The sequence below is a fragment of the Emys orbicularis genome, chromosome 4, assembly GCF_028017835.1.
Source record: "Emys orbicularis isolate rEmyOrb1 chromosome 4, rEmyOrb1.hap1, whole genome shotgun sequence".
Classification (NCBI taxonomy): Eukaryota; Metazoa; Chordata; order Testudines; family Emydidae; genus Emys; species Emys orbicularis.
Window position 1 is genome coordinate 83,908,587 of NC_088686.1, and position 288,358 is coordinate 84,196,944.

A 288,358-nucleotide genomic window follows, 5' to 3' on the forward strand; every position below is an offset into this window, starting at 1 on the left:
CTCTCAATAACAACATGAGTCAGTTTCAAACCAACAAACAATTGAGAAAACTAAGGCTTTGTATCAGATTATCAATCCCTTGAGCCACCCATTTCCATACTTTCCCTCATCTATTGCACTGACTACTTCACATTGAGACAAAGTCCTGTAGGACACTTTGCTCCAATGGCTCAGAATTATATAACTATTCCTCTCTCATTAATATACCACATACATTCCTGTCTCCACTTAATACACTGCAATTTTTACCCACTACAACAATGTACACACAAAATACACGGGTCCATGTCCACAAAGGCAGTGTTGATACAGGATCCTTATCAAATTTTTGGCTTGCCTGCTAAATTGCTAAAGTTTGTAATGTTCAATAGGACTCGTCATTAGTGGGATCTAAAAAGGTTCTACTGTATTATGTGTAGGAATAAATCAACACACGAGACAAGAGGTTCAGTGTTATCCAATCACTTTACAGCACCTACGTTGTTTTAGAAATTCACATCTGGGATGATTCCAGAGATGACAGATTAAAAAAAAGAAAAAAGTCTCAGAAAGAAAGTTATCTACACTGATAACATAATTAGGGATTAATTAGTATAGGGAGGGTACATACTGTTTGTGACATGCTGTCAAGCACAGGATGCATTTGAAGCAAAATTTGTTATCTATTTTTGGTCCTCTTTCTCAATTTCTCTTTTCAAAGTAAAGCTATATGGAACTCTGCCCCCACCCCAACATTCAAGCATATCCCTGTTCCCAGGAAGCATGTTCCCAGCAGAAAATGTTAGTACACTGTTCATAGATCTCTATTTTCAATTTTCTGACTCCTCCTTCCTAGGAAATTGGATCACTTCTTCATGAGTCTCTTGCTTAGACATGCCAAAGATATTGACAATGGTAAATTCACAAAGAACAATGCATGAGGTATTTGATACTTTTGAAGCTTTTTATTTAAAGTAAAACTGTTTCATATTTAACCATTAAGACACTTCTGAAACATCTTATCCACAATACTTTTAAATCTAAGTTTTCCAGACTGAAATATTTTCTGTATATTTTAATCCTAATCAGCACCACTTTTGCTGTTCCATTTCTCTTGTAGCAGTCATTTGCTGTGCCAAACGGTGTGGTTACTCTGTAATATGGACACACATCTCCTTAGGACTAGGTTGAAACCACAAGGTTCAGACTTTCTTCAGTCGGATGGGCAGCACACATCATGCGTCACCAACTATGTTTCAATCCAGTGACAATGTTGGGATGCTTACAAGTAACCATTCTGCATGCTGTGAAGGTTAGCTACAGGTCACACGCTGAAGTTAATCTGCATGGCTATGATAGAAGCACAGTTCAAAAAAAATCTCACGCTACCATGAAAAAAATTGCACTGCATCTGTTTGTACAAGCAGCATAGAGGAATTTGTTATATAATGTTCCCCATGTGCAGTCAACATTATGATTATATGTTCATATACAACAGCACCTTCCAGTAGCTCCCAAAGCAATTTGCAAAATATGCTGACTGCATAAATCTTAAGTAGGAATCACTTTGCCCACCACTGAACTGTGGCCTCCTGTAGGGTGGAACATATAACTGTTGACGAGTACACATGGACCCCACTTTCCCTTTAGGACAGGAAATGAAGAATAGATACCAGATTTAAAATCATAAGGGGAATTTTACTAGGCAGACTAGATTTAGCTATCCAAACACATTAGAACCTATTCAATTTCATTATTACCAATATATATATTATATATATATATATATATATGTAGATGTTTTGTCTTCAATGGGACTTGGGGCTGCTCAACACCTCTGAAAAAAATCAGACCATATATGTCTAGGTGTCTAAAAATTAAGAACCTAAAAAGCATACGAGTTTGAAAATCTCAATTATCAATAACAAAATCTGCCAATACAAAAAGGGTATATGAATAATAGCATAGTAAACCCTATGTAAGTAATCAGAAATACAGTGTCAGATTGATAGCTTATGAATTTCTCATGTCATATCATTCACACACATCAGTTAAAGAAGCAAACTAGTTTCATGAAAACTCCAACCTGAACATTGACATAAGTTTTAGATATACACTTACTATTGTAAGTATTGCAACAACTTAGTGAGTAAATAAATACTTAAGAAGTTTGGATCTTAAAGAACAAATTGGTGCAGTGAATTACATACAACGAAATATGGTGGCTCTAATGGTGACAGACTCCAGGACTTGAATGGGGCACTAGTAGCTTATGTTGTCATCAGATCCCCTCATTGGAATTATTTCATTGGAAATTCCCATTGTTTCCATATGATATATACAATAAACTATCATAATAGGGATTCCAAATAAAAGGCTACTCAAACTGAATTACAATTCAGTATCCATCTACTTATGATATGCACTTTGTAATGATACATTCATTCATTCCTTCCATTTATTGAGCAAATGTTCAGTATGCAAAATCTGACCTTTGCCACTCAGGTCTGATGAAGAAGTTGGTACCATTGTGGGATAGAAAGATCATCAAGATATTCAGTCTGCAAAACATACTTCAATTTTCAGTTACCCATCAGATAACATACCATGGAACAATTGCAAAAGCACTATTGCAATTTGCGATAGTCAAACAAGGACACACCAATTAGATTTTGATACAGGGCAACATTTAAATTATTTAATGGAACTCATGACTATTGTAATAATGTATTGGGCTAAAAAGTAAAGTATCACTTTCACAATTTATTGCAGATTTAAAGTTTGTAATGATAAAAATATCTGGGGTGAAATCCCGGTTCTATTGAAGTAAATGACAAAACTCCTACTGACACATTTATTAAATTTATTTGTCTCCTTTGTGGGACACTACATTAAGTAGAGATCTTAAAATGCTGAAGTGCATACCCACACACACTTTAAATGTGTTTTTAATTAATCTAATGCTAAGTGCATTTTCAAATCCAGCTTTAGATGCTAATAGGCTATTTAATATTTTATTTTATTTGAGTTTTTCCATTTACATCCATTATGTAATTTGGTTTTTGTGCACTAGAATTTTTCCACCCTCTGTTATATTCATCTGGAAAATCTCATAGTAAAGTAGAAGGTCAAGAATGGTTGAGTTTGTGACATGAACCAAACCAAGGTAACTTACATAGGGTCATGTGTCACCAACCAAAGTAACTTATCTAGTGTCAAGTAGAACCCCTAGCAAAATCCTTGTCAAAAATCTCAGAGCTCTCACAATTTATATCACTAGGGTGACCAGACGTCCCGATATTTGCTTCTTTGTCCCGCGTCCCGACCAATGTTTGGTCGGGACACTGGACAAAAAAGAAATTTTGCCCTCCGCTCTGGCGCTCGCGCCCCCCCGCCCCGGCTCCGCCCCCTCCTTCCCCCATTGGCTCCCTCCCCAAATCCCCGCCCTGGCCTCGCCTCTTCCCCAACCACGCAGCATTCCTCCTCCCTCCCAGGCTTGCACATGTGGCGCGCGTCCAGCTGCTCCTTCCCGGCGGGAGGGAGACTAGGCGCGGGGGACGCGCGCCACATGTGGCCGGGGCAGCGGGAGGCGCGTCCCGCCGGGAAGGAGCCACAGCCGCGAGCGGGAGGGAGAGGCGCGGGGCTCCCTGGCAGCAGCGGGGATTCGGCCCCTGCCGCCCACCCGGCTCCTGCCCGCTCCGTGCTGCCCCCGCCCGGACCCACCGTGCCCCGCATATGCCCGTGGTGGGCCGGGGGGCTGGAGGCTCCGCTGGGAGGGCAGCGCGTGGGGCCGGGGCCTGCTAATGCCCCAGGCCCCTTTAAAACTCTTTTTTTTTGCTCCGCCCCCCCCTTTTTTTTTGCTCCGCCCCCGTCCCGATATTTTATACTACTTATCTGGTCACCCTATATATCACCCAACTCTAACAGAAGATTTTAGCTGGAACCCTCTTCACATATTAAATAGCTAAAATATATTGCTTGAACCGATAGCTGGTTTGATTCTCTTAATGATGATTGGGATTTATAGGGCCATCTTGCTCAGTCATGCCGTTTGCTTTCCTCACTGTGAAAGCTAGTTGTTTAGTCCTTAAACAAAGCATTGTCTCATTCCCTTTTTCATTTCATGTTTCTCACTCAAATTTCCCAAGGTTTTCTAAACTTCTCTCTCTAATTAAACAGTAACGTATATGTTTAAATTTGGTGCAGTTGCTATTAAGCAGTGAAAGAACTTTAATGCATTAACTCTATTTTAATATTTCTTTAAAGTGTTTCAGTTTTACAGTATAAAACTTGAGTGCTGGAAATGGTCACAAAGCCGGATCTGAAGAGTCTTTCAAGTTAATTCAAATAAATTAAATATTTTAATTGTCCCCCTCATGCTTAGTATTCGTTATTTCTCTGGGGCTGTGGGGGGAGGAGAGGGGAACAGTTTGTAACCTTGTTCCGTATTTTGCCAAAGCAGGAGCCAATCCCTGATCAGTTTAACATAAGGCAAGTCGTATCGGATTCTCTAGGTTTGCTTTCAAGGTCTCCAGAAACACTGAAGCCAGTTTGTCATCCACCATCCGACTGTCGCTTGACAGTGTCACTGTCATAAGCTGATGCTGCAGAAGTTTCTCGTTCCCTTCTTCATCTTCCACAATCTTGAGTTCGGGTCGAGCTCGTCCCACAGCTAGGATGCAGGCTTGAGGAGGGTTTATGACGGCAATGAAGCCACTGATGCCAAACATGCCCAGATTGGAAATGCTAAAGGAAGGGGGAAAAGTTTATGTACATATTTTACATGTTATAAGAAGCTATCACTGCATTGTCACACAACCAAGATACACCCAGCTGTGGAAAAGTCACTACTAAGGGAATTTGCAGCGGCAGCCTCATCTTCCTCCAGGCAGATTAGCGCTGCCCAAAAAATGAGCAGTATGGGCTGAACAGGAGGCGTAGTTCCAGGCATCTTTGAAAAGGCCCATTCAGCACATCACAACTGCAGCCTCTAACAATGGGAGTCTGATTTCAATGTATAGAGACCCTCACCCTGGAATAAACCCAATGGGATGGCAGCAGTCAAATCTCTGCCTACTGTCTCCGATGAATGAATCCTATCTAAGGTAAGTTATTGCCTGATGCAGGGAAGTGCATAAAAGATATGATGCAAAACTATATCTAGTATTTGAATTCAGCTCCTGTACCATAGCTCAGTTCTAATGATTCACAAAATACCTACAGTCTAATATTTCACAAAAGTATGATAACGAAAAGAGAGCAAAGATGAAAGAGGCAGAGGGCAGGGAGGAGGGGGACTAGCTATTGTGCCTCAATGCCCATATATAGAATCTATAGGTCCTAAACCTTGTCTTCAGATGATGAGTACACACAACTGCTGAGGAGTGTGCAAGCTTTAAGCCACCTTTGCACCTCACCTGATCCTGGGCCAGTTGTGTGCCAGATTGGCCCCCAGATGTAACTGAGGGGTGCTTCAATTTACAAAGGTTACTGATAACACCAATGTACCAGTACAGCAGTTGGGTATCACTGGGACACAGGTAATCCCCAGCCCTACTCTGTTTCCCAAGGGCATGCCCCTATGTCACTCACTGGAGGTGGCATACAAGCCATTATGGTGACTCTATACCACCCCAGGATGGAGTTACCCCTTTATGACTAGCTACAGGAAGGATCTAGCCCAATACCTCCATTTATTTTTCAATTTATCATCCTTCTTTTGAAACCTGTGTGGTGGTGGTTTTTTCTTCTCCCCTCGCTAAAGCCATTTCTGTTAATGAGGACATCCATCCCTGCACTGCTGGATTCCCATTAGCTTTTTCTGCCGAAATGCTTATGATCATCTAGGAGATATTTTCTTTTGACAACTGCTTCAGCCTGAAAACACCATGCAAAATAAATAGTTCTGTGCTCAAGGCTGGTGTAGTCCAATTACACTACCCATACTAACAAATCTCTCTCTGTAAAAGAGCTTTATTACTAGTGTATCCCAGGACATTTTTATAGTCACCAATTATGCATTGTAAATGCACAGATTTGTGTTAATACCATAATTCTGCACAGTTAAAAAATATATATCACACTTAATCACTTAAAAAAGTCATGAAGTTCAGGTTTCCACAGCAACGTTAGCCGCTCTCTGTTTAACAGTGTTCTGTTTCTCATAAATGTAATAAATTAAGATACACGTTGAACCACAAAAAACTGAATCAGCATATGTTCAAAGAAGCCAATATAAAATTTGTTAGAAACTTAACTTCTGTATTGCCTTGCATTTAAATATTAACATTTTATTTAGCACAAACTATTTCACTTCTTCTCGTACATTAAAAAAGGGGGGGGGGGACTGTTAAATACATGTAAATTGTCCCATTTAAGTTTTGAAGTTTACATCTCAAAGATCAGAGTGGACTAAGGAGGGTTATTTCCCAGCTATGGAGCAGCTTTTGTTTGGCTGGAGACCTTTTTCTGCAAGGCTGGGTTAAATGAGGCGAGAGTGTCTTTACAATAGAAAGGTATTTTTATTTTTTTACATTATAAAGTAAATATTAGACTCTATGTTTTCCTAACTACTAAATATAATAAACAATCTCCTGCAGATGGAAATACATGCAAAATAAAAGCCAAACCCCTTTTTCTCCCTATTTTCGACTCTCAACAGACTTGGCTGTATCAAGTTGAACCTGTCTGAAAATTGTGAGGGTTCTTCTTTTGATATAGGAATCTCAGGCCTAGATTATCCTCTCTAATTTGCCAGTGTAAATTGCTGCATCTCTTTTCAAAATCACTTAATTTGCTTTCACAGATACATTGGTCGATTTTATAAAATGATGTGTTAATGCACATCAGAACTACGACTGTCTCTCAGATATTCAAAGCTCACATTGTATCTATTAAATTGGTTAAAAAAATTACCTAAAAGATCCTCCTTGGTATTCTTCAGGTAACAGTTTTCCATCTCTTGCTTTCTTTGCGAGAGCCTAAGAAAGTGAAGATAGAAAATAAAATCCCAGACCAAGTTATTTCATCACCTTGTATCTGAGTAAGACAGCACACACTGAGTATCGCACAACATTAGTAAAATTCCCTATATGCTTTTTGGTCTACACAAATATTTGAGGCAGATAGTTTTGCCATTTAAATACGACATTGAAAACAATTAGTTGCTGCAGTTGTGTAAGATGTGAGGGGTGAGACATTTTGGATGAGGTGCGTGGGGAAGAAGACTAGGACTGGTAGCCAAAGAGATTGGATGAGGAGCTGGAAGGGGGTAACTGGCACTAGCTAACATTCAAAAGAAAGATTGAGACTCTGACAGAGAGCCTGGATGTGGAGACTAGGACTGGACAGACAAAGAGAATGAGACTTGGATGAGAATCCTGAGGAGAGATTGGGGCTGGATAGGCAAGGAAAGTAGAACTGGGATGAGGACCCAGGGATGTGGATAAGACAGGCCTGGAACAGGGGCCGATTGGAGAGGATAGAGCAGAAGGGATCAAGTGTAGGCAAAACAGGCAGAAGAGTCTGTACCCACTAGAGCACACCCTCCTCCAGAGCCTGGAATGGAACCCACGATTCCAGAGTCTCACCATTCTTCTGCTGTAAGCAAATATCTGGGAAACCCACTGGCAAAGTGTCCCATCCCCCTGTAGGGCTGGTCCACCTACTACTTCTACCAGTTACTCTGTTAGTTCAGTAGCAGAGGTCTGTGTGAGAGATCGAAACCTGCTGATGAACCGTGTGTGTCAATATGAGGCCAGATAATTAAATTTGTTGGGTTTTTTTCTAGTTTGCTTTCTTAAAAAGCTAGGGAAGTACACACAAAAAATACACTAAAAGAATATTAACATTGCAATGTCAAGCACTCAAAAGTTAGAAAATGCCTTAATTTAGCCCCCTTCTGCATACACATTACTATACAGCGGGGTCGGCAACGTTTGGCACGCGGCTCGCCAGGGTAAGCACCCTGGCGGGCCGGGCCAGTTTTATTTACCTGCTGACGCGGCAGGTTCGGCCGATCACGGCCCCCACTGGCCGTGGTTCGCCGTCCCGGGCCAATGGGGGCGGCGAGAAGCCGCGGCCAGCACATCGCTCGCCCGCGCCGCTTCTCGCCACCCCCATTGGCCCGGGACGGCGAACCGCAGCCAGTGGGGGCCGCGATCGGCCAAACCTGCCGCGTCAGCAGGTAAATAAAACTGGCCCGGCCCGCCAGGGTGCTTACCCTGGTGAGCCGCGTGCCGAACGTTGCCGACCCCTGCTATACAGTCTTTAATTACATGATCACATACTATGTTTTCCCCATAGCCCTATTTCATTCAGTATACTGGATGGAGAGGGCTCACTTGAATGAGCAGCTATTCAATATTTTGTTTTCTCCTCATTATTCAGCGTGTTGCCCCTAGCCTTATTTGCTGCACACTATCCAAACCGTACTCTAAAGGCGGAATTATTAGTTTTCAAATGGGCTTGTCTATGGCGTTCATCACAATAGTATCTGAGCGCTTTGCAAACATTAATCCATCCTCAACACCCCTGGGAGATGAGGTGGGGGATATTATCCACTTTTTATAGATGGGGAGCTGAGTCATAGCGGGATTAAGTCAGAAAAATGTTGGCTCTGTGGTTCAGCAGCTGCTAACTTAACCCATATGTTTTGGGAATGCTCCTATGTCCATATGTTTTGGGCAGAACTTAATTGCAGAATTAATTAGTTCCTATCAAAACTGTGTTGCAAACTAAACAAGTAATTTTAAACCTAATGGATGTTCATTGGAAGCTAAATAAGTCTGAAAAACTTTGCCTTAGCAGAGTACTAATAATTATTAAAAGACTAGCACTACAAAAAGTGAAAAGCCAAACAGCGACCAACAACTGAAGACTGGAGCATACACATTGTAAGCTTGGTCACCATGGGAAGAATTGAATATGGTAACAGAAATACCCAGGAAAAAACTTTCAGCGATGTGGGATGCTGTCCTGGAAGTATCTGAATGATCCTATTCAATGCATGCTCCCAACACCTCTTCTCTACCAACTTCCTTCCCTCCCCACCTCTATCACCCTCCTCTAAGTATTGCTTTTATTCTTTATCTTAATTGTTTTAATAAGTTGTATCTTTATATACATTAATTTGCTTTGTCACCTTCAGAAAGGAAAAATGTATACAGACTGCAGTGCCTTCATCCATATTCTCAAAATCCTAGCGCAGGTCTGAGCCCATCGCCCTCTGATTGTAATTTTGGAAACAGTTGCTTTTTTCTGAAAAATCAGAGAGAGATGGGCTCAGACCTGCACTAAGATCTCAAGAATATGAGTGGAGGGAATGCAGTCTGTATACATTTTCCTTGCTGTAGGCAACAAAACAAATGATGGGTTTCCCACGGTTTCATCAGATATGAAGTAATATTTAGGTTTAGTTAAATTGATGGGGAAAAAAAAAAACATTCAAACTACATTGCTCCCTTTATAAAAGTGTTCTGATAACAATATATGTGGGATTTATTTGTAAGAAAAAGGTCCAGACATTTACTTACCTGCAAAAGTCATGAGAAATAAGCTGAAAGGCTTTTCTTGTTAAAAAACATAAAATCTAAATAAAGTCACTTGAAGACCATCCTAGGTAAGGCAGGATGATCTAATGTTTAGGGCAGAGGCCTGAGTTCTCTTCCTCTCTGCTGAGAGGCCTTGGGCAAGGCACTTCACCTCCCTTTCCTTAAATGATCCATAACACCTTCAAATCACTCCTCAGGACACCAGGTTTCTATAAAAGTCCTCAGAGAACAAATCCACCAATAAGTGATAATGATACAAAGCTTTTTGTGTCGGAGTGGAGTTTTGTGGAGGATTAGCTTCTGAATTTTAACTGAATTATCTCCATTTTGTGAAAAGGTGTCCAAGGTAACGGACTTTGTATGTTACAAACTGTAATAAACAAAAAAGGACAGATTGAAGGGAAATAAGGAATAGCTGATATTCCATATTTTATATAAATATGTATATAAATAAATAATGGTGTATATTTTGATTGTATCCTTTTCCCTAAATCTTTATATGTCAGATCACCACTCTCTGAGTGCAAGAATTGAATCTTTGTGTGTCTGTTGACAATGCCTAGCATATTGTGGATGCTTGTGGCATATGAGTAATGAAGAGTAATAATGCTCCTTAGTGCTGAAATGGGAATGATAGCACCCATTTTTATAAAGGTCTTAGCTATTTATGTGGGAAAGTGCTATATATAAAGTTCACTATGCACAGAACAGGTACAGGGGCTGTTCAAATTTCCTCATGCTCTGCTGCCATTGTACCATAACTCTGACCTTGACATTGTTGAATTAGCTAGCCACAGAGGTAAGAGGGTGATTCAGTCTCTATGACCATCCAATCTTCAGACTTTCTAGTGGGAGGTCAAGAAAGAGACTATAAGGAGATATGCGGGAGATTTTCAATGGCACAAATGGGAATTATGCACCTAACTGCCATAGTAACTAACTGCCCTTATGCCTTTGAAAATCTCTTCCATAAAGAAGAAAACTTGCCAAACAAGCGTGATTGGGTTTTTTTGGATAGATTTGTGGATGAGGGGAGTATATGGATGTAATCTATGTGGATTTTTGTACAGAATTTTGCACTGAATTTTAAAATTGCTCAGACAAAATCTTTGCCGAGTGGACTGAATACTGGCCATGAGCAATGGGCAATTATAACCAGCAACGTATAGAGTTGGGGGAGGTTTCTAAGGGGGCATTTCTGGATCAGTTTATGGACTGGTCTTATTTAATGAAATTCATACAGGGTACTAAATTGGACGTAGTGGCAAACAACAGTGATGACAGAGAAATAATGCAAAAGGAACTTGAAATATCAGAAATGTGAGTAGAAAACAACACAATATTTGATTTAGGATAAAGCAAACTAATACATGTGCAGAAAAACAATGTCAAATGCAGTTGCTCAATGGGAGGAAGAAATCGTGGCAGCAGCACTACTGAAAGACTTCAGGGTAAGAGTGACCAACAGATCTAAAATGAGATTGCAATGAGAAACGGCTGCAAAAAGGCCAAATATAATTCCAAGCTACATGGATGAAGGCATCAAATCATGGAGCTGGCAGATAATAGTCCCACTCCAGGAGAGGTTGGTGTGACCACTCCAGGAATACCAAGTTCAGTTCATCATAAAGATAAGACAAATTAGAGGGAAGTTTGAGGAAAAGTAACAAAATGCTGAGAGGGCTGGAAGGATTCATTTATGAGGGAAGATTAAAAGAGCTAAACATGTCTACAATTGGCTTGTGATAACTGGGGAGGATGAGGAATAGAAACTTAACAGTCTATAAAAATTTGGTATGTGTAAACACTAAAGATGGGGAAGAATTATTTATTATAGTACACAGGGATATCAGAATAAGGGATAATGATATTAAATTTAGAAAAGGAAAATATAGCCTATATATCAGGAAAAACTTCCTGATAGCAAGATCTATTTGCCTGTGAAATAGTCTCTAAGGAAGTGGTGCAAGCCCCATGGCTTGGAATTTGGAATTATACTGGACAACGCACTAAGACAAACTGTAGGAAATAATATTACATTAGCCATATAGAGATGGACTGGTTGGTCTAACATGTTTAATTGGTCAAACAGTCTCTAAATTCTAAAAATTCTTATAAATCTGGCCAATTAGGGCCAGATATGGTGATTTCTTTTTGGTGATGGAGTCACCTGCCCACTAGAAAATGAATCCAACTCATTAATTTGCAGTGTTGTAGCCATGTTGGTCCCAGGATATTAGACAGACAAGGTGGGTGAGGTAACCTTTTATTGGTCCAACTTGTGGCTAAAAGAGAGAAGCTTTCAAGCTACACAGAACTCTTCTTCTCTTCCTAGACCTGAAGAAGAGCTCTGAGTAGCTCAAAAGTTTGTCTCTTTCACCAACAGAAGTTGGACCAATAAAAGATGTTACTTCACTCACCATGTCTCTCTGAGAATCATCAACTCATTTCACACATGCTACCCAACTGTCTTGTTTAGCCACGAGTGACCAGCTAGATTTCAACCAGTGACCTAAAGGATAAACACATATTTTGTCATTAGTTCTTTGCACCAGCCAGTCCTCTTGGATTATTAAGTATTTCTGTTTTTTTGGAAAGTACTTCTGAGACAGAATTTCTCTCTGAGAAGTGATAACAGTTAAGCCATTAAATTGCTCACAAAATGAAATTTAGAAATAAACTACCATAACAATACCAAATAGGAAAACACTATTTATAAAACAAGTTTACAAGAACTCTCAGTAAGGGATTGCATGTTGCACTACACATGAATGAGGGGCAGGAAAGTCTTTTGTGAATGCTACCCAAAATCCATAAACCTGGGAATCCTGGATGCCCCATCATCTCAGGCATTGGCACCCTGATAGCAGGATTATCTGGCTATGTAGACTCTCTTCTCAGGCCCTACGCTACCAGCACTCCCAGCTATCTTTAAGACACCACTGACTTCCTAAGGAAACTACAATCCTTTGGTGATCTTCCAGAAAACACCATCCCAGCCACTATGGATGTAGAAGCTCTCTACACGAACATTCCACACAAAGATGGACTACAAGCCATCAGGAATAGCATCCCCGATACCATCACGGCAAACCTGGTAGCTGGACTTTGTCCTCGCCCACAACTATTTCAGATTTGGAGACAATTTATGCCTTCAAGTCAGCGGGACTGCTATGGGTACCCACATGGACCCACAATATGCCAACATTTTTATGGCTGACTTAGAACATCGCTTCCTCAGCTCTCGTCCCCTTACGCTCCTACTCTACTTGCGCTACACTGATGACATCTTCATAATCTGGACCCATGGGAAAGAGGCCCTTGAGGAATTCCACCAGGATTTCAACAATTTCCACCCCACCATCAACCTCAGCCTGGACCAGTCCACACAAGAGGTCCACTTCCTGGACACTACAGTGCTAATAAGCGATGGTTACATAAACACCACCCTAGACCGAAAACCTACTGACCGCTATTCTTACCTACATGCCTCCAGCTTTCATCCAGACCACATCACACGATCCATTGTCTACAGCCAAGCTCTAAGATACAACCGCATTTGCTCCGATCCCTCAGACAGAGACAAACACCTACAGGATCTCTATCAAGCGTTCTTAAAACTACAATACCCACCTGGTGAAGTGAAGAAACAAATTGACAGAGCCAGAAGGATACCCAGAAGTCACCTACTATAAGACAGGCCCAACAAAGAAAATAACAGAATGCCACTAGCCGTCACCTACAGCCCCCAACTAAAACCTCTCCAGCGCATCATCAAGGATCTACAACCTATCCTGAAGGACGATCCCTCACTCTCACAGAGCCTGGGGGACAGGCCAGTCCTCACTTACAGACAGCCCCCCAACCTGAAGCAAATACTCACCAGCAACTACACACCACAACAAAAACACCAACCCAGGAACCAAACCCTGCAACAAACCCCAGTGCCAACTCTGTCCACATATCTATTCAAGGGACACCATCATAGGACCTAACCACATCAGCCACACCATCAGGGACTCGTTCACCTGCACATCTACCAATGTGATATATGCCATCATGTGCCAGCAATGCCCCTCTGCCATGTACATTGGCCAAACCGGACAGTCTCTACACAAAAGAATAAATGGACACAAATCTGACATCAGGAATCATAACATTCAAAAACCAGTAGGAGAACACTTCAATCTCCCTGGTCACTTAAAAACAGACCTAAAAGTGGCAATTCTTCAATAAAAATACTTCAAAACCAGACTCCAACGTGAAACTGCAGAACTGGAATTAATTTGCAACTGGACACCATCAGATTAGGCCTGAATAAAGACTGGGAGTGGTTGGGTCATTACAAAACCTAAACCTAATTTCCCTAATACTAATTTCCCCCTACTGTTACTCACACCTTGTCAATTGTTTGAAATGGGCCACTCTCATAACCACTTCAAAAGTTATTTTTCCTCCCTTGGTATCCTGCTGTCAATTGAATTGTCACACTTGGTAAGGCAATTCACATCTTTTCATGTATTTATACCTGCTCCTGTATTTTCCACTCCATGCATCTGATGAAGTGGGTTCTAGCCCACGAAAGCTTATGCCCAAATACATTTGTTAGTCTCTAAGGTGCCACAAGGACTCCTCGTTGTTTTTGCTGATACAGACTAACATGGCTACCTCTCTGAAATTTGTGAATGGTTGTGATTAACATGCAGTGTGTTATATTAACAAATGCTAACTACAAAACATCTTTTAATGGGTTACACCCATCTTTAAGGGACTTCACAGATATGAGGGAAAGGATTCAAAAGCTAAACAGCTCTATAAATGTTTTAACTTATTATAATAGTTTGGAGTTTTAATGAGTTCATGAACAATGAGTTTACAGGTAGCTCAAAATGCAACATTAAACATCTGAATAAATAACCTTTGTTATAAATCCATTTTCCTTTCCTTTTTCAGGCTCTTATTTTTTCCCATGGATAAAATGTTATTTTTTGTTATAAAAAAGGCAAGTTACAGAGGGCAACATTACATTTCAAAAACTCATATTATAATGGCCAGTGTGAACCAAAAAATGTCTTACAATAGGCTAGAAATGTTTCAATACCAACTTGGAGAAAGAGAGAAAAGGACCAGTCTCTAATATTTTTACTGACACTGAAGGGACTGCTCAAGGAGTGAGGTACAATTCAGTGTCAAGGCATCAGAATGTGGCCCAAAGAATTTCCACTCGTTAGTTTTTTGGAGGTTTGCTTTGAAAAACTCAAAGGATGAAAAGGAAAAGCTGTGTGTAATTTGTTCAGAAACAAAACAAAATTTCAGTAAATTCAATTAAAATGTTCTGGTACTTGTACTGTAAGAAGGTAGATTTTAGGTTTGCTTCAAGGTAGAAATGGAGAGTTGGATCATCCAAAGCAAAGAGCAGCATATTAGCAGATGTAAATGATTTCGTTAAATTACAAAGGGGTACCTCTTATGTAGCACTGTTTTTCTGCCAAACTCCTCTTTCAGAGTCACCTGTTTGCCTACAGAAAATCTGCAGTAGTATCAAGCTCTCCCTAACCTTCTCCATAAGTGGTGATGCTTCTAGACGTTTCTTCTTTTATGAATTGGAACTTTGCATGCAGTGCAAAACATCAGAGAGTCTGCTTTTCTACTAAGAAATCAAAAATGTGCAGACATATTTCCTACTTTCTTACCTGCTTTTGTCTGCCTTGATGTTGCTTCTGCTGTCAGTCTTCTCTAAAGGAGTGACTCCTGTAGGACAGTCATGGTAGTCAGAGCCTGGTCCACAAGCTCAGATAGAGAGAGATAGCACGAGCAGGCCAGCTGCCTTAGGCCCTTCTCCAAGTACATGTCAATTTGGGGAATTCACTTACATTTGTGCTTCAGCTTCTCCATATTACAGTGTGCGTAATACTTATTCTGCTTTACTACTTTTTACTTTTACAGCACCTTCTAGCAGAGAATCATGTGCACTTCATAAATATCAATGAACTAATCCTCACAACTCCCTTGTGATATAGCTGTTTTTATCAATTTACAGATTTATGTTTGTACAATATTCTGAAACTGTAAAACACTATATAAGCATAAAGTATTTTTATGATCACAAGTGCCACTGAATCTGATGCCGGGGCCTCTGATATAAGGCGTTACTTCCATTGATAATAATGGGATCTGCCCAAGGTAATTTATGATAAAGTCATAATTACAATTGGAGACAGGATTTAAATTAACTTGTCACAACTATGAGGTATATCTGCAGTGTTGTTGTAGCTGCGCTAGTTCCAGGATCTCAGAGATACACCCAGCTGTGGAAAAGAGAGACAAAGTGGGTAAAGTGATATTGTTTATTGGACCAACTTCTGTTGATGAGAAAGAGAAGCTTTCAAGCCACACGGAGTTCTTCTTCAGGTCTGAGAAAGGTGATAACTCCTTATCTGTTCCACCTTGTATTTAGCTGTGATACTCTGAGTACTTTTCTCAGACCTGAAGAAGAGTTCTGTGTAAGCTTGAAGGCTCGTCCTTTTAGCCAAGAGAAGTTGGTCCAATAAAAAGATATCACTTTACCCACGTTGTCTCTCTAGCTATAAAGCATCTTATTTTCATAATTTAAGGTGAAGGTTTATCACGCAACAACTCTACCTTTACCCCCAAGCGAAGAATGACAAATGCAGACCGACACTCATTTCAACATGGTTTCCTCATATAGAAGTTGACCTAATGTGTTACTGTCAAGTGGAACAAATAGTTTTATGAACTTTTCTAATGGGTTTTGTCCACTAAAAGTAAAAGCTAAGGTCCCCTAGGAACAAAACAGGAGCAGCGGCAACCACCGGAATACCACCCCCACCCCCGAGCAGCAGCGACTGCTGGAGCGCGCACACACACACACACACACACACACACACACACACACACACTGAGCACCAGCATCCTGGAGCATCCTTTCTTCCCCAGCACCTACGATTTAGTTAGGGGTATTTTTAGTAAAAGTCATGGACAGGTCACTGGCTGTGACTTTTTGTTTACTGCCCATGACTTTTACTAAAAATATTCGTGAATAAATCATAGCTTTAGCAATTATTATATTTTCGGGGGGAGGGGGGATCTTGACAACACTTATCAAAATGAACATTCTGAAGTCCACTGCAAGGTATGACCCTCAGCAGATCAGAAGTAACTACAGGGCTCTGGGAGTAAGGTGAGGGAGTTGGGAGCACAGGTGGTGTTCTCTTCAATCCTTCCGGTCAAGGGTAGGGGCCTCAGCAGAGACAGATGCATCCTGGAGGTGAATGCCTGGCTGCGAGGATGATGTCGCCAGGAGGGCTTCGGCTTCCTTAACCACGGGATGCTGTTCTAGGAAGAAGGACCTAAACATAGATGGTGCCACCTATCAAGGAAGGGAAAGACCATATTTGGCTACAGACTGGATAACCTAGTGAGCAGGGCTTTGGAGCTGTGCTCCGGCTCCGCTCCAGCTCCAAGCAAAAACCTGCAGCTCCACTGCTCCGGAGCTGCTCCACGCACCAACTCCGGGCTCCGCTCCAAAGCCCTGCTAGTGAGGAGGGCTTTAAACTAGGTTCGATGGGGACAGGTGACCAAAGCCCACAGGTAAGTCAAAAACATAGAGATCTGGGAGAAGGGTCGGAATCTGGGGGGAGCATGGGCTGTTATAGCAGAAATAAGGGAGAGACAAGACAGAACTGGGGGCGGAAATCAAATCAGTATCTTAAATGTCTGTATACTAATCCGAGAAGTATGGGGAATGAGCAGGAAGAACTCAAAATGCTAGTAAATAAACACAACTATGACATAGTTGGCATCACAGAGTCTTGGTGGGATAATATGCATGACTGGAATATTGGTATAGAAGGATACAATTTGCTCAGGAAGGACAGGCAGGGAAAAAAGGGAGGAGGTGTGCCTTATATATTAAAAATGTATTTCCTTGGACTGAGATAGAAATAGGAGACAGACTTGTTGAAAGTCTCTGGGTAAGGATAAAAGGGGTAAAAAAACAAGGGTGATATCATGGTAGGAGTCTACTACAGACCACCAAACCAGGAAGAAGAGGTGGATGAAGCTTTTTTTAAACAACTAACAAAATCATCCAAACACGGGACTTGGTGGTGATGGGGGACTTCAACTACCCAGACATCTGCTGGGAAAATAACACAGCAACAATGTATTGGAGACAATTTTTTATTTCAGAAAGTGGAGAAAGCTACTAAGGGAGGAGGCTGTTCTAGATTTGATTTTGACAAATAGGAGGAACTGGTTGAGAATTTGAAAGTGGAAGGCAACTTGGGTGAAAGTGATCATGAAATGGTAGATTTTATGATTCTAAGGAATGGTAGGAGGGAGAACAGCACAATAAAGACAATGGATTTCAAGAAGACAGAAAGGAATCTATTTTTGATTAACCATCTCCCAGGAAGCAAGTCTAAGGGGAAAAACAACTGAAGACTGTTAGCAGTTTTTCAAAGAGACATTAAGGGCACAAGAGCAAACTAGGAAAGATAGGAAGTATTGCAAGAGACCACCCTAGCTTAACCAGGAGATCTTCAATTATCTAAAACTCAAAAAAAGAGTCCTACAAAAAGTGGAAACTCAGTCAAATTACAAAGGATGAATATAAACAAACACCACAAGTATGTAGGGACAAAATTTAGAAAAATCAAGACACAAAACGAGCTCAAACTAGCTAGGGACATAAAAAGGAACAATAAAACATTCTACAAATACATTAGAAGCAAGAGGAAGACCAAAGACAGAGTAGGCCCGTTACTCAATGAGGGGGGAAAGACAAGAACAGAAAATGTGAAAATGGCAAAGGTGCTTAATGACTTCTTTGTTTCCGTTTTCACCAAGAAAGTTGGTGACGACTGGACATCTAACATAGTGAATGACAGTGAAAATGAGGAAGGATCAGAGTCTAAAATAGGGACAGAACAAGTCAAAAATTACTTAGACAAGTTAGATGTCTTCAAATCACCAGGGCCTGATGAAATGCATCCTAGAATACTCAAGGAGCTGACTGAGGAGATATCTGAGCCATTAGCAATCGTCTTTGAAAAGTCATGGAAGACGGGAGACATTCCATAAGACTGAAAAAGGGCAAATATAGTGCCCATCTATAAAAAAGGGAAATAAGGACAACCTAGGGAATTACAGACCAATCAGGTTAACTTCTATACCCAGCAAGATAATGGAGCAAATAATTAAGCAATCAATTTGCAAACACCTAGAAGATAATAAGGTGATAAAGAACAGTCAGCATGGATTTGTCAAGAACAAATGGTATCAAAGCAACCGGATAGCCTTCTTTGACAAGGTGACATGCCTTGTGGATGGGGGGGGGAAGCAGTAGATGTGGTATATCTTGACTTTAGTAAGGCTTTTGATACTGTCTCGCATGATCTTCTCAGAAACAAACTACGGAAATACAACCTAGATGGAGCTACTATAAGGTGGGTTTATAACTGGTTGGAAAATCATTCCCAGAGAGTAGTTATCAGTGGTTCACATTCATGCTGGAAGGGCATAATGAGTGGGGTCCCACAGGGATTGGTTCTGGGTCCGGTTCTGTTCAATTTCTTCATCAATGATTTAGATAATGGCATAGAGAGTACACTTATAAAGTTTGCGGACGATACCAAACTGGGAGGGGTTGCAAGTGACTTGGAGAATAGGATTAAAATTCAAAATGATCTGGACAAATTGGAGAAATGGTCTGAAGTAAACAGGATTAAATTAAATAAGGACAAATGCAAAGTACTCCACTTAGGAAGGAACAATCATTTGCACACATACAAAATGGGAAATGACTGTCTAGGAAGGAGTACTGCGGAAAGGGATCTGGGGATCACAAGCTAAATATGAGTCAACAGTGAATGCTCAAATGGTCACAGCCACGAACAAGGGATATAATAATTACAATAAAACAAACCACCCCCACCTAGCACCTGGAGAAAATACTACAAATACTAAAAAATCTGAAATTACTTATTTGTTGTTGTTTTTTAATCTATCACTTCGATTAAGACACACAATTTCACAGGCTGCAGTGAGCCATGTTTAGCTGGGATTTCACTGCAGAATTTGATGGCTAAGTTATCTTTGCATTTAAAAAAGAGTGCTAAGAGAATGAATGGCACAGACTTACTACATTAATAATAATTTTAAAACCCCAACACCACTAAAGCAGCTTTAAAGACTATTTTAAAACTGCTTTAAGATCCTCATTCATGTTCATCTGGGTCATGCCATACACTTGGCTGCAAGAAGCTAAACAGCCATGATATTTCTAAGCCTACTGTACATCTGAGACCTACCTTTGCAGCGGCAGAAATTTCCTGCACTCCCTTGGCAGCAGCATCTTTTATGATTGGTGTAATGAGACCTCGGTCTGTTGCCACAGCAATAGAGATGTCGATAGATTGCAGCTGCCTGGGGCCCTCTCCATCCCAGGTCACATTCACATCTGGCATTTGCTAGAAAAGAGAAACACAAAGAGAGCCAGCTGTTAAAGGAATAATGGTTCAACAATTATTAAAAGGAAACCCCTTTAAAATGCACAGTGATATACAGCCATTCACCGAAGTAATTAATGCAGCACAGAATGCTGTTTGAGAGAACAGGTCACATCTGTCATCAGGACTGCCACAAGCAAGACAGGGATAATAAAAGACTTGCCATGTAACTCTAAGAATAGACCTACTTTATTAGCTAGCATCCATTTAAATCTACACTGTCAGCAAGTGTGAGTGTATGCCGCAGAGATGGAAATTGTGCAGCAGGGGGGCAACAAGAAATATTTATGAACACTCAGGGTCATTGGGAAACTAATGATATGCTAACAGCAGCCTCCAAATTCCATTGTTGTTCACAAGTATCACCTTTTGGATGCCTGAAATTCAAGAGATACAAAGCAGAGGGGTTTTTTTGCCAACCATGAAGTAGGGTGAGCCAACATACTGTATTTACATTTTATATGAGAGGGTAGTGAACAGATTAAAATGGAAAAGGGATGCAGAGATCCTACTAAACTTACACCAGGATAGTAATGTTAATTGCTTTTGCCCTGCTTGTTTTGGTACCACTCTAATCAAAAAAGTTGGTTGAGTTTTAACTGAGTATATTGCAAAAGGCTGAAGTCTATTATCGGTGTTAGGTTCTCTTATCCAAAAAAGCCTCACGCAGACTTCTAGGGACAGATCCAGATTGAAGTTAATTGATTAACGATAACCAATCACAAGTCCTCTTGAGTTTATCAAACACAGCAAGGTAGACACACACACACACACACACACACACACAAAGGAGAGAGAGAGAGATGGATAACTAAGGCAATTGGTAACGGGGTATTTGGCCCTTCATGTCTAAGTCACCAGTTTTAAGTAATCCTGAGGGAGGGATAGCTCAGTGGTTTGAGCATTGGCCTGCTAAGCCTAGGGTTGTGAGCTCAATCCTTGAGGGGGCCATTTAGGGATCTGGGGCAAAACAAAACAAAACTGTCAGGGACAGTACTTGGTCCTGCTAGTGAAGGCAGGGGACTTGACTTGATGACCTTTCAAGGTCCCTTCCAGTTCTATGAGATAGGTATATCTCCATTTATTATTATAGTGACCATACATATATGAGCTGTAGGCTTGTTCTGTGTCCAGTGCAAAATGAGTTATTAGAAAGTCCAATTCCTAGTGGGGAATGTCTCAGTAGAAATGCCCATCCAATCACTGGCCTAAGAACTGAACTTTCCTCACTCCTTGGTAGTCTAACATCATCATGGGATGAGATACACTGGCAAGTAGTAGCAAGAGGGACACCTGGGGGTTTATATGAAGCTTCAGACACTAGTGCTGTCATTCTAGCAATTGTAAAACCCAAATAATAAAACAACCTGGAATTGAAAAGCTGAAACTTTGTATCTTGCTGGCACTTTGAAGCAAGATTTTTTTAAAACTGTTTTGAACATCCAACATTCAGATCTCTACCTTGTCATCCCACAGATGGTACTCCTGGGCTATTTGCATAAGAGGAGAATATGCAAGAAACATTTAAACATTCTCAGATCACCTTCTTATGTGTATGAAGAGAAGAAGAATTAAGATTTTGTGATGTATTATTTTGTATCCTTAAAGAGGAATACATTTATCAGTCAGGGAAATGTAAAAGTCTCCTATTAAACCAAGTAGTAGTAGTCAAAGTTTTCTGAATTTCAAGGTTTTCATGCAATTTTGTCAAAAATTCTATTTTTGATTAACCATCTCCCATTTGATTAACCATTAGCTAGTTTTGACTCTATTGATTCTATTTTTGATTAACCATTAGCTAGTTTTGACTAGCTAATAACTGACCTTATTTCTGACATGCTATGTATATATTTGATTATTTCTGAACATTTTAAGTTACTAAAAATCAAATTTGAGTGTGGGTTGTTTTTATTAACATCACAATAGTATAATGGAGTGGGTGTAGTCTTATGATTACTAAATATCTTCCAAAACAATAAATAGCTTTTATGTAACGTACACATAAAATTAGCACATCATTAAAATACTCTCTTCAATTTTCCCTCCCCAATTTACATATTTTAATTCACAAATGTCTTCTAGTTATCAACTGCATCAAAACTGGAATAGTAATAGCCTATGTGGCAACTCATTTATAACTGCTCACATACACAATGTACTAAACAAGCTGTTCATCATCATCATCCAGTTATTAGAGATCTTTGAATTTTCTTTAAGAGCCTGGAAGACGACATGTTACTGCTGATTTTTTAATGCCCAGCAGCAATCTAATCCTTCAGTAGAAGAGCCAAACGCTGGATTAGCAATGACAGTCAACAAAAAACAAAAATGAAAAATCTAATCAACTAAAATTCAGATATTAAGAACAGAAAATCATATTTCCTAATTGGTGTAGATCATTCTGTAATAATAAATGCAGAAATCCCCTTTTAAATAACAAATGAACAACATGCATAATCCTTACACCATATGGTAAAACATACTGAAAAAAAAATCAACTGTGAAAGGTACCTGTTATAGTTGCTTTCAGAGTATATCTATACTACAGAAGGGAGATGTGATTCCCAGCATGGGCAGACAGACTTGCACTAGTTCACCTTGAACTAGCACACTAAAAATAGCAGAATGGATGTTGTGGCACTGGCAGCAACTTGGGCTAGCCACCCAAGTCCAAGCCTGCCCAATCTCTTGCGTCTGGGAATGGATGCCTAGCCTGATAGCTGCCACTGCCACAAGATGTAACATCCACAATGCTATTTTTAGCACACTTTCTTGTGTTGAGCTAACATAAGTCTGTCTACCTGCCCTGAGAATCACACCTCCAAACTGCAGTGCAGACACACTGCACCTGCTAGAAGTATTAACTTGTTCTTAGAAGTTTTTGCAATACAGATCATATCAAAAGAGTTTTTAGAACATTAACACTATTCTTTAACTTATTCTTTTATTGATAGAAGAAATGAATACATAGAAATTGAACACTCCATTTTAGTAAATTGCTGTAGATAGAAACTGTGCTATGTGCTATTTAGCAAACAGACAGTATCCCTAATGTTGGGAACAAATCTGTGGCCCTCTAGAACTTCAAAGTTATCATTGTACTATACACTATGGCCACTCAGAACTTCTTCCAATTCCAAAATCCTGGCCCCCACCATTTAAGCTAAAATAGTCTCTTGATTTCTATACAGTAGGAAAAGCAGTTGCTCATCTACTTTGGGTGCTCAACTTAAACTAAACAACAAAAATAAATAAATAAATACTAGTATATATACACACACACCTCCATTATGACTAAACTACAGCAAGTCCATCCTCTATTAGTTATTTGCAGCAACATGCAAATGAAGTACGGAAACAATCCACACATTACTCCCTCCCCCCCATTAAAAACACCCTCCCAATTCTCCTCTTTTCAAATGCTTAGGCAACAAGATGGGCTTTGCAATGTACCCTTAAAGTAATCAGATGTAGGCAATTTTGGACCAAAGAGGCGAGCAAGTTTCAAAGTCAAAGCATTCTCACAGATAATGCTCTACTACTCCTTTGAATTTCACAGAAGAGTCTCTGTACCTGCAGCAATATGGCATAAGGAGAGAGGCAATCTCTCAGGTATATGGATCATAGGTAAGGCTACGATTTTGTCACAGAGGTTGCAGAAGTCATGGAATTGGTGACTTCCAGAGAAGTCCATGACTTCAGCCAGTGGCAGCTGGAAGCTGCAGGGTCCCACCACCGTTCCTGAGCCGCCGCAGGGGGACCCTGGAGCTCCCAAGCCGCAGTAGAGCAGGAAACCCCAGAGCTCCAAGCCCCAACGGGCAGTAGGGACCCCCAGGACTCTGAGCCAGGACCCTCACAGCTGCCCCCTTTGTCACAAATATTTTCAGTAAAAGTCACAGACAGGTCACAGGCTTCTGTGACTTTTTCTTTATTGCCCGTGACCTATCCCTGATTTTTACTAAAAATATTGTTGAGTTACTGCTCTGATGACCGGGAGATCGCTGAGCGATGTTCGGTCGCCGAGTTGATGGCATTCCTTGTGAATTCTCATTTAGAGTGGGCCCTGTGAAGGCCACCATCTTCCACATCACTGCAATAAATTTTGCTACTGCTGATGTAGCCATTTGACTCAATCAACTTCAGGTGAAATTGTAGTTGTTGCTCTACACCAGCCATACAAAAGAAGACTAAAAACATGCATGACAAAATCTTAGCCTTAATCATAGGCCATTTAGGGCTTTATTAAGTCAATGCCAACACATTAAATTCCATGTCAAAAACCAGTACACAGTGCAGATCATGGAGCACTATTACTATGCTCACAATACTTTCATCTAAAAAGAGGTAATGCATAGAAATACAGTTGTACTGTAGTACTAAACAAGCTTTGTCAATACTTTTGTCCCCCTCAAAAAAAGTTTATTCTACAACTATATTATTGAAGGTAAATTATTTACTTACTTTGAGGGTAACTGCTGTTGCTTTGATAATAAAGTCATTTACTGATACTTTAATATCATCTGTAAGAGGAAAAATAAATACAAATATTATGAGTAGTGGTTACCAGTGTAGCTCCAGAAATTACAAACCAGACAGTTTCTTGACTGAATATTCCAGTGTTTCAGTCAATTAGTGTTTAGGACTCTTAGAAAGTCATACTCACGACCGGCTCCAGGGTTTTGGCCGCCCCAAGCAGCCAATATAAATAAATAAATAGATAAATAAAAATGCCGCGATCGCGATCTGCGGCGGCAATTCGGCGGGAGGTCCTTCGCTCGAGCAGGAGTGAGGGACCGTCCGCCAAATTGCCGCCGAATAGCTGGATGTGCCGCCCCTCTCTGGAGCGGCCGCCCCAAGCACCTGCTTGCCAGGCTGGTGCCTGGAGCCGGCCCTGGTCATACTGTCACAAATTATTAAATACTTGGGTTACACATAATCACAGCATGTAAGCTCTATATAAAATGAATAAATTCTAGATACAAAGCACAAGGCTTCTATTACCACAAGGAAAGAGCAGTTCAGAAACAGTGTGCTATTAGTCCCACAATAGACAAAGGAGAAAACCTGTAGTCTCCTTACTCCAGTTTATTTGTTTCCATACTGAAGTGTCAGACAATGAGGGAGATGCTAATGGACAAAGCACTGCCTAATACACTACTGGGAGTACTCTCATATAGGAAAAGGAAAAGGGAAGAGCAGTCAAGATGCCCTAATAAAAATTAGAGATCGAAAAAAAAAAAAAAAAAAGATTGAATGCGTCACTAGTATTTAAAGCACAAAGGATAAAATTAAACCAGCAGATGTGGATGGAGAGGCAAGCAATTAGGAGAAATGCGATTCATGAACTTTAGAACAATTAGTTTCCATTAATTTAGTTGTATTAGTTGACAAGAAATGTCTATTCTGGGAACAACTTAACTGTTCTCCAAAATTCTTTTAATTGACAGGGAAAATATCACACCACAGAAATATCTTGTTTCCAAATGCAAAGACTTATCTTATTTTCAAAAAATGACCTACTATGTATTTTAGGATGGAAAAAAAGAAGTGTGTTAAGTTTTTAACCAATGCTGATGAGCAATCTGGTGGCTTAACTATCTTTTTTTCGTGGGGTAGGGCGGAAGAACATATTAAAGGTTGATCTAGTTCCTTTACAAAAGTGCTGGACTGAGGAGTGGAGAAACCAAAATCCTCTGTCTTCTCCACACAACAGGAACCTCCTGGACATCAAGAAAAACTCTCCCCACCCACCTGCCCTGCACTCACCTATGTGTCTCAATGGGAACCTGGTGTTAACAGCTGCTAGTGCCAAAAGGGAATTCAGTATTAATCGTTCACAAACCCTGGCCTCCAGGCTAGGACTACCAACAAGATTAGCATAAGCGCTAGTGATTGTATTTGTGGTTTTGAACATCCACCCTCTATGAATTATACTGAAACCTCCAACTCGTATCACAGCCATTACATATGCTTAGTCCTGACATGGACGAGATTAATCATCACATGAGCAATCACTTTTTGTCAGATGAACATAACAGAGGTTGTTTTGTTTAAAATGCTTAGGTATGACATGAATAAGAAGCCATGCACTATTAGTTAACATGTGAGCTCATCTTTTAATTAGTTCATTAAATACTGAAGTTCCGATGCAAACCTTAGCAATTGCCTGTATTTTTCATTTTTTCAAGCTATTTCTAATTTTTAAAAAACCCTTTCAAGGCCAAAATTTCACAGGTTTAAACAAAAACACAATCAGGATCCAATCCCGTAACCATTTATGTGCATATATTTACTCATTTGAGTAGTTCCAATGATTTTAAAACAAGCCTCGTTATGCAATTTAAGTAACTCATATGAGTTAGTGCTTGCTGAATCAGGTCCTGGGCTGACAGACAGGAATGTATGTTAAAGTTCCTATCTGTCATTTACATCCATGTTTACCTTGCAAAATCCTGGGAATTGTGCATGTAGCTGAGTGAACATTTTTTTTTTTTTTTTGAAAATCTGGCAAAATGGATTCTCTTTTCAAATAGGTTCTAAATAAAGGTTCTTGTTTTGCCCCAAGGGTTTTGAACTGGTGACCACCACTGAAGGAACTTCTGATTCAATGCCCCAGATCCAATTCTGCCTCTACTGTGTTGATTGAGCCCGTGTTCTGTTTCCAGTCAGTGTGCTGCCAAAATATCATGAAAACAACCATTCTTGCAAGATTTTGTCCCAAGATGGCAGAACTCTCATGGAAACAAATGATGCTGTTGGTTGGGGTTTTCCAAGTAATTTAAGGGATTCGGAAATTCAGTGGGATTAGGTCTCTTTGGTTCCCAGCTGTAGGCTCTAAACCCAAACACCAGCTCTAATTTGACCTTATCTACCAACTAATACAACTCTGAAAACTGCCTTCGCAGCACATTTCGTAATTACTTATTATCAAGCTAGACTAACCCATTTGGATCCACCAGCGGTTATTGCAATTGGACATTAAATGTGGGGGTTGGAAACTACAGTAAGGAGAATAGTGAATAATGAGCAAACTGATTTTGATGAGTGATCTATTAGCAAAATCCTTCCAGAACACTCTTTATAGTGTACTGTATATCCACTCTTTAGACCTTTCCTGTCCTAGAAGAGATGAAATTACTGCAGAATGTGAGAATATTTTTTCCCTCAAGCACACATACTGTATGTAGGAGGTGGCTATGTGCTACTCTCAGATGGGAACTGGAACTAGAAAAAAAAAATCACTGAATCAAGAGAACTTTATCATACAATCCTATCGTTCCAGCTGACACCATGAGCAAAACTTCATTCTTTGCCTTTGACATCATAAAGCAGACCACATCTCCACTTGACTTATTATAGTCAAGCAGACCACATCTCCATAAAGCAGACCACATCTCCATCATAAAGCAGACCACATCTCCACTTGACTCCCATTATAATGGGATAATGATTTGCTTTATAACACTGCATGCAGAATAAATACACAGAAACAGTGCTGAGTTTAAATGGAGAAAGAATACCAGTCACTTAGAACTCCAAACTTTAGACAATGTTGATATGTCAAAACGTCAAGATAATTTATGGAGATCATGTTAAAAATAAACATTTTTGTAACAATACTTTGGAAGTCTTTAGGACTGAAATGGGAAGACATTTTCTTTTGCTAGAATGGCTTACAGTGAATTAATTACTAAAAAAATCTGTAGTTTGGTATATTTAATGTAATATTTAGTTTACATTTATATATCCTTTTTTCCAGAAAGTTACCAAGGTACTTTGCAATCTATAGTATATATTATACATGCAGGAATGGTTCCACATGCTAATGAAATGTAGCCACCTCTGGAGTACAACCTAGCTGCTTTCTAACAAGGTGTATGTGAGCAATACTAAACAGTTTATGACAAGAATAAAAGGTATTCAGGTATCTAACTAAATCTGTAGGAAGAATGGCTAAAAAGAGACCATGTCAAGATTTACAAAGAGATTTTCAAAGGTATATATGGTACAATGGCACTTCATTGCCATTGATAGTCGATGGGAATTAGGTGCCTGACTGCCATGTGTTCCTTTGAAATCTCACATCTTGTCTCATTCTAAATTTCTGCAGTTTTGGTACAGTGAGCAAGTTAATTTTAGTTCAGTGTTAATTACAATATTAAATTAAAGCTTTGGAGGAGCAACTCTATACATGGATTAGAATACAGTAATATAAACGAGCCTATTAATAAAGAGTAACACACACACACACATACAGTACACACTAGCTTAAGTCTTATGTAGAAATCTACTGTTGGTCTAAAGATAAAGAAAAACAATCCTGTATATTCAAATTTCATTGTTCCTTTTTATGTTCCGTCATGCATAAACTGGCAGAATCACAAGGATTACCCGTATTCAACTGTGAACCAGAACCTCGCCATTCTACAATGACCCTTGGGGCCTTTTACTACAAGGATTACCAAGGTTAGGTGAAGGTATCTGCAAATGCTGAAATTCTGTTAGCAGCAGCAGCAAAGCAGGCAGCAGCTCTCAGTGCATGGGTCAGCAGTCTATAGTGTTTAAAAACCAAACCAAACCCAATATTAATGATTTAGCCCAAAGAGAGACAGTGAACTTGAGAGGAGTGGATTTTTCCAGTATGAACATAAGGAATGGTGCATATTGCTTAGACAGAAGGATTGCTTCCCTTCCCCCTACTCCAGATAGAGTGTGGAAAAAGTCATTGGCTATATTTGCACTACATTACTTGCAGAGTGTTTAGGAGGAGGCTGTGATAACTAGATACAATCAGTAGTGTGTGGCAGGAGAGGCATAGCTGCTGATACAGAGTAGTGTAACTTCACAATAACTATGGCATCATCCTGAAGGCATGTCTGAGATTTTTTTAGGGTATTAAATACATTATCAAAAAAGCTACAGCTTGCTGGACTAGTCTATTGTCACAGTAACTGCTGGCTCCTGAATAGCCAAGGCAGCATAAATACTTCAATTCAGCACTTGATACATGTGTTTGAAAACATTTCTCAAACAGGGGGAAATTAAGCTGCATCTCTATAATTAAGAGATATTTGCTTAACTATAACTAGTGAATTTGGGGGCTATATCCTAGTCTCCTTTTGTCCATATAACTAATCTACAGTATTTATCATCATGGGTAGCATCTTCCCAAAAGAGAGCCAGGATTGTATTCTAATAGCTGGGATGTTGCAGATGAATACTGAGCTACATTGGCAGAGGTGTGTATGAGACACAAGCTTGTCCACATTACTCCTGGCCGAGCCAGAAATGTCAGTGTCCGTTTCCCTTAGTGCGAAGGCATAGTAAAATATACTTCATCTTTTAACCAGGGCCACCTTAGTTGTGTATATTCATAACAAATCAGAACAATAAAAGCTCTCTGTCTAGGGGATGCTGGATTCTCTTGCCTCCTGGACAGCAGCTTCCTAGTCATTTGTTAGAAACCACCATCCTAAAACCAAATTAAAAAGGGATCACAACTCAATTTTCAGAACACAACTCAATTTTCATTTAAGGACATTCTGGCTCCTTCCTCCACCCTCACACACACCCCTCCACTTCATGCAACACTTAGGAATCCACACAAGGGATAAATAAGTGAATTTTTAAAGACGCCCACTCCAAACGCAAGTGAATCATTTTATAAAGACAAGATAATTTTGTGAGTAGAACCCATTCCATTTCCTCCTATGACCTTTAGTGGTTTGAAATCAACTCAAACGCCCTTTGATGATAGCCTGTGAGTAAGATTTCATCTGAGGGGAAAAAACCAAAGGAAAATACTCTAGGTACTCCAGCAGTTAAAAAGTAGTCAGTCAGTGACAGCAGGATCAGACCATATGCCATCAGAATCTGGGAAATCTGCATATAACAGCTAAATTTCCCCTGGGACTTTACTAAAGAGGAAAGGTAGTGTGGTCTAGTCACTAAGGCACAAGACTAGGAGTCCATAATTTTTGAGTTCTAGTCCCAGCTCTGTGCCTTTGTCACCTCTGTGCCTCAATTTCCATATCTGTAAAGTGGAAGAACAACTCCCTCACAGGTTGTAGTGTGAGGAATAGCAAGTGATTATGCAATGCTTTAAAAAAAATGTAATCCCCTCAATTAGTTTTAGAGTATGTCACATCAAGAGGTCTATGCACACACCCCCAACATGGGAGAGGTTTTTTTAAAAAAAGTGAAAAATCTAGCTTAAGTTGCTGAAGTTTATATTAAATTATTTTTAGACTTAAGTTGTTTTTCTTAGACTAACTGAGAAGAAAAAAGGAAGCTGTGGGCACATGCCAGGTAAAATATAGAGCAAAACAAGATGGCGGGGGTCAACCTTCTTCACAGATTCCAAAGGCAGAAGGCACCAGTTAGAATTTAGACATGATCAGGTACAAATGTAGTGACCTGTCCTCCTCCTAAAGGAGGTAACCCCACCTCTTGTTTTGCTCTATATTTATAGAAAGGTAACTTTGGAAAATCCAAAGGCATCCACATGACAACTCACTCACAAAGAAATTTAACCTAGACCTTGTTTATTCCTTTTTGCTGTTGTAGTGTGACAGTATCAAAGCTGATTAACTTTGCAGTAAAGGCCAAGCATTCAGTAAATCAAAATCCTTTTATCATCATGCACTGGCATCTGGATGACCCCATTGGTGTGAAATATTTTTAGCACAGGACTATATTAAGCTTTGAATGGGAATAGATGCCACACATGGGGAAAGCTATGTTTTTCATTTTAGACAAAAATCTCTCCCCAGCTGCACACAGATTACTGTGCACACAGACTGGGAATTGCTAGGCATCCTTTCCCCAAAGACAAGAAAACTGCTTATTCGTTTTGGTGTTGGCCTTGTTGTACAGAACACTTACCTATGAACATGAAAGCTACTGAATACCTGGGGGTTGTGTCTAGAACAACTAGAATTCTTTCTTTAAAAAAAACTGGTTAGAAAAATTCAGGATGAAAAAAGCGAAACAAAGAGACACTGCAACATAGATAAATTGTAGAATTAGTCAAATCATGAGGCAATTTAGTGATGAATAATTTATTTGATGATGAACCAATTGTTGAATGTTATTCTACCTGTTCTGTTTGGTGGGTAATTTAAATATTTGAGATTGATATAGTCATAGGAAAAAGTTCAATATTCATTAAACTATCTGCAATAAATAATGTGATATAGTTACTTGTCAAAATTTTACCCAAAGTCCAATTTTTTAAAAAAAGGGTCTTAAGCTCTTAGGAGTTTAACTCTCATTGAAAGTCAATGGGACCTATGATCTTAAGTCATTTAGGTACTTGTGAAAATTTTACTCCAGACCTAACACATGCTTATTTTAAAATGATATATACTCTGTTTGCATTTATTACTGATATACTTAGCGATTATTTAAATATTCTTGTGTGTGTCTATTATATATTTTTTACACACACACACACACACACACACACACACACACACACACACACACACACACACCCCTCTATGTTTAAAAGAACAGTTTGTTCCACAGCCGAATATTGCACACCTGTCTGGGGAAAAAGGTCACTTACGGACCTTGTCAATATCCAGCTAAATGCAGTTATGAGACTTGTAGCTGAAGTCCACTCTGCTGCCTTGGCTTCCAGTTCTTGCAAACATCTATCCTCAAGTTATGCAGTGAAAGATGGCTACATCGCTTTCCCATACTCAGGCACTCACTAGCCAAAAGCTCTCACTCCATGACAACCTTGTTCACCTGCCTCACACTCACCTTAAGACCTGCCAACCATCCTCACAGAACATGCAACAGGGCAGGCTCTGATGTAAAAACAGCAAACACTCCATAGATGATCCCACCATCAAACTACCTGTTTTCTTGCTCTGCCAAAGACACTGGATGACCATCAATTGTACTAGGATGTTATTTGGAAAATGCACTCACCTGATGCACAAATGGCGAATGAAGGATTCGCCACAGTGCTAATGCAGAAACCTCCACACCACAGAACACATTGTGAACAAGTGCCCATCTTTTCATTTCCAGGCGGGATAGCAAAGGTGCACGCTGCATCTCCTGAAGCCCTCAAACTTTCTGTTAACTTGTAAATGTTGCTATTTCCATAGCATTCAGTGCATAGGATGGACAGGGCTCAAGGAACAGATCGGGCTTTTGTAGTGAAGAGACTGTTGTCTGTAGGACCCTTGTTTATTTGTTGCAGAATGAGGCTGGGGGTTGCAAGAATAAGGCTGGTCTTGTGGTTTAGGCAATTGAATGCCACACTGCAGAACTGGTTTTGATCCCTGACTCTGCCACAGAGTACTTGTATGATGCTGGGTAAGTCACTTAAACCAAACATGTTCCTCATTTTCTGAGTGCCCAATTTGATACCTTGGGGTCTGTTCTGCCAAAGTTCTCGCACTCACAAGTGCAATAGAGAGCTTTAATATACTAAGTTCTCTGGGGAAAAAATGACTATAGATAACAAATTTAGAGGGGGTTGGGGAAAACACAGAGCATGTGATTCTCCTGGGAAACAATTTAAAGGACTACAGACAGGGGATTATAAAAGACCTGCATTATGTAGCTCTGCAGCAGATGGCTGAGAGTGGGAGGGAGTTCAGTGATGGGACCAGAATCACTGCCTGCTAGGTGATCTACTGAGTTCCTTGGAAGCAGTATTCCCAACATCTTCCCACCTCATAGAGATTTCCTCATGACTAGCTCCTCTCCTTGTTAGCTCTCCCATGTTAATCTGCTCTCCCAAACCTCAACCTGTAGACCCTCTTAGGGTTGTTACTATTGGAAAAGCAGCGGAAGCCAAGGCTTCTACTCCCAGCTTCACCCCGCCCTTCTGATGACACAGGACAGGGTCCAATTCTGCTCTGACTTAAATCAACAGCAGTTTTGCCATCTACCACTTCAAAAGGAGCAGGAGCAGAATGATAACATACAACTCCTAGAGGGGATGACGTTACCACCTCGAAAAGGAGAAGACTCCAACTAGCAGAAGAACAGCACTTTGAGATGCTCAGCTGAAAATGCAATATGCCACACACACACACACACACACACACACACACACACACAAAGTGATTAATAGCCCAGTTCCCTCAGGTGCTGAGGATCCTCTATTTCCATAGACTTTAATAGGAATCACTCAGCAATATTCAGGATTGAACCCAAAGTAATTCACTGTGTGACACTGGACAAGTTGACAGAGTTTGGAATAGATAGTCCTGCTCCCAGTGCTCTGCTCCAAACCCTTCAGTAAAGTAGCTCAACTTATACAGCAGGACAAAAGTGTACATTTCATGAGATAGTAGTGAATGCTGAGCTCAAATGACTTTATATTTGATGGCTGAAGAAAATTCCATTGGGATTATTGCCCATTGCCCCAAAAACCATTTTGATTGGAACAGAACTACAGTTTAGAAGAGACCAATGCCGAAAAAATCTTTTATGATGGTGAAGATAAATGGAATTTCCGTGGATAATCTGCCATTAGAGGAAAGAAAACAGAGCACATATTGAAATGGAAGAATTACAGAACAGCTCACATGCATTTTCTTTAAACCTCATGGCTTTTTAAGCCAATGTTAATGGTAGAGGGAGGACATATTGAAAGCTCTAGAAAAACTATACATCTGAAACTTAGTTTAAAATTACTATGCTGGATTCTGTACAATCTCTATAGAAAATGTTCTAAACGATGTGGTAGATGACAAGGAAATAAAGTATTCAGCCGTTTCCACAAGGAACCATGAAACAAAAATTATGATCTCGCTTCATGAATGATTCAATGCTTACAATAAATTCAGAAAGACTTTGTCACAAATAAAGCTATATATAAATCCAAATATCATAGAATCTTTCAATCAAAAGTTCCTGCTCATAAGGGCCTTTTCTGTTTACTTTTGTAAATTTAGTGCTAGAATGCAATGCACACAGGGTTTGATTTGGGGCATGACATCCTCCCCCAAATCTAAAATGCAATGCTATGTGGGCAGATGAACTGGTGTAAATTGGGGCATCTCCCACTGAAGTCAAATGAACAATATTACAAAACAGTTCACATGCTAAATCTATACATGAATTAGTCTCTTATTTGTACATTGATGGATGACCCATGATGGGACCATGTTAATGATTTGTCTAGATGATTGTTCAGAGTAAAGAAAGTTTGTTGGTTTCTCACAATGCAGATCATCAGGAGAACATGAAGTTGTTACAACTGAAAGATGTTTCAACAAACTGAGGACAGAATATCATTCAAGTGGTATCATTTCCAGTTGGATCAGAGGCACCCAGTCCGTATTATTTTCTTTAGACTCCTTATTTACAACAAGTCTAATGTGTTTGGGGAGAAGGATAGCTCAGTGGTTTGAGCATTGGCCTGCTAAAGCCAGGGTTATGAGTTCAATTCTTGAGGGGGCCAGTTAGGGATCTGGGGCAAAAATCTGTCTGGGGATTGGTCCCCCTTTGAGCAGAGGGTTGGACTAGATGACCTCCTGAGGTCCCTTCCAACCTTGGTATTCTATGAAGCTTTCAAGTGAAGGGCAGACAGTTCATAAAATAGAACAAGCAAGCTTTGATGGGCTTGTCTTCCTGAGCTCAGTGTGGGACAAAAGGTTTACTGCAGTTCTACTGAGATAACACTTCCAGTGCACTAATGAAAAAGATGTAAAGCGTACTGCTACATAACACCACAATGGCATCACAGGAGCAAAGAAAGGGATTCTTTCTTCCCCAAATCCACTAAAACAGGCAGTTAGTAGCACCCTCCTTTGCTCTGGTAGACAGCCCTGTATTTTGTGGAGTTGTTTACAAACAGCATGAAATTCATCTGGGTACAAAGAAAAATCATCAACACGTGAAGATGTGTAACTAAAACACTGAAGTGATAAGACTCTTTAGACTAGAGGGTATTAGCAGGGATTAAGGCTCACTTTAGTAAGTAATGGGCCTGAGGCAAGACCGGTGAGTGGTATGTTAAAGTTTGTTTATTGTTCTGGCCTAAAATCCTCTTGATATTTAAGTGGCATGTACTGCGTTTTTCTGTCAAGTGGGTATCTTTACTCTGAATGATGTATATTTGTGGTCAAACTGGTACATTTTCTCATATTCAGTGCATCTTTTCAACTATTAGACTGCTCTGCTGAGCTTGGTATTTTGATCATTGTGAAGAAGTGCTGAGGCATATATTTTTTTTTAGTAAACTAACTTGATTCTGTTACTTGCATTTCTGTGCATTGGATTTTACTGTATTTATTGCTCCATTTTGCTGTTTCTGTTTTCCCTAGGGCTTGATGCATGATTCAGTTTCATATCTTGTTTCCAGTGGTGAGGTCCTTGGGTTTTATTCTCCAAAAATAGGATGGTGTATTAACCAGATTAAAGGTTAGATTTGCCCCCACTTTACCTGCCATGATGTCTCCCTGCACTAGCTAATGTTAATTCACCTAGTACAAGATAGGTTCACCCACCAGGAAGGGCGGGGCTGTTTTTTCAATGTGGCCCTGTCTTGTGAATTCTGCTGGAGGAGCACAGCTTTACAGTCAGGTGAAGGCTGGTGAGGGGATGCATTTAATCAGTACCACTGGCTGCACCATCTCCTGAATCAGCAATATCACTCTAGGCAGGCATTGTGCAGTCAATGCAATCAACCTCGTCAGGGTTGCCACCTTGGAAGCTAAGCTATCACTTTCCTTGGCTGAATCTGGTCCTACAAGTTTTTAAGCCATGATGATGATGATGATGGTGGTGGTAAACACAGCCGGAAAGCTTTAAGACAAAATGCAAATGCTGTATATAGCTTCTTTGGATTTATAAACCTCCCTCTCATACATAGCAGCATGTCAATATGTGTAGCATGATGTGATGGAGAGCGTACAGATATTAAAACTGGCTCAACAACAGTTGAGAACATAAATACATCCGACACAAATGATCAAAGAAAAACAATCAAAACATTCCATTCAGAAATCACATCAGAAACCTGTTGATTATCTATATACTTTCTTGTGTAAAACAAAGGTCAATATTCACACATCTCCATAAAAATCCTTGAAGAACAAAGCTGTATCTTCCTAAAACTTAATATACACCATTCATTTAAAAAAAATATTATGACATGCTAAAGACAAATTTTTCTTTTGATGTAAAAGAAATGACATTCAGAATTCTAATCCTAATTCACTAACAGACTTGGCTCAGCCTAATATTTACTTACATAAACTTTATTTGTGAGAGTTCTTGAACACATTTAAAAAAAATTAAGAAGAGCTGAGCTTTGCTGCTGGGTTTATGAAGTCTACACTTCTGTGGGGGAGAAAAATGAGATTTCACAGCGATATGGTCCAAAATTAGATTTGCAAAGTGACAAAGATAGATCTGTGTCCCTAGATTATCTGAATTTTATACACTGATAAATTAATTGTAAGTGATTACATGTGCCTTCCATCAACATAATTTACTAGATTCATCAAAAGGAGAAGCAGTCATTGTTTTCCCAATTATTTTAAAGCATTTCCCCCCTAAAAAATGAAAAAAGGAATAAATGTGATTATAATTCATGGAAGTGAGAGATTCAGATATAACTGGTTTAAATTAGACAGAGGACTGTCCACTGAGCGGGAGAATAGACTTTTAAGTCCTCTGCAGGGATGCAAGACAGACACTAATGTAATGACATTTTATGTACAGAAAAGATATCGCTAGGGCAGGAATGAATCTTGCACATCACTGTGGAGAAAATGTCACATTTTGGGGGAGAGTAAGGAAAATTTTCCAGAGCAGGTTGATTAAGAATTATGGCAAGTGTTTGCAACTACGGATTTACAATGTTAGAATAAATCCTTAAGAGATAGATTAGTGAGCAGAAGGCAGGTCAAAGGTGCATGGTAAATTTATTTATCACATGACTCCACAGTTTACCAGACTGGTTTCATCTTCATGTAGGTGGTATATGAACTTATTAAAATGAATAATTAATCAGAACTAGTCCTTTAAATATAACACAGTAAAGAATGTGATCGAATAATAAAGCATTATGTTACAGAACAGAAGAAAAGCTTTGCCTCAGGCTAAAATTTCTAATTGGCTAAGCCAGAAGACAGATTCTTAAATAAATAAATAAATAAACAAACGATTTATTAAAGAGCAATAAGTCTTGGATCATGATAAACCTGTAACCTCTCTAGTATGACATTATGGCATGCTGAGTTTTATATTTGGTTTGAGCTAGTTAGCCTGTAGACTTCAAGGTCTGATGGAAACAGTTTAGTTATTTTTCACATTTCTAGTAACAGCATTTAAAAAATAGATTGTATTATGGTGGTGTTCTCTCTTTACATCAGGGGTCGGCAACGTTCGGCACGCGGCTCGCCAGGGTAAGCACCCTAGCGGGCCGGGCCAGTTTATTTACCTGCTGACGCGGTAGGTTCGGCCGATCGCGGCCCCCACTGGCCGCGGTTCGCCGTCCCGGGCCAATGGGGGCGGCGAGAAGCCGCGGCCAGCACATCGCTTGCCCACGCCGCTTCTCGCCGCCCCCATTGGCCCGGGACGGCGAACCGCGGCCAGTGGGGGCCGCGATCGGCCGAACCTACCGCGTCAGCAGGTAAATAAACTGGCCCGGCCCGCTAGGGTGCTTACCCTGGCGAGCCGCGTGCCGAACGTTGCCGACCCCTGCTTTAGATCATATAAGTGGCTGTAATAACAAATACTCCTTATAATATCCTCAGTTCTGTATCTGAGGGCAACTAAAAATATCGGATATATTCACAAACAACAATGCAACTGTTAACATTAGGTACAATGAGGGAAGATTTCTGAGTAGATAAATATAGGGATTTTTAAGTGGCTGCTTAAATTTTTCCTCTGTCACAAGTACAATGGGTTCCTTCGTACCCACAAACAGTGACTAAAGTCAGCTAATATAATAGCTAGTTTCTTCAAAGGCAATGAAAACTCCCAAGTCTACATAGTTCACCAAATATAAAGAATACAACTTCACTTGGGTTCCAACTTGACCCTGGACAAGAAGAAGTTCTTAAAAAAATGTCTTTGCACCTTGAATAGAGCTGAGATAGCACTCTCAAGTAGGATGGATTTACAAATTTCAGTATTCACCACCAAACGGTAGGATTTTGTTTGTCAGGCCCCAATTCAGCAGAGTACTAGAATCTGTATATTTAATAAAGGCGGTAGAAAAATTTTAACAGTTTTCCGACAGAAAATGCAGTGTCATCAAAATCTAAAATGTTTTGCAGCAATGTGTCAATTTAGATTAAATCTTTGATGGAAACATTTGAAAATAGTCATTTAGACTATTTCCTTTGGATTCATTTAAACTTTTCTATTATTACATTTTTATATATTTAATTTTATATTATATTATAATGTTTCAGCATAAAATGAAACTATTAGTTTCCAAATTGAAGTTTTTCCAAACGGTCAGAATTTTCCGCAGGACAGAAATTCCATTTTCTGACATGCTTAAAGTAAATACTAGAGCTAATGCATAAATCACACTGAATTCAAGGTAAGATCTCCTAGTTCATGTTAACACTACAAATTGCCTCGTCTTCATTGGGATTTTACCTCGTTAGTTACCATGTGCTAACTAACATGAGTTAAGAACACACTTTTTTTTTTCCTATTGAAGACATAGCCACACAAAGCTTTTAGTCATACTGGATTACCTTTCATTTCCCAGTAGCTTCATCAGCTTTAGGCTACCAAAACCCAGGCTTCCAGTAGTGTACGTTGTGGGAAAGGGCATGTGTGTATTTTTCCAATAGGATTTCCCACAACATACTTGTGACGTTATTAATATGAACTGGGACCGTATAGATCATTGTTGCAACCAAGGTCCTGTAGTGGCACCAAATCTTGTATAAAGTGGGTCAAATAAGGTGTCTAAGACAAGGTTATGATTATATCTGTATGCATGCATCATTTTTGTATTTAAAGTTATAAGTATTGGCTCTATACTGTCTGCATTTCAAACTTGTGCTATGCTTCTGGGCAACACCCCAGACAATGTGGTGTCAGCACTGCCTAGCCTGCTTGATGGCCCATTAAGGACCATCAGTTATACAACTGACCCATTGAGAAAAGGCAGATACACCTTGTGACTCAGCAAGGCATGCAGGGACATGCCTATGGACAGAACTCTAAGGTTTTTCTATGCCATGTGCTGAATAGCTTGTCTTTGGGACAAAGAAAGCAGAGACCACATGGCAAGAGACTATAAAAGGCTGCTGCAGCTCCTCCATCTTGTCTTCAATCCTGCTTCTGACCTCTGGAGGGACCTTGCTACAAACTGAAGCTCTGAACAAAGGATTGAATGACCCATCCCAGCTGTGGATGTTCTCCAGAGACTTAATCTGAGCCTGCAATTTATTCCATCATTGCTACAAGCCTGAACCAAGAACTTTGCCATTACTCTATGTAATTGATTCCATTTAACCAATTTTAGCTCTCATCTATATCTTCTTTCTTTTATGAATAAACCTTTAGATTTTAGATTCTAAAGGATTGGCAACAGCGTGATTTGTGGGTAAGATCTGATTTGTATCTTGACCCAGGTCTGGAGCTTGGTCCTTTGGGATCAGGAGAACCTTTTTTCTTTAACTGGGGTATTGGTTTTCATAACCATTCGTCCCCATAACGAGTGGCATTGGTGGTGATACTGGGAAACTGGAGTGTCTAAGGGAATTGCTTGTGTGACTTATGGTTAGCCAGTGGGGGTAAAACCAAAGTCCTCTCTGTCTCGCTGGTTTGGTGCCTTAATAGTAAAGGAACTCCAGCTTTGGGCTGTAACTGCCCTGCTCTAAGTAATTTGTCCTGATTTGACACTCTCAGAAAACAGAGCATCATTACAACCCTACACACAGATTTGTCATTTAGGAATTCAACCTACAATGCATCCATCCCGATAGACCAAGATTTTAATACAGCACATATTTACTCTCTAGGTGGTCAGTCAGAAAAATCTGCATGAATTCTAGAGCTAGGACTGAAGGAAACAAGAACCTACTGTATAATCAGAAAACTTATGTTAATCTGCAGTTGCATGAGCATTCTCATACTGGTTGGTTGAATAACATTGCAGTCTTCTGGTCTCTTAAGAACCTGCCTGATTCCAGTAACCACAAGCAATCACAGAGTTTGTGTCTGATCTACAGGATGACGAAGCAAATGGTAATTTTTTGCTTGTCTGTCAATGCAGTGAGAAAAAAAAAGACTATGTAATAACAGACAGTTTTGATAAGTGTAATACAGCAGATGAACCCTAAAGTAGAATTAAGGATTGAAGATTATACCACTATCTGTGCCAAAGCATTTTGTCGTTTTTAGGCTGCATTCTAAATTCTGGAAGATAGGCCATGAATTTATGAAAAAAAGAAATATTGTATGAAGTGAATCTCCTATGAACAGAGTGGTAAATGTTTTTCCAGAATGATTAGTGAATTCAGATGCTAACCTGAGAAATTAGAACTGCGCATGGTCTTCAGAGGAAGGGTACTCAACATTTTCTGAAAATCAGGCCCTTTTACAGTAATATTGGGCTTCCAAAAATTAAGGTACCCAAAATCACAAGTCGCATTAGAACACCTTGACTAGTATGTTTATTTCCCTAGGAAGGGGCTTTTAAAAACAACATGCTGAATGAAATCAAATTTAAAATAAAACCCACACCATGATAACTTTTATTGATTTTAGATTTGTAGACATACATGAAAATCACATAGCAATCATCACCAGCCTCCCCAGAAACTGACACAAAGTGGTTGCTTAAGACAGGACAGTGAAACAAGAAGTGTCTTAATGAAAACAAAATTCTTTAAGAAAAACAAATTGTCGTAGCACAAAGAAAGAAAGTTTATTTGAATGCCCAGTATTGAAACTCAATATAGAAGACTAGTCACTCTGTACAGAGAGTGTGGGTGTAACTAATTGTATAGCAGGTCAAGGTAGTCCAGTTAGATCAGTTTATTTTGAATAATAAATAACGTTTACCAACCTTTCGCCAGTTTATTTTGAATAATAAATAACATTTACCAACCTTTTGCTAGTTCTTTCCTTAGTTTCAAGATAGCATCAAGGTCACAGTCAGTAGTAGCATATGAATGAGGCACAGTAGTTTTAGATTCTGTTAATCTCTTAGCAATAACTCTTCGGATGTTGCTGGCAGGGACTTCTGTGAATGTACCCTGAAAGCAAATATTTTGCATACTAAATACAGGGAGAGAACACACACACGCTCCTCTGCTGAAACAAGAGTAGGGCAGTAATGCTTTTCAATTGGTAGCTTTTGTTCACTTACAACAAACCTCAACTTTCAAAAAGCATTAAAATGTAGCTAGTATTTAACATGCCTAAAATTAAATTTAAATAAATTGAATTTTCTATTCTTGCTGAAAGATAGCAGAATGAAAAATCATATTCAGACCAGCAAAACAGGTTATACAGAACCAAGGAAATTAATGCAGTACAGTGTTTGTTTTATCTTACTCCATAAAGCTGAAGTGTAAGAAAATGAAGACTGAAAAAAATCTGAATATTTGCTCCATTGCACCATGCCTGCCAGGTTTAAATCTGGATAAACACAGAGATTCTAAGCACAGTACTACAACATGTTATACAATTACTTGATCTTCAGCAGATAAAGGAAATCAAGATGGGTGGTCCACACAAACAATACTGACAAATAACAATCTTCTTTAAAGAAAATTCACAGTCATATACATTTGGGGGGGGAAAAAGTGTACCCGATTTCTATTATTCTGCCCATATTTCTTATCACTGATAAGGAACAAGATAACTTCAGTTTACAGAGTACAATGAATCCTACTGATCTAGCAAATTACTCCAAAAATATCAGCCCTGGTTCTCAGCTGGTGAAATCAGCATTGCGGTATTACACCAGTTTAGGGCCTGCAGAGTACAGTTCTAATGCACCTTTATTTTAGTAGAAGACTGTTAGTAGAAGTTCTGTTGAGCTATCGATTTATCAATCGCTTCAGTGGTTGCTTAAGACAGGTTTCACTGTACATCTCTCTCCTTTGTCATCAACCTGCCTCTCCTGCCCAATTCAGTCAGTCATGTCACAATTCAGCATTCACAACCTTTTGATGAAAGGGAACTATATTGCACACAATTACTTGTAATGCCAATGAAAATATGAAGCAGGAAAAACATGTGGATCTCACAAGAAATACTCTCCGAAATTATACAGCATATACACTGTATGTTGAATACAAATCACAGTGTGCTCTGATATAGCTGCAGACAAAGCACTTTTTTATCGTGACAGAAAAAAATATGTAGGCCTGGAATTTTTTTATTTTTTTTTAAAACCTTACCAAAAAAAACAAAAAAAACCACTACATTATTTAGCATGGTTCATCATAGAATACCAAATGCTCTATAACTCTTATAAATTGTCAACAGATACCAGCCCTGAACCTGCAGCTGTACTTCAAAGTTGGTTCTAGAACCAGAATGGTCCAATTTCACAGATCCTGTCTCGAAGCATTCCAGCATGGTGGAATTCCCCCCAAAATAATGGATCTTTCAATATTTCGGGCCCAGCTATTCAGAGAAAACCTTGTGAGCCTTTGACATTTTTTAAACACAAACAATCTTTACTCAACCCCAATCCTCTAACCCTTGCCTAATCCAACTCTACACTCCTTACCTATATTTATTTTTAATCCATGCTTATAGAATTTTGCACTCACATGCCTCTTATTATTCAGAGATTTCAAAGTGCTATACATATAATCAGATACGTGTAATGTTTATTGTATAGGTAGGGGAAAACTTAGCCTTTGTGGCCTTAAGTACACTGGGGGTGGGGGGGAGAGAAAGGCAGGGGAGGGAGGTTCCCCCAATTGGGTTAGCTCATCTGAAGTAAAAATGGAGATCAACTTTGATCAAAAAGATCACTTTAGCTCAACTGACCTAACTTAACTTAAACACCCACTTAGCATCAATTTAATGTCTTTAGCAGGTTGATATATAGCCATGTCGTGCTAAATGTGTTAAACTGTGTTTGCACTGATGTTAAGTGCGGTTTTCAGTCCAGTTAAAGTAGCTTAATTGAATTAATTCAGTGGGGAGGGGGGGAGCACCTTATTCTGAGTGTAGATAAGGACAGAGAAGTTAAGTGACATGCCTATGGTCACATCAAGTCAGTTGCAGAGTTGGGAATAAAACTCATGAGTTCTGAATCCCAGGCCCCTGTTTCCAATCGCTTGATAACACTGACTAAAATGAAGTTCAACATATTTGTCATTATTATTTTTTTTTTTAATTAAAATGAAAAGATGTGGCATTATTTAGTTGTAACTCAGCGGTTCCCAAACTTGGTTTGCGGCTTGTTCAGGGTAAGCCCCTGGCAGGCCGTAAGACGCTTTGTTCACCTAAGCGTCCACAGGTACGGCCGCTCGCAGCTCCCAGTGGCTGCGGTTCGCCGTTCCCGGCCAATGGGAGCTGCGGGAACAGGGAACCCCTGTTGTAACTGAATGCAAGTTGCTGCTTTAACAGAAGTATTACCTGTGCTGCAGGCTGACCCGGTATAGAAATTGGTGGAACTGCAGGCCGCGGATAAACAGAGGACACAGTTGTTGCTTGTGGAGCCAAAGGCACTACAGTAGGCTGAGTAGGGGCTGGAGAAACGATAGGTCTCGATTCCGCAGCTTTGCTCTTCTGTTTCTGCTGCAGAAGATTGAGTGCATCCCTGTTGATTAAACAGTAATATGAAAAATACTTAGAAAGAAACAAAGCATAACAGACAAAAAAAGAAATACTACAATTTCAAGAATCAACTCTAATGAGTAGCTTCTGGCTATTAAACTAAAAATTAAAAGGCAATTATTTTTTTAATCAATAATAATTTGCAAAATGAAAACTCTGAGGAGCATGAAGAATCATCATAAATGTTTATAGATTATTCACCCCTGCCATGTTAGGATTGAAATCTGCAGCAGCACAGGGCAGTTGAGAAACAGGAGTACGTTTATCATCATTAAAGGACAACAGTGGCTAAACTATACTGTGCATTGTACTGTCAATTCTTACAATGAAGGTGTTACAGGAACAGATGAGACATGCATTCAGATTATATTTGGGACAAAGAAAATAAAAGCTGTTTCGTTTATGTTACAATAAATGATCACATACACATAATTGCATTAGCTGTGAACATTGAACAACAGACCAGTTATAAATAAAGCTAAGATTATGTCACAGAGGACATGGAATCAGTGACTTCCAGAGGCCTCCGTGAGATTTTATGCTGCAGCCCTGGGACAGCGGGGCTGGAGCTGTCAGCCAACAGGGGCCTCCACAGCTCCCAGCCGCTGCAGGCTCAATACTTACATTTATTTTTAATGTAATACCGCATTGCTGAGGAATTAATGAAAAATAATAGCTATTATCTTTATATGTTCTAGAAAACGTGTACTGTTCTTTGCTGGTTAGCTCTGACACTATTTCAACAGTTGTGTCAACATCCTTAATGACCGCCCTGCACCTTTAAGCAGGGGGATGTTTGGCTGACAGGCCATGGTACAAACAAGACACAGAAAGGGTAAGTAATTTGCCCAAGGATAACACGAGTTTATGTCAAAATTAGAACTCTGCAATACCTTGTTCCCAGCCCTATGTTTGGTCCACTAGACCATACTGGCTCTTTGATTAGGAAATAATAGAGTCTCAAATCTCCTTACATAATGATTAAGCAAAATCCTGGGCAACTTACTTGGATATAAGGGTGTATTTGTGAAAATATGCTTTAAAAATAAAGTGTGAAGAGCTTCCCCCATGAGTGAAGGGAACAGTGCTTTATGGCTGGGGGGGGGAGGGAAGGGGAAGAGATGAAAACTGCTACAAAAGGGGCATCCCCGGGGAATGCAGGCTTTGAAAAGGGGCAGCACGATGCCTTGAGCCTTCCTTTTTACATGGACCAAGGCTGAAGCAACTCATTATTTAAGTGTAGGGCAGATGTTAAGTGCAGGTAGTCCATAGGAAAAGTATATAGTGATCGGATAAATGGCTTGGAAAAGGACTTAAAAAGAGGTGTTCATTAAAGGAACCAACAGAGGGTGGGTGGGGATTCCTATGATTGGTATGGCAGGGAGCCAACCCCCCATTCTTATAGCCCACCTTAACTCTTCTACGGGGGGTGGATGGTAAGGTCCCGGCCATGGATTTGTTGCAGGGACCTGGAGGGAAAAAGAGGGGGAGCTGGTGCAAACCCCTCACCCCGGATATGGTAAGGTCCCGGCCATGGATTTGCTGGAGGGACCTGGATGGAAAAAGAGGGGGAGCAGGTAAAAGCCCCCCAGGTAATTTTGGAATAAACATGGGATTACCTGCACTGTACACTGTTATCTGCCGGGTAGTCCCAGAAATCTAATAATAAAGTTGTGGCCTGATTAAACCCACATCAAATGTCTGCTGTCCTTCTTTCGACATAGCCAGTCAATAACACTTGTGTACAAAGATGCTTTGATACACAGGCAGTGTTGGAATTAAGTTGTTATAGGACCAATAACAAATATTATTTGCTGAAGTACCTAAGCACAACACATTGAGCTAAGGATGCAGTTTCACTCTCAATAAAGAATTTATTTACTTTTGCAAATTAAAGTCATACTTGAATTTCTTTTAAAATCAAGCATGTTATTTAATATAGATCCTATACTGGAAGAAAAACTTTTACTGAATAAAATGATTTTTAAAGAAAAAACTAGATGTTTTAGCTGAGAAAATGGTCACAAAGATGACACAAAAAGAAAACAGAAAATTATTTCTGCTTTTTAACATGGCAGTAATAAGTATTTAATTAAAACCAGCTGGTTATTGTCATTTGATTGATTTCCTTAGATTTTAAGTGTACAAAAATATAAAACTATTAGGAAAACAGATCTTTATTTTTAAATTAGAAGATTCATTTAGAAGTCTTTAAATCCTATAAGTGCAGCACATTAAATTTTTTACTACAGAATCTCTGCAATTCAACTGATTAATAAAAAGACACAGTAGAACACCACTTTATGAATGTCACAGGTTACAAACAAAACATTCTTAAGACAGGGGCCTGCAAATAAAACTGGTCGGGGACACAAGGCATCTCGTATCAAACTACTATAATATTTTTAAAAAATAAGGTTGGCAGCAACACTGCTTTTGAACTGCTTTTCTAAAATCCATTAACACAGCACAGGGGGGAAGCAAACCTCAAGACAGGTAAACCTATTGTCAAAACAGCACACATTCATTGGGAAGCACACATTTTCCTTCCCACCACATGTATTAAAGTAATTGAATATTCCTTGTCAAAATTGTTACCACATGGAGTCTGCACATACTGGCAACTCAGTGTTACACTTCACTACACTACTATAATAAGATGGCCCAGATACTTAGAAACGTGCAGCCTTTTGGCTAATACTTTCAGTGTCTCCATGCGAAGTACTAATTTAGCAGAAGCTCAGATTTAGAAAGTTCTCTGCATAATTTGGACACCTTTTTCTCAAGTGCAATTGCCTTTGTATATTTTACAGTTTAAGTAGACAAGCTGAAATAGAATATCCTAAACAACAGTATTTAGAAGGCCCAATTCTGCAAACCTTAATAAATTAACATAACTTTGCAGTACATGGTGCCCATTGGGGAGCCCACTGGCATACCTGGTGGTGGTTATATAATACTGTGCTGTTCCTCAGCCACCTCAGTTTCCTTCTCCTGAACATCAGAGTACAAGGGTAGATAGAAAACTCAGGCTCTCTACACTTAAATGGCCACAGTAGCACAGCTGCAGCTGCACCACTGTAGCACTTCAGCGTAGCCACTCACTACAGCCATGGGAAGGTTTCTCCTGTTGCTATAGTTAATACATCTCCTTGAGAGGTGGTAGCTAGGTTGACAGAATAATTCTTCCATCAACCTAGTGCTGTGTACATGTGGCGGAGGTTAGGTACGTTTAACTACGTTGCTCAGGTGTGTGGATTTTTCGACTTAACTTTTTAGTGTAGACCTGGCCCCAGAAACAGAAAGATGGTCAAAGAGTGTTAATATATTGAGAAAGAGACCCTGCAAAGAGCGACACTTTCTGTGCTTCATATTTTATAAAAAGAACCTACAAAAACTGTAGTTCTTCAACATGTTGTAGTCAGTGTGGATCTCACTATAAGTACGTATGTGCCTCGTGCATACAAGATCAGAATCTTTTGCACGGCCACCTGGCTCCTGTGTCAGTCATTCCTTCAACATAGAGAACATATCTCAGGAGACGCAGATAAATGCAGATGTATCTTGATCTGGAGTTATGCTCCATTTGGCTCTGTGTTTTGGTTCTGACCTTCTGCAGAGGTGCTGACTTTATTGCCCGAGATGCCAGCACCAAGGCTGTTGGTGTTGAGGGTTTCATGGACATTGAGATTGTCAACACAGAAATCTCCACTGCCGACTCTGTCAGCACCAGCATCACCGTCTCCTGCCTCTCCCTCCCCCCTCCACACACACACTCCCCGAGCCGAGGGTATGGTGTGTGTTTGAGAGCACACTGGCCAATGATGGTTTTTTTGGTCTCGTTCTGGTAGTGACTGTCACCTTTGGTTCAAAAGTGACCCATTTCTCTAGCAGATGTAACTTGAACCCAGCAGCACTGGATTTGTGGGTAACTGAAGAGAAGGATTTGTATGCAGAGCACCTGTCAGGCATGTGACTCTCCCCTCAGCTGAAGAGGCAACAAATATGTCCATCTTTGATAGAAATTAGTCAATCACAAGACCAATGTGGTTTGAACCATGACATTTCAGAGTCCACCATGAAGCATGATGGTTGGTGCAAAGTGCTTCACCCTGCTGTACAGGCGTGCGGGGAAGGTATATGTCATGAACAGTTTTCTCTCTCTTTTCCCCCCAGAACATCTAAGTCAAGGAAAATGGGAGTTTTAAGGTAAGTTTTCTTCACAGACTAGCCAGGGGAAAGAAAAAAGTTAAAATCTCTAAGAAAGTAGTGGGTTGAACGCTCACTACTTTCTGTCTCAAGCAGCAAGAGGGAAAGTCGCAACTTCTCTACCCTTTCTGGATTTGTGCCCTCACACAGGTGTACGAGGCAGCACAAGGTGCAGCCCCAATGGACAATGCTATTCAAAAGGTGCAGTCTCGGACACACGAGGTGCATCTGCAACTGCCATGGGATCCACCCTGACGTACACTTGTAGAATACCTATTCTCTCTGCCTTTTGTTTACTTTGACGGCATTTTTTTTTTATTTTATCCTTAAAACCAGAAATCCCACCTGCAATTTGGCCTGAAAAAAAACCCAACAACAAGAGATAAAAGCCAGGTTATACTTTTAAACGGAACAACCTCGGGTACAAAGCAACACAGAGCTTCCCGGCCTAAACAGTGTGGGTCTGGTCCAGTGCAAACTGACGTAAATTGGGGTCCTTCTATTGACTTCAATGGGCTTTGGATTTAGACCCTGATTTTGTAAGCTGTGCCACTCTTTAGTCTGATGCAACCTGTTCCATGGAGTGTTGCTTTGTTGAGTCTGAGCTGGGTCACCACCTCTTCCCCAACCTGTTTGGGCACACGGGGGGGACAACTTCTGAATTGCCCTGACAAAAGGCAACTGTAATTGGCAATTGTGTGAATTACTTTTTGTCTCCCCTTCCCTAAAATCTCTCCCTAAATCAAGGAGTCAGTTTAAGAGTCCAGAAAATATAAGAATTCCTTGATTGTGTTTTCCAGTGTGATGTACTCACTGATCATTTACTGCCATATTTTCTCTGCTAAGCAAACCAACAACCACCTATCAGCATAAACCTAACATTGACCACTTACAGAGTTGCATGTTGATAGTTAAGGTGAAAAACAACAAAAGCAGTTAATTATTTGACTTTTCACATTATCGAGCAAGGTCTTTTAAAATCCAATATAATAAAGCCATAAAACTTTTACATCTTAAATATCAATCTAATAAGCCCTAATTACCATGTACAGAACAAGCAGTCAGCTATTTAAAAAGATTGTAATGGATGTTGCATTCTCAATAGGCATTTTATTCACACAGATACAGAGATTGAGGTTGAAGTAATTTTTCCATTATATACTCCGATTTTCATGCTATAAAATATTATTGAAAACCATTCTATACAGCAGCTGGTGTCTGTGTTTTGCGAGACTTTGGATACATTTACAGCACTACGTAAACGCTTAATAAACAAATAAGTAAAGAATAATAGGCTGAAACATGCATATTGTGTTTAATGTACTAAAATTACTTCTAGTGTTTATCTTCCTTTAGAAGCCACAGCTTCAATAAAATTAAATTGGTTCCCTGTGGCTCGCATGGAAAATGTGCGGCTACTGATCAAGGATAGCTTGTCAATTAAGTTATACGTTGTGTATTGCTATTTAGTAAAAATTGTGATAGAAGTTTAAAATGACTTGCATCCTGAGATTTATATTGAAATGCGAATTTTAAGGATAAAAAAGTTACAAATACTTTGCACTTGTATGGTGTTTTAACATAGGCCTCAAAGCATTTTACAATGCAAACAATAATTAATCTACATAGAACTACAAATAAAGTCTTCACTTTATAGATTGGGAAACTGATACACACACAGACACAAAGTGAGAGCAAGTGAAAATTGAAACCAGCACTCCATATGGAGGAAACACTAGCATGTGGGTTCAGTCCCTGCTTAAGGTAATATTTGTTTCCAGTTAATGTGGTTATCCAAAGGGAGAGAGTGTCTTCTGTACTTTTACTGGAGGTAGGCAACGGTCTCTTCCAATGCCACTGGAGAGGAAGGGTATCTGGGTTGCATTTTGAGAGAGGTGAGGAGAGGAAGCTGAAATGAGAAGGCTTAATACTGCTGTAAGACTACTTCTGTGCTAACAGTAGGTAGAGCTGCTAACTTGAAATTGTTACAACTGTAGTCACAGCTTTAAGACAAAAAATACACTAAGATGCCTAAATATGTTTGACCAAAAGCTATAGAGAAAGATCTTTAGCACATTAATATTCAACTGCAAGGCAGACCCTCACAGCACACAAACATTATTAGTGTGTTAGTTGGTTCAGAAATTATATCATTTAATTTAGTTGTGCTGAAAGTTGTATATTTCTTACTGCCATCTTCAGATTCCAATAGAAACAAGCTGTAGATAAATTACTACACCAAAATATGTTCAAAGAACTAAGGCCAAGAGTTGAATGGTTTAATCTACTAGGCTTTCTTCTCTAAACATAGGAACTCAAGAACTGATGGCCCATATCTCACATGTTTGGAATTATCAAGCTAGTCCCAATTTGACAGTTATCTATCTCACTAAGCCACCATGTAATTTGTCATGTTCTGAGAGATCTCAGGATTGGAACAGTATGGATGTGGCATATGAAGACCGACGCACTGGCCAAGCTATGTGGAGAAATGTATACAGCAACTAAATGGAACTAGGCGGAGTATTAGCAGGTCCCAGAAGACAAGGGGATGAAAAATGTGAACAAGTTACAATGTGCAGAAATTAGAGAAAATGCAGGCAAACATTGTCCACAGTATTAATTTCTTTCCCTCATTTTTTTTTAAAGAAATACTATAAATTAAGAACTACAAACTAGCCATTAAGAACTGAAGTGGATGATGCATTTGCTAAACAGACTGACAAAAAGACAATTTAAATATGGAGCCATATATTCTTTTCCTCCTTTTTTGCACCATTTAAAAACGGGTAGAGTGAGAAAGAAATCTCATTTAAATGTAATATTTGTGTTAATTTTATGAGCACCATGAATTTACAGGGCAGGCATGTGGCTTTGGCCCTTCCAAAAGGCAATACCCCTTGTATCCTACACTTTCTTCCATTATCATCCAGTCTTTTTTCTTTAGAGCTTCCTCTATATTTACTTGATATTTTCAGTGTCTGTACAACTGAATCATGTCTTCATTTTCACAAGTACCATACCTTTCTATTTGTTGCACGAGGCAATTACTCATCCAGGAAGCATACTAGCCAGCTTTCCAAACAATCTATATTCTTCCTTGAACAAAGGTATTGGATCCCAGTCAATACTTGATTTACTACATAGCTTGTCAAAGCAAAAACATGGGTGCTAATCTCAGCTTGTCAGGTGTCGTCTTCTATGCCATCAAAAGAGTGAGCATCAAGACTGCATTATAGTCAGAATCTGATTCAATAAGATAAGCTTAGCAGCCATTACCCATACTCATTGAATTGTGGAATGGGGGTTGTACAATTTTAGACTGGCGCCTATACAAGACATAGCCCCAAATATTGGGACTGTCTGTCTAAAATCGGGACATCTGGTCACCCTACTTACGTTGTAAATTGCATGTTATTTTTGGGATATCAAGCTGGCGGAAACAAACAAAACCTCACTTAATGTCCACCTCTGTTCCTGGTTTTACACTTCTGATTCTTGTACTTTGGTGGCCAACACTGAATATCCATGACCAGCAAGCAACCTATTTGCTTTTAAATACATCCAAGTGAGCTGTGTTGTAGTGCTCTACCTCCATGATTATTTACCTATTAGCCTACTTGATAAAGAGGCCTGAATTGTTTAGCTGTGCAGCACAGCATGTATTTTGCTGAGTTTCATGCAAACATGCAATATTTCATCCAAATAGAGAGTACCTGTCTACAGATATCTGCAAACTTTTCTTTCCAGACAGTATCAAACAGAGGGGGTCTACAGGTACTTACAACACTTCTCCATTTTAAAATAATGGTTAAAACAGCAGGATGTATCTTTAAAAATGACATTTCCAAGTCAACTTCTTTGAACAGATGAAACACAAGTTTTGAGAGACACATTTTTGTAGCTGTAATAATTACCTTCCTAGCAGAATCTGTGGTACATTTCCATGACAACTAGGGGATGTTAATTAGATAGCTCAGAGTCCCAGAGGGTTTCCACCTGCCGTGGACTAGTTACACACCATAATTTACAGTTGCACTTATATAATTAAAAAGCTTTCTGATAATGTGCTGCTATTACAAATGATACCCCCTCGATCCAGCTCACTATTTAATCCAAACCAGGCCACAGTCTGTAGGAAACAAAGGTTAAGAAAGGAAACACTTTCATAGTTTCTTGTTTTGTTACTGTGTTCAACTCAAGCCTAACAAACCTGGTAATCTTTGATATAAGGTTTCAATCATACAGCGCCAGCATGTTACAGCAGCTCAACAGGTGTGTGAAGAATATGAGTGGGAGTCTGCCTAGAGAGGGAGTGGTTTTATCCAGGACAAAATCAGTTTCCAGAAGGAAACCCTTTCCACACAACCTTACCAGAACACACATGCAGATTTGAGGGGCATCATTTCAAGGTCAGGAATCCCTGATCTATAATGCTAACAAATGAGCACCCAATTCCAAAGGCTGCTGGGTGCCTTGACTGAAACCACATCTTAATGGAGAGTATAGTGCATCCAAGGCATATAAGGAGCACATTAAACCATCCCAGAATCCTCAACATTCACAACAGAATTAAAGACAGGCTAAAAACAGAGATGGTTGTGAAAGAGAATTCCAGACCCCAACCTCTTTAAACTTTGAGGAATTTCAAAACTAAGTTTCATGTCTTTAGCCTACCTGTACTAAAATGGAAGCAAATCAGACCCTGGACTCCACAGATGAATTCTTGTGTCTGCTGGGGTCAGCAGTACAGCCAATTAATTCATTTTATCTTTCATCTATTGTGTGATGTTATAATTAGATCATATGCTATGTCATATATAATCATTGTAGGCTAAACAGATTTAAGGTGTAGGATTATAGAAGTATAAAATTGATAAGTATTTAGATGTGATAATTATGTATTAGGTATCTGAGGCCTGGTCTACACTAGGAGTTTATGTCGAATTTAGCACCGTTACATCGGATTAACTCTGCACCCGTCCACACCACGAAGCTATTTAGTTCGACACAGAGGTCTCTTAAATTCGACTTCTGTACTCCTCCCCAACGAGGGGAGTAGCGCTAAATTCGACATGGCCATGTCGAATTAGGCTAGGTGTGGATGGAAATCGACGGTAATAGCTCCGGGAGCTATCCCACAGTGCACCACTCTGTTGACGCTCTGGACAGCAGTCCGAGCTCGGATGCTCTGACCAGCCACACAGGAAAAGCCCCGGGAAAATTTGAATTCCTTTTCCTGTCTGGGCAGTTTGAATCTCATTTCCTGTTTGGACATCGTGGCGAGCTCAGCAGCACTGGCAACGATGCAGAGCTCTCCAGCAGAGATGGCCATGCAATCTCAGAATAGAAAGAGGGCCCCAGCATGGACTGATCGGGAAGTCTTGGATCTGATCGCTGTGTGGGGCAATGAGTCCGTGCTTTCCGAGCTGCGATCGAAAAGATGGAATGCAAAGATCTACGAGAAGATCTCTAAAGCCATGGCAGAGAGAGGATACAGCCGGGATGCAACGCAGTGCCGCGTGAAAATCAAGGAGCTGAGACAAGGCTACCAGAAGACCAAAGAGGCAAACGGACGCTCCGGATCCCAGCCCCAGACATCCCGTTTCTACAAGGCACTGCATTCCATCCTAGGTGCGGCCGCCACCACTACCCCACCACTGACTGTGGACTCTGAGGATGGGATATTGTCGACGGCCAGTTCCTCGGACATGTTAGCGGACGGGGAAGATGAGGAAGGAGATGAGGAGGATGAGGCAGTCGACAGCGCTTACAACGCTGATTTCCCCGACAGCCAGGATCTCTTCATCACCCTTACAGAGATCCCCTACCAACCGTCCCCAGGCGTTAACCCGGACACGGAATCAGGGGAAGGATCAGTCAGTAAGTGTTTAAAACATGTAAACATTTATTTTTAACAGAACAGGAATATTAACAATATTAACAATGGGTTTTTCATGATTACTTTGCCCTAGGCGCTTAACGTTTCAGTCCTTGGCAGTGCAACTACTGAAAAAAAAAATCTAACAATGTCCGGTTTAGCATAATTGTTTTGCCCTAGGCGCTCTACTGTTTAGTCCCTGCCAGTGCAGCTACAGTAAAATCCGGTCTATATGTCCGGGGATAGAGCAGAAATCCTCCTGGGACATCTCCACGAAGCTCTCCTGGAGGTAACTGGAAAGCCTTTGCATCAGGTTCCTGGGGAGAGCGGCCTTATTGGGTCCTCCGTGGTAGGAAACGTTTCCGCGCCAGGAGACAATCAAGTACTCGGGTATCATTGCCTTGCAGAGCATGGCGCATACGGCCCTGGTCTTTGCAGGCTTTCCCGAAGCATCCGTTCTTTCTCTGTCTCTGAAATCCTCATCAGAGTGATGTCGCTCATGGTGACCTGCTTTGAATTAGGTAGGGGAATGTTAGTATTGGGACTGCTTGCCTGTTCCTTTACAGAACTGTAACCGGCGGTTTAGAGCCACGCGGTGGAGGCGGGAGAGGAGCAGCATACAGGGATCTTTCCCTGGGACAGCCGCGAGGGGGTGGGACAGGGGCAGAGTTCATGCTTGCCGGATTGCTGGCAGCAGGGACTGGCATTGCTTTGAACGTGAAAGGAGGCCAGTGCTATTATTAAAGTTTTAAGCAGCCACAAGTCTACGGCTTACCATGTCAGCCTGTTACCCAAATTCCGCTGTCCTGTCCTGCTTGTCTGATCTGCACTGCAAGACCCCAGGCACTGAATGCGAAGGCCGAAAATTCGACCTTGTCCTGAGTGCGCATGTGATAGGTGCTGTGCATGGTCTTGTTCACAGAGAAAGACTATGTTCTTTGTTCACCCAAAAATTTATCTTTCTGAGGAATTCACTCCCTTTTTCCCCATCCCACAGCTGCGACTGTCTCCCGAACTACCCTGGCATCACACTCCCAGAGGCTAGCGCAGATTAGGCATAGGAAGAAGAGGACATGGGAGGACATGTTCTCGGAACTTATGGGCTGCTCCCGAGCCCAGGCAGCCCAGCAGACCCAGTGGAGGGAGAACGTGTCCCAAATCCACCGATCACACATGGAACGGAAGGAGTGGTGGCGGCAGGAAGACCAGCAAGCGACTCAAACGCTGCTTGGACTAATGAGGGAGCAAACGGACACGCTCTGGCGCCTTGTGGATGTTCTGCAGGACCGGAGGCAGGAGGACAGAGCCCCGCTGCAGTCTCTCTCTAACCGCCCTCCCCCGCCACAAAGTCCCATACCCCCCTCACCCAAAGTCCCAAGAAGGAGGGGCGGCAGAGTCCGTGAAAACTCTCACTCCACCCCTGCAGACTGCTCAAGTACCAGAAGGCTCTCATTCCCCAAAATTTGATAAGTCCTTTCCTTCTCGCCTCACCCAAGCCCCCGTCCCAGTTTCATCCCCCAGTTTCATGTGTAGTTGCTAATAAAAAATACGTTTCTGTTAATTACTGTTTCCATCATGTTCTTTTAGAGGAGAGTCTGTCTGAGGGGGGGAAGGGGGTTGGTAATTGGACAGGATAGTCACCTTTACCAGGGTACAGACGCGGGGGCAGGTTCAGCAGCAGGGCACACACACATTGCATTCACTAGTTACCCTGGTAAGTCTGGGAGGTGGTTTTCATGTTCTGTGTGTGTGTGTGTGGGGGGGGGGGGGGGGGGGGGGGGGGCTATGTGACTTTGTGGCGGGGGAGGGCGGTTAGAGTTCTTATGCAGCGGTCCTTATCCTGGATCACAGAGCCACGCAGCAGGGGATCTGTAACCGTCCTCCCCCTGCCACAAAGTCACATAGCCCCCACACACAGAGTCCCGAACAGGAGGGGTGGCAGGCTCCGTTGAAACAACCAGTCCACCACTGCGGAGCCTGTCATTCCTGGAGTTTAGAAGCGTCCTTTGCATCACTACACTACACCCGCTCCCCACCACAGTCTGCGTCCCAGGTTCAACACTTTCCCGCGAAAACAGTAATAAAGAAAACGGTGTTCATTAACAAATTTCAAGTGATTTTATTTTTAAACGTGTGTTGGAAGGGGGGGAACGGGGTGAACGGGGTATGTAACTGGAGAGGATAGTGAACATTTACTGGGTAAAGAAACGGGGGCAGGTTCAGCTTCTCTGTAAACAAACTTAATAGTCACAGGTTACCCTGCTCACTCAGGAACCTAGCTTTCAAAGCCTCCCGGATGCACAGCGCGTCCCGCTGGGCTCTTCTAATCGCCCGGCTGTCTGGCTGGGTGTAATCAGCAGCCAGGCTATTTGCCTCAACCTCCCACCCCGCCATAAAGGTCTCCCCCTTGCTCTCTCACAGATTGTGGAGCACACAGCAAGCTGCAATAACAATGGGGATATTGGTTTCGCTGAGATCAGAGCAAGTCAGTAAGGTTCTCCATCTCCCCTTGAGACGTCCAAAAGCACACTCCACCACCATTCTGCACTTGCTCAGCCGGTAGTTGAAGAGTTCTTTTTCAGTGTCCAGGGTGCCTATATAGGGCTTCATGAGCCAGGGCATTAGCGGGTAGGCTGGGTCCCCGAGGATGACTATAGGCATCTCCACATCCCCAAGAGTTATTTTGTGGTCTGGGAAGTAAATACCTTCCTGCAGCCGTCTAAACAGACCAGAGTTCCTGAAAACACAAGCGTCATGAACCTTGCCCGGCGATCCGATGTTGATGTTTGTAAAACGTCCCCTATGGTCCACCAGTGCTTGCAGCACCATTGAAAAGTAGCCCTTTCGGTTAATGTACTGGCTGGCCTGGTGGTCCAGTCCCAGGATAGGGATGTGAGTTCCATCTATAGCCCCACCGCAGTTTGGGAATCCCATCGCGGCGAAGCCATCTATGATGACCTCCACGTTTCCCAGGGTCACTACCTTTGAGAGCAGTAGCTCAACGATTGCGTTGGCTACTTGCATCACAACAACCCCCACGGTACATTTGCCCACGCCAAAGTGGTTCGCGACTGACCGGTAGCTGTCCAGCGTTGCAAGCTTCCAGAGGGCTATGGCCACTCGCTTCTGGACACTCAGGGCTGCTCGCATCCGGGTGTCCTTGCGCTTCAGGGCAGGGGACAGCAACTCACAAAGTTCCAGGAAAGTCCCCTTCCGCATGCGAAAGTTTCGCAGCCACTGGGATTCATCCCAGACCTGCAGCACTATGCGGTCCCACCAGTCCGTGCTTGTTTCCCGGGCCCAGAATCGCCGTTCCACAACATCAACATGACCCATTGCCACCATGATATCCTCGGCACGGGGTCCTGTGCTTTGTGACAGGGCTGTGCCACTCTCAGACTTCAGGTCCTCACCGCGCTGCCGTAGCCTCCTCGCCCGATTTCTCAGCATCTGCCTCTGGGAAAGGTGGATGATAAGGTGCGAGGTGTTGGTAACGGCCATAACTGCAGCGATGGTCGCAGCGGGCTCCATGCTCGCAGTGCTGTGGCGTCCGGGCTGTCACTGACCAGAAAAGTGCGCAAACTGATTTCCCGCCGGCGCTTTCAGGGAGGGAGGGCGGGAGTGACGGTTGGATGACGACAGTTACCCAAAACCACCCTCGACACATTTTTTTCCCCAGAAGGCATTGGGGGCTCGACCCAGAATTCCAATGGGCAGCGGGGACTGCGGGAACTGTGGGATAGCTGCCCACAGTGCACCGCTTCCAATGTCGATGCTTGCCCCGTTAGTGTGGACTCACAAAGTCGAATTACTGTCCTTAGTGTGGACACACACGTTCGACTTTGTAATATCGATTCCACATATTCGATTTAAGTAAAATCGAACTACTCTCGTAGTGTAGACATACCCTAAGTAAGTAGGGCTGAAAAGCAAGGGCTACAGGCTGAGGCCTGTAAGATGTCTGCTTAGCCATACTAGCCATAGGCTTAAGAAATGCTTGACATAAGTAAGTGACCAAAGAATGACCCTATGCTACAAAATTATGGGAATAGATGTGCCAATCGGTGGTACTGCAAAAAATTAAGATTAAGATTAATTTTTGATTACAAGATACCGGGTAGTCACATTTTTCTAACACATGCCCTAACTGCAGGGTGCACCATGTGCGTAAATGCTAATAAGAATAAAAGGAACTACAACCTATGAAAAACAAGGTACCCCAATATTCTTGGGGGACAATACAAATAAGGAAAAACAGGGTAGACAGCTTCACGCACATGCACAGAGTGTTAGGTTAGTCAGAATCACAAGATAAAAGAGGGCTCCCAGATTGGATAAAATGAGTTCCATATGGGAAAACTTCAGCAGGAACCAACCCTGATGATCAATTGACAAGGCAGCCATCAGACCCTAAGAATATCATTAAGGATGTGAGTATGACTATATTTGTAACTTGTGCATAGGTCTTTATAGGATTTCTGTATGCATGGGTAATCATAATTTTAATTGTAACTTTAATAAAACTTGTAAATGAGACTAGACCTTGTACTTGTAAATGTATGTGTGGTAAATATCCTTGGTCTTTATGTTACTAGAGACTCTAAATCTGAAGCAAACAGCAGATGTGACTTTCACTGTGTTGAACTTGAAACCGTAGCCACCAGAGCCGAACCCACGGTGATGCAATACAACCTTACTAAATTCACTTTAAATAAAATACAAGGCTACAGCAGTGACCCATGTGCGGGAAAGCAGGAGCTCAGATTCCCCATAAAACAAGTGTTAGGGAAGGATGGCCTCTGCTGCTTCTTCTGACACTTTATTGCCTCTGTGCATGTGGGGGAGCTCTTCAGGCCCAATGAAACCCCTGTGCCAGCTGACAGCACAGTTTGGGAGCTGTCAATCATTCTAGTAGTGGGCTAAGGGAAATGGGAGGGCTGCACTATCTCTCCCAGCTGTCACATGGCTGGAAAGTCCCTGTCCCAGAGATCATACAAAGAAAAATACAAACTTCTTACAATGTCACCCAACCCAGCCTCCCACATCCTCTGTTGGTCATCCAAACAATCAATTCCCCCAAGGAAAAGGTTGAGAGAACAAGTGGGTCTTGTATGCTGAACACCATGGAATTTGGGCTAGGCTGAAAAAGGAAATGAATAAAATATTTGGATTAATTATAGCAGGCTTATACATACTCTTTAGTGAGGATTCCTCGAGGCCCAGTGGGAGTAATACTGCTTGGGTCAAGTCCATGTGTCTCTAGAATGTAGCGGGCAGCAGGACTTAAGCGAATCCTGAAGTTAAAAAAGAAAACCACCTAAATAATAGGGTTAGGTGAATGTATTTCACACACAAAATGTCAGAAGGTTCTGGATACCATGTGCTATGGTCCAGAGCCTCAGCTCCAGCTGTGGGGAATGCAGTGCAAGTCAGTGGGTGTCTGTGCAAAGGTAGCATAAAGTTTACCTTTGTACTCCCCTGATCCCAGGGCTGCAATGTGAACGGTTGGCTCTACTATACCAGAGTATCAGAGCCCTGTGGTTACACTACAGCTACTAGTGATCCCAAGGAGCTGAAACCACAGCTGGGCATCCCTAACATCGGGGGTCCCAGCCATCTACCTTATGCTACTACCAGCAAGGAATGGGGTGACATAGAAGCCTCAACACCATTGGAGGATCCCCATATAAACAGGTGATCACCACAGAGCCAGATATATCAGCTGCATAGATCATCTCTTGGCAAGATAGTATAAAGGAGCCCTGCTGCGTCTGAGGAGCTGGCCCTGTATGCTTACTGTCTCACAAGGTATGTCTACATCTGCGGCTGGCCCTGTGCCAACGGACTCGGGCTCGCAGGGCTTGGACTACAGGCTGTTTAATTGCAGTGTAGACGTCCAGGCTCTGGCAGAAGCACAAGCTCTGGGACCCTCCCACCTTGCAAGGTCCTAGAGCCTGGGCTCCAGCCCGAGCCCAGAAGTCTACACCGTAATTAAACGGCCCGTAGCCCGAGCCTGCTGGCACAGGCCAGCCAGAGTTTTAATGGCAGTGTATACATACTTACACAAGCTTGCTCGTCTTTAATAGCAGGTGAGGTAGTGACAACTGCTTCATTAGTTCTGTCTAATTTCAATTATAACAATCTTTATACTTAACATCTTCAATTTTTGCTTTTATACTTAAGTTTACTGGACAAACTTCTAGAAGTACAACAGATCATCTGGACTGAGAAATAAGGAATTTATGCAAATAATTCTAATCTCATTTTCAGCTTTACAAGTTTAATGCAGTTTCCTCCCACTCTCAAACATCATAAACTTGTATCTGTGTCATCTCAACCCATGCAGGATATGTTTTGCAGTACCTTTCCAGAGACCGAGTTAAGCACATCATCTACAGCACGTAACACTGATCTCCATTGCTATACAGAAACTACAATGGTTACATCATAACCCAATTCTGCATTTTAATTGAGAGGTATATTGGAGAAAAGTTCCAGAGCATTCATTTTATCTTAAGATAATTTATATGACATGAGAACATAGTGAACTCAGGCAAAACTTTAAAATTCTTAGATGCAAAAGTTAATTTAGCAAAAACAACAGAGCAACATTAGTACTTGAGACCAGATTTTATTTCTCCAAATTCTTGAAAGAATGCCTTGAAGAGATAAACAGAAGAGCTGGTAGGAGCGGAGCCCTTTGAACAACACAAGAATTCCAAGTGCGGTAATACCAGCTTGACAAGGAATGTAAATCATTAAAGACGTTAATTTGATTTTAAATTAGTTGTCACGCATTCGTGATTAGGAGCGTCACTGAATCAGTTTCTGTTCTAACATTCTCAGATGTCAAAGCACTTGATTTAACCCTTGTTAGTGCTCTAATCACTCTTCTACTATAGCAAGCATGCTGTTAGAGGCCTCAGTTAGTGTCTTCCAAAGGTCTTCCCTACTTGCATTAGGACAGCCTGAATGCTAATAGCAAAATTAAACAAACAAATTGGACAGATAGGCAAGGAGCTAAAAAATTAATTGAATTGTATAGTGGTCAACACTCATAGAACCATAGAAATTGTAGGACTGGAAGGGAGCTCAAGAAGTCATCAAGTCCAGCCACCTGCACTAATCCAGGACCAAATCTACCTACACCATCACTGACAGGTGTTTGCCTAACCTGTTCTTAAAAATCCTCCAATGAAAGGGATTCCACAATCTCCCTTGGAAGCCTATTCCAGATCTTACTTTTTAGGTTAGATATTTTGCCCAATATCTAACCTAAATTTCCCCTTCTGCAGATTAAGCAGATTACTTCTTGTCCTGCTTTCAGTGGACATGGAGAACAATTGGACTTCTTTGTAACACATTTGAAGACTTATCAGGTTCCCGCCGACTCTTCTTTCCTCAAGACAAAAAAAAAAAAATGGGCATGTTCAAACTTTCCTTGGAAGTCAGGATTTTCCTAAACCTTTTTTTGCCCTCCTGTTGACTCTCTCCACACCTTTCCTAAAGCGTGGAACCCAGAATTGGACACAGTACTCCAGATGAGGCCTCACCAGTACCGAGTAGAATGGGACAACTACCTCCTGTGTCTTACATAAGACACTCTTGTTAACACACGACAGAATGATATTAACTCTGTTTACAATGGCCTCAGTTTGTTGGGTCATATTCCTTTGGTCATCTTGTTCGTTTCAAACAAATTCTCCAATTTGTCAAGGTCATTTTGAAAACTAATCCTGCTCTTTATAGGCTGCTGATACTTAACTCCTGTTTTTGGCAAACTTACTCATAAATTCATAGATTACAAAACCAGAAGGGACCACTGTGATCATCTAGTCCAGCAGTTAAACTATGGGTCCGGACCCCAAAGTGGGTCGAGACCCCGTTTTAATGGGGTCGCCAGAGCTGGTGTTAGAGTCGCTGGGGCCTGGGGCCAAAGTCGAAGCCCAAGCCCCACCACCCTGGGCGGTGGGGCTCAGGCTTCGGCTTTAGGGTGACCAGACAGCAAATGTGAAAAATTGGGATGGGGGTGGAGGGGTAATAGGAGCCTATATAAGAAAAAGACCCCAAAATTGGGACTGTCCCTATAAAATCGGGACATCTGGTCACCCTATTCAGCTTCAACCCTGGGTGGCGGAGCTCAGGTTACAAGTCCCCCACCTGGGGCTGAAGCCCTTAGGTTTTGGCTTTAGCCCGCCCGTCCCATCCACCCACCTGGGGCAGCGGGGCTCAGGCTTCAACTTTGGCCCCCTACCACCTGGGGCGGTGGGGCTTGGGCAAGCTCAGGCTTCGGTCCCACCTCCTGGGGTCATGTAGTAATTTTTGTTGTCAGAAGGGTGTCATGGTGCAATGAAGTTTGAGAACCCCTGATCTAGTCATTCCTGTTGTATAACACAGGCCATAGAACTTTCCCAAAATAATTCCTAGAGCAGATCTTTTAGGGAAAAAAAATAAAATCCAATATTGACTGAAAAATTGTCAGTGATGGAGAATCCACCATGATCCTTAGCAGATTGTTCCAGTGGTTAATTATTTTCACTGTTAAAAATGTACATCTTATTTCCAAGCTGAATTTGTCTAGCTTCAACTTCCAGCCACTGGATCATGCTACATTGAAAAGCCCATTATTAAATATTTGTTCCCCATGTAGGTACTGTGATCAAGTCTCCCCTGAACCTTCTCTTTGCTATGCTAAATAAATTGCGCTCCTAGAGTCTATCACTATATGGCATGTTTTCTAATCCCTTAATCATTCTCATGGCTCTTTTCTGAACCCTCTCCAAATTATCATCATTCTTCTTGAATTGTGGACACCAGAACTGAACACAGTATTCCAGCAGTGGTCACACCAGTACCAAATATAGAGGTAAAATAACCTCTCTGCTCTTACTCAAGACTCCCCTATTTACATATCCAGGGATCACATTAGCCTTTTGGCCACAGCATCACACTGGAAACTCATGTGCAGCTGATTATCTACCATGACTCCACATCTTTTTCAGAATCACTGCTTTCCAGCAGAGTCCCTCATGATGTAAGTATGGCCTACATTCTTTGTTCCTAGATGTAGATTTACATTTAGCCATAATAAAAACATATATTGTTTGCTTTTGCCCAGTTTACCAAGTGATCTAGATTGCTTTGTATCCTGTCCTCTTCATTACACTGGTCTACAATTTTTGAGAAGTTGTCTGCTTCAGAGATAAAATGTGCTATTTATTATGTATTTTGATGTGCTAAATTCAAATATGACAATTAAAACAACTGATTGGCTACTGTTTAAGATATTTAAGTTTTTACATTTTATGTATATTGTGTAGATAGTAGAGTTTTCATCATAAATTGTAAACCTAGGTCTTTTCATGTGTTTATGGTTGCTTTACATGATAATATTTCACCTGTCCTGTTTATGTAACACTTTAAAAATCAGCAAAAGCGTTATATAAATAAAATTTATTATGAAACAAAAGGCAAAAAACTATTATGTACATAGTTTAGTCCTATTCAGTGTCTACTCGGCGCTTCTTGGCTTGTCTCTTGTATTCATTAAATGGAGCATCTCTGGTCACTGTCCAGCAATAGTCTGCAAGCATTGATGGGCTCCATTTGCCCTGATAGCGTTTCTCCATTGTTGCAATGTCCTGGTGAAATCGCTCGCCGTGCTCGTCGCTCACTGCTCCGCAGTTCGGTGGAAAAAAATCTAGATGAGAGTGCAAAAAATGTATCTTTAGTGACACGTTGCAACCAAGGCTTTTGTATGCCTTGAGGAGGTTTTCCACCAACAACCTGTAGTTGTCTGCCTTGTTGTTTCCGAGAAAATGTATTGCCACTAACTGGAAGGCTTTCCATGCCGTCTTTTCCTTGCCACGCAGTGCATGGTCAAATGCATCATCTCGAAGAAGTTCACGAATCTGAGGACCAACAAAGACACCTTCCTTTATCTTAGCTTCACTTAACCTTGGAAATTTTCTACGGAGGTACTTGAAAGCTGCTTGTGTTTTGTCAATGGCCTTGACAAAGTTCTTCATCAGACCCAGCTTGATGTGTAAGGGTGGTAACAAAATCTTCCTTGATTCAACAAGTGGTGGATGCTGAACACTTTTCCTCCCAGGCTCCAATGACTGTCGGAGTGGCCAATCTTTCTTGATGTAGTGGGAATCTCTTGCACGACTATCCCATTCGCAGAGAAAACAGCAGTACTTTATGTATCCAGTCTGCAGACCAAGCAAGAGAGCAACAACCTTCAAATCGCCACAAAGCTGCCACTGATGTTGGTCATAGTTTATGCACCTCAAAAGTTGTTTCATGTTGTCATAGGTTTCCTTCATATGGACTGCATGACCAACTGGAATTGATGGCAAAACATTGCCATTATGCAGTAAAACAGCTTTAAGACTCGTCTTCGATGAATCAATGAACAGTCTCCACTCATCTGGATCGTGAACGATGTTGAGGGCTGCCATCACACCATCGATGTTATTGCAGGCTACAAGATCACCTTCCATGAAGAAGAATGGGACAAGATCCTTTTGACGGTCACGGAACATGGAAACCCTAACATCACCTGCCAGGAGATTCCACTGCTGTAGTCTGGAGCCCAACAGCTCTGCCTTACTCTTGGGTAGTTCCAAATCCCTGACAAGGTCATTCAGTTCACCTTGTGTTATGAGGTGTGGTTCAGAGGAGGAGGATGGGAGAAAATGTGGGTCCTGTGACATTGATGGTTCAGGACCAGAAGTTTCATCCTCTTCCTCGTCTGACTCAAGTGAGAATGATTCTGGTGCATCAGGAACCGGCAGTCCTTCTCCGTGGGGTACTGGGCGTATAGCTGATGGAATGTTTGGATAATGCACAGTCCACTTTTTCTTCTTTGACACACCTTTCCCAACTGGAGGCACCATGCAGAAGTAACAATTGCTGGTATGATCTGTTGGCTCTCTCCAAATCATTGGCACTGCAAAAGGCATAGATTTCCTTTTCCTGTTCAACCACTGGCGAAGATTTCTTGCACAAGTGTTGCAGCATATGTGTGGGGCCCACCTCTTGTCCTGATCTCCAATTTTGCAGCCAAAAGAAAGGTGATAGGCTTTCTTAACCATAGTGGTTATACTGCGCTTTTGTGATGCAAAAGTCACTTCACCACAAACATAGCAGAAGTTATCTGCACTGTTCACACAAGTACGAGGCATCTCTGCTCACTTTGGCTAAACAGAAAGTGTCCCTTTGCAAAATCAAACACTGACAAATAAGAGAGCACGACACTGTATGATTTCTAGAGCTGACATAGGGCAATTTGTTCAGCAGAGTGATGTAAGCTTCATTATGATTGCATCATCCATGACTTCTAGGAATAACATGATGCACTTCATATCATGTATGACGCAATACCAGCTTCAGATTGCATCATTCATTGTTTTGCCTAAAAAGCAAGTACTGTCCAAACCCAGTCATAGATTTATTCATAGATCCAGTCAAAGATGTATTTTAGTCATTTCTGGTTTAAATTGAGATCCCTTCCCTTTATAAAACTCACTTATCCTCCACCATTCCTAAGTCAAGGGTCGTATATACTGACCCAATAGCATATCTTGAAAACTAGAGCCAATCAACAATTTTAAGCATCATTTTCGTTCTCAGTGACCCAGAATTAGTAAAGTTTGACTACATTTATTTCAGAAGCATTTTGGCTGTAGAGCAGTGTTATTTATTCCTCCCCAATTTTTGTGTTATCTGCAAAAAGTGATGATGAAGATGTTTTGACTGATTATTACCATGGTGTCCTTACAAATTTGCATAAGTTGTAATGAGAGGGCACACTTACATCAACACTTTTGAACACTCCACACCTCTCTACTGAGAGCCCCTTACATGACACTCTTATTCCAGTATAAGAGTAACTTTTTTCAGTTTAGCTTAAAACTCTTCCTATGTGACATAAGCTAAACTGAAAAAAAGGAACTCTTATACCAGAATAAGAGTGTCCACACAGGGAGTTATGCTGGTATAACTATATTGGTTTAAATTCATGTCTTAGGTTATAGAAAACAAAAAAACAAAAACAAAAAATCTTCCTTTGTAGACAAGGCCTAAACAAACCAGGCAAATGTAAAGAATCTCTCAAACAATACTTTGATTTTAGCTACGGAGACAAAATTCATCCCTGGTGCAACTCCACTGATTTCACTGAAGTTACAAAAGGGACGTATTTGGCCCCACCTGTAGTGACAATACCCTCAAGTCTCACACTGAAAGTGTTGTTCATGGGAATACAGAAACTCACGGTAGTTTTCCAAGCCCATGTTCCATTTTGGTAGAGGCTGAAGCTAAAATGCCTACTGGAGGGGGAGTAGGTGCAACTGCAGGCGGCGCCATCGGGGGTGCCAGACAAGATGGATCACCAGTATCTGCTGGTATTTCAACCTGCTTCCAGTCCTGTCCTTCTTCTACCAGCAAACCAATTAGTGTTCCCAGACGCACATTTTTACTTCCTTCTTCCATCTAAATTTAAAAGACAATGAGAACATTACATATAAGTAACACATAGTGCTATCTACTGTTTTTAAAAAAAACGATCTAGAAGTTGCAGGCATACCACTGACATGAGTACATCAAGTTTTATCCTTATAACTAATAAAACTCTAGGACCAATATTAAACAGTTGGTACTGGAAATCAGGGTGGGGTGTTAAGTTATGCCAAAATTTTACAGATGTGAGTGCGCCTCAAGTTAAATATCTAAATCCATTGAGTCAGTGGAAGCTGCAGGCGCTCAACACCTCTGAAAAAGAGGCCACTTTCTTTAGATGCCTAAATATAGATTCAGGTGCCTAAATTCAGGCCTCAGATTGGAAAATTTTGGTTTAAGTGTCCAAGACAATTTCTCAGCTTTGGGTAAGTAAGTCCATCATGTCTTGCTAACATTTTATTTAGTTTTTTCAGCTTATTTCATAGAATATCAGGGTTGGAAGGACCTCAGGAGATCATCTAGTCCAACCCCCTGCTCAAAGCAGGACCAATCCCCAGACAGATTTTTGCCCTGATCCCTAGATGGCAGCCTCAAGGATTGAATTCACAACCCTGGGTTTAGCAGGCCAATGCTCAAACCACTGAACTATTCTCCCACCCCACCAAATTCACGTCCATCAAAAACGCATCACGGACTGTGAAATCTGATCTCCCTCGTGAAATCTCACGCCTAGCTAGGGGCTCCTCCCCTGTGCAAGCCCCCAGCTGGGGATGGGGAGGGACAGGACTTCCTCTTCCCTTATAGGGACTGCTCCCAGGACAGATCAGACACCTCCAGGAACCTGCCCTGGCTGCAGGAAGCTCCACAGTTCAAGCTATCAACCCCCACCCTCACACACACACACAGGGAGGCTGCAGATCAAGCCGTCACCCCATGTGCATGGGCAGGAGACTGCCGGGTAACCTCCCCCCCATACCCTGTGACCCTCATTTCTGTGCTGCTGCTGGCAGTGGCGCTGACTTAGAGCTGGGCACTCAGCCAGCAGCCTTCCTCTGTGGGCCCCTGCCAGCAGCAGGACAGAAGTAAGGGTAGCAATCCCACAACCCCACTACAATCGCCTTGCAGCCCCCCCCCCCCCCCAACAGCTTTTTTTTAAAAACCGCTGGCCATGCCATTGACCAAAATAAACCAAGAATTTGGTAGGGTCCTACCCATCAGAGCCCCTGGAAGCTTGGACAACCAGCAAAAAACAACAGTAAACAAAATTGGGGGGGGGGGGGAGAACCTCAACAGCAACTACAATTCCCCATCATTTATATTTGACAATGTTATTCTTTGCTTCCAATTCTAATGGCTGTTTTAATATTACTGAGGTTGTTGTGTCTGACCTGAAAAGTGACAGCAATTCTGTTGTGAGCAAGTAACCCCTATAAAATGCTCTGGGAAATATGTGAATGGAAATACTAGCAAATATGGTGTAATTAATCTGCTAAAGCAGATCAGTTCCAGGGCATATTGCACAGAAAAATGCAAGGACAGACCCTGATCCCCATTATGAGGGATCTGTGCTGCTTGTAAAAGTCAGCTTAACCAGTCAGTGAAGGATTCCTCCATCAATTAGCCTACAGCCATTGTAGCAGCTCCTACACCACCACAGGAAGCTTTCCAGGGCATCTCTATGTCCTGGCAATCCCCAGACATCAGAACTGTACCTTGTGATCACAGGCACCAGGTACGAGTCAGACTAGACAGGTCCCATCCCTCACTGGCCTCAAGATTGGGGTGGGGGTTGTAAACCTCTTCCACAAAACCACTTTTGCCCACCTCCCTGCCAATCAGTGTAGGAGCCACAATCTGAAAGCATTTTCCATGCTGATTTGCATTAATCACATTATTGCATTTTGCATCAAACATTCCATTCTCTAGCTGGGATCGATCTCAGGCTGACAGACCTGTAATTACCCTGATCACCCCATTCACCCTTTTAATGTGCCAAATTTTAAACTTTCCCCCAGTCTTTTAGAATATCCCCAGCGCTCCCAGACTTGTTGAAAAAAAATCAACATTAACAGTATAGCGAGCTTCTCAGTCAGGCAAGTTATCTGGTCCTGCTGATTTAAAATGTCTAACTTTAGTAAATGTGTTTAACATCCACCAGAGATACTAGTGGAATGGAAAGAGTTATCACCACCATATGATGACACTATGTCACGTTTTTTCCCCAAATACAGAACAGAAATGTTTCATAGAATCATAGGACTGGAAGGGATCTTGAGAGGTCATCTAGGTCCAGTCCCTTGCACTCAGGGCAGGACTATGTATAATCTAGACCATCCCTGACAGGTGTTTGTCTAACCTGCTCTTAAAAATCTCCAATGATGGAGATTCCACAATCTCCCTAGGCAATTTACTCCAGTGCTTAACCACCTTGACAGTTAGGAAGTTTTTCCTAATGTCCAACCTAAATCTTCTTTGCTGTAATTTAAGCCCATTGCTTTTTGTCCTATCCTCAGAGGTTAAGAAAAATTTTTCTCCCTCCTCCTTGTAACAATCTTTTATGTACTTAAAAACTGTTATGTCCCGTCCCGCCCCTCAGTCTTCTATTCTCCATACTAAACAAACCCAATTTTTTCATTCTTCCCTCATAGGTCATGTTTTCTAGACTTTTAATCATTTTTGTTGCTCTTCTCTGGACTTTCTCCAATTTGTTCACATCTTTCCTGAAATGTGGCACCCAGAACTGACACAATACTCCAGTTGAGGCCTAATCAGCACAGAGTAGAGCAGAAGAATTACCGGTATTTCTCGTGTCTTGCTTATGTAACCCACACACCTTCTGGACTTACAATACTCCTGCTAAGACATCCCAGAATGATGTTTGCTGTGTTAAACTGCTGACTCATATTTAGCTTGTGTTCCACTATGACCCCCAGATCCCTTTCTGCAGCATTCTTTCCTAGGCAGTCATTTCCCATTTTATATGTTTGCAACTGATTGTTCCTTCCTAAGTAGAGTACTCTGCATTTGTCCTTATTGAATTTCATCCTATTTACTTCAGACCATTTCTCCAGTTTATCCAGATCATTTTGAATTATAATCCTATCCTCCAAAGCACTTGCAACCAACTTGGTATCATCTGCAAACTTTATAAGTGTACTCTCTATGCCATTATCTAAATCATTGATGAAGATATTGAACAGAACTGGACTCAGAACTGATCTCTGCAGGACCCCACTCGTTATGCCCTTCCAGCATGAGTGTGAACCACTGGGAACTACTCTCTGGGAACAGTTTTCCAACCAGTTATGCACCCACCTTTTAATAGCTCCATCTAGGTTACATTTCCCTAGTTTGTTTATGAGAAGGTCATGCGAGACAGTAGCAAAAGCTTTACTAAAGATATACCACGTCTACTGCTTCCCCTCATCAGGGCTGGTGCAAGGATGTTTCGCGCCCTAGGCAAAACTTCCACCTTGCGCCCCCCCCCCCCCATCCCCGAGCCCCCGCCCTGAGGCGCCCCCCCCCCCCCCGCAGCAGCTCCCCCATCCGCCCTGAGGCGCCTCCCCTGCGGCAGCCCCCCACCCTCCGCCCTGAGCCACACACCCCTGCTCCACCTCCACCCCTAGCACGCCGTGGCTGCTTCACTTCTCCCGCCTCCCAGGCTTGCGGCACCTAAGCTGATTGGCGCCGCAAGCCTGGGAGGCGGGAGACGTGAAGCAGCTCACCCCTGCTCTGCCTCCTCCCCGAGCACGCCGTGGCTGCTTCACGTCTCCCGCCTCCCAGGCTTGCTGCGCCAATCATCCCCAGCCCCACAGCCCTCACCCCTGCACCCCCTCCTATCCCCAAACTTCATCCCAGAGCCTGCACCCCAGACCCCCTCCCCCACCCAAACTCCCTCCCAGAGCTTTAGGCAGGTGGGAGTGGAGTTTGGGTGGGGGGGCAGGTTCTGGGCACCACCAAAATTTCTACAAACCTGCCACCCCTGGAAGAGGCAGAGCAGGGGTGGAGCGGTGGTGCAGCCCAGTGCAGTGGGGGGGCTTTAACAGAAGTAAATCTAACTAAGTGCGTGTTTTGTCCTTTGAGTGAGGTGCATTACTGTTGGTGGCACTTAGCACTTTCCAGGAGGGAGGAGGGAGGAGCAGGGAGCCGCGCGCTCAGGGGAGGAGGTGGAGAAGAGACGGGGCAGGGGCGGAGCCTCATGGAAGGGGTGGAGTGGGGGCGGGGCCGGGGGCAGCGAAGGGGGGTGTCAGTGATGCAGCCCTCGGGCCAATGCACTAGTCCTCATGTGGCCCTCGTGGTCATTTGAGTTTGAGACGCCTGATTTAAACCATACACTGTGACTGAAAAAAATAATTGAAAAGCCCATGAACCACCAGGTACATGTCACTCCAGAGAAGCAGCACTAAACACAAGTGTGACGGTGCTGCACGTGGGAGCCAGCTGAGGTCACTCAATTAGGGTGAACTGCAAACAAAAAAAGGGGCAGACAAACCCCAAACGCTGGTGGATATTCCAATACTTAGATTTACGAAGCCAGCACAAAACAGCTTCTATAGTACCTCACTGGTTACTTAGAAGTCCAAACAACGCAGTTCCCTTAAAGTACCCAGCCTCAGGCCTCCATCCAGACACACCTGTCAGATATGATGATGATTACTGAAAATCTTATCTCCTCATATAAAAGAAAGGGTTCTTCCAATCCCAAAGGATCAGCCACATACCCAGGTCCAATTATATCTTAGATCTTACCCAAAATACATGCTTATAGCCAATTCTTATTAACTAAGCTAAAATTTATTAAAAAAAGAAGAGAGAGAGAGAGAGAGAGAGAGAGAGAGAGAGAGAGAGAGAGTGTGTAGGTTAAAAGATCAATATATATAAAGACTTGAATTCAATTCTTGAGGTTCAGATACATAGCAGAGGTGAGCTTGTAGTTGCCAAAAGTCCTTTTAGATATAGTTCATAGGTTATAGTCCAATGTTCATATTCAGGGTGACTCCAGTCAGTGACTGGGGATCTCAATCCTTGTGGCTTAAGGTTTCCCCCTCTTGAAACCCAAAGCAGATCTAAAATGAAGTAGGATCATGTCCCAGGGTTCTTATACATTTCCAGCAGCCTTTCTGCCTCAGAAAACAATAGGCCTAACTCTCCTTCTTCCAAACATCCTGGCAATTAGCACAGGGTAATTTATCCATTAAACAGTTCAGATACAGGTTACCACAACCTTCAAAGAGACATATAGACAATAATACTATTTCACTCAAGTATCATCATAAACGTTAATATTCCTTTTTTGAACTTTGAATTAAAACTATAGCAATAGACAAGACTTGTTTGCTTACATCACAAGCCCTGAGCAAACATCTACCCTTTTACCTCTAACAATGCAGACTTGCATTTCAAAGCTCTATTCATTTACATATCTTCCTAACCAGTCTAGGTTCACCATAGGTCAGGTCAGTCTGAGAGTTAATTAACTCTTTCTGGCCCTGTCACCTTTCAATGAGATATTATATTACACTCATAACGTCACAACAAGTAATGGCAAAAAAAAAAATCTCTCTCTCTCTCTCTGCTCATTTTAAGTTACTACTGACCAGGAACTCTGAATGAATTAAAACATCAGTCTGAATCCAGTCTCAGTGTATCCTGAATGATCTATCATTGTAACACAAAACAAATTGGAAGAAAAAAAAGAATATTGTAAATGGACAATCAAACCCCCACAACAAAACACCCATATCCTTAACTCTGTGGTATTGTCACACTTCCCAAGGCATTTCACAAGCTGTGCTCTGATATTTGAGGTTTTGCATGCAATAATTTTAAACATAAATCAGATGTTTGATACTTAACATAAAACCCATTACAGGCAACATCCCGAAGCAAATACCACCCAGCACTCTGAAGAGCTTCTCTTAAACTTGTATATGATGAAAAAGTTAGTGCATTTTCCAAAACGTCTCTTAAACACCTTTTCTGTATTTCTTTCTTCATCTTTGCAGATTACAAAGGTTTACATTTGTAAGAATAAAATTTCTCCTTTGATAATCAGCCTCCATTTCCTAAATGATCACTCAAAACAGTACCATGGTGTATGTATGTATCACATACATTCTAATGAGGCATTAATAAACCCTAGAGGGGTAGAAGGATGAACAGATAGGAACATATGGTTTCTTAGGTTAGTTAGGGTCAAGTTATGGCCCAGACTTATAGTGTTCCCAATTCTCTTGGATTTTATAATGCATCTCACATTATTTTGTGTTTTTCTTAGAGTCCCAGCTCCTGGAGATAAGTAATTATTGTGAGAATCTCAACTTTTTTTTTAAAATATATAAGTTTACAGCCCACATGGTTGCAAAGTTTAAAAATGTGAACCAAGTGCACCCTTAACAGCTTAAAAGGCAAATAAAAAACTTTTTAAAAATCTCATGATTTTAAAGTCAATCTCATGATTTTGAGGGGGCCTGATTGTTAAACACATTTGAGTTTGCCAGTACGGGAATAAGACCCCTGCATGGACTCCCTGCATCCTATATGCAGAGAGGTTGGGGCGGGGAGCTGGAGGAAGAGAAGGGTACTATTTCCCTATGTGAGCATGAAGCCAGGGAGTGGGTGCAGCCTTAGCTCCAATCCACCTCACCCAAATGTGCCAGGAAGTACAGCTGATGGGGCATTTGGGAGAAGGCTTTGAAATCTGCATTTAGGAATGTTGGAGCAGATTACTTTCCTCTGGATTCTCAGTCAGAATTCCCTCCCTGGGTTGCTCCGGAGCAGCACAGCTATGAACACCCTTTACACTGGACTAGACCAGTGTAAAGGGTTTTCAACTTGTGGTCCATGGACCCTTGGGGGTCTGCAGACTATGTCTAAGATTTTCAAAGTGGTACACACCTCCATTAGAAAATTTTGTTGGGGGGGGGCACAAATGAAAAAAGGTTGAAAACAACTGGACTAGACGTAAAGGTATGATGGAGACTTAACTGAGGGGAAAACGTTATTGCAAAGTTTTACACAAGGACACATCACCTTAACTATTTCAGGAGAAATGGTATGAATGAGCAAATAGTAATGAACATTGAAACCAGCTCTTCATAACAGTTATTCATCCTTTTTTCTTTCCCATGCTCAGCTAATAAAAATTTTAGAGAAGAGAAATGCAGTTCTAATTTAAGAATGATCTTTACTGTCGCAGTAGTCATCAACCTCAAATACCTCAGCTAAAACTTCTCACATTTTTATTTTGTTCTGTTGTATTTTTTAGCCTTCTGTTTTCTGTACCATACTTGCTTCTGGTAACTACACATTGAAGTCAAGAGAAGAATCTGAAGCGCCACTTGAGAGAAACTTTCCCCACAGAAACCGAAGTTAATGAAGGTTAAATCTTTTCACAACAAACGATGAAAATCCAAGAAGCTTTAAGCAGGCAGCTCATGTTTACCTGACTTCCAATGAAGGGGTTGTGTCTTAATTTAAATCAAGACAGTGCAGCACTGTAGTTGGCCCAAATGCACAGATAAACATTGCCTAATCTGTACAGGATACAAGTAAATTTGAGCCAAAGTTGACTCTTCAGATACATTCTGTGATTTCATAACAGGGAGCAGTCTTATCTAGTGAAGGAGTAGAAGTTAGGATACCTGGATTTTACTCCCAGTTCTGTGACTAGCTTACTTTGTGATTGTGGGCAAGTCATTCAATGTTTCTGTGTGTCAGCCACTCCTGATAAAATAGGGCTGGTGATCCTCACTTTTGTAAAGCATTTGGATACTGTTGGATGAAAGATACCTGTGACAGCCCATAGAGACCCTTTGGGACCCACTGAAGTGCCCACAGGGTCATGGTTTCCCCACGTCCTGGTTTCTTTACAAAACAGGCTATGGCTGATGGAAAGAGAACACCTAGGACCCAGTAGAAAGTTCTCAGAGGGCAGCAAGCCGGACCCAATCATCAGAGAGCAGGTAAAGAAGTAAATGCACCAGAAGGGGTCTCCTGCTCTAGGGAGAGACTCCAGTTACTGCTGATCAGGAGGATTTCAGACCACATGTATTTGTTTTCAGACTTGTTTCTTCTTCATGTCTTTTTTTTGAGTCAGAAACCCAAAAGGCTCAGGCCTTTTTTCAAAGAAGAGTTGTTAATGGATACTACATCATCTGAAAAGGTATCTCCCCCTAACCCTCCAGCACCTGAGTGATTAGGCCATGTGGTAACTTTGACTGGACTCTAAACCTTAGTGCACCAGCATAATTGGGCCCTACCAGTCTCCAGCCCAGATTCAGTTAGCAGATTGGAGGTCTCTATGATAGAGTTAAGGGATATATTCCCACTTCAAGACTCTGCATTTTGGGGAGGTAAGAATAATAATTAAAAAAAAAATCAGAATCAGAGATGAAAGTCAAGACAGACCTGGTCCCAGGTGTATGCATCCCAAAAGAAATACTTGTAAAATTACCTGCAGTCTGGGATCTAGCTAGACTCCATCAACCATCAGCCCTGGCCCATGACGACAACATTTGTGGATAGACTTCCCTGAGTAGCAGTGGTTAATGGAACCATCACTCACGAGGCTGAAGTCACACAATATCTCTGCTCTAAGCAATGCAGGAATTTGCTTTATTAAGTGACTAGAATTCCAAAGACTAAAGAGGTATGTCACATTGATAGCCATATCCAGATATGCACAGACAGATCTTATGACCAGCTCAAGAATTATCCTGTGTTGGGCATCTGAAGAGAGTGAAAACCCTAGACCAACTGCAACACCATTTTTCATTAAACAGGGGCACATAAAAAGAATGCCAATTTCTGTCTCTCCTGTCTGGGTTGTCAATGAGTAGCCCTCAAAGGGAAGCTTCAAGGAATCCTTAGTACTTGTATTCCTGGTAAACATCCCATTTCAATGAATGGGGAACCCATAAGTGTACCCTGAGAGAAGAATGCAAGAGGACACCAGCACATTTTAGTGAGAGGCATAATACCCTATTACTATCTGGGGGCCATTCTGTTGCAGTCAATAAAATGCAGAAACTGTGCCAGGTTTTCACCAGAGTTGTACTTACAAAGGTCCTTACAGACAAAAAAGAGTAACTGTTATGCCCTACCTTGTGCAGGAGTTTCAGGACCGTCTCAAGGTAAAATTAGTATGCATATCTCTTCCAGAAAGGCTCAATGAAACCCCTCAATATATCGGGTGTGTAAATTTGTGGAGGTAGATGGAAAGGTTTGGGACAGGCTTCTTTCTTGCCTCCTCTTTGCCGTTCAAGAAGTCCCTCATGCTTTCATAGTATTCTCCCCTTTGAATTGTAACATGGGCAATAGACCTGTGAAATTTTGGAGCTTATTAGGGAGGTTGGGGAGAAACAACCCACTTGGACTCCAAACCCTTTTTTACATGTTACAACAGACACATTAGATATAGTTTGCCCCTGCCCAATCCCGGTAGACTCAGGTTTAACAAGCTCCTGGTAAAATTACACAGCCCCTATGAGATAATCTGCAAAGTCAGTATAACAGAGAGTAGGTGGTCTTTTAAGGAGAGTTGGAACCCACCCCACTTGTGACTAAAGATGCCTCCCGTGACAGTGAGGCTACAGAGAACTCCCTGCACTGCTGCAGGGCCAGTGACAACCAATCCCTACAGGCGCAAGGTGCGGGAAAGGCTGCAATGCTAGCTTATTCTGCCTTCTAGCAAAGCAGAACAGAGAACCTCGGCACTCCCAGCTGGTGAGAGCAGGTCCATGGCAGAGGGGCTGCAGAGAGGGTTTCCTGCATGGCCACGGGGCTGGTGACACCCAATCTCTGCAGGCATAAGGTGTAGAGAAAGCTACAGTCATGGCACAGCAGAGCAGAGACCCCTTTCCCCCCCCCCCCCCCCCAGCCAGGACTGCAAGGAGGCAGAGGAGAACAACAAGCCCCCTGCTGCTGAATGGCTCCTGCTCTTCTTGTTCCCCAGCTTCTCCTCACGGCCCTGACCAGGGGTCTCCGTCCTGCTGTGCCAGGACCACAGCCTCTCCCGCACCTTGCACATGCTAGGATTGGACATCACTGGCCCTGTGGCAGTGCAGGGAGCTCTCTGAAGCTCCACAGTCATGGGACGGAGAGAGCAAGTCTGTGACAGCGGGGCTGCAAAGGGCTCGCTGCGCAGCCACATGATGGATGACACCTAATCTCTGCAGGTACAACACAGGGGAGGCTGCACTCCTGTTGACTGTTGTCAATCCATATTTGTTAATCAATTTCAGTGTCTCAGCTGAAATCGACATTTACTGATCTCTATTGATTTAAACTGAACCTTAACAACCCTAGTTTTACAGGAGGTCAGACTAGATGTGGTCCCCTATAGCCTTGGAATCTTATTAAACAAAGACAAATCTATTGAACACCTGAGGAAGTGCAAGACACCGCAGGGACAGATCAGAGCCATGCTAAGACTAGACAAGATTGACAAGTCCCATTATTTTGGTTCCCAAACCTGATGGATCTGTACAATTCTGTGTAGACCTCAGGAAACTGAATGAAATTTCACAGTCCAATGCCTATCCCATGGCCCAGGTGGATGATCTCCTTGGCAAACTAGGGAAAGCCAACTATATAACAATGCTGGATTCAACGAAGGGGTGTTAGCAGATTCCTCTTAAGACAGAGTCTAAAGAAAAAACTGTCTTTGCTACTTCTATAAGGCTGTTTCAGTTCACTTCAATGCCTTTTGGATTGCACATGGCACTTGCCACCTTCAGCAATTTATGTACCGCCTCCTCTAACCTCATTGTCAATATGCAGCTACGTACTTGGAAGATGTGGGCATTTAGGGCTCAGGTTGGAGGTCACACCTCAGAGATGTTGCCTCAGCCATGCAATCACTGAAGAAGGCTGGCCTCTGTCAATCAAAAAAGTGCAGGTTTGGCATTAAGAGACTAAATATTTAGGGTACTTAGTATGGAACAGGAAAATCCAGTCATTCAATATTATGTCAATCACCAGGAGGCAGTATCACAGAGAGGTTGGCTATTTCTGTTTATCTGAACATATAGGAATTAACTCTTGAAGTAGTGCTGGTTGCCAGACCTGATGTAGCTCTGTGCTCAGCATAGAGCCACCAAAGTACATCATTCATGCCTTAATCTCGCTAAGAATCATTTCTTAGGTGTCTCTTCCCTTCCACCCAAGCAAACAATGTGACATTGAGCTAAAACATGACAGCAGCCACATTAAAGTTGCAACTGATACCGTAGTATAAAAACTGATGTGACCAAGTCAGTTTCTGATGAAATTTCCTTGTAGATGCACTGTAAGATTCAGGAGAAACAGAAGTGTGAGAGAAGTATTCCAAAGTGATGAGAAGAGCGTTAAGGACAGCAAAAGTATCACTCATCAATTACTAAAACAGAGATGACAAAAGGGACCATAGGAATAAGTTTGAAAATTGGTCCAACATTAATTTTAATGCTCAGCACAGAACAGGGTCTATGCAATTTATTAGAGTGGTTGCAAACTGAGCTGAAGGCTTAAAAACTCTAGGTTTTCAATGCTCACTTGATCAAGGTGCTATGAACTGGAACAATATAATAGCAATGTAAAACAATCTAAAGGAGGAAAAATGGTTATATGACTGTGAACAGCTATTTTAAAACAAATACTGAAAATACTTTGTATTTTCAACTGAAATTATATGTTGAACATTTCTGATCTGACAAACCTTACTGAGCAATCACACTACTGTTTCATTTACAGTTTAATTGTATCTTTCACATAACAAAACTAACTCTTTCCATACTCCCACTTCTGCAACAAATGTTCCTTTGCTTATGGGGTATAAATAAGTGACTGCATTGACTATATTACTTCCCACAGATCCCACACTTAATAGGAGAGACTAAAAGATTTTAAAAATTCAATGGGATTTCTTTCACAACAGAAGGTCCACCTGAAAAGTGATCTTGAGATAGGACAGTTACTAGGACAACACAATTTAACATAGACAATAAGAACATGGGAAGTTTCCCCCAGTCGCCACATTTAATTTTTAATTAAGTGACTGTGGTTGGTACCATGATTCATCTTGCATAGATCTACTTTAAGCCAAGGGGTACTGAAAAGCCCATGGGATTGATGGGTTATTGAGTCTTTCACCTCTAGCACAGATTAGTAGTGACTAAAAATTATCACCATTTGATGACTCTTTGGCAGCCTCTGACAAGTGAGAGGAAGGGCGAACTTGTGGCTAAGAAACTGGTCTGGAACTCACAAGAACGGAGTTCAGTCCCTGGCTGTGCCACAGATCTTCTGTGGGACTTCAGACAAAAATCACTGGAACTCTGTGTGTGCTTGTAAAATACTTACCTTCCTCACAGTGGTGTTTTGGGGGGAAAGAGCTGAATGGACCATGAAAAGTCTTTTCACAACACAGATGTGGTTTCTTACTATCAGGCTATAAGCAGAGTGCTGAGCAGTGTGGGGAGAAGTGTGCAATGCCACTGACTAGTGTCCTAGTTCTGTGGATAAACAATCTGTAAAATTGTCAATCCTTTCACCAGCACTCCTTTCCACACACACTACAGGTTAAACAAAACAAACGTTCACAAACAAAATAGCTCCCTTAGTCCTATGCTATGCACATTGAAGTATGAGACAGATATTTAGAATACAGCATTGCTACATTTTCCTCAGAATAATAAATATTTCACCAGAAACTCTATTATTTAAGTCTCAATTAAATGCTAAGTTTGGAAGTCTCATTACTGGAAGATTACATTTCTATAAAAACAACAAGGAGTCCGGTGGCACCTTAAAGACGAACAGATTTATTTGGGCATAAGCTTTCGTGGGGAAAAACCTCACTTCTTCAGATCTGTTCGTCTTTAAGGTGCCACCGGACTCCTTGTTGTTTTTGTGGATACAGACTAACACAGCTACCCCCTGATACTTGACCCCATTTTTATAAAGTAACATTTACAAAGCAATGTTTGACATTAATTCGTTATATGAAACTGTAAAAAGAGTCACATTTCATTTTTCAAGATTAACTCTATTCAATTGTTGGAGTTTATGATATAAGCACTCATGCTTCTGAGCCCTCTGAGCGACATAAGTTACACCTACAAAAGCGCTGGTGTGGACCGGGATATGCTGGCAGAAGATGCTCTCCCGCTGACATAGCTACCAGCACTCGTTGAAGGTGATTGAATTATGTCAGCGGGAGAACTCTCTCCACCGGTATAGTGCGGCTACACAAGCGGTCTTACAGCCACACAGCTGCATCAGTACAGCTGTGCCACTGTAAGCTCGCTAGTGTATAATTCTATGCAGACTTCAGGAGACTGAATGAAATTTCACTGTCCAACTCCTACTCCATACCCCCGGTGAATGATCTCCATAGCAAGCTAAGGAAAGCCAATTATATAATAATGCTGGAAACAAACTTTTAAAAATACCAAATTCCATTTTCTCTACTGATGCTTTTGGGTTTGTTATGTATTTCAGTCATCTTGCACAAGGAAACTAGACTTGTCAGTTTCACTTTCTCAGTCCATGCATTACTTTAATGCTGCAATATTTGGGTTGCATAAGTCACAAGGGAATGTTTACATCAACTATCAAAAATCTGTTTCCATTTTTTTTTTAAACCAGACATTTCTATTAATCTCAGGTTTTGCAAAAACAGTTTGAAGAACAAACTACAATACACTTTGGTGTTTAACCTACCTGATCTCTCTTTAAACAATTTTATAAAATTCAAAACTGACCATTTTGAAGGATGATTTGCTTTTACCAAAAATAACCCATGAGAAATATTATTTTTACCATGTAAGAGTCTCATAAAAGGTATAAGAGCCTGATCCAAAGCCTATCTAAGTCAATGTGGAGGCTCCAATTGACTTCAGTGGACAATCAAACCAAGCCCTTTGTGAGAAAACAGTGAAATGAATTCATATCAATCATATAGGAACTTATATAAACTGCTGAAGGCTATGATATACGACATTACTTTACACCAAATGGATTCAAACGAGCCTCTCAGGGAGTTCTATTAATTCACCTTATATGCAGCATCCTAGTGAGGTAAATGTTGCACCCATTTTCAAAGATGAAACAGAGTAAGGTTGGTCATGTAAGAAAGTCAGCTCTTGGGACAAAGAATGTTTTTCTATTAACCTTGTGATATGCCTGGCACAGTTCTGGGTGCAACACCTAACAGCTGTAGAGACAGATACGAACAGTCCTGACGCCTCCTGTTCAACGACTAGACAGAATTCCCCATTCAAGATTAGTCTACCAAATGGCACTAGAAAGCAAAAATCATTTAAAATAGGTTTTAAAGTGTTATAAATATCGCTCCGTACTTGCCCCCCCCCCACACACACACACACTATGCATACAATGTGCAAGCCCAAAGCCCAACAAGTGAGAGCAATTCTCACCTTAGAGGAAGCATGAGTACTTGCTACCAACACTGCTGAAATTGGTCTATTGATTTTTTTCACCTTTCCTGTGGCATTAAGCCTGGATGAATAGCTGTTTTTGACCTATTGACAGTGTTAGCAATTCAAAATACATTACCAAGCAACTGAGTGAAAAATAGTATCAATTCTAGGAGACATTTATAACCAGAGGATGCAGGGTTAGAGCCAGAGGTATTTAGAAAGCAGCTTCAAGCACACAGTGAAATATAAATGCAACTAAACAGGCAGGATATTTACTACTACTGTCTTAGGGTACGTCTTCACTTACATCCGGGTCCGGATGTAAGCAATCGGTTTTCTGAGTTCGATTTATCGCGTCTGGTTAAGACGCGATAAATCGATCCCGGAAGTGCCCCGGATCGATCCCGGAAGTGCTCGCCGTCGACGCTGGTACTCCAGCTCGGCGAGCGGAGTACGCAGCATCGACGGGGGAGCCTTCCTGCCGCGTCTGGACCGCGGTAACTTCGGACTAAGGTACTTCGAATTCAGCTACGTTATTAACGTAGCTGAATTTGCGTACCTTAGTCCGAAGTGGGGGGGTTAGTGTAGACCAGGCCTTATTATGTCATGATAATTAACCAACTAGTAAAAGAATCTAATATATTTGCCTTCTGATACCAACAACATTTTGGGGTTCCACTGTCCCATTTTTGGTAGGCAGGTAACTGTGCTTTTACTGTGGGATGGACCCGAGGTGTGAAACTAACACAGCAATCTCAGTTACGCTTTGCATGTTTACAGAGCTCTTCGCGCATATATCTCAAAGCACTTCACAAAAGTGGATAAACATAATTATCCCCATTTTAAAGAGAGAGAAAGTGAGGCATTAAAAGTGACATAGCAAGACCAACCTTGGTTCAATATTTATAGCAATTTTATCTTTACTCCTAGACTCTCAGATTGCGTTAGTTGCAAAGAAACTACACTCCATGCCTGGTTGTCCACGTTTTTGGGACTTTTTGGTTTGCACTTCGCTCCAGCTAGTCCCAAGTGCAGTTCCCTGCCTCTGGAATGTACTACGTGGTTGAGACGCTCATGCCTGTGCTCTGCAGCTTCCTGCACCAAATGAAGTTCCAGGTACTGACCATTATACATAAAACCATAAAGTGGCCTAAGCATGACTCTCGGCCTTTGACTCGCCTTCTGACCTATGCTTGTCTGGAATGCTGGAACTCACCATTCTAGAGATAAAGTTCACAGTAGCCAGGTACAGGCCTTTCTCAGTAGCAGGTCTAGGCATGTGGCAATCACGCCTGCAGCAGACGTGCTTAGCACAAGCAGCTATTTCTAAATGTGGCTCTGCAAGATTTATTTCTTTGCAGTCTTTCAGCTGGCTGACCTATGAAATGATGGGCCTATAGATGATCCTTCCGTCCTGTTTCTAAAGCCTTGAGCTGCGGAGGATTGTGGTGGTTTTGCTCTTCCTTTAAAGTATGTTAGTAACATGAGTTAAAGCCATGTAAAAAAGTTTCCATATACCACACTATAGGTGCCTGGTATTGCAAATACATAAAAAAAAGTTACCTTTCCTCCTTTTTATTTATGCCAGATCATCTCTAAAATTGTGAAGAGTTTTTTATCATGCTTCTATTGCATGTATCTTTAAAAAACAGTAATGCATTTTAACTCCTGTTGTATATCAGCCTGAGTGCCTTGATGAGAAAACAGTTTAAAAATTATGACATTTTAAAAAGTCAGCAGAAGTTTTAAATTTTGTACTTAATATCTGTACATGCAAACAGTTCAGCAACATCTTCAAGCATTTTCCAGATAGGTTATTTGGAACCAAAGTGTAAACTTTGGTTTTGGATCTGGACTTAAATAACTTTTAAATACTTGAAATACAAGCAGTATACAAATATATATCCCCACAACCAAAAAAAAAAAAAAAAAAAAAAAAAAAAACACACACCCTAAAAGCACGTACATTGAAACTGTTCTATGCATCATCTCACTGAAATCAAATAACCCACAAGAATAAAAGAATAATTGCTGCAGTGTTAAGAGCTTGCAAAACTCATTTATTAATTAAGCAACAATGATTAGTAAATGTGAGTAGTGTTTTAAACCCTGATATTTCTTAATCAAGGGTACTAGTACTATTAATTATTATTCTGAATTAATTCAGAACCTATAGATAAGGCAGCAGATGTTACTTATACCTGAATTCATGCTTTCCTCATAGGTAGCATTAGCATACTTAAAAGGTTCAACTAGGAAAGGCTAATGTGTCACTTCCATCAATATTTCATGCAGCGTTACAACTAAGTGAAGTGCTTTCCAATCCCTTGGAGACAGGGGGAAAGAGAGAAATCACAATGAGCTCAAGACAACCAAAGAGGAGCATGGAGAACAGCTTATCTACCTACTATAGTAGATAGGTGTGAGTTAACAGATTCATTCTCATCACAGTTCACTGTTTAAAAACCTCAAAGAAGTTTTAAAAAGTCTCAAGTGAGCTGCAATACATTCCTTTCACTTTCCAGATAAATATGAACTGTGGTTCCATTTAACTCTGTGAAATCCTGAAGTAAGAGAATATGGAGGAGGTGGAAGGGAAGAGAGCAGTAAATACAAATGCTTAGATCTGACTTCAAAACATTTCTCTTCCACACGTCAGCTTTGAAATCTGTTCACCCATCTATGACCACAAATTATCAGTGACTCTAAACTGGAAGCTGAACATCACTGATGTGACATGAATAAAGATAAGGGACGTGCATACAATACTTCTACTTTAATGATAATTTTATGTGCAATATGGGTTCCATTTATAATGGCTGTTTTAAATACTGCCTTAGAATAAGATATGCTGTCAGAAGGCTTTATTTATTTATTTTAAACATGCAGGTTTGCGATAGCTTCTGCCTATTGGTGCTTGTTCAGTCTCCAACCATCCTCCTCCCAGCTCTTGTTTATTGTTAGAAAAAACTGAGAATGGTAAGACATACAGTACTTATCCTATGGATTTTATATATTAAAACAATTTGCAGCTATTCAGTTTGGCACCAGCCTAAAACACCCCTTTGGCAATAAGAAAAATAAATACATCTATTGTGTCATCATTATAATTATGTGGTGAAAATGTAAAAAAACACACAACCACTAACAAACACATCTGTACCTAGTAAAAGAACTTCCTGTTCCCAGAGAGATAACTTAGGTGATTATAAAATTTAAAGATATAAAATACCTATCTTTCTAGACCATCCAACCAATCTCAGTGACAATGCAAAAGTATTCCCTACAGTAAACAGTGTTTTATCCAGTCTAGTTTTTCATTAGTCCGAAACAATTAAGCCACAGCAGACAATTGCTAGTGTGTAAGAGTCCTCACTCTCTGAAAGGATTACCTAAGTATTCAGCCTAAGTCTTCCCCCTCAGTTTATCCCATTTCTCTCAGTTATATTTTATTTCTTAGTCTCTGCCACTCGATGCAGACAGTGGCAGAATGAGGACAGACAGATGCATGGAATTAAGTAGCTGTCTGCAACTTTTATTAAATTTTAACACAGGAGAGGGGCGCGACCCACCCATTGCCCATACTCTCCTATACCAGGTATTAACTGGTTCCAGTGTGGGAGTTACAGGGCTTCTTACCATATAACCCATAATGCGAGGTAGGCTCTTGTCAGCCTACCCCCCAGTACTCAGCTCTCTCCGAGTCCTAGCCCGCTATCCCTATTGTTGTGAGGGGGACTGTCATAACTATAAAGGGAAGGGTAACAGCTCTCCTGTATACAGTACTAAAATCCCTCCTGGCCAGAGACTCCAAAATCCTTTTACCTGTAAAGGGTTAAGAAGCTCGGGTAACCTGGCTGACACCTGACCCAAAGGGCCAATAAGGGGACAAGATACTTTCAAATCTTGGGGGGGGGAAGGCTTTTGTGTGTGCTCTTTGTTTTAAGGGGTTGTTCGCTCTTGGGACTGAGAGGGACCAGACATCAATCCAGGTTCTCCCCATCTTTCTAAACAAGTCTCTCTTATTTTCAAAATTGTAAGTAAAAGCCAGGCAAGGCGTCTTAAATTTACTTTGTTTTCTCAACTTGTAAATGTACCTTTTACTAGGGTGTTTATCTTTGTTTGCTATACTTTGAACCTAAGACAGAGGGGGGTCCTTTGAGCTCTTTAAGTTTGATTACCCTGTAAAGTTACTTTCCATACTGATTTTACAGAGATGATTTTTACCTTTTTCTTTAATTAAAAGCCTTCTTTTTAAGAACCTGATTGATTTCTCCTTGTTTTAAGATCCAAGGGGGTTTGGATCTGTATTCACCAGGAGTTGGTGAAAGGAAGGAGGGGGGAAGGGTCAATTTCTCCTTGTTTAAGATCCAAGGAGTTTGGATCTGTATTCACCAGGAGTTGGTGAAAGGAAGGAGGGGGGAAGGGTCAATTTCTCCTTGTTTAAGATCCAAGGAGTTTGGATCTGTATTCACCAGGGAATTGGTGAAAGGAAGGAGGGGGGAAGGGTCAATTTCTCCTTGTTTAAGATCCAAGGAGTTTGGATCTGTATTCACCAGGGAATTGGTGAAAAGTTTCTAAAAGCTTCCCAGGGTAGGGAATGGTGGCAGCGGACCAGAACTAAGCTGGTAGTTAAGCTTAGAAGTCCTCATGCAGGCCCCTACATTTGTACCCTAAAGTTCAAAGTGGGGATACAGCCTTGACAGGGACAGAGGGTCAGCAGGGTACGGACCTCAGCACGCAAGGGCCACAAGGTCTGACCTTGGCTCTTGACGGCCACAAGGTCTCAGCCTATCACATGAGCCCAAGGCCCAACGCCAAAATCCCAGGTCTCTTACCTCTGGGAACATTCATTTTATTCTCTTAACTACACTGGAAACCAGCTACAAGTTGTAACGAATAACTCCACCCCAGTAGCTCAGTTAGGTACTAAGCAGATTCCTACTTAACCAACCGTGACTTGAAGGTGCTGCGAGGAAAGCAAACTCCTCCCTGGTCCTCTGCCAACTGGCCCATGGGAGAAAATATTCCTTCCTGATCCCCTAAATAGGCAATTGGCTAGACCTGCAGCTGGCTTCCCATTCATACTTTGGGTGGATAAGGTGGGTTGCTGGATTGGAGCCCAAAGAGGCTGGGGAATGCTGGCCAATCAGCACCCCTCTCCCTCAGCTGGCCAGAGACTCCCAGGGGGGAGAAGCTACCTATTGTCCCTGAGCTAGTGTCTCCCTCCCTTGCTACTGGGTCTGTCCCCTTTTCGCCACTGGCCTCATTAAGTTTCCCCACCATTGATGCAGTTGGGTGGCATTTTTCTCACACCTCCCAACAGCGACTGAAAAAGAAAATATTGTGACGTTGTGCAGTCTATATGGTTTTATAAAAACTTGATAAGTCAATATAATGTAACTGGGATAGTTTTAGAGAAAATATGGTAATAAGTGAATGTAACGTAACTGGGATATGCTTCATGCAAAAGGTCTCTTGTAAGGTATCATTACAAAGCTTATAATCTACTGAGTATGATCATCTGATTTGTATAAATGTACCACTCTTGTATCTAAAACTAGAAATATAAAATGTAACTCTGAGGGCCTATTGTAATTATGTAAAGTGTGGGCCATTAATGATGGTTTGGAATCTTGATGACTCCCATTAACCAGGACCATTGTCTGCAGATGGCTGTTTACCTGTGAGTCTCCCTGTATGTGTGTGTGCTGGCAAGTGAGTAATGAAGTCTTGCAGTGACATGTGATCATGTCACCTGAACTGGAATCCATCTTTAACCTGGTGCTTTTCCAGTGAGGGGGGGTGGAAACCCAGAGGGACAAAGGGTTCCCGCCTTATGCAAAAGATATATAAAGGGGTGGAACAGAAGAGAGAGAGAGAGGAGCCATCATGGAGAATCCCCTAGATAACACCTAAGCTGGAACAAGAGCTGTACCAGGGGAAAGAATTGTGCCCAGGCCTGGAAGGTGTCCAGTCTGAGAAAAGCTTACTGAAGCATCTCTGAGGGTGAGATTATCTGTATTTAGTTTGATTAGGCATAGATTTGCGCATTTTATTTTATTTTGCTTGTGACTTACTTTGTTCTGTCTGTTACTACTTGGAACCACTTAAATCCTACTGTCTGTATTTAATAAAATCACTTTTTATTTAGTAATTTACTCAGAGTATGTATTAATACCTGGGGGAGCAAACAGCTGTGCATATCTCTCTATCAGTGTTATAGAGGGCGAACAATTTATGAGTTTGCCCTGCATAAGCTTTATGCAGGGTAAAACGGATTTATCTGGGTTTAGACCCCATTGGGAGTTGGGCATCTGAGTGCTAGAGACAAGCACACTTCTATGAGCTGTTTTCAGGTAAACTTGCAGCTTTGGGACAAGTGATTCAGACCCTGGGTCTGTGTTGAAGTGGACTGGAGTGTCTAATTCAGCAAGACAGGGTGCTGGAGTCCTGAGCTGGCAGGGAAAACAGAAGCAGGGGTAGTCTTGGCACATCGGGTGGCAGCTCCCAAGGGGGTTTCTGTGATCTAACCCGTCACAAATATTGTTTCCAATACTTCCCCTACAGCATTTTCAATCCTTCGTTTTAAAAATGTTTCTATAGGGAACGGTATTAAAACATGTACGAATGCTACACTAGCCACACAAAGTTTGGTTTGATCTGACTGAATAGGACAGTGATTAGAGGCAGCTCAGTGAGAGCAGTGGAGTCACCCATTATAGGTGGAGCCCAGGCTTACAGTGGCTCATAAAATGAAGGTAGCTGAGAGACTAAGGGAGTCAGCCAGCCAGAGAGTATTCTCGGGCAATTCTGTCTTATTACTATTGATCAAACTTCGGGGGGGCGGGGAGGGGCAAAAGAGGAGCACTTTCTGTGCTGGAATGTGGCACTGAGTTTGGTAGGACTCTGGGCTGGTTGCTGTGTTTTGAAATATAGGCTAGGTTGCTGACTGAAAACCTATACATTTAGCTAACCACATTAATATTTTAATACACAAATAAGAACCCTAAATACATTATTAAAGTATGTACTCAATCACAGTTATTTTTGTTAAGAAAACAGTGTATAAATGAGTCTCTAATTGTTGGAAACACACCTTGCTTATTTAATCTTAATTCTATATTTTTTTGGTGAAGAAATTGACCTGTTTGTGCATACCTCTTACTACCGTGTGCCAGTGAGAATTTGCATTGAGGTCAGGATGGTATGGCTGAGTGGTATATGCATTATGAGTGAAATCCTGGCCTGGAACAGCTCAGTGCTCCATTGTCCTTAGACAAGTTTCAGGCTGTGCAGTGCACCCCTGGTTGTTCACTTGGTTACCACCCTCCAGCCCAGATGTGGATGCAGTTCTGTGGTACTACTATAACTGTTAAGCACTTTGGGATTCTTTATGTTAAAAAGAAATAAGTACATGCAAAATATTTATTACTGCTTAATAGAATACAAACAGTAGATGATCAAATAGGAGCATTCAGTATAGAATCAGGCTTCTGTATGGCAAATCTGGCTCAAGAGATGACGTGAATAAGTGTGAAGAAAGACCACCCCAAGTCACATGCCCAGCTCACCTCAAACATTCCTGTGACCAAAAAAAAAAAAAACCCACCGAATGAATTAAAAGAGATGAAGTCTTAACTGACTGGCTTTAAGAACTGTTTAGACCATTGGCAAATTCACCATCCTTTTGGTGAAGCCACTAGAAGATTAATCTCTCCAATAAAATGCTGTTTCCCCTTCACTGTCCCTCTTCTCATGCTGTTACATACATTCTATCCACCTTTCTAGTCCTTGTTCCAAAACACAGACTTGGCAGTGCATGCCCACCTTTAGAAAAAACCAAAATGAATGCATCAGAAACAGAGGCTAGGAATTGAGGGCCCATTTCAGTGCCCTCTGAAGTCATTGATCCTTCCATTGTCCTCACTAGATCAAGCCTTGTGATAGGAAAGATGAGTTTGAAGAATTAGAGTGGAGTTCAGCCTAAATTAGTGGTCTTGGAACAGCTGACTATACTCAGCCACATGAAACATTGACACATTCCATCTCCAGACAATCAAAGCTTCTTCTGTATTCCAAAACACCTAAGTCAGAATAAAGGTGTCAAAACTGAAGTTTTACTCACAGTCATCCCAAAAACAACTCAGAAGGTGAAATAGCATTTGGCGATTTCTTCAGCACCTTACATAACAAATACAGGACTCTCAACTGCATTGTGAATCCAGAAGCTTACCACGAGAATCAGTTATCTACATGTTGAATACCAATGATGTGTTCTTAGTAACCAGGTGACATCAGATTTATTTATTAATTGTTTATATTACAGAAGGACCCAGTCATGATCAGGACCCCATTCTGTACAAATGTAGTCATTGGCCCAAAAAGTTCATAATCTAGAGTTTAACACTACAGAGCTAAGTGAGGACGGGGAGAGAAAATTAATAAATATCAAAGATGATGATGTAATTAGGATCATTGTCCTAAAAACTTATAACAAAAGGGAAGAGTTGAACTTCTAAAGTGCAAAACCAGAACGTGATCGCCATTATATAAAACCTGTAATTAAGTAAAATGGAGAATGTGATTACTATTATTAATGCTTTACATTTTGGCAGCATTTACAGGCCTTAGTGAGAATCTGGACCCCATTGTCCTAGATGCTGTATGGACTTGTAAGAGGATACTGTTCCTTCCCCAAATTGTTTAAAATACATCTGGCAAACTGATCTGCATGGGCAGGCTCCCAGACCTGCTCAAAGCCCTATTGTTGCTTACAATCAGACTGCACAACAAGGAACTGAAAAGACCGCTTTTCCCCCCACCCCATACACACACAGGATATCCTTTCCCCCATCCCTCCCCCTCCAAACAGGCAGAGCAATCAGGGTGATGGTAGGTACTCTACATTAATTCCAATTATTTCCTACCTTTGGCTATTCCAATATTCCCTTATTTTTTCTAAACTCGTGCAGATTTTCTATTTTTAAAATAGATTTTAGGAATATAGGAATTGCTATGCTGGATCAGACCCATGGGCCATCTAGCTGAATATCTTGTCTCCAATAGTGACCCCCCCACCAGATGCTTCAGCAGGTAGATAGTGAAAAATTTAATTAGGTGTTATTCCTAAATTCTAATTAACTAACACCAAGAATAAAATTTAAATATTTTATGGAAGCGAGTCATAAGGCAACAAAATGTATAAAACCATAGGTTATCCTCATAGATGAAAATTACACTTATCTATAACTTTAATAGTTCAGCACTTGTACATTTACAAATATAAAAGCTATTCCATAAGAGCGTGTTGGTGTCTTATTCTGAAAATGAGGTGACAGGAAATACAGACTGAAGTCCATATTAAAGTAATTTTTGAACTAACATGAGAGATGACCTCAACCCATCACAAACTACCTCAACCCCGCTAAAGAAAGTTAATCCTACCATTATTTTAGCCAATATGCCATCATCACTTGACTCCATGGTTACCACTGCTTTGTCTGTTTCGATTTCACATAATGCATCTCCTGCATTTACAGTTTCACCTGCAAAACAAGACATGATTTTAAAATACTGTAGAATAACTTCCTTTCAGAATTACTTAACCCTTGTTAAAATGGAGACATACTGAAATGTCCTTTGAAGCATGCATCTGGCTACCAGTTTTCCAGTATTGTAAGGATGGTTAAAAATGCAGTAAATAATATTGTACTTTGAGACTTCTGAATAAAAATCATTGCTCTTTTGTAAAGTGTTAATGTCATTAATTACCCATATTTGCGGTAAGTATTCAGATAGATAGAACAATGAAGTAACTTGCCTTAGGTCACAATCAGTCAGGAGCACAGTCAAAAAGGCAACCCTGAAATCTTATGTCCAGCCTTTGGCAGTAACTGCTAGCCACTGATGAAAATGGTGATGCAAGTATCTCTTAGTATAATACTGGTAACAAGCAGCATTGTCTTAAAACTATATATAAGACAATGTTGTACGTCTTTATATACACAAGCAAGTGAGATAGATAGATATACACACACACACACACACACACACACACACACACACATAGAGAGAGATAGAGAGGCAAGTGTTATTTTGAATTTATAGCAAAAGAGTTAAAAATGAAACTGTCCTCTGGGATGGACTCCACTCATTACAGATATACAAATAAAACTTCAAGAAATAAAAAATATTCAGATGGCAAGTTTGTCAGTTTGTTTTCTCTCAGACTGTTATAAAATCCTGAACAAGTAAGACCTTTTAGAAATATACATCTTTTGTGAAATGAAAATATGTATGTGTTTTAGAAGTGGATCTGCATGAACTATACAAATCTACTGATTGGATCAAGTTATATTATGGTTTTCCTCTCCTTTTAAACACATACATGTCTGCTATTGCATGATAACAGCCCTATGAGCCTGGATTGTTCTGACAGATGAATAATGACTGGATACCTGCCATTAAATGAAATTACAGTGGGAAACCTGGAGAGGATACAGAATGTTTTGGCCTTAAAGCAGATAAAATATGCTTTTCTTTACACAGCACTGGAGAAAAAGTACAATTATGTATCAGGTTTGTAGGTACTGTATTTTTAATTAAAATGCAAAACACAGGCTTTAACACTTTCTGCAGCATAGTAAATGAAGTGACACTATTATCTCTCTAATTTTAATTTCCACTTGCTCTCTGAAGTGCTTTAATTTTTCTGAGGTTTCTTTGCCACCTACGATTTCTGCTTGTGTATGTGACATGTGCAGATCTTTGTCTTGATTATTTCTTGTATTGTGACTACTTGAAAAGGGATAGGGGGGGAAAAAAAAAAGAGAGAAAAATGCTATATGGTTTGGATGACCTTTGCAGTAAGAAAACAGCAGCTATATTCAAGCCTCGATTAAATAAATACTTCCCTGAGGTTCCATTGTGGGAACTCTAAGGGGAGAAAAGATGGCCAATTTCTTGGTCCACTCAAATATATACAGGGAACTTAGCACTTCATTATTTCATTTTAAAAAAGAAATCTACATTATGACCCATTAAATTGCAACAGAAATTAGGAACTGGATGGCTCATGGAGGGCTACTAAGCCTTTCAACTCTAATTCACAGTGGTTTAGTTCTGTTAGATGGTTATTTCATGTGGTTTGTTATAACTTATACTACCTTAGACAGCTAGCTAGGTATTTACTAAATAAAACGGACTCGTTCCTTAGCTGTGCCAATTCTGTGCCCAGCACAGTTGAGGGGGCAAGTGACATCTTTATGCTTCCTCTCATTAGACTGCAGCCGGTCGGTGGCCTACTCCAGGCCCTGAGGCCACTTACAGCAGCCTTAGAGCAGTTTTGTGTTTAAATTTTACCTTACAGCAATAGCTCCAGCAGTACAGGATTGCCAAAGCACAACAGCGCTCCAGTAGTGTCCCCACCCTCTCAATGTGCCTCTTACCCTGGGGACCCAAAGCCTTCCAAGATGCTTAGGGATTACGCTGCACTGGGGACTCTCTGGGAAACTGGTAACACTAACTTTTTCTGCCTCTGGGCCCCACCATAACAGCAGCCAGTGGCAGAGGATTTGACATGATAACTATTTTTAGAAGTATGTTGCAATATAGCCTTTAGAAATCCCTGTCACTGGTTCAGTAACTCAGTTCAATGAATGGGAGTGTGATACCTCTCAGCGGGGGCTGCCAAATTCATGATACATCCTAGCAGGTGCCCAATTTGATGCCAAGTACAACTCAAAAGATCAGCTTTCTGACTGGAAAGAATTGGAAAGCAGAGAGCTTTGCTGAAAATTCTGATTCCCAATGCTTTCTAATGGAAAAGCTGGTACTTGGTATCATAAAATTGTTCCGATGGCTACTCTGTGTGAATAGTTATATTCATTATAATTATTCAGACACTTTGAAAACCCTTGTTTTCAGTGGTTAGCTCCTTATTTTAGAGCAGTGGTTCCCAATCTGGGGTTTGTGAACCCCGGTGATAGGGGGTTCTTGGGAAAAAATTCCCTAATGGCAGACAGAGCTGTCCATCCTGGGCAGCATGGGGACTTGGGGACTTCCAAGAGCTAAGCAGATCAAAGCAAGCATATCTATCACACTGAGGAGATTTAAACTTCAAGACTCCTTTTACGAAATAGAAAGGAAGGTGGATATTTTTTGCTGTTTTTAAAATTAAATAGGCTACTAGTGATGTTTTTAAATTATTATGAAGAACAAGTTTAAGCTTTGTTGTAACATGCATTGTTTGCCTGGACTGCTCAAGACCTGAATGCTTGTGTAGGAGGAACTTAGTTGGCTTCCTAAATACCTTCATGCTATTTCACATCTGATACTCCTCGATGAAACACAGGAGCCAGAGGCACCAGTACGGGGGGGCGACGAGGGTCACGTGCCGCCCCGGCGTCAGCACGCTCCCCCCCTCCAGATCCCTCCCCTTTTTTCTGGCAACCCCTGCAGATCCCCCCTACTTTTCCAGCAACGCCCCCCCCCCAAAGCCCCAGCCTGCATGGGGGCTTCACCCCCACACCCCTTTTTTCTACTGGCACCTCTGATAGGAGCCTTGTCTTAGAACAGGCTTAATCAAAAGTGATACAAGCTACAAAAGTGAGATCTTGGAAGAGTGTTGCTGTTTTCATAATGTAATAAAAATACTGTAAAGATAAATAATAAGAAATAGTGTGTAATAAGCATGTCATAAAAACAAATTTTATATTTCCAAGATCACTGCTTTTATAATTTATGCTGAGGTAAGGGAGAAAATCCCTGGAAATATTCATTTTTAGGAGGGGGTTCACAAGACTTAACATTTTAGTGAAAGGGGTTCACGGTTGTTAAAGTTTGGGAACCACTGTATTAGATTGATTACTACTCTACTACACTGGTGTTTTCCTTCAAATTTAACTTGTGTCATATCCAACAGAGGTTCAGTAGCCTAGATGCAATAAGAAGGTAGTGTCAGTCCAGTTACTAGTGGACAGGTGTCCAAATCATAAGACACAAATTGCACCCCTTGATGCATAAGGATTGACAATGGAGAACTCCCTTCTCTCAGTCCCTAGAGGTGGTCCCTCTAGTCTAGAACACAGTTGAGTTATACTGTATGGGGAAGCATCCACTGATGCTGCCAATTCTATGTACCTGGCTCAGGATAATCAGAGGATTGTAGTCTCCAGGGCTGTCAATCTGTCATCTTTCACCAGTACTAAATTCATACATAATAAATATCTTTAGAATAAAAAACAGTTTTTAAGCAATGAACTTCATTACCCACAGGAACCAATAGAAAGCAGCATTAACAATACGGGGGAAATAGTGAAGCTGTCTATTAAATACAATGAGTTTTCTCCTGCTGAAGTGAAATCATTTGTCTCTACTGTGCAACTGTAAAAACAAATATTAGATATTTACACTTAAAGAGCAGGAACAGTGATGAGAAAAGTATTCTAGTGACCCCTGCTGGTTACATGGGGGAAAACCCACACATTTCCACATGCAACATAACAGGTTTACCTTTCCAATCTTGTGTCTTTCCATTTATTTTGAAACACGATATGGTATAATGTTTATTTTTTCAGATATAAGATCAGTAAGACTATATCTCTATTAGTGTCATTCAATCATATATATCAAGTCATTGCAGAATGAGTCATTTATGAGAATCACTTAATGGTGGTAAATTTAGAAGCATTACCCCACTTTCCTTTTTTCCCTCTTTAAAAATCTAACTACCCATTTGCTTTAACCCTTATTACACTGCTATTTTCCAGACTGCCAGGCAAAAAAAAAAAATGTTTAGAACTAATTATTATCAAAGATTAACTAAATGAGCCCATGTATCACATTCAGATTTTTTAAATGGAAAGATCTCATTGTATTCAAAATGTTAGACTAATTTGTCTTTGAGTCCAACCTTCAATTAAGAGCAATTAATATGCACAACTGATTTTCAGATACTTATCTAGGGAAGCATAATAGGGATTGAAATAGCTTTCTATAGCACACATGGAGGAATTGGCATAAGACCTTTATAATAAGAAATAACAGTTGTACAATGGTTTTAAAAAGATTTTGGACTTTAAACTGTAGTTATAGACACAATATTCAAAAGTAAGAACCTAATGTGCTGTAGAATATGGTCTCCTGGTTATCAGAAACTCGTGGTTAGTTATGTTACATCTACACACTACAAGTACTAGAGTGGCACAGCACCCCTGTAGCACTGCACTGTAGTAGGGTTGCCAGGCATCCAGTTTTCGACTAGAACGCATGGTCGAAAAGGGACCCTGGCGGCTCCGGTCAGCACTGCTGATCGCGCCATTAAAAATCCAGTCAGTGGTGCAGCAGGGCTAAGCCAGGCTCTCTGCCTACTCTGGGTCCGCGCAGCTCCCGGAAGCAGCTGGCATGTCCCTGTGGACCCTAGGCACAGGGGCAACCAGGGAAGCTCTGTGCACTGCCCCTGCCCTGAGCGCCAGTTCTGCAGCTCCCATTGGTCGGGAATCATGGCCAATGGGAGCTGCAGGGGCAGTGCCTGCAGGCAGGGGCGGCGCCTGCAGAGCTGCCTGGACACCGTGCGCCCAGGAGCCAGACATGCCGGCCGCTTCCAGGAGCCGCGTGGAGCCAGGGCAGGCAGGGAGCCAGCCTTAGCCCCGCTGCACCGCCAACTGGGAGCTGTCCGAGGCAAACACCACCCAACTGGAGCCCGAACACCCACCCGCACTCCAACCCCCTACCCCAGGCGGAACCCCCTCCCATACCCTAACTCCCTCCTAGAGCCGCACCCCAACCCCCACCCCAGCCCTGAGCCCCCTCCCTGAACCCATACCCCGCACTCCCCCCTGTCTTTAGAGCCCAACATATAATCTTACTGGTCCCTAAAGGCCAAGCAGGGCATAAAGGTACAACTGCAAACTTTATGGCTCCTATTGGGCCATAAACATGTTGCTTTCCCGGAGCTCCATTATTAAATTTAAAATCCAGCCTTAACTTGAATTTTCATGGAATCTGGGACAAGAGAGAGCTAAAAAGAAACAGGTTTTCTTGATGACAGAGTGCGAACCAATGATTCTTCTGATTCAACCTATGGAGCTAGAGCACCCCCATTTACAGCCAAGGCATGTGAAGATACAAAATACTGCAAAGGTCATTCATCTAGCAGAGCCAACACATTCTAATAAAGGTCAATTACTTTTCAGGTGACAGACCTCAGAGAGCAAGAGATAAACGAGTACCCAAAGTATCTTTTCACGCAAAGTAAATGGGTTTTGGAAATGAGTCTTTCCAGATTTAGAGATACATCTAGGCAACTTAAATTTGTTCAGTTTCCATTAGCTTTAAGAATAGACTGTCATTTAATTATTAAAATGTCAGCCCTGAATACCCACCATAACAGTTCCTTGTCTTTCATAATTTACTAGTAGGAAGAAACATAAGAATTCATACCAAATAGCTTGTAACTTTATCACAGTTCAGAGCTAGCTGCACCTTTGACACTGCTCTGGTCTGTCTCTGAGTACAGGCCAGCCAGGTTTAGGCCTTGAGGTTTCACCCCTTTGGGGTGAAACATGTGACTCTCCCACTCTTAGAACTGGGGCCCTGGGCTACAGCCCTGTGTGTACCACCTCTAATTACGCTTAATGGGTCCTGCAAGACTCAGTACCTGCAGTTCTTCCTTTTGGGAGCTGTGACCAGCAGTAAATACAATGAACCGAACAGCTTTCTTAAAACAAAGTATTGTTTAATCCTAACAGCAGGAACACAGCATAACAAGAGAAAGAATTTTGAAAGCAATAAACCAGTTTATACACATAACTATTTTAGGCTTATCTACACAGCAAGTTACTGTTCAGCAAGCCTGGGTATGAATCTATAGCTCACCAGCTTGCCGCACAGCAACATCCTATGCAGCTGTTGCAGTGCAGTGAAAGCCCCAGAAGGCATCTTGGTGTACTACTACTTCGAAGTGTAATATGCTAAGAAGCACTCCGGGACTTGCACTGAACTCTAGCAACGTCCATATGGACTATTACTGTGCAGCAAGCTGGTGAGTTGAAGATTCATAAGCTGGCTTGCCACGTGGTAGCTTGCTGTGTACAAAAACCCCTTTTTAAGAGTTAGGCAGGCCTATTTTACCCCATTCTCCCAACCCTCTGTAGTCAGGGTTTCAGTCTGCTCCCCAACACTATCTGCCTAAGTCTCCCCCTTAACCATCTGATCTCCTCAAGAATGTGTCTGTCTCTTTAAACCTTTTGATTTCACCCCTCCTCCCCCCCTTCTCAGTGTTGAGTCATTCCTGGAAAAAACAGTTTAGCAAGCCCAGTTGCGGGGAGGGGGGGGGGGGGGGGGGGAATGTGTCTATCCAGCACATTACAGCCAATGGCTCCAGCACTGTCCATTCAGTTTTTGCTGATAAATATTATCTGGCTATTGCTCTCTTCCTCCTACCTGCAGGTAAACAGTCTCTTTGGTGAATTAACCCAATTTAGTCACACAATGAAGCTCCTAGAAATAAATCACACAGAACCATAGTATTCATAATCATAGGCAGCTCCAAACCTAACACAAACATGTTGCCCCCCCAAAAACCATGAAGCCTGATTTTCAAAGGTGCTAAGCACCCACTACTGCAACTGAAATCAAAAGAAGCTGCAAGTACTTAGCACTTCTGGGGGAATAAATAAATCAAACCCATAGCGTGAAAGGTCACAAGATGATAATTATGACAACTAAGGCCTTGTCTACACTACACAGTTATGTCAGCAAAAGGCAGCTTTTATCGACAAACCAGTGGAGATGTTCACACTACAATGCTCCTCCCACCAACAAAACTCTCCTGCTTTGCCAACAAAATAAAACCATTTTGACAAGAGGCGTAAAGCTTGTTCTGGCAAAGTTAGATCGACTCATCTACACTATCAAGTTCTGTCGTCAAAAACTGTCTTTTGGCGAAAAAACAGCAAGAGCATACACACTACCAGGGCCGCCGAGAGCGGGTTCGGGCCCCAGTGAAAAAATTTTTTCGGGCCCCCCAGCAAGGGCGGACCGGCTAAACAGGGTCGACGAGGGAGGCAGGGGGGAAGCCGGGCCCCGGGCCCCCTTCCGGACCGCCGGGCCCCAGTAATTTGTACCAGCTTTCCCCCCCCACCCCCCGGTCAGCCCTGCACACTACAATGGGACTTTTGTCGCGAAAAACGCCCAGTTTTGGTCACAAAAAACTTCCACCTCTACGAGAGACTTGTCTTTTCCCCTCCCTTCATTGACGACAAAGAGCCAGTGTATACACTGCTGATTATTTTGTCCACAGAACTGGCTTCTGCCAGTATCCCACAATGCCTGCCCTGATTGCTCTGCTCAGTGTTTTGATCTCTGAAGTAACGGTGTGCTGCTCGTTTGAGGAACAAAGTGTGGTTAAGCAGCTCTATGTGGGTTTGAACATGTGCTATCAACATCATACAGGGGGAAATTATAACTTCACCTACAGTGTTGTTGCATACATTTCACCAGGATATTACTGACCAGCAAGATATTACTTTTCAAATGATACCTCACAAGGCATATTTTGTACAAAGATTATTACAGTGGTGTATAGGGTGTGAATACAAGGGTGCATTGGGTCACACTGGGATACATACCCATGGTGCATTGCTCACACTGTCGATGATGGTGCCCCCAATGTGGACATGATCTGTCGACAGAGGGAGCAAGTGTGAATACCCTTTGGCGATTTTTGTTTTGTCGACTTTCGGGTGTCAACATAAGTTTTGTCAACAAAACTTGGTTGTGTAGACAAGCCCTTGGTGTCAGCATAGAGACTGCATTCGTTACGTTGCCGTAACTGGCCTCGAGGAGGTATCCTACAATGCCCACTGTGACCGCTCTGTTCACCGTTTTGAACTCTGCTGCCATGCATCCAGCTATACAAGCATGCATCCCTCCCCTTTCAAAGTCCCAGGAAATTTTGAAATTGCTCAGCATGCAGAGCTCACATAACTACTGCCCAGCTGAACTCGCCGGCTCTCAGCAACAAACACACTCTTGCCAGAACTACAGGGAAAGGGGTGGATCTCCTTGGTCTTTGGGGAGAGAAGGCTGTGGGAGAACTCAGAGGGAATCAAGGAATCAAAAGATTAACACTGAATCCTGCTCTCCCCGGTACTAGGACCACAGTGGCAGGAAGGCAGGGCGGGCTGCTGCTGGGACAGAGATGGGGGGCTCCTGCTGTGCTGTGAAGAGCCAGGGAGAGAGGTGGGGGATGATGTAGGGGTGTCCTCTTCCCCCTGCCATAGATGGCTGGGCTGCAGGTTACCAGAGCAGTTGAAAAGCAGCAAGCAATCTAGTTGGATGCTCATGGACCAATGGGATTGAGAAAGTGACGCTGTACCTGCCCCCATGAGGCACTGCAAACCCTTCCTAAAGCACCCTGCAGCCATTTGCATAGTGGGATAGCTATCCACAATGCACTGCTCTTGTGCTGCTATTGGGGATGCACGCCTCCCACACAAGAAGTCTAGTGTGGACATGCAACAGCAGTTTAATTCCAGTGGTGGCTGTACGTCAGCGTAACTTGCGTCAACAAAACTAGTGTAGACAAGGCCTAAGTGTTTAGCTTAATGATTCTAGTGTGCCAATGTTGGGGTATATACCCGCCCTTAAAGATTCAAATAAAGTTTAGTTAGTACAAACTAAAGTTTCACATTACATTGATAAGGAAATATTACCACATACAGAGGTTTCTTTCGCAAAACGCAGTTTAAACTCAAATTGCTATAAGAACTTGGGAATGTAATAACAGAGATTTCACAATGCCTCTGAAGTTATCTAGGATTTCTATATTGGTGAATCATTCAAAAAATCATTTGTGATATTTCATGAGAATCTAGTCATGTGTACATTATTCATAATCTACAATATTACTTGTCCATTACTATTTTTTTTAAAAACACACACGCTCTCAGAAGCAGAGCGCGAAGATGCTTCTTGACTTGAGAGTTAAGAATGTATTTGCAAAAATACAAAATATGTTAGAGTAGCTTAGAGGTAGTTTTCAGACTGTGACCAGCAAACCGGTGGTCCATGGAACTTGTCCTTGATAGGCAGCAGGAAGAAACATTTTTGAGAACCAGCAATTTGTGGATGGGGTATTCGGTAGAGAGTTGGCACCCAGTAAATGATCCTGCTCTTACAAAATAGTCCACATAATGAGTTGGAGAACCAATGCATAGCTCACTAAATATGTCATTTTAGATAATTGTGTCTCACCTTCCTTTTTTAACCATTTCACAATATTTCCTTCCTCCATTGTAGGAGACAGTGCAGGCATGAGTATTTTAAATGCAGGAATACCTGGAAAACAAGACACTGGAATTAACCACTAAAACCTTTGCTTATCACACAGTTAATACAGTTGAGATCTCTGAGAAAGGAAAGAAATGAGAGTTAAAAGCAAAATGAGTGAATGGGCAAACAATCCAAGGAAATAAATAAAAATATCCACCCTTGTTCTGTAATTCATTAATGTTAATACATCTTACAAATCTGAACTTGTTATTATTGTGCTATAGACTACTGAAAGAGAAAGTACACTTGTAAAGAAATACTTATGGAAGAATGCTTATTTATTCAACAGCGGAGATAAAACAAGATGTATTTGTTTTCATCCTTTCCGGATACAATGTGGACCTTTTCTGCAAAGTGAAAATATTGTAACAAAGATTTAGTATGCTTGCAGGCTATAAAGATCTTGCACAGAAAGAAGAAAACAGAGTTCATTTATTCCCTAAAGTCTCCGTAGATCCACACCCCAGGGGTCATCATCCCTAAAGCACATGAATTGTAAAACTGAGTTGAAGTTATACATGGTTCATGCTCCCAGAAAGTCCGCAGTGCAGAAATATAAATAAATTTGCTCCTGCCTTCTATTCTTTAATTAGTTCTCTCTTGTTCCAAATCAGTCATAGAAACTGACCTGTCTTTGCTCTGGTACTTAAATTATTTAATTTTAGCATTACTCATTATTTTAGCATTTGTAAAGTGAATCCAGAGACTATTCCCAATCAAATTCTGTTTTGTGGCTGTATAATCCACAGGGATTGATAATCTTTCTTTCTGATCACAGTTGGTCCAGGACTAGTGCCTAGGAAAGTTACTGGTCCTGAGAATATTTGTACTAGTTTGCCAAACCCTGTTTATCCTTGAGAATATGTGAAATAGTGCACCTCACAGCATGGGTCCATGGCTTTGTTTACTCAAATATTTTCACTATGTTATCATATTACGGACACCCAGAATTAGAAATTATCACTGTATAAGACTTGAAAGCTTTCATAAAATACACAGACTTGGTTCCAGTTCTAACAGTCTGTTTTGAGACACTGGCCTCAATTAGTATATCAAACCTGAAAGGCTGAGAATAAAACATGGTAATAAGAATACTGTGATTTAAAGTTCTTATGTCATGAACATTCAATAATTTTATTAAGGTTTACCAGCATATATACCTGTATTCTATACCTTAGTAACAATAACCGTTACTGTAAGCATTGGCCAAATACACACAACCAGATCTGGGCCAGGAAATACCTTCCCATCATGGCGTGGCTCCAGAAGGGCAAGGAAAAGCTCTGACAAAGAACCCCTAGAAAACACTGCTGCTTTATATAACAAATAAGTAATGTCTTTGATGGTTAGTGGACCTTAGCTAAAGTAAACTGAAGCAGTTTAGAGTGCACTCTGCTTTCTTCAAGGATTTCTCCTTATTTCACTTTACCACATTTTCCCCCAGCTACTGGACTAAGCATTTCTAACCAGTTACATACTGCACCTGGTGTCCACTTAACCATGTTTTGTTTATTTCTATAGCTTAGCCCAAACTTTAAATAAGATAACACTGGTATTTCCAAGGTCACTATGAGTTTAACACAAACAAACCACATTTCTCATGAGTTTATTCTTTTTGGTCACATGCTTCGGGCCTATCACTCATGTTAAAATCCAAACAATTTAAAACGCCTAATGTGGGCCTATACAAATAGTAATGAGTGGACACAAATCACAGAAAAGCAGAGATCTCTAGCTTTCCAGTGATATATAGCATTCATTTCTAGCTATGGTGGCTCACAAATACCAGATGTTAAGCCTGGTCTACACTTAAAGCTTATACTGGCATAATGATGTTAGTTAGTGATTTTTTTTAAAGCTACTATATTATAAGGCCTAGTGTAGATGCACATACCAAAAAAGTGTTTTTTCCAAGAGAGACATAAGCTATACTGGCACTTTCTAGCATCACTAGGAGCAGGACAACCCTTATGAAAAGCTGGTTGGGAGCAGGGGAGGAGCTGGCAGGTCCTAAACTCACTAACCACTCCTTATACCCTGGTATAACACCACCACCACTGCACTTCTACCGGATTTTTCATCTGGAAACACAAGCACAGGTGGGTTTAAGTATTATCTTCTTATTACAGATGGAGACACTGAGGTCCAGATCCTCAAAGGACACATGCGTTGCTCTGCTCAGCATTCCAATAACTAACCCCTAGATGCCAGCTGTCTAGTGGAATCCTCAGTCCTGAGATAGGTGCTTAACTCTCCCTATGAATTGTGTGGGAAGCTTGGGTACCTAAGACAAGGATCCTAAGAAGCCACTTAAGCTTGCCAGGAGCAGGAGGCCCAGGAAAGGAGAGGGGCGTGCCTAAGCAACTGACACAGCAAATCCGGCTGATGGACTGGAGATTAGTGCCTCCCATCACTCAGGATCCTTAGCTGCAAATCCTCTCCTAGAGCTAGGTACTTAGGCCACGTCAGCTGCTTAGAGAGCCCAATATCATAGCAGCCAAATCATCTCTCTCTCTGTCTCTCCTGCTCACTATTCTCACACTTGCCTTCCATTTCCCTGTGTCCCTAGCCATTTTTTGTGTGTAGATGCTCTACGTCTGGCCCTCCTACTGCAGGGTTTGATAGGTATAAGGCATGCTGAAAGCACACCTACAGGTTTGGGGCCCACTAGCAAAACAGACATTCCCCACCTCCTAGTTTAAGAATTTTGCCTTGGGGTCTCTGGGACCTGAGCAGCTCATGAGCTGTGGGGCAGCGTCAGGACTTATTACAAAGTAGCAGCCGTGTCAGTCTGTATCCGCAAAAAGAACAGGAGTACTTGTGGCACCTTAGAGACTAACAAATTTATTTCAGCATAAGCTTTCGTGGGCTACAGCTCACTGCTTCAGATGCATAGAGTGGAACACACAGACAGAAGATATTTATACATACAGAGAACATGAAAAGGTGGAAGTACGCATACCAATTGTAAGAGGCCAATCAATTGAGATGAGTTATCAGTAGCAGCAGAAGAAAAAACTTTGAAGTGATAATCGAGATGACCCATAGAAGGTGTGAGTGAGGAGAACTTAACATGGGGGGGGGGGGGGAAATTCAGTTAGTGTAATGACCCAACCATTCCCAGTCTCTGTTTAGGCCTAAGTTAATTGTGTCTAATTTGCATATTAATTCGAGTTCAGCAGTCTCTCTTTGGAGTCTGTTTTTGAAGTTTTTTTGTTGCAAAACTGACACCTTCAAGTCTGTCACTGAGTGATTAGAGAGGTTGAAGTGTTCTCCCACTGGTTTTTGAATGTTATGATTCCTGATGTCAGATTTGTGTCCATTTATTATTTTGCGTAGAGACTGTCCAGTTTGGCCAATGTACATGATGGCATATATCATGTTGGTAGATGTGCAGGTGAACGAGCCCCTGATAGTGTGGCTGACGTGGTTAGGTCCTATGATGGTATCACTTGAATAGATATGTGGACAGAGCTGGCATTGGGCTTTGCTGCAAGGATAGGTTCCTGGGTTAGTGTTTTTGTTGTATGGTGTGCGGTTGCTGGTGAGTATTTGCTTAAGGTTGGGAGGCTGTCTGTAAGCGAGGACTGGTCTGTCTCCCAAGATGTGTAAGAGTGAGGGATCGTCTTTCAGGATAGGTTGTAGATCTTTGATGATGCACTGGAGAGGTTTCAGTTGGGGGCTGAAGGTGGCAGCTAGTGGCGTTCTGTTATTTTCTTTGTTGGGCCTGTCCTGTAGTAGCTTTGTGAATGCCAACTGGTGGAAACTTGGGCATCATGGTCTCATCCTACAACTTTACCGTCCAAAGTGGAAAGTCAGTATGAGCAGAGCAAAGAGACTTTTGATGTCATTTTCTTAAGGCTGCTACAATCACTTCTGGACCAGATCATACAGGCTTAATTTAATTTAAGCAATAATCCCAGTTGTTCATTACAAACAATTAAGATTATGAGGAGTGATTCCCCTTCACCAAAAACAAATCTATACTCAATAATCCTGCCTTTGTATTAATAATGCTTAGCATTTATGTAGCACTTTACAGATTCAACAATCTGTACAACAATTAGCTAATTCTCACAAGACTCCTGGGAAGTAAGCAGTATACTTATTTTATAGGTGGGGAAACAGACACGTTTCAGTGACTTGCACAGAGCTTCACTGTGGTGGTAGTGGAGCTGGGATTAGACCTCATGAGTTCTTGGCTTCCAGTTCCATGCTCAGTCCACCAGACCATGCTGCTGCCGTCAATATTTTAATAGCCATCTACTGTTTATTTAGGGCCATTTCTAAATCTACAACCAATTGTATTTAAGAGAATCAAATTTAAAATGTTTTTTAACACAAACCAATTGCTAACTTGAAACCCTCACTGAGGCCATAACGATTCCATATTTGGTGACCACTTTAGGGGTTATGTTCCTTCCAGACATTAGATTTAATTTAATGGATTTGAAAAATCCTGTGGATTTGCACTGTACTTTATCTTCCAATGCACTGGTCAGAACTTCTATGCTCACTGCTTATAATTGTTTCACCTGCCTTGAAATGGGTACAGCAAGCGCTCTGTCAAAACAAAAAAGCTGCAGTGAACTAGATCTAAGTGCCTCAGCATCCTCAGCTGAAATACTATTTCATAGCTTCCTACAACATTACCCAGTCAGTTGTAAAGACAAAATTTACTACGCTTCTATATCAGTGCAAACATAACACAGCAATAGCTGAGATATAAAAAACTACATTAGGGGACTATTTTCCTCTCTCTGTGAAAAAAGTGCACCAGTGTCTTCCCTCATCAAGGTTCTAGCCCTATACTGCATTTAATGTGCAGCCCTACAGAGTTTTAGAATGCCTATTACCTCTTCAAATATAAATGTAGTACAAACCAATTTGCTGCTATTATGAAGCAGATCTAAGCTTCATTACTTTGACTAGTCTACATATGGCATTGCTGGAATTTCATATCAAATCTCTCTGCTTATGGGAGCACATTATGTGAACCAAAGAGCTATAGTAGAGGGCTGGATCAATGCCAGAATAAATTACCCAGTAACATTTCACTTCAGCTCCTCTCTCTCTCCCCCCCCTGCGCATCTTCTATATTCCATGAGGGTCAGACACAGCTCATTCCCTTAATACTAGTGCTCATTAAAATAACATTGTTCAAACCACTCTAAAGATAACACACTTGCACCATCTGCAGGTTAGACAAAATACAGATACTATGGCATATGTACCTCAGGAAACATTATAGCAAGGCTAACAGCAAGAAATGTTAATACTGCAATTACGGATTACAATGGGAAAGTGTGCTTCTCTTAGATTGGTACAATTTGAATTAGTCCATTTTTGCTCTAGAACCTGTTTTAAGAAGTCTTCAGTTGCCATGGATATAACAGGAAAATCTTTAAATAATTGTGATGACTTTTTCTATTTAAAGTTCTAGTCTGATTTTAAAGAGCCTGTGATATGTGACGCAGTGTAAAGGCACAGAAGAAGAAATGGATGTTGGATACCAGTGACTCCCTAACCAGCACTTGCTGACTATCTGCAGGCTGATGTTTGATCAAGCAAAAGGTGCTGGCTCTCCTCCTTTCCTATTACCTAGTCACATTAACAGACAACTGAAAAAGCATTACTTTCCCACTATTACTTTCCCACATAACGTCCCTTTGGAACTGCAGTAATAGTTTATCTGAGCATAGGGTTGCCAGGCATCCAGTTTTCGACCAGAACGCCCGGTCGAAAAGGGACCCCGGCGGCCCCAGTTGGCATGGCTGACTGGGCTGTTAAAAGTCTGATTGGCAGCACAGCCTGGGCAGGGGCTAGGGGCCTGCCCTGGCTCCGTGCAGCTCCCAGAAGTGGCCAGCATGGCCCTACGGCCACTAGGCATAGCAGCAGCCTGGGAGGCACTGCATGCTGCCCCCGCCCCTAGTGCCAGCTAAGCAGTTCCCATTGGCTGGGAACCGCAACCAATGGGAGCTGCGGGGGAGCACCTGAGGGCGCAAGGGCAGCCTCCCTGGCCGCCCTGCGCCTAGGGGCTGCAGAGACCTGGCAGCCACTTTCTGGGAGCCGCGGTAAACGCCACCAGGACCCTGCATCTCCCCCCCCACACACACACACACACCCCCTAAGGTCATCTACTCCAATCTCCTCCACTGAAGCAGGACCAAGAATACCTAGACCTTCCCCGACAGGTGTTTGTTTAACCTGTTCTTAAAAAATCTCCAATGATGGGGATTCCACAACTTCCCTTGGAAGTCTATTCCAATGATTTACTATCCCTATTAAGGGAATTAAGGGTTTCCTAATATCTAACCTAAATCGCCCTTGCTGCAGATTAACCCCATTACTTCTTCTCCTATGTTCAGTGGACATGGAGAACAATTGATCACAGTCCTCTTTATAACAGCCCTATCAGGACCCCCTGTCTTCTTTTCTCAAGATTAAAAATGCCCTGATTTGTTTTGAAACTTTCCTCCTAAATCAGGTTTACTAAACCTTTTATCATTTTTGTTGCTTTCCTCTGGATTCACTCTTAATTTGTCCACATCTTTCTTAAAGTGTGACATCCAGAAATGGACACAATATTCCAGCTGAAGCCTCACCAGTGTAGGGGACAGCAGACAATTACCTCCCGTATCTTACATACAACTCTCCTGTTCATACACTCCAGGATATTATCCTCTCTTGCAACTGCATCACACTGCTGACTCATATTCAATTTGTGATACACTATAACCTCCAGATCCTTTTCAGCAGTACTACAGTAGAACCTCAAAGATATGAACACCAGAGTTACGGACTGACCGGTCAACAAGACACTGTGTGAAACTGCAAGTAACCAATAAGGCAGCAGCGGAAACCAAAAAAAAAAAAAAAAAGCAAATATTGTACTGTGCCTGTATTGCATCTTAAAGGTAGGCACATCTGGGCTGCCTGTCCTCATCCCACCCCCATGCGCGGGGCAGCCACTTACATCTAAGAATGAAGACGCTGGGGCTGCCAGCCCAAGGCAGCCAGCAGAGTAGGAGCAACGCTGGGATCTCTGGCTGGAAGGAGACAGTTTTCACACACAGTCCTTCCAGGAGTGGGGGGACGCTGTTTTGTCCCGCTTCCGGCCAGGGGAGTGGGTTTAAGGTTGCAGTCCGACCCAGGGAAAGAAGCTATCTACAAGGAAGTTGCCCGCACTGAGGAGGGAGTCTGAGTTCAACTGCTGCTGGAACCAGGCTTGGAATGTCAGCTGCTGGAACTGGAGCCCAAACTGCACTTTGTTCAGAGTTACAGACAATCTCCATTCCCGAGGTGTCCATAAGTCTGAGGTTTTACTGTACTGCCTAGCTAGTTATTTCCATTTTGTAGTTGTGTATTTGATATTTCCCTCCTAAATGTACTTGTCTTACTGAATTTGCTTTGCACTTGTCCTACTGACTCATCTTGTTGATTTCAGACCAATTCTCCAATTTGTCAAGGTTGTTTTGAATTCCAATCCTGTCCTCCAAACTGCCTGCAACTGCTCACAGATTGTGTTTCTGAATACTCTCCGCTCCATTATCAAGTCATTAACGAAAATATTGATTAGTACTGGACATAGGAGAAACCCCAGCAGGACCTCACTAGATACATCCCCAATTTTGAGAGAGAACCATTGATAACTACTCTGAGTACAGGCTTTCAACCAATTTTGCACCCACTCTCACATTCCGGGGCACAATCCAGACCAGTGAGGGTTTGTGTCACCACCTGCCCTGCAACCTTAGGTGCCTAACAATGCCTTGCTGACGTAGCTCCTAATTTGAGCCCCTCACAAACAGCATGCAGGTCACACCATACGTGTCTGTATATAGCTCGAGTCCTGGTCCAGCCACTCTGACACTAGCAGCCTGTCAGCTGCACACCAGCCACACTCTGGTTTCCAGTAGCATTATTTACTACTTTCAGAGTGACCGCAACACACTTCCAGTTCTGGATTGTTCCCAAAAACGTGTGTTCTGCACTGCCCAGCCCTCTCCTGGGCAGTTCAGATATTAGACGTCCATTATACCTGTAAGAGGTCAATGTACAACAGTTTGCTACTTTAACTAGAGTTACCAAACAATTCAGTTTAAACACAACACTGATTAGTTCGGACTACAGAATAAAAAGTTTTATACTACAAAGAGAGAGGTTTTAAGTGAGTACAAGTACAAGGCACTAAAATCGGAAATGGTTACAAGAGAAATACAGATAAAATGTTTCCTAGTAGTAAGACTCAACTTAAACTAGACTTGGTTCAAGATAAAATTCTTACATGTTCCCAGCAACATAGCTGACCAAGTTCTTCAGTCAGAATCTGCCTTGAAAGTCTAAAGGGCTGGTTCCTTTGTCTTTTTAGGCGAAAGTGAGTGAGAAAGAATCCCTGGGGTGTTTTTACCCCTCATTTTTATAGTCCAGTCCCATTTGAAGTGGATTCATCTAAGGATTACCCCCCTCAAAGCAAAGTTTATTCAAACAGTAAAGAAGGTGATGTGTAGTCTGATCATGAAGGTGCTCTCCTGCTCTTTCTCCTCCCTTGTATATGCTGAAGTGCAGATTTGCCTTGTCTCTCTCTTGCTGTCTCAAGGACCTCGTTTACTACTTGTATATAAACTGAGGTAAACGCACATTCCTTTAAGACAGCCCCCACTAGGCAGGAGTAGTTAAGCAGCTCTATGTGGGTCTGAACATGTGCTATCAACATCATACAGGGGGAAATTATAACTTCACATATAGTGTTGTTGCATACATTTCACCGTATTATTGACCAGCAAGATATTATTTTTCAAATGCTATCTCACAAGGCATATTTTGTACAAAGATTATTACAGTGGTGTATAGGGTGTGAATACAAGGGTGCGAATACAAGGGTGCATTGGGTCACACTCACCTTCTAGTAATTTCATCTAGACCACATTTCCCTAGTTCACGTATGAGAATGTCATGTGGGACTATGTCCAAAGCCTTACTAAAAATCAAAATATCTCACATCTACTGCTTCTCCTCTACTAACCAGGCCAATAAGCCTGTCAAAGAAGAAAATTAGGTTGGTTTGGCATGATTTATTCTTGATAAATCCATGTTGACTAATGCATATAATCCTATTATCCTTTAGGTGCTTACAAATTGATTAATAATTTGTTCCAGTATCTTTCCAGCTATCAAAGTTAGGCTGACTGGTCTATAATTCCCCTTTTTAAAGAGAGGTACTATGTCTACCCTTCTCCAGTCCTCTGGGATCTCCTCTGTCCTCAATGGGAGCACACTTCTTTGTAAGTATACATGAAAGTTGGGGAAAAAAATCAATTCTTAACAACAGAAAACACATTTACAAAGTATTATTAATAGGTCATGGTGTATTTTTAAAAGTTTAAAAACTCACCCAGGCTTGAAACACATCCAAGACACCTACTAACCAGAGACTGATATGCCAGGTGAGAGAAAGACACAACCAATGAGGTTGAGAAACAACATCCTGGTAAGAAACCCATAGTTCCTGGGAAGGGGGAGGAATTTTGCCTATCAAAGTACTGCCTCTTGACCCTCCTTGGGGTTCCTTCCCATCATTTTCTGGCTAGTAGGTGTGTCATTAATTTGAAAGTCTTCCTTCCATCTTATATATAGAATTCTCCTCTTCCTCACAGTCAATTTTTGGGTCTTCCTTTACCTGCCTCTAGGGTGGCTCATAGCTTTCCTAAGTATCAGAGTGAAAGTGACATGATTCTTGACAGTTTTACCACTGACCCTCACCAAAACATACCAGAGTCTTATCAATTTTTCTCTGCTCCTACTTCAGAAGCTATAAGCTGCAACAGCAGCAGCAAAAAAGCTGTACACATGTAGAATCAAGTAGACAGGAATACTATCTTTGCAACCATAAGTGATAGAAACCTAATTATTTTTTTAAAATAAAAACTTGCGTTCTGCAGAAATTGATGACCGAGAACTCTGACAGAACAGTCCAGAAGAGAAGTAAATACTCCTTCTTGTTCTAGTAATTTTCACTGTATTAAAAAGTAATCCACTCACTGGTGGCAAGTACATGAGTTGATTTTAGAACAATAAGAGCAAGGGAATGGGAGTCATGGCCCTGCTTTTGTTCTACTAATAACTTGGTATGGGACACCAGGCAAATTACTTTGTTTCCTCTATGCTTCATTGCTCCACTGTCCCAACAAAGCTGTAAAATAGGGATACTGCTACTTATCCTTATCACATGAGAATATGAGATTTAATATAAAATTGAGTTCCATAAACGACAGAGAGTTTTGAGTTCCTTTGATGAAAGGTGCTATTGTAAGTGCAAAACACAGGCTGTGGCAAGTGAAGAAAGACAAAGGTAGAAAGACTTGTCAGCTATTTTAAAATGCAATTTGAAAACTATATATTAATCTGAACTTTTATTTAAGAAAATCCTTTTATGTGGTTTGAAATAAAAAAAATTCATTTTACTACAGAATTTAGACATACACCCCAGAAAATGAGAGATGTCAGAAAAAAGGTTCAAACTTCAACAGAAACATGCATTGCCACCCCCCCTCACCCCCCCACCCCCACACGACAAAAAACTAAATGCGGTCGTTTAGGCAAGCAATATAGAAGTAGGACTAGGACTAGAACCAGGAATACTTAATCAGGCAAAACACAGCGAACTGAAGTTTTGCCTAGGTAAGGACTGTAGAATAAAGTCTATAGGGATAATGAGAAATAAGTGAAATTAAATTCATAGATCTAAAAAGCTCCAAGTGGCTTCGCTGTGACTCTCCCACTCTACTTCCACTCCTATTTAAATAAGCAGCTCCCATCACAGCTGTCTCAATTCCTTTCCACTTCCTCAGTTATTTCACCCATCCCCTTTATTCCCTGATCGCTCAACGATTTTCACTTCATTTGTACTTTTCTGATCAGAGTGCTCAGTTCATTAGATGACTCACTGAAGAGGTACCGTATTTAAAAAAAAATAGGTATCCTGTTTAAAAAATGGCACCTACACTTACTGAAATTTTGAGACTCCTAATTTGGAGTCACAAGCAGCAACTCCAATGTTACAGAATTTGCGGGAGAGGGGTTTAAGTAACAAAATATTTTGAAATTCTGAAGTTGTTTCAGTTTCACAATGGTCTAAAGGCACCATTTTTTGGCAAAATGGTCACTTTCCATAAACATTTGTGAAAATATTAGCAAAACTCAAAATATTTCAACACTGACAATTTTGCAAACATTTTCAGTTCATAAAGATGAAAAATTTCATTCAAAATATTTCAACCAATATGTCATCTCTAATCTACAGACTCCTCCTGCAGTACTGCTACAAATGTTCCCCCGGCTGAAACACCAATAATTACTACCAGGTTTAAAAGCTCATTTTAGCTGCAGACCAAACTCTGGCTCAGAGAGACAGAGAGCAAATTCTGGAGTCAGGAATCCGCCCTTCAGAATGAAAGGTTGCTCCCATTTTAAGTTCTACATTTGACCCTCCAACTTGCACAGAATGCTTTCTTTTGTTTTACAGATTTTCAGACTTAATCTCAAACTAAATATTTTTTTTAATAAGGAGCCAGGAGCAGAAAAATGGATGGAGGTAAATCACAAAAGGAATTTGGGAGTTAGAGGACTTTGAGAAAGTACAGTTCTCAGTATTCTTTAGCCAGTCAACTCAAAAGCAGCCACAACTATCATTAGAAAATAGTCTAAACCAGTTTGCCATACGCTTTGTCCTCTAGACACCAAATTTGATGCCATAACACCATCTTCCTTTCTCCCCACGCCTTGCATCCCTCATCCTATTTTCCACTGGCCAAACAGAGCATCGTTATCCACCCCCTTCATTCTCTTCCACTAGCTAATCATAAAGTCCACTCTGCTTCTCCCCCGCCAAACCTCCACACCCCAACATTACTGCCCACTCACTTCAGCAGGTACCCCCCCCCCCGCCATGGACCCTCTCCTCTGTCCAGGTCACCTACTCACGATCATACCCTGCTTGCAGAGATACACCCCTAACCACAAGCTCCTCGCAGACACCTGGCCTCTGTCATTACCATCCACTTTCCTTGCCCCTGAAAGTCATTGCTGTCCCCCACACAGCTGCAGCAGGTTCTAACAGTGTCACAGGCGGCCAACTAAAAACCGCCTGTTAGTGACTGAGGCCAAATACTCACCCAGCAGCTCGTGGCTCCTGTGCAGAAGCCTCCAGCCTCCTCCAAGGCGAAGAGAAGCACAAGCCCCCGCGACTAGTCTCCCACCCAGGAGTAGTTTGACCATCCCTTTACTGCTGCAGCTCAGCCACAAGGAGGCTGCCATCTTGCTCTCCTCCCACCCAAGGCTAGGGCTGTCCTACTCACTGCCTGAGAGAAAAGATAGCCCCGCCCGGCACACCCAACTGCTGTCCCACCCCTAATTGTCTCAACACAAATAAACACCTCCTTGCAGCCACGGCTAATGTGTGCTCCCTTATGGGGGAACCCACTACCCCTCCTTCCCCGCATACAGCTGGAGCAGGACTAGCTACCTCCTTGCACAAGCCAAAAGACACACACTTCAATTCAAAACTAGATGAGTGTTGCTGAAGTACAAGGGTCAGAGGTTCATTTGTGTCGAGCATCTGCCTAGGGCAGGGCTTCAGGTGGTGTTTAGGATTTGATTTCCCCATAATATCCTTCGTTTCAGATATTGCCAAACCTGAGCGTTCAAAAATCATCAGTCAGAGACCCAAAATAACGTGATAAACTTAAAAAGCATGATTTTTTTAAATAATACATTTGGGGTTTGTTTGCTATCTCGTTTATGAGCCGTTAGGGTTCACTTGGATCACATTTTCAGGCTCTCCTCCGCCGTGACAAAAGCATTATTTTTAATGACAAGCGAGATTCACACCTAACAGCCACCTAACTCCAGAAGCTGCGGATTTAAAGCGAAACCCACGGTACAGTCACAAGCGTTGGCAACAGTGATTGGTACTTTGCGGCTTGGCCCCATCGCACTAAGCGAGGTCCGAAGAGGGCCCTGCCCAAGAGAGCTCAGGAGCTGGGTCTAATGAGAGACGACGGCTGGATAGGATAGACCGGGGCCCGTGTCCACCAATCGGGATGCACAATATGAGGCTCCTTCTGCCACCGCCTTCCTTCGTATTCCGGTGCCAGCTGTCTCCGCATCGCCGGCACCGGTGTCCAGGCGCATCACCCAGGTCTCCCCTAGGTCAGGCCCCCGCTGTCCGGGCCGGGGTTAAGCACAGACAGATACTCTGGGCACGTGTCTTTCCTCTCTCCTCCCCGCGTGTTGGCCGCTGGAGAAGGAAGCGTCTCGCCACCCGCTGGGCCCCTGGCCTGGGGCCGCCTCAGCCACTCGGACTGCGGGCGGGGCGGGGCTGGGCTCGGAGGTTTATGCTCCTACACCTGCCTAAACGCGCCTCCCCAGCAATTGCAGGACAATCCCGCCCTGGGCCTACGCCCGCCCTGCCTGAGCGGGGACCCTGGGCTCCCCAGAGCTGAGTCCCTGCCTGCGCCGGGGGCGAGGAAGGACCCCGGGGTCCGCCCCAGCGCTGTGCGTCCAGACGGCGCCATGGCTGCGGCTGGGGGCGGCCTCTGCTGCCCGCGCGGAGGCGGTTCGGTGGCCGGGGATGCATCGCAGGTAGGCGCGGGGGCCTCGGCATCTGGGGGCCACGACCTCCTCAGCGCGGGACCCGCCTTGGCAGCGTGCGCGGAAGCGCTCAGGTTGTCCAGGGACAGAAAGCTCAGCGTTCTGCAGGACCCAGGCCACTTTATAAATTGCATCGGGAATTGGTACTGACTGGGAGGGACGAATGCCACACACTGAGTTGCCTGACCCTTTCCTACAGCAGCTGAGATTTCTTTGGGGGTCCCCATCAAGTACTGATTGACCTATCCCAACTCAAGATCTGTCAAAATGAAAGCCTGATGTGGTGCATTCATAGTAGTTAAATAAGGGCCATAACTAAGGCTAAGATTTTGTCATGGATATTTTTAGTAAAAGTCATGGACAGGTCACAGGCAAAAAAAGAAAATACCTGTGACAAAATGGGGATCTGGGGGTCCCCACACTGCCTGAGGCAGGCAGCTGCGCAGGGGCTAGGAGCTGCCTGCAGCAGCTGAGGGTTGCGGGGAGCCCTTGTTGCCTGCAGTTCCGGGATTCCCCCACCAGCTCCGGGAGCCCCCACTGCAGCAGCCAGGAGCTCAGGGGATTCCCCTGCCACAGGTGGCGGCTTGGATCTCTGGGGGGTTCTGCGGCCGGGAGCTCGGGGGTACCCGCTGCCCATGGCAGCTTGGAGCTCCTGGAGTTGCTAGAGACGGCAAGGGTACCCCGCAGCTCCCTGCCTCGACCCGGCAGCTCCCAACCACCTCAGGCTGAAGTCACAGAGGTCACTGGAAGTCACCGAATCTGCGGCCTCCATAACTAAATTGTAGCCTTCACCATAATGCACCAAGATGTGTTTTAGTCAATTTTAGTTTTATAATCATTTTATCAGTCTTAAATGTTCAAATAATTTTCATACATAAGAGCAACTAGAACAAATCCTGTTTTGGGACAAACAAAAGAAATCTATCTTTGGGACAAATAAGTCTATCTTGGATAAATGTATCTGTATTTTTAATTTCATTTAGATTATGTATGTCAATAGTTGCTTTTATTAAATTACCGTATATACTCGTTCATTAGCCCGTTCATTTATAAGCCGACCCCCCAAGATGGTTAGGTAAAAATAGCAAAAACTGTATGACTCTTTCATAAGCCAACCCTATATTTCAGGGGTTGGCATACTTTGGCTCCTGGCCAGTCAGGGTAAGCCGCTGGTGGGTCAGGACATTTTGTTTACCTGGAGCGTTCACAGGCACGGAGCCCCTCAGCTCCCTGTGGCCGCAGTTTGCCGCTCCCATTGGCTGGGAACGGCGAACTGCAGCCACAGGGAGCTGAGGGGCTCCAGGTAAACAAAACAACAATGTATTAGATATTCAATTTAATGATTCATAGAGTTTAAAATCATCAAATTTTGGTGTAGACCCGTTTATAAGCCAACTCCCGCTCTTTGATGCGTCACTTTTTTACCAAAAATATTCGGCTTATGAACGAGTATATACGGTAAACTTGCTTTAAAGTATTGTAGCTATCCAAAGAATACTTGTGGTGATTTACTGCAAGGATCTGGTGCCTTAGAAACAGCTATTGTGAAATATCAGCTGTATGATTTCTTCTGCAGATGTCTGGTTCATTCCACTTGTTTGTAAGGGAAATATACATATTGTCCCTAAGATTTTGTTAAGGGAAGACACATATTTAATACATTGCATATTCACCTTAGTGTCCTAAAATAGCATTGGTGGTCCACTGTATTTTGGATTGTAAAGCTATTGAAAACTGTCTTCAAAAGTCCTAATGGGTTTATTAAACTTAAATTTATTAAACTTGTTAAACCAATTACCTTATATTACAATATGAAAATTAATTTAACACATTTCGAGACCCTAATGTAGTACAAATGGTTGAAGTCAAATGGGAAAAACTAATTTTCCTTGACACCTTAGACTCTATTGGCTTTAAAAAAATAACTTTAATAAAGTATCCAATTCCCAGAGAGACAAAGTGGGTGAGGTAATATCGTTTATTGGACCACCTGCTGTTGGTGATGGAGACAAGCTTTTGAGCTTACACAGAGCACTTCTGCAGGTCTGGGAAACTTACTCAGAGTGTCACAGTTAAGTAAGTTTCCCAGACCTGAAGAAAAGCTCAAAGAGTAGGCTCAAAAGCTTCTCTCTCTCACCAACAGAAGTTGGTCCAAAAGAGATTACCTTACTCACCTTATCTTTCTAATATCCTGGACCAACACGCTACAACAAGACTGTATATCCCATTACTATTGATTTAATAGTAATTCTGTAAATTCTAAATAAATGATTTCAGAAAACATCAGTTATTATCTGGAAGCTCATTTTAAAGTATAATCTGGTAAGATAAAACAATAATTTCTTCTCAGAGCTCATGGAAATTTATGTCATTTTTCTTTGCAGCCAGTATTATAAAAACTAGACTAAGATCATAATAACATGGAAGGCATCAAAAGGAATTGGATTTTTCTTATAAACCAAACCAGAAAAGTAACAAGCCAGATCTCAGCTGATGTAAATCAAATAACTCCATTGGCTTCAGTAGACTTGTGCTGATATACATCAACTGAGTATCTGGACTAATGTGTGTTTACTTGGCATCTTCCAGAGTGTGAAAAATGAAGAATGACAAATCAGTAGCAATCTCAGTATAAAACTCATGTTAAAACTGTATTTTAACTGTTACTAATGACCATTTAGATTTTTAAAACTGATTTAATTGTAATAGTCTAATTTATTTTTCACCAATGTGAATATAAATGCTTAGGATTCTTATACTCACTCAGATAAAATGTAGTATAGTTACATAATTTAAAATCTTCTAAAGTTTCTTTTGTGCATTTTAACAAGCTGCCTTTTTTAACTGTCTTGCTTGACGACAAAACACAGTCAATGTTGTTTTCAAAAGATGATAAGCCACAGCGGAACAGTGATGTCTGTGTTTCAATTTACATCAGTTGTACAAATGACAGCCAGTCCAGATTTATCAAAGATCCTGGATTATGTCTGTTGAATTTCAAAGTGCCTTTTAAACATGTTCACAGCTAAGGTTCATATGGAAAATACAAGTATCAGAGGGGTAGCCGTGTTAGTCTGGATCTGTAAAAAGCAACAAAGAGTCCTGTGGCACCTTATAGACTAACAGATGTATTGGAACATAAGCTTTTGTGGGTGAATACCCACTTCGTCAGAAGTCTGACGAAGTGGGTATTCACCCACGAAAGCTTATGCTCCAATACGTCTGTTAGTCTATAAGGTGACACAGGACTTTTTGTCGCTTTTTATGGAAAATACAGCCATTGCCTGTTATGGGAAAGGATTACAATGTTAAATCTATATAACCATTTAATTTTTAAAAATTGGAAACACTGTTGTATTTGATTTAAAATACCATAGTTGATTTTCATGGCTATGTGATGAATAAATAGAGCATTTGCTGATCCTGGAAAAATACAGGAGGGGTGTTTTTGTTTTTTGTAACCCTGGAATTCTGTGGAAAAATGCTGGGAATTTCTTAATCTTCTTGATTTAAAAAAAACATATGCTGAATGTGAATTTTTTTTTTAATTCATCTCAGTTTTTCCAGTGATGTTAAAACTAAAGGGAACAACTGTATTGTCATGGTCACAGCATTTATGACAGTCTCCCTACCAACCAGAGAGAATATGGAGCACCTAGAAATAGTGTCATCATCATTTACAATTTATACACGTATATAAATTCATATTACATAACAAACTTATATAGATATAGATAAGAAACCTATTTAACATGTTTATACACTCAAAAGTTATTTTTAAACAAATGAGTAAGGAGAGAAGTTTTCTTTGACTTTGAAAGAAAAAATAGGAACGTAGTACATAGGTTAGAAACTTTTAATAGTGTATTGTGAATGAAGTTTAAAAAAGGAAGATGCTCTGGGAATCGTGTTATGTGTCTGGAGGGTGATGGAATTATTAAAATCAAATTTGACTTTTAATTTTATGTACACTAGAGTGCTGATTATCAAAACTAAGGCCCATATTATGCAAACACTTACATACTTGCCTTGTAGCTGTAAAATTAAGTATGTGCATGAGTTTTTGCAGGATCATGGCATTGTTAAACAGCATAAGTACTTGGGAAATAGATTTGACCATTTAATTAAAATCTATTTAATATAGCTTTTTCCATCACAGGAGAACCAAAAATGGGTTACTTACATTTTCAGCTAAGTGAAACTAAATGATACTACAGATGAAAGTTTTTAGAGAATTTTCAGTTTCAGGTTTCCTTCATAGAAAAATGTTACCTTTCTTAAAGGTGTGTTTTTCAGATATTCTTGTACATAGTATTTTATTGGTTTTAGATAAGTGTAAAATATTTTCTACCTACTGTGCTTGAGAAATCAAACTTTCTACATCATGAAGGGGAAAACCAGTTTCTCGGGAGTGAATGTTCTTGGCTCCATAGAGTTGTAAGCAATAAGACCAAAGCATCTGGTTTCTTATGCAAAACTAACTTTGATGTCAGATACATGGGAATGTCTTGGGTTCCCAATCACCATCCCCTTTTTCATGGGTGAACTAAAGAATGAGTTACAGAATCCAAAATTAATCAATAAATGATGCTTTTCATGAAAAGAGATTCTACAGGAAGAGTAGCCAAATCAGAACAGGCAGCAATAGCCTGTGAAGTTAGTGACAACTCTTCAAAGGTAGAAGCTTCAGGAACCAGTGATATTGAAGTATGTGTTACTGTGTCGCAAGTTGGAGATCAAAGTGTGGATTCAGATCTTTCAAACAAAAACATAAAAGTTTGAACAGTTTTCTTGTCAAGAGCAAAGTAAGATTATACATCTATTGTGCATATATAAATTGCGGCTCTCCAGCTCAGAAACAGCTGCATTTCAATGTTGTACGTAAAATCCATTAATATTGTAAATTCTAATAAGGGGACGTTTCAACAACTTCCGTAACATTGGATACATAATAGTATTCATTTTCTGAGTTCTGTTATTTAGTATACTTCTTCCCTGTGTTTTTTAGTTTTATACGGTGCTCGACGAGTGCTCCATTTAGTATGTCTGATATTTGAACAGTAAAGCAAAGCTGAGCTGCGAAAGTCCCAGGTGAACTATGAATGAGTCTGTGACACAGAACTCACCCTCAGGAACTAGATACATGTTTTTTTTTATTTAATATTCCATTGTGTGTATAAAAATTTGTGATTATATTAAATTGAATAATGTTTTCTCTGAAAGAAATATTAAAATGGAGCAATTAAGATGATAGCTAAACAGCATCTGAGGCATTCTCATGTCGTAAAATGGTAGGAATGTGAAGCTAGTCAAGTGATCTGGTGAGGTGAACATTCCTCTTGATATTATTTTAATGCTAATTAAAAAGAAAATAAAACCGATCTAAAACGTATACAGTATGATCCATACATATTCATAATCATAGCTGACATAGCCCATTAATAAAATTAGGACTTTTGTTATTGTAATTCAAATTTAAATCTTGCAAAATAACCCTACATAAAAATTATTCAAGAGGAGGAAGTATGCATCCCACAGACTTTTAAAAGCATGTCATACACGTACTCCTAGAAATTATGGGAAACGTTCCTTTATTTGGCACTCAGTGGAAATTCTTCGGTCATGTGATATGAATTTACAATGCAAGTTTGTGGTAGTAGTTATGGTGGGATAGATACATAGGAAGTTAGCCTATGTGTAACTTCACAAGGGGAAGAATTAATTGCCTTCAAAACATTTGAAGGGTGTGAACACTAAGGATGGGCAAATGTATTTAGGGCATGGTAGGAGAAATAAGAGAAAAATTATGCTACTTTGTGATCATAAGGATAGTTATCCTGTACTGACAAAGGTCAGTGGATGGACTAGATGACCTAATCTTTCCCTTTTATCGCTAATCTTGGTGGGATCGATCTAAAGTTCATTGACTGCGCTGAGCTTTAGACCAGTCCTTCTAACTATGAAAGCCATCTGATTTTTTGTTTTTCTAATGTGGCCCACATGAAATGTCCAGGGCAGCACACAAACATACCGTCAGTCTTTAGTTCAGGCACCACTGAGATTTTTTTTGATTTTGAAGTCCTTCTATATAAATCAGATATCATCTCATGCAATTGATTCCAACATTTATAAGTGGACAATTACTTTTTGTTTGTTTGTTTGTTTGTTTTTGTTTTTTAAGGACAAGTTACATCCAAGAAACCTGATTCCGGAGCTCTGCAAGCAGTTTTATCATTTAGGATGGGTCACAGGAACTGGTGGAGGAATCAGCTTGAAACATGGGTAAGTGGGGTTTTTGAAAGCGATAACTATACAGATGATGGGGTCAATTGAATAAGCAGTGAGTGCACTACAATTCATGAAGGATGGCTGAAATTCAGGAGTGAGGCATTAGACAAAGATATGTTGCAGAGATATCATTCTTGGTCTCTGAGGAGGAAGGAATAATTCTTGTATTCAGATAAATCCTGAAGACGTATTAATGGGAGATAATTTAGGCAGGTCAGGCAACAAGAAGACTTGCAGTAAACAATTTTTTGGTGTGTATGCAAGACTAAAAAGTGTACAATTAGGAACCACTTTGCTATATAATTTTGCATGAAATGTACCATTGTCTATTCAGCTTGATAAGTTTGAAGTTATTAATGGATACAGAGCTCCTCTTAGTGGCCATTGAAAGAAAGGAACAATAATCATAATTAAGGCTAAGTTTTAGTTACGGGTATTTTTAGTAAAAGTCATGGACAGGTCACGGGAGGTAACAAAAATTCACGGACCCGTGACCTGTCTATGACTTTTACTAAAAATACCCCTGACTAAAACTAGGGGGAGGACTCGGGGGGTGCTGGGGAGGGGGGTGCAGCCCGGGGAAGCGCCGCGGGTGCTTGGGGGGGGGAGGGGCGCTCGGGGAGGCAAGTCGTGGCCCGCGAGGCGCCGTGGGTGCTGGGGAGGGGTGTGTGGCCCAGGGAGGCGCTGCGGGTGCTGGGGAAGGGGGTGTGGATGCTGGGGGGGGAGGAGTCGCGGCCCAGGGGGGGCACGGGTGCTGGGGGGGGGGGGTTGCTGGGGCAGCCTTCCTACCCAGTTCCTGGGAAGCAGCAGCCCCAGCTCCCTAGCTCCATGTGCTGCCTCCGCTCCGCCCCAAGCCCCAGTTCTGCAGCTCCCATTGGCTGGGAACCGTGGCCAATAGGAGCTGCCAGGACGGTGCCTGCGGGCAGAGGCAGCAAGTGGAGCTCCCACCCCCCAGGTAAGCAGCGGCCCCAAGCCCTGAGCCCCCACACACCCAAACTCCTGCGGCCGGGGGGCAGGAGGGCCCCGAGACTGCCCCAGCAGCAGCCAGTGCGACTGACCCTGGGGCTGCTCAGGTGGCTCCTGGGCCAGCCGCACAGGGCTGCTGCAGAAGTCACAGAAAGTCACGGAATCCATGACTTCCGTGACGTCTGTGACAAACACAGAGCCTTAGTCATAATTACACCACAGATGCATTGTTAGTGCAAGATAAATGTGATCTGAAGTCACAAAGTAGTGAAACACTGAGACTTGTCAGTACCCCTCACCTCACCTCGTGCATGCAACTACGTTGCTGTTCAAGCATCTGATCTGAAGTAGAGGAATTGATTTTAAAAATATGAGGTTAAGCATCTCAAAAGACTGCTATAGCCTCTGAAGTTTTTTACAGAGTGGAATGGTGTATTAGTCTGAGCACAGTTAGAGCCATTTAGAACTGTCCTTAGTTCTAAGGTGTGTGCTGACATTGACTACCTTTGTTGCCTTGGCCAGGTCATTTAACCACTCTGCCTCATTTTCTGTCTGAGACAAGGTGGGTGAGGTAATACCTTTTATTGGACCAGTTTCTATGGGTGAGAGAAACAAGTTTTCATCATCGTTACTCGCTGGTGGAATCTAATGAATGATTTAGAATAATTGCACTAGTTTGGATATAGCGCAGTATATGGAAAATTGTTCTATTACTCTTGGTCAACTGTCCTACATTTCAAATACTGTATTCTATTGTCAGCTCTTCATTAAACATTTAATTTTAAAACAAGTAATTTTTCTTTTAGAAAGGAGGTACATCTCTTTGTTTCAGTAGCAATCAAATAGTAATGGATTGCTTAACATACTACTTTCTTAGTTATCTTGCTCATAGAATGGCACCAAGTATCAATGAATTAAATTCATTACCTATTTGCAGTACTAATATATTAATACTAATCCATTAAAACCACATTTTTTTGTAGCGCAGATATCATGTGTTTTGTCCAGATAAGTATACTATCTTGAAGGTTATATCTTATTCAAAGGACTCTGTCTACTCCATAAATATGAACTCCGTATTTTCCTTAGGAAACTAATACAGTCTTTGTCCTGAAATTGCTGGAAATGTATCTGTAGATTTACTAATTGTTCACTAGGTGTCTCTATTCTATAGATTTTAAAATAAGGTCTTTGAAGATGAATAGTGATTACAAATATTATCTGATATTTTATCCCCTTTTTATGGCCTTTACTGAAAACATTTCACATCCTATTTTTAAATAATTTTAATTTATGTAAAGATGTTGAAATTCTTCATTCACATAAGCCTTGCAAGCTTTAGGTATTTCCACTTGAACATAAATTGTTCCATTTATTGAATTGTTCAATGTTTTCTTCTGTGTGAATTAAATATATTTATTCATACATTAAAACATATATAATACAATTTAATGGTTACCACATAAATAAGTGTATTTCCCAGTAACTAAAGGTGATTACAAACACTAATAGCTAATTGATATTAAGCTATACATGATAGGTTTGGCACTGTTTTTTCTTGCATCACTCAGTGTCTACTTGCAATTTCCCTTCTGTTTCACTTTGATTCCAACTAATGTGGGGTGTGGGTTTTTGTTTTTTTCCGTCAGTGATACAAATATACTCAGTTAAATCTGTAGGCAGGTTGAAAGGACTATTTATATCTTGGATATTCTCAGAGCTTCCAACTGCTCTAGTAAGATCAGTGTCGCATATTGAAAACCATCTGTATGTGAATGTGTGGTGGGAGGACAAGTGTGGTTGCATCTTCATGTGCTGTGTAAGTTAATTCTTTATCAATAAAGGGTAGAGTACTAAAATGGCTCTAGCAAATTATATATTCTTCAAATTGTATATCTTATACATGGAGCTAAATTCTATATCTTTTCCTAGAGATGAAATCTACATTGCGCCATCAGGAGTCCAAAAGGAAAGAATTCAGGTATGTAAAACTTATTTTTTACCTCAGAACTCATCCTTGAAAAGGAACAAAATTACTTGTAGTGAGCTATTTATTCTGAATGTTCTTTCAAAGCAGTTCTGGGTTTTTTTCTTGTTGTGAAGTCTGAAACACCTTATTATTACTGACTACCTTCTTGAGACCACTGATGATTTCTCCTAGTATTATGTGATCTCAGAGCAGCAATTCAGTACTTGTTCAGTGGCGTATGTAGGTTACTCCTTTTGAGTTTTCTTGTCCTAAATTAGTACTGACCATGAGATCTGAAATCTACTTCATCCCCAGATTTGTTCTGCAACAGCCCAACATTCAGCTAGTTTGCTACTGTTTTAGTTAACAATGTATACATGCAATTGGGTAACTGTGTGTTAAAACTTCTGTTCTAAATATTTTTATTAGGGCTTTCGATTAATCGCATTTAACTCATGTGATTAACTCAAAAAAATTAATAGTGATTAAAAAAATTAATCGCAGTTTTAATCGCACTGTTAATCAATAGAATACCAATTGAAATTTATTAAAAATTTTGGATTTTTTCTACATTTTTATATATATTGTATTCTGTGTTGTAACTGAAATCAGTGTGTATTATTTTTTGTAACAAATATTTGCACTGTAAAAATTATAAACAGAAGAAATAGTATTTTTCAGTTCACCTTATACAAATACCATAGTGCAATTTCTTTGTCGTGAAAGTGCAACTTACATATGTAGATTTTTTTCTTACATAACTGCACTCAAAAACAAAACAATGTAAAACTTCAGAGCCTACAAGTCCACTCAGTCCTACTTCTTGTTCAGCCAATCGCTAAGACAAACAAGTTTGTTTACATTTACAGGAAATAATGCTTCCCTCTTCTTATTTACAATGTCACCAGAAAGTGAAAACAGGCATTTGTATGGCACTTTTGTAGCTGCCATTGCAAGCTATTTATGTGCCAGATATGTTCAATATTCGTATGCCCCTTCATGCTTCAGCTACCATTCCAGAGGACATGCTTCCATGCTGATGACACTCATTTAAAAAAATAATTTGTTAATTAAATTTGTGACTGAACTCCTTGGGGGAGAATTGTATGTCCCCGGCTCTGTTTTACCTGCATTCTGCCATATATTTCATGTTATAGCGGTCTCAGATGATGACCCAGCACATATTGTTCATGTTAAGAACACTTTCACTAGAGATTTCACAAAACGCAAAGAAGTTACCAGTGTGAGATTTCTAAAGATAAATACAGCACTCGACCCAAGGTTTAAGGATCTGAAGTGTCTTCCAAAATCTGAGAGGGATGAGGTGTGGAGCATGCTTTCAAAAGTCTTAAAAGACCAACACTTTGATGCGGAAACTACAGAATCCGAACCACCAAAAAAGAAAATCAACCTTCTGCTGGTGGCATCTGACTCAGATAATGAAAATGAACATGCATCGGTCCGCACTGCTTTGGATTATTATCGACCAGAACCCGTCATCAGCATGGACTCATGTCCCCTGGAATGGTGGTTGAAGCATGAAGGGACATATGAATCTTTAGCGCATCTGTGCCAAGAGAATGCCTGTTCTCACTTTCAGGTGACGTACACAAGAAGCGGGCAGCATATCTCCTGCAAATGTAAACAAACTCGTTTGTCTGAGTGATTGGCTGAACAAGAAGTAGGACTGAGTGGACTTGCAGGCTCTAAAATTTTACTTTTTTTTTTTTTTTTACTTAATTCTACATTTGTAAGTTCAACTTTCAGGATAAAGGGATTGCACTACAGTTACTTGTATTAGGTGAATTGAAAAATACAATTTCTTTTGTTTTTTTACAGTGCAAATACTTGTAATCAAAAATAAATATACAGTGAGCACTGTACACTTTGTATTCCGTGTTGTAATTTAGATCAGTATATTTGAAAATGTAGAAAACATCCAAAAATATTAAAATAAATGGTATTCTCTTATTGTTTAACAGTGCGATTAAAGGCGCAATTAATATTTTTAATTGCTTGACAGCCCTAATTTGTATTTGTTTGTATGTATGTAAATCTTTCTCTAGGGCTGCTCTGTAGGCAGATAGGATCTCCCCAGATCAAGATGACCTTAGTCCAGTGGTGAGCAACCTGCAGCCCACGGGCCGAATGCGGCCCATCAGGGTAATCTGATTGCGGGCCACGAGACATTTTGCTGATGTTGACCATCCGCAGGCATAGCCCCCCACAGCTCCCAGTGGCTACGATTCGCCGTTCCCAGCCAGTGGGAGCTGCGGGAAGCAGTAGGCCGCAGGGACGTGCTTGCTGCCGCTTCCCGCAGCTCCCATTGGCCGCGAAGGACAAACGGCAGCCACTGGGAGCTGCAAGCGGCCGTGCCTGTGGACGGTCAATGTCAGATAAATGTCTTGCAGCCCACAATCAGATTACCCTGATGGGCCACAGGTTGCCCACCACTGCCTGAGTCTATCTCAGTTCCTCTCCCTTAAGAATAAAAACAGAAGTACTGCTGGAGATGAATAGTAAATACTGCCAGCTGATTTATGATACTAGGGACTCCTCCAAAACAGAAACATATGTGGAGTAAGAATCACTGCTCCACATCTCCATTTGAGATAATACAATAAAGGATGATAGGCATCCTCTCACTGATTGAGACTTGGGTTTCCACATAATGATCATTCAGTGTATTTGCAGAAGAAAAGATAGGGGGAAAGATACATTCTGGCATGATGCATAATTGATTTTAAATAAAAAAACTTTGTGCTTAATTTCATGGAGTAATTGTTTAAGAACAGTTTATTAATGCAAAAATACGGTTTATGTAAAGCTGCCAAAAGCAAGCCTGTTTTCTAGGTATCTCCCCAGAAGAAAAGTAAATCTATTTTGGGGAAGAGTGTCACAGTTTAAGCAGTTCTACCTCTCTCACAGCCCGAAGATATGTTTGTTTGTGACATAGAAGAACGGGACATCAGCGGCCCTCCACCACACAAGAAACTAAAGAAAAGCCAATGCACGCCTCTCTTTATGAATGCTTACACCATGAGAGGTATGCAATAAATGCATTTGATTCAAACAATAATAAATCAATATAAATCAGTTCATGAAATGGAAACTCCTAAGTCATAAGTGTAGCGTCACTGGAATTTAATATTGTCTTAATTGGAAAATACCATCGTAGCTAAATTTGTAGTCTCATGACCTTACAGTAGTTTCATACCAATAGATTTTAGGCCATATTACAATCTTTTGCAATTGTAAAGGTTAGCAATTGTAATCGCTGGTTACAATGGTGTAAGAAATGTAAAGCTATTAAGATTCCAAATTATTGACAGAACATGTATTTACTTTACAATTATAAATATTTTGAAAAACAAAACTTTTCCTTTTTCTCTAATTACAGTGCAGGCCAAGTCATGAGTTTAGGATTCTATTTCTCTTGCATCTGTTGATATCAGAAATGCCAGAAATAGTACAGCGAGTGCAATTCTCACAATTGTTTGCTACATTAAGTGGAAGCAGCATGCCCCACATCAGTTCTTTGGGAGAAACAAACCCACATGGGATCTAGTAATGGGCATGACATTTCATGCCTGACTGCAGTAAACTTGGATTAGAGGCCCTATTTGTCTGTCTACTATTTCAGTCCAATTCATCCTAATGTGAAAAAAGGCAATTTAATCCCTTTATCTAATGCCTCTGGTCCCATTTAGAAATATATTTTAACTTTTAAAATGTATATTAATCTAACACTTCTGCACTTTCTGCACATTTTTATCAGTTTAATTTAATGGAATTGGATTTTAACAGTAGTTGAAGGTTTTATGCAATTGTACGAGATTTGTGTCTTTTGTCCTCCTCCCCTCCCCCCTCCCAAAAAAAAAAAAAAAGATTTTGGGAGTCTATTCTTGTTTTCGTGTAAAGGAAACTTGCACATGGAGAGCCTTTGCATATGCAAAGGAGAACTTGCTATTTTCAGCCAAATTGCAGGTTTATACCCTGTGATTCCTGTGCTTGACCTTTCCACCTCACCACAATATAAAAATAAAATGATTGAAAGTGATGTCAGGGAACCAATTTATAGGCTCCAGAGCAGGGGTGAAAGTAACTCCGGACACTTACCGGTATGGGGCCGGGGCGGGGTCTCGGGTGGAAGTAGGGTGACCAGATGTCCCGATTTTATAGGGACAATCCCGATTTTTGGGTCTTTTTCTTATATAGGCTCCTATTACCCCTCACACCCATCCCAATTTTTCATACTTGCTGTCTGGTCGCCCTAGGCGAAAGGGATGGGGATGGGGGTCAGCATCCCCCTTCCAGGCCGCCTGGCCCGCGCCACCCGGGGCTCCAGTGGCGATTTAAAGGGGCCGGGGCTCCGGACGCCGCTGCCACAGTAGCAGCAGCGGCATCCGGAGTCCCAGGCCCTTTTAAATTGCTGGCCCCAGGGCAGCTGCTCCCTTTGACCCCCCTGTCGGCGGCCCTGCTGGTACGGACCCTACGTATCATATGGGCCGGTGCGGGTTCTTACCAGTACGCCATACTGGCCCATACCAGCTCACTTTCACCCCTTCTCCAGAGAGAAATAGCTGTACATCAAAGAAACTCTCCTCTTCTGAGTTCTTTGAGTCTTCTTTGTACTCTTCTGCCACAAATAAGTCAAATTTTTAATTCTTTAGAACCTCAGTGCTCTTTGGTGATGTAATTAAAATGTTTCAGTCATATCAGCTGATGGAAATGTAAAATAGATGCATGAGGGAAAAGGTTTGCCTGGAAGTTGCACTAAAACCATCCACTGACACCCTAACTATAGCTCTCACTGTTCTTTGTAGATTACAGAATACTTCCTATTAACATACCTTCTGGTTGCTCTAAAGAACTGACTATGGGCCTTGTCTAGTCCATTAGCAAGGATGTTCAGCTAAAGGGTTGAAACTCATTTTCACATGTCAGTTTATCTTAATGGAAAGTAGGGAGTCACATTTCAGTATGAAATACAGAGGCATTCCTTTTCCTTCTCCTTCTAGGAGCTGGAGCTGTGATCCATACTCATTCAAAAGCTGCTGTCATGGCTACCCTTCTCTATCCAGGAAGTGAGTTTAGAATTACCCATCAGGAAATGATAAAAGGAATCAAGAAATGCACTTCAGGAGGGTATTACAGGTAGACTCCCATTTACGAGACTAATCCGGCGTACACCGTTTCTGCTAAATGTTGTCTTCAAAAATGTCAGTGTCTTTTGTGGTGTCAGCATTCAAGTGAGCAATATTTGTAATTAAGTCAGAGGAATGTTCACTAAGGGGCTGATTTAAATAAAACTCACCATGCCTGTCTTGGAGCAAAGCTCAAATCCAGTTTGAGGAACATTAAACTGACTAGGGAAGAACAATATTTTCCAGTGTTATGAATTTTCCTTACATTTCAATTTTCTGCTTTTATTGTGAATTTGAGTGAACCTGTGTACTGATGAAAGATGAGAGGCTGCCGTTTTTTAATACTGATGCCAGATATGGTGAAAAGATAGCAGTCTCAGCTTCCAACATGCTGTCTCAGGGGTGATCCTAACCTGATGAAAAGAAAACACCCTATGGTTAGGGTTAAAAAGTAGCAAGATCTCTGTAACAACTCAGACATGACTTCCCCAGAGAAGGTGCTGAATTATTCTAGATTTTGTGTGGTGGCTTTTTGTGGGAACTCTTTCCCACAAAGCATTGAGTTGGGACTAGCACACTCATTTCAGATAGTGTGACCACAAGATGAGAAATTATGGGGTGTTAAAGATATACACCTCTCCACTTTCTTGGTGTTAATTTTGTAACTAACATTTTTCCCCAAACCTTTTGGGAAGGTAGAAATGCATTGAGGTTTGGATTTGGTACAAGGGTGTGTTCTATGCACATAAAGATGTCAACTTCACCAAAACTTTAACTTTTGTCTGCATTAGTATTTGCATTTTTGATGTATGGCAAAGGCATCTGATAGCACTGGATAGGCACTTTTTATCTTGAATTTTGTATAAAAATTAATCCTTTTTTTGGATTCAATTTTCAGGGGGTGTTTCTGGGTATTGTTTTCTGGTGGTGGTTCAGGTAAATATTAAGGATGGGATTTTCAAAATATTTATCATTGGCCTAAATCTGATCTCACTGAAGTCAGCAGAAGTTTTACCTTTGACTTAGTGGAAGCAGAGTCAGGCCACTGATAAACAGTTTTGAAAATCCCCAACCCTCATTTATCTCAGGCCATCTTTAAAAAAGAGTAGCATGAGCCTGGTCTCTCTCTATTTTTCTCTCAATAATAAAATAATACTTGGCACGTGCATGCCATCATTTATCTCAGAGTCTCAAGGAGCTTTGTAGACCTTAATTCTCACAAACAACCTTGTGAAGCTGGTAAGTGGTTTTATAGAAGAAGCCACAGAGAAGTGTTGTGACTTGTCTAAAATCACACAGCCAGTGGAAGAGCTGGAACTAGAACCTAGGAGATGTTGCTCCCAGTCGTCTGGTCTAACTACTAGCCAACACTTCAGCTCTTCTTTTAATTTCCAGGCTGTATGTGACTAGTAGGTGAGCTCACAAACATTGCTACAGTTGTTTCATTCATTAGACTGTAGAGTGCTTTGGGATGCCTTCAGCATGAAAAACTGTATAGAACCAGATTTTCTCTCTTTCTATGAATAAACACATCTAATACTAGATTTACTACTTTCAGCATTGCTTCATATCTATAATGTAGCTCCATCTTTTTTGAAGATGTTCTCCCACCATCTACTCAAAAAATACCTGTATGATCTTGATGGTGAATCTGGATTTGAACTAGAGATTGATTATATCTATTTAAACAAGTTTCTGCAAATATTAATTAAGGTTCAAACAATGCCAAATATTCTAGTCTCTATTTGCTACACATTATTGTGCAAGTTCCACTGAACAGCATGCAGCATCTTGCCTGTAGTGCAATGGTTCTCAAACTATTGTCTGCAGATTGCATGTATCCCATTGAGGACTCCGTCACAACAGAGAAACATCTTTAATTCTTCAAGCACTGACATTTACTTCTTTCTACCTGTATCCTTGGGCAGGACTCTGTCAGGGTTTCCAAAGTCTTTTTTAGACCAACCAGATTTTAATCCTGAGTGGCTGCTTCATATCTTTCTTTATTAAGTGTTTTTTTTTTTTAAATAAATTCAGCCATGATCAAATTAGTAGATGTTGCCAGTATTGGAGGGGTAATCAACACAGAAGAGGACAGACCAAAACTGCTAAGTGACTCAGACTGATGAAAGTAGTAAGGGCAGGCAATGAAAGGAGATTTAGTGCTGAGAAAAGTAATCCGAGGAGAGAGAATAAACAGCAGATACAAAATAATGATATGTGGGCAAGCAGTTACACCAAGTGCATTAAAGTATTTTTATTTTCTTTTGTCCTGAATACTGTTCAAGTATTCCCAGCATAGCGTAACCCATCACTATAGTTTTCATAGGGAAGGTGTTGTATCAGGTTTTGGACCGGAAGTGTCCTTGAGAGGATATGTAACATAGCATTGTTCACAAGATGAAAGAGTTTGAGATGTTACCAAATCCTCTGCAAATAAAGAAGGGGGCACCTCCTTGATTGGGGAAAGCTTACGACAATGGCTCTTAGATGTGGAAAAGAACTGCGATATCATCCATGCCATGTAAGAGCAGGAACAGAGTAGTCTCCTGATAGAGAACACTTCAGAACGCATTGGTTTTTAATTGCAATAATACCTCATTTTCTATTTAGATATGATGATAAGTTAGTGGTCCCCATTGTTGAGAACACACCAGAGGAGAAGGATCTCAAGAAACGAATGGCACATGCAATGAATGAATACCCAGACTCTTGTGCTGTATTGGTCAGACGTCATGGAGTTTACGTATGGGGAGAAACGTGGGAAAAAGCCAAAACCATGTGAGTGCAATTTAAAGGTCATATCTGTTGCCATAGTAGCCCTAAAATATTAATGGAGGTAGAATCACTGCATGTGCATCCCAGCCACAGTTGATTCTTCCCTCTCTTGGCTCACACCACCAGTGACAATTGTCCCAGTCTACGGGGTTCCTGATAACTTCTTTTCATGTGGGAAGGGCCCTCCCCATATACACATCAGCTTCCAGGGAAGATCTCCAATTTGCTTACATGGGCCCCTAGCAGTACCCTCCTCAACAGCCTCAGCCTACAGAGCCACACATGATGGACTGTTTTAAATAATATTTTTTCCCATAAATGGGAATCCATTTCCCCACCTGCCAGTGGAGAGCTGTGCAGCACAAACCCTGGGCACCACAGAGGCCTGGCTAACCCTTCCCCACCAGAGACTTTAATGTGGAGGTGGAGTGACTATTGCACTAAAGTGATCACAGTAGGGTGACCAGATAGCAAATGTGAAAAATCGGGACAGGGGTGGGGGATAATAGAGCCTATATAAGAAAAAGCCCCGAATATTAGGACTGTCCCTATAAAATCGGGACATCTGGTCACCCTAGATAGCGGGAGTGTGCTGCTGCCTGACCACTGTGCTATCAATGCTCAGTGTATAGAAGAAAAATGTTCACTTTTTAAACATATGCAGCTTCCTAAGGATGCGGCCCAACTCCACATTTCTCCTGTTCTGTTTTTACTGAAGGTGCGAATGTTATGATTACCTGTTCGATATCGCAGTACAGATGAAGCAGCATGGACTAGATCCTGCAAAACATCCAGCTGAAGAAAATGGGATCGTATAAACTACAACAACACAGTTCTGTACCCCCACCCACCCACCCAAAATTGCAGTGCAAAAAGTGGAAATGTATTTGTCAACCTTTCAAGCATTTATAACTGAGCGCCCTTCTACTGCATCTAGTAGAGCATGCTTTGTCTGTCAAAAGGTGAATTATAGCTAAAGTGTTTAATAACAGCAAGTGGAGGAAACATAGCCCCCAATCCTGCAAGCTGATCTGTGCAGGCAGACCCTTATGCCCAGGTCTGCAGGATCAGGGCCATGCATGACAATTCTGCTTCAGGGCTGGGGGGGTTTCCCTTCAGTAGCAATTGTTGAATGCCATTTGATTAATTTCAATGGGCGTGGTGGGTCACTTGTGTACCTTGGACAGAAAAACTACAGTGGATTTGGCTCCCTGTTGCCAAAGAATCAGTGTTTAATAGTAGCTGAAACTGTCTTAAAATTAAATGTCTCATAAAATGTAACTATCAGATTATCATTTTTGTGGCTGTTTAAATATATAAACACATTAAATCAGTATCTGAATGTTTTAAGCAGAATAAAAGAATTCAGAGCAGAAACCTTAACTCCACCTCAGTGTGCCTGACTTTGATAGAGCAGCATATAGTACACGTAGGCTAACTGTACACAGTCAGTTGTGCCTCCCATCTCTCTCTCTCAGGAATCAGGGCCTGCACCAGAGCTAGTCTGGAGGGGCCAGCAGGCTGGCTCTTAAGCCAGCAGCAGCTTACTGGCTGTTCAACGCTCATTCCCACCGTTGTGCCTGCTCTTATGTTCCTGCCTTGCACCCAGCCTTGTCTCTCTTACCCCTGCTTTGAACCTGCTTGCCTGCTACCCTGTTTGCTCCAGTTCTTGACCTCTGGCTTGACCTTTGGCTCCGGCTTCTGACTCCCAGCTTGACCATCGGCTCTGGTATTTAGCTTCTGACCTGTGGCTCTGGCTTCTGACTACTGACTCTGGCTTGACCCTTGGCTATGGTATCCAGTTCCTGCCCTCTGGCTTGAAACTTAGCTCTGGTATCTAGCTCCTGACCTCCAGCGTGACCCTTGGATCCAGCTTCTGACTACTGACTCCAGCCTTGACCCTAACCTTAGTTCCCGATACCTATTCCGACCCCCAGGTCTAACGCTCACTCTGACTACTAGGCTAGATTGCCCTTGACCCGTCACCTGACACTATTGTGCAGTGTAAATAACCTTGAGTGGGTATCTGCTCCTCTGACCCTCCTAACCCCCAGAAAACAACAACACCACCCATACTCACCTTGCAAGACAATGTCCATTTAGGTGACCTGGATTTATATGTACTATACTCAGAATAATATCTGTATTGAGACGAGTTAGTTAAACTTGAAGTCAGAGATTGAGGGACCAAGTAGGCCAGACAAAGACAGTCTTGGATAAACACACTTCTATATTTTTATGCAGCATCAGTATTTAGGTAGTTTGTAATTTTTCTAGAATCAGTGGTTTTATTAAAATCAATATAGCACTATATATAATTGAAAGAGAAAAATGTCCAAAATAGTGTCTGAGCAAAAACTGATTATAGCACTTAGGGTATGTCTACACTGCAGTTAGACACCTGTGGTTGGCCCGTGCCAGCTGACTCTGGCTCACGGGGCTCAGATTGTGGGGCTTTTTAATTGCAGTGTAGACTTCAGGGCTAGGGCTGCAGCCCAAGCTCTGGGACCCTCCCACCTTGCTGGGTCCTAGAGCCCAGGCTTCAGCCCAAGCACAGAAGTCTACACTGCAAGTATGCAATGTAGTTGTAGCCGTGTTGGTCCTAGGATGCTAGTCAGATGAGGCTGGTGAGGTAATATATTTTATTGGAGCAACTTCTGTTGGTGAGAGGGACAAGCTGTTGAGCCACACAGAGCTCTTCTTCGGGTTTGGGAAAGATCCACCTTTTGCTGTGATGCTGGGAGTAACAGATGCTGCGCATAAGCAGTTAGCACATATTGTAAGGAACTGACCCCAAGATGCCTGTTCCTGAAAATCCGAGTGATCTTCAAAGATTCTAGAGTCTATGTTTGAACAAAACCCTTTCTAATCGAATTAGTGGTTTCACATATTAGTGTTAAGATCCCTTTGACTATTTATTCTACTTTAATAACTTGTTTAGAATATCTTTGCCTTTGTCCTGCTTCTCCCACACAGGTTTGGGTGTTCCTAATCCACCACGCAACTCTCAGATTCTGCTGCACATGGCCCAAGCCAGAAGGGGGCGTTATTCCACTCATTTGACAGCTGGATTCTACTAGTTATTCTTGACTATGAGTTGGTTTGGAAGGAAAGGAGGGAGAGGGGTTTTTTTTTGTTTTTGTTTTTTAATTTCTGTGGATGAATATCTTCCAAAAATCACTTTGATTTTCTCACTGCAATTCTAAGTTTCTGAAATGCTCCACCTGCCAATGGAAAAAAAAATTAAACTACTTTTTTTGCTCTTACAACTTTCTCTTTATAACTTCACAATCATGTAATTTTTTTAATTATTATTTTGTAGAGTGGTGGGTTTGGTGTGGAAAACCTTACGTGGAGGTTTCTTCTGTACTGCTGCAAATAAGTATTGAGGACAAATACACACTGATACAATCTTTTACTATACTTTAACTTTTTAATTTTCTTCTGCAACCTCTCTCTGTATTGAAATGATTTTTATTTATTAATTATTATTATTTTTGCCATCATAATTGCCTGCACTTGCTCTCACAAAAGAGGGTTTTGGTTTGGTCAGACTTGGACATTTATTTTTGAAAGTCAATAAAAAGGGTAATGAAGATGTAGAGATGATGTGGGCAACCGCTCAGTCTCTATCTTCTGTTAAGTATATCCTGGAAAAAGATACTAGGCACCATATTTGATGATGGATTAATATATTTTAATTGTGATGTCTCTTTTATATTGTGAGATATTGCATTTTTTCTCAATCTGCTTCTAAATATTTAGCTGTGTGCTGGATTGTGGATCATAATTTCTGCAGGACTAATGATCCATGGTGGTTCTGTTAATAGTTGTCTGTTGCCGCCCAAGTAGAAAATTTCAGTATCAGTTGACAGAATCTACACCACTGGGCTTGATACTTTTTTTTTTTTAAATTGCAGAATTCAAAAATTCGATATGAAGCCTGAAGCACCAGTTGAACTATTAATTTGTTCCCAAGTGTTATGTTAATTTTTTTTTTTAATCAAGCCTATAACTGATCACCTTGGAATGCTTTGCTAACTTAGATTCTCTTCTGAACTAAGAAAAAGCTAACAATTCTATAGTTTGCCTGTGTGAATGGACTGATATTCTGTCTTAATATTTCCTTCACAAAGGAATTCACTTTCAATAAGATCTTGTTAAAGACCATTAGAATTTTAAAACAGCTTGATAAATGTCTTTATGACCATAGTTAACCGTGGTAAAATTTCATCAAATGTCATGATTCAGGATATATACAATGCCATGAGGGTCAAAAAGTACATTATTGACTGAAATACAGTATTCCATAATAGTGCATTTTAGTATCTTCTTCCACCATATTGGGGAATGGCCAGTGTTGGAAGCAAGGTATCAGTTTGGATGGGCTAATGGTCTGATCAGATAGAGTAATTATGTTTCTATGAATACCTCTTTAAATCAAGAGCTACAGTATATAGAAATAAATTTTACTTTGCTATGAAAAAGATCAGTTGTCTCTTTATTATATTTTTATGTATGCCATAATGTCGACAGTCAGACTTGCCTTTTAGGGTAAGGAGAAATTATCTCCCTTTTTTGTCTCTCTTGTGACCTTATGCAGTTGTTCTCCCAGGCCTACTTAGAAATAAATTGTGGTGAGCTGAACTTATCCAACAAATATGATGTTCTGTCTTGATCGACATTGGACTTTGTGATGTGACCAAAGGTCTGCAAATAGGCATGTTTAGTTAGGAATGACTTAATTACAGGGAACATACCCACTATACATTTTGTAGGAAAATATACTATTCCCTCCTTGGAAGAATTGAAGTACTTTCAGCAGGAAGTAGTTAATCTTTCATCCCTTCAAATTCTCCTATCCTGCCCCTCCTTGAATAAGTTACTTGAAAGAACTGCAGCACTGGTGAAAGTTTAGATAGACCCCGTCTATCTCTGAGGGATGGAGTCTAAGGCCATGTCTAAACTACCACTTATGTCGGCAAAACTTACATCACTCAGGGGTGTGAAAAAATACCCTTGAGCGACATAAGTTTTGCCGGCATAAGTGGCAGTGTGCACAGCGCTATGTCGGCAGGAGAGCTTCTCCCACTGACATAATTACTGTCACTCATTGAGGTGGTTTTATTGTGTTGACGGGAGAGCTCTCTCCTGTTGATATAGAGCGGCTACACTGTAAACTCGCTAGTGTAGAAATGGCCTAAAATGACCTCCTCACACGAACTTCTTCTACAGCAAAATTCACTGAGGAAAGCCTCAGTTTTGTCTTTCATTTCCCACTTTCTACAAGTGACCAAATTTGGCTGTTCTTGGATTCCTTACACTATTTAGGAAAAACACAGCTATTGCACCGAGTCTGAGTGATTGCAGGTTCTTGAATTATTTCTCTTTCCCCTATAATTCACCCTCTACTTTAAGAAAACAAACTTCTGCTGGTAATGAAGCTCCCTTTCCCTGTTTCATTTAATCAAAGTAGTGCCACTTTTCTTTTTCACTGATGATGGATTTCATATTTTCTCCCAAAATATGACTGAAAAGCTAATGGGCTATTTCCTGCTTGACTTCTATTGTTTTTGGACCCTTATTTCCTTTTCAGTTACTTGTCTTTTGTGGCTTAGACTTCATTATTTCTGTTATTTCACATATGCCCATGCTGTATTATCATATCTACTGAACTTCATGTAGCATCTGTATTTTCTTGGCTAATTTTTTTCATCACTAGATGTATTTCTCTGTACCAGACATTTGGTTTTTGGTGGGGAGCATTCACTGCAGCAGTCAGAGTGATGATCTGTGGGTTGCAGCAGGGACTGAGAATAAGAACTCCTGTGTCCTTCTGACTCACTGTGTGATTTTTGGCCGGTCATGTAATCTCTGCTCTAATCATGCTCTGCTCTTGTTGTAGAGCTAATTAATGTGTGTAAAGAGTGTCAAGATCTTTGTATAAGATGCTATATATGTGAAAGACATTAAGCAGCTTCTGTCTTCCTTAGTGCTGTTATCACTCCCAGAGATATGCTAGCAAACAGATTCATTGCTGATGTTTCAATCCAACTACAGGTAGTTTCTGTTTAAAATCTGATAGCTGATGGTGACCTGATACCATCTCTAAACTGCACTATCTCTTCAAAAGTGAATTCCTGTTAGTATTGAGTTAATAAAAAAAGGTTTTCAAGCCTAACATTTACAATCATAGTGGAACATAGTTATATTATTGTACAGTACTGATGTTTAAAACAAATACAAAAAAGCTTCCACAGCTTCTTGTTATATTGCTCCATTAGTACTGCACTGACTGACTAGACTAGAGGGTACAAGGACAAGCATTTTTCTTGCTATCTTTGTTTTTCAAGATTTGTATGTTAATAACCAATAAATATTTGATCTGCTTTGACCTCTCTTTAACAGAGGTGTAAAGACTGCCCCTATAAAATTTCAGTGATAACATAACTCCACATATGAATTTGTTCTCTTTCGAAACATGCTTCCTCCACCCCCAGCTGTATTTTGTAACTGGCTTGAAGCTGAAGCTAGACAAATTTAGACTGGAAATAAGGTATAAATTTTTAATAGTGAAGGTAACTAACCACTGGAACAACTTTTCAAGGGTCATGGCATATTCTCCATCACTGGCAATTAAATCAAGATTGGATTTTTTTTAAAGGCATGCTCTACTTCAAAAGGAATTATTGTGCAGAAGTTTCATGGCCTGTTATACACGTCAGACTAAATGATCACAATGGTCCCTTCTAGCCTTTGAGCTCCATGTGCTCTCATTGTATTCTGAAGTTCAGCTGAGAGATTTTCTTTGTAATAATTCATAGAAGAATTAGTCCTAATAGAACAGCAGTTATCACCCTTTTTCAGAATGGTCCCCCATCTAGTCAGGACTGAGTTAGGCCTCTAAATACCTTTTGAGGATCTGGACCTAAGGCACTAAGCCAGCTAAGCATTATTAAAACTATTGCCCTATGTCTACTGTACTTGTTTGACTAAAGTATTTTGTACATATGCAGCAGGTGTTTGATCACCTTCACAGTTCTAACTCATGATCTGAGTTTAGTATCATCAGCTCATGTTATGTACAAAATGCTAACCTACCTATTACTGGTGGATCATGTAAACTACTAATTATAAATGCAAATCAGATGTTACTTCATACTGGTTAGTTTTTCAACAAACATCCCATTTGGTTTTTAGAAGGCAGAAGTTTGCAATATGCAAAAACTTGCAATATTAAATGGTATGCCTGTAATCTACATTAGCTTCATAATTATTTACCATAAGTACTCTATTATGCTAATTGATCTTGCATTACATTTCCTCTGACACTTCAACCTTCATTTTAAAAAGTCAAAATCTAAAAAGACAGAAGGAGCAACATAGGAAACTTGGTAACAGGATAGGAAGCCTTTCTCTGAAATCCGTAGGTGTTTGCTTTTTGGCAGCTTCTGTCAAATGAATTGGTTTTGATTCTCTTCCTGTGGAAAATCACATCACCAAGAAAACACTACTGCATTTGCCACCAATAGCAGTCTCAACAGGGGGGCTGTTAAATTGGCATGAAGAGTGAATCACCCTGCTGATGTTACCTCCATGCCAGCATTGAGGCACACTCACTTTGGTAATGGGAGAGAACAGTATGGGGAAGTGGGCATTGATGCTGTACCCTAATAAACAGAGGATTCTGTCTCCAGTACTGTCCATCGAACACTAATCCACTTCAAAAAAATTTTGATTAAGTAGTACAATGCTCCCTGTTTGTTCCATAGGCTGGGAATGTTTAGTTTTCTGCCATTGTTTTGCTTCCCCCCCACTGCTATATTCCCCAATTTCTTTCAACCAGAGAAATTTACCTGACTCAATTATATAAAAAGTGAGTGTGTACTAGCTAAGCAAGCTACCTTAACTTATTCAAAGTAAATGCCCTCACTTGTCCCTCTGTTTAAAAAAAAAAAAAAGCATCTGTGGATAAGTGACTGCCCTCTTAGCACTATTTGAATCTAGTAATGTACGCTCTTGCTTTTAACACTTCCTTATCCAAATTGTTGCAGTAAGAGGCCAAATTCAAACTTGATGCAAAGAACTTTACATTTTACAACTTGTGAGTAAACAAAGTTAGCAGTCCTACTACTTCATCACCTAAACTCAATGTGGCTAGCAGAGGTTGGGAAGGAATCATTCCTTCCTTAGGAGTAATGTTAGACAATTGACCACCTACGCTCTACAGGGAGGGAGATAGGAAGAGATGTTTTTTCCTGTGCCCAAGGCAGAATATCAGACCAACTAGACCAGGGGTTCTCAGACTTTTGTACTGCTGACCCCTTTCACACAGCAAGCCTCTGAGTGCAACCCCTCTTATACATTAAAAACACTTTTTTATATATTTAACACCATTATAAATGCTGGAGGCAAAGTGGGGTTTGGGGTGGAGGCTGACAGCTTGTGACCCCCCATGTAATAACCTTGCGACCCCCTTGAGGGGTCCTAACCCCCAGTTTGAGAACCCCTGAACTAGACTAACCCTGTATACAAATATAGTCTGTGGAGCTGTGCTGGATTTTTGAAACAAAACCTAAAATAAGTAATTTAGTTCTGGATTGTGTTGCCAATTAAACTAAAACTGCAGAGCATTCTGAAAAGATGAAAGGATGAAACTTCAGCTGGGTTTTAGAGTTTTTTGAGGTTTGTTCAAAACAAAACCAGGAATACCATTTGAATAAATCGTGAGCTGAATTGTCGTGAGTTTTTCCACGTCTCTTGTGTCAATTCTTTTGCTTCTGCTAGAGCACAATCAGAAGGAATAGTGATCAGATGGTGTAAACTACAAAAAGCAGAATGGGGAAATTTGTCTAGATATGAAGCAATGATGAATGACTTTGTTTCAAATTGGTCAGACAGCAATTACAAAGACCCATTGTTTTCCTTAACTGTAAGAGATCATGCTACAATCCAAGCAAGTTTCTCACACCTGGCACATATAAAATTACAGACTTTAATCTCCAGAAACCAGTTCTACAAGAACTTAAACATATAGCATAAATTCTGTCTTCTCTAAGTGTGCCTCAAACCAACAGAATATTATCATTAGCAAAAATCAGGTAATTAGAAATGGAGTTCACTTGTGGTTGGAAGGAAAGAATGGGTTTTAGAGTTAAAGCACCAAACTGGAAGTCTGGGTTCTATTGCTGAGGTATGTTTTTAGGCAGGTCACTTTGGGTCACAGATTTAACAGTTTGAAAGAGTGGGTGCTTAAATCTCACTGAAATCTAATAAGAACATAAGAACGGCCATACTGGGTCAGATTAAACGTCCATCAAGCCTAGTATCCTGTCCTCTGACAGTGGCCAATGGCAGGTGCCCCAAAGGGAATGAACAGACAGGTTATCATCAAGTGATCCATGCCCTGTCACCCAATCCCAGTTTCTGGCAAACAGAGGTTAGGGACACCATTCCTGCCCATCCTGGCTAATAGCCATTGATGGACCTATCTTCCATGAATCTATCTAGCTCCCTTTTGAACCCCGTTATAGTATTGGCCTTCACAACACCCTCTGGCAAGAAGTTCCAGAGGTTGACAGTACGTTGTGTGAAAAAAATACTTTCTTGTATTTGTTTTAAACCTGCTACCTATTAATTTCATTTGGTGGCCCCTTGTTCTTGTATTATGAGAAGGAGTAAATAACACTTCCTTATTTACTTTCTCTATACCACTCATGATTTTATAGACCTCTATCATATCCCCCCTTAGTTACCTCTTTTCCAAACTGAAAAGTCCCAGTTTTATTAATCTCTTCTCATACGGAAGCTGTTCTATACCCCTAATCATTTTTGTTGCCCTTTTCTGAACCTTCTCCAATTCCAAAATATCTTTTTTGAGATGGGAAGACCACATCTGCATGCAGTATTCAAGGTGTGGGCGTACCATGCAGGGCCCCTCAGAGGATTCAGGGGGCCTGGGGCAAAACAATTTTGGGGGCCCCTTCCATAAAAAAAAGTTGCAATACTATAGAATACTATATTCTCGTGGGGGCCCCTGCGGGGCCTGGGGCAAATTGCCCCACTTGCCCCCCCTCCCCCCCGGCAGCCCTGGTACCATGAATTTATGTAGAGGCAATATGATATTTTCTGTCTTATTATCTATCTCTTTCTTGATGATTCCCAACATTCTATTAGCTTTTTTGACTGCCGCTGCACATCAAGTGGATGATTTCAGAGAACTATCCACAATGACTCCAAGATCTCATTCTTGAGTGGTAACTGCTAATTTAGACCCCATCATTGTATATGTATAGTTAGGATTATGTTTTCCAATGTGCATTACTTTGCATTTATCAACATTAAATTTAATCTGCCATTTTGTTGCCCAATCACCCAGTTTTGTGAGATCCTGTTGTAGCTCTTCACAGTCTGCCTGGGACTTAACTATCTTGAGTAGTTCTGTAAGATCTGCAAAGTTTGCCACTTCACTGTTTACCCCGTTTTCCAGATCATTTATGAATATGTTAAATCAGAGCTAGCTACTTCCTTAGGCTCCTCTGAAATTTCTAGCCTTTATCTCTATGTGCCTCAGTTCTGTAAAATAAGGATTTTAGAATGATGGCTGCAGGCAAATCCCAAGCTGATATCAAATGTTTAAACAGTATTTAAAAAAAAAGAAAGAAAGAAAAGAAACTCATGCATAAAACATTTAGTTGTCTAACAGCAAAGATTGCCTCCCACAAATATACTTGACACAAAATCAAGAAAATGAAAAGCTAAGCTTTACTTCTTCCCCCATAGATACACATCTTATTACAACTAGCGTATACCACAGGCCATCCGTCACAGCCTTAACTCTGCCCCCAGAGGGATGACAGCCCAAATTCACATTCTCCAAATTGCTCCCTCCAAACACCCTAGATTATTCCCAACCCACCCTTTTGTACAGCTCTGGGAAATTCTACCCTTGCAACATGTTTGTATGTGTGTGTGAGTAATCCACAACCAAATGATTGCCCTGTTTATTTCACAGATTCTTGTGTTTATTTTTTCATTAGAATTTGTCTTTCTTCTGTTCTCTTCTCTATTTTAAACCTGTTTTGCTATTGGATTTATTTTCTCTCTGGTCCTTGTTTCACACTTTCTCCAAATGGAATGTGAACTGAATTACGGTTGATAGTTGCTGAACTTTCAAACCTGGGTGTGTCAGAGTTGGTCAATACAATTTCTCCCTTTTATTAGTTATTATTTATTGGATCCCTGCCCTCTTATTTGGTTGGTTGTAAACTGTCAGCATTTTAGTGGTTAAAATTCCTTCTTTGCATTAGATACCCAATTCAGGGTTTAGCAAGCAAAGGTCCCCGTTCGTTGCATGAGAGTATGCATAGATCTAAGACTAATTTCCTGTTAGTGAGTCACTAACATTAAAGAATTATTTGCATAATCACAGACTGGGGAGATCTTGGGAAAACCCAAGAGATCAGTTTGATGCCAGGACAAAGCCAAAGCCAAGCCAATTACCCAAGGTGTAATTTCTTTAAACATATGAAAATGTTGTCCTTATCCACTGCCTCTACCCCAAACTATCCAGCAGTCTGTTCGGCAGCAACAGGTTCCAACTTATCCTGGTTAAGTCATTATTTACAGCAATTTTTAAAAGAGTTATTTTAAGTTCAACTTTACAGTGAATGCAATTTAATTTACACAATAAAATTCAATCATTCTGGGACATTACTTACCTCACAGGTTGGAATTCAAGCTTCAGCATTTTGCCGGGTCATAGTTTTATTTTGTGCCTTAATGCTGAGATTATGATAACTTTTGAAACACCTATCACACCGTGAAAATTAAGAATTCCAGTATATATCTAAGAGAGATCTAGCCAAAAACAATGAGATTTCACAATGCAGGTAGGTGTATTTTCCTTGGTTTGTATGTAAATAAAGGAGTGTCAATGTAGGAATGTAATAGAAGAGCCTCGAGAAAGTACACTAGCAATTAACAACGAGTTCACTTAAATCCTTGTAAATTGTTTTATAATTAGTCATTGCTCTACTACAATGAACTCCATTTTAAATCAAATTGCATTCTTTAATTCAAGGAGCTCATTTGCAAAAATAAAGTGTTCACTGCAGTATTGTGCCCCAAACTTATTCCACACCCAGGGCCGTCCCTAGGGGGGGTGCGGGGCCCCGGGCAGAAGTGATGAATCTGCCACTTCCGGGACCAACCGCGCCGGCCCATCGCACTAGCCTGTGGGGGACCCCAAAGCGTGGGGCCTAGAGCAGTCGCCCCAAATCACCGTACCCAAGGGACGGCTCTGTATGAGGCTAGAGAGCTACTGCTGGGAATCTGTGGATGTCCAAGAAGGATGTACAATAGTGCCCCACCCTGGATAGGGATTCTGTCAAATAAACAGTGCCCAGTTTTCAAAGAAGCAACTAAGTAAAAAAAGAGCCCTCATGCTCAACTAGAGAGATTAACATTATGTTAGAACAGGAAACCAAAGTGATTTATAAAATAAAAAAATGTAGGAGGGAAGGGAGAGGGAAAACAGTTCAATGACTTACTGAAGCTCTGAGCCATAGAATGAAAAGAGAATAATTTATGAACCCAAAGTGAGGGAAGAGAAAAACACTAAGACAACAAGCAATTTATTTCAGCATGTTCAAGGGAAGAAAGGTTCTAGGGTAGCTATGTACCCCCTGGCTTGTAGTGGTTTCCATCATATAGAGGGTTTACAGTTGGGGTTCTCAGCATCCCCCACTACACAAATTGTTCCAGCACCTTCCTTGAGATGAGGCCCAGGATCTCACCCTTGGGGTGGAATTCACTCCTGTGCAGAGGGCCGGCACCAGTATTTGCACTGCTTGTGATCCACCAAAGCTCTCTTTTGAGGTTTCAAAAACTGAAGGCCTTGACTTGGCTTTCTGCACAGGGGTGAATGCACCCTTTAGGCACTGTGAATAGATGTTTTTAAAACAAATCAAAAGAACCAAACCTTTATAACATCCAGTTCTCCTGGGTTACAAGTTTATGCCTCTCCTGCTTACAAATTATTCTTATCCAGTTCTTCTTTTTGTCCCAGGATACAGATGATTTAATTAGTCATTTACCTTGGCAAATCCTTCATTTTTCAAATTAGTAACCTCAGTACACACTCCCTGAAATTTGCATGGATAATCCCTTTCCCATAAAGGGTGGGTGTTGCGGTAGGAACATTTCCAAAGGTTGCTCCCCAACCATTTAATATTGAAAAGAGCACTGTGCCCATCGCTGTTAAGGCTCAGTAGTAGATTGAAATGTCATCTTTGTGCTTCAGTATAGGATAATAATTCCCTCCAATTTTCCATTAATAATGGAGGCCCATCATTGACTGATATTGACAGAATGCCAGGTGTGGTGAACTCCTTGCAGACAGTGTTGTTACTGATCACCCAATTGAATTAAGTTAAACTGATAAAAGCCACTCTGATACTGAAATGATGAGAGTATCCACACTGGGATTTGCCCAGGTTTAACTGTATCATCTTAAATTCATACCTCAGTTTATACTGGTGCAACACTTCTATGTAGATAAAGCTTAAATTCAAGATGATAATTAAAGGTCTGATTAGACTGGGACCCAGTTATCCCAGCCCACATCTAAACATGGCTGTTAACATCTGCTGGCAGTAGAGCTGGTCAATATTAATTAAAAACTCCATTTAAAATGAAAAAATGGCCTTATTTTTAAACCAAATGTTCACATAAAGCTATTAGGTTTGTTAAATGTTTGTGTTTTTTAAATCAAGCCTGACCACTTAAAATATGGGAATTTTGAAGAAAAATTAAATTTTGAAATTTTAGTGTTTTGTTTTTTCCCTTTCTCTTCTTCTTTTCTGTTTTCCTTTTTGTCACTCAATGCAAAATAATGTATGATGTCTAGGGTGTTTTGCAAATTATTAACCACAATTAATCAGAAGGGAGAAGGAATGAAGGAAAGATTAGTTGAACTCTATCTTTGGATGTAAGTCAGATTCCTTCATTCTCCATTCTCCTCCTCCTCCTTCTCTTGGGCATCCATCCAGGTCTGAATACTCCCAGCCTTGCAGAGTCTTGTTAGCATTTTAGGTTTTTTAACATCCATTCTTCCACCACCAAGAAAACCCAGAGGTTATAAATGTTATAACATTCTTTAGCTCATACCAAATGCCAAAGGTATTTAAGCCCAACTTTTCAGCATAAGTCCATTGTAGTTAGGGTGTTACAAGTCCATAGCTATAAGAGAATGTCACTAGGCTGCAAACCTGGCTTTTTCTTTATCAAAAGAAAGGTTATCCTGGAGTACGAGAGAGAAACTCAGGTAATAAAGTAGGAGATGAAAAATAAGTAGGATCATTCTACGGAGTTTTGGGGAAACATGCTTCATAAATGGCCAATTGTTTATGCTTGCACAGTTTAAGGTATATTGTGAACTTTGCTCTGGAGGGTACTCAGTTCTAAGCAGGGTCACACAAGATGGTTTCGACAATCTAAATTCTAAACGTTAGCTGGGTGCCCTTATTAACCCTTAGGAGGAAAAAATTCTCTCTCAGCTATTTCCCTTTGGTTTCTTCACATGTGTTTGACTGGGCTGGCACATGTCTTATCTAATGGTCCCTGCACCAGTGCTTGAGTGCAGAACTTGACCCTCAGTTCGCAGCATAAGACATACTGATTCTGTTCTGCTTTTCTCTGATTTTTTTATTGTTATATTAGTGAAATAATTATAACATTGTTACTAACATTTGTGGCAGCTGTAATAGTGGCTCCTTCATGGTGCCATAGCATGGGCTTTAATATATGTTGTTTAACTTTGTCCAGCACAATTGGCACACCAGTGAATTACGAGGTTATTGGAAGACATCACGGAAGCATTTAATGTGTTAACTTGTGTTAACCCATATAATTACTGTCATTGCTAATGGAATTACTGTGTGGTTACCACAAAATAGTTTTTGTTATTTCACAGTAACCATGCAATTAACTTTTGTGGCCAGTGTTATTTTAAAAGACAGGTATGTTACTCAGCTCTTTTGTCTGAGTTATGTAACACTGGTTTTCTGTAGTTCATGTAATGCTGTGTAGCCTGGGAACATTGCCACCGATTCAGGCAGACAAGGAGGCATCCTACATAGAAGTCTGTGCAAAGACATAAGGAATAATGGGCACGGAGAAGAAACTTCTCTTATCTGTAGAGGAGATGTGTGACAAAGAGAAGCGGTGAGGAGAAAAGGAAAGAGGAAAAGAGATTTTGGGAGAGAAGAGCAGAGGAGACAGGCGAACAAAGTGACAAGGACAAGAGAGAGGATGTTCTTGTGGTTAAGGCACTAAACTGGGACTCAGAAAATTAGGTTTTGATTCCCAGGTGTGCCACACTGTCCCTGTGTGATTTAGGGCAAGTTATTTAATTTCTATGGGCCTGGGTTACCCATCTGTAAAACTAGGATAATATGTCCTTTCTCCCATGCTTTTGAGATTGTGCCTGGCACAATGGGGCTGTGATCTCAGTTGGGGTCCTCTAGCTGCTATTGCATTACAAATAATAAGTATAACAAAGAAGACAGAGAAAAAGATAAAGAAAATTTGGAAAGGAAGAAAGTAAGGTGGAAAGGGATGGGGGAAAGAAAAAGAAAAAAATAATTAAAAAGGAGAAATCACGAACCTATTGCAATAGTCAAAATGTGACAAAGCAGCAAGGAGAAAATGGACATATAACAGGAAGCCTTCAGGGAGCTGAGACAGGTACAAAAAAGGAAAACATCAGACAGAAATTTTGGGTAAAGGGACTAAGAACAGAGAGTACCTAAGAGACACAAAACCAAAAAAGGTTAGAAAAATATTTACTTTCTACATGGCGGATAACAGAAAAGGTCCAGTCTGTATTGTAATACAATGGGTGCCCTGTGGCAGGCCAACATTATGCCATCTATTTACCCTGGCAGGAAGAATAAGCTCCCTTTCCTCTGTAGTTTGTTGTATTTCCCTTGTGCTGACCTCAAAGATCCTGGCCCTCCAGAGCTAAATCAGAACTCTGTGGTGTAGTGATCCCCAAAGAAGAGAATATTTGGGAGTGAACCAAGAATGCACGTATGCAAATGCAATGGGGAGATCAGGGAATGGGCTGTGGTTTAGTGAGTTCACCACTTATGAAAGTCTCTGGGTGACGGCCTTGAAAACTGGAGTCCATCTTTATCCACAGGACCAGGTATAATATGCACAATTGCACTGCTTGCTTCTTCTCATGCAACCAATCAATATGCCTCTATCCTGACCTGGATGCATGAGAGTAGTTCCCCTTCACCATGCCCACTGTTTCCTTGTACTCCTTCCTGAGACTGATAAAGGTACCAGTTGTGATGAGTTGACCCTTGTCTGTTAGCGATAACTGGATTACGACATCAGACACTAATCATGTCAGTGACTAACAATTGACCTGGTCAAGTGGCAGATAAAAATTAGTCTTATGTATCTTGTGACAGACCCAGACCAGTGGGGTACAGGAGTCTGGTAGAGGGCAAATATACTGGTCACTGGATGAGTAGTTTTCTGTTCCCTGAGTGACCAGAGCAGGGGCTGCACTAGAGTAATCAGGAACCTGCTAGAACCAGTTAAGGCAGGCAGGCTAATTAGGACACCTGGAGCCAATTAAGAAGAAGCTGCTAGAATCAATTAAGGCAGGCTAATCAGGGCACCTGGGTTTTAAAAAGGAGCTCACTTCAGTTTGTGGTGTGAGTGTGAGGAGCTGGGAGCAAGAGGCGCAAGGAGCTGAGAGTGAGAGGGTGTGCTGCTGGAGGACAGAGGAGCACAAGCGTTATCAGACACCAGGAGGAAGGTCCTGTGGTGAGAATAAGGAAGGTGTTTGGAGGAGGCCATGGGGAAGTAGCCCAGGGAGTTGTAGCTGTCATGCAGCTGTTACAGGAGGCACTATAGACAGCTGCAGTCCACAGGGCCCTGGGCTGGAACCCGGAGTAGAGGGCGGGCCCGGGTTCCCCCCCCCCAAACCTCCCAATTGACCTGGACTGTGGGTTCTCCCAGAGGGAAAGGTCTCTGGGCTGTTCCCCAACCCACATGGTGAATCTCTGAGGCAAGAAAATCTGCCAATAAGCGCAGGACCCACCAAGATAGAGGAGGAACTTTGTCACACTGGTGTCAGGGGTGGGATCTTGGGGTGCACAGCGCGGCGGAAGAAGGAGGGTGATTTAAACAAAAAAAAGAGCAAGAGGGTTTATTTTTTTTCACCACAATGGATGACGTAGTGCGGGCACTGATACAAGCTACGGCGGCCCAGCAGGAGGCTACCCGTGTCCAGGCAGCCGCCCAACAGGAGGCAGTGCGGCTGCAGCAAGAGACTAATCGCCTGCTGATGGACCAGGCTGCTCAAGACCTCGCTATGTTGCGGGAACTGGTAAAACAGGTAAAGTCCCTTACAGAGCTGAATCGCGGCCATGATGGGACGCGGCTCATACGGGCCAGCCATTGGCTGCAGAAAATGACACGGGAGGATGATGTAGAGGCATACCTTCTGGCCTTTGAGAGGACAGCCCTACGGGAGGCCTGGCCTCGAGATCAGTGGTCTGGCATCCTTGCCCCATTCCTGTGTGGGGAGGCCCAGAAGGCCTACCATGATTTGCCTGAAGAGGCTGCGGCAGACTACCCCCAGCTGAAAGCAGAGATCCTGGCCAGATCTGGGGTAATGACAGCAGTGCGGGCCCAGCAGTATCACGGTTGGAGGTACCAGGAAGTCAAAACCCCGCGGTCCCAATTGTATGACCTCATCCATCTCGCACGAAAGTGGTTGCAAACAGAGTCCCGGAGTCCGGAAGAGATACTAGCGGTTCTGGTCATCGACCGATACATGAGGGGACCACCACCAGACCTTTGTGCCTGGGTAAGCCAGAATGAACCCTCCACCTATGATGAGGTTGTCGCCCTGGTAGAGAAGCGAAGGACAGCGAGGGAGCTGACCCGACCATTTAAGGAAGAGGCACCCCGGGTTAAACTAGCAGCACCAAGCCCTAAAGTTCGGGTGACTGGGCCAACAGGAGGGCCCAGGTGGAAAAAGAGAGAGGCTGAAGGCCCATTAGAGGCCACAAAGAGTCGGAGCACTGAGGGACAAGAGGATCGTGATGTTAGACTGCCCAAACCAAGAGACCGGGGAATGCCTAGGGCTCCATACAGATGTTATGCCTGCGGGGAGTGGGGACACATAGCTGCACAGTGTCCCAATGCTGAGGAGCCTATGCAGTGTAACCTGGGGAACTGGGCAGATCCATGCTCCCTAATCCACCTTGTGGGGGTCTCACTAACCCCACATATGTATACCAGACCAGTGAAACTAAATGGAGTAGGGACCACGGCACTGGTTGATTCGGGGAGTGCTATCACACTTATCTCAGGGAAGCTCGTGAAGTGTAGTCAGCTGCTGCAGGCTAAACGTACGGGGATAACCTGTGTCCATGGGACAGTTAGTTACTACCAAACCATCCCAGTAAAAATCGAGATCCAAGGGAACACTACTGAGGTAGCAGCATGTATATTCCCTAAACTCCCATACCCGGTGCTCATAGGGAGGGACTTCCCAGGGTTTGGAAACTTACTCCCAGTAGGGGGATTGGAGAAAGATGGGGACCCTAAAATTGATGAGGCATCCACAGCAGACTGTCAACCCCCAATCTTCTCTGAAATATCCCCAGATTTGTTTTCCACTCCCAGACAGGGTAGAAAGACAAAAAGGGAAAGAAGGGCAGCTAAGGCCTTGGGAACCCGAATACTGACTCAAAGCCAGAGGGTCGCTCTTGTAGGTAGGCGGACCCACGCAGCTGAAAAGGAGGCCACGCAGGAGGGAGAACCACCTGAGTCTGATCCCCACCCTAATGCTTCGGAACCAGTAGAGGCAACAGAAACTGGGCCCCTAGATCTTGGGCAGATTAGCCCCGGGAGAGGAAATTTTGGACGGGACCAGGCAGAAGACCCAAGGTATGACAACATTAGGAAGGAGGTGACTGAAATAGATGGGGTCCCTGTGGAAGGAAAAACCCAGGGACCAGGACCCTACTTCATAATGAAGAAGGATCTCTTATACCGGGTTGCACCAGTACAGGGGCAGAAGGTACAGCAGATCCTAGTACCTCAAAAACACCAGAACGCTGTATTAAGTCTTGCTCATAGTCATCTTTTTGGGGGGCATTTGGGGGTAGAGAAGACCCTGGCACGAGTCCTACAACGGTTCTTCTGGCCCGGAGTACATGAAGAAGTGTGGAGGTACTGTGCCTCCTGCCTGGAGTGTCAGCTGCACAGTCCCCGTCTCCACTTGAGGGCACCTTTAGTACCCCTTCCCATCATAGAGGTCCCCTTCGAGCGAATAGCCATGGACCTAGTGGGACCCCTGGAGAAGACGGCTCGGGGCCACCAATATATATTTGTTGTTTTGGACTATGCTACTTGCTACCCAGAAGCCATCCCCCTGCGGAACACGGCCTCTAAAACTATAGCCAAAGAGCTGGTGGGGATCTTTGCCCGAATGGGGCTACCGAAGGAGATACTAACCGACCAAGGAACCTCATTTATGTCGAAGCTAATGAAGGACCTCTGTACGCTGCTCCATATACATACCCTGAGAACTTCGGTCTACCATCCACAGACTGATGGGTTGGTAGAAAGGTTTAACCGAATCCTCAAGGCTATGATAAGGAAGGTGGTAAGTCGGGATGGGAAGGATTGGGACACCCTACTACCCTACCTTATGTTCGCTATCCAGGAGGTACCACAGGCCTCAACTGGGTTTTCCCCCTTCGAGTTATTATACGGGCGACACCCCCGTGGCATACTAGATATCACCAAAGAGATCTGGGAAGAGGAACCCAATGAGGGGAGAAATATAATAGAGCATGTAATGCAGATGCGAGACCGGATAACCCGGGTTACCCCTATTGTACGGGAACATTTGGAGAAGGCACAGGAGGCCCAGCGAACCCATTACAATCGCCAGGCAAAAGTGCGACAGTTCCAGCCAGGGGATCGGGTTATGGTGTTGGTACCCACGGCAGAAAGCAAGCTTCTGGCCCAATGGGAGGGGCCCTATGAGGTGGTTGAACCCGTGGGGGAAGTAACCTACAAGGTGCGGCAGCCAGGACGCAGAAAACACGAACAGATTTATCACGTTAACCTTCTGAAACCCTGGCATGCACAAGAGGCATGCACAACGGTCCAAAAAGACCTAACCCAGGAAAACAAGCCTTCCAAACAGGTGACAGTGTCTCCCGATTTAACACCAGACCAGAAGAATGAGGTGTCTGAGATGATCTTCCGGAACCAAGATGTGTTCTCAACAAAACCGGGTTGAACAACCGAGACATATCACCACATCGTCACGAACCCCGGGGCCAGAGTAACAATGAGGCCCTATCGGGTGCCAGCGGCAAAAAGGGAGGAAATAAAAGCAGAAGTAAAAAAAATGCTAGAGTTGGGGATCATCGAAGAATCCCACAGTCAGTGGTCCAGCCCAATCGTGCTGGTGCCCAAACCTGATGGCACCACAAGATTTTGCAACAACTTCCGGCGACTAAACAAAGTATCCCAGTTCGACGCGTACCCCATACCTCGCATAGATGAGCTAGTGGACTGTCTGGGTAATGCCCGGTACTTGACTACCCTAGACTTGACAAAGGGGTACTGGCAGATTCCCCTTGCAGAAGACGCAAAGGAAAAGACTGCGTTCTCTACACCAGAGGGTCTTTTTCAATATACTGTCCTCCCTTTTGGACTACATGGGGCCCCAGCTACCTTCCAGCACCTCATGGACAAGCTATTATGCCCGCATAACAGTTATGCTGCTGCCTACTTGGACGATGTGGTCATTCATACCCCAGACTGGGAAACCCACCTGGAGAAGGTGGAGGCAGTCCTTGATACCTTCAGGCGAGCTGGCCTTACAGCAAACCCTGCCAAGTGCGCTGTAGGGTTTACAGAGGCCAAATATCTTGGCTACATTGTGGGAAAAGGTCTGGTAAAACCCCAAGTGAACAAGTTAGAGGCCATCCAAAATTGGCCCCGACCAAGTCGCAAGAAACAAGTCCGGGCGTTCCTAGGTGTGGTGGGGTATTACCGACGATTTATCCCCCACTTTGCCACAAGGGCAAGCCCCCTGACAGACCTAGTGAAAGCCCGTGGACCTGATCTGGTGAGATGGTCTGACGCAGCAGAGGAAGCATTCACAGACCTACGGACTGCCCTCTGCAGTAACCCCGTACTGATAGCCCCTGATTTCACCAAGGAGTTTATCCTGCAGACGGATGCATCGGAAGTAGGGTTGGGGGCCGTTCTATCACAGATGGTCGGGGAGGAGGAACACCCAATTCTATACCTCAGTCGGAAACTCCTTCCAAGGGAACAAAAATATGCGGTGGTGGAGAGAGAATGCCTCGCTGTAAAATGGGCCATGGAAACATTACTCTACTACCTGCTCGGGCGCAGATTTGTCCTCGTGACCGACCATGCCCCACTTCAATGGATGCAGCGGAACAAGGAGAAGAACACAAGGGTGACCAGATGGTTCTTATCCCTCCAACCTTTCCAGTTCCGTGTGCAACACAGAGCAGGGAGCCGTCATGGCAACGCCGATGGCTTGTCACGTGTGCACTGTCTGGCGTCCCAAGCTGCCCAACCCCTTGGCGTTGAGCAGGGGAGAGGGATATGTGACAGACCCAGACCAGTGGGGTACAGGAGTCTGGTAGAGGGCAAATATACTGGTCACTGGATGAGTAGTTTTCTGTTCCCTGAGTGACCAGAGCAGGGGCTGCACTAGAGTAATCAGGAACCTGCTAGAACCAGTTAAGGCAGGCAGGCTAATTAGGACACCTGGAGCCAATTAAGAAGAAACTGCTAGAATCAATTAAGGCAGGCTAATCAGGGCACCTGGGTTTTAAAAAGGAGCTCACTTCAGTTTGTGGTGTGAGTGTGAGGAGCTGGGAGCAAGAGGCGCAAGGAGCTGAGAGTGAGAGGGTGTGCTGCTGGAGGACTGAGGAGCACAAGCGTTATCAGACACCAGGAGGAAGGTCCTGTGGTGAGAATAAGGAAGGTGTTTGGAGGAGGCCATGGGGAAGTAGCCCAGGGAGTTGTAGCTGTCATGCAGCTGTTACAGGAGGCACTATAGACAGCTGCAGTCCACAGGGCCCTGGGCTGGAACCCGGAGTAGAGGGCGGGCCCGGGTTCCCCCCCCCCCCAAACCTCCCAATTGACCTGGACTGTGGGTTCTCCCAGAGGGGAAGGTCTCTGGGCTGTTCCCCAACCCACATGGTGAATCTCTGAGGCAAGAAAATCTGCCAATAAGCGCAGGACCCACCAAGATAGAGGAGGAACTTTGTCACAATCTTTTTAGACACACAGCAAGCCTGATACTGCTCTCAGACTCAGGAACAACTACAGTTACTTTGGAGTAAAGGTAGTGTAAGTAAAATAAGAATCAGGCTGAGAATTTTTATTTTTTTCATATAAAAAGACAGCAGCATTCACATTTTGTAGGTCAGCAAATAAAAAAAAAATCTGTTTATGAACAGTCCCCCTTTTTTCAGTACAAGTTCATTACTTTGTGGACATGGTGGCTAAATTTTCAAAAATTACTTTTAATTCTATGCATGCAGAATTGCACATGCTCCAGTTTGCATGTACAGTGCCCCTGTTTGCACATGCAAAATGTCCCTTTTGCAGCAATCACATGTGCAAAATGCATGTGTGCAGGGGTGGCTCTAGCTTTTTTGCCGTCCCAAGCATGGCAGGCAGGCTGCCTTCGGCGGTTTGCCTGCGGGAGGTCCTGGGTCCCGCGGCTTCGGCGGCATGCCTGCGGGAGGTCCGCCGGTCCCGCGGCTTCGGCGTACCCACTGCCGAATTGCCGCAGAATCCGCGGGACTGGCGGCCCTCCCGCAGGCAAACCGCCGAAGGCAGCCTGCCTGCTGCCCCCACAACGAACGGCAGGCCACCCCTCGCGGCTTGCCGCCCCAGGCATGCGCTTGGAGCGCTGGTGCCTGGAGCCGCTGCTGCATGTGTGTATGAAAAAACTAGTGTTAAGGTTGCTGCAAAAATGTGATCCTGTGTGGCGCTTTATGTGATATTGTACCTGACGGCAGAGGGACAGATTCAGCCTTTGTGAGTGCAGCTAGCCCAGAGAGTCCAGATTTAGTACAAGTTCCTTTGTGAAAACAACTAATGCAAATAGTCTTATAAACTGAGAAAATAGCTGCACAATGTGTACAAAATTCTCCACAGAAGCCAAGTGTATAAACAAATTATTCCACAATTGGCTTTAGGGCTAGCCACACCCACACTGCACACAATAATATCTTTTATGTTTTGCATGAAAGAATATATTGCAAATGAATTGTGGTACAAAGTTTAAATAAAGAATTACCAAGTAATAATTAACTCAACGTGTCATTTATTGTGACTAGACATTGGGGTAAGGACTGTTTCTTTTTATGCTTCTAACAGAATGTACTCAGTTTAGAACAGGAATGACCAGTTGCACAGAGATTCTGAAAGACACAATGTTCTCATCATGGCTTAGTGATGCACAACATATTCATTTATTTGTGCTGGTTTTGACCTATCTGTTGATAGGTCATAGGAAGGGCGACATGCTGGAAATTGTGTCAGAGTGGGGTTAGTGCACACGATTCACCTCTGAAGACATGTGATCAACTCTTCTTTAGATTAAATCAATAAGGAGCCTCATCCTACTTCTTTTGTAAGGTACTTTTGCCCCGAGCATGAAAGAGACTGTTGACGGATTTAGTCTAAGCTTGGGCGAACCAGGCTTTTGTAAGGCAGGACTGAAAATGTATTGTGGGAAGTTTGTGCTGTCCTGGGATCCAGCCAGTTTCCAGCAACATTCATGACCAATAAACCCACCCAAAATGTGTGGTAATGAATGAACAGATGTGTTATGTATAGCCAAGGAGCATCTTACAAATGAGGCACTTGTCTGTTTTAACCCCCTTTCCTGGCAGATTTTTTCAGTGACAAATAGGATTAGTTTGAACCCAGAAAGTTCCCTAAATCCGTTAGCTCTCTCCCAGGCTACTGGGCGGGGGGCTGGAGAGGAAGGGACATCCTCTTCCCTGCAATGAGCGGCCGTGGCTTGGGTCAGATCAGACCTAACCCCAGGAACCTCCCTTGGCACCACAATGCCCTCCTGCTTCCTTCCCCCCTCACTCCTTAGCTGTGTGGGGCTGGGTCACTGTGTGGGGAGCTGCTCCCCTGTCCACTCAACCCCTGTGCATCCAGACCCCTGCATACCCAGACCAACCCATCCTCACTCCCCCCACACACCCAGAAACTCCTCACCAAGTCCCCTGCACCTGAATCCCTACCCCACCAGACCTCACCTCCTGCATCTGGAACCCTGCTCCTGCACCCAGACCAGCCCCCGCTGACCCCCTCTGCACTCTAACCCCAACCCCAAAAAGCCTGCCCCCACTCCTGGACCACCCCAACGAGTCCCCTGCAGTGAGACACCCCGCCCCACTGAGCCACAACCAGCTGCCCCTGGACACCCACCCCACCAAGCCTCAATCCCCTAGCACCCAGGCCCCTCTCTAAACCCCTACACCCAGACTCCCTCTGCCAAGCCCCACTCCCATACACCCTAACCCACCCTGCTGAGCCCCAACCACCTTCACCAGGACCCCCCTGCAGAGTCCCATTCCCCCTGCAACTGGAACCCCTCAAAGAGCTCCTGTGCATCCAGATCCGCACACACACACCCCATACCCAAACCCCCCACTAAGACACCCGCACCCAGATTGCCCCAGAACCCTCTCACCTCACACCTAGATCCCCCCACACTAAGTCCCTCCACACTTGAGTCCTGCTGGGTTTAGCCTGCTTTCCCCACACCTGGATTGGGGGCCAGGGCTGGGCATGTGTGCAAGACTGTGTCCCTCTTGTTTGCTATCTCGGTGCGCCTGGTGTGGAGGTGTATGGCCCCAGGGTGTTCCTGTGGCAGGCCCGGCACTTGTGCTGTGTCAGGGTTGGGTGCAGCCTCACCGTCGAGTCCCTATCCCAGGGTGATCTCCCACCTCCATGCAGCCAGTGGCCTGTGTTCCCCACTGCCATGCTGGAGCCTACACATTTATTTATTGACAAATAAAATATGCAGAATTTTGCAGAATTTTAAAATATCGTGTGCAGAATTTTAATTTTTTTTGGTGCAAATTTTTTAATTTTTTCACGCAGAATTCCCTCAGGAGTGGAACCTGGAACTCAAACTCATCTCTGCTACTTGCTTCCTCTGTAGTTATATGAAAGTCACTTACTATTTCAGCCTTCCTTTCACCATCTGCAAAGTGGGGATAATAATACTAATTATTATTTATTCACTAATTATTATTTATTACTTGCAGTACAGTAGCTCCTAGGGACCCCAATCAAGGATCAGGGCCCAATTTTGCTAGGTGAGTTGCAGACAAGTAACAAAGAAGACAATCCCTTCATCAGAGATATCACAATCTACACATCAGACAGGATGCAAAAGATGGATGAAAGAGACAGGGATAGGAGTGGATTGGGAGGATGGAATAATTATAAAGCCAACAAAGTTCACTACTTGCCTAACCAGTGCTTTATACAAGTCACAGCAGAGATAGGTTTTGAGGAAGGATTTAGAAGAGGATAACATGTCAGCTTTGCGAAGTTCGACAAGGAGATTTTTCCCATGCATAGGGAACAGCCTGAGAGAGAGAGCTGAGGTTTTTATTTATCACCTGTCACTGGGTGGAGAAGCCCATCTGCCTAGGAGATTGGACTAGATCAGGGCTTCTCAAACCGGGGGCTGTGACCCCTCTGGGGGTCATGAGGTTATTACATGGAGGGTCACGAGCTGTCAGCCTCTACCCCATACCCTGCTTCACCTCCAGCATTTATAGTAGTGTTAAATATAGAAAAATGTGTTTTTAATTTATAAGGGAAGGTCGCTTATAAAGAGGGTTGCTGTGTGAAAAGGGTCACCAATGCAAAAGTTTGAGAACCACTGAACCCCTTGGGGTTCACAGACTATGTCTAAGATTTCCAACGGGGCCTGCACCTCTATTCAAAATTTTTAGGGGGTCCATAAATACAAAAAACATTGAAAACCACTGGATGACCATCCCTTACTTCAATAAATTAATTGTCATAAAATAGTATGAGAGATGGTTTTGCTAAGTGGCTCCAGACAAGTTAACATCTATAAACCTGGCAGCTGCTATAATTTTCATCTCCGGTCTATAAATATGATTTAATCAGGTATAGCCTAGGTTTGCTATTTATCCTGAAATTGACTTTTCTTCAGCATAGCTGGTATCCAAGAAACATGAAGTTATGTTGAAAAATTATGCCCATTATATAGACACAAAGGAAGGAAAATAGATTTGATGTAGCATGCTCATTTATTGCTTTACAAGGCATTTTTAAACAGCAATGGGTGCATGCATGGGTGCTTCATACTTCACAAAACCTCCAATTTCTTTCTCCCACATTTTGGATTTCACAAGATAAATATTGTACACGGTTACTCAGGATTTTGTAACACTTTATTATTTGTGTCAGGTGTCATCTCTGTTTAATTTAAATGGAATTAAATGAATTAATTTAAAGGAAATAACTGATAAGAATATGATGATCCAATCATTGTAAAAAGTTATGTGTGGAATAAACTTTTAACATACAGGAAATTAAAACCAAAACCTTTATTTGTATTTTAAACTCCAGACCAATTAAGATCTATGCAGAGTTCTTAGCATCCTTGACATAAATTTAGAAACACAATTAAAAGGTTACAAAATTAATCAACAGCCCTTCTCCTTCTCCCTTCCAACAACAACATCTCATATCAATCAGCAGTTAGCCCCAGTAAGGATTAAGTCTCACCTCAAACTACATTTGCTGTTAAACAATAGTTTTAAATTGCCTGGTATATATAGGTATCCCTTTGGTCTTTAGGAAGAAGCCATAACTCACTTAACTAATATCTTTCATAAGGGAGTATTAATTTTTTATTGTATGATAATACAGTATTATATTTGGACAAGTCACTTCTGACATTTTTTTATTGCTCAGAAATTATTTGAATGCACTTTTGGAAAATGGACTGAAAGATCACCCACACACACACACACCACTCTGATTGTTTGGAGAGCAGACTGATTAATAATGCAAATAAAATCTAAAAGAATTTCTACTTGGTAGTAAAGACCATTGTTGGTAGTAAAGACCATTTTCAAAGGTCAGTAGAGATGTGGAATGCAGAATAAAATACAGATTAATCAGAGTAAGATTAGATGTTGATATACGAGCAGATTAAGCATCCAGTCCTGTAAATAATTACTACTGTGCATATCTTTGCTCCTGTATATAGTTCCATTTATTCCCCCCGTGCTTTTTATCTTCAGTGGAAGCTGCATATGCTCAGAGAACCAGATCACTTTATTTAGGTGGCTAAATATGGATGTCCTTTTGAGCGCCGGGACGTGGGCAGGCATTAGCTCACCCACTGCTAAAAGCCCCTCCCCCAGCCTAGGGAGGAGCTACTGAACCCAGAACCCACCAAGTTCGGGGGACAACAAAGGCAATAGCTAAATATGGATGTCCTTTTGAGCACTGGGATGTGGGCAGGCACTAGCTTGCCCACTGCTAAAAGCCTCTCCCCGAGCCAAGGGAGGAGCTACTGAACCCAGAACCCAACCAAGTTCGGGGGGGACAACAAGAGCAGTAGCTAAATATGGATGTAGGAGTGTGGCAGGGTGCTGCTAGAGAAGCCTTAATCAGCTGCTGCCACTCCAGTCCCAATCAGGGGGATTTGATGGGGCTGGGTAGATAGCCTGCTGCTTGCCTGGTAACTGACCATACCTGCCAGCCTTGTTAGCAAGAGCTATAAGGTTGAGAGGAAGTGAGAGCAGGTGGGGTGGGCAAAGACCAGGGGCTCAGGCTCAGGCTCACAGGGAGGTGGGAGCCGGGAGCCTCCTAGTCTGTTGCTGGCCAGGCCTGTGGTAGGTCAAGTTGTTGTAAAAAGCCTGTATATAGTTGGAAACTGGTGGTGGGGATGTGGTCACAAATAAAGAGCACAGATGTTGCACCAACCTGAAGTGTCCCTGAGTGAGAAGAGGGGGAGAAGGGCTGAACCAGAGGGGCACGGTTTGCTCCCTGTTACTTTAGGCATTAAAAGTTGACCATAGTGTATAGTCACAGATTGGTATTATAAGTAAACTCGAGATTGGGTGTAAAATCCTGATCCAATGGAGGTTTTGCTGTTGACTTCAGTGGGCTAGGATTTCACCTTGATTTAGGACCTGGTCCAAAACCTATTGAAGTCAGGGGAAAGATTCTTAGTGGCTGAACTGGGCTCTGGCTCAAGCCTTTATGCATACAGCTTGGAAATGCCAAAAGATTGCAGAGTTTTTTTCATTAGTTATAAAATACATGAAAACTGTTGTGTGTGTGTTGGAGGGGGAGGGATTAGTTAAACCAGATGTTTGCATTACAAATACTTTAGAAGGCGCTACATTAAACAGACATCATAGAGAACTTTTGGGAGTCGCACCATCAGTTGCAGGAACTTGCCTATGAAGACACTTGGCAGAGAAAGCTATAAATTTGGTGTCAGATTAGATTAAGGGTGGGAATAGTGTATCATGTTAGGATTATGGCTTATCAACTTGGAGAACGCCCAAGACATTTAAGATTTGGGAGGCATATCTCAACTTAAGTTGGACATCATTTTATTTGTAAATAGGTTAGATTGTTTATCAAAGTGTTGTAAGAGCAATTCTTGGATAAGATTTTTATTTGATTCACCTATGAATTTTGTTTTATATTTCCTTTATTAATCAGTTGTATTACAGTAGCACCTAAATGTAACTGGTTGAAAATGTTCATACATTTTTTATTGAAAATGGATTATCAACCAAAATGAACATTTGTGGCTTTGGTTAAAAAAAAATGTTTTCCAGTTAAAAACAAACTTTCACATACTCTTTTTTTCCATGCAGGAAAGGGTAAAAAAGAGAGAAAGTGGGTTTTTCCCGTCAACACCTTTCAATATTTTTCAAATTTAAAATAAAATAAAATACCTTCTTTTTTAATTGAAAAATTATATCTGACTATTTTTGGGGGGAAATTCATTCTTCTCAAAATTTTCTCTTGGCCATTTTTTAATCAGCATTAGCTGCAACTGAGCTCGGGGTCCATTGTGTTAAGCGCTGACAGACATAGTAAGAGACTTCTCCAAAGATTTTAAGATATAAATGTGTGTGTCAGCTCAGAGAAACAGAAGAAAAATATGTTTTAAACTAATTTTCGCACTACTTCTAGGATGACAATGCAGAGAGGGACAAATTCTGCAAGATGCTAAGCACCTTGTTCAACGTAATGAGTGCCTTCAACTCCCATTAACTTCATTGGGAGCTAAGGCCACTCAGCATACATCAGCCTTCATAGTACAGTATTTCATGAGCGCCAAATTGATCTTGAACTTTAGAAAGTTTTAAAATCTGTTCTAAATCTAGAGAGTAAGATTTTCAATTTGAATCTGAATTCTCCCATTGCATTTTATCTGGGCATCCTACTCCTCAGACAATATGCACACATATGTGCAATCACCTCAACACTCACAGGTTTTTATTTTTAAATCACACCTCTCTCTCCCAAAGGCTCTTCAGAACACTCTGAGATCTCACAGATTTGAATATCCTAGTTCTCACTATATGAAAATCATAAAAGCTTATTTTATAAAACAAAACAAAGATCCACTGGGATGTGCTTCAGTCTAACTTTTAAGGCACATTTACACAGATGTCTGAACAATTTCCTGTTGTCTATAAACACTTCCATGTTTGTGGTGAGGATTTCTGAGCTGCAATGCATGTATCGCGTCATGGTTCAGCAGCTAAGTCATTCATGTTTCAAATGGCCAGCTCACCAGAGCTCCCAGGTATGTTGGTAACATTTCAGTAATAACAGAGCAATTAAAACAGTTTAGGAATTTTAAGAGTTGACTATAAAACCTTTTACATTTCATTTTTTGAAGGACAAAAGATCAAGGGCCAGATTCTGCAATCTTACTCATATGCAACATAACCTTGTTACATGAGTAGCCCTGTCAATTTAATGGGGCTATCACAGAGTAGGGTACTACTCATTGTGAGTATGGCACAATTTATACTTAACACTTTTCATCTGCAGTGCAATTCACAAATAAATCAGGAATTCTTGCATCACTCATATGAGTGATGCAAATGTTATTCTCATTTTACAAACTGGTAATTTCAGGCAGAAACTGGTAAGTAACCTGCCCAACACCATAAAGCCAGTGCCTGGGTCAGCATGGAAACTCAGACAATGTCTACACTACGGGATTAATCCGAATTTATATAATTCGAATTTAGAAAACCGATTTTATAAATTCGAATGTATTCGGCCACACTAGGCACATTAATTCGGTGGTGTGCGTCCAAGCTACCGTACTAGCATCGATTTCCAGAGCGTTGCATTGTGGGTAGCTTTCCCATAGCTATCCCATAGTTCCCGCAGTCTCCACCCCCCCTTGGAATTCTGGGTTGAGACCCCAGTGCATGATGGGGCAAAAAACATTGTCGCAGGTGGTTCTGGGTACAGCCTCCCCCTCCCTCCCTGAAAGCAACGGCAGACAACCATTTCACGCCTTTTTTCCTGAGTGAACTCTGCAGACTCCATACCGCAGCAAGCATGGATCCCGCTCAGCTCCAGAACGCAGTCATGAACATTGTAAACACCTCGCGCGTTCTCGTGGAGTTTATGCTTACCCAGGACCAGAAAAAAGAGGCGAGGAGGAGGAGGCGGCGACTGCAGCGCAGCGACAAGCATGATGAGGACATGGACATGGACCGTGAATTCTCTCAGACCGCAGGCCCCGGTGCTTTGGAGATTATGATGTTAATGGGCCAGGTTATAGGCTTGGAACGCCGATTCTGGGCCCGGGAAACAAGCACAGACTGGTGGGACCGCATAGTGTTGCAGGTGTGGGACAATTCCCAGTGGCTGAGAAACTTTCGCATGCGTAAGGGCACTTTCATGGAACTTTGTGACTTGCTTTCCCCTGCCCTGAAGCGCCAGAATACCAAGATGAGAGCAGCCCTCACAGTTGAGAAGCGAGTGGCGATAGCCCTGTGGAAGCTTGCAACGCCAGACAGCTACCGGTCAGTCGGTAATCAATTTGGAGTGGGCAAATCTACTGTGGGGGCTGCTGTGATGCAAGTAGCCAAAGCAATCACGGAGGTGCTGCTACGAAAGGTAGTGACTCTGGGAAATGTGCAGGTCATAGTGGATGGCTTTGCTGCAATGGGATTCCCTAACTGTGGTGGGGCGATAGATGGAACCCATATTCCTATCTTGGCACCGGAGCACCAGGGTACCCACTACATAAACCGCAAGGGGTACTTTTCAATGGTGCTGCAAGCACTTGTGGATCACAAGGGACGTTTCACCAACATCCATGTGGGCTGGCCGGGAAGGGTTCATGACGCTCGCGTCTTCAGGAACACCAATCTGTTTAAACGGCTGCAGCAAGGGACTTACTTTCCGGACCAGAAAATAACCGTTGGGGATGTTGAAATGCCAATTGTTATTCTTGGGGACCCAGCCTACCCCTTAATGCCATGGCTCATGAAGCCATACACAGGCAGCCTGGACAGGAGTCAGGAGTTGTTCAACTACAGGCTGAGCAAGTGCAGAATGGTGGTAGAATGTGCATTTGGCCGTTTAAAAGGTCGCTGGCGATCCTTACTGACTCGCTCAGACCTCAGCCAAACCAATATCCCCATTGTTATTACTGCTTGCTGTGTGCTCCACAATCTCTGTGAGAGCAAGGGGGAGACCTTTATGGCAGGGTGGGAGGCTGAGGCAAATCGCCTGGCTGCTGATTACGCGCAGCCAGACACCAGGGCGATTAGAAGAGCACACCAGGAAGCGCTGCGCATTAGGGAAGCTTTGAAAACCAGTTTCATGACTGGCCAGGCTACAGTGTGAAATTTCTGTTTGTTTATCCTTCATGAAAACCCGCCCCCTTTATTGACTCATTCTCTGTAAGGAACCCACCCTCCCCCTTCCCCCAGCTTGCTTTCAAAGGAAATAAAGTCACTATTGTTTAAAAATCATTTATTCTTTATTAATTGATTATAAAAAGAGGGAGAGAACCTGAGTGGGGTTTGGGAGGAGGATCAGCGGGAAGGAAAAGCCCACTAAAAAAAGGTTTAAAAAATGGCAGCCTTTTGCTTGGGCTGTCCACTGGGGTGGAATGGGAGGGTGTACGGAGCCTCCCCCCCCCCGTGTTCTTACACGTCTGGGTGAGGAGGCTATGGAACATGGTGAGGAGGTAGGGGGGTTATACAGGGGATGTAGCGGCACTCTGTTCTCCAGCAGCCGTTCCTGAAGCTCCACCAGACGCCGGAGCATGTCTGTTTGCTCACGCAGCAGCCCCAGCGTTGCATCCTGCCTCCTCTGATCTTCCTGACACCACCTCTCATCTCGAGCGTCTCTCCTCTCCTCACGTTGGTCCCTTCTGTCCTCACGTTGGTCCCTCATGTCCTCATGTTGGTCCCTCCTGTCCTCACGTTCACTGGCTTCTTTCCTATACTTGCAAACCGTGTCCTTCCACTCATTCAGATGAGCTCTTTCACTCCTGGTGGATTGCATGATTTCTGCAAACATCTCGTCTCGCGTCTTCTTTTTCCGACGCCTTATCTGGGATAGCCTTCGGGAAGGAGGAGGGAGGCTTGAAACATTTGCAGCTGCTGGAGGGAGTGAAAAAAGGAGAGAATTTTTTTAAAAGATACATTTTTCAGAACAATGCTTATACTCTTTCACGGTGACAAATACTATTCACATTACATAGCACATGTGATTTCTGTGCAAGGTCGCATTTTGCCTCTTAATATTGAGTGCCTGTGGCTTTGCTGCTAGAGATCACAGACGCAGGTCCGGGCAACAGAATTCAGCTTGCATGCTGCCATGGTAAGCCACTGTCTTTAGGCTTCTGCACCCTGCTTTCCCACATACCAAGCAAAGCCCGTTGTGCTGCAGTTTTCCTGTTAACCTTCAGCAGCAGAAAACAAGCTAACACCCCCCCACCATCCAATTGTCCGGGATGAGTGCTTTATCCCTCCCCCCACCGCGTGGCTGGTATCAGGGAAGATCCCTGCAGGAACCAAACTAACACCCCCCCCAACCCGCCATGAATTCTCTGGGATGAGTGCTTTATCCCTCCCCCCACCGCGTGGCTGGTATCAGGGAAGATCCCTGCAGGAACCAAACTAACACCCCCCCCAACCCGCCATGAATTCTCTGGGATGAGTGCTTTATCCCTCCCCCCACCGCGTGGCTGGTATCAGGGAAGATCCCTGCAGGAACCAAACTAACACCCCCCCCAACCCGCCATGAATTCTCTGGGATGAGTGCTTTATCCCTCCCCCCACCGCGTGGCTGGTATCAGGGAAGATCCCTGCAGGAACCAAACTAACACCCCCCCCAACCCGCCATGAATTCTCTGGGATGAGTGCTTTATCCCTCCCCCCACCGCGTGGCTGGTATCAGGGAAGATCCCTGCTAGCAAAACGCGAAAAGCTCTGGGCCAATCCTCCCCCCCCCCCCCTTTGCACTTGGCTAAATGCAGGGAAGGATTTCTTTTCAGCCACAGGCAAACAGCCCAGTAGGAACGGCCACCTCTGTCCCCTTAATTAAATTCCCGTATTTCAACCAGGTTACCCTAAGCGATATCACTCTCCTGAGGATTACACAGCAAGATAAAGAACAGATGTTGCTTGAATGCCAGCAAACACCGGGACCATACGCTGCCAGGCTTTGTCATGCAATGATACCAGATTACTTGCTACTAGCATGGCGTGGTCAAGTGTCCTACCATGGAGGACGGAATAAGGCTGCACTGCCCAGAAACCTTGTGGCAAGGCTTTTGGAGTACCTCCAGGAGAGCTTCATGGAGATGTCCCTGGAGGATTTCCGCTCCATCCCCAGACATGTTAACAGACTTTTCCAGTAGCTGTACTGGCTGCGAATGCATCCCAAGTGCTCAGGGCAAATTAATCATTAAAAATGCTTGCTTTTAAACCATGTTTTATATTTTAAAAGGTAAACTCACCTGAGGTCCCTTCCATGGGGTCATGGTCTTGGGTACTGGCTTGGGAGGCTTGGGAGGGTACTTCAGTCAGGGTGAGAAACAGATCCTGGCTGTTGGGGAGAACGGAGAGCTGGGTGCTCTCTGCCAGCTCGTCCTCCTCCTCCTCCTCTTCCCCTTCCGCGGAATCATCAGGTGTACCTGATGAGATTATCCCCATCTCGGAATCCACAGTCAGAGGTGGGGTAGTGGTGGCGGCCCCCCCCTAGAAATGCATTTAGCTCGGCGTAGAAGCGGCATGTCCGCGGCTCTGACCTGGAGCGACCGTTTGCCTCCTTTGCTTTTTGATAGGCTTGTCTGAGCTCCTTGACTTTCACGCGGCACTGATCTGAGTCCCTATTGTGGCCTCTCTCCATCATGCCCTTGGAAATTTTTTCAAAAGTTTTGGCATTTCGTCTTTTCGAACGCAGTTCTGCTAGCACTGAATCCTCTCCCCATATAGCGATCAAATCCAGTACCTCCTGTACGGTCCATGCTGGTGCTCTTTTTTGATTATCAGCCTGCATGGTTACCTGTGCTGATGAGCTCTCTGTGGTCACCTGTGCTCTCCACGCTGTGCAAACAGGAAATGAAATTCAAATGTTCCCGGGGCTTTTCCTGTCCACCTGGCCAGCGCATCCGAGTTCAGATTGCTGGCCAGAGCGGTCACAATGGTGCACTGTGGGATAGCTCCTGGAGGCCAATAACATCGAATTGCGGCCACACTAACCTTAATTCGGATTGACAATACCGATTTTGACGCTACTCCGCTCGTCGAGAAGGAGTACAGAAATCGAATTAAAGGGCTCTTTAATTCGAATTAAATGGCTTCGTTGTGTGGACGGGTCCAGCGTTAATTCGATTTAAAGCAGCTAAATCCGAATTAAAGTCGTAGTGTAGACCAGGCCTCAGAAGGGCATAGCTCCCAGTCCTGTACTTAGACTGCACCTCTCCCCAAGGTGTTTCTCCTCAATGGACTAATAAATCTGGTCACTCCGTTTATTGATTTTCTCTATCTTTCATTTAGATATACAGTCTATTTGTCAACAAAATCCAAACACCCTTTTTTAACCAGCAGCAGTAAATGTAACTAGCATTTCATCAAGCAGTATGTGATGCTCAGGTCTATTCCAGAATAATTGATCCCAGAATGTATGTGTGTCTGATGGGGGACCATATTTCTCAAAGAAGTGGCTAAGGAAAATGCAGAGCTACTAGTGGCCATTTTGTTTCAGTAGAGGTGAGGTACTGGAGCATTGGAATAGAGCTGATGTAATGACGCTATTTAAGCAAGGAGGACCAGCCTTCCCCAGTGTGTAGTTATCTCATTGGTGAACCTGAAGATTCCTGTATCCATACACAGGAAAGAGTGGGAGAAGGGTGTGGTAGAAAGCTGGTGCTGTGTTCAGAATGACAGGTCTCTTTATAGAGATAAGGCGGTCAAGATAATATCTTTTATTGGACCAACTTCTGTTGCAGAGAGAGACAAGGTTTTGAGCTTACACAGAGCTCTTCTTCAGGTCCTGGGACTGATATGGCTACAACAACACTGCATACAACAAGCCTCTTTATGGCTTGAATGAGCACCACACTTTGATTTGAGGAAAGATTAAAAGAACTAAATATGTATTGGTTGACTCAGAATACCCAAGAAGGAGATGAACTATTTAGAATAGACCAAGGCAGTATATAACTAGGGGTAATGGGGTAAAATGAGGCAAAGATAAACAGTTTGAATATCAATAAAATTTCCTATGAACATTGTGTGACTGAAATTATCTTCCCTAAGGGAAGCAATGGAAGCATACCATTTGAATCACTGAAGACTAGACCAGACAAAGCACTAGGAAATACACTGCAGGAAATGATTCTGCAGTAGCAGAGGGTTGGAATGGATCTTTCCATCTTGTCTTTCTGGGATTGCCACTACCTGTGGACTATATAAAAACCTCAAAGCAACTGTTACTTTCAATAAAAACTGAATTTTAACAACCCCCAACATTAGGCAATTTGTTTTTATAAAAGTGTTGTCCTTTCCCATTAAAACATAAACAGTGATAGATTCAGGATCATATTCCCCAGGTTAATGACACTTCCAATACAATGTGCAATTACTCTTGTCCTAAATTAATTACCACATGCTACACTGCTCAGAATACTTTGTGTAACAGCAGGAAGTCAGTCTGACCTTAATTATTCCCTGCAAATAATCCCTGAGTTGTGACTAAGTAGTGCCTTTTAAAATGTAATTATTACAGCATGAGAGCAACAGAAGTCATTGATTTATAATTGCTTGATTGTTTATACCCATTAAACCACAGCAGTGATAGGTTCGTCACGCATATATGCACCAGCCTGGAAGCTGTTGAATAATGGCCAGGACGAGGGCTAGATCTCTAGAATGAGCTTGGAATGAAACTATCATCGCTAAAATGCTTAACAGTGATTCAAATCCAGTCCAAGTCAGTAGTGCTCAGCTGCTGTAACCTGTGTGAAACCAGTTGATGGCCTCAGCACAGATCTTTTGGGACAGAAAAAAAAAAAAAAAAGAATACCCCCATAGGCTTCCTCTTCTTTGTGAGTGTGAATTGCATCTCTTTTGGTTATAGTATATAACAAGCCTATAAATACTGGAATAAGAAATTGGAGATCTATTGGACTATAGGGTAATTTCCCCTCCCATAAAGGGATGATGTATATCTACCAATTGTACATGTAAGTGAGCGGTTATAATTCTGCTTTCTGTGCCTTGCACCTTTAAATATAAAGAGCCTGTCTCTGCTAAGGACTGTGCTGAAAAGCAATTGAAATTGGCTGTCCGGAGTCTTACACACTGTGCTCCCTTTCTAAGTATCTCTACACTTTGAGTTGGGAGTGTGATTCCCAGCTCGAGGAGACATACACACTAGCTCTGACTGAGCTAGCACGTTAAAAATAGAGTATAGCTGCCCTATCACTCTCTCTCTTTTTCCTGGATAATTATATTTGTTCTTTCTTTGCCGTTTTCTTTAATGTCCAGTGAAAACCAACTAGGCTGATTGTGTATGTTTTCGCGCTTTGTGAATGGAAAAAAAGTAACAAAAAGAAGTAAGTGGTGAAACATTTACCACTAGATATGACAAAGAATTATCCAGTGTACTGTTGAAAAAATCCTGCACTATCTGGGGAATGGACTGGATGATCTAACAGGTCTCATCTCTAATTTCTGAAAGTCTATGAAATTCAGCTTGCTCACAAAAAGTAGCATGTGGAAATAAGCTGTGCTGCATTCATACCACCCCAAATATGACTGAACATGAATCCAGAATCAGAGCTTTGACCATCCTACAGTAGGCTCAGTGGTCCAACTGAGGAAAATGGGAATGCCACACATTACCCAATCAGGCCCTACGGAGGAAAGAGAGAAACATGGACTGAGCAAGATAATATCATTCATAAAATAAGCAGCAGGCACAAGGGGATGTATATCTCCTCAGTTTTCACAAAGGTTCCAACATATTGCCCTAAAAAGGAAAAAAAGGAGAATATATCTCAATGTGCTTATGTTGATGTCAAAGGTCTGAGAGCTTGTGCAATGTTAGACTCAACGGCAGCTGTGTCTCAGAAACTGAAAAGAAGGCAAGAAAGTGAGGGCAGGGTCTCTCTTGCACAAACCTTAATACAGTCTTGTAGTTAAAGTAGGGGACTAAGTTTTGGGACTGTGGGGGAAAATTAAGCTAGCCCTGTTAGTCTAAGCATTTCTGCTTGGCCTAGGGCCGCCCTACGGCTAACGGGCCACAAGCCTGAACCAAGCTAAGTGTTGTGCTCCCTGACAGTGACAGTCAAGGGTTATGACCAGAGGAGGGAGGGGGGCCGGGGAGAAGAAGAATGAAAAGCCCCAGCAACAAGAATAAAAGTGTGTGCCTATGACTGTTAAAATATAATAACCACTTGTGTGAAGCAATAAGCATAAAGCAATCAGCTAAAATGACTAATATGCCTCCCCTTACCCCTTTTGTGTAACCATGCCTCCCCCTACTCCAATTGCATAAGCACCCCATTATGTAACTGTACCCTGCCTGGAACACCCGTGTAACGGGCACCCCATATAAGGCAAAAAAATGACATTGTCGGAAACCACCAAGAAGCCCTTAACTCAATTTGCACCCAGTTCTGGAAAGATTGCAAAAAAGTGCTGGAAAGTACCAAAAGACCCTAACTCTCTTATTCCTAATATGGTTATCGCTGCATAAACGATGTGTAATTCGTTTGCGGTTTTAAGCTTTAAAAAGCTCTGCGTACTTTGTATCGGGGGTGCAGTATCTAGCTGCTACCCCTAACGCATTGGTATGTATTCAATAAACAGGCCTCAGGCTTGAGTCTCTGATCAAAGTGGTGCATGGGTGACTTTTTCCACAACAGGACTCATAGGGTCTATTTCTGAACTGGAAACCATCTTTAACCTGGTGCTTTTCCACTTACATTTTACTTTTTGTATTTATTAAAATTACTTTTTACTTATTAATTAACTCAGAGTGTGTATTAATACCTGGTGGAGCAAACAACTGTGCATATCTCTCTATATAAGTTTTATACAGGGTAAAACGGATTTATTTGGGTTTAGACCCCATTGGGAGTTGGGCATCTGAGTGCTAAAGACAGGCACACTTTTGTGAGCTGTTTTTAGGTAAACCTGCAGCTTTGGGGCAAGTAATTCAGACCCTGGGTCTGTGTTGGAGCAGACAGGTGTGTCTGGCTCAGCAAAACAGGGTGCTGGAGTCCTGAGCTGGCAGGGAAAACAGGAGCAGAGGTAGTCTTGGCACATCGGGTGGCAGCTCCCAAGGGGGTTTGTGTGATTCAACCTGTCACAGTGGCGTAGTCGAGCAGGATCTGTGCACAGCTGATTGCTTTGAGATACTGGTAGTGATTTTAAGTGAGTTTTAAGTGTGGTGACTGGAGAACAAACAAAGTAAGTCACCAAGCAAAATAAAATAAAATGTGCAAATCTACGTCTAATTAAACTAAATACAGATAGTCTCACCCTCAGAGATGCTTCAGTAAGTTTTTTCTCAGACTGGACACCTTCCAGGCCTGGGCACAATTCTTTCCCCTGGTACAGCTCTTGTTTCAGCTTAGGTGGTAGCTAGGGGATTCTTCATAATGGCTCCTCTCCCTCCTTGTTCTCTTCCACCCCTTTATATATCTTTTGCATAAGGCGGGAACTCTTTGTCCCTCTGGGTTCCCCACCACCTCCCCCCACTGGAAAAGCACCAGGTTAAAGATGGATTCCAGTTCAGGTGACATGATCACATGTCACTGCAAGACTTCATTACCCACTTGCCAGCACACACATATACAGGAAGACTCACAGGTAAAACACAGACATCTGCAGACAATGGTCCTGGTTAATGGGAGTCATTAAGATTCCAAACCACCATTAATGGCCCACACTTTGCATAATTACCATAGGCCCTCAGAGATATATTTTATATTTCTAGTTTTAGATATAAGAGTGGTACATTTATACAAATAGGATGATCACACTCAGTAGATTACAAGCTTTGTAATGATACCTTACAAGAGACCTTTTGCATGAAGCATATTCCAGTTACATTATATTCACTTATTATCATGTTTTTATAAAACCATATAGACTGCACAATGTCACAAGTCGCTGCCCCAAAGTGCTCACAAGCTTAGCATATGACAAGAGACAACAGGCAGAGAAAAAAATAGGGAGAGGAAGTGGGATAAGGTAACAGGGAAATGCTTATGTTTGCTATAGAAAAGAGCACATTCAATGCCTGCTGCCTAGCCATTGTCGAGTATTTTGTAGCCATCACACCAAGGGTGAGTTCTGAAGAGGAGTTTGAAGAGGACAGTATGGTGGCTTTAGGAATTTTTATGAGGAATATGAGGGGTTTATGTTTCTGCTCTCCTCATTCTCCTATACCTCTGTCCCTGAGAGGGCCCAAATGAAGGACATAAGAACTAAAAAAACTACTGTTTTAAATGTAAAATGATGCTGGATTTATGTACTTAGCACTGGCAGTGTGCTCAGTGCTGTACAACACACAAACTTAAAGACAGTCACTTCACCGACGAGCATACAGTCTATAGGAGAAATACCCCGAAAGTGGGACACACTGGGAAACCAAGAGCAGGTATTAATTAGCATGTATGTGTGTGGCAGGTTTGGGTGTTATAATTATTAAATACTCACTTCATGTGGGCCTCACAGAAGAAGTAGGTTTTCAGGCGGGCTTTGATTGAGGAGAGGTGGTGGCTTGGCGAACCAGGATAGTAGAAGAACATTCCAAACACAGGGGCAGTGAGGAAAAAAAATCACAGAGAGGTGAGTGGGGAAATGAAACAAATACAATATCCTGGCTAGGGTGACCAGATGAGAGGAAGAAAATATTGGGACACATGGGGGGGCGGGGGGTCGCCGGCGAAGCAAAAAAAAAAAAGAAAAAGGAGTACCGCGAAATATTGGGACACGGGACAAACGCCTAAATATCGGGACGGTCCCGATTTTATCAGGACGTCTGGTCACTCTAATCCTGGCAGACTGGACAGGTTGGTGAAGTAATATTATAAGGGCCCGACATAAATCCTGTTAAAATGAATGGGAAGAATTCCTAAAAGACAAAATCAGACGTAGGGTGGGGTGGAATCATGCAGAGTCTTGAAGGTGAAGTTTGAACATGATGAAGTGTAGAAGAGGAGTCAGAGGAGGGAATCAACCTGAATAATATATTCTGTAACCTCAAATTCAGGATTCTACTACTGGGATGTAAGTAGTCTGTAGTAATAAATGTGACATAGCAGGCTAGTGTGGAAGGGGCAGTCATTTAGGTACAATAAGAAAGACCCCTTGTTGGAAGAGAAGTCGTGTGACTGAATGTTTTCTTCCATCTACATTTTATGAAAATCCTACTACACTAAAGTAGAATTCATTCATGGAAGGGCTCTGAGAGATGAAACACAATATTTGAGCCAGCTTTGCCTAAATATTGACCAGCCTTTTGGTGTGTCGGAATGACTCTATGTGCTGCAGAGGATAAGTACAATAGCTATATAAAATCAAACAGAGGGAGCAAGGTCTAGTACCCTGGCTCTTTGCTGCCATACAGAGCTCCATATTTTAAGCCAAAGGAAATCTCTTTTACTTCTTGGCAGTACTAGTTTCAAATCCTCCCTTTGGGCCCCCCACTAGAGGGCAACATCACCAACTCCATCACTTGTACACATAAAGCCCAATCACTACACATTCTCCCCTCTCCAAACCTCCTCCAGAGCTGCTGAGGGTCACAGGAATGCAAACTAGTAATAAACTGCAGTGTCTGGGCCAATTTCTGAGCCAGTCATGAGTCAAATTTCAAGTTAACCTGCACTGAGCTTCTAGTAAACCTGACTTGATTCACAGTTTTGTCTTGGTTTGCTCCCAAACCATGCACAATTCATGTGTTTTGGCAGAGGTTTACTTTGAGTTTTTGAAGTTGTTTTCAATACGCTGGATTCAATGGGAATTTTGCCTAAGAAAGGACAGAGTAAATGCTTTAGAATTTAGTCTATAGGCAATAAACACATTGAAGGCATGTTGAGTTCTCTTGGCAATCCCCCAGAAGGTGCAGGATTGTTCCTTAACATGTTCTTGAATTCTTTCCCCAGACTCAAACAACAGGGCTTTCACCAGTTCCCTAGGGAGACTCTTCAATACTACTAATGAATAATAAATAGTGGAAATAATTTGTGATTTAACAACGTCCAAAAATGTGGAAGGTGCCTCACAATTATGGACCCTGCTTTCAAGGGCTTCCAAACTAGTTTCAGAGATGATGTAATGAAGAGATAAACAAAGCTGTAGGAAGGAGAGGAAGAACAGGAGCAACATCAATAAGATTATGCAGTTACTCAGTAGAAGCTAGTACACAGCATGGTGGAGCAAAAATATAGTTATTAAACATAAAAATCAATCCATGCCTGATTCGTTTCCTGTAAGCATTGTGGTGAGAAGTGGGATTTAGGGATGGAATGTAGTCATTTACTCCAGCACAAAGGGAATAAATACATAGGTGTATTTATTGTTTTTATTATGGAATTTATTATACTGTTTTTAATAGAACAGTATTGTTCTACTGTTTTCATTTAGTAGCATTTTATACCCACTTGCCACTCACTTTGCACTGGGGCACAAGACTTCACAAAGGTAAGGTAGTGGCTTTCTGGACCAGTTAGGAAAGAAGGTGCCTGTGTTGGGGCTTCATGGGAGCCACAAGTGAATAGAGCATTGAGGCTCATCATTGACAGAATGGAGGGGGCAATGCAGTAAGAGAAAAGGTCAGATAAGTAGGCAGGGACAACTATATATGGACTTCAAGGTGAGGTGAAGCAGCATGAACTTAATGTGTTGGAGAAAGGAGAATGGGAGGGAAAATGCAGGGATTCAAAGACAGGGGATGATGCAGTCCAGTCAGATCAATGGGGTAGGAAGATGAACCTAGCAGCTACTTTTTGTATGGACTAGAGGGGTGATATATGTGTGTCAGGAAGGCCAGAAAGGAGGAGCCTGCTGGTGTCATAAATTTTGTCACTCGCTTTTTGACAGCATAGCTACCACCAACACAAGGCTCAGAAATACTAGCGCTGGTCAAACTATTGGAAATGTTCACAAGAAATTTGTCCCCCTTGTCGAAATTTTTTTACATTCCAACGTTTTCAATTAACTTCAAGAAATACCCATTTTTAGAGCAAAAACTTTCATTCCAAGTGTAGACAGAGTGAGAAGTGCTTCTCTGCACTGAGAGCGGGATGTGATTATTATTCACTAAGGCCACTATATTGTGTACATCTACAGTATGAGTCACATTACCAGAAACCCGCCCATTCCAGGGACACATGACCACAAACCTACAGGACTTGTTTGCAAGGTAGAATCAGGATATTTAAATAGGTGTGTGTTGTTACCAACAGTGTGTCCAATAATATCCCTTTTGTTTCACAACAAAGGTGTATCAGTTCTGACTAGTAAACGTATTTTAGACACGTCGTTGGTGAACAAGAGGAATTTGAAAAACAAGAACAGCAGCTTTTGCCAATTAAGCTGTGTGTATGTTGTTGATGTTAGAGGATGCTGATGCACCAGGAGCTCAAGATTAGATTATGCTGTTTAACTCTCTTTATTTCCTTCTACAGATATTTCCAAGGTGGTTATTGTTTTTACAGATGTTGCCATGTTACTCATGAGTTTCATGTTTCAAGGGACAATCTGAGAGAGAGAGAGAGAGAGAGAGAGAGAGAGAGAGAGAGAGAGAGAGAGAGCATGTGTACATGAGTTTTTAGATAACATTTAGACTGACGCATGAGAGAAGGAAAGAGACAGGAACAGTTCTGCCATCATATTCTGGGTGCCATGCAATACTGAAACTCTCCCAGGCCTTGACCACACTAGAAAAACTCCATTTACTATCCATTGTGTAGAAATTAGAGCTATTCAGCATTTTATCAATTTTTCCATCAAATATGAAATTTGGATAAATTGTGGGGGAAATGTCATTTTTGTTGATATTTTTCATTTGGAAATTGTTGGGGGAAATCCCACTTTCTCTCACTTCCCCCAACCCCCTTTTATCTACTGAGTATTTATGAATATTTATGAGTGGGTATGTAAAAAAAGCTGGAGAAACTGGGTTGTCCCAGAATTTTGAAATAAAAAACAAAATTCAGAGACAATATGTTTCTGTGAAAAGTTTCATTGTCAGTTAAACCCTATTTTCTGTTGAAAGTTTCCACCTCGCTTTCTCTCACTTAACTGCTTTCCCCCCACCCCATGGGGGAAAAAAGGGGGTTAAGTAGTGCAAAGTGGCCTTAGCCAAATAGATAATGTGGCCCAGGATGTCTAGTGTAGACTCACAGCACTGCAGAAACTTACAAAAATGCAGCCCTTGCAAACAGTACCTGTACAACTGGATAGCATCCATGTTGTACTCAGTCACCCTTCCATGACAGTGACTGGAATAGCAAACAATGCAGCTTCCAGGAAGTCTAATTCAGTAGGAGATTGTGGCAAACAAAGGCCAGGAGTTTTTATTGGTTAATCATTATAATAATAATGTTCATTAATAATAATGATTAATAATAACTTTGCACTTCTATAGCAGCTTTCCAAACTTGTTAAAGTGCTTTGCAAACATTGATTAAACCTCAAAATACCTTTATAAGGTAAAAATGTCTACTTGGAAACAAAGGCACAGAGGGGCTAAGTGACTTACCCAATGCCCCACACTCCAAACTGATTTATAAACATTTTTTTATGTTTTTCCCTGAGGTTTTCAAAATGAAATTTAAAAAAATACTTTCAATGTAACTGATGAAAAGTTTGTCAGACGGGCTGTATAGCAGGAAGAACTGAGTCTCAAAAAAGTTAGGTGTTCAATTGTGTGAGCAAAACATGACTATAATTGCACGTAACATTTGCAAATGCACCTCTGACTTAGGAAACACAACTGAAAGTCATGGGATCTAAATCAACTAGGTCCAAATTTTTAAAGAGATTTGGGTACTTAGGAGTCTAAATCCCATTGACAGTCACCTAAGTGCCTAAATCCCTTTTGAAGATATTCGGGTTCCTAAATCAGTTAGGCACTGAGACACTAAGTGCAGCAACTTCTAAATACTTTTTTAAAATTGGGTCTTAGGCACTTTTGAAAATATGTGTAATTGCAGCTACATTTGTGTTTAGAACTCACAAGAATCAGCATACAAATCAGGTAATTGCATACATAAATATCCTTTTAGGCAGCTAAATGGCCATTTGCAAAGAAAAATTGTATGTGCAGTCATGAGTAAATAACCCATGTACAGTTGTGTGCCTTTCTGCTATATGACTGGATTGTGCACCTGTCTCTGAAAATCAGGCCCCCAAAGGCAAAATGGCTAATTCTGCCCGTAATTTACATAGCTTTATCACTGTATTTTGTTTCGTTTACACTGACTTGAAGTAAGAGTAAGTCAGAGGTAAGAGTTGGTCAGTATATTTATGCCTGCATCTGTAATTTTCACTCCAAGCATCTGAAGAAGTGGGTTTTTACCCACAAAAGCTTATACCCAAATAAATCTGTTAGTCTTTAGGGTGCCACCGGACTCCTCGTTGTTTTTGTGGATACAGACTAACACGGCTACCCCTCTGATACTTGAATTAAGAGTTATGTTTCAGCCTTAAACCTGACATTCCTAGATTTCACAAGATGGGTGAGATAGTATCTTTTATTGGATCGATGTCTGTTGGTGCGAGAGACGAGCTCAGACAGAGCTCAAAAGCTTGTTTCTTACACCAACAGAAGTTGGTCCAATAAAAGATACTACCTCACCCACCTTGTTTCTCTAATATTCTGAGACTGACACGGCTACAACTATACTGCAAACATTCCTAGATTTGCTCAGTTTCATTTGCAACCCTTGTCATGGTCCTGAGGTGGGGGATAGGACTCAAGATCAGATTGCCAGGCTGAGTTCAGTACCAGAGGTCAGAACATCCAGGGTGTCAGAGGTCCAGGGCATGAGTCAGAACCCAAGTAAGAGCCAAAGTCAATTCTGCAGTTCAGAAGCAAAGTCAGTCATGGCAGCTCACTAAAGAGCCACTTTGTTACCTGGATACTTCCTAGTATGCCCTGTAGGCTTATATGGGGTCAAGGGGCCAACCAGGAGCGTCCCAGGAAGCTGCCAATCCTGTCTCCTGGGCAGAACTTCCCATAGTCTACATCTGCTGTGGTTTGTGGGTAATGAGAGCAAGCAAATTACAGCTGCTGTTGAGTGGTGGTATGGACGTGTCTGGTAGCTCTGTCAACCTGGGTTGGAGTCCTACTGATCTTTACATCTATAATGTTATCAAACAATATTGTGAAGCTTAGGTTTTAAAATTATGTATTTAATATGAACACATGGATTGTTACTTTAAAAAATGTGATGGCCCTGAATATACATGTTAGCTTCTGAGTCTGTCTCTCATGATTTATCTGTTCTTCTTCTCTGGAAGGCATGGTTCATCGGTAGCTGCAGTTTAACGGAATTGAAAGTGTTAGCAAGAAATCAGGCAAGAAACCCAATGTGGGGTGACTATAATGTTCTGATTTCACTGGCCTGTTTTTCTGTTCCTCCTCCTACTGTAACTTGGTGGTAGTAGATCTAAAGAAAGTAAACAATACACATATAATGGGGTGGGGGGAGGGATTCTCCTTTCCCCAATTGAAAATCTATAGAATTTTTAAACAATCTCCAGAATTCTTGTATGAGGATATAATTCTCTTACAGTCTAGAACAGTGATCCCCAAACTGTGGGGTACATCCCCCTAGGGGGGCATAGAGGAATATTTGGGGGCGCACAACAGAGTCCAGACCAGCCCCAACAGGGGCAGAAAGGGAGCACCACCCAGCCCCACTCTGCCCTCCAGCCCAGTTCTGCCCTCATTCCCTCTCCACCCACAGGCCAGCTCCTCCTGTAGCCCCACCTCATCCCCCATCCCCAATTCAGCCTCCATCTCCGCCTTCTGCCCAAGCTCCTCTGCTGAGACAACTATGCAGTAATGGGTGGAGGGAGTACTGGTAAGGGGGCTGCAACAGGAAAAGTTTGGGCACCACTGTTGTATAGGATAGGTTAAAAAAATTATAGAAAGGGTGTCATTGTATAAGCTTTTAGAGTGATTTCCATTGAAGACTATTGAGTTTCTATGATACGATCACAGAATTTACAGATGAAAGATACCTTTGTAGAATTAGATTTTTATCTGTAAATGTCAGTAAATATCAATTTCACCATATGCACACAAACTGATGAAAAATATTTCCATTCATAATAATAGAAATTTACAGATAGGCAAAGTAAGAAAAATTCTGCTTGAGAACTTATTAGTGTCAAAATCCAGTGATCTAGACTTTTGAATTAAACTTGTTACAAATGGACTAGCAAATGAGTAGTAAAAACAGGTGTGATTTGTTGATTTAAGGAGATTTACTTTGAATTTATGATATTTGATGTAGAGAGTTTGTGTTTTAATGATTTATAAAGCTTTAACTTTTTGAATCTTAATATCTACTGTCATTAAATAATTGTGTGACACTCCCCATAATTTTACACAACTCTGAAAATTTTAATTGATAAAAATCTAAAAAAAAATGCTTAAAAATAAACCTCAATATTATCCATCAAAATTATTTTTAAAAAATCAAATTCTTCCAAACCTAAAGATACCTAATAGGTTATCTAATCTATCCCCCTTGCAATGCAGGATAGAAAGGGCTGAATAATTACATACACTAAAGAGAAACTAGCAGAGCTGAGAAAGGAAGCACAATGTTAATTCTGTTTTGTTGTAATATATATATTGCTGGCAAACAACTAACTTTAAGACTTTCTTCTTCCTGTAGATTCTCTCATCCCTGCTCCCAACATAGAGTATTTTCCAAACTCACTTTGTTTTATGAGGCCACTGTAATAGCAGAACAATTAGCTTCACTGTTTTTATACACAGTGACATTGTCAGCCCAAGAGTGTAGCAGACGAGATGCAAATGATGACAAGAGGACTCAGGAATGTAATAAACAAAAACACCATATGCAAACTTTAGTGGATTAATCTGTAATGCATGAGTGGTAGTTTCATAGAGAGGTGGATAGACATCTCCAGAGTAAATAGCTTCTTAAGAGTAGAGAGTCCATTTTTATTAAGATTAAAATAGTGGATTCAGACAGTTGTGTGGTCCAGTTAGTAAAAGGGCAATTTGGTGTTGGCCCCCAATACGTACAGCCAGAGGTCCTCATCCTGAAGCCATTCTGAGAATACCCAGATGCACTCTGGAAGAAAGACAATAAACCAGTTTTTAGTTTGAGAGTCAGGCCCAGATCCTCAACACTTAACTTCTGTTGAGTTCAACAGGAGATAGGTTTCTAAATACCTTTGAGGATCTGGTCCTCAGTGACACTAGTGTTCTAATGTGTAGTACTACCGGCATCAGATAAACTCCTTGTTTGATACTTACAGGGATTAGGTAGGAGGAGGAGCAGTAGCATTATTAGACTAGTGACTGCATGGCCCAACAGAAATCTGAGACCCCATTACAGCTAGAAGCTGTAAAAATAAGAGATAGCGCCTGCCCCAAATGTCCCACATTCTAAATAGGGAAAACAGACAACTTGTGGGTGGGGTGGTGGATTATTATCTTCATTTTAGAGATGGGGAATAGTCATGCAAAGAGAGGAAATGACTTGTCCAAGGTCCCACAAAATATGTTTATGATAAAGCTGGGAATTGAACCTAGCTCACCTCAGGCCGAGGGCGCTCCCTTAACTATCCTTCCTCCTCCATCAATTGCTGAATGGAGTCAAGATCCCATAGAGCTTGAACTCCCTCCCAAGTCCCAGATGCTTCCATATCAGAAAAGTTTTACAGTGTGTTCTCCTCCATTTCCTGATATAATGTTCAGCTTCCCTTTACACTCTCCCTACACCCTCAATAGCTCATTTATGTGACTTTAGACTCTTCAAAGGCCTTCCGTGCTTTTCTCTTTAAGATTTTCCAGGCTGTAGATATTGTAGTATGTTGAGGGAGGTGGATATTGCCTTAACATATTGCCAACAGATAACGCACCCAGGAGTACAGGCTCTACGATCCCTTTGCAGATCCCATCGTGCCCAAAAGTCAGTCCTTGAATAGACCTCTCCAAATCCCACCCAAGCTCATTATTACTCCTCTGGGCAGGACTAGTTTGGTCTGTTTTGGTCCCTCCCCTGCAGAGGGCTCTCGCCTGACTGGCTGGCAAATACAAATAGTGTTTTCAGAAGTGCAGGACTATCACTGGTGAGGCAGGAAAAAGTTCTGGTGTCTGGTGGGATAGGAAGTCCCATTTCCTCAATGTGAGGGCATGAAGTCTGGTGATGTAGCCTCTTCCACAATGTCGACAGTGATCACCTACAAGGGCAGACTTCTGCCAGGGATCCTGAGGTGTTTGACCCATTTAGTTACCCCAGCCGTCACTCCCAGCTACCATCAAACCTTCAGGTACCCACACCTCACCCAGTTCTCAGACAAGGGGAAGGCATAAGAACAATATATTTAACTCCCAAAGGAGCTTCCTTCCATTAGCAGCTGTGTCTGATCTCAAATGTTGCTTCTGTGCATCTAAGCACAGTGGGCCAAACTAATCCGTGGTGTAGCTCCATTTACTTCAGTAGAGTTACACCAATCATGAATTTGACCCAGTGAGCCAAACATTCCAAAGTTTGTGTTGGTTTGAACTATCCAAAACTCTTGAATATGCAAAACTGGACTGAAAATGCTCACAAAGAGAAGATTTTTGTGAGATTTTTGCCACTTCCACTCCCAGTCGTGACTGGAAATACTATATTAGGAGTTTTTCTCACTGTGTTTTTGCACTTCTTTGTTTTGTGTTAGTGGAAACTAAAAGTGTGTGTGTAGGAGGGTGTAACAACATAACTAAAAAGAGATTGGTTCTCGAAATGGGTGAAGGTGTAGGGTTAGGACGGATGAAGAATTCTTACTTCTTCCAGATCAATTTATCCACCCCCATTCTGTAGTGAATTTTATTCTCCCTTAATCGCTGCCCTTCTCTCTTTAATTAAATTCATATTGAACTAATTATCTTAATTTCCAAGAAGCAGCAATATTTTTGCTGCAAACAGTTGCACAACTTGTGGTATGGATTGGTGCCATGTATTAACCATGAAGCAGGGTTTGACGTAGCTAAAGAACATCAAGTACAATATCACATTTGATCAAAACCAAATAGCATAACAATGCACACAAGACTCTTGCAAATATACCAGACCCATCAGATTTCAATTCGATAAAGACAATACAAAAAAATATACAGTACAGTCTGTCTTCATTAAAATATAAATAGCTCCAACAGTTGCACTGTTTCTCTGCACCCTACTCTTGTGTCAACAAAGCGGTGGAAAAGTCTATTCCAATTCTGTATTGGGAGAATTGAATTCAAATCCCTAAGCTCAGTGTTGCTCTCTCCAAGGAGGGCAGGGTTTGGAAATGCCACAGAGAGGCTGCTCCCAACCCTGGAATGAGAGAGGGATTGTGACATTTCCAGCCAGAACCCTGTTTCCTGGTGTTGGTGCAGACAGAAATCCAGGAGGGAGCTGGTTTCTGTCCTCAGTTGTGGGCCTAATGGCAAGTGGTGCAGAGAGGAAACACAGGAAGTTTTTACTGGAGGATTTCAAGTCACATCAGTCAGCTATGTAAGGATGAGTGCACTAAAGCAGGGAGCATGCAAACTACAATAAGAAGCCACAGAGCAGTTAGATGTGGTTGGGCCAGCCTCAGTGTTGATGAAATATTCTTCACCATACCCTCCCTCACGACTCCCCGTCTCTGTCACACATGGGGAGGTTCCGAGCATTAAGAATGCTGTCAAGGGAACTGTGCTATGACAGCGATTAGCTTATGGACTAGTTATGGCAGCAATTGTCTATGTGGGCTTCTCATTTTTTCTGAAGTAATTTCTCTCTATATAAATAGGAGATAGGACACAATACTGCAAAATAGCTTAACTGTTTACACAGCTTAACTAGTCACAAATAGGTTTATTATATGACTCTCTTGGGTGAGTTACTTTCCTTAATACCTAACCATTATAGTATATGTTCTGGTTTCTGCCCTTGGCTGAAGACCTAGTGGAAGTAGGACACACAGAGAAGCATCTGCTTGAAGGTTGGAGCTCATAGCAGCCAGCTGATCTTATTGCTACAGCCCACAGAAAAAATGGTTTATTTGTTTTTGACAACTTAATGATACACAAGGAAAACGGTGAACCCCAAAAAAGTTGAATGAGTTCAGTTGGCTTGACCCTTAATTAAAAAAAATCAACCAATCAATTAACAGCTAAGAGACAACTCTTCCTTAATTAAGTTGTTATAGTTATTAGATGACAAGAACACTGCAAAAGATAATGCCTCTGTGTTAGGATCATTGCCTCTTACAATTTTGGGGAACTATCCTGGTTTTGATGGGGTGTCCCATATCTTACAAGACTATTAAAAGCCCTGCAAGTTGGCGACATCATTACAGTGTGACACTGTGTCTCATGATGCCAGTCCATCATGATGTTGTAGTTTGCATCAAGATATTATGCCATACTGATGCTACATTCAAAGTCAACAACTAGGTCCCAGCCAAAGATTTAAAAAGTGGCAATGCTGAGTTGGATCTTTTTTTAAATAACTAAAGAAAAATATGCTACAGTAAAAGTATGAGCAGAAGCCTTTGCTAATCACCAAACACACAATGAATATCAACCAGTGTGAACTGGTGCAATGGATGGCTTAGAGAATTAGTAATGCGATACAGAGCTTTCTATCTGTAGGTCATTGATTCAATCCAATCTAGATCAGGAGTGACCAAAAATTATTTCCACCTGAAGTCTCTTTGGTGATCTCTGTGAAATGTCATTTTATTCCAGTCCTCTGTGAATTAGCATCCATAATACAAAGTCACCAGACTTGCAAGTTTATTGGCAGCCTCAACACAGACCAAGAATGAAATGATCTATAGAGACTGAACTGCTGTCTCAGCTGTAAAGGCGGTGTCTCCATATAAGGGCTGAAGTACAAAGGGGAGGAAATGTAGGGAAGCATGCACTGCTATGGCCCATGCTTTACCTTGTCTGTGGGTAGAATAGGGATTTGGCTTAGTTCAAGTGATCATTCCAAAGTGTAGATGCTTATCCAAACTTCTTTTATTGAGCCACTTGGGTGGAAATCTTGAACAAACCCAGTACTTCTGGGTTTCGCTTCGATAAGACATGTTACAGGAATAGTTTTTCCCACACAGAATTTTTTCCTTTCAATCCCAGCCAAAGCCAGATAGTGCAAAGGTGGGTGAATATTCGTTTAAAAAGGAAATGTTAACTAAACTTTTTCAAACCACAAAAAATGTATTGGTTTTGATGTGAGAGTTGGGCAAAGATTCTGGCAAGGGCTCAGTCCATCTGAACTCATTTGTCCTATCCTAATAGCTGCAATTGTTTATTCTTTAACCTCTATTTGAAAAGGTATGTAAAAAACAGGCTAATTAAAAGAAGAAAGGAATTGAAGACCAGAGATCAGCCTGATTTACAGTAGAACTGTCTGGTACATGTTATGGCTTGGATTTTCATTAGACCAACTATGGCTTATGGTAAATTATGCTCAGACCGTAAGTGGGAAATGTCTAGTCAGCAAATGGCTAGATAAATGTGCTGAACATACATGTTGCCTCCATGTTAGTCCCACACCCTGATTAGCTGAGAATGATGTTTTGAGTTTGAGACTCAGACTGTGATTTCCAGCCTACTGCTACATTAAACTGTTGCTACAAATTTTGTCAGGCTACAGTGAATATTATATATCTTTTATAATTATTTTAAAAGAAATAAATACACATGAAAAGAAAAAAAAATAAGGATTATCCTTTTGTATACAGGAACTGCTTGGCTATGGAGATTGTTACTAGGCTATAGAGTCTCTTCTAGGCTCAGTTAGCAGTAGTGACCAAAGATCATTGCAGTCTGATAGCTCTTTGGGTTGCCTATGTAAAATGAATTGGTGGTCTCAGCCTCACTCATAGCAAATACTTGCAACATTTGCAAAAACTGGGATTGGCTTGAGAACAATTTGCAAAAAGAAATAGGTCAATATTCACAATGAATATTATTTGCAATGAATGATTTGACTATTTCTAATTAACAATTTCTACCGCACAGTCAACCTGTGGAACTCATTGCCAGAGGATGTTGTAAAGACCAAAAGTATAACTGGGCTCAAAGAAGAATCAGAGAAGTTCATGGAGGATAGGTCCATCAGTGGCAATTAGCCAAGATGGTCAGGTATGCAACCCCATGCTCTGGGTGTCCCTTAACCTCTGACTGCCAGAAGCTGGGACTGGATGACGGGATGGATCACTTGATAAATTGCCCATTTCTGTTCATTCCCTCTGAAGCATCTGGTATCAATCGCTGTTAGGATACTGGGCTAAACGGACCCTAGGTTTGGCCCAGTATGTCCATTCTTATGTTCTAATCCACATGCTAATCCATTTCATGATCTATACACTGAATGTATACTGAAGGTTTTAGCCCTTGTGTACACACACACACACACACACACACACACACACACACACACACACACACACACACACACACATTGCTTTAACTAGTACACCTAGAGGGAACTGTTACCTTCACATGTAGGACAGGGTAACTCCCCAGACTCAGATGACAGACAATAAGTTCAGTTTAAGAGCAGCACGGGTTGACAAAAAGAACTGTAACATGTTGAAATATATAAAAATATGATTTAAAAAATCCCCACTGCATAGATACTATTCCTTAATCCCAGAAGAGGCCAGGAGTGCTACAAAGGTAGCTAGTCTCCAGTGGACCTCTGTGCACAACTCAAAGAGCAACAATGGTGTCCACATCACAATGCAACTGGTTCTCAAGAGAGTAGCCAAGTATTGAATGGACCACAGAGATTGAAACACCCACTCACCTGACAGCAGGCATGAAGAATCAAGTCACTGATTAAGAAGGCCATACCACAAGTTCCTCTTCCTACATACATTTGTGCCTCCCGCAGGGGTGAAAGAATTCACAGCCACACAGTATAAATTAGGAGAGACAAAATTAGCTTGGAAAGAACTCTAACTACTTCTGAGAATGTGATTAAAATGTTTAATATATTGTTGCATTGTTAAACACATGCCATTTACCTGAGGCTTAATGCTGTAGTATTGAAATGCCTAGCCTACTCCCCACCAATTCGTCATCACTGGTGGGCACCCTTTTGTTCAGAGGTATCTGAAGTGCGATGGGGATATGTGTTTTATTTCTGACATAATCCACAATGATCTACATGGTAACTGCAAAATTTGCCAGACAATGAAAGGAGATACCTCTTCTCTATTCTGAGAAGAAGGACAAAAACTGACACTGAGGAATTATATTTTGGTGACATTTTCCTGCTAACCCTTTCAATCAGTTTATAGCCAGGTTCTCTAGTACTGTATTTATTTACAAAAGTTTTCATTGCTAACCCAATGTGAACTACCTCATAAAAATTCAGACTATGTTCTTCTATATAACAAATAAAAACATATCAGATTAATAAAAATAAGCCACAGGAATGTCCTTTCTCAAGTAGTACATTAACACAGCCTGATTCTTCCAGAACAGGTTCTGCATTTTCATGTCAACATAACTGTCATTAAATGTGTACTTGCAGCCTGGGAGCTGACAAAGTGGCTGAAAATCTTGCATCCATTGGCAATTGTTGACAGACATTTTTAGGGGAAAATTCTGCTTTTAGATCTATATGCCAGATCTTGACTCCATCTAGTTCTTTCCATGTAATAGAATAAGCACTGCAGCACACTGAGAGATGGTCCTGGTTTGGTGCTGGTATTTGTAGACCCTGCTTTAATTCCCTGCTCTGCCAGAGACTTTCTGTGTGACCTTGGGCAAATCACTCACTGTGCCTCAGATCCCCTCCTGTAAATAATAATTCCTACCTCTCAAGGATTTTGCATTTAAATGCAAGTGCAAAGGCGTGTTGCTTAACATTTCCTACAGCACAATGTAGCTTCTGTGAATGGTAGAACATTTCTGAGTCAGTTCTGATGACAGATTTTTCATATATTTATACAATTTTATTGTACAACAGAGAAGTAAATCTGTTATGGGTCCTCTATAATTAAATAAAAGTTTGTCTGGAGCATCTCATAAGTGTGCAAATGATTATTTGTTTGGATTTACTCTATTTTTTTTTTCTTTTAAAAAAGAACTCGTTTTCTACACAGTGTGAAATGCTTCTTGTTATCTTCTCCCTCCATCCTCATATCACGAATGATTCCATTGAAATCTATGATGAAAGGCTAAATTAACTCAGTTAGCTGTGTATTGTAGATTTCACCTGAATTCTCTGTGAGAAGAAAGGGAGAAGTTTTAGGAGGAAACGTTTGCAGTTTCTTCACTGAAGTGAATTTCTGCACCATTTACATGCAATTGAATTACTTGGTACAGCAAGAAATAATTCTATTCATTCATTGGCAGTGCACTCAACTTTCCTTCCAGAAGTTTTCTCTCTCCCTCGATGTGTAATAGGGCTGAGCTGAGCTGAGCTGAGCAGTGGGTGATGGGATATAGAGACTTTCATCTGTATGCAACCAAATCAAATTCAGCCAACGTTAAACATGACAAAGTCATTGCAGTTTGATGATAACACTTGCACTGCCATTAACTGTGCTGTACAAGTTGTGTATAAATCATAGGATCATAAAATGTAGGCTTAGGCAGTGCTAGCCCCTTGCATTTGGGGAGGCTGGGTGCGAGCTCCCTAGATGTGGAGGGGGCCACCAGCACCCATACTGTGGCCCTGCCCCTGCTCCACCCCAAGGCCATGATCCCACTCGGCCTCTTCCCCCCGAGGCCCTGTCCCCACTTTGCCTCTTCCTGCCCCTGCTCCACCTCTACCCTGAGGCCACCACTGCCCGCCACTCGCTCCTCTCTGTCCCCTCCCCCAAGGCAGAGAGGAGCAAGTGGCAGGAGGGAGGGGCCTCGAGAAAGCGGCAGAGGGAGGGTGGAAAGAGGCAAAGCGAGGGCAGGGCCTTAGGAAGAAGAGGTGGAGCGGGGGTGAGAAAAGGTGCCACATAGGCAGGGCCACAGGGGAAGAGGCCAAGTGGGAGCGGGGCCTTGGTGCAGAGTGGGGGTGGAGCATAGGCGGGGTCATGGTCCAGGTGCTGGTGGCCTGCCACTTCTTGAGAGCTTTTGGTGGCTGCGCTCCAAAGGCGGTGGGCTGGTGAGCCTCCAAGGTGTGTCGCATCTGGCATCTCTTGCCCCATTTGGGGAGCCCCAAGCCATGGAACAGACCACAAGAAGTCATCAAGTCCAGCCCCTGCACTGTGGCAGGACCAGATAAATCTAGACCATCCCTGAAAGATGTTTGTCCAATTTGTTTTTAAAAGCTTCCAATGATGGGGACTCCACAACCTCCCTTGGAAGCCCATTCCAGAACTTAACTACCCTTTTTGTTAGAAAGTTTTTCCTAATATCTAACCTAAATCTCCCTTGCTGCAGATTAAGCCCATGGAGGGGTTTGGTCTCTAAAGCTGGCAATCTACCATTGTTCTCTGGTGCAGCAGCTAATTTTAAAATAATATTTTAATATTTAAAAAACCTAAAAATCTCAAATAGAAAAATAGCAAACCAGTATTTTACACAGACAGAACATAAATCAGCCCATTTCATAGCTAAAATATCACGTATTTCTCATTGTTAGCAGCAGGGATGATCATGGGACATTCACTAAGACACAAAGGAAGGGTAAACAATAAATTACTTAAACATGTTTATAATAATTATAGGGTGTTAATTAAGTGTTTGATTCTATCACCTTTACTTTCAAAGAAGTTCCAGTGAAATCAATGGACTACTCTTGAATAAGGTACTACTCAATGTAGGAGTGGTAGCATTCAGAAAAATATCACATTGGGTGAATGTACATTCTATAATGTTTTGCTTTATTCCTGGGGGGGGGTTAGCAGACATACTCTGTCTTTGGGGATTTTTTGCATTTTTTTGGCAGGGGTGGACTCATATAAATATTGAATGTATTTGCAATATCTGGTTTTGGGTATTTGTATTTTTAGAATTCTGACATCCCTGGTCTAGCTCATACTAAGTATATGTGGTTGCCAAGGTGTTAACTTTTCCTTTACACACACATTTTATTTCTCTGACGGAAATATTGATTCAAGTGGAGTTAATGGAGAGGTAAAATATTTAACCCTAGTAATGAATTTGTTACAGTTAAGAAATCCTTACCAGTCTTCTCATTATCTCAGCCTGGAGGTGGCATTTAATCTCTATTTCTGTGGTTTAGTATGATCATATATAACCTGTTGGTGAAAGAGACAAGCCTCTGAGCTACACAGAGCTCTTCTCCAGGGCTGGGAAAAGTGCTCAGAGTGTCACAGCTAAATACAAGGTGGAAGGGATTGTTTAGCATAAGTATTTAACACATATTCTAAGAGACCATTCAAGGTGAAGTGTCCATTAGCATCCCTCAGCCATAGGACAAAAAAGGGGGATTAGTGGGGTACAGATTGTTGTAATAAGCCATAAATCCAGTGGCCTCAGCGGAAGCAGCAAACTGGTCTGGAAGCTGGTTTCAGAGCTGTGTTATTTCTAATCAGTCCAGATAAATAAGATGTCCTTTCTGTTCACTAAAAAACTCCCCACTCTACTTCCAGTAGCTACTGAAAAATGACCTGAAGAGTACAAGCTCTGAGGAATAAACAGAAAAGTGGTTTTTCAAGAGACATGATGCCTAATGGCACCAACAAGAGATATAATAATGTCCTATTTGAAGTCCTTCTCTTTATTTATTTTTATTATATCCCTGCTGCCCGGTTTGTCCAGCCTTCCACAGGGAATATTTTGTGTGCCAGAGATACTGGCAGTTTTTAAACAATGGAAAATTACATGATTCCTGCCCCTGGCTGATCCCCTTTTCCTTGCCACTGAAATGCGTACAGGAAGTATTGAGCTGTTCAGTCTATCAGTGTCATTCTCCTTACAGCAGTGGGGAAATGTCCCTATCAGAGGGTGGCTTGCTGTTGGGATGGAAAGCCTGGGGTCGGAGAGTCAACCCTGATTGCTGAATGAGTCCCACCCGAGGTGGAATCAGGCAATTTCCTATAAAGAGCAGAAGGTGGCTGCAGTAAAGGTAAAGGGCCAGGAGGTTTTAGTGAGATTGTAGAGCATGAGAAAGAGGGGTGCCGGTTGGTAAGATTCTGAGGCCAGGGGACTTGCTCCAGCTAGAAGTAGCCTGCTAAGACAGGAAAGACTCTGCCCAGACCAATGGAGTTTGGTCTATACCTAGCTAAAGGCTGAAAGGAAGATTTTTGAATTCAGTTTTGAACTTTGAGTAAATCAGATGCTGTTGTTATTGGACTGGAAAAGCCAGTGTGGAGTTCATTTGGGGATCCAAGAAGGGAAGCTGAGGTGAGGGGAAGCATGTGGAGCTGCCTGGGGGCCTTGTGAGCTGGCTACTCCACGACAGTCCCTTTGAGTGGACATGCTACAGCAGTGCCCCAAAGCTTTCTGTGCTGATAATTGAGATAGGAATTGCTAGTCCGTGTCAGACCTGTGGTTCATCTAGTCCAATATCCTCTTGCCAACAATTCTCACTGGTAGAGGCAGGTGTGAGGAATAGAGCTGGTCTGATTTTATTTTAAAAAAATATTTTTCAATCAAAATATTTTTAAAACAAATCTCTGTAAAATACATCTATTTTTACATTTTTCAGGTTTTTGTTGCAAACCCAAAAACCCCAAAGACCAAATTCCTGGTTGGTATTCAGCTGAAATTTTTCAGTTGCCAAAACCAATATCCAGGATTTTTGTAGCTTTTCACTTTTTCAATAAAAATTTCTGAAGAAATGCTTTTGATGAAAATGAAAACTTTTCTTTTGCTTTTATGGATATCTTTCACAGGAACAAAACATACTTGCTGATCAGCTGTAGTGAGACTCTGCATTAGATGATTCTTTTGAATACCATGCCCACAGGGAAAGGAAAGGAAGGATGGGCCAATAGTTAGGGCACTAGCCTAGAATATGGAAGACCTAGATTCAAGTTCCTGCTCTGTTACATACTTTGTGACCTTGGGCAAGTCACTTAGCCTCTCTGTGCCTTAGTTCCCCATCTGCAAAATGCGGGTGGTAGTACTTCCCTACCTCACAGTGGTGTTGTGAAGATTAATGCACTAAAGATTGTGAGGTGCACAGATACTACTGTAAGTGGAGACATAGTTAAGAAAAGCTTTTTTTCTAGCTCCAACAGTTAGAGCAGCTGGTATTTTCAGTGGATGACCTCCCCAGAGTGGAGGTGTTGCCCAATGTACTATAATTCCCACCAGCGTCAAGTGCTATTCACAGCTCCAATTAGTTTAATTTTAAAGGATTGACCTACTTTATCACCTATGTTAGCGAGACAGTAAACAAAAAACATTAATCAAACATGTTAGATGGGCTTGTTTAGCACAAACAAATCCAAAGGTAGGTCAATATGACTTAGTTTCCATTTCTTCCTCCACAATCTCTTTCAGCTTTTGCACATACACTTCTACCCCTATATAACGCTGTCCTCGGGAGCCAAAAAATCTTACCACATTATAGGTGAAACCGCGTTATATCGAACTTGCTTTGATCTGCCGGAGTGCGCAGCCCTGCCCCCCTGGAGCGCTGCTTTACCACGTTATATCCGAATTTGTGTTATATCGGGGTAGAGGTGTACTATCGTTTAAATGGCATAGACCCATCAGGATACCAGAGTGCTTTAAAAAGCATACACTGAAAACAGACTCATGAGCTTTTCACAAAGATTAAAGCCAAATACTTGAAAATGCAGGTGAGCTCAAAGCACAATAATTTACTTGCAATTGTAAAAACTTATAGCTAGAGCTGGTTGGAACATTTTGATGAAACTTTTTTCATCAAAATACGCTGTTTTGTTGGAAACATATCCATTCCAATGACATTTTTGAGGGGAAGGTTTTTTGAGATCCAGTGTGGACTCTCTGGTCCGAGAGAGAGACATGAACTGAAAACCTGGCCTTTTGGATCTGAAAACTGATGTTTCAATACAATTTTGCTTTGCAAAAACATTTGAAAGGTTTTGTTTCCATTCCAATGTAAAACAAAATATTATCTATAAAAGATACAGGATATCTATTTAAAAGGCTAAAGTTTATTTTTTATCTTTCCCTTCTTTAGTTTAAGGCCACATGTACAGGGAGGAAGACCTAGCAGCAGGAACTTTCCTATACCCTATCCTGCTAACAGGTCTAACCCTTACAGCTAAATGGGCAATTCAGTCACTCTACTCCTTCAATCCCAAAACTGTAAAACTATCACATGCACTATGAAACAATAATGATTTTCACTATCAACTGGCCCCAGATTGGAACTGGTTAATAGCTTCATAACCCTGAGCTATCTAGTTCTTTGGTTATGTGTGTCCTCTTTCATAAAGGTTTAGCTTCATCTTTACTAGTGCAGAATGGAAAAGAAAATAATTCTGTATAATAAAATAGAAAAGCGAGAATCGGTTATAGCTTAAAGAGTCTGCAATGATAAGCCACGTAAATTTACTATACCCGAAAAGAGCTGAGATACTAATCCTTGTGGAAGATGTGTCATGTTTAAACCTTCAGCATGAGAATCACAGCTAGATATCTACATATAACAGTTTAGTGACACTCATTGCTATGGCATTCCTTCTGAGCTGTACCGCACACATACAGAATAGCATCTTCCACCAGGCAATTACAGATGCGTAGATGCTGTAACAACCTCTTCTGAGTTCTGCTTGCTTAGATATCAATATGCTTAATGATATGCTAACCCATTGCATTGTAACAGGTCAGTATGACAGACCAGAGTGTGATAGCTTCACTCATGCTGAGTAGCACCTTACACAGCAAGCCCATTCCATTGATTTCAGTGGGGGTACTTGTGAAGTAAGATATTACGTTCAGTGTGAGACAGGGACTCTCTGTCTATGTCAGTATCATCTTCAGGAAACTATACTTGAGAGAGACATGGGGGAATGTAAAACATGGCAGCACCTATGCATGTATTCCTCACATTTCATATGTCCTGGCAAATTGTAAATTCAGTTTGAGGGACAAGAAAGATGTCTTGCTATTGTGTAACATTGTGCAATGGAAGAGTTGCTTGTGGGGTGGGCGATTCTCCTCTGCACTGAAGTATCAGGTATTGCCCAGCCAGATACATACCAGCTGTCTAATCTTGTACGGTAAATAGATTCCTGTGTACTTAAAACCCCAGATATCAACATAACATTTCATAAGAGGAATCAACATAACACACCCCACAGAGGTACAAAGACACACCCATTGGTCAGTAATGTACCACCCTGTCTGCCAGAAGCAGGATCTATTCAGAAATTGTTCACATGAAAATCCAGTAATGGCAAGGAATGAAACCTTCCAGTTTCAGTTTATTGTCTAAATCCAGCTAATAAAAGCATAACAGGCAGTACTGACCTTGGGAAAATAGGAGTAAGAATGTCAGAACACCCATCCTCGACTGCACTGATAGATAATTCTGTATACTACAGCGAAGGCAACAGCCTTTCTCTGGGAAACTATTAGCCTGTATAGGCACATGGCTGCTTTCTGATATACAGATAATGATCCAGTTCATGGTTATGATTTATGCTTTGCTTGTAACTGGTAAATGGGATAATTGCACGGATCAATTCTGTGTTGACATAAGAGACTTAACTCTTCTAGTGCTGCTTCTCCCATTGCAATGTATCATCAGTGCAGTTGCCTGTTTAGTTGCAATGGAGGGCAGCTATAGAATAATGAATATTTTTACTATGTGGCCTAGGGTAACATAAATCTGCTGCAGTTGAGATAGCTCAACATCTTTCAGGTAATATAGAGCCAAAGCCCTTTGCTGCATATGTAGGGCTAGACCAAAAGGGATTGTTGAGTAAGGGGTTGTTAGTAGCTGCCTGGTCTCAGAAGGAGCCCTGTGGAGGAACTGAGTCTGAGTGACATTTCCTTCCCTGTTCCTCCTGGAAGGAAGTAACTTACTGTATCTCTCAAAAGAGGGCAGCTCACTTCCCCCTTTCCATCGACCCAGCTCCATTTGCCAGTCAGGCATGGGGAGGGGCACAATGAAGGCTCTGCACCTTTTCTTGCCCCTCAGTTTCCCCACTTGTTTGTAGGAGGGAGCCTGTAGAGACGATGACCTGGCACTGTACACCTGGACCCAAGACCTGAATAGGTCCTACTTGGCTAAGCAGGAGATGTGGGAAGACTGACTCTTCCTCACTCCTTTGTATGAATAAGACCAGGGGACAATCTAGCCCATGGGAATTAGATATCGCCTTTGCACCTCTTTCATGCCTGTGAAACCTCAGTAAACTTGCACTAAATGGTAAAGGGCCCGATGCTGCAGTTTATTCAGTGTGGTGGAGCATATTACCCCTTTAAGGGACATCTTATGGCCAAAACAGCCTGGGTGCAATGAAGGTGCACCCAGCCCCTGCCTGGAAAAGGAAGCTGAGCAAGAAGGGACTAGAGGCTATGCTGGCTGCTATGGGTTGCAGGCCCTAGGACACTAGCCTGGCCTGAGTCTTAAAAACTGTTTTCTGACTATAAGTTTGATTGGTCTGACTCAAGGCTCTGAGGCAGGGGCCTTATGAACTAGATTAAGCTGCTCCTTCCCTGACCTGATGCTTAAGGGAAAAGGAGAAAACCTGTCTGCCTCCTAGAACAATAAGAGAACTAGGAACTCTGCTGGCTGGGGTTGATTTGGAGGCCTTCTTAAAGGGGACTGTTTGTTTGTTTTCTGTTGTTAGTTTGGTTTTGGACTCCCCTCTTCAGATCTGTAAACTCAGGCAAAACTCTCATTGACTTCAAAGTGTGCTGGATTCACATCAGCTGTTCTACCTGCTGGTCCTGGTGTGTGTGTGTTGTGGTGGTGGTGGGTGGGGTTGTGAAGCTCCCTGTGAGATATCTCATGAAAAAAATAACCTGTTAGGAGAGGTTACAAGATGTTGGGTCAGAATCTGAACTCAGGCTAGTCACAGGAGTTACTCTGGACTGGCACTTGTGTGACTACACTTAGAATTTAGCTTAGGGAAATGACAATTGAAGACCAATGATAACTGGTTACCAGAACATATGTAGCAAAATGTTACACAGGGAGAAGGTGGTAGTTGTAATATGGGCAGAGGTGGCGGTAGCATTCATTAGTCAACAGGAATAGAGCAAGAAGGTATAATTTTAAGCTAAAGAAAGGGATAGTTTGATTAAATACTGTAAAACATAAACCTCTAAGTGTAATCAGACAATAGAGCAAGCTGCTAAGGAAGCTATTTAATCCCCATCACTGCAAATATGCAAGGCTAGACTTGACAGTTGGGATGCTTTGAGAATAATGAAATCCAGCCTACTGTGCAGCAAGCAGGAGGGGTAGACAGTCACCTTCACTTTCCTTTTCTCTTCATCTTGACATTCAATGACATGCATATGCTTTAGAACAGTTAAATAGTGCCTTTCTCATGTTCATTCCTGATAGTATGAATTGGGTTTACTTTAGGGGGCTTCATTCTGACAGCAACAGTGTAGAACTAAATGACTGCACAGATACCTAAAAATGCATAGCAGTTAATTTGATTATATTATATACCTTACTGACTGAATTTTTTCTGTCCTCTCCTTAGTCACTGAAGCAAAAGGAGGGAGGGAGAGAGTAAAAGAGATAAACAGAAGAAAACACACAAGCAAGGGTAAGAAGCCAACACTAGAATCTCATTTGGTGTCAGTCAAGCAAATTTTTCTGACATTACCTGAACATACAAAGAATTTCAGATTAACTCTGATGAACATTTTTTCAAATACTAAGTAAACAAAAATGTGTAGTGATTGGTGTCTGTACTAGATATGTGTCTCTGTCTATATATAGGATGGCGTTTATGTTTTCATAAATCCGCCTACTTTGACTATGAAAATTTACCCTGTGGAGAGCAGCAGCAAGATGTTCTAGTAAATAAGAGATTATGGGCTGGATCCTGCTCCCATTGAAGTCAGTGTCAAAACTCTTATTCATGGCAATGGTTTTTAGATCAGGCCCTAAGAACATTACAAACAAACACACACACAATGAATCCAGTGTTTCTTTCCAGAAAGAAAAGCCATTGTTCTGTGCAAACCACTGTCTGTGGAACTGCAAAGTAGGGACTCAACAAGATACACAGTTATTGCCCAGAGGAAATGCTGCCTTGATGGAGCTAAAATAAGTATTCAGCACTAACACCATTTCTAGATGTCATGATTTCCACATTAATAGGATGAGGAGTCTGGTGGCACCTTAAAGACTAACAGATTTATTTGGGCATAAGCTTTCGTGGGTAAAAAACCCATAAATCTGTTAGTCTTTAAGGTGCCACCAGACTCCTTATTGTTTTTGTGGACACAGACTAACACAGCTAACCCTCTGATAATTAATAGGATGCAAACTCCAGGTTTTACACAACACTAACATAGCAAAAAGAGAGGTTTTTCTTCTAGCTTCCTTTCTTTCATTCAGCGCTATAGTATGTAGACTATAATCAGTCAGTGCACTCTTAGGAAAAAATCTTTCTGCAACATTTTGAAAATCTAAGAATCCTTTCCCTGACGAGGCAGACAGCTGTGTATGAAACCATTGAATTACTGCCAGTGTTGGTTATCAAGCACCCAAGGTTCAATAAAGGACTCCAGTGACTCACCAAAGTTCCCATCTCAATAAGCTGTTTAGCCAATTGCCTTAAAACAGGACATAAATGCGCGGGAAAATTGTCTTTGATATAATCTAGATGGGAGTGTTGTGATTATCCTTTCTGCTCATGGTTTCTTTGCTTTTTCAAGCAAGCTCTTTGATAGATTAGGGTCTAGAGATTGTTGTCAAGTGGGTTGACCACAGGGCATTTCAGAAAACCAGCAAATCTAGTGAACATGTTCATTCATGACCATAGATTGTAGAGATGGGAAAAACATATTAAGTCATATCTAGTCTGTGACTCTGCTAGTGAAAGATTGTTACTTACACTATATTTGCTAGTGCTTTTTCCAGCCTGATTTTCAGAGGTGCTTAGTAATCAGAGCTCCCATTGACCTTAGTGGAATCTGCAATTGCCTATTTGTCGCTAATAAAGGGGTCTCCTCTACTTTTCTTGGCAATTCTCAGACTTTAAGACCTAGTGTGCAACATCTAAAACTCACAAATACTAGGCACATCACCGCTGTAATTTCAATTCTTGCAGTTATAATGGCTGATAATATAGTGTAAACCAGCCTGTGTGCAATATGATTGTAGCCCATGTACCACCAGTGGTACACCTACCAGAATTTGAGAACAGCTGATATAATAGATTTCACTGTCTGGAAGTCATTCCCAATATTCACCCTTCATCGTTTTCCTTGCCTTAATTTCATCCCCGTACTCCTATAGGATGTAGGCAGATATCCCTTTACATGTAAGCAGATATCCCCTTACTTGTTGTATTGCCAACCTTACGTGTAGTTAGCTGTACATAGTCATAACTACACTTCCAGACAATATAGATAGTTGATACACTATCTCCTTGAAATTGGTCTTATCTGGTGGCCTTCCTGACAACATCAACAGAGAGAGTAAGGTGCAAATGACTCCATGCCCTACAGGTAAGATTGCGCTACATGGGTAGGGCAATTTTCCAGTGCCACCACCCTTGTTATCTCTCTTTTAAGACTAAACAGAGGAAACCTCCTGCATTCCAGACTTCTTTTGTAACCAATTCCCCTTCAAAGCATCATCTAAATCACCAGAAAAGAGATGGGAAAGGGTAGCAATTAGCCTCATTGAGGTGCTTGCCTGCTGCTGAACATTCAGGTGTGTCTGGGTAGAATGCACTTGCCTATCGGATACATCAATTTCAGATTTCAATCTGGATGTACTGTAATGTTTTACACATGAATTCTGAAATAATCTGGCATGACTAACAGGCTAATCGTCTGGATTTGTAATTGTTTTGTGTAGTGAGATTATTCCAATATGTTGAACTCAGGTGAGAACGTTGACATCAGCAGATGTAATTACCATGCATCACCAATTAGAGGCATCTTCCAAATCTGCACCAGGAAAGAAGAGGGTTATTTGGAGACAGAGATGATAATGGATCCCTAGAAAGATACTTGAAGGCCAAGAGTTTGCCTCATATCGCTGATAGAGTCGAATTTATGTACTACTAAAACAGGAAATCATGAACTGACCAGATTCATAACACTTGGCCGAGGCTGTTTAGCTGTAACACTGGGATTTGAAATTCAAAGACTTTTTTCCCCTTTCCAAAATAGTAGAACTTTCTGTTTATGGCTTTATTTGAAAAGGAAGGGTTTGGGAGAGTATAAATGACACAGTCTGCAGTGCATGTGTGATGGCATGACCATCATCTTGTTCCTTCTAGCACTCTGATATTGGATTTTGGGGGTAATTGAAACTAGAGCATGCACTCTACAGGGGTCTCTTCTCTTCATATGCAGGAGACCACTAATGTATTCTTAACAGAGATAGGACAAAACCAGGACCTTTTTTCCAATCATTCCTTTACTCCAAACTTTATATGAATGGCATCAGGTTTGGGTTATGGATTGTAAACCTAAACCTGCCTGATGACATGTTGCAAATTCAAAGCCCAAACCAGACTGCTTTGCCCCTTGCAGAGCTAGAATAAAACTGAACGGCTAGATTGTGCCTAGCCCCTGAAAGGTGTTGCAAGGGGTTAGCTGCAGAGCGCAAGCAACAGTCCTTGTCTTTCTCTGAGTGAAAGAACTGCTTTCTTGGCAGGAACTGCTAGGGTTCCTACCCACCCCAAAGGGGAAAGGGAGTAGTGAGGAGAAGGTGGAGTCAGGGTCTGACCAGGGCCGGCTCTACCATTTTTGCCGCCCCAAGAAAAAAAAAAAAAGCCGCTTGGACTGCCGCCCGAACTGCCGAAGCAAAAAAAAAAAAAAAGCCGCTCAGACTGTGCCGCCCCAAGAATGGACAGAATGCCGCCCCAGGCATGTGCTTCCTCCGCTGGTGCCTGGAGCCGGCCTTGGATCTGACAACAGCCCTAACCAGCAAAAGTGGCAAAGCTTGGAGGGGAGTGCACACTGCAGAATTCCAGCTGCAGCATTGTGTTTCATGTTGCCCCAGTGTAGGGCTATGTCTTTAAAGGTACAATAGTGCCTCAATCCTGCCTGGAGGAATCACCGCCATAGATGCAAGAACAGTCCAGATTCCACGGCCTCATTAAGCCCTTGATGTCTCTGCTGAGCTAGTCAAGGAGTGCCAACTGTGGTAGCTTTCTTTGTTGATTGGGCTCTTCTCCACTGCAAACTGGACTGAGACCACAAAACTCAGTTCACATCATATTAGAAACCATGGGCAAGGTTCTAGCTGGCACTTCTAAAAGGTGCAGCACCAAACTTGCAGCCCAGGAGGAGGGGGGAGTCTATGGAGGACTGGAGAGACCCTCACCCTAACTTAGGCAGCTCTGGGGGCCTAAATTACAGCATCTTCCCCAGCCTGCTGTATGAGCCACAGCACTGCTTGATGGAGCCATGCCTTTGGCACACCCCTTCCACTCCCAGCCCTGCCCCTGTCACACCCCCTACACCAGGGCTTGCAAAGCGATTCTTGGGAGGCAGCCTTATGGGAGCAGTCTTCCTCAGTGCTGATGCTGGAGGATTCCTCTCAGGAAGCAGGGCTTTTAGAACCCTTTTATACTGCTCCCGCCATTTTACACAGCATAAAGGGGCTGGAGCAAGTATCTCACCTCATATGTGGAAATGGAAAGATAAGAGATTGATGATGGGTAAGTGCATCAAGGGAGGCAAGATGCAGAACTGCATCAAGATGGTTATGAGGATCCATTGTCATTCTGGGAAACAAATAAGATGTATCTTACAATTTCTAAGCAGTGGAGGCTCCTCAGAGGAAGCAGGACAAGCAGCCCCTACCGGGTTCTAAGTTTGGTGTCGTCCAATCTTCGCCCTCTGAGGTAAATTTAGCTTAAATGCTCTGGTGCTTAGGGGTCCTGGTCTCTATTCCCAGCTTTGCCACTGTCCTTTCAGTAAGTTGTGTTTCATCTCCCTGTGCCCTAGTTTCCCCATCTGTAAAATTGGATAATGATACCTACCTTCCTCTGTAAATCACCTGCGATCTCTGAGTGTTGAGTTTCAGAAGTACTAACTGTTGTTTTATATAGAGTTCAGTATTGCCTTGCTACTGTCCGATGTCACCAGCCTTTCCTGATGACTTGAATGGGGTCAGGAGGTTTTCACCCTTATTGTACAATATTTCCTAAATTTGCGCTCTCCTCAATTAATAATATTTTCAAAGAATTCCAACAGATGAAATAAGCAGCCAAATAAATTTGGGGAATGGCTGATTAACAATGGGAGAGCATTAGGTGACAACACCAAAAAAATCAGAAAAGAATCTAATGATAGTATAATTTGGTTAATTACTTACTAAAGTTACCTTTCGCAGGAATACTTTCTCCACCTTCTTAGAAAAAAACATTTTTTGTTTAAAAATCACTGCAAGTTCATGGGTTTCCACTGAAATCATATTCCTATGAGCCCCCAGCCTTTCATAATAATTGATTTTGAACATGACACCTCTTGAATATAACATTATGTCACTTAATAAATATGATTACAGTGAAAAGCTTCCTCTTGTGAGCTGAAGTGGTTGTTGGAAGTGTTCACCAGGCTGTTCCTATGGTTATTAGATTAAAGAGTTTTTTTATTATATGTGTAATGACATACATGCTAATCCATTTCACAATCCATACGTTGATTTGGAAGGTCTTAGTCCTTGTCTACACACATACACAAAAATATTGTTTTAACTACTATACCCAGAGGAAACTGTTACCTCCACAGGGTAGCACAGGGTAACTCTCCAGGATCAGATGACAGACAGTAAATTCAGTTTAAGTGCACGGCAGCTGACAATAAACTGTAACATGTTGAAATACATAAAAATATGTTTTAAAACATCCACACTGCATAGATAGGTTTCAGATTGGTAGCCATGTTAGTCTGTATCAGCAAAAACAATGAGGAGGCCTTGTGGCACCTTAGAGACTAACAAATTTATTCGGGCATAAGTTTTCGTGGGCTAAAACCCACTTCATCAGATGCCTGGAGTGGAAAATACAGTAGAGAGGTATAAATACACAGCATATGAAAAGATGGGAGTTGCCTTACCAAGTGGGGGGTCAGTGCTAACAAGCCAATTTAATTAAGGTGGAAGTGGGCTATTCTCAACAGTTGACAAGAAGGGAGGAAAAATCACTTTTGTAGTGCTAATGAGTTCAGTGAGGCCATGTCTACACTACAAACTTTGGTTGATGCCAGTTACATTGACATAAAGCTGCAGCAATCAGCATATCTCCTAAGCCAGTGGTTCTCAACTGAGGTATGCATACCCCGGGGGGTACACAGAGCTCTTCCGGGAGTACATCAATTTATCTAGATCGCAGGATGGTGTCACAAGTGCAGGGCTGGCATTAGGGAGTGGTAAGCAGGGCAATTGCCTGGGGCACCATATCACAGGGGGATCCTTGAAGCTAAGTTACATTTTTTGCCCCGGGCAGCAGGGCTCAGAATTTGGCTTCACTGAATTTGGGTACACTGAAAAGTAAGTGTGGAGATATGTTTATAGAAGATCATAATTTAGAGATGCTCCCCCATAAGGGACAGTATTATGACTATAGGAATTGGGAAATGTGCCCTGGAGGTGGGGTTTGGGGACACCACATGGCTGTGTGCAGCAGTTCACCAGAGAGGCTCTCCAGTTTCTTTTATTCCTTTCTAATTCACTTTTTTGTTATTTAATGAACCCCAAGATCGTTCATTAAATAACACATGTTGTCAGAAGGCTTTTGCATGTATTTGGTGAGCACAATAGTGGCTTGACTAGGTTAAGAAGGAAGAAAAAGCCAAAAATGGATGTTGTTGCAAACTCCATCCAGTCTGCAATTGTCAGGCAACATTGCAGAGAACAGGAAAACATTCAGACAGAGACTTGAATTGTATTTAACAGCCATAGGGGCAGAGGAGAAAAATGTAGGGCTATCGATTAATTGCAGTTAGCTCACGCGATTAACTAAAATAAATCAATCAGGATTAAAAAATTAATCGCAATTAATTGCACTGTTAAACAATAGAATACCAATTGAAATTTATTAAATATTTTGGGTGTTTTTCAATATTTTCAAATATATTGATTTCTATTACAACACCGAATAGGAAGGGTACAGTGCTCACTTCATATTATAATTTTTTATTACAAATATATGCACTGTAAAAATTATAACAAAAAATAGTATTTTTCAATTCACCTCATACAAGTACTGTAGTACAATCTCTTTATTGTGAAAGTGTAACTTACAAATGTAGATCTTTTTTGTTGCATAAGTGCACTCAAAAACAAAACAATGTAAAACTTTTGAGCCTATAAGTCCACTCAGTCCTATTTCTTGTTCAGCCAATTGCTAAGACAAACAAGTTTGTTTATGTTTATTGGCGATACTGCTGCCTGCTTCTTATTTACAATATCACCTGAAAGTGAGAACAGGCGTTCGCATGGCACTGTTGTAGCTGGCGTTCCAAGATATTTACGTGCCATATGTGCTAAAGATTCATTTGTCCCTTCATGCTTTAACCACTATTCCAGAAGACATGCATCCATGCTGATAACAGGTTCTGCTTGATAACGATCCAAAGCAGAACAGACCGACACATGTTCATTTTAATCATTTGAGTCAGATGCCACCAGCAGACGGTTGATTTTCTTTTTGGGGGGTTCAGGTTCTGTAGTTTCCGCATCTGAGTGTTGTTCTTTTAAGACTTCTGAAAGCATGCTCCACAACTCGTCCCTCTCAGATTTTGGACGGCACTTCAGATTCTTAAATCTTGGGTCGAGTGCTGTAGCTATTTTTAGAAATCTGACATTGGTACCTTCTTTGCATTTTGTCAAATCTGCTGTAAAAGTGTTCTTAAAACGAACACATACTGAGTCATCATCTGAGACTGCTATAACATGAACTATATGGCAGAATGTGGGTAAAACAGAACAAGAGACATACAATTCTCCCCCATGGAGTTCAGTCACAAATTTAATTAACGCATTTTTTTTTTAAACGAGCGTCATCAGCATGGAAGCACGTACTCTGGAATGGTGGTCGAAGCATGAAGGGGCATATGAATCTTTAGCGCATCTGGCATGTAAATATCTTGCTACAACAGTGCCATGCGAACGCCTGTTCTCACTTTCAGGTGACATTGTAAACAAGAAGCGGGCAGCATTATCTCCTGCAAATTGTAACCAAACTTGTTTGTCTGAGTGATTGGCTGAAGTAGGATTGAGTGGACTTGTAAGCTCTAAAGTTTTACATTGTTTCATTTTTGAATGCTTTTTTTTTTTTTTTTGCTCCATAATTCTACATTTGTAAATTCAACTTTCATTATAAAGAGATTATACTACAGTACTTGTATTAGTTGAATTGAAAAATACCATTTCTTTTGTTTTTTACGGTGCAAATATTTGTAATAAAAAATAAATATAGAGTGAGCACTGGACACTTTGTATTCTGTGTAGTAATTGGAATCAATATATTTGAAAATGTAGAAAACACCCAAAAATATTTAAATAAATGGTATTCTCTTATTGTTTAACAGCGCAAATAATCTTGTGATTAATCAAGATTAATTTTTTTAATTGTGCGATTAATCGCGGTTAACTTTTTTAATTGCTTGACAGCCCTAGAAAAATGATAATGTGAAATCAATCTTTTTACACATTGTTGGGGAGAACGCATTGGATATTTATAATAACTTTAAGTTTGAAGAAGGTGAAAGCATGAAATTAACTAAAATACTGACTAAATTTGAGGGACATTTCATTCCTCTGTGGCATGCAATCTTTGAGAGAGACAAAATTTTTACATGCATGCAAAAAAACTGATGACACCATAGAGCAATATGTCTCAGAATTAAGGAAACTCAGGAAAACATGTGACTTTAGTGAGCTGACAGAGTCTCTGGTCAGAGATAGAATCATTTGTGGCATTAAAGACAATGTGTTAAGAGAGACTGCTCCATGAAGGAGACTTAACTTTAGAAAAATCTCTCCAAATATGCAGGGCAGCAGAAACTGTGAAAGCACAAGCCAAAGAGCTGAATTCACCAGAAGGAGTTATCCATGTACTAAGTACAAAACAATATAGCCAGAATAGGTTAAATCAACTACTGGAACCACTCGCTATGAAAACCACTGCTAGGGGGAAGACTGGTTACAGATAGTCATGTGGAAGTGAGAGCACAACCTGGCCCCAAACAGTGTGTTGCCTTTGGGAAATTCTGTCATAAATATTGGGGAAATAATCATTTTGAAAAATGCTACAGATCCCAAATGCAGTAAAGTCAAGTGCATTCAGTTAAAGACAATCTGGTTGAGGACTTTTTCATAGACTTACTGGGATCTAGCAAGCCTGATGAGAGGGACTGGATACTGCCTATGACAGTGAATGGAGCAATTATTCCACTGAAACTGGCCACAGGAGCTCAGGTTAATATTCAGTGTGAACAAGATTATGAGAGATTGTTAAAACCAAACTGGGACCAACAAAAATAAAAGTAACTGGTTATTCTGGAACAAATATACCAGTGAAGGGGAGGTGCGTTGCTAGCATCAACCATAAAAACACCATGTAGAGTCTCTCTTCCGTAGTGCCAAAGGAGGTGACACCAATTTTAGTCCTGGCTGCATGTGAGAAACTCAGTCTGGTAAAATGGGTGTTCTCACTACACGAACATACTGAACCTGGCTATGATGCACTCTTTTGGGAATATCATGAGCTGTTTCAGGGGTTGGGTTGCTTGCAGGGTGACCATACAATCCGGATAAACAAGCAGGTCCCTCCAGTTATCCATCCGTGTGGAAAGGTGCCATTGCACTCCATGATAAATTCAAGGCTGAGCTTGCAAGGATGTAAGCAATGCGAGTAATACAAAAAATTGAGGAACCAACAGAATGGGTAAGCTCCCTAGTCATTGTGGAGAAAAGTAACGGCCAACTACGCATATGTTTAGATCCCAGAGAACTCAACATGGCTATAAAAAAAGAGAACATTTCAAACTACCAACCAGAGAAGAGATTATGGCTCAATTTGCAAATGCTCAATATTTCAGGAAATTGGATACATCCTCAGGTTTTTGGCAGCTAAAATTAGCTGAAGAAAACTCAAAGCTATGCACGTTTAATACCCCATTTGGAAGTCACAGATTCTTACGCTTATCCTTCGGCATAGCTTCAGCACCAGAAGTGTACCACAAAACCATACATATGATGTATGAACATATTAATGGTGTTGACACCTCAATAGATGACATCATCATCTGGGGCTCAGTGAAAGAGGAGCATGGTCATAGACTTTGGAAAGTCCTGTATGCAACTAAAGCTGCAAACATCAAACTAAATAGGGAGAAATATGTTTTAGGGGTTACAGAACTGACTTTTGTTGGGGACATTATTTCCAATGAAGGTGTAAAACCTGATAAGAGGAAGATTTCACCCTTTAAATGATGCCATGTCCCCAGTTCAAGAAAGATGTTCAACAATTCCTGGTAATGGTTAATTACCTTGGAAAATTCATACCTAATCTATCTACCAAAGCAACAGCTTTCAGAAAACTCCTAGAGAATAAAAATGAATGGTATTGGGGTACAAAACAGGAGAAATCATGGGAGGGTTTAAAACAGCAACTGACACAAGAACCAGTGTTGGAGTTCTATGTACCAGGAAGGCCTATTAAAATCTTAGCAGATGCTTCACAGTCTTGTTTAGGTGCAGTGATTTAACAGAAGCATGAAGATTGTTGTCAGCCAGTGGCATATGCATCCAAATGACTGACTGAGGCAGAAACCAGATACACACCAATTGAGAAGGAGCTTTTAGGAATATTGTTTGCCTGGGAGAGATTCAGTCAATATATTTATGGCCAGACAGTGGAAGTTGAAACAGACTACAAGCCCCTGATAGCATTATTTAGCAAACCACTAAACAACTGTATCTTAAGGATTCAAAGAATGATAAAGTTGCAAAAGTATGATTTGGTTGTGACCTACACACCCGGTAAATTCACTGCAGATGCTCTTTCCGGGGCAGTGGTTCTCACAAAACCAGAGAAGACTTTAGAGACAAAGATGCAGGCCTATGTAGATCTGATTGTAAAGTCTATTCCCATAGCTAACAGGAAACTGCAACAAATAAGAAAGGTAATGGAGAAAGATGAATCATTGGGAATCCTTAAAGAAGCCTCTGAAGAAATAAGCAGTTGCTGTCCAAGTATAAGAGACTATTGGAACTGCAGACATGAACTTACTGTGATAGATAGGTTGATTTTTCAAGGGCAATAAGGTTTTAATTTCAATGAGCCTCTGAAAAGAAATGATATGGAAGATCCATGAGAATCATTTAGGAATTGAGAAGTGCAAACAACGAGCACGAGAGGTGCTGTATTGGCTATGGATCAATCATGACATCACTAATGTGGTAGGAAACTGCTTTTCCTGCTTGAAATACAAGTTCTACATATTCTTGCAGCAATCACAGTTATTAAATGGAAAAATAATATGAGGAAAGTATTTAATATGTTTTAGCTGTTGTGATTCAGCAAAGTACGTATGCTTAATGTTAAGGACATGCTTATGAGTAATCTCATCCTTATTCAGCCAAGCATTTAAGCATTTTGCAAAATCCCACTGACACATAAAGTTAACCACGTGCTTAAGGTCTGTGCTGAATTGGGGCCTGAGTGAAGTTTAGCAGCCTAACACAAGGAGAAGTAGTCTAATGTAAACAACTGGTTTTCCTCAGATCAGCTGCAAGTGCTCCAGAGATTAGTATGGGATACAGACCTATGATTTAATAAAGAATGCACTATTGTAGATGGAGCCATCATCTTTGTAAATTTCAGATGCTGAGTATTTCACTTCTTTCACTGTTAGTGGGAAATTTCATATTATTTTTACTTATTCTCAGAGTTTAAAAAGCACTGAAATAAACATACATCTGCAAACTTGTTTCAGTTTTTTTATTTGATAACATCCATTAAACATAGAAAGTGTTTAGAACTGTGTGGCACTTCTATGCTACATATACTTTAATCTGAGATATGAATAAAAACACCAAAATACCGGAAAACATATGTTTTTCCATATTTAAACACTGAAGATGGGGTGAAAGGGAAGCTGAGATTATGCAATTTGATGCAGAGAGAGATATGAAAATTTAACCAAGCATTTTCATGTCTATATATTTCACCAACATACATACAGCTCTCAGGATGTTTCTTTAAGAAACTTGCTCTACTTATCTACAGAAAATATACCCTAAGAGTGATTATTGATGTTAACACCACTTTTGACATTACTGATTGGCATGCAACTATATAAATATAGTATAATTACTTTTTCCTATAGAGTTTTGTACATATGAAAAATTATGATACAATAAAAATCTATACACATGGTGTTAGCAGTTCTGCTGCTGCTAACCTAAAATATACATCTTTTAAAAAAGTGACTGCTCAGCTCTTTGCAATACAAAATAAAAGAGCAATCTCAGAAATGCTTTTTTCTTTAAATAGCAATTTATATAAACATTCATATCTTCATTATCTCACTTTGGTTAGAACTGGTTAAAATGGTTCACCTTTGCCTGGTTGCATTTGTACACGGCAAGAATCAGTCTTAAGTAATCCACTTTATCTGTTTTAGGCAAAGGCTGACATTTGTAAAACAACAAATGTCAGATGGCTTCCTTTCTAAATCTGTGTGGTTATAAAATCAAGTTTCCACTCTCAAAAGTTTAACAGTGGAAAATATTTGCTTGCAGGATTCTCACCTATTGGTAAATATTCCAGTGGAGGACTAGATTGCATCTCAGGAGAAATTGCTCCCTAAATTTTATACAATACACCTCCAAGAGAAGGTCAGCTTTTTAAAACATTTGTTTTATTTTAATAGTTCGTGTGCTTTGCTGTATAGAACCCTAAAGACTCCCCAGATAGATTTAGCTGCTGCTAAATAATAAATTCAGTGCCATGGAAGGGGTGACAAATGTATATATCAATCTCATTGTTGTTTCCCTTGAGGTCTGGTGCAAAGCAGCATTACTCCAGGATATTATTACATTCGGTTGCCATGAGATCTATGTTAACCTGAGACAGAGAACAATAATTATACTGCTACCAACACCTCACCTACCACTTCTTTATGCCTCCAAAATGAATGAAATCCTGACCCCTGTCAAAGTCAATGGTAATTATACCATTGACTTCAGTGTGGTCAGGTTTTCACCCAAAGTGTCTCTTGTCTAAAGATTGCATTGCAGACATGGAGGACAAAAAGCATGAAGTAGATGGCTGAAAGTAACATTGAAGATTTCTGGGACATGCATTTTATACACCGAAGGTATCATTCTGATTTGATAGCCTAGTATCTATAGCTATTCAGACCCCATATGATGATAAAGAGGATAGAATGCAACCAATCAAGCTAAAAAACAAAGAGGAAATGAATGAACTGAGCAAAAACAAACAATGCTAGGAGAAATACCCAGTCAGAAAAAAAAATATGTTTAGAAAAAAATTGCTTTGAAGTTTTATGACCCAGTTTTGTAAATAAGATGAACTTCTCTCCACCCAACTAATGAAAAGTAAAAATTGCCATGTACAGATAATTGATGGTGACAGCTCTGGCATGCACTGTGCAGTAGGTGGTGTAATGGTCGGATGTACCCTCTGCATATAAGTAACAAACTGAGCTCTTGTGCTTTCTGTAGGGTGTTGGTAAGCACATTTTCGTGCCTTTTCTATTGATCCTCCCTTAACTCTGTGTTTCAGCTCTATATTCTTTTACAGCCTTCTTCCCTTCAAACTAGAAACCGGCAGAACTAGTACCTCAGACTCAACCCTGTTGGGTTTCAAACATGTTTGGATTTGGACCCAATGGATGCCCAGGGAGACAGATATTGCCCAGGCAGATGTAACCTTTATAATTTTCCTGCTATTCTCCCAAGAGCTCTTGCTTCTACATTAACAAGGCTGTGGTATTCTTTTCTCACTGTTTTTTGTTTTGGTTTTTTGTACAGCCTCTGCACGCTTTGTATGACTCTCATCATTGACCCTTTTTTTTTGCAATATCCTCACCTCTAAAAAAATTTTAATTGGAATCTATCTCAGTTTCTTAATTCCTCCATCATCATCTCAAATTGGATCCTAACCTCACCCTTTTACAAAATCCTGAGCCTCAGCATCCCTTCTGTTTCCCAGTGACATGATACAGTGCTGCCTCCATTTTTTTTAGTTCCCTGCATTCTGAAATGTTTGATGTGTTGAGGAAGAGATTTTAACCAAGAGCGAATGAGAGCTAGAAGTGCATGCGCACTCCCTGTATGGCATGATTACCACGAGAGAAGGGCCAAAACTACAGACCCAGACCTGAACTTCCCCAGTCTGAATATGATTGGTATGAGCTCGTTTCTAATTATTACATTGTGTAGAGAGAGTTTTTCATCCAACTGAGAATCAAAGGAAGAAGTGACAGATATTACAAAAAAGTAGATGCTCCCTTGCTAGCAGAGTTTGGGAAGTACTGAGTGAAATCATAGAATAAGTGCAATGGCGCTTTGCATTCCTTGGCAGTGTTCTGGAAGCTCCTTCTCAGGTGAACTTTTGCCTGCCAGAGAGAGCAGCGGGCCTTCATTTGAAGAAATTGGAACTCCCTCCCTGCACTTATTCACCACCAAGTTAGCTTTTCTGCCTTGCACTATTCCCACCAGCCAACCCTCAATGCTTGTCTAATCCCTCTCCAGTTTCTCCCATATGCTCTCAAATGTATTAAACCACCACTGGAAATTTTTTTTCTCTATTTATACTTGGATACAGTAACCTTTGATGCATCTGGTCCCAGAGGGAATTTGAACAGTTGATTAGTTTAAATAAGTTTGCCTGTTAGATCTGTCTTTTTTATGGCTTTTGATCCTTGAGACTATGTCAGCCTAGCAGTCCACCTCAAAGCAGGAAAGAAATCTAGGGCCCTTATCATGGGACATGCTGCATGCTCACTGGAGTTAATAAAGATAGAGGGCATTCAGCACCAGGCAGGAAGTACTTTAGCACCTTGCAGGATCAGGTCCTAACCAATAAACGAGCTATTACAAGTTCTCCAAAGAAATGCTCATAGTCACACAATGCTCTCCCTGCAGTTAACTACAGTTACTGACATAAACTAACTGAGGATGAACCCAGCATCTGAAGTAACTGAAGCAAAGGGAGGCCAGCAGAATGTTAAGATACTCAGAAATTGGTAGGAGAGATGGAACACATGTTATTGGACAACAAAATTACAACCCAGGTGATTATGGAACATTTGTTTCTATAAGTATCTCCACAAGGAACAAACACTTAATAATGGGCTATCTTGAAAGGAAAACTATAACACAATCCAATGGCTGGAAATTGAAGCTAGACAAATTCAGACTGGAAATAAGGTGTACATTTTTAACAGTGAGTGTAATTAACCATTGGAACAATTTGCCAAGGGTTGTGGTGGATTCTCCATCACTGACAATTTTTAAATCAAGATTGGATATTTCTCTAAAAGATCTGCTCTAAGAATTATTTTGGGGAAGTTTTATGGCCTGTGTTATACAGGAGGTCCCTTCTGGCCTAGGAATCTATTAAAACAACCGCATGGCTCCGAGATGCTTACTGTTTTATCCACTCAAAGTTCACTTCCTAAGTGTACTAACATGCTCCAGCATGTGCAACTGTTGTGGGATAGCTACTTGAGGCAGATGCTTTTCAACCTCATGCATGCAGTCATATGTTACTTCATACTCCACAGGTATCCATAGTTGAAATAATATGATCTGAACTGAACAATTGCCCTTGAGTCCTCTTACAAAGATAAGCAACATTGGAACTCATTTTTCTCATGTGCAGAAAGCAGGCTGCCTTATTTTAAATTCTTTTACTCATAAAAATACATAATGCCCCATGATTCCCGCCTTTACTTGCATGACTCACAGCATTGTCATAAATCACATTACTCCTGCACTATATAAAAAAAACTTCACAAGATGGGAAAATTAATCACAATCATATGTTACCATATATCACAGAAAACTGTGTACATTTTTTCCCCATACAGGACATACTTCAACTAAAATAATTTTGACACCAATGATAGTGTTCCTTCTTCCTGTTAGAAGTAGGGTTTCCCCTCCCCCATTTTGGTACATAAATAGAAGAGAACAGTCTTTGAAATATTTACGTCCAGAAGATTTTGCTGCTGTTTTTGCTGACATCTTCAATTCTCATTTTCTCTCCAGCCACGGGCATTCTTCCCAAATTTATAGACTAATCTTCGGCCATCCACACGCTCCAGTATTTCTCTTTTATAATAGTATCTGTTAAAAGAAAAAAAAGAAAGAAATAGATTTGATACTAGGCATTAGAGTTGAGAATAGTCTTTAAGGGACACTGTCAACTAAGAAATCACACTTGTAACTGAACATGTTTTACCTAATTTTATTACAAGTAAAATCTAAGGTTATTGTGTAAAGAGATTAGAGAAAACATCTTAACTCTTTTTTATTTTACTTTGTTTTAGTTTATACATTTGCCTGCAACTTGAGTGGACTATGCCACTTTTCAGAAACACCAGCTCATAGCTTATTCAGTGCTGCCAACTCTTGTAATTGTAGCGCAAGTTTCATGATATTTGACATTTCTGTAAAAGTGCCAGCTTCTGGAATCCTGTGATCAGGAAAGAATCTCAGCTTTCATTTAAAACAAAAAAGAAATTTCTAGCCCTACTGGGTGCGGAGAAAAGCTTGAAAATGTGAACATCAAAAGGAATCCATGATTTTTAAGCCAATCTCATTATTTTGGGGGGCTTGACTTATGTGCAGGTTGGCAATACTGCTTATGCATTGCTTAGGCCCAATTTAAATCCTTTGAGTTTAGTAGTGACAAGGTCTTGAGCTGGTTCCTTTGCAGAGGGGTGAGTTTTACCTTTTGTGTTTAACCTTCTATAACAGTTAGTTTCACCTGTTTGCGTGGCTTGTTCACACAGCAACAAGGGGAGACAAAAACACTTAAAAAAATAAGAAAATGTAATTATAACCCCCTCAAAATCAAGAAGGGAACTCAGATGGCAGACGTAACCAATTAAACTACTTTTAACTCATTTTTTAAAATTAACAAGATTCCAAATTGATGCCATATCTCTTTAATTATTCCAGGATTCATGTTTTCTCAACTCATGCTACCTCATGGCCCGGCTGAGTTTCTCATAAGTCATGCTGCTATTGTTTTTCTTCTTTCCCCAGAGCTGAGCCACCGCCTCAGATTTTAAGAACCTGAAGACACCTTCAGACCGGTCTTCCCACTTTATTAATCCTGGGTTCTTCTCTGAATTCAGGAGAATATCTCTGATAAATTCCCAGAGGTGAGTTCCTCGAGGATCTGAAAGAAGATGGAAGAAACAGAAAGACTTTCTCTGGGGTATTTTTTGTTTTTGTTTTATTTTGGTATGGTAGGTTGCTCACAGAAAATGACTTGTCTGCATAGAAACCACAATCTGACTATGCCTCCAGACTTCCATGTACATTGTCTGAGATGTGTAAAGCAGTAATCTAAGCAGGGGCGGCTCCAGGCACCAGCGCAGCAAGCGCGTGCCTGGGGCGGCAAGCCGCGGGGGCGGGGCATGCTGGTCATCGTGAGGGTGCAGTCAGGCAGCCTTCGGCAGCTTGCCTGTGGGAGATCTGCTGGTCCCGCGGCTTCGGCGGCAATTCGGCGGCGGGTACACCAAATCTGCGGGACCAGCGGACTGCACGCAGGTGTGCCGCCGAAGGCCGCCTGACTGCCGTGCTTGGGGCAGCAAAAAACATAGAGCCGCCCCTGAATCTAAGAGTCAAGGGGGGTGAGATAATATCTTTTATTTGACCAACTTCTGTTAGTGAGAGAGGCAAGCATTCGAGCCACACAGAGCTCTTCTTCTGGTCTGGGAAATGTACTCCAAGGGTCACAGCTAAATGCAAGGTGGGACAGATTGTTTAGCATTGTTTAGCACATAGTCTAAGGGACCCTTCAAGGTAGAAAGCTTGTCTCTCTCACCAACAGAAGTTGGTCCAAAAAAAGATTGTACCTCACCCACCTTGTCTCTCTCATATTCTGGGACCAACACGGCTACAACTACACTGCATAAAGCAGTAATCTTGACATTTCTCAAATTGAGGTTATGTTCAGAATAGCTCCCCAAAGATTTGCATATCTCTGTAAAGCTGCAGCAAAATACTGCACCAACTCACCCTCAGTAACTTGGATGCAAAACAGAAAAATGGCGCCTAAGCGAGTCTTTGTTTCATATTACAAAGCTCAGCGCTTTGAATTAATCCTATCAAATGTGTACCCTGTTGAAGCCACATACCTCAGACCGCTGCTCTGTTGCTTTATACTTCTACACCATGACTTTTGGCACTTATACCCATTCAGGAAGGAAAATCACTTGGAGTAATTTGCCCAGAAAGCTGTGGCGTTCTCCCCTACTAAAGACTAAGGAGGATATTTTCATGACCCATTTACCAAAATGGATGGAAATATTTGCACACCCAGGGTGTAACCTTGCCTTAAATCTCCATAATGGATGTGGATAATGAATCCTTCCTTAGTGGAGGGATGAGCCAAGGGCATTGCAAGGATTGAATTTCTCAGAGAGGAGATAGTTTTGGTGGCCAAGGCATCTCCTAACTTCTTTTCAACTCAGCAATCATGTCTTAAAGGAGGACACAGTAAACATTCATCTAATTCTGTGTTTCTGAAAGGTCCTTATTGATTAGGGCATTATTTGGAACTTCTACCCTGGACAAAGCAGTTGGTCAGATCCTCAGCTGGTGTAAATCAGTGTAGCTCCATTTGACCCATTTGCTTTGAAACTGGGCTCTTTCTTTCTGTTGCTTCCTTTTTCTCCCAAAACTTGAACCTAAACTTGTACTGTCTCTGGGCCATTAATCAAGCCACCAGTGTTGCCATAAGTAGTTGACTTACTGTGCTTCTTGGTGTGGGACTTTGGGGGATGATCCTGTGTTTTTTTCTCATCTGAAGACTCTGCAGAGGATGAAAATGAAATTATTCTCATAAACTTGGCTAAACGTTTTCTGTTGACTAGCATATTAAAAAATAAAAAAACACAACAATGAATAATTGCCTGTTTTAAAGATAATCATCTTTCAAAAACTAAATGAGTAATCCGGGGATTATTTTTGCTTTCTGGGTTATATTTTAATCAGCCAGGCTACATTTCACAAAGAGATCATTGATGAATAAAGGACAAATACAGAGGTATACAGTTGACTCTGGACATGTTAATTAGATTAACAAATACCTCACCCCATGTCCCTTGCACCATGTATGTCAGAATGAAAAATAAGAGGATCATATATATAAAAGCAATCCTGAATTCTCCCATTATGGCCCAGACTTTGCTGTAGCATGTAACTTTGGGGGTGCTTTTTTTTTTTTTGGTTGTTCTATAGATGATCTAATGTGAATTGTATGTACTGGTACTAATGTAATGTACACCCACCTGCCTAAATGGAGAATTATCTGACAAGGCATTGTTCTTAAGAAAATAAATAAAAGCCGAGTAGTCCCAGAACTCAAGCTGGTGTTGTTAGGAATTTTTGACAGCTGGGCACATATATTTTATTTGACAGCTATAAGCCACAAGAACATGCTACTTCTCATCAGTGCAACATTTTTGCCTGTAAACACTCTTAAAAGGCACCAGATTTCTAGCTCAAGCCATTCCTCAGAAAAAATAAAGAATAAGGAAATTGTATTTATTCATTTCTTATCACCTAACTAAAGAAGATGATATTTCTGTGTTTAGTAGTCACCTTCTTGGAAATTAACAAAATCTGAATCTATTACTGACATTAACACAAAAGGTTTCTTTTAATCAGGCTGAGAACTTCCACAAGGTCTATGAGACAATTCTAATTATAAGTCCCTCTTGTGCTTGCTCTGCAGGATATTTAGTGACTGAATTCCATAAAGTAAATCCTTAAGACCCATGCACGTTTTTCCAGTGGCTAAGTATTCACAATTACCATAATTTTGCATGGAAAGCAGGAATTTGCATGTGCAAATGACTTAATATAAATATCTATTTGCATAAAATCTTGCCTGATTAGCACATGCATCTACAATAATTGTATCTAAAAAAATGGGTGCAAAAATATTTACAGACATACTGTACTCTACACCCAACTGGAAATATGAACTCAGAAGTAGGGTTGTCCAGAAAACTGAATATTAGGTCTAGGTGCAGGCCTGAAAAATTGAAAAAAAAAAATATAATTTCAGGTCAGCCTGGATGAAAGTGTTGTGAAATTTTTGGAGAACCAAAATGTTAAAAAAATGAATTTCAATGTTGAGTGTTTTTAATACATTTTAAATTATTTTAAAAATAAAACCGAGGGAAATTCCAAAAACAAAAAGTCAAAATGTTTCATTTCATAAATGCTGAAATGAACTCTTTCTGACATTTCTGGAAAAAAAAAACATTCTGACCAAAACAATTTTACAGAATTGGTCTAAATTTGTGAATGGTTTTGATTAACCCAAATTTGCATTTTTGTGTTTGTGAAAAAAATGTTTCACACAAGATTTTGCTCAGCTCTACTCAGGGCAGAGAGAACAGCTCAGGCCTACCCTGTGGTCTTGATCCACAGCTGCAAATCAGCTCTGGGCTCATGTTTATATATCCTGCCCACTTTCAGAGAGCCCACTGTTTACTTGCCTGCCCACTTTCAGAGAGCACCAGCCACTGATGGAAGTCACTGAGCTTGTGGGAAAACAGTGAAATTAAACGAGGGCCTGATTTTGCTGACTTTATCCATGTTAAGCTCCCATGGATGTCACTCAACTGTATATCAAAAGTGGGACTTTTGTCTTGATTAAGGACTGCAGCGTCAGGTCCTTAATTTGTAGGTAGTTTTACCTAACAATACGATTATTAAAAAAACCACCTGATTTTAGAATCCCCTATTTAGTTTAAAATGGCTTTGGTATATTCGACTTAGCTGGTAATTTATTCAATGAAAGTCAATTGCCTTCTACTTAGTGATTTATTCTTTATTACACCTGTGTAAACAGCCTCCCATTCTGCCTTTACACTTCCACGGAGCCCTGTTCTGAGCACACAGCATTTGAAGGCTGGGGCTTGACAGATGAAAAGAATTATGATGCAGTTTCAGCAAAGCTGCCTTGCAAAACTTGTGACAAAAGATTTCATATTATTTGCATATGATTCAGGAATGAGCTACTTCTTTATGGGATATACAAATTTAGTTTTTACAACAACAGGCTGTGCCCTTGGCGTGCCACCCTAGCTCTAGGCTCAACAAGTCAGTATATAAACACACCAAGCCAAGAATCTTGCTGATTCCCAGCAGTGTCAGAAAGCTCTGAAGAGCTGGCAGCCATTTTATGAGAATGGGTGTTGGCAAGAGAAAAAGCAATTGGGTTTGGTGGGTTTTTTTAACAATTATTGCTGAATGCATTTGTTTAAAGTGCACGTCACCTTGGCGAGCCTTGCTGTGCTTCTAGGTGAGGGCCACACTGAGCATGCACATACAGATTCTTTTGTTGTAATCTGCCCTTTAATTGTGTCAGGTCAGTTTAAGGATGAGGGCCCAGTGGGCAAATGAACTGGAGAGCACCCAGCATGAGTCTCAGTGGGGAGCTGAGGAGGCAGTGGGAGGAGTGTAGTCACACTGCATTTCTTCTTTCCATCTCTTCCCATATCCCGTTCTTTCACCTTTCTTTTCTCTCTCTCCCTCTCTCTCTCTCACCCTGATATTTTTTTCCCTTTGATTCTTTTTCAGTATTTGTTTCTCTTTAGACTACTTTCTCTTTTCCCCCTTTTCTTTCCTTATGTTTTCTCCCCTCCTTCCCCATGTTCCCTCAAGAGTCCTTGCTTCTTGTCAATATCGACTTTTTCTTCTCATCTTTCTCCTTCCTTCTCTCTCTTCTTTCCCCTCTTCTACCAATTCTCCAATCTCTCTTCCTTTCTTCTCTTCCCATCACTTCTCTCTCTCCTCTTTCCTCACTCCCTGCCCACAGCTGCCACTAAGTCACCATCCTCTAAATCATGCTTGCCACATTTTCATGTGTCCACCCACCACCATTCACTTATGCTTTTACCACTCTTTACTCCCCATGCACCTGCCACTCACCCACTATCTCACTTGCCTACAAAAAGGCAGATTATATTCCTATTACATCCTCTTTATACTGCTCAGGAGGTGCAAAGAGGCCATCAAAGGGGTAAAATGGCCTGCTGTGGACATGACGTGCCGAGGCACCATAGGGCTGGAGTAGGTGATCCACTGAAGCTGTGGGAAAGCTGCCTAGGAAGTATATCCGGGAACACCCCCTGCTCTGTTGCAGTTCAGTAGGGGAGACTTATGCCTGCCTATGGCCACTCTGTGCTGATGTAACACCATATCTGGCCATTGATACCTGTATATGAATCACTTTGCTCACCACTGAAGTGCACTTCTGAGGCGGGATGAGGCAGTCCTTTAGTTGTGCACAGCCACACCACACAACAGGTTATGACAGGATAGGGACATCTTATCTTTCTAACACTGTCTCTTCCACCTTGAGTCAGTCACTTGAAAAGATATGGGGAGTCACCCTGAGGTTACTGATTATTTGATGTTCTTTTTTTCTTGACAAAGAGAGGAGAGCAGAGCACCTTTTAAATAACTATTTAGTTAGGATCGCTAAAATAGCTAATATCAACATCAATATTGCTTGGTTTAAAACTACTGGATATCTACACTCAGACCTGCAACAGAAGACTTTTATATAGCAGTAATTCTAGGGTGTGTGACACAGATGATCAGCAATAGAATTAAGAGCTTCTTACCAAGAGGCTGGTGACTGGTAGTAGTCGTGGAAATCTGTGCGCGACAGAAAGTTTTACTGTCCAATAACTCTGGGGATTCAAAAGGAAAAGTTTTATGTTAACATCCTCTTACCACAATAAAACACTTCATAAATGCCTGAAGCATTGTGATGTTAGTTACCTACTGTGCTACCATAACCACTGTCATACAAATAATTCTCTTCTTTCCAGGAGGCCATTAAGGACGGATCTGAAGATAGGGACCAAAAGGAAAGTCTATATCAGTAAAAGAATACTATCCAGCAGTGAGGTGAGTAACAATGAGACACTGAACCAGTAGGACTGAGAGAAATGTGACAAATAACAGACCATGGGGAAAAAAACATGCAAGTTGCTACACCATAGACTGCTAGGTTCACCCATGCTGTTTGTACACTAGAGCAAATTTGTTAATACAGAACATTTATTTTTAAAAAATACTTTGTCTTGGCCTGTATTTTTCTAATATTCTCTCAGGTAATATTTCAACTATGTGTGTTCCAATGGGAGACCAGCTCTTCTTCCTGCCTGACCCAGCAGTGAAGTGTGTGACATTATGCTTTGTTGCTATAGAAATGATTGCGTCCTCAACAATTCAGCATTCTAGTAGAGTTGAAGAAATTAAGGTTTATTCTTTGTTTGTATTATGGTGGTGCCCAGAAGCCCTTACTGAGGCCAAGGCTCCCTTTAGTTAGGTGACATATCAGTTCATAGAAAAAAACATGATATAATTGAAAGTTCAATCTTCTATGTGGGTCCCATTTTATATTATTAGATATATGCAGAATCTCTATTGAGGATCATACTCAGGGCCTGGTGCTAAACTTACATATATCCTTAACCTAAAGGACATCTTATTGGGCACAAAATGCATAATGCATGAATATGGAAGATTTTCAAAGCCACCCTTAGACTCATAGTGCTTCATACAATACAAGGAAAATTCAATGGAATGTTATAATAGCAGACTCATAACCTGCACACATTTGATTTTCTTGTCAGCTGCTGGTGAAATCATGATGCTTTTTGCATTACAACTTTTCAGGCCAGAGATGTTAAGTTTGTCTTTCTTTCTCTTTCCAAATCAAAGGCAATGAAGCATAAGACTCAAATTTGGGATTTATTTATTTTTTCAAGTTAATGCAATTGGAAACTGAAAATGAGTCACTAGCTAAATCATCTTGCTTGGCTGCATTAACATTTATGACATGGGAATTTAGCAGGCATTAGAACTACATGTCGGGGCATCCCGAGCCCATGTTCTTACAGTAGCACACACCCTTTTCTTGTTTGGACATCTGATCCACCCACTGTTGTCTCTGAAAATAAACCTTACCCAGCTAAAGCTTGGGGGGATTATTTGGCCTCACACTTACAGCTGTGCCAGCATCCACACTGAGGCAACCTTCCTTGACTTAGTAGGACCAGATAGGATTCCCCTCTGAACCCACCAACTTCATTTCTATCTCATCACAAGGAGCTGGCGTGTAGCCATATCAAGTTCTCCCATCCTCAAGAAAGCAGCACGCCCAGCCCCTGCCAGCTCGTGGACATACTGACTGTGCCTGGGTAATTGAACCTGGGCTTTTCATGTGGCAATGAGCAGAGCATCACCACAGCCCCACTGCACCAGCCCCACTGCACCAGCCCCAATCCAGCAATAGTTTTTAATAGTGGGGAAGTGACCACCATAAAAAAAAGTGAATACACAAGGCTTTAATATTTGCACAGTCTGTAGATGAATACTTTGTGCTGGCGTTGTGTATCTCTACTGAGGGGTGGATTAAGACTTAATCAGGCCAAGATCCACAAAGATATTGGGGATTCCTCCTCAGAGATTTTCTCTCTCTTATATAGAAGACCTTTCCTTTCTCCAACTCAAATACAGGTAACTCCCCTCCAGCAGAAAGCCAACCTGCAGCTATACACAGGACTGTTACCTGCTATTCTTCCTCTGTCTGTGTCTCACTGTTCGGTCTGACCCAGCTCTGACCAAGGGGAACATATACCAAAAATCCTAAATTCCTGCCTTGATCTGTGCCTAGCCATATTCTATGCCGCAGGGAAAAGGCAATAGACTAGATGAATGAAATAGGCTGTCAGTGTTTGTCTGAAACACTCCACGCTGTAAGCTGATGTTGATTCTTCTGGGAAATAGTATGTGAGTATGCCAGTGGCTCATTAACACACCCACATATAAGGGAGTTGAGAGTGGCTATGTAGAGAGATCTGGAGTGTGAGCTGAGCCATTCTTGGGCCTGGTCCCCACTAACCCCCCACTTCGGACTAAGGTACGCAAATTCAGCTACGTTAATAACGTAGCTGAATTCGAAGTACCTTAGTCCGAACTTACCGCGGGTCCAGACGCGGCAGGCAGGCTCCCCCGTCAATGCTGTGTACTCCTCTCGCCGAGCTGGAGTACCGGCGTCGACGGCGAGCACTTCCGGGATCGATCCGGGATCGATTTATCGCGTCTAAACCAGACGCGATAAATCGATCCCAGAACATCGATTGCCTGCCGCCGGACCCTCCGGTAAGTGTAGACGTACCCTTGGAAAGGAACCCTGAAAATGGCCAAAGTTGAGGAGAAGACTTGAGCTTGATTTTGTGTTGTTCCATTGTAGTTCTTTTTAACAATGAAACCAAGCCCCAGGGAGGAAGTTATGAGCCATTACAAATTGTGCAAACTGTGTTTGGAGGAAGGTGATGAAGACACTGGTCAGGTGACATTTTAGAGGTCTCCTAACTCAAGTAACCCTATGCAATCTAGTGTTTCTGGTACCATGTGAGACCTCAGAGATTCAGTAAAGAGAATTTACTGACATTTTAGAAACCTCAGTTTTAATTTCATCTCCATTATTTAATGACCTCTTCTCTGGAAAATAGACTTGTTTTGGTATTTAAGTGATGCTGTTGCTAAAACATCTACTATGAACTTTATCTTAGCAGCTATTTTCCTTGAACATTGACATCCAAGTAAAGTCAAGTTACCTGGCACACCATAACAATTGCTATTACTCACCTGTTTGTTCTGTTTTTACAACGACATTATGTGACGGGTACATTTCACTGCCACACTGACCTGCAAGAGATTGCATGGGAGAGGGGATGTGTAATTATGTGCACAGCACACACAGGAAAGATAGAGCTTCAAGCAGGGATCGATACCAAAGGGCTAATTTTGAAAAGACATGAGGTCTCACACACACACACACACACACACATCCTCTGCCTGTGCCACACCCTGTGAACTTCTCATTTGACTTCTTAGTGTGAATCTGCTAAATTACTATGATATGGCTGGAAATGGGAAGTGTCAGGTGAATGGATAGAAGGAAGGAAGAGTCTGTCATTTTTACCTTACTACGTCTGTTTCAGAGACGGTGGGTGAGGTAATCTGTTTTATTGGACCAACTTCTACTGGTGAGAGAAACAAGCTTTCGAGGCACACAGAGCTCTTCTTCAGCTCTGGGAAAGGTACTCTGAGCATCACAGCTAAATGCAAGGTGGAACAGATTGTTTGGCATAAGTAGTTAGCACGTATTCTAAGGGACCAGTCAAGGTAGAGTGGCCCGTTAACACCCCAGAAGTCATAGGACAAAAAGAGGGGTTAGTGGGTTACAGATTGTTGTAATAAGCCATAAATCCAGTGTCTCTGTTCAGTTCATGATTTTTACTGTCTAGAAGAATTATGAAGTTAAGCTCCCAAGTTCATCTTTTGAAAGTGTTGTGCAGGTTTCCTTTGTGGAGGAGGACTCATAGGTCAGATATAGAGTGTGTGTTTTGTGAAGTGTTCACCCACAGGTGATAGGGTGTTTTTGTCTTTTATCATTTTCCTGTCTGATTTCATTCGAGAGTGTAGTGATTGTCTTGTTTCACCCACACAGTTGTTATTGGGGCATTTAGTGCACTGGATGAGGTACACCACATGTTGTGATATGGAATGTGTAGGATCCATGGATCTTGAAAGGTGTGTTGTGGGGGTGTTGATCATTGTAGAGCAGAGATATGTCTACAGGTTTTGCATCTGTTGTTCTGGAAGGGACTGGTGCCGCTTTGAGTTGATGTGTCTCTCTCTCACCAACGGAAGTTGGTCCAATGAAAGATATTACTTCACCCTCTCTAATATCTTGTGACTGACACAGCTACAACTACCCTGCATACATCTATTTCAGTCATTCAACAGAATGAGTTGGCTTCTTGCTACATGAGGCCTGAAAAGCATGGAGGGGAGTTCTACATTTCTGCACACCTATGAATCTCCTGAGCATCAGTGGGTTACAGAGCTCCTTTCTGCAATATAAGAATGTGGGCTACTAGTTAATAAAGAAAAACCTTTGTCTTTACTGATAAAACATCCAATCTGTTTTCATGGTCTTTTCCCAATATTGCTAAATTGACTAATGTCTTGTGGACCAGGTAAGACCTTAGTAAAGTGGGGGATAACCAGGAGTTTCAGTCCTGTGTCTCTTAGGAGCTCTGCAGAAATGAAGTTGCACTCCTGGGAAACTCTTAAACCCGTCACGAGCAGAACTTCAGTCACTGCAAGGCTGAGGAACCTAAGTGGCCTTAGATCAACCCAGAATTCACAAAATTGTGGTTGCAGTCCTGTCCTGTCTATGTGCTAGTGTATATTTACCATTCCATTTTAGGTGCTGAAGGTTGCTGTAAAGAAGTTGGCCAGCTGTCCCAGCTGCGTGGGTGAATTCATGCAAAGTCATGCTGCACAGATGTTCGCCATCGATGTCAAAGTCCTGGAAAGGTATGCAGTTGGCATCCAGCTGGTTGGTATCCAGGAAATGCTGTAGCCACTCCCACACCTGGTACTTGGTCCAGTATTGAGGGTGTATCTCATGCCACTGAGTTCCATAGAAACTGCCAGGCACTGGGAAAGAGAAATGTTACGTATTCACTCTGTTAACACAACAGTAATGCTGAGCAGAGAATGTCTATGTGCTGTGTACAGGAAAGAAAGCATGGTCTAGTGCTTAAAGTACGTCACTGGAAGCCAGCAGATCTGAATTCTCTTCCTAGTCCCTAACACTAATTTGCTGATTGTCCTTGAGCAAGTCACCTTAATACTCTTTGACTCAGCTTCCCAATCTGTAAAATGGAAAGAATCAAACTAACCTAGGTTACTGGGGTATTATGGGAATTAATTCGTTCATGTTTGTAACATGCTTTCAAATTCTTGGGTGGAAGGCTCTACAGGTGGGAAAGATATTAGAGCACAGATGTATTGACGCCCACATGGGAAAAGGTACCTTTGAAGCATGTATAATAATGATGGGCCAAATCCTGCAGTTCTTGTTCGGGCAAAACTCCCTTTGAGATCAGTGGGAGTTTGGCTTGATTAAGGACTGAATAAATGCTGAGTATGGACTTCAGGATTTAGCCCAATAATGATCAAATAAATGTATATTTAAAGGTATATTATTACATAGTAAAATCTATCATATATAACCACCAACAAACACCAGCTGTGTAGCAGAGCTGGCATCCTAGTAAAGGCAGAGAAACAACTCATGCCTTGTGTTTGGAGATACCTCAAAGAGATCTCTTAATACGCAAGGCTCCCTAATTTGTTCCTCAGAGGTTTTACTGAACATCTAAATTCTTTTTTGGTTGGCCAAATCCTCCAGAACAGCCTCTGTTATGTTCTTTCATGACAATAATTTGTATTAAAAATGCTAGAATCTAAGTGCACAAAAAGGATTTGCGCCTGCCACTGGGGTAATGAGATGTCGATACCCTGCCACTGGAGTAATGAGATGTCGATACCCTGACAATGGGGTAATGAGATGTCGATATTCACGGACGATACCAAGCCGGGAGGGGTTGCAAGTGCTTTGGAGGATATGATTAAAATTCAAAATGATCTGGAAAAACTGGAGAAATAGTCTGAAGTAAATAGGATGAAATTCAATAAGGACAAATGCAAAGTACTCCACTTAGGAAGGAACAATCAGTTGCACACATACAAAATGGGAAATGACTGCCTAGGAAGGAGTACTGTGGAAAGGGATCTGGGGGTCATAGTGGATCACAAGCTAAATATGACTCAACAGTGTAACACTGTTGCAAAAAAAGCAAACATCATTCTGGGATGTATTAGCAGGAGTATTGTAAGCAAGACACAAGAAGTAATTCTCCCACTCTACTCCGCGTTGATTAGGCCTTAACTGGAGTATTGTGTCCAGTTCTGTGTGCCACATTTCAGGAAAGATGTGGACAAATTGGGGAAAGTCCAGAGAAGAGCAACAAAAATGATTTAAGGTCTAGAAAACATGACCTATGAGGGAAGATTGAAAAAATTGGGTTTGTTTAGTCTGGAGACGAGAAGACTGAGAGGGGACATGATAGCAGTTTTCAAGTACATAAAAGGTTGTTACAAGGAGGAGGGAGAAAAAATGTTCTCCTTAACCTCTGAGGATAGGACAAGAAACAATGGGCTTAAATTGCAGCAAGGCGGGTTAAGGTTGGACATTAGGAAAAACTTCCTAACTATTAGAGTGGTGAAGCACTGGAATACATTTTCTAGGGAGGTTGTGGAATCTCCATTATTGGGGATTTTTAAGAGCAGGTTAGACAAATACCTGTCAGGGATGGTCTAATACTTAGTCCTGCCTTGAGTGCAGGGGACCGGACTAGATGACCTCTCCAGGTCCCTTCTAGTCCTGTGATTCTATGATTCTATGTCCTAATTTACCAAGGTGAGCACAAGCACCACAAGCGATTGCTGGGGATACTGCATGTGGTGTGGGGAGGAGAGAAACAATCCTGCACTGACTTGACTACTCACGGGCTGTCTAATCTCCGGCAGAAGGTCTGGAATGGAAAGTAATTCAATGAGAGGCAACTCATAGCCTGATTTATACATCTGGCAGCTTGGGAAGGTGTAAATCATAAGGCCAATCCTGAGATTTGTGTGTGCAAAAATTAGTATGCACAATGTAGTAGTGAAAATATTAACTATATTAATATGTAATAACATATATTAATATTAATAATGTGTATACAGTGTTGTAAATTTGCACAGCACTTTATACACAAACACACACTCCAGACCTTATTCACATTGACTAGTAACCTCTTCTGTAAATGAGACTACTCACAGAGTCAGGGACTACTCAGTGAATAAGCATATCGGAGTATGGCCCTGATAAAGGGATATATTCCCTGCCCTAAAGAGTTTACAACCTAGATAAGCCAGGACAAGCACACACAAGGCAAGAGAGGGGATGATGTGTTGGGATTGTTTGTGAGGAAAAGAACAAAAGCAGGACTGCTTGAAGAGGTGGGGTTGAAGGAAGAATTTGAAGCAGGACAGAGAAGGTGCTTGGAAAACGAGGACAATGAGATAGTTCCAGACATAGTCTATAGTATGAAAAAAGGCATGAGGTGAAATTTGGGGAAAGGAGACAAACTATTATTGGAAAGGGCACAGGGGAAGTAGTGGGAAATGAAAACAGATGCAGGTAGGGATGAGAATTTTCAGGGCCTTAGAGATGAGGATAGGGAACCTGAATTTGATGCAGTAAGGAGGAGGAGACCAAAAAGAGGGATCCAAGGAGAGGGATCAATCGGAGCAATAGGAGAGGAATATGACTTTTGCAGCAATAATTTGAATACTGGAGTGGCAAAAATCTGAGAAGCAGGGATGACAAGTAGGTGTGAGTGTCAGCAATCAAGTTCATTAGGATATGAACAAGATTTTAGCAGGGGCGGGTGGGGGCATAAGGAAAGGCCAAATTGCTCTAGCTCATTTACAAGATATGGGCTTAATGCAGCAATTAATGCGTGAAATTCTATGGCCTGTGTCATACCCGAGGGCAGACTCGGTGATCATAGTAATCCCTTATGACCTTGAATTCTATGAATTTGTTTGTTTCTGTCTTTGACAATGTGGCACTGTCTATGTACAACATTGATACAGTATTCTCACTGCTTAACTAAATATTACTATTTATATTATTTATATTTATTTAACACCAAGAGTGTGCTAGATACTTTGCATACGTAGAGGAGGTCAAGATCCTTGCTCCAAAAAGCATAAAATCTAAAGCTAAAATATAAGAAGCACATACTATACCTTTCTATTCTTTCTGTGAATAAATTCTATTTGGTTAAAAAAAATCCCCAAAAGCAGGGGTGAAATTTTGCCAGTTTCAGATTAAAAATAATAAAACTCTAATTCTGTCTGATGGTGGGCAAAATGCTCTTTTTTTACTTCATCAGAATTTCACATTAAAACCAGATATTTCTGATAATATCAGAGAATGGGAATCCTAATTTTAAGGCCCACAAAATGATGGTGCGGGCCCCTGATGTTTTTACATATCTTTCTGAAAATTGAACTGTTGGTGAAAACACTACAAAAACAAATATATAGTCAAAAAGGGACCAGAGCAAGACCACTTAGCTGCCTCAATGAAAAAGCTCCGTGTAGGCAAAGCAAAGCAGCACTATATAAAGATGGCTTATTAATCAGCTAAGGCTTATGTGTTAATTAGAATTATTAAATTTGCCAGAAAGTCCCACAGAGAATCCCCCTGCTCCCATCTTAATAAAGGTGCACCCCAGCCATACTGAGCTAAACGAGGTGGAATGATGCGCCAATAGGCGATACTAAGGACAGCATATTTCAGCCCCCACATATCTCATTGCTGGACTCTGGAGATCATCAGAGATAAGGGGGAAAAAATGAGTGATTTTTTTTTCTAAAAATTTTAAATTCAAATTTTTAAAATTTGAAATATCATCTATGTTTTAAAATTCCAGCTCTATATTTGGCTGAGCGGTGGGGACGAAGGGGGAATTTTCAAGCTCCTGTTCTGCAAGTCAAAATATTGTCAAGAACCAGCTTTACTGTATGAGCCTTCCATCCTGGGCACTGATCCAGTATTGCATATTCTAGCCAAAAACAAGAATATCCAAAGTGGTTGTGAGAAATGTTAGTAATACAATCCCCAAGTTTCCCTAGCTACCAATACCGGGGAACGAGGGGTATCTTAGGAGCAGATTGCAGTGGGTGCAGAACCATTTGCAGCCTGCAGTTGCAGGATTGTGGGGGATTAATTACTATGTAGAGGGCTCCAGAAAGTAGCAATGGGATTTAGAAGCCACTGGGCACCCTCTGAAGAACCTGAGAAAGGTGGTTGCCTCTGTCCCTGCAGGCTGCAGTCTTAGAAACGGGGAGAGGACATTTGCAGGCCACCAGTTCTCAAACCAGAAGACTTTAAAGGTCAAAGAGGGGCTCTTGTTGAGAGAGGAGAGTGGGCATGTGGAGAGAATTGCAGAGAGGAGGATACAGGTTGACTTGGAATTTCAGACTCATGTGAATTCAAAACTGGAAGTGATTCCTGAATGATTGCAAAGGTAGAAATCCCTGCAAATAGAAGCCACCAGTTTAGGCTGGCAAAATCCCATGTAAACTGAAACTAGCGCTTCTCAATCAAACACGATTTTCACCATGAATCCTTGTAGACAAAATGAAAGGCAACCTAGTGTGTTTATCAAGGGCACTTTTACATATTCTAAGGTATTTAGGAATCACACAGAGAAAAGAAACAGAGCTCCTTTTAGTTCTGAATGAGAGAATCTTCACTGCATGTTTGGTTATAGCATTTTACAGGACTGTGATTAGTGTGTGATATAAGGTGCTTGCCTGGCTTGATTTTAAGGTTTACTGCTGCTACTGTGACATTGTATTGGGTAGGGGGGAAAGATCTTAAAAGGTGTATCTAATATAATATATAGGTGCCCAGTTCTACCACCATTCAGAATTCAGAAAATAATGGAACAGGACCTATAACTCTAAGTCACTGCTTAGGCTAGAACTTGGGTTGATACTGACCCAAAGCCCTCACCATCTGATGACTGTTTAGTGGCCTATGTGGAATGGAACTGGACATCTCTGTCCATTATGAATTGAACAGGTTCATAAAAATCCCCATCACTGGCAATAACCCTCAGTGTCAGTCTGTCTTTCTAGTAGTCTGAGCTGAGAAGGCAAATACTGTGCAAGAGCAGGAAAACTGAACTCCCTTCTCAAGTGGTCCCTGCAGGTCAAGGTCAAAGAATAATGTCTGAGCAGTGTGTGTGTGAAGCTTGCATTGCTGCTGCCCGTGTTGTACTTTTTCTGTGAAGAGGGAACTTTGGGGTTGTCAATCCAGCACTTTTCATTAGCACTCAATTCACTTTTAGAAAAAGAACCAGTAATAAACCACAAATTATTATCATTTCTAGGCACACCGTCCTCCTGGTGAAATTCCAATAGAATATAAAGGAGTTTGGATAGTGCAGAGGTCAAAAATCATACCTATGTATATTTAAAGGCATAATACCCCCTCCCCCCCACCCACCCCCACACACTTTTTCCAAAATATAGATAGTACACCATTGTTGAATTCCTCCTACCATTACATGTGGGATATCCATCTGTCCAGGAAGGCTGCTGGTGAAGTAGATTGCTGCTGGAATTGATACTCATTCTGCCAGTTCCTTCCAAAATCATGATCTGTAAGTAAATCGAACAGCTTGCTTAGCTAGTGGCAAGGCAAGTGGCAAAAAATTCCATTGAGGGTGAGGTGAGCAATGCCAAGTCCATTTGTAGAAGACACAGCCCAACTAAGGAACATGTTGCCACAACCCCTTTTCAGCTGCAATGAAATCTCCTTGTGGTAAACATTACCATTTTCATATGCATGAGGCAAGTTTTTACAGCCACCCATCCATAAATGAATAATCTCTGATCAGGAATGGAGTAGAATGAAAATGCACGGCTTCTGACAGAGCAATGCTGGAAGAGCTCCAAGCTTTGTGAAGTGAAATACAAAGCGGTTTCTTTTTATTTAAACGAAATTTCACAAGGTAAACTCTGACTGCTGTAGTTTTTTAAAAACACCTAGTTTTCTATTTTATTTTGGACTTCAGAATAACTGATAATTGCAACCATGGATTTAACAGACTACCAGAGATACATGCACAGAAAATCCTTCATTCATAAAGCCCTATGAGGTAATGGTATATGGATCCTTTTGCCACTGTGGCACAAGTTCTTGTCTAACCTATGGTGGTAGTGTTTTTAAGCCACTGGCTGTTGCAGACTATCAGATTCAGACCACAGCAAACTCAGAAGTCCAGGTTATAAGCTCTTGAAAACTAGGTGGACACATAATAGAAATGGTGAGAGAAAGGTGCCATTATCCATGGACAGAGAGTTACTTAAAAACACCACTCTAAAATACCATTTTATTAAGGAGTCACGCAGACTTTTTTTTAAAAACCTGAATCTAGCCTGTAGCAGCTACACAAAACAGCCTCTTTCATGTCTGCTATAAATTTGTTGTGCAATGTTCCCTTTGTAATAACGTATAAAAACATGCTTTTCATTTGAACACATGGTGAATGTAAGGAAATTCCCCACTGATATGCGTTCTTAATATGGTACATTATATACCTCAGTCTGGAAGATGCAAAGCATAAAAGTTTGTTTCATAAACATATATTCTGTAATCTTTTGGAAGAATTTTAAGTAGCATGTTAAGCATTTATAAAGGCAGCTGATTTATATCAAGTTAGTTAAATATATATTAAATATGATCTGATTTGTGATTCTAAATTGTCTTCTGATTTCAGAGCCCCATTATTTTTTAGAACTATAACTTTAAAAGTCACATAGGTAGGTGAATTTGATTAAGTGCACGGCAGTTTTGCATTATAAATAATTGAAGCATGAAACTAAACATTGAAAGTCCAGTACACTTCACAGTATCTCAACTGTGGGTATATTGCACGAGATAACATCACTAATTCTGGCCCAACTCCTATTGAAGTCAATGGCAAAACTCCAATTTATTTTATTGGGAGCATGATAGAGCTCATTATTTTGTTAAAGACAAGTTCATAGTAGTAGCCATTTCAGAAGGTAGGAAGAGGTCTCTCTGAAGTAATCACACCTGAATATTTTCTGGTTATGAATAATTTTCCGAGGACCACTTGGGTGGATATTCACCCCTCACCTGTTATCTTTATTAAACAATCCTTATTAGAAAATTACCAATTTTAAAGGAGCAATAAGCACATTTATATGTATAATGTACAATATTGCTGGTATTTTGTATTAAATACCAACGCCTTAGGTAATGTAGACAACAATCCTACCCTGATAGGAGGTGGTCTAAGGCCCTTACTTGCATGAATAAGGGGCTGCTGGAATGGACCCTGGATGATTTAATAATTGGTATCCATTTCTGTTTCCTATGAATCTGCAGTTCCATAAACATCCACATGTCAGACTTTATCTTGCACAAAGGGAACTTTACATCTACAACATCTGCAGGATTTAGATAGTACACTTCTGATATCACAGCTCTGACAAAAAAAGGAGTAAATTTTGTCTAGATTTATTCCCCGTGCAGCTTCACTGAAGTCAATGGGTTTATGCACGGAGTAAATTAGGACAGGTTTTGTCCTCTGATTCTCAAGACACACCAGTGCCAAGTTATCTGCTACCCTGGGGGAGAAAGTGTCATGAAAGGTTTTCTTTTAATTAAATTGACTCTAAAATAATTTGCCACCCAGGTAACATCTTAGGTAACACTGAAAATCTAGAGTTTCTTTTAAGCACTGATTGGTTTATGTAGCACATGCTATGCATTCATTCATCCATATATTCACATATCTCTGAGACCATATTGACTGAGTAACACATCTGCATCATTCTTTGTCATCTTATTTTTAATTATTTATTAAAATATTTCATAGTCATTAAACATTGTATGAGTGAAGTCGGAGTAACATCAGACCTCATTACAGCACCAAATATTTTATGAGAGTTGAGGCAGGAGCACCAGACTTTGTGTGCAGATTAAAACGTATGCAGATTGGCAAGCATTTTGCTATACAAATTAACCAAACCAATATATATTCCTTCTTAAAGCTATGCTTTCACAGTAGCTCCTGTACAGAGTTGCTTCAAACAAAACAATTGCATCACCTTTCTAACATTATCTGTGGAATACAATTATACCTGGGAGAGAACATGGTATGGAGATAGGCTGGAGAGGTATGGGTCTGGATTCTAACCTAATCCAAACTCTCCCAAAGTTTCTGGTGTTTGGATTCAGAATATTGGTTTCACCCACAGTCAGGGCCGACGAGAGGGGGGGGAAGCCGGTACAAATTACCGGGGCCCGGCGGTCCGGAAGGGGGCCCGGGGCCTGGCTTCCCCCCCCCCCTCGTCAGCCCTGTTTAGCCAGTCCGCCCTTGCTGGGGGGCCCGAAAAAAAATTTTCACCGTGGCCCGAACCCGCTCTTGGCAACCCTGCCCACAGTAGGAGGATCAAGGGCCAAAGCCTAAGGACCTACTTGGTCAAAAGTCCTATTAACTTCAGTAAGTGTTTTCACTGAGTCCCAACTTCAGCGCTTGATGCTAAATGAATTAGTTTGCTAAATTCTCCTTTTCTTTCTTGACCATATGACCACTCCAGGCTGATGTTTGTAATTTAGTTTTAACCACTCATTGCCTGACCATGGAGAAGATCCAGCATTTCAGAAAAACACATTTACAAAGAACCATTGAGCCTTGTAGAGCATACCGTATGCAAATTACTTCATTAAACCATAGCTGTGCTCTGAATCTGAATGACTCTGATCCCCATTTTCACATTTTGTTCCAAAGAATCTGCAGATCTAGACGGTGAACTGTCCTCATCATTTTGGACCTGAATCTTTCAGGGGTGTTCACATTTTGGTGTCGTTGATAATGCTGAAAAACAGTGCGATGTGGGGGAGAGTAGCACAGGAAAAAATGGAGAAAATTTCAAATTATTCAAATCCATGTAGTGGTTCTGAAATCCTTTTGTAGGGCTGGGAGAGTTGCAAAGTTGAGATAAGTCAGGGGTAAACTATGCAATTTATGTGCAAACAGCAAGTATCAGAGGGTATGAAACCCTAAGGGGAAGGAGGCACACCGCTTTCTGTTTGTTTAACCATATGCCCTCTGCAAAAGACAAATAAAACAAAACTAAGCCAAATTAGACAGAAACTATTAAACTATGACTCTACTTGTAAGCTATTCATAGGGACCATAGTGATCATCTAGTCTTATCTCCTGTAGAGCACAGGCCATAGAATTTCCCCCAACGTATTTCCTAGAGCATAGCTTTTAGAAAAGCATCCAGTCTTGATTTAAAAATGGTCAGTGATGGAGAACCCACAAAGACCCTTGGTAAATTGTTTCAATAGCTAATTAACCTCGCTGTCAAAAATATATGCGTTATTTCCAGTCTGAATTTGTCTAGCTGCAACTTCCAGCCATTGGATTGTGTTATATTTTTCTCTGCTACAAGAAAGAGCCCTTTATTTAAATGTTTGTTTCCCATGCAGGTACTTATAGACTGTAATCAAGTCACCCTTAATCGTCTCTTTGTTAAACTAAATAGATTGAGCTCCTTGAGTCTATCACTATAAGGCATGTTTTCTAATCCTTTAATCATTCTTGTGGCTCTTCTCTGAACCCTCTCCAATTTATCAACATCCTTCTTGAATTGTGAGCAGCGGAACTGGATACAGTATTCCAGCAGCGGTCACGTCAATGCCAAATGCAGTGGTAAAATAACCTCTCTACTCCTACTCGAGATTCCCCGGTTTATGAATTCCAGGATTGCATTAGCTCTTTTGGCCACAGTGTTCCACTGAGAGCTCACATTCAGCTGATTATCCACCACCTCCAAATCTTTTTCAGAGTCTCTGTTTCCCAGGATAGAGTCCCATATTCTACATTATTTGTTCCCGGTGTATACAGTTTCATTTAGCCATATTAAAATGCACATGGTTTGCTTGTGCCCATTTTACCAAGCAATCCAGACCACTCTGAGTGACCTGTCCTCTTCATTATTTACCACTTCTGCAACTTTTCTGTCATCTGCAAACTTTATCAGGAATTATTTTGTTTTCTTTCAGGTCATTGTTTAAGATGTTAAATAGTGTAGGGCCACAAATCAATCCCTACAAGACCCCACTGGAAACAGACCAGCTCAATGATGATTCCTAATGTACAATTACATTTTGAGACCTATCAACTAGCCAGTTTTTAATCCATTTAATGTGTGCGATGTTAATTTTATATCACTCTAGTTTTTTAATCAAAATGTTATGTGGCACCAAGTCAAACACCTTACAGAAGTCTAAGTATATTACGTCAACATTATTACCGTTATCAACCAAACTTGTAAAAGAGATATCAAGTTAGTTTGACAGGTTTTATTTTCCATAAACTCATGTTGATTTGCATTACTACATCTCCTTTAGTTCATTATTAGTTGAGTCCTGTATCAGCTGCTCCATTACCTTGCCCAGGACCAATGTCAGGGTGACAAGCCTATAATTACCTGGGTCGTCCTATTTACCTTTTAAAATATTGGCACAATATTAGCTTTCTTTCAGTCTTCTGGAACTTCCCCAGTGCTCCAAGACTCATTGAAAATCAAAATTAATGGTTAAGCAAGCTCCTTAGCTAGCTCTTTTAAAACTCTTGGAGGCAAGTTATCTGGACTAGCTGATGTAAAATGTCTAACTTTAGTAGCTTCTGTTTAACATCCATCAGAGATACTAGTGGAATGAAAAGAATGTTATCATCATATGATGAGACTGTATTATCTGTTTTTTCCCTAAACCTAGAACAGAAATAATATTGGTCACATCTGCCTTTTCTGCATTATTACTGATAATTCTACCATTTCCATCTAGCAATGAACCAATACCATTGTCAGGATTATTTTTGTCCCTAATATATTTTTAAAAACTCCTTCTTATTGTCCTTAACTCTGCTGGCCATAGAGTTATCCTTGTGTCCCTTGGTTTCCCTTATCAGTTTTCTACAATTCCTAACTTCTGATTTATATTCATTACTATCAACTTCCCCTTTCTTCCATTTATTATATTTTTGTTTAATTTTTTACAACAGGTCAGTTTTTTAATGAGCACAGCCTTCTTCCTCAGTTGTGGGATTGTGACTTTTTGGGTACGTAGTAAGGTGTTCTTAAATGATTCCCAATTATCATTCACGTTTTTCTGTTTAAATTCTTCCTCCCAGCTGATTTGGCTCATAATTGTTTTCAGCTTTGTGAAATTAAAGCATCAAGTACATATATTACTAGTCTGGACTTTATTCTGCTTGCACATTATAAATGTAATCAAGTCATGATCACTTGTATCTTACCTATCATAACTATTAGTTCTGTGGTCAGTTCCTCTTTGTCTGTTATGACAAGGTCTCATATGGTATTCCCCAGTGTTGGCTGAAACACATTTTGAGTTAGGAAATTGTCATCTATAATGTTCAGAAATTCCAAACTACGCAAAGACTAAAAGTGGCTTCCAGCCAAAGGTGCTGAAACTAGGGGTGCTGGGGATGCTTCAGCACCCCCTGGGTTGAAGTGGTTTCCATCATACACAGGCTTTATAGTTTGGTTCAATGGCTCTCAGCACTGTCACTATACAAATTGTTCCAGCACCTCTGTTTCCAGCTGAGACAAGCTCAGTGCAGCTCCTTCTGGCTTGGCCAAAAGGGAGCAGCCTTTCTTTTGCTTCATTTGAGAGAGCTGATATCTATGGGATCATTCCCCATTTTTTTCCCTTTCACTATCATGGCTGAACTGCAAGTGTAGGTTTCACCTGGAACTATATGTTATATATGCAATAAAGTAACAGCAGAGGTGAGTAGGGCAATTTAGACATCTAAGGACTGCATTTGGCAGTTCAATCAAGTACTTAAGACATCAATATAACTGACATGGCATCTGTAAATAATTGCTGCTGCCTAGAGACTGAATTTTGCAAACTGTTTCTAAGAGTCAGGATATGGACTGCATGACCAAGTGGGTCTGCTTTTCTAAACGTCAGAAGCCCAACATCACACACAGAAAAGCGAGAAGGCCTAGTTTACACATATGGTTATTGTACTTAGATGAACACATTGGGTATTTGTGCATGCAAATGACTAATTAGGAGTTTTGTATGCATTTACAGTAACTGCATGCACAAATTAGGTGTATAATTTTGAGTGCATATTTGTGTGTGACCCTGAGCTTCTACTTTCCTGGTAAATCAGTCTCAATAGGTTTTTCCACTTTAATCCATATGATTCCCAGTACTTCCTGGGTTCTCATCCTAGCCCCTGCATGACCTTGTTTCCAAGGCTGTTTGACATCCTTGGATGAAAGATGACATTGAAGTGCAAAATACTATTACTTATGTAACATATTCAAGCCAATGTATTGATTACATCCCATGTAGCCTTACACCACAGTAATAGATATATTTATCAAATTATATTCTGAGTGTAATGTTCAAGAAATTATTTTTGATACTGGACTGAATTTACTAAAGCAGCCTCTAAAACTGCACTGACCCAGGGTGACTCGACTCTTAAAGTTGCGCAGTAGGGTTTAAGGGAAGGCACCTAGGCCTTACAAAGAAGCAATGGCTGCAGGTGTTGACACTGCAAGGAGTAAGAAGGTTCCTGCAGGGCCTGAGTCAGCGGGGGAAAGGTACCAGTGGAGAAGGCCAAACTCCAGGCAAGAGGTGCTGGGCCAGCAGGAAGACAGAGCTGCAGGGAGGAAGGCTGTACCTAGCTTAGAAATGGCCCAGAAAAGTGTTGGAACTCTGAAGAGATGACAGACCCTCGGAGAGCAGCTGTACCCAGCTTGGAACAGGGATGAAGACTTTGAAAGTCTGAGTTTTCTTTTGAAAGACTTTTGGAGTGGACTTTTCAAAGGGCCCTGGGTGAAGGGGAAACTGAGGTAGGCCTCACCAGAGCCATGCTTGGCCAGCAAGGAGGATTACAGTATGGGCATGCCCTTGGACATGCACCCACAGTTTGTTGTATAGCAGCAATTCTAGTACAGAATTTTCTTGCCTATATTTATGTATGCAACTGCAATCCGGTTGTCAGACATTTAACTACCTCCTTGGTGTATAGAGTTGCTGTTTGTGTGCACAAAACCAAGTCTGTGTGTGCAACAAAAGCATTGGATGTTTTCAAAGGCTATGTTGGGACCTCTTTCAACATTTAGCCTTGGTTGTGTTGTGTGAGGGGAAGGGTTATGGTGTTTTTGTTTTTAGCTTCATGTGTATTAAATTTATACATGCAGGTAAGCTTAAAGACAAAAAAAATCTATCTGAATAGAAGGGGAACATTAAGTATGTTTACACTGTAACAGATATGATTGCTATAAACACAAGCAAATCACTAATAAAAAGAGTCCCACCAAATTTAAAGACCTGACTCCTGTGATGTAGTATGAGGCAACTTCTCTAAGTGTAGGTGATGGTTGTTTCAACATATCCAGGTGGGCTCTAAAATCTTGCATGTGTCTTTTAACTAAGATGAGACTGAGTGGGAAAGTTAGGAACCAAGTCCACTTCTCCTTCATTCTAAGGTTTTGCTTTGGGTCTATCTCTACCACTGTTTACGTAATCTGAAGACAAAACCATACTTCAGTCTCCTTTTTCTGAGACAGCATGAGTTTCACTTTAATAGAGCAAGGGAAATAGTACTTGATTATTTGCTCATAGTCCAATATTCTAATTTTCCTCTATCCCCTTTTCACAATCCATACACTTCATATGAGCTGGCCTCAGAGCTCAAGATGTATGTTAGTGTAGTTAGAGAGCATTTAAACACCTCTTTTGCCTAAATCGGAAGAAAATAGAAACACTGCCCTTGACAGGGATCTCAGAGGGTATATGTATCAGACAGTAGGATATAGCCCTAAACCTCCAAATACAAGAGAGGTCTGGCAGTTTTGCAATATTTACTTCTACAGTCCCCCAGCAATAATGTTACCTTGGCAGATAGGAATAGTGTTCTGCAACCTGCCATATAGCAAAGGTCCAATGTTTAGGATCTGCATTTCTCTGTCACTTGTTGCTCAGATATAATCTCTTCCTCCCACCTCCACAGCTTTCTAATAACATACAAGACATTGTCATTTGTCCCACATCTGAAAGGGCCAGTGTCTTCTACTGGAGAAGGAGTTCTGTGTACAGGAGCACTGTGTATTAGGAGAACTTGTAGTACTCCAGCTGAAAGGGAAAGGACTAGAGCCAGTCAGGGAATGATTTTATTTCTTGTGAAAAATGTCAATGAAATTTTTTTTCATTTTCATCTACATTTTTTTCTTCTCCCCATCCCCCCCCCCCCCCCCCCCCCCGGGGCACTTTTTGTGAAAACTTCCATTTTGTCAAAAAAAATTCTTACAAAAAATATTCCCATGGCAAAATTTTGACCAGCTCTAGAAAGGCAGGGAAAAATAACTGGAGATGGAAAGCAGGACTTTCACTGGCACATATGGCTCCCATGTTGTCTCGGGATAGAATTGATGACAATTTGGGTCAACCGTGTTCCCAGAATTTTTAGTAGTTTCAGCCAGATGTATCAATCTGGTCTCAGTGACATAGAATGGGCTATACAATAGGGGAAGCCATTTTCCCCCTCACCATGTTCCTTTTGCCTCTTTCTCCCATTGCAACTTCACACCTCTCATATCTACCTGGAGTATCCTCCCTCCTCCTGTGAACTTAGTCACCTTCCCCATCTCCTTCAAACCCCTCTTGAACTCTCTTTCCCTTATCCTTCTACCACTGATTTACACTCGGGTTCGACTACTCCCTTGCTAACAATGTAAAATAAGTAATACAAAAATGAGCAAAAAAAATCCCCCAAACTACCCTAGAAACATGACAGACCACATATCTGTAATTAGATAGAAAAGAGCAAGCTAATAAAAATCTACAATCATATTGTAAATCTTCTCCGCTTTCTTCTCGTTATATCTTTCTGCTCTCTGTGATTTTGATGATTGTGTCAGTGTATTGTCTGTTTAAAGTGTAAGTCCCTTGGGGGAAAGGGCCTGGTCTTATTTTTGTATTGCTAAAGCATCCTGCACAGCTACTGAGTTACTAACAAATACTGAAGATGATTATGTATTATTATTCCTGGAGGGTACTGGAACGATTCATTGATGCTCTGCTCTCTGACAAGACAACTGATTTATATGTGGTCCTGCCATAACAACCAGTTAAAGCCTTTAAAACCCCAGTGCACCTTGTGAGTGGCTATTTTATAGGGAAGTATATTTTAACCATCAGCATCACTACTTCTCTTTTGTTGTGAAGCCAGGTTATTTTCAGTAGTAAAACTACTTATATGCCTCCACCCCCTCTCTCCCCGCCCCAAATAAAATGAGGGTGGGTTTATTTATTTATTTATTTGTTTTGTTTTGTTTTGTTTTACAAGTCTCCCTTTCTGTAAGAACTTCTGCTTGGAGGTTTCTTCTTTGCTGGGTTCATTTCTAAATGAGAATTAGACAGAATGAGGAAAGGGAAGAGTGTTCCCTTTCTCTTCCCTTTAACGGAGAAGAATGGTTGCTGTTGGTGGGAAGAATCTTATTTATCGTGTAAAAAGTTTTAATCTCAGAGCCTGCACACTCCCAAATTTTGGGAAGCAGGTCAAAATCTCCAAATCTGGATCTGGATCTGAATGTTGAAAATAGCTCATATGTTTATACTAGGCAGAGGTAAAACTCTGGATCCAAGCACCCCTGAAATTTGCTGTGTTACAAATCTGGGTCTAGCTCTGTAATTTGATATGACACAAATTGATATGATTTTTGTTATTTACATAGAGGTAGCACCTCGGGCTTCAACTCAGTCAGGATCTCATTATGCGAAGCACTGTACAAATAGATAGTAAATGACAGTCCCTGCCCCAAAGAGCGTACAGTCTAAAAGACTAGACGCGAGAGTTGGGTGAAACAAACCAGTGGGCAGGGAAGTGGAGGATCAGAAAGGATGTGATTGTGGGATGTTTTTGCATAGACTAGCTGTGAGCACAATTCTCAGTTGTGATAAGTTGTGATAACACTGATCACAGCTCACCCCTTGCCTTTTCACTATCCGATCACAGTTGTCTGTCAGTATTACAGCAGAGGTGAGTTAGAAGGAGGTGGCATAAACTGGTGACATTAGGGATTTTGACAGTGGGGAGTTTCCCAAAAGCATGTGGGGCAGCAGATCTGATCAGTGTATAGGGCTGTCTGTAAACTTGCAATTCTCAGCCCTCACAAGAAACTTTCTGAGAGCTAGATTATGTTTCAGAGGTTCTGCTAGCTCAAAGCCTGGCCTAAATTGCAGTCCTGCTCCTCTCCTGTGGGGTACTGGACACCACAAAGTAAGCAGTGTGTTGCAGGGTAGAGTGTATAGGAACAGGATAGTATCCCTTTAAATAGTCTGAGAGCATTCTAATGGTACTCATGTTCTAGAACAGTGGTCCCCAAACTGCGGGGTGCACCCCCTTGGGGGTGCAGAGAGGAACATGTGGGGGGTGCGGCGGGGCCTGGGCCAGTCCCCTTGGAGGGCTGGGGAGGGAGCACCACCCAGACCCTGCTCTGCCCCCAGCTCCTCTCTGGCCCTGGCCACAGCTCCACTCTGGCCCTGGCCACAGTCACTCACAGCTCTGGCCCCAGCTGCAGCTCAGCTCCTGGCCCGACCCACCAGCCCCAGCCGCAGCTCCAGTGCTAGCCATGGCTCTGCTCCCAGCCCCCAGCCCCAGCTCCGCTCCTGGCCCCACTCCTGGCTCCAGCTCCCAGCCCCAGCTCCTGACCATGGCTCCCAGCTCCAGCTCCAGCCCCAGCCCAGCTGTGCCCTCATTCCCTCTCTGCCCCCAGGCAGCTCTAGTCCCAGCTCCTCCCCCATCCCCAGTTCTGTCCCCAGCTCCACCTTCAGCCCAAGCTCCTCTGCTGAGCCAACTGCAGTAATGGAGGGGTGGGGGAACAGACAGATTCCTTTACTGGTAAAGGCGGGTGTGACAAGAAAAGGTTGGGCACCACTGTTCTAGAAGCTGCCAGAAGCCAGCCAGAGCAGCAGTATGCATGTAGGTAGGTCTGGCATGTTTATATATCTTTAGTATGCATGGCTGTTTGGGACCTAGCTGTGCCCCTGTGGTTTCCTCATGTTATTTTTCCAGTGTAAAGAGCAAAAGACACAACACAAGGAAGTGGCAGGAGCATAGGCCTGGCATCCCACCTCCTGGCTGCACAGAGGCATATGCTTCCCCCTCTCATGGGGTGCAACAGCCGCTGCATTCACCCAGTGTGGCTGACTGCTCCAGGAGGCACGGTGCCTCTCTGAGCCACAATGTCCTGGTGCTCCCCTGAGGCAGCGCAGCAGTGTATCTGCTCAGTGCAGGTCTGTAGCTTAACGCCACAACAAAGCTCATAAATGCTCCTGCATCAGTCAAGCCCAGCCAGAAACAAATTCACCAAGGCTCATTAAAGAGTCTGCCTCTGTGGTTCCTTCTGCGGATAAGGAAAGGGGGATCGGTGAGCAAGAGCAGCTCTCCACCCTCTGCAAAAAAGCAGAGGGCAGCTTCCCCTCCCACCCTGGCCCTGGCTTTGGGAAACAGTGCTCCCACACAGCCCCCCTCCTCCTCTTCAACTGGTGCTATGAGTGCTCCCCATCCTGTTTCCATTTATTTCACCACTGGCTGCATTAAACAGTACAATGAAGTGTTTATGTGACAGAGGGCTGGGAGCAGGTTGTTAAGGTAAAGCCCACCATAAATAGAGCCGTTAATTCAGTTGCTGGCATGGCTTTCTCTTATCTTCACTATACCTCCCAGAGGGTATTAGCCCTACCCTTTCGTTTGAGTTGGCAGCAGAGTTATTTTTTTGCACCTGCTGCTCTACTCCGATAACACTACAGGTCAGCTTTGATTTGTTGGAATATAAACAAAAGAGCAAAGCAAGGCATCTGCCTCAACAGCCTGGGCCGGTTTGACGATAGAGCTTTTCCTATCATATAAATGTATGCGTTCAGTTCTGGAATGAATCCCTGCTGCCTCATAATAGGGCTTGGCGACAGAATAACCCAGCTTCAAGAGAAGGAGTGTGCCCTAATCAGATATTTGGCGCTGTACTTTTCCATCAGCCAAAACCCATGAAAAGTCAAATGAGCCAAAATGGGCTTAAAAGTGACCAGAAAAGGAAACCGATTGAGCTTGCGCCCTTTTCTTGCTTCTTTATAATGGATAAAGACCTGAAATGTTGGGGGATTTGTTTTCAAAAGAGAAGGGTTCTTTTCATCGTGCTTCCTACATTAGAAAACCAGCCTAGGATTCTCAAAGGAGCCCAAGGGAGTTAGACAACCCATTTCTATTGAAATTCGCTGTCATTTGGATGCCTAAATCCTTTAGGTTCCTTTTGAAAATCTGACCCTCAGGTCCCATCCAGACTCTATGATGACAGGAGAACAAGTGAAATGGTGACACCCCAAGAGCACGAACATTGAGTTATTAAGGGATAAGGGACTTTTTAGAATAATATTCCATAACTACATGAAGCACTTTACCAAGGAAGGTAACTATCATTAGTTCAATATTACAAATGGTGAAGCTGAAGCATAGAGGTAAAGTGCCTTGCTTAAAGTTACACAGGAGCTCATTGGCAGACCTTACATAACTCAGATCTCATGGCTCCCATTCCAGTGCCCTAATCACTGCATTAAATTTACGGTATGGAAGTGAGTTAGGAAGATTATGCTTTATCTAGCAAGATTAACTGAAATTACAGGTAGGGAGGGATGGAATGTTCTCTACACAAGAGACCAGTTCAGACTGGCTTTCACACCATTCCACCCCTCAAAGCCAGCATACACCTAGCAGGGTACTGAATGATAACACACTCAACCAATCAAACTCATGATAAAAGTATTGCATCATCAGAACAAGCTGCCATTGACCTATCAGTGATCCTGAAAACAGGCAACCATTACCTAGAAAATCCCGAGAACTGATTTACCCTCACTGTGCTGTCACACTTACAGTGATACCTGTTTCCTAACATGAGATATTAGAATAAAATGTCTTCTTGAGTAATACTATAGTAAAGCTATGTGTTGCAGAAATAGGCACAATGATTATATAAATCCTTTACAACTGGGAAGCTGGGTCCAGAACCATGGTCTTGCAGCACCTAAGTAGAGTCATCTTCCTACTGCTCCGGGAAGTCGTAGGAGTTCCTATATCCATTCTTCCACTAGAGGGCAACATGAGTCATACATACCAGCGCAGAACATTGCAAAATGACGAGCTAAGCACTTTTTAGGGAACTCATAAGGAATGATTCAATCAGATCAGCAGAATAAAACAGGTTCAGTCCCCCCCCCAAAAAAAGCTATAAGTCACTAAGTTAAGGATGGATGGTGTCTGTCTTCACTCTGGACATCATGGTTTTGATCCGTTTTTTTAATGATAAATCATTTATCTAGAGACCAGACCCATCATTCATTCAGACTTTCACAACCATTTTGCTTTTGTGCAATAGGAGTTTGGTGGGAATTTTCAACACTAAAGGATATATTTTTTATTTGATGTCTTGCAAATGTTATGAGTAATGTCTGTTGCAGGGTGTTGCAAACAGCAATCACTCTGCGAAAGATGAAAATATCCTAATAGCATGTCCTAGTACCTGACATACCAGTCCTTCACAACCATTCCAATCTATTGGTCAATTGCAGAAACAGATATCCTTTGATAATACATCACAAAGACACAAAAGGCAGGCTCCTTTCATATTATTGTGTAATAATAATTATATGTTTTGATAAAAATCATTAGGACAATTTGAGAGGAATAATTATATCATGCACCTAGTCACTGATTTTCCAGCTACAACATCTTGGCCAATTTTACATGGCTTTGTTAAATAGAAAAGTAATTATACAGTGATATAAATAATCACTTACTGAATGTCAAGTGCAGAGAAGTGTAGGGCAATATCTAAAAACAGAAAATGATTATTTTTGTTATTCTCACTCTAAAAAGGGGACTTTTCAAATAGCTTATGAATCTTTACAAACATTTCTAGGCTCTGAGCCTTTTCTGATTGCACCTGAGCTGATTATTACAGCAAACAGCTCAGAAGTGAGTACAGCACTGTCTGTATCTTCTGCATAGTGGGCAGAGACTTTCCATTTCTTTTATGGATTTATAGATATTAGGAAAGGTTCTCTTTCCATTGCTGCATAGTAATACTGTTTTACTGCCCTGGGTAATCTTGATTTGAATATTGCCATTAATAGTGATTGATCACCCCTAATAGGGCTCAATTCAACTCCCATGAAAGTAAATTGAGGGATTCCCACTGACTTCAATGGAAGCTGAATTAGCCCTTAACCAATTCCCTTTTTAGTTTTGGGCCTTTTTTTCTTCTTCTTCTTCTTGTCCCTGTGCCACTACCACCAAAATTATTTCTTTACTAAATCTTTATAGGCATCCATGTACTTATCACGAGAGCTGTGCAAATAACTCCATTCTGAAAAAGTCAAAACAAAAATTGGTGAACCAAAAGTCAAAAATAAAATTGTTTCAGGTTGAACAAAACATTTAGTTTAATTTTCAAAGTTTCAAAAAAGTTTTTAATATTTTTAATTAAATTAAAATATATTTCAAAACAGAATTTAAAAAATGAAGCATTTCATTTCCAAAATGTCAGAACAAAATGTTTTTTTTTCTATTTTTTTTTTTAAATCCAAACAATTTGGCAAATTCAACATGAATTCACACAGTGTTCTGGTCTACCCACGTCTGCATTTTTTGGACAACAAAATTTCTCCCAGCTACTTGTCACAACTCCCCTCATTGACATCGTGATGCAGTAAATCCTCAAACAATTGACATTAATGGGAACTGGATGAGGTCCTCGGTATACGCAGGCTGCCATGTCAGTGCACAGGCTTAACTCAGAGACAAGAAAAAAGAAGAAAATACTTTTGGTGTTACTGCTTTTTGAGAGTTCTTAAGCTCCAGGATTACTGAGCAGTTGAAACCATTGGGCTTTGCCACTGGTGCTATTGGCCTTCTACTCTTCTCACAGTAGATTCACAAATAATATTGCACTGTCTTTAAAATTAGTAACAAAATCCAATACATTTTTTGTCCGAAAGTTCTGTTACTGGACCCAAATTTAATGTTACTGCAGTATTGCAAGCTGCACAGGTATTAAAGTCACCAACATTTCTTTTGAGCACCAAGTACATCTTAACATAATATGACACAACCTTCTTTTCAGCAAACCATTTATAAAATTCATAATTGAAAATTCTGCCTGTGATCCCTTTCCTTGTATGCTTTTCTCACCAACAACTAGACTAACAAATTTATTAGAGCATAAGCTTTCGTGGGCTACAACCCACTTCTTCGGATGCATCCGAAGAAGTGGGTTGTAGCCCACGAAAGCTTATGCTCTAATAAATTTGTTAGTCTCTAAGGTGCCACAAGTACTCCTGTTCTTTTTGCGGATACAGACTAACACGGCTGCTACTCTGAAACCTGTCACCAACAACTGAAAACCTAATCCTCAGCTGTATGCAGCATGAAGAGAAGTTGAGCAATGCAAGATCTGAGGGAATCACACTGAGGGGAGTCACATTGTTATCATCAGAAATACATTGGTTAGTGGTCAGCTGTTTAATTATATCTCAGTCTTGGCACATTGACAAATATTAAGTCAGCCAGTTGTGTTCTGTGCCACCCACCTTCCAAACCAAGGCACATCAGAGACTATGTAGCATTGTGTGCTACCAGCATGATTCAAAAAGACCACATTCCACTTAAATTTCTTCAGGAGCTCAAGCACCAATTAGATATGTCTGAGTCCCTAAACATCACAATGATCAGGATCATCAGCAGAAAAGGTGAACGCATCAATATAATTTGCAGTCAGTGGGAGATATGTTTGAGGAATGACTAAAGGATGTGGCTCTTACCTTGGTTTGGATATTTTAATAGGGATCGAATGAGAATGCATGAGGAATGTAAACTCAAGAGCTGAGTCTGGAAGAGTTTCTATGATCAGACTCAAATTTGTGTGCAGGACGTGTGCAGTGTTATCTCCACTCTCTTGAAAGACTTCCTTCAGATATTGCCACTAGTCCCCGGCTTTGAGATTAACTCCTTGATGCTCACTTCTGCATGATGAGCATGATTTTAGGGGGGGAAAAAACACCTACTTTATTTTATGTTCTTTATTTTGTGTCCTCATAGTTTTGACTGTATCATTTGAAGTGGGATGGGGTAACATGCTGAACAATTCTGGCTGGGCAGGAGATAGAATGGCTCACCTAGAGTGACAAAGCTTTTCTATCTCTAATTTCTGTTAATCTATGATTTTGGATGTTTTGTTTTTAATTTTTTATCTCCATCCTAAATTCCTCTTCCTATATCACCCAGACACAACGAGTACCAATGTTTACATGGTTATTCATTGGGAATGAAAGCAGCTGAATGAGATTCTACAGTTAACTGAACGATTTTAGAGTTGAATTTGTCCTCTCACAGTTCTCAACTAATTCCTATATCTAATTATCTGTCCATAAGAACATAAGAACTATAATATTAGGTTAGACCATGGTCCATCTTGTCCAGTATCCTGTCTCTGATAGTGGCCTGTACTAGAACTTCAGGGTGAGGGTACAGAACAGGGCAATTATGGAACGATCCACTCATCTTCCAATCCTGGCATCCGAAAATCACAATTTTAGGATCTTCATGAGCATGGGGTTCTATCCCTGACCACCTGGGTTAGCGGACATTAATGGACCTATCCTCTATGAACTTCTCCAGTTCTTTTTCTCACCCCAGTTTTACTTTTGGCTATCACAACATCTCATGACAATGAATTCCACAGGTTAGTTGCATGTTGTGTGAAAAAGTACATCCTCTTGTTTGTACTAAACCTGCTGACTATTAATTTTTTCAGGTGACACCTGTTGTTTTTTTATTGTGTGAAAAGGTAAATAACATTTCTCTATACACTTTTTCCATACCATTCATGATTTTATAGACCTTATCATATTCTCCTTAGTTGTCTCTTTTCTAAGATGAACGGCCCTAATCTTTTTAGTCTCTCATTGTATGAGAGCATTCATACCCTTGATCATCTTTGTTGCCCTTCTCTGGATCTTTTTTCAGTTCCACTATATCCTTTTTGAGGTGGGGTGACCAGAACTGGACACAGAACTTTCTTTTCACTCATAAAAACTCCATGTTGAGAAAATATCATGTTACGATAATGTCCTAATTGACTGGGATGACACCAGATTGTTCCTACACAGTAGTAAACTGTTATGTCCAGTGCTCACTGGACCATGTTCTATTACAAGATCCCACCACAACTAGAATAATATGAACTCTTGCCACCCTATAACTAGCTGTGAAATGCTGTTTCTCTCTCAAAGCTTTCTAACACGGAAAGGGCTGAGTCACAACTGCCTAATTTGTCATGATGTCCCAATGTGGGAAAAACAAAGGATTAGTCTGCTCTGCTACAGCCTATTGAAACTCTAGGCTGAAATTGACATTTTATGGTGAGATTTGTTGCTTAACATCTTTGTCATATTTGTCTGAAGACTTTAATTGCAACTGTTTTCTTTGGCTGTCAGACTTATTTTAACAATAGGTCTTTTCTGTTCTCCAACTCTGGTAACTACAAAATGCAAAGTTTACATCAGAAAACTGGCTTAAACTGCTACCAGCAAATTTACCAACGAAACAGCACTCAGAACAGATCCATTATCCCACCAGGACTATTCACAAATTAAAAGAAATATTGCTAGAAGATAGACACATTGAAGATAGGCACATATACCAAAAGCTAGAACAATAAGTGTTAAGTAAACCAGTTTTACTTTATAGTTGGCTATGGTATAATTCTTATCATTATGAACTGGTTTCTGTTTTCCAGAGCCCATGAACAAAACGAAGAAGCTGGATGCACTTTAAACTTAAATGGAAAGGCAATGTGATATGTCTTTTTTAGGTAAAATAATTCAAACATATGGTATAGACACAAGCGAATATATATACATATATATCCAGGAGGTCCACAAATAATATTTCAAATCTCTCAAGCAGTGAAATACTAGTAAATGTATTACTGCTACTCTATACTTTCAGTGTCATTTCCTGATCAGCCCTGCTGTAAAAATCAGTGCACTCTCTTCTACTAAAATATTACAACAGACTTTAGTAAATACTTACTTGCAATGGGCTAAACCTTAAAGAGCATACGCTGTATTTATTCAAGTAAAACTACCATTGAAGTCAATGGGAATACAACAGGCAAAACTGCCGGAGCTGAATTCTTAAAGCCTTTACTGAGATTTTATTCAGTCCTTACTCACACAGAATATGCATTGACTTCAGTGAAGAGTTTTAAGTGGGAAGGGGCTAAGGACTTTAGGATATAACCCCAACGGAAACCAGTGGGAGTTTTAGTTGAGCAAGGACTGAGCAAAACATGAGCTAGGTAGGATTTTTTATCATCCTCGTAATTACCACCAAAACCAACAAGGAGTCTGGTGGCACCTTAAAGACTAACAGATTTATTTGGGCATAAGCTTTCGAGAGTAAAAACCTCACTTCTTCGGATGCAATTACCACCATCACTACTATAAAAACAGCAAGATCATTTTATCTGTATAGTGCCTACACATGCTGCGACACTAAAGAGACTCCATGCCAATTTCAACAGTCAGTTTTAAAGGGTCTGCTTCTACTACCCTTGCTCACATTGAGTGGTACGTTATTAAATAAGTAGCCCCACTGATTTGACTGCAGTTACGCAGGGGATAAAAGCATTACTTAATGTCACTAAAGGTGACACAGTTAGGCCCCAAAACATCATTAAATACATTATTATAAAAACCACCCTCATAAAACTAAGGGGCAGATGCTGACCACCTTACTCACAGTGAGTATAGAACTTTACTCCCATGTGTAGCCCCATTGAAATCAGTGGGACTATTCAAAGTTAGTATGGCTGGCTGATCTGTCCCTAAGAAAACAAATAGTAGGAGTGTGTTTTTAAACACAAGCAAGGGCAGGACGCAGGTTCAAAACAGGAGAGTAAAAGTGTTTATTATTTTAAAGCTTAAAAGCTTTTGATTAAAAGAGGTTAGTGGCAGTTTCAAAGTGGGGAAAAAGGGTCTGAGATGTGTGTTGAGTGGGAGCGATTCCTGTGCACACTTCTGCACTCTTTTATCCTCAGTGGTGTACGTTTAAAAGGAAGTTAAAAAAATCTTACCTCATTTAGCTGCTGATTCTGAAGGGGAAATCCTTTAGCAGAGGCAATGAGAAGGCTGTCTAGAGAATGGCAGGTGTTAAGTAAACACAGGTGCTAGGTTAGCACTTCAAAAGCCTCACAGGAGTGATGATAAATGAATGTGATATTAATTTTAAAACATTTTGCAGAACATTTAGTCAGCCAATGGGGGAATTCCTTAGGTCACTTCCTGTTCTTTTGATTGGGTCTGCAGCAATAACAAAAAAAAGAGAGAGAGAGGAAAGAAAAGAAAGACTGCAAACATTTGCATACGGCCAACTCACACCTTAGTGTTCAAACAAAACAGGTCTAACCAGGTTACACATGTGTCTCAAGAACAAAAAAGAAACCTGTCAATGGACGAGGTCTTGATTGCTCTGTAGTTGTGTTTTAAAGACCATCCTGCCTCCTCGTTTTTTCTTTGTTTGTTTTGTTTCTACAGAAGGTTATTTCAGGTAAATAGGCAGCTTATAATTAGAACAAGGAGAAGTAAAAAGTAAGAATGTCCGAAACTTAGGACATTTAAAATTAGACTGGAAATAACACTAGAAAATGTACTGTGAGGAACAATCATACGTTAGCAGGGAGATAGACTGGATGATCCAATGTCATGGGCTAAATTCTCCCTTCACTTATACCTGTGGGCTTCCATTGAACTTAACGGGGCTGCACAAGTGTGAGGGAGAATTGAGTCCATTATTTCATTTTCACCTCTAACTTTTGTAAATATCTGAGTGAAGGAAAAGATAATGAGAAAAATCTCTTCTGGGACAAGGACGTGCTCATATGTGCAGGAGGATGAGCATGCATATGTATGTGCAACAGGGCAAAGGTGGGAGAAGGGGGACTTAGGGCTGAGCGTTGCAGCACTGAACTTTTAGGTGCCCTGCTGCCTACTGGAATTCACAACCTTGAGTTAGGTGCCAAGGCTCACTGTCCAATGCATGGGGAGAATTAAGCCTAAAATAGGGATTCACCAAAGCCAGGTGAATCCCTAAACTGGCCAGTGGTAAATGCTGAGGAGAGGAATGGGGCCTAAGTCCCACCTTAAAAAGGCATTAGGCACCTTACTCTGGGCCAAAGGCAGACTTCCACCTACCCCCCACTTGGATTTCACCTAAGCCAGGTCAGCCCTTTTTCAAGAAAAATCAAGGAGGGGGAGGAAGAGCCCCCCTTATTTCAAATATCTCAGTGGTTAGAGCCCTGACCCAGGATGGGGGAGATGTGGGATCAAATCCCCACCCTACCTGATGTAAATTAGGGACATGAACCCCGCTCTCCTAACTCCCAGCTCAGTGAATGGGAGGGATAGCTCAGGGGTTTGAGCATTAGCCTGCTAACCCTAGGGTTTGTGAGTTCAATCCTTGAGGGGGCCACTTAGGGATCTGGGGCAAAATCAGTACTTGGTCCTGCTAGTGAAGGCAGGGAGCTAGACTTGATGACCTTTCAAGGTCCCTTCCAGTTCTAGGAGATGGGATATCTTTATTTATTTATAATTTATGCCCTAACCACTGGGCTATGGGATATTCTGGGGTGAATGCCTCTTAATCTCTCTTGTTGAAGCTGTTCCACTTTCTATAAAATACCATCACTCCCTCCTACAGCAGCTGTGTTTTGTGCAGGGCCCAATCTGGTAGATGTGCTCTAACAGTATGTGTATACTGCAGCTGAGAGCGAGCCTCCCAGCCTGGGTAGACCGACTTACACTAGCTTGGCTTGAGCTAGCACACTAAACGTAGCAGTGTGGACATTGTGGTTCCAACAGAGACTTGGGCTAGCTACCTGAGCCCAGACCCAAGGGTGGGTGGGCTTGAGAGCTCAAGTTGCCACCCAACCTTCCAACACCCATATTGCTCTTTTAGCACGCTGAAATACATTGGTGCAAGCAGTTTCTTCCTTTTGACAAGTTACCAAAGAGCAGTAGTAGATACCGGTTATGAGGAGGGATGAGACTAATCTGTATGCTTCTCCTCCAGGGACTACTACTAATGGTGGGAGGGTGTCTCAGACCTATAGCAGAAGTTTGTTCACCTCCAGCCTGGTAGCCCTAGCCCAGTAAGATTTCTGGTGGCCGGCACCTAAACTGTTCTCTAGACTCAGGGGACTAGCAGTAGGAGCAGAGTCAGACAAAAAGCAGTGGCCTGCACAGCCAAAGAAATCTCATACCATAAAAGCAGCAACAATGAATGTATCCAGTTTGACATGTAAAGGCATGGAAGTAGCTGATATGATGGTAAGGAGAGGTAGTTATGTTTTGTGCCTACAGGAAACATGATAGACTGGGAACATAGTGAAGGCGTTGGTCTTAAATTGTAAATTCTTCTACATGGGTGACAAAGGGGACCATAATAGAGTCAGAGCAGTAAGAGGAGAGTTGAAGAAGATGGTGACTGAACTTTTTAGACTAAGTGACAGACTCATGGCTGTATGAGTCCAAGTTAAAGAATATGCTCTGTTTGTGATATCAGCATATGCACCTCAGCAAGGATGCAACGAAGAAAAGGAGAGGTTCCAACTTGTGGGCATTAGTGGATACAGCAGCACCAGAGGCCAGAGGTGCTGCTCTTGGTGCTGGGTGATATCAATGAACATACAGGCAAGAAAAGAAGGGGGTATGACATATGCTTAGGAAATTTCACCTTAGGCACCATGAATGAGGAAGGGAAAGTGGTACTAGACATATCTGTTGCCCACCAATTGGTGATAGCCAATACATGGTCCCAAAAGCAAAATAGCTGGAGAGCTAGGGCTAGCCAACCCTGCTTGCAGAATGAGCTCCAACAGAATCAGGTGACTCCAGTATAAAAGCAGCAGGAAGCTGTAGGAAGGGGGGAAATTATATTTTAAAACTTTAAAAAGTCTAGGAAAGCGTGGCTACACATGCAGATAGTAAGAAGGCTCCTGTAGAGCCTGAAGAGGGGAAGGCATCAGCAGAGAGGCCAGTGAAGAATGCCAAACTCCAGGAGGGAGGTGCTGGGGACACAACGACAGGGCTTCAGGGAGGAGAGGCTGTGCCCAACAGAAATTGGGGTGAGCACTGTGTGAGTTTGTGTTCTATTTTGAAAGACTTTGTATTATTTTCTATTAACAGTAGAGACACACTGAAATTGGGTTGGGGTCTGGCTGGCCAGTGGACATGAGGACTGGACAAATTGGACCCCCAAGTGGGGAATGTTTAATTACCTTTGGAATGTGGAGTTTGGTTAAGAAGCACTGAAGAAGGGGGAAACGGAGGCAGGGGACTCTAGTGGCACACTTGGCCAGAAGGGGGTGTTTTGGAGGCTGTAGGTGGCAGCCCTATTACAATCAGTCATGCAGTCATGTACATCAATGGTGGAAACATATGCCAGACTGATGTTGGTGAGGAAATCTCAGTGGAGGAGTTGACTTATGGACTACAAAGAGATATCGAGTGAGACGTTAGTGCTGCAGCACAAGCCTCTTGTGGCAAAAGCTGCAGTAGAGCATTGGACAAGGTGGGAAATAAGCTAGAAAGAAACAAGATTGAAGTACAGGAAGTTAAGGGGAAGTGTGGCAGAGAAGTTTATGCAGGCAGTCCAGGATAGGTATCTGGAAATAGATTTGGCACCAGCTGAAGAGGAGTGGAACCATCTCAAGGGAACATGGACTGCAGTGATGGAAGAGTTTTGTGAGGAAACCAAATGAAACAGGGGAATGGTGGTGGACCAATGAAGTGCAGGTAGCAATCTGAAATAAAAAAATGGCGTGTGAAAGAAATGAACCCATGGAGTGCAAATGACAGCAAATACAAAGAAGCAAAGTGAGCTGCCAAATGAGCAGTGAAGAAGGCCAGAGTGTCCTAGACAACCTGTGCACCGAGCTTGTCAGCTATCCACAGCTGGCTGGCAAAAAGATCTATAGCATTGCAAAAATGAGACACAAATGAGGGTGGTATTGCAACACCATTTGTAAAGGATGAGCAGGGAAGACTTCTAGTAACACCTGAACAAGTGAAAGGCAGGTGGAAACAATATTTTGAGAGACTTTTAAATGAGGCTGGGATGGGCTCCTGGGGGTACAACCTGGAACAGTGTGGGACCACTGGGCTCCTTTAGCCCAGGCTGGATTGTTATCTCACACAATGCTGTGCCAGTGACAAGCAGCAAAATCCCTCCAGGTGCTGTGATCACTCAGCTATCAACATGTGGAGCCACCCACCCAACTAAATTGCATGAATGCTCCCTGAGCCACTCATGAATCACACAGAGAGAGGCACCAGCCAATCACCCCAGCCCCCAGCCTTGCATCCCAGAAACATACCATCTTACACTGCTCAAGACTCCCTTGGACAGTTCATTACTCATTACTTAGTTCACCACTTCTTCATAGGAAGGTGGACATGGACCAGTCTTTGTAATACGAGCCGAGAATCCCCAAGGCCTTCAACAAAAACCACATTGTTTCAGGTAAAATATAAAACAGATTTATTAACTAAAGATAGATTTTAAGTGATTATAAGATGCAGGCATAGAGTTCAGAGTTGGTTACCTAAGAAGTAAAAATAGAAACGCCATCTAAATTCTAACTTTAACAGACTAAGTTTGAATCAAGCAGTCTCTCACGCTAGCAGATATTACAGGCAGCTTACAGTTCCTCAATACGCAGACCGGACTCCCTTTCAGTCTGGGACCAATCTCCCTAGTTCAAAGTCTTTGTCTTCCAGACTGTCTTCCAGGTTTGAGATTGGGGGGAGGCCACGTGATGATGTCACTGTCCCTCTTTTATACTTTCTTTCAGCTGCTAGAACAGGGGTCTCAAACACGCAGCACGGGGGTAATTTTCTGTGGCCCGCGAGCCCCCCCACCCTCCCCCAGTGTTTACCAGAGCGGCTCCGGCCGGACGTGCACCGGGAGCAGGGCATGCTCCCTGCCTGCCTGCCCTGCCCTGCCCTGCGCAGCTCCGGGAAGAGGCTGGAACGTGGGGAAGGGGGGGCGGAGGGGCTGTGTGTGGCTGTTGCTTCAGGCAGCGCCCCCAGCAGCTCCAATTGGCCGGGAACGGGGAACCGCGGCCAATGGGAGCTGCTGGAGGCGGTGCCTCAAGCAACAGAAACACACAGCCCCTCCGCCCCCCCCCTCCCTACGTTCCAGCCTCTTGCGTGGGCAGGGCAGACAGGCAGAGAGCGTGCCCTGCCCCCGGTACGCGCCGGGCCAGATCCTGCCCCCCGAATCCCTCCTGCAGCCAAACCCCCTGCCCTGAGCCCCCTGCCGCACCCTGCACCCTGACCCCCTGCCATACCCTGCACCCCTCCTGCACCCCAACCCCCTGCCTCACCCCTCACCCTTCCTGCCTCCCAACCCACTGCCCTGAGCCCCATGCCGCACCCCTCCTGTACCCTGACCCCCTGCTGTACCCTGCACCCCTCCTGCACCCTGACCCCTGCCCTGAGCCCCCTGCCACACCCTGCACCCCAACCCACTGCCCTGATCCCCCTGCCACACCCCACACTCCTCTTGCACCCCAACCCACTGCCCTGATTCCCCTGCCGCACCCCTCTTGCATCCCAACCCCCTGCCCTGAGCCCCCTGCCGCACCCTGCACCCTTGCTGTACCCCTCACCCCTCCTGCACCCCACACCCCAACTCCCTGCCCTGAGCCCCCTCCACACCCCTCCTGCACCCCCTGGGGGCAGGGAGGGGGCAGAGTTGGGGTGGGGATTTCGGGGAAGGGGTTGGAATGGGGGCAGAGAAGGGGTGGGAAGAGGCGGGGCGGGGACGGGGCCTCATGGAAGGGGTGGAGTGGGGGCGGGGCCGAGGGCGGCAGGGTGGGAGATGTCAGAAATGCGGCCCTCGGGCCAATGTACTAGTCCTCATGTGGCCCTCATGGTCATTTGAGTTTGAGACCTCTGTGCTAGAAAGACCCTTGCTGTGACATGGGGGTCAGGCAGTCCTCATTGGTCAGGTAGTTCCCATTGCATACATGCCTCTCCAAAATGCCTCTGGGAGAGTGGATTCTCCTTGATGGGCCATTAATGCCTGTCTGGCCAGTGATAGCTGCTCCTTTGTTGCAACTGAAAGGCTGCCTGTAGGTGTTTCCCAGACTCACAACATATTTCAGTAACACCTATAGCAGTACTTCATAACTTCACATACAATGATAGCACATACAATCCAACAGGATATTAAGGTTCAACAGATCAAGACTTTTTAAAATGATACTTCACAAAGCGTATTTTGTAATGTATCAGAATCATATAACAGTGGTGAATATGGGGGCTCCAGGGTTCTACGTTGAGGTACAGAGTGTCACAGAGGCAAACCCTTTTTTGGCAGAGTTGCCAACATGTGATCCTAATGTGGTTCCTGAGTCTGACATTATGGAGGAAGAGGTGAGAAATCCAGTCCATATAATGAAGAACGGTAAGGCAGCAGGACCTGACAAAGTGATGGTGGATCTGGTGAAGTCCTGGGTGAGAGAGGCATAAAATGGATGAGACAAGAGAATTCCCAAAGATTGGTGCAAGTATCTTTTGGTCTTGATACAGGAGAAAGGAAATATTCATGAATGTGGAAATTATCAAGAGATAAAATTACTGTCACATGGGATGAAAATACTGGAATGCATCTTGGATGCTAACTTTAGGAGGATGGTGGAATCCCTCCTTGAACAAAAACAGTTCAGCTTTAGGGAGGGATGAGATACCACAGATGCCATGTTTGTAATTTGGCAAGAGAAGCAGCTAGAGTACCAACAGGATAGCTTCTGGGCTTATATAAAATGGACAGAAGGTTGCTCACGCCAGTGCTAATGAAATATGGAGTGTCTAAGGATGTGATAACTATGGGGAATTACTACATAGATCACCCAAAACAATGATTCAAACATTAATTTGGAATGTCAAGCCCCTTTGATGTGAAAGTTGGATTTCATCGGGGTTGGCCCTCAGTCTGCAGCTGTTTATCATATTGATGGACTATATCAGCAAGAAGAACCCAATGGGAAAAGGTGAGAAGCTGTTACAAAAGAAGACCTGAAGGAAATAGTAAGCCAGTGGTATGACCAGCTAAGCAGGCATGATATGAAAATGAGCATGCCTAAGACTGAGGTCATGTAGCTCAGTAGAGCAGCTACAGGGAAACTGAACACAGAGATTAAAGGAGCACAACTGAACCAGAATGACCAGTTCAATTACTTGATTGCTGGGTTATGGAAGATGGCGAGCTTGGACGTGAGATATAGTCTAGACTGGAGAATGCTAGAAGAGTGTGGAGTTACATCTCAAGTATTGTGAATGACAGACATATGCCACTGAGACTGAAAGTCTAACAGTATGGAACAGTAATGCGTCCCCAATACTGTGTAGTGAAGAAGCATGGGTTGTAAAGAGATGGCAGATTCAATGCCTACCGGTATTCAAGACAAGAAATCTTCAAGCAATAAAAAGAGTTATACAAAGAGATAGATTTAGAAAAGAAAGCACTAGGGTAGAAGTCAAAGTCTGTGATGTGGCTGACAAAATCACAGGTTCAGAGTCATGCAAAGGAAGAATGAAGAACACTTGGTGAAGATAGGGTCGCAGGAGTAGCTGGTAGGAAAGAGACCCCAACAAAAGCCAGGAAAGCGAAGTATGAATTGTACAAAAGATGAGGGTAAGCAGGTGAACCTTAATGTCACTTCAGACAGATGAAGATGGCAGATGCTTGCACAAGGACCTGACACCAGATGATGGGATAATGGGAAGAAGAAAGCTCGAGCCAAGCTAGTGGTCTGTCTACCCAGGTTGGGAGGCTCATTTCCAGCTGTAGTGCAGATAAACCTAAGATGGTCTCTGTGCATGCCTATCTGATTAGGCCCCACAGATAAGATCGGTGGCGGAATGCCTAGTTTGTGAATCCCACCAAGCCTAAATGTGAGTTGGCATCAAGCTGCTCCATGCTGTCAGGAGTGAGGTAGGTGTGTGCATACCCACTGGCAGAAATTTGGGTACCTAGGGGACTTTAAAAGTGGAAATATAGGCACAAATGGAATATAATAGGTTAGGAAACAGCTGAGCTGCAGTTTTGTGGATCTAAATTTTGGACTTAGGCACCTAAAGTGGCAGGTACCTAAATCCCCCTTCTGAATCCCACCCCAGGTGTGCAAATGTATATGCAAGAGGGTCATTGTAGATGTGTGTTTGCCCTTCTAATTCCAGCAAATAGCTCTCATCTCAGGATAAAATTATATCAATGTGGGGGGACTGTGAGGTCTAACAGGCCTTCTCTATCCCCTGCTGGAGATGTTGGCTGTCACAGGGACTCAAACATTTTTATTAAGGGGCCTGATCCAAACCCCATTGAAGACAATGAGCATACTTTCATTTATTTCAATGAGTTTTGGATCAGGCCTAGGATACCAACCTTTCACTAGTTCATCTCTGGACACAGATGAATAGGGGGTGAAAGCCCTCAACAGAGTTGATATTTGTACATAAAGTGCAGGTGTGAGAGTCAGGACTCCTGGGTTCTGTTCCTGGCTCTGCTACAGGCTATCTCTCTGTGTCTCTGTCTCCCAATCTGAAAAGTGGATATAACATGAAAATAACACATGCAGGAGATTTAACTCTCTTGTGTGCATAAGACACTAGAGATGTATGAAGCATTATTACGTAAAGACTGTTTAGTGGCTATGCAAAATAAGTTTGGGGTGGTATGAATTCAATCCAGTTGCTAGTATACATTATAAAACCATCTTCACAACTGGTGCTGATGAGCATACTTGATGTAGGAGCCAAGATTCAATAGGAACGGAGAATGAACTAACCTTTTACTTCTAGAGATGGTACTAGTTTTAAGGCACATTGTCAGGATGATGTGGGGGGAGAATCTGCACATTTGCTGCTTGTGCTGTGCCTGATATTTAGGTAAACAAAGGATTTCAGTCTCTGGGACTGTCAGTCTAGCATCTTTCACCAGCACTAAAATCACTTAAATGTATTAAAATGTAATCTGATCTGTTTCAGCATAGATAAAGCAGATAAGAGAATACAGATATTATTTAGGATGATGATCTGTAGCTAGGCTAGACACTGTCACCTATACTACCATCTGACACCAGGCCTTTTCACACTGATTCCTACCATTCTAGGAAAGTTGCATCGAGAAAGGTATCACTGACGTCTATCACTCTGAGGCATGCCACCCTCAAGTTGTAACACTAAGGGGTATGGCATTGAAACCAGCTCTTCAGCAGTTCTGGAACTTCTGCAAGTAGGCCAAGCATCTATAAGGTTTCTCCAGGCACTCACATCACAGGGTTTAACTATCTGCATTCCAACTATCTGCATCCTACCAGTAACTATTTTTACTAATGCTTTCATCATCCTCACCATATTAGCATAAAAGTACGTAAGCCTGAATAATTATAATCAGAGAGACAAATCAGCACAGAAGATGGAAGAGGGAAAGGGCCAAAGAGCAGGCAGAGATAGAGAACTTGACTTCCTTTAAAGGGCATGAATTAAAGTGGACCACATCTTGTCCCCTTTGTGATGGGGTGTAAACCTCACACAGGTGAACAAAGGCTTAACAAGAGTCTGAGAGCTCAGTTAGCTGTCCTTGCTGCACCTGGAGCTGTCCTGGGCTTGGTTTGTTATCAGACCCAGCTGGGGAGGAGCTGGATCTTAAAGGAAGGAAGTGAAAGCTACAAGGGAGGGTACAAAATAGAGAGGCCCAAAAGGGCAAGGGTAAAAGTTTGAGTTCCTTCACTCTGGGGAAAGAACCAGGAGGAAACTGTAAAAGAGAAGGCTCTGGGAAAGGGACAAGGCTCTAGGGAAGTAGCTTGGTGGGTAGGTGTTCTGCAACAGAAACAGGGAGCTGGGGAGAAACTGGTAGAACTAAAAGCTCAAGCCCAGATAGATAGAGTTGTTTTAGTTGTGTTTGGTTTATTTGGGGTTTTCTGCATTCTCTTGGGGGAACACAAGCCTGGGAACCCACTACTCTGAGAGAAGAGTGGAATTGCAGAGGCGCTCAGGGTGGGCGGAAGACACTGTGTTGATAATTAGTTGTGGGGGGAGAAACTATTTGTGTGGGATATTGATACCCCAGCAAGGCTGAGACTTTAAAATGATCTTGCTGGAGGGCTAACTCTTGAAAAGAAGCAGGAGTGGGCCTTTGTACATAGGGTTTTATGTGCTGTCTGATTGCTCACGGGGCAGGAGTATGCCCTGCAGCCTTTCCCCCTCTTCCCCTGTCCTGCCCCCAGTGCATTTGTGCTGTACAGGGCAGGGTTATGGAAATACTAATAGGTACCATGACATAGGCTATGCCTATCCTGTGCTGCAGTGAAGATTATGGGGGTGACTAGCAGTGCACACCAAAGTGCTGCACTATAACTCCCCTGTGCGGACGCATTAGCATAGTCCGGTTTGAAGAGGACTATGTTAACACGAACTAGGTACCTTTTAGTTACACCAACAGCGTCCACACAGGGGAGTTATAGCGCAGCAATGTGGTGTGCACTGCCATCTACACCCCATACTCCAAACTGCGGGGCAGTGTAGACAAACCCTAAGATGCACTTGACTAAAGTTACTCTGACTTTGTTAGCAGCTCCTTGCTTTCTGGTGATTCCTTTCCCCTGCATCTAGTGTGACACCCAGGCACCTCTTTTCCTTTGCAAGTGCTAGTGGAAGGGAGCCCCATCCTCAATCCCATTGTCCCTCCTATATGGGTTGCAGCTTGAGGAACAGAAGTTCTTAGACTAGCCCCACAGCCAGCAGCAGCACTCCTGTGCCCAGAGCTCAATGTTAGCGACCGGGGAGGGCTGCTAATGTGCATCTACAATGAGAGTCACTTTCAAACGAAAACCATGCAAAAGTAATACAAAATAACAATAGCACAATCTCTATTAGAAATAGAACAGGGGTGGGGTGAAAACCAAACAGGAATATTCACAGTGACTTGAGTCTTCCGTGGAAAAGATAAGGGCAGCAAAAGCGCAGAATGAGCAAGCAGGATTAAGGGGAAGCTGAAGGGCTTATACAAATATTGCAGGAAAAATGCAAACATTGGAGAGGCAGTAGGTCTAGTCTTTATTTGTTTATTACCCACAGTGTACAGGTCAAATCAACAGAGTATAAAAACACAGTTGTATCCCTTTATAACTATGGCTCCTATTGTTGCTCACCGTGGTGGAGCTGAACTGAGGGTAGAAACTGGGGGAAATTTGTAAAAAAAAAAGAAAAATGTCCCCAGAAGAGATAAGAACAATACAGCATCTAAGGTACCATTACCTAGACTAAAATGTGCAGTTATGGAACCCCCCCAACATCAAAAATTTGGTCAAAAATATTTTTGATCTGTGAGAAGAGCAACAAAAATAATTAAGGGGTCTGCAGGGAATGATTTCTGAGGAATATAGGAATATGGGGAAAATTCTCTGCTGGTATAAACTGGTCCAGCTCCATTGACTTAAGTGGAGTTTTGCCCATTTATGCCAGAAGAGAATTTTTCTATAAATATGTATAGCTTAGCTAAGTGACACTTAAGAGCCAAATGCTTCTCTCCTTATTCAGGCAAATAGTCCCATTAATTTACTGAGGTATCTCCACAGGTGCAGAGAAGGGCTACTAGGATGATCCGAGGAATGGAAAACCTCCTTGTGAGAGGAGACTCAATGAGCTTGGCTTGTTTAACCCAACCAAAAGAAGGCTGAGAGGAGATATGATTGCTCTCTATAAATACATAAGAAGGATAAATACCAGGGAGGGATAGGAGTTATTTAAGTTAAGCACCAATGTGGACACAAGAACAAATGGCTATAAACTGGCCATCAACAAGTTTAGGTTCGAAATTAGGTGAAGGTTTCTAACCAGCAGAGGAGCAAAGTTCTGGAACAGCCTTCCAAGGGGAGCAGTGGGGGCAAAAAACCTAACTGGCTTCCAGACTGAGCTTGATAAGTTTATGGAATGGATGGTATGATGAGTCTGCCTATAATGACATATAGCTGATCTGCAAGAGCTAGCAGCAAATATCTCCAATGGCTGGTGATGGGACAGTAGATGGGGAGGGCTCTCAGTTACTTCAGAGAATTCTTTCTCGGGTGTCTGGCGGGTGGCTTTTGCCCACATGCTCAGGCTCTAACTGATTGTCATATTTGGAGTCGGAAAGGAATTTTCTCCTGGGTCAGATTTGCTGAAACCCTGAGGGGCTTTGCCTTCCTCTGCAGCATGGGGCACAGGTCACTTGCAGGTTTAAACTAGTGTAAATAGTGGATTCTCTGTAACTTGAAGTCTTTAAATCATGATTTGAGGACTTCAGTAACTCAGCCAGAGGTTATTGGTGTGTTACAGGAGTGGGTGGGTGAGCTTCTGTGGCCTGCAACATACAGGAGGTCAGACTAGATGATCATGATGGTCCCTTCTGGCCTTAAAATCTATGAGTCTATGAGTGTGAAGTAAGCCAAGCAGAAAATGGTCAATAATCTATTAATACCTGAAGAATGTAAACAGCAAGAAAGGTGAGGTATTGTTTGGAGTGATACAAAGATGGTATCATTAGAACTAATGGGATGAAATTAAGGGGAATATGAAGAAAAGTTGGTTAGACGGTGGAATAGTCTCCCAAAGGAAGGGGTGGAAGCCACAGGAGGACTTGAGTCATTACATTCTAGCTTAGATAGAGCACTTTAAAATATACTGTAGGAAACAATCCTGTATACTGTAGGAAACAATCCTTGTATTTGAATCTCTTAGGACATACTGAGACTCTTTTATGGTCAAACCAAGCCTTTAAGTGTTCCTTGTGGCCTGTTTTAAAAATCTGTTTATCTCGTAATAAATGCAGATACCCAAGATAAACAAAACAGCACAAACAGCAGAGCTTGAGTATTTGCTGATAGACACACGGTTCAGGGCACTGCACCACGAGGACCAGGAAGGGCACAGATAGGAGTGTGACCCTGTGGTTCTTTCTCTCAGTATAATATAACTACAGAAAGCTGTTTGTGCTCTGTCCTTATGCAAGTTCAAATAGCCCCCATGTGATCTCTGATTTCCTAAGTGTAGCAGGATGTTTTATTGGTGGAACATTGGGGTCTAGTATAAGACATACAATCCAAGCCTTTTAGAAAGTCTAGTGAAGGACAGATGGGTCCCAGCTGCAGAGTTCAGATCCAAATCCATCTTCATAACAAATCAAACCTCTCAAAGTTCAGTGATGTCGGGTTGTGGGGATTCTGGCTCATTATAAAGATAGGGGAGCAGCTCCAAAATTTGGATCCAGACGATTCCAACTTTCTCAGTGTTCAGGGATAATCAGATCAGAGGTTTTGGTTATGGCTCATCTCTAGCCCACGTGTGATTCCTTTTATGCACAGGCTCAGTAGCAAATTGAAAGGTGAGGAAAATAGGCTATGAAGATATCAGTGATTCATTATAAGAGCAAATTGTGGAGCCATGTAAATATAGGAATAAAAACTTTTCCTGGGGAATAGAGATAAGAAGTGTGGGTATGTGAATATGAGAATTTCCTATACTACAATCATGTACATTGCCAGCAAGGCTACAAGTGTTCACCATATGCTCTGGTGAAATGGAGCTGTGATTGGGTGGCAGGGCGCACTAGCACATTTCTTAGTGTGTATTAGGATATGAAGTAGGTGGAGCATCTGAATCCAAAAAACCTAGGACTTTTTATACAGGAGTTAAGGACTGGTTACAAAGCAACAAGCTTGTGTGGAGAAGTGTGTCCACTGGAGGGAACACTGAACTACACGAACCCATGAATTAGATCAGTGATGTTGAATTTATATCACCATTTCCACTGGCATGGGTCCCAAGCCCAGCTATCGACATGTAGGGAATGGAGGCCAGAAAGGATGGGTGGCCAAGCATATGATATAGTTTGTCCCCTGGTGTGAGTTGTGTATGAGAACTTTTCACAGCGTTGGTAGACTCGTGTATGCATCAATATCACATGCCTGAATGGTTATGAAGGTGGGGAAAAGAGAGCAGAACAGGGAGGGAAGGGAATCAGAAGCAGTCAGTTGGATGGGGGAGAGAAGCGGGGGAATCTTTGAGGATAGGAGAAGGTGCAAAGTGAAGCAAGGGATATGAGGACAACTGGTGGGACCAAGGAGGAGAAGTACAGGGGAAGGAAGTTGGGCAGAAGGTGAAGTTTATGGGGAAGGTTCAGTAGGGTAGAACATTAGGAATAGGGAGGAAAAAGGAGGGAGGGTCGGATAGGAAAGATAAAGGAGGCAGCTTTAAGCTGAATTTCAGCAGGTCATCTTACCAGTGCTCATATCAATTATGAGTACATCTGTTTTGGTGCATAAACGTGATGAGCTGAGTGCACTCAAAATGGATTTACTCACAGATTTTGGAACTGCAGTCAATCAGGCCTCTGAGATCTTAGCATTTTGGGTCAGATTCTGATCACATTTTACTACCGTGTGAATCTAGAGTAACTCCACTAAAGTTGATGGAGCTACCCAAGAATTGCACTGGAACAAATGAGATTTAAAAAATCTGACCTTTTGTGTTTAACACTACCCATCTGGATCCTGCCAGAGCAGATCTTTGGGGGTCACCGCAGATCAAATGGATCCATGCTATAACATTAGGGGTACACACACTCTCTTGCAGCATGCTCTCTCTTTCTCTCATTTTGAGGGTATTACGTTTGGGACTCTGAATTACTCAGCCTGCATTGAATAGGTAGCTTCCCCCTTGTATGCTACAGCAGGCAAATATTCCTGAATGAGTTCATACCATCTTTAGTATCAGTACAATGTTCAGTGGCACTGATATGCAAATATCAGGTTTATGATTAACTGCTTTAAAATTCCAAGGAATTCCAAGTACACTTATTTGCTTGTATAGTGAAATTGAAACATTACACCCTTTACTTATTATATTTAATCTTTACCAGCTGGTCCAAAGGACAGAATAAGTCATAGATATAGGGTTATATACAGCATGTAGTGACCCACTCTCACATATATCTAAGCATTCCCTTCATCCCCTCTAGTACCTCCTCTGTCAGAAAGAAGTGAGACTGAAGCATGAGCAGCCTTGAGGCCAGTGTTACAATACTGAATAAGGATTTTACACTAGTCCCATAAAATCCCCAAGTTTATCACTGCTATAATACCTGTCACTACTAACCTAAGGAGCAGAAACCCTTCCTACAGAGGACAGTCTTGTCGTAGGGTGACCATACGTCCTGTTTTGACCGGGACGGGTCCCTATTTTAAGCCCTGTCCCGGCCATCCTGACTTTTTTGGCAAAAGCGGGCATTTGTCCCATTTGCTCTTGCTGACTTGATCAGCTGACAAGAGCAAACAGGACAAATGCCCGCTTTCGTCAAAAAGTGGGGTGCGGTGCAGAGGAACGTGCAGGGGAGGGTGAACGGTGATGCCAGCCCCGCGTGGGGAGGGGGGCTTGGGTGAGCAGCTCAGGCCAGCCCTGCGCGGGTGGAGAGGGAGGGCTCAGGCTTGCCCCGCACAGTATCCCATTTTCCCTTTAGGAAATATGGTCACCCTAGTCTTTTGGTAAGGCACCAGAATCAGGAGATCTGGATTGTTTTTGTGGCTCTGCCACAGACTTTTTCTCTGACCAAAGTCAGGTCTCTTCCTCTCTCTCTCTCTGCATCAATTTTCACACCAGTACTATGTGTCTAGTATGCTTATACTATGGTGTAATAATGCTTCTTGATATCAGAGGGGTGTAAAAGATAAGTTCATTATTGTTTGATGAGCGCCATAGAAAATCCTATAAGTAAATAAATATGGTCCAGTTCAAAATGAGGTCTCCCAGATCCCAGCCTGCTGTGCTACTGCTAATTGTGCTGTTCTGCCACCAGGGCTCCCATAATTTATCTGTCAGTCTTTAAGTTTATGTGGCATAACTCCTAGAGATGGGCTGTTCACATCTGATCATTACAGTACTAGTCAGGAGGTTTGACCTTTGCAAATGTTTCATTTCTGCCAGCCTTTCAATTTGGCAGGTCATTTTAGCTTGTGGCATAATTCCAGCTGAAAGTAAGGGATGTATACCTTAAAAACTTTTGCCCAAGGAAGGACTGTTTGATCAGCAAGCACCAGGGGATTCTTTTCTGTTTATCTTTTACCAGCCTCATTATTAAATCCTGGAAAATTACCATTGGAACAGAGTACAAGATACTGCAATGAAGCACTGGCAGGGAGCTGGCATTTCATCATCCACTGTGCCAAGTTACTTTGAATGTTGCATTACTCAGTACTCATGGCTTGATTTATTTTAAAAAGAAAAACCTTCTCCCTGGTTTCTCCCATGCCCATTCTACAATAGCTCTTGCAAAAGGAGCAGTCCTACCATTTTGCCAGTCAGGGCAGAAAATATTTTCAGGGCCCCCACCCCCGTTCCCTTTCTCCTGAGTGGTGGAGGGGGGGGAAAAAACACCATGGCCAGCCAATCAGCAGAGCAAAAGTGGCCGGCTAATCACAGCAGAGCAAAACAGACAAAAAGCTGAGTGGTGTAGCAATCTGGCACCCTCTGGAAGTTAGAATCCAGGGTGACTGCCCTGCTTGCATTCCCCCTAAAACCAGCCCTGTCTAGCAGATGGCACATGGCAGTGGATCTGTGGGAAGAGCGAGTGAGAGACAGACAGAGAATGAATAACTCCCACTGAAGTCACTTCATTCTTATTCTGCAGCTGACAAATCAGACCTAAAAACGAACAAGCCCACAGCACTGAATTTTGAGGGAGTCAGATCCAGAGCCAAACTTTGCATCCTGCCCATATTTTTATAATGGACCAAACCAAATCCTTGGATCTGAACAGCCCTGATCTTTGGGAAATGTTATCTCAGGACCTTAAAGCTCTGGGCCAATCTTTAATTTACATACTGATTCCTCATAGGAAATTTTAAAATATCCTCTTTTAGAGCTGGCTGAAACTCTGAATTTCTGTTATGCAGGACATGTCAACACTGCAAAATTTGTTTTCAAAACTTCTTGCAAAATGGAAATTCCCCAAAATATTCAGTTTGGAAAATTTTGTTTTGGAAAACTTTGCAATTTTGTTTGAAAACAAAATTTTAATTTGAAAAATATTTTATGGTTTCCTCCCATTTTTATATTACTTTCATTATTCTTATATTATACTTTTATTATTCTTATATTCTTGTGACATTTCAGGAGTAGTTGTACAGAATATTGTGTCATCATGCCAAGTCATATTCTGCAGTAGTACTTCTGACATGTCATAATATTTGCAAGAAAGGAAGATCAGAACTCATTGAACTAATTAGTGTTGTTTGCACTATACTAAAAAAATTGTTCCAAGTTAACACAAGAATATTTATTGTTCAAAGTGTCAAGTTGTTTCATTACAATGCAAACAGGAGATACTTTGATCTAGAAAATAAGATATGATATTTCAATCAGTATTAAGTACCAACTGCCCTTAATGATTTTAAAAATAAATTACTATAAAAATAAAATAAAATAAAATAATCAAAAGTTCTAACTATTCTATTATGTCATTATTACATATTGTAACATGTCATGTACTACTGACAAGTCATGAAATAATGTAAAAAATAACAAAAGTAATATAAAAATGAAAAACCAGAACATTTCAAAAAAAATTCAAAACAAAATTTTCTGAAACAAAATGTTTTGGTTTGGACACTTTTTTGTGGAAATTTTGTCAACATTGATATGACAATTAAAAAAACGATTTAGTCAAAACAGCTTTTTCTGATGGATGCTCTATTCTCTTTGGAGATAACTGGTTAGATGAAGAAGAGCTCTGTGTAGCTTGAAAGCTTGTCTCATTCACCAACAGAAGTTGGTCCAATAAAAGATATTGCCTCGCCTAACTTGTCTCTCTAAGGTCAGTGTAATAGGTTGCTCATGTTTATGTGAATTACTCCACTCTGTTAGAGGGTGTTGATACTGCTAGGAAAGGGTTCAGTGGGTTCTGCTGACTCTCAGAGCAGGTGAGTCATTATCATTACCCCATTATCATTACACACACAGATGGAAAGTGGGAGTGGCCTCTAGAGACAACCTATGGTGTGCACTGAGCAGACCTGAAGGAAGAATCTAAGAAGCAGCCACGACTGGGGAGAAGGTTTGAATTGGTCTTTATGGGTGTTTCTACACTAGGCAATAAAGCCTTCTCTACTTGAACCAATAGGATAGTATCATACATACCAGTGGTGCAGTGAGTTAAGAACCAATGCAGTTGCTCCTGTGCCCACATTAGCAGTCTGTGCTCACACCATTACGGCCACTCTTTCCTCTGAGTATGTTTCCCACATCTCCTGGCACAGGTCCCAGAAGCAATGGATTCTGGGAGGCTTTGAAAGCCTACTGGTGCACTGTGGGACAACTGTAGGGTGTCTGTTTGCACTGCTGATCTTGTTATATCAGCAATCTCTGTCCACATGGCTAGTAACATGGTGCAGCCTGATGTGATAATTAGCCTTGATAGTTTAACCTGAATGGTTTTTGGCATATATGCCTACCATTGGGACCACTTTGGGTGTGGACATAAAGTGTGCAGCAAACATGTTGTAAGTGTGAATGTGGGTCAATTTTATGAATTTGCCATGGTGCCAGCTAGATTTTAAAGCTGAAATAAAAAACTAGATTTGCCAATTTGATAAATGTTTTAGCCAATATTGGAATGGAATTTAATTAAGATAACCCCTTCTTATTGAGTCCAAGGAGAGTTAGCTTACTAATTTTAAGGTTAGGTTCTCTTTAGGCCAGCTTTTACCTTGGACAGTATTCCTCCAATCAGCACACATTAGCCAATCAAAAGTTTATTAATTCATCCAAATATAGAGATCAACTTTAGCTACACTAAACATTCTAGGCATATACTGAACACACAAATACAGTCTTGCAAGAAATTGTCATACACAAGGATTGAGGTTTAGCAGTTATACCATGTAACAATGCAAATTACCAATATTTCTTAATACATTTACTTATAATAATCAATTATCAATCCTTTAGTACCTCTTAAAGTATGATTATTATGCTTCCAGTAACTCCAAGGAGTAAAGATGAACTTGAATTAATGGCACTCTTAAAAGTGGGCTTCCTGCTATTTGATTAGTAAGGTATGAAAAAGACAAGCTTAAAATATCAAAAGCAATTGCTTAAAGTTACTGTTTAAATCTTTCTTAGTCCAACCTTCTTGGACTTACAAAGGAGAGCCCAGTGCATAGCATTATTGAGCTAAAATCCAAAATATGGTTACTTGAGGTCTCACTATAGTTTAGAGTCAACAAGATAACTTTCAGTTATTTATGTTAAAGACTCAGAAGCAGAAATACAATCTTTGAAATGAAATCTCACCACTTTTTCTTAGTTCTGTTAATCCTAGGTAAGGTTAATCCTTTCCACTGGGTTTGTCCAACTATCAGTAGCACTTCTGGATTCTGCAGCTTCTTTGTGGGTTTGGTCAACTGTGCTTCAACCTGTAGCCCTGGAGGAGGGCACAGGCTGTCTGTGGTGGCCTCAAAGTTATATACCCTGTTTCGGGGTCCCATGGAGAAGAGCAATCTGATTTTCTAATGGAACGCTTTCCAAATTGCTTTCAGCTCCCTTCATTTCTCTGCTGCTTCTGTTGGTATCCAGTAGATGGCATTGATATATGACATATTTCTTCTATGCTTCACTTAGTCGGAGGGATTTTTTATATGTGATTCAATTTGTGGATTGTATTTCAGTATTAGCCCAGACTATTTATTGGAATGCTATTTTTAAAGAAATTTCTCTTAACATTCCAAAGTTAGGTGCTTTTATATCTTTTAACATTCCTTTCTCCTTCTTGTGCTGTACAATTCCTATCACTTCTACAGTGCAACAAACAAAACAAAAGTTTCTTAGCCTTCTAAATCAAGGGACATAGTCCATACATACTTTGATTGTATATGAGCATTTCACATCCTTTAGGCCTTACAATAGAACAAGAGGCATTATCCACATAGAGAGAGATGGTTTATCTGATTCACAAGGCAGACAGATGTAAATCTTCTAACTGGGGGTGAAAGACATATTGAAGGAACAAAATAGATTATCCAGGGTTTATTTGGTTCATAATGCAAACAAATATACAGTTTATAATTTGGAGTGAAAACATGCACTGGACTTCTTGTGGTAACAGTAAACTCTTCATAATGGATTTAAACTCGCAGCTTCCCCACCCATCTCTTGGGCCACTTTATGTATTACTCTGCTTGGCCACCTTTTGGGCTAGGTCAGGCCAGGGAGACAAGTTTTATCCATATGTAAATTATGAGAGATTCTTTCCTCAGCTTTTAACAATACACTTATTTAGCCACCTTAATTTCCATACTTGGAGAACAGAACTTTTAGGTTTAGCTGAGTTGTGAGTTCCTAGACAAAGTGTCTCTCACAAAGTGAATCATTTTCATATTGTCTTTACTTCCTAGGTGGATTTCTGTATTAAGTGGACCCTATTCTGGAGTAAACAGAGGTGGATAGCATTTCTGACTTTTTAGGTCCAGGATGCCTTGATAATTATTAATCATTCCAGGCATATCTCTCTCTTATAGCTCTCATGATGTAAGGGGACCATGCAGTGATTCACCTGATAAATTTCTCTAGTGTACACAAGGCCTGTGTTATCTTATTATTGTTTTGTTCGTTAAAGTCACACCCCAGGAAGGGGTGAATTTGGACTTTATATACTGTGTGGACTGTGTTGTAAAAGGTACAATCACTTTCTCTATATTTCTCTTACAGCAACATACAAATGAGAGATGGAAAATACCTATTAGGTCATCTAGTCCAGCTCCCTAGCAGAACAGGATTGATATCACAGTATATTCATCCCATGGGTCAGAACTAGGTACATCTAGTGTAGTTTTAAATGTCACTATTGATGAGGACTGCCATTGCTTCCCTTGGAAGACTGTTCCAGGGCCTAATGCTATCACATTTACTGTCAGGAAGTTTATAGCCTCGTAGTCAACCTCAACCTTGCCCCTCTCATTTTCATTTTTGCTCCATCCCTCTGTAGTATCCTGAGAAGTTCTTCTTCCTTCCTGGTACAGTAACTCCTCACTTAAAGTCATCCAGGTTAGCGTTGTTACGTTGCTGATCAATTAGGGAACATGCTCGTTTAAAGTTGTGCAATGCTCCCTTTTAACATCGTTTGGCAGCCGCCTGCTTTGTCTACTGCTTGCAGGAAGAGCAGCCCCTTGCAGTTAGCTGATGGGGGCTTGGAACCGGGGTGGACCGGCAGCCCCCATCAGCTCCCGCATCAGCTCCCTGCTCCCCAAAGTTCCCTGTGCAGCAGCTGCCTGCAGTTCAGCTGTGTCCCTCCCTCCACTGCCATGTGCTGCTCCTGCCCTCTGCCCTGGAGCTGCTCCCCGAGACTCCTGCTTGCTGTGCCGGGGGTGGGGGGGAGGGAAGGAAGAGCGGGGCTAATGTCAGGGTGTCCCCTCCCCTCTGCTCCTGTACCCTGCTTATCCCATCTTCCATAGAGCAGGGCTCAGGACCGAGGGAGCTTGCAGCTGCTGCCCTCTCAGCAAGCTGATCTAATTAACAAGGCAGTGTACTTAAGGGAAATGCGCATATCTCCCTCCTTTCCTGCTGCCTTGCAGAGTGGGAAAGTTAACCCTTGAGGGCTCAGCCAATTGCTAGTTCATCATTTAGCAGTAAGGGAAATATCCCACCCTCTGACTCCTCCACCTCAACCAAGCTTCACAATCATCATCACTGTGTACCAGTATTAAATTGTTTGTTTAAAACTTATACTGTGTGTGTGTGTGTGGTGTGTGTGTGTGTATATATATAATATAGTCTATTGTCTGGTGGAAAAAAATTCCCTGGAACCTAACCCCCTCATTTACATTAATTCTTATGGGGAAATTGGATTCGCTTAACACCGTTTCACTTAAAGTCGCATTTTTCGGGAACATAACTACAACGTTAAGTGAGGAGTTACTGTATCTATAATTGGCTCATTACCAGTTATTCACCATCTGAAGTCATATCTCCCGGTTTGTGGCACCATCATCTGTTGATGTGGATAAATGTTGAAGTTTAACTTCTAATAGGGAACAAGTTTCTGATCTCAAAGAAACTACCTATTTGCATGCAACTGTGCCTAGTGACCAAATAAAGAACGACTGAAGAAAATGCCTCAGAAAATAGTGACTATGATACATAAGCAGAATTATTTCCAAATAGTATTTTTCAGATTTTTACATAAGGCATCAGTTGCTTTCAGTTTGAAGATTTTCCCACCCCATGCCCCTTCGGAAACACAGTGGCAGTCAGATCAGTTTATCAATTTACACTGATGGATCCATCATTCATTGGGTTACCAATGGAAGAGAGATGTTAGAACTTGCATGCATGTCAAGCCTTACCATTCCATCATCTTCTAAAACTGAGCAAGGTCTTCAGGAAGAGTAATATGTTTGCAGAGATAAGAAACACACAATGTAAGTTATGATGCATATTATGAATTATTTAAATTGTGAGTTCCTTAAGACAAGGACCTAGTTTCCATATTTGTTTGTGAGGTGCCTGGCTCACTTCAAATGATTAATTAGATATTAAAAAGACGCACAGATATATAGCCTAATATTATAGGCATCATTTGACATCTGTAGACCTTGGAACTATGAGGGTGAAATTCACAATCTTATTTAAAGCAGAAAAGGATGAAAGCTGTAAAGTTTGAATCAAAATGCATATTTCCAACACCCCAAAGTGCAGGGTTTTTTAGATACAGAGTTTTGGCTCAGCTTATTTGAAAGATAATGACCATTTGAAAATTTAGAGCTGGATTCAAGTTTGAAACTACCTGAAGATCTTGTGGATTTGGTTCCGGCCCATCTCTAATGTAATGTTCTTCGAGGAAGAACTGACTGCTGAGTAGATCTGGGTGAAGTTTTTCAGTAGAATATTAAATTAGACAAAAATGTAGTTTCAGCTGAATAAAAAACAAACTAAAATTCAAGAGTCACAGCAATCACTTAGAAACAATGGTTTGTTTGGAAACTTAGCTAGATTTGTTTACAAAAAATTAAACAAAAAGTAGCGAAAACCTAAAAACAAAACAAAAAAGTGAAAACAAACAATTTCAAGTCAAATGAAATACCTTGTTTCACCCAAAATTAATTTTTCATTTTTTTGTTTCATTGAGAAAAAACAAAAACAAAATCAGTTTTGTTTCAAAACAAAGCAATTTTTGTTTTTGTTTGTTTGTTTTGCTGGGGGGTGGAGAGGTTGGTTTTAAATCAGCCACCAAAATGAAATTGATTATCTGGTCAGTTCTACTGCTTAGTATTTCCGACAGAATGTTCTCCAGTACTGAGGACTATAGATTTGTGAATTCATCTTTGTTGGGGTTTTTTAATTGCTATCATGTAAATTCATTTTCAAAGTGGGAGGTTTAGTGTCCTAATAAAGATCAGGACTTGAAGGAAGAAGTCAGAAGTGTTCTGGAAAACTCCCAACCCCTGGTTCTCAGAGGAAGATTGAAGTTCAATCCAGCACTGAATTTGGATAGATTTGAAGTTCTGTGTTTTCTCATTTAAAACCAAATCCTCTTAATTTTTAATATAAAAATATGTCCCTAAAGAAAAGATGCATTGTCTACTTGTTGTCAGTATCTTTCAAGTTGTTCCAGCTGACAACTTTATACACCCAGGCATCCCGTGAAATCAAGCTATGCAGATGGCAAATCTCTTGCAAGTAAGGATAATAAATCTTGACCATGGTGACTCACTATACAGTACATGGAAAACATTTACTTGAATGACAACTGATTGACGCCTGTTACAGTGATAATTAGTCTATGGATGTGGGATGAAAGCCAACATCTTTTAATGAGTACAGTAATGATTCAGAACATCAAAGATATTGTTTAGGCCTATAACCACAACCCTTAACATCTGTGTGCTCTGTAATGACAATTTCATTAACTGCTTTCATAAGTTATATACTGTACATAAGTTTATTATTAATATTGTGCATCTGGCACAAAGCAGCTACAATGGTACATTTGATAATTCTAATGGCTATATCTGTGGTTTTGTGCCTTCTGTGTCATGAGAGAGTCCACTCCCTATATGGAATGCTGGCTCCAGTCCTGTTCTACATGGAAAACATTTAGTTTCCTTGGGGGGTGACACAGCTGTTGCATTTTGTGTCAATAAAGGGCAGAGATGTGCCTGAGGCAACAATGCAAGCTGCAAATAAAATGCATCAGCTACCATGTTTGAAAAATACTATGCATTTGTTTCCAACTTGCTAAGGAAATCTGGGTTTCTCAGGAAATATCTGAGAAATGTCCCTGTATTAAACACTAGAAACCAAACCACTCTCTGCCATTTAATAAAATGTAGGTCAACTTGTCTGGCCAAAATGAATGTGCATGTAATTAGTGGGGTGGATTGGTTTTCTGCTTCCTGTTAGAGCTGGACTGGGACAGGAAGGAAGTACCTGTTAATTACCTGTTACTGTTTCTTGTGGTGCTCAGCTACTGCTCTGATGTGTGCCTTTAAAATGTGTATAATGATAACGATAATTTTCATTCTGCTTTGTGCATCATGCTTCTCTTTTCACCCCTGAGACAAAGAGGTCAGTAGTCATCACAGGCAGAAGCAAGTGGTGGTACTGGTTTTCTTTTGCTATAGTTACAAATGGACATCATGATGAATAGGGTAAACTTGAACCTCTGAACACCAGTCAACCACTGATGCAAACCCAGCTATTACGACTTAAATATAAACTATCAAGTTTGTCCCAGAACATCACCAACCTCTGTTCCAACCTTTTAGGATATCATGTTATGGTTAGCAAAGAAAGGGAAGTTCAGTCAATGAAGGCATTTGACTTTTATTCCTAGTGACCTAGGTTCAGACTTCTGCAGCTCTGGATTCAAATCCTTACGATTTCACCCTGAAGCTAATGGGATTTGAAGTTCGTCAGCAGCTTGCAGGATCTAATTCTCCGCTCTCAAATGAAGTACATTTGATGGTATAATCTTAGTTCCCAGCTGGCAATCATGTAGGGGGGAGGGAAGCTTGCTGTGAATGGGGGGGCAGAGGCATAGGAGGGGGAGTGAGGGGAGCTACTGAGATTCAGCCATGAGGGTGTGGAGACGGGGGAGCTAGCTCCAGGCTGGGAAGGAGCAACCCAGCAGTTCCTTCATGGCTGGTGCCCTGTGCTTCCCCCTGCCTACTTGGTGGCTGGTGCCCTGTGTGCCAGTGCCCCCCTGCCCAGATACCAGTGCCCTGTCCCCTGCCCCGATGGCTGGAACATGTGCTCCTGCCCCTTCCTTGGGCCAGGTGTTTCCACCAGGCTAGAAGGTGGAACTGGGCTGGGCCAGGGAATCACGGGAGCAGCCTCCTCTGTTACCAACTTTGCCCATTACTTTGGGGTACGCTCATTTATTAAGGTTATTCTTCGGGGGGGGGGTTTTCTGTATTTCTATCAATGTACTTCTTGTGTCACTTGTGTTCTTGTACGGAGCTCTACTTCTCCCTGCTGCAAGTTCCCTCCCAAAGGAGCTATCCTGCAGGACCTAGGTTCCCCAGGGCTGGGTTCTTCTAGCCTCAGAATCAGGCGAACACACACACATTAACATAGCACATCTGAGAGGACCGGGTTAATCATCACTCCCAAGCTGATCACTTATATGTCCCTGGACTCAGTAGGCTGGGTCGAGCAGCACTTCCAAGCTGCCACCCTCATATGTCCCAGTTCAGCACGTCCCTATCCCCACTTTCACATTACAATTGTTCTGGTAGTAACCCACTTGATGAGCAAACCCCACAGGATTTTTGGGTGCTTCAGGGATCTTTTAGCTTAGGTATGAGGAGAGTGCAGAGTGAATGAGGAAACCAAAAAACACCCACGAGTGGGAGGAGAGAGAGAGAGAGAGAGAGAGAAGCAACCAGCTTAATCATGAAAGTTATTTATTGCCAGGTAATAACCATAGGGGAGCGAAACAAACAAAACAGTTATAATATTAAATCTAACTTAAACTTGATTATAAAAGTCAGGTTTAGAAAACTATAACTGATCACACAAGTCAGAGTCAGAAGGCTATACCTAGGGACAGCAAGAGAGAGACAGCTGGGTTCTCACCATTCCATGAAGCTTGAATTGATCGGGGGTCCCAGGTGGTGGTGGTAGCTGAGGGTCTGGAGGGCTGGAGACAGGCAGAGCCCTCAGCATGATCAGTCAGGAGAAGATGAAGTCCCAATGGAACTGATACAGATTTTGAATCCAGGCATTAGAACACTTACTTGAGCATGGGTAGGGGTTTTTGTAGAGAAACAACAATAGTTCAAGAGAGAACACTAGATTTGTTTATGTGTAAACAAGGGAGTATATCAAAGTTGTTTCGTTCAGGCTAGACCATGGGAGCTGATCATTCCTGGCTATGGGCGGTGTTCCTTGTAGGGAGCTCACAATGCAATTAGGGAGCTTCGCTATTTTGGATACCAAAAAAGGATTTATTACTAGAATTGGTCTGATAACTACTGAACTGGGTGTGTACAGGCATGGATTCATTAACATCTGGAGCAGAGTTCCACCATCATGCACTGCTTCCCTGCTTTTCTGGTCCCAGAGTTCTGTGCAGTTCTTGCCTTGGAATCTCTATTTTCCATTCTGTATGCTAATGGAGATGCCTCCTTGTCCCATCTTTGATGCAAATGAGGCTAGAGGAGTTTCCTTAATCCTCTCATCCTTATCCCAGGGGTTAGGTGTGTCTCTCCCGGCCTTTTCATTGCTTTTTGTAAGTCTTTCTTCTGATGCAGATTTGGTTCAAACAGCGGCTTGGGGGGGGCGGAGGTCTTTTCTGAGCCAGACAGACATGCTCTGTTTCCCCAAGAACACAGAGCTGCTAGGTAACACCTCTCCCGGGTGTCTGTCTCCCTTGTGTGGTCTCTGCACACCAGCCCTGGGCAGTTGGCAGCTTTAACTCAAAGGAAACCCAGGATTGCTGCTGTGGATGATATTGCAGATAAAAATGAAAACACATTAATTATCAGGGTCACGTGAGAAATGTTTTCATCGCATCCACCGGTACTGTCCCTAAAACATACTATCACTGTTCCATGGTTATTATGAAAAGTGCCCTCTTTCTTTAAATCTCTAGCAGGAAGGTAGGCAAAAACTCTGCAATGAAGCTGAAGGAGACAGAGCAATAATACCACTTTCCTTATTGTAATAATGTTCCTTGTTCAGTGTTACAAGAAATTTACTCTTTCTGATTCTCTACTCTTGTCACGTGGCAGTGTCCACACTGTAGAAATATAATTGCAAGCATTATATTTTGGACCATTCTTGACTTTGTCAGTCCCTCACTTTCATAAGTGTGGAATTCACAGAAGGCGAGAAAAGGAAGTCAACATGCAAGCATTTCACAAACCCAGGCCATGCTCTAGTACTTAATTTCATGATATCATCAAGCACCAGCATATTTCCAACATAGATCATCTTAGGGAAACAATATCCATTTTTTGGCTTTCATTTCAAGAGGTCTGTTTTCAAATTCAGAGTTAAGGCTTGACCCTTCATAACCTTCTGTTTAAGGCACTGGATTAGGAGTCGGAAGATTTGGACTCTGTTTCTGGCTTAGCCACAGACTTCCTATGTGCCCTTAGGCAAGTTATGTGATTTTTGTATCTCAATTCCCCATCTGTAAAATGGAATAATAGCACTTCCCTACGTCACAAGAATGTTGTGAGGATAAATCTGTTAATCTTTGCAATGAGTGCTAAAGAAAAGCCAATAGATACAAACCTGAATACATATGAATGACCCTTTCAGATAAAACCTAGGCAGCCAAACAACTTGTGAATTAACACTAATACATACTATTGTGCAAAACTCAACCTCAAAGGGGTGCAAAGGTGTAAGGGTCTTTTATTCTTCCAAGAAAGAAAGGTATCTTATTTGTCTGAGAAATTCCTCATGTGCATGTTTTCAGACCTGGATTCGGAGCATCAATTGCTACAGCAACATGAAGCAATTATTCACCACTCTGCTCATCTGTAACAAAAGGTAAACCTGACACATTGATTTTTTTTTCCTCCAAGGTTTTTACTTAATAATTCACCTTCAAGGAGATGAGCTGATGATTCTTAACTGAGATAAGAGTAGAGGTGGGGGAACAATTCAGAAATCAGTTTATTCTCTATTGTGAATTATCCATGGACCATCTAAGACTTTTACAAACCGGTTCATTATTCTGAATTTTTTTCTTAATGGCTTATGCAAATCTATTTCAACCTATGCATTTCTGACCAATCATTCACTTCAACGTTTGTTTTGAATATTTGCAAGTCCCTATTCATTCTGTGGCCTAAGGCCTGGTCTACACTACGAGTTTAGGTCGAATTTAGCAGCGTTAAATCGAATTAAGCCTGGACACGTCCACATGACGAAGCCCTTTTTTTCGACTTAAAGGGCCCTTTAAACCCGTTTCTTTACTCCACCTCCGAAAAGGGGATTAGCGCTGAAATCGGCCTTTGCGGGTCAGATTTGGGGTAGTGTGGACGGAATTCGACGTTATTGGCCTCCGGGAGCTATCCCACAGTGCTTCATTGTGACCGCTCTGGACAGCACTCTCAACTCAGATGCACGGACCAGGTAGACAGGAAAAGCCCCGCAAACGTTTGAATTTCATTTCCTGTTTGCCCAGCGTGGAGAGCACAGGTGACCACGCAGAGCTCATCAGCACAGGTAACCATGATGGAGTCCCAGGATCGCAAAAGAGCTCCAGCATGGACCGAACGGGATCTGCTCGCCATATGGGGAGATGAATCAGTGCTAGCTGAACTCTGTAGCAGTAAACGAAATGGCAAAATATTAGAAAAAGTCTCAAAGGCCATGAAGGACAGAGGCCATAACAGGGACGCACAGCAGTGCCGCATGAAAATTAAGGAGCTAAGGCAAGCCTACCACAAAGCCACAGAGGCAAACGGAAGGTCTGGGGCAGAGCCGCAAACATGCTGCTTCTACGCGGAGCTGCATGCCATGCTAGGGGGTGCAACCACCACTACCCCAACCGTGTGCTTTGATTCCATCAATGGAGAATCACGCAACAGGGAAGCGGGTTCGGGGTACGAGGAAGATGATGATGAAGACAATGAAGATAGCTCACAGCAAGGAAGCAGAGAAACCGGTTTCCCCAACAGCCAGGATATGTTTATCACCCTGGACCTGGAACCAGTAACCCCCGAACTCACCCAAGGGGTGCTCCCAGACCCTGAGGGCACACAAGGGACCTCTGGTGAGTGTACCTTTGTAAATATTACACATGGTTTAAAAGCAAGCGTGTTTAATGATTAATGATTAATTTGCCCTGTCAATCGCGGCCAGTACAGCTACTGGAAAAGTCTGTTAATGTATATGGGGATGGAGCAGAAATCCTCCAGGGACATCTCCAGAAAGCTCTCCTTCATGTATTCCCAAAGCCTTTGCAAAAGGTTTCTGGGGAGGGCTGCCTTACCCCGTCCGCCATGGTAGGACACTTTACCACGCCAGGCCAGTAGCACGTAGTCTGGAATCATTGCATAACAAAGCATGGCAGCGTATGGTCCCGGTGTTTGCTGGCATGCAGACAACATCCATTCCTTATCTCTCTTTGTTATCCTCAGGAGAGTGATATCATTCACGGTCACCTGGTTGAAATGGGGTGATTTTATTAAGGGGACGTTCAGAGGTGCCAGTTCCTTCTCGGCTGAACAGAAATGTTCCCCGCTGTTAGCCACGCGGTGGGGGGGAGGGGTGAAGTGATCATCCCAGAGAATTGGGTGTGTGTGTGTGGGGGGGGGGGGGGTAGTTGGGTTTGTGCTGCATGTTAACCCGGAAACCGCAGCCCCTCCTTTTACATTGCAAACCCATTTTAAATGGCCAACCCAATGGATGCTTGGTATGGGAAATGAGGGCGCTGCTGTTTGAAACCATTCCCACATGTTATGAAGGTTAAAAAAGCCAAAAGACTGTGGCTTACCATGGCTGCCTGCAAGCCGAATTCTGTTGCCTGGCACTGCGTGAGTGATCTCTCACACCAAACCGGCAGGCCCTCAATATAAGAGGAAAAATGCGACCTTGTAACGAAAGCACATGTGATGTGTAATGTGAACAGCAAAATTTAATGTGAAAGAGTGTACCCATTGTTCTCTAAAATGTGTCTTTTTTAACCACCTCTCCTTCTCCTTCACCAGCTGCAAATGTTTCTCCTTCGCAGAGGCTAGTGAAGATTAGAAGGAGAAAACGGTGGACTCAGGATGATATGTTCTCGGAGCTCCAGATGTCCTCCCACGCTGACAGAGCACAGCAGAATGCGTGGAGGCAGTCAATGTCAGAGTGCAAAAAAGCACAGTATGAACGAGAGGAGAGGTGGCGGGCTGAATCGCGGGCTGAAGAGAGCAAGTGGCGGGCTGAAGAGGATAGGTGGTATCAGCTTGCTAACAGAAGGCAAGAGTCGATGCTCCGGCTGCTGGAGCATCAAACTGATATGCTCCAGCGTATAGTTGAGCTGCAGGAAAGGCAGCAGGAGCAGAGACCGCCGCTACAGCCCCTGTGTAACCAACAGCCCTCCTCCCCAAGTTCCAAAGCCTCCTCACCCAGACGCCCAAGAACGCGGTGGGGGGGCCTCCGGCCACCCAGTCACTCCACCCCCAGATGATTGCCCAAGCATCAGAAGGCTGGCCTTCAATAAGTGTTAAAGTTTTAAAGTTTTAAACTGCAGTGTGTCCTTTTCCTTCCCTCCTCCCCCACCCCTCCCGGGCTACCTTGGCAGTTATCCCCCTAGTTGTGTGATGAATTAATAAAGAATGCATGAATGTGAAGTAACAATGACTTTATTGCCTCTGCAAGTGGTGCTCGAAGGGGGGAGGGGAGGGTGGTTAGTTTACTGGGAAGTAGAGTGAACCGGGGGGGGTGGGGGGAGGGTTCATCAAGGAGAAACAAACAGAAGTCTCACACGGTAGCCTGGCCAATCACAAAACTGGTTTTCAAAGCTTCTCTGATGCGCACCGCACCCTGCTGTACTCTTCTAACCGCCCTGGTGTCTGGCTGCACGTAATCAGCGGCCAGGCGATTTGCCTCAACCTCCCACCCCGCCATAAATGTCTCCCCCTTACTCTCACAGATATTATGGAGCGCACAGCAAGCAGCAATAACAATGGGGATATTGGCTTCACTGAGGTCTGACCGAGTCAGTAAACTGCGCCAGCGCGCTTTTAAACGTCCAAATGCACATTCCATCACCATTCGGCACTTGCTCAGCCTATAGTTGAACAGGTCCTGACTACAGTCCAGGCTGCCTGTGTACGGCTTCATGAGCCATGGCATTAAGGGGTAGGCTGGGTCCCCAAGGATAACGATAGGCATTTCAACATCCCCAACGGTTATTTTCTGGTCCGGGAAGAAAGTCCCTTCCTCCAGCTTTTGAAACAGACCAGAGTTCCTGAAGACGCGAGCATCATGAACCTTTCCCGGCCATCCCACGTTGATGTTAGTGAAACGTCCCTTGTGATCCACCAGGGCTTGCAGCAGCATTGAAAAGTACCCCTTGCGGTTTATGTACTTGGTGGCTTGGTGCTCCGGTGACAAGATAGGGATATGGGTTCCGTCTATCGCCCCACCACAGTTTGGGAATCCCATTGCAGCAAAGCCATCCACTATGACCTGCACGTTTCCCAGAGTCACTACCCTTGATATCACCAGGTCTTTCATTGCGTTGGCTACTTGGATCACAGCAGCCCCCACAGTAGATTTTCCCACTCCAAATTGATTCCCGACTGACCGGTAGCTGTCTGGCGCTGCAAGCTTCCATAGGGCTATCGCCACTTGCTTCTCAACTGTGAGGGCTGCTCTCATCCTGGTATTCTGGCGCTTCAGGGCAGGGGAAAGCAAGTCACAAAGTTCCATGAAAGTGCCCTTACGCATGCGAAAGTTTCGCAGCCACTGGGAATCGTCCCACACCTGCAACACGATGCAGTCCCACCAGTCTGTGCTTGTTTCCCGGGCCCAGAATCGGTGTTCCACGCCATGAACCTCCCCCAGTAACACCATGATTTGCACATTGCTGGGGCCTGTACTTTGTGAGAGGTCTATGTCCATGTCAATTTCCTCATCACTCTCGTCGCTGCGCTGCAATCGCTGCAATCGCTGCAATCGCCTCCTCGCCTGGTTTTGCTTTGGCATGTTCTGACTCTGCATATACTCCAGGACAATGCGCGTGGTGTTCATAGTGCTCATAATTGCTGCGGTGATCTGAGCGGGCTCCATGATCCCAGTGCTATGGCGTCTGGTCTGAAAAAAGGTGCGAAACTATTGTCTGACGGAGGGAGGGAGGGGCGACTGACGACATGGCTTGCAGGGAATTAAAATCAACAAAGGTGGCTGTGCATCAGGGAGAAACACAAACAACTGTCACACAGAATGCCCCCCCCCCAAAGATTGAACTCAAAACCCTGGGTTTAGCAGGCCGTTGATTTCACGGAGGGAGGGGGAAGCAAATGAATACAGAACAAATCTGGTCCATCTATCTTTTACATCTTAGGCTGGCAGCAGACGGTGCAGCATGACTGACAGCCATCGGCATCTTCTGGGTGCTTGGCAGAAGATGCTGTATTACGATTGCTAGCCATCATCGTCAAGACGGTTCAATAGGACTGCCGGCAGGACTGAGTCTCAAGGAGACAAAACATGTCTGCCCAGGTGCCTCTGACCGAACTCACTGAGGAATACAACGACGATGGATACCAGTCGTAATACACCATCTACTGCCAAAAGGCAAGGAGCTGCTGCTGTATAGCAATGCAGCCCCACGTCTGCCAGCACCCAGATAGCCGATGATGGCTACCAGTCATACTGCACCGTCTACTGCCAAAAGGCAATTAGCTGCTGCTGTGTAGCAATGCAGTACCACGTCTGCCGGCACCCAGATGACATATGGTGACGGTGAGCTGAGCTGAGCGGGCTCCATGCTTGCCGTGGTATGTTGTCTGCACAGTTAACCCAGGTAAAAAGGCCCGAATCGATTGTCTGCCGTTGCTCTGACGGAGGGGGAGGGGCCTGATGACATGTACCCAGAACCCCCCGCGACACTGGTTTTGCATCATCAGGCATTGGGATCTCAACCCAGAATTCCAATGGGCGGCGGAGACTGCGGGAACTGTGGGATAGCTACCCACAGTGCAACGCTCTGGAAGTCGACACTAGCCTTGGTACTGTGGACGCGGTCCGCCGACTTAATGCACTTAGAGCATTTTATGTGGGGACACACAATCGACTGTATAAAACCGATTTCTATAAAACCGGCTTCTATAAATTCGACCTAATTCGTAGTGTAGACATACCCTAAGTCACATGGTATTGTTTCTGCTCCCTGACTGGATGACTTCAAAACCCACAAAGGTCTTTCAAGATGACTACAAGAACACTTCTGCTGTGAGCATTCATGCAAATACATTGTCAAGTGCATGGTGGGACAAATGCAGAGTTGTGTGCATGTTTGACATTTCCTCTTCTCACAAGCATTCTGGTGAACAAAATTTCGTTAATGTGACTGTTGAGGAAAAGTGAATAAGAGGGCTGGCAAGTATTGCCAAAGCAAATTCAGTGCTTTTATTCAGACAATTGTTCCCAAGTGCTTTTTTTGCAGTATTTATCCTGGTCTCCCTGATGAGGCGAAAGAGTGAGAGAAGCTTTTTATTGTGTTGCTAACCCACACCTTGTGCACTCTGTAGAGCACAGTTCTGTTGACGCTGTCTGTGCCCCAGCACCTTGAGAGAGAAGCAGGAGTAGAGCTGATGGATCCGCAACTGCACACATCCACCAGTAACCCTCAAACACTTCATGGGAAGTGTGCAACAGGCATGGAAGCTACTGCTGTCCTATGGATGCAGGAGGAGACTAACAGTGTCTCTACTGCTGCTGAGTGACCTGCATGGGAGTTTCTTTATCCCATCCCGTGGACCCTAGCAAATCTCCCCTGAGCAAAGTTTGTGTATTTAGGTTGCCTGCATGGATGAGAATTTGGCCCTTGAAATCAGAGACTGAGTAGAGTGGGGAGTGAATGTACCCAAGGACCTGGCTTTAGTGATTAATTCCAGAGGACAAAGGCAGGAGAGCTGCAAGGACATCAGATAATATTAGCTTAGCAATCAATACCCATCTAAAGTGCTTCATGCCATCCACTGTGCCCATCTGGGCTGCCATGGCTGGAGGCCATCTGCAAACTCCATTCTTACTTTGTGGCTTTTGTTCAAATGCCAAGATCTGAGTCATTCCAATCCCCTGGTAACGCTGCCAGAGCAATGGCCTTACTAGGAAACTGAATCCACTCCTTCCTTCAAAGAGTCTGCATCACTTCATTTAAGGAACAGAGTTGCAGGCTGTAGATCTTAGCAACTGGAAATAATTACGGTATTAGATCATGCAGCTGTTCCCTGTGTCCGCACAGAAGTACTCCCTTCAACATATTAAGTAAGATTGTGTATCAGCTAAAGCAATGTTTTCGCAGCAGCATCCCGCATCATTATTTTACACAAATTCTATTAGCAAAACTCCAAGGGCCAGAAGATGGCTATTAGGTATAGGCCCACACTGGAAGTGCTGCTCACCAGGTCTGCCCCAAAGAGACCTCCAGGAGGCAATGTCTCCTAGACTTCTTGTGGTACATAGCTGCTCTTCTACCCCCTAGGAGCAGTGTGCAGCTGGCTAGCTGTGCTAGCTGGGGTAGAGAGGGAGCAGGGCCTCCATACTCTTCCCCCAACTTCTCTTGTGGTATCTTGAACACTGCCCCTACTCTTGCTAGGGTTGCCAACTTTCTAATCACACAAAACCGAACACCCTAGCCCCACCCTGGCCCAGAGGCCCCACCCCCTGCCCCGCTCCTTCCCCGAGGCCCTGCCCCCCACTCACTACATTCCCTTTCCCTTGGTGGCTCACTCTCCCCCACCCTCACTCATTTTCACTGGGCTAGGGTAGTGGGTTGGGGTGCGGGAGGGGGTGAGGGCTCTGGGGTGGGGCTGGGGATGAGGGGTTTGGGGTGCAGGAGGGGGGTCCAGACTCAGGGGTGGAGCAGAGGGGTTCAGGCTGACGGAGGGGGCTCTGGGCTGGGGCAGGGGATTGGGGTGCAGGATGGGGTGAGGGCTCTGGGATGGGGATGGAGATGAGGGGTTGGGGTGCAGGAGGGGGCTCAGGGCTGGGGCACGGGGTTGGGGCACAGATTTACCAACAGTGGCTCCTGGTCAGCGGCGCAGCGGGGGGGACTAAGGCAGGCTTCCTGCCTGTCCTGACTCCGCACTGCGCCCCAAAAGCGGCCAGCAGGTCCGGCACCTAGGCGCAGGCATGGCGGGTGGCTCTGTGCACTGCTTTGACCCGCAGGCACCACCCCCACAGCTCCCGTTGCCCGGTTCCTGGCCAATTGGAGTGCGGAGCCAGTGCTCGGGACGGCGGCAGCATGCGGAGCCCCGTGGCCCCCCACCCAGGGGTCAGACCTGCTGGCTGCTTCCGGGGCACAGTGCCAGGTCGGGACAGGTAGGGACTAGCCTGCCTTAGCACTGCAGCACTGTTGACCAGACTTTTAACAGCCCGGTCAGCAGTGCTGACCAGAACCACCAGGGTCCCTTTTCGACTGGGTGTTCCGGTCGAAAACCGGACACCTGGTCACCCTAACTCTTGCATACCCACACAGGAGCCTCAAATCTAGACCCAAAGTACAAAAAAACAACAACAACAGGAACAAACAGGAAAGCCATTCATTCTTTAGCACTCCAAAGAAGGGATGATACCTACTTGCTATCACGTTAATGAATCTGAGCTCATCTGTGTCCATCTGTAACAAAAGTGCCTAGGGGAGAGCAGCGCGATCTCTCTCACGTTTGGTTTCACAAATGTATCAAACTGTGTTTGCCCCTCTGGGTAAGATAAAAGTGCTCTTGCTTGATTAGCTTGCCTGGGATCACACTGTGAAAGCAATTTATATTCCTGCACAAGGCTGAGGATTTTCTGCAGCCCTGCTGCCCAGGCCCCATCAGGACTGTGTGTGCTTCTGAATGTGTTTGTATTCACCTTCTATGGATAGTGCCTCCCAAAAATTATTTAAAATGAGAGATGAACCAGGCAGTTCTGAACATGAGGGAGGAAATCCATTTAGCCACAGGTATTGTGTAGTCTTTCCCCTTCACTGATGAGATAAAGAACCTTGCTCACCCCTGAGGTCGGGGAGAGCTTAGGAATTTCGAAGTATTTCCATGCTACAAGTACCATAAGCACATAAATACCAAGGAGAGAGAGAATGATACAAGGGGTAACCCATACACAGGTTATGTGATAGTGAAGCTGAAGGAGGGGTGCAGCTGGAAAGAAAGTGGGCAGAGGTCCAATCCTGCAGCTTGATGCTATCAGTGATGGAGATCTATGGGTACAGCCTCATGTAGTAAAAGCCTGAACTTTGTTAAACTGAACTTTGAATTGAATTTGCTTTTGTGCACGCATGCAGTCTGTAGACGGCTCCAGAGTGCTAATGGTTTCTTATATTCAATTATCTTTGGGGCTTTGAGGCTACTGCTGCCTATGATTGCTCTAGTTATCAAACCCGTTTATACTTGGTTCACAAAACTCGACTTGTGTCATTAATCCATGAGCTCTTTGACATAAGCATGTTTAATGGCTCTAGAATAATCAGTTTGGTTGAGAGGGTAAGATTTTGTATCTTTCCTTCATGCCGGTTGAACTATCAATAGAAGGCAATGGCTATTTTGATCAACGTATGTTGGTACTGTAGTTCAGTGAGCATGAAGCACACATTTCCGAGGCATAACTGATTTGATGCATCACTGAATAAAACATGTGATAATTAAAAGCTGAGCTCAGAGCAGCATTGAGCCTATGGACACTAATCCAAAGCAGCTCTCATAACCTGTGAGGTTGTTTTCTTTATTCCTGTGTGTGGAGGTTTGTTCAGGTAGCTGTTCATGACACTCCACTGCTTATCAATGAGTTCTTCCCAACTCCAATTCTTGTCATTGGGCCCAATCTGACAAAATACTGAATCTTTCTCGTAAGGTGCTGATGGTCCTTAGCTCCCATTGAATACACTACACCTGAGCCTGCAAGGTGCTGAGCTCCTAGTAAAAATGAATGGGAGCTGAAGGTGCTCAGCATCTGACAGGATCAATATTTATAGTTAGAAACTAATAAGCAAGAGAATGTTTGGGGTAGAATTCCTGGATTGGAAGTGCTGGATTCTGTCTTGACTTTCCCTTATTTAAAATGGGGTACTTTAAAGAACATTCTACACCTTACAGCTCAAGCAAGGCTGGGTGCAATCATGGATCCCCTGATCCCACCCTGAGGCTGGGCTGTTTAAGCAAGAAGAGGCCCCTGACCAGGAGAGGGGGACTTAAAGTCATGTATGTTGCTTACCCAACTGGGGACTAGATCATTTGTTTCCTAACTCTAAATTTGGGAGCTCTGAGCCAGGGCCCTGAGGTAAGGGCTTTATGAGCTTTGTTAAGACTGCTCTCTTCCTAAGGCCGTCTTAAAGAGGGTATGTTTATTTTGATATGTTCTTTTGGCTTTGCCTTACTGGAATCCTTGATAGGGAACTTACTGATGACCCCATTAGGATAGGGTAACCTGCAGTTCCACACCTGAGCCACAAAGGGGTATATTGGCATGGAGGTCCTTTGATATTTCTCTGCTGGTAGGTAGTTGACTGCATTACTAGATATCTCCTGCTTTTATATACTAGTTTAGAGCACTTCATAAGGCTCCATTGTGTCTCTGAAGTCAGAGTGCAGATTTCCTTCCTTCCTGGACTTGTGGTTCTCTCAACAGAAGTTTTGCAGGGTTTGTGCCATAATGCCACAGGGCAGGCTTTATCTAGGTCTAAGCCATTGATTCTCAAGCATTCACATACCATGACCCCATCTTACAACTGAAAAAGTTTCAGCCCCCCCCCTGCCAGCACATTGCTGCACTATGCCAGAGGGTTGCCAGTTCATTATTTCAATGCAAGTTTCAGGATAGTTGGTGTTTTTCTTAGAGCCCCAATTTCTTGAGTCATTTGATTATGTGAGACTCTCAGCTTTTTTAAAAATAGGTTTCTAGCCCTCATAGTTGCAAAGAAAAGCTCAAAGACATGACCTGAGTATGAACTAAAGTGTCAAAAGCCAGAAGGCAAATAAAAAGAATACAAAATGTATTGAGTTTTAAATAAATCTTAAAAAGTCTTGGGGGGGGGGGTTTGTTGTTTTTGTTTTCCCTTTGGCAGCCTGGTCTGTGATTTATGAGCACTTGAGTTTGGCAACATTGGGAATCTTGATGCACTGTTTGAAGAGTTTGGTTTGTTTCCAGTTGTGATTGCTGCTTTTTGTCCTCTTCTGTGCAGATTTTATCATTTGGGGTAAGGTTCTTTGTGCATTCTGGCCTCAGATTACCTTTCCCTGCAGGGATAAACCATAGTGTACCTTGCCCTTCTCTAAATACACTTACAGTCCTTTTGTTTAGTAGCATTTTTCACTAAGCTATCTTTTCCCTGTGGTCTATTTGTAATCTCTTTATTATACTGCCCTCTGAGGTGTATTGGGAAACAGCAACCAGGAGACCTGGCTTCTATTTTCAACTCTGCCATGGACTCACTGTGGTGTGTTGTGCAAGTCATTTAACTGCTCTGTGCCTCAGTTCTGGATCTGTGAAATGAGATCATCACTTTTGTAAAGAGCCTCACCTAAGAAGTGCTAGACGTATCTATTCAGATTATTGTTACTAATACATTATTATGGCATAGTAACAGGATGGCAAGCTCTAGGACCCACAAAGGCACCTAGGCATTGCAATGCTGCATCATGGCGCTTAACTTTTAAGTGCTTAGAAAATCACAGGCACAACACTGTGACCCACAAAGTTTGAGTTGGGCACCTAGGCTTCCTATACGATTAATGGGGAGAGATAGACACCTTAGAACACACCCCACAAAAGCCAGGATGTCAGGCTTCAATCCACCTCAGCTAGCCAATGGGAGATTCCAACCACAGGGGTGTGTCCTATGCCCCCGCCCCCCTTTTGGAGATAAGTCCAGGCTGCAGGAAAGCACGTAAGTATCTAGCTCTGATAGCAATCCATGAATGGGAACCCACTGCCTGGCATCAGGCAGCTTAGGCACCTCAGGTCTTTCAGTGAGAATGAGTGAGGCATCTGCCTTGCTCCATGCAAAATCTCTGGAGGACCCGTAGGAACTGCCCACCTTCAACTTTTAGCTGAGTAGTTAGAGCACTCCCCAAGGATGTGGGAGACCCACTTTCAATACCTCCCTCTGCTTGTGGGGGGGAGGATTTGAATAGGGATCTCCTACCTTTCAGGAGAGTGCTCTAACCACTGAGCTATATGATATTTTAATGGTGGGGGGGTGTCCTGAAATCTCTCCTGTTGAAACTGTTCCACTGTGGCTAAAAAGAGGTTGGAGCAGGACCTGAGGTCTCCCACCTCCCATGTCGGTGCCCTAACCATTGGACTGCAGAGTCATTCTACCTCTGGCCCAATGACTGTTCCACTGTGAATAAATACTCAAATAGTCATGGGGGAAGAGGTGGAGAGACTCTGTAGCCCACTGGCTAGGGCACCCACCTGGGAGTGGGGAGACCCTAGGCCAGTTCCACTATTCTAATCACTTATACATGGTGGAACAGCTTCCTCAGGAGAGACTGAAGGAACCCCAGCTTCATAGCTCAGTAATTAGAGCACTTTCCTGAGAGGTAAGATTTGAACAGGAGTCTCCCGTCTCCCCCTCAGGCAAAGGGGGGAATTGAACCTGGGTCTCCCACATCCTCAGGAAATGCTCTAACCACTGGGCTGCAAGTTATAAGATGGGCAGTTCTTTCTCCAGGTGGATTTTGAAAGGGTCCTGATCCAGCAGGAGCCCTCTGAGCATGCCTAACAGATTGGGCCCTGCACATGACATAAGTGGCTAAATGCCTGTCTTCTCTGATTTGTGAATTGCTCTGGGGCTTGGTGGGAGATGGGCAGTAGTGTGCGTGCCCAGAGGCAGAAATGTAGGCATCTAGGGAACTCTGACTCTGAAAACTTAGGCACTGAGTAAGTTTAGGTGCCTACAGGCATCAATGGGAGTTTTGAGGATCCCACTGGAACCAAAATTGGACTTCAGTGCTTAAGTGTCAGGTTTAGGTGCCTAACTCTGGGTTTTAGGCACCTAAGTAGCTTTGTGGGATCTGGACCTAGGATCCTACATAGAGATGCAGGGCTCCACTGTCAAGTCCTTTCTTCACTTGCTTGAACCTCTGCATGAAAGTGCAGGATAACTCCTGCTGAATCAGTTTGGCACATGCATGTTAACTCCAACAAGGATATAAAAGAAGTTGGAGCCACCCTCTAGGTGGACTGAGTTGTACGTTTTGCTGTTTGAGTTACCAATAAAAACCAAACCCCAGGAAGAGTAGGCGATTTGGACTATATAGAGTTCAGAGCAGATGGGGACTGAGTGTCCCTGCAGTCATATAATGTGATACATCGGCTAACTCAGAAGTCAATTCATGTAACTGCTGCAAATTCTGGCAGATATTTTCTGGGCATTAGGCATATGTTCCCCATTAGGGAATCTTTATGGTCCTTGAGATGTTTAATATAGACCTGTTTGCAGGCTGTTGTGGGTTCAGGAATTCCACATCTCAAATATGTGGCAGTGAGCATAGGGCTGAAGGGATGGGACATGGCATATAAGGGGTTAATTATTCTCTTTCCTTTTTTATTGAAATGTGGAGGTGGAGCTGCCCATCCTACTTCTGCTCGTTTTTTCCCTCCCCAATTGTCCATCTAGTACAAGCAAGATCTCTGAAGTGAGCCACCTTAGCTGGGCTAAAGCACTGTGACTCTGGGTTACTTCACATCTGTACCCATGCCCATAACCTTAAGGCTTACCCTAAACAGGGGAGCAGAATTTCCTGTGGAATGCAGGGCCGGTGTAAACACTATGCCAACTAGGCGACCGCCTAGGGTGCCAAGATTTGGGGGCGCCAAAAAGCGGTGCCCAAAAAAATTTTTTTACACAGTCCACAGCAGCATCCCTCCTAGTCCTGCGCTGCCTCCCGCTGCTGCTCCCAGGGCAGGAGCCAACACCGGGCTCCGGCAATCTGCTGGGGCACAGAGATGTCAAAGGTCTGCAAATCTGTTATTGAATTTATTACTATGAACACTTGAAAAGGACCAGGGTGATGGGGTTTAGCTACAGGGACACATGATTTTATACAATCCCTTGTGCTGTCACATTATTTAAAAGAGACAAAGTGGATGAGGTGATATCTTTTATTGGACCAACTTCTGTTAGTGAGAGGGACAAGTTTTTGAGCTACACAGAGTTCTTCTTCAGGTCTGAAAAGGTACTAACAGTGTCACAGCTAAACACTAGATCTAA

General features: G+C 42.0%; 3 protein-coding genes across 5 annotated transcripts; 1 reads left to right on the forward strand and 2 right to left on the reverse strand.

The window, feature by feature from the left end:
- Positions 1–4,460: 4,460 nt before the first annotated feature.
- On the reverse strand, positions 4,461–112,468 carry PDHX (pyruvate dehydrogenase complex component X). Its single transcript, XM_065403860.1, has 11 exons — positions 112,315–112,468; positions 100,064–100,147; positions 90,251–90,351; positions 66,196–66,413; positions 59,111–59,209; positions 43,625–43,808; positions 41,130–41,277; positions 24,524–24,582; positions 19,865–20,023; positions 6,895–6,959; positions 4,461–4,725 (listed from the first exon to the last, which is right to left on the reverse strand). The coding sequence occupies exons 1-11, from the start codon at positions 112,454–112,456 to the stop codon at positions 4,461–4,463; spliced, it is 1,524 nt and encodes a 507-aa protein (XP_065259932.1). The 5' UTR covers positions 112,457–112,468.
- A 1,067-nt stretch (positions 112,469–113,535) lies between these two features.
- APIP (APAF1 interacting protein) lies at positions 113,536–132,313 on the forward strand. Its single transcript, XM_065403234.1, is given in 8 exon segments — positions 113,536–113,558; positions 113,560–113,782; positions 119,973–120,073; positions 122,978–123,026; positions 125,943–126,060; positions 128,036–128,171; positions 130,775–130,942; positions 131,658–132,313. Coding segments are annotated over 8 exon segments (918 nt in total). The 3' UTR covers positions 131,758–132,313.
- Positions 132,314–210,148: 77,835 nt separating this feature from the next.
- Positions 210,149–227,318, reverse strand: EHF (ETS homologous factor). Of its 3 annotated transcripts, XM_065403911.1 has the most exons (9): positions 227,219–227,315; positions 225,660–225,662; positions 221,439–221,684; positions 219,822–219,881; positions 216,942–217,010; positions 216,782–216,850; positions 212,890–212,949; positions 211,113–211,308; positions 210,149–210,248 (listed from the first exon to the last, which is right to left on the reverse strand). In XM_065403911.1, the coding sequence occupies exons 1-9, from the start codon at positions 227,313–227,315 to the stop codon at positions 210,149–210,151; spliced, it is 900 nt and encodes a 299-aa protein (XP_065259983.1). The 3 variants fall into 3 exon arrangements, with proteins under 3 accessions (XP_065259983.1, XP_065259984.1, XP_065259985.1); XM_065403912.1 differs by lacking the exon at positions 225,660–225,662 and having other exon boundaries at positions 227,219–227,318; XM_065403913.1 differs by lacking the exons at positions 216,782–216,850; positions 225,660–225,662 and having other exon boundaries at positions 227,219–227,318.
- Between the last annotated feature and the right edge of the window lie 61,040 nt (positions 227,319–288,358).

Coding starts and splice junctions, on each gene's coding strand:
- EHF (XM_065403911.1), bottom strand. CDS start 227,315: ATGATTTTGGAAGGAACTGGCAGAATGAGTATCAATTCCAGCAGCAAT. Junction 217,011..219,821: donor TGTAAAAACAGAACAAACAG/GTGAGTAATAGC, acceptor CCCTATCTTCAG/ATCCGTCCTTAATGGCCTCC. Junction 211,309..212,889: donor GTCCCACACCAAGAAGCACA/GTAAGTCAACTA, acceptor ATCTTCTTTCAG/ATCCTCGAGGAACTCACCTC.
- PDHX (XM_065403860.1), bottom strand. CDS start 112,456: ATGGCAGCCTCCTTGTGGCTGAGCTGCAGCAGTAAAGGGATGGTCAAA. Junction 66,414..90,250: donor GCATATTGGCTAAAATAATG/GTAGGATTAACT, acceptor TTTTAAATTTAG/ATGGAAGAAGGAAGTAAAAA. Junction 20,024..24,523: donor CAACAGCAGTTACCCTCAAA/GTAAGTAAATAA, acceptor TCTCTTTTCTAG/CAAATGCCAGATGTGAATGT.